A 213,143-nucleotide genomic window follows, 5' to 3' on the forward strand; every position below is an offset into this window, starting at 1 on the left:
AAGTGACCATTATAACGAGTGATTATGCGTTTTAAATGAGTGGGGGAGAAGCTTCTTTGAGTAGCTGATACGAGTTAATGAAGAAAAGAGTATGCCCCTCCCCGATGCTAACGGTCTCAAATCATGGCGATACTTATTACAGGCCTTCCCGTCGCGAATCCGTATTTTTAACTGGGGGCGGACAATGTTACGGAAAATATAAAAAAATGGCTGAAAAAATAAGCGAGCTACATTATTTTCAGTTAATTTATTAAATTTAAAAGGAACTGTTCCAATGCACAAAGTGTCTAATGCAGTTTTATTAAATATCATAAAATTTTAATAAATAAAAAAAAAATAATCAAAAACAATATTTTTCAGAATCATGAATGAATTTTATTTAAAAACGAAATCACAAAAGAAAAATAAACAACCTTTTAAATAATGCGAAAAAAAAGCCATTAAAATAATCATCAAATATTAGAAATTGTTATAAAAAATGTACATAACAATATTTTTTAATGCTTTACAGATAATTTTAAAACCTTTAATGCAGGTTCCTTAGAGGACTTAGGTGAAATAAACAAATAATAATTTTTAAGAAATATGTTTGACAATATAACACCATGTTTCTTTAGCATTTTCAAGTTATAAATATCTGATATCATCATAAATATATTGCACAACGACTTTCTGCATGTCTTTTTTTTCTCAACTTCAAAAATAATGTAACAAAAAAAAAACCACTGAACATAGCAATCCAGAGGTACCCTCAATCCACCTCTGTCCATGGTTTTTGTGTAGTCTCCATACAACTGAAAATAAAATGCAGTGTCAGTCAACAATTCATTTTCACTGACATCATCTTTTCTTGTAACATAGCCTGCAATATAAAACAGAGCCATTTTTGTACTCAGTGGCAAAAATGCTTCTAGTTCAGGTAATTGATTAATTATATCATAAGATTCTTCACTTCTAAAATAGCCACATTTTTGACAAATGCTCAATATCAGTAGTGTAATCTGAAACATCAACTTTTAATTCCAATAACAGTTTAGCTTTTTCAATGTTTAATTTTTCAACAACAATTTAAACTGTTATAAAATATGTTCCGTCTGAACCTTGTCTAAACTTACTGAATGCTTTTTCATTATAATCTGTTGAGAACTCTCCTAACATAACATAAATGAAATTGTTTTTTAACAAATGTTTACACATCTCTACTAACCCATAACAAGTATGCCAAATTGAAGAACTTGTATCTCTAGTTAGGGATTTTATTCTACGCCCTTGTTTACCACTCATATCTCCAAAATCAAGTAAATATTGCAAATTTATGTCTACTTCTTCCGAAATAACTCTTGAATAAGTTTTGAAAGCAGCTATAGTTTCATCACAAAACACTTTTAAACAGTGTGATACATTTTGTCTTTTAATGGGTTTTGAATGTATAGCTACAAAATTTAGTCTAGATAATTTAATTAGCTGATCTTTTTCAAAATCAAATAAACATTTAAGGTCACTCCATTTAGCAGTCATATTTTGATTTTTTTCAAAATACAATTCCTTTTTTTTTTCTGCTATCCAGTTATTTCTGATGGATTGATTTCTGAACATAGCTTACTTGCTAAAACAAAAAAGCATCCAAAAAAGATCATCCACCTTTTGAACATTTAACCATGATACCCAAAACAGTATTTGCTAACAACTTAGGATTATTTTCAGCTTTTCCAAATAGAGAACCACCATGGTAGAGAAGAAGAGACTTTACATAAACCTCATCTACCAATATTATACAATTCCTCTGATTCTCTTCTATATTTGAAAATACAGTGCTGATAAAATTAATATCTGAAACATTCTTCGTCCTAGATGTAATTTTTGTCAGTGTTTTTACACTTGGAAGTTTAAAATCTTTTCTTAACTGATTGTGTAGACTTGGAGATATTGAAAAATAAGAATACAATCTGATGATTGTTTCTATATTATAAATTTTTTTACCTACTTCTGATGCATTCATAGATGCAATATGATCTTGTAACATCAATCTTTGATGATCAACTTCAATGTTGTTCAGATAGAGAATTGTTTCTTCCACTTTTGACCAACAATTAAGAGTGGTAATATGGTCTTTAGATAATGAAGAAATAAAGCAATCAACACCAGCATGAAAACTTTCAAATTTAAAATTGCTAGAGATATGAACAGCAAACATAGGTATACAGTTAACATAAAAGGAATTTGATTGGATGTGCAAAACTTCATTTATAACAAAGATTGTTACAGGACAAACAAATTTATGATTTTTAATATCTTCACATAAAGAAATGAACGTAAAAGAATCACTTTTTAAATATTGTGACAACTCATCACCCTTTTCATTTCTGATAGAAGACATCACTTTAGTAGTGGACCTTGGTTTTAAAGGTTGAGTTAGTATAACACTTGATGGAATAATAGGAAAAATTGAAGGAGTTTCGATTGTTCTATCTTTCCCATTGACACGAGCTTTTAAGAAAATTTTCTGGAAAATATCTTTAACAGACAACAGTATCTGGCTTATTTGGAAAATTACTTCTTGGAATTGAATTTATCCAACGATTTCGTTCTTCTTCGTTCGAGGGAAGCCTATAAACTCGTACTTTATTTTTAGTGTCATAGTTTCCTCTACATCTAGGAATACAGCACTCTTTAACCATTTTGTGACTATTAACTGCTCTCAAATCGAAATTTTAAAACTAAACTTTCCGTAACATTGTCCGCCCCCAGTCAAAAATACGGATTCGCGACGGGAAGGCCTGTAATAAGTATCGCCTTGTCTCAAATGCATTCCTGAAGATTTATTTAATAGAAACTGCGGCAATACTCCTTTGTTTTTAACTTAGTTTTTGTTGCTACGTAGTAACGAGCAATATTTTTTTTGTCAGCCCAAAAGCGGAAATTTCAACATGATAGAACCTTTTTCATAAACAAATGTCAAATGTCTTTTTCATAAACAATGTCTTTTTTTTTTTTTTTTTCAATTTGAATTTATGAAAATTTTTGAATGATTTTCCATCCTCTTTATATATAAAAGAAAATTACAATATGTATGTAAAGTAATGTAAGTTTGTAAAAAATAAAAAATTACAGAAAGCTAATTGCCTAAACAATTATCTTCGTATTCCTATACAAAACATGTTAAAAAATATTAGTTATTTGATTTACGGCATAAGCATTATCATTGATGTCCTTAAATCATTAAACAAAGTTGATCAAGTTAATAACTATCTTCAACAAAAGAAGTAATAATAATAACAACAACAAAATCAATAAACTTCATGCCTATAGTTTTAAAACTGTGGTTTTATGTTTGCTCATCCTTATAAGCTTAAGACTATTTAAATAGGGTTTTGCAAACTGCATTCTTGCAAAAATTTCTGGAGTATCAATACAAAAAAAAAGTTGAAGCTAGCATCTATTAGTGGTTATATTAGAATATATATATATATATATATATATATATATATATATATATATATATATATATATATATATATATATATATATGTATGTATATGTATATATGTATACAATTTAATACAAGATAATATAGTAAAGAAATGAAATATTAATTTTTAAATTTAAATACACCACAGACATAAACATGATTTGTTTCATGTTATAAGATACATATACACATTAAACATACATGCAATATATAGTAAGCAAAAAATAATAATAATCTTGGAATGTTTTTCTTGGAATGAAGTTTAATGAACCACATTTGCAATATTTGGCGGTTCAATCAAAATTATTTTCATCAAAATCCGGGTTCTTATTTAAAAAAAGTGGCAGAAGAAAAGCAGCAGCTGATAATGTATCTGTTCGATGGCAAAAGAGGTGGTGTGCTCTTTACTGTAATATGTTATTTTATTTTGAAAGTGATGCATCTTCTAAACCACAGGGTGTTGTATTCTTAGAAGATGTTCATATAAATTCAGTTAATGTTTCAGAGAAATGTTATGTAAGTTTTATGTCTTAATTTACTATACTACTTATATAAACATTTAATGCATATGTACTTTCAAAAAATTTTGTTAAAATTAATTTGTCTTTCTGGTTAATGTTATATATATATATATATATATATATATATATATATATATATATATATATATATATATATATATATATATATATATATATATATATATATCTGTGTATTTTTATGAGTGTGTTTTTAAAAGAGAATTATAAAGAATTCTTTGTTTACAGTTTAATCAATGTATCATTAATAAGAGACAATTCAAACTAGAAAACCTGTTTTCAATGATTTTACTAGGTTGTTGAAAAATTGAGGTGAAGGCTTATCTAAAATGGCTTACAGTTCTATTTTCAAATTTTGTAATGATTTATAAAGGCTTTGACTGGTTTTGATATGGTAATTAAGCTGCCCATGTCATTATTTTGAGTTCATATTCTTTTATCTGTGCTCTGACTGTGCAAGTTTAGTAAGCATCATGAAAAACTCCATTCATAATTTAAGTGAGCTAAATGATAGGAGTTTCAAAGTTCCATTAGTTGATATTTATTATTTATATTGATATAAATTATATTATTATATATTATATATTATTATATATTGTATTATTTATATTGATATTTATTTTTTGATATTGTATTGTGTGTGTTTATCCATATATGTTTGTGATATGTTTACTTTCCAAAAATTACCTTATCAAAAGATAAGAGAGATATAAAGTTTAAACTCAAAATGGATCTGTGGCAAGACTTTTTTAGCTTGATCTTGGTCTGCCTACCACTAATATTTTGTTATAATTTAAAAATTGTAACAAAACAATAGTGTATTTCTGATAAAATACTTAGAAGCTGATAATTTCTTGCTATTCTTCTATTACTAAAACCTTGCACATAGTTAGACATTAAGGGTGTGAAGCAAATTTTAAGGTAGTAAAAAAAAGATAAACAAGTTTTCCTTTATTATACAGGGATACAAAATATAATTACTGTTTTAAATATTTCATGCACAGTATGCATTGCACATGCTTGCTTAAGCTAAAGTAGCATAGTATTTTTCTTTGTAATTTTGATTAAAGATTTCACAAAGTCTAGGCAGATAAATGTAAATCATTGTAAATATATAGACTTAACATAGTTGTGTTTCTGGAGAATTTCTGGAGTCTAACTTGAATCTTAGTAATAAATTTACTTTTTCTTTCTTTCTGAAAATAGGATTCATTTGTTCTTCAACTTAGCTTTTGTGTGCGTGTGTGTGTGTGTGTGTGTGTGTGTGTGTGTGTGTCTGCCACAGTTGTACCTCCTCTTCATTTTCTCTCATAAACACTTTTATAGTTTATGGGAGTGTAAATTGCTGAAATGTTTTTAGCTTTGTCCCTAAGTTTTCTGGTGTCAGAGCTTGGCTCAAATTCAGAAAATCCTAAAATGTAAATAAACTCATAAAGAATAACATTGTTATACAACTTTTTGTTAAAAATAAGTAGATAAATAATCAACATTGTTTGATAAAATTTATTTTAAAAATAGTAGGTATTTTAAAAATAATAAGTTTAGTGCGACTTTTAAAAAATTTTTTTTTGATTGTGCTCCTTTGTAAGCATTTTTTAGAAGCTAAAACTCAAGCTATACAAAATAGTAAGCTAGTTAATTTTAAATTCATATATCAGTTGAAGAGAAATTGTTATTTAAAGTATGATAAGGTTGCCGCACAACTCAATAAGTTGTGCATGGTTTCCACATTTGTTTTACATTTTGTAATCATTGGTGTTCTTTTTTCATATATCTTGCATATGTTATCTAAAACAAAATGTAATCTATGTTTATGCTTCATGGGCAATTAAAAACAACATCCATCTAACATCTCACAACAATGTTAGATTAAAAAAATATTTTTACTCTATTGTTTTCTACCAACACATTTTAAAAAAAGACACAAGCATTTATAAAAAAAAATTATATTAAATATATCGCTGCACTGCTTTATGTTTTAGTATTGTTTTTAACCTGGTTTATGTTTTAGTATTGTTTTGCCCTTGGAGTTACTGGCTCAGACCAACGACAATTTTTATTTGGATGTGAAGAACAAGTAGAGTCAGAAGAATGGATTGAAGCTATAAAAAGATCAAGGTTGTTCATAAAGTTCTTGAAGATATGGGGCTGTTCCATGCTAAATCATCCAGACCATGATATCCTTATATCTCAAAATTAGTTGATTTTTACATTTCTAGTCCATGATAAAAAAATTAATTTAAAAAACTTGAGCCAAAAGTTGCCAATAGTTCTTGAGAAAACAGAAATTAAAATTTGCAGATTCAGTATTTTTACAATAACCTGAAGAGCCAAAGGATCAATTACCTAATGCTTGATCAAAGTATACTTGCAAAAACCATCTGTTTTTGTTTGTATTTAATGACATTTTTTAAGCTCTGGTGTTTGGTTTTTCAGTTTTTAACAAATAATAGTTAATAAAGTACCAACTTCTATATCAGTTTTTATAAGTAAATCAAATTTTCTGAGAATTTTTAAAATTGAAGTTTTTGTACATATATATGTATATATAAACCTGTAATTTTTTTTTCTTTCTAGAATCTCATAATGTTTTATGTTTAAATATATAAATTATTTTAAATTCAATTTTATTTCAAATGACCGATATAGAAGTTTGTACTTTATTTTATATTATTTCTTGAAAACCAAAGACTGATGCTGAAGATTTTTAATATAACAAATATGATGCTGAAGATTTTTAATATAACAAATATATCAGAAATTTTTCGTCCAACTATGGGGATGCATGAATCAGACACAAACTCAGTAAATTCTTTAGCAAGAGTTGCTATGAAATAATTGAACATGATCTAAAAGTCCATTTCATCAAAATGTTGTCACACCAAAATCTATCATAACTGCATGCTATGAAAAGTTTTTTAAATATTGGGATTATTTTTCCTAAAGACTTTGGAAAATTGAGGGAAGTGTTAAAATTGCCTGAAAAAAAAGTGACTGAGATAGAAAAAAACAAAATTTAGTATTAAATAAAATGAAAAATTGTGTTTTTTCATTTTGTTCAACTCTAACTTCTGTTATCAGTAACTATTACCAAGCCCAAATTATCTTTTTTGTTTTCATCATGTGTGCTGAAAAGGTTGCAACAATTTGTTACTTTTCTCTCTAGAATTGCACATGAAAACAGCATATGTCTTTGGAACTATATGCTTCTTTAAAATCTGCTTTTCATAATTATTTTCCTTATTTTCTCATTAGGAAGATCTTTTAATGTAACTATTCCTTGAAAATACAGGTTTGTGCCATTCAGTAACAAGAGTTTTTCCAAGATCATATTTCACAGTATTCAAGATATTTACTAATTAACTAAATTAAAATTGCAAGAATAAAAAAAGTTGACTAAAATTTTTAATATGTATCTGAAAAGAAAACTAGGAAAAAGTTTTTTCTTTTTTTAATTAAAAAATGCTTTTTCTTGCTTAAATAAGCCATTAACACAAGTTAAAAAGTCAAGAAATCTAGGTTTAAAGTTCTTACACAAAACCAAAAATATATCTTCATTTTAAATTTGGAGATCTTTGATCTTAAAATTTTCAAATTAAAAATACATATCACTTTTAAAGGTATAATTTGATCAAGCATCAGAGAGACAAAGCATAAATTCTGTTAACATATAATAATAATGTATAATAATGATATAAACTTTATTGTAGTGAACATTGACAACATTTTGCCAGATTTTTGGGTGACAGTTTTTTTTTAATTACAAATATAATCTTTCAATATTTCAAAATAAAATTTTAAAATCAAGGCATTTCCCTGATTTTAGGGTCTTTAAAACATCAATAAAAAAAATCAAATGATTTTGAGACATTGATGTCAAATTGTATTTTTTGGGATAATTTGTCATTGAATGAATTGCCCTATGAGTTCCTATGTAATTCTATGTATAAAGATATTTATGTTAAGCATAGAACAAAGTAACATTTTTTGATGGTTGCTTTATTGCATTTAAAAAATTTTTACTTCAATGTTAATAAATAAAACACCAATTTTTTAAAACTAATTTAAAGATTTAAGTGGAAATCAATGGTTTACATTTTAAGGGATGTTAATTGCATTATTTGGTTGCAGGAAGATTTTTTATTTAAATGCATTATCTATCCATCTGAATATAGGTATAAATATGTTCTCCAGCTCAGCAATGACTTGTTAATAAAGCTTCATTATGCTGAAGATGAAAAGGAAAAGTATAAAAAAGAAATTTCTGATCACTGGGCTGAAATAACTAGGCTAAAGATGGAGGTATTCTATACATTATTCCTTTTAATTTAGAAATGTGCATACTCTTTTTTCACTTGTTCTACAACTTCATTATGTTCATTATGTTTTTTTGTTTGCTTTTTAAATAGTTATGTACATTAAGAAAGAATTCCAAAAGTTCAATGGGAGAAAAAGTACTTCAAGAGCCTCCTTGTCATGAAAGTACTTTAAAATCATTAGAAAACCAATTCTCTCCTAATGATATCAAAAAAATTGAAAAGGTTTTGCTTAAATTTTGAATTGTAAAGAAAAAGTTTTATTACTTTTTATCTTTTATTCTAGTTCCAATCTATATTTATGTTAACTCTTGCAAAATGTTTGTGATTTTTCTTCTGAAGGCTTTTTCACTTCACTATAGTTACAAAGTTTTGTCAGATCATGGCTAGTTCATAAACGTTGGAGAGTTCTTGTAAAGTCCTTTGTTAACACATTTACCATGGGGAATTTTCAAGAGCGAAATAAGGTTGTTCTACTTTTATAAATTGTAGGGTATAAATTTGTTTGCTTAAAACTTTTCTTGAGAGTTAAAGTTATTTTTTAAATTGTTAATTTTTTAACTGATTGTTTATATATATATATATATATATATATATATATATATATATATATATATATATATATATATATATATATATATATATATATATATATATATATATAAAACAAATAACAACTAAAAGTTATATAAATTGTTTTACTTTCTAGTTGTTATGGCAACTGATAACATCTGAAGAAGGTTATGTACAACAAATGAATACTTTAGTTAATGTTTTTCTTAAACCAATGAAAAATTTGTCATACTCATCTGACCAAACTCTTTCAAAAGAAGAACATGCAAAAATTTTTTCTAAAAGGTGAAATTTTCTGTATTTTGTTATTTTATACCTAATGATACTTGAGTGCGGCTATATTGCTTAAGTGCTATGAATGAGTGTTCTCTTGCATATTTATGATACAGTTATGCAGGTCAACCAAAATATAGCTTTTTTCTTATCATAGATAAAACTGCTTTAAGTTTAATTTTTTTGCTCATAAATCTTTTAATTAGTTTGTCTGCTGTATGTCAGGTTTCTGAAATGTAGTCTAAAATTCAGCACAACTTATTTGTAGACAAACTACTGCACTTTTAGCAATATATATAAAATAAACAAATACAATTAAATCTATATTCCTATAAATATTTCATATATGTAATAGTTCAATTTGTTGTAAATATAAATATTATCCATTAAGTTTGCCATGATGAGGGCTTGGAACTGTACATTTGGTCTGAAATATCATGATCTAACAGTAGTCTGCCAATATACAATCACTTGAATCAGCCTAATATCTTGGTGATCCTGAGGGAAGTGGATTTATTTGTCAACTGATTAATGAAATCGAAAGAAAAAAACTTAGGCAGAAAGCTAAGAGTTTTAGACTGACTCAGTTACGTCAAGGACAACCTTCGACTTCTTCCTTGTAGCTGATAACGATCTTTTTTTTTACCAATGACATGGTGGTTACTCAAAGCTTGTTATACTATTGCTAATACTAGTACATTGAATGTAACCAGAATTAAATATTTTGCAACTACAAAAACCAAATTTTAGTATCAAGGATTGCTAAGCATCCAGTTTCCTGCCTTATTATTGTAACTGCTCTTATTGTTATAACTGCTTTAAGAGATTTGAAAAAAGTAAGTTTTAGTGGTTGAAGTTTATAACTACAGTGTGTAGGTAATTTGATAATAGTTATGCCATTTTCATGAGCAAAGTTAACTACCTCAAGCATCTTCTTGCTTCAGGTATACGAATACCTAAACTTGTTTCATAGATATAAGAATAATAAGGTCTGGATGTTTATTCAAAATGCAACAGAGCTGTTCATGATCTGCCATTATTGTTTCTTTAAAGAAGTTTGTTTTTTTATGTGTTCCCTTACTGCTTTCTATTTTATCTTTGATAGAATTGATTCCATCTTGCATAGATTCCATCTTGTGCAGCAACAGGGACTGGAAATTTATTGGTCTAAGACTTGGTTGCAGATTAGGATGGATAATCTTGCAATTTTTCTTTTTATTAAATTTTCAATTATTGACTAAGCAAAATTAGATCTCTTTGTTAGTGATTCACTGGTTCTTTTCTTAGGTGCCTAGACTTATCCTGATCACCAACTCAACATCCAAAACACAGCAGATGTATTTTACATAGATCATTTTTATATTCCTTTGTTGTGATGAAATTGTAAATGAACCACAAATCTAGCAGAAAATATCAGGATTATTTTTACACATATGCATTGTGACACAAATCAGTATATAAAAGAATCTCTGTAATTTGGAACAATATATTACAGGACTTGTAAGGAACTTGCAAAACCTGGAATAAAATGACTTTTTTGAAAAAATTGAAAGAAAATTAAATAGTATTTTTACTAAAATTGACCAAATTCAGTGAATAGTCAAAATTGCTTTTCCAAATAAAAAGCTGGATTACAATTAGAATACTTGAAGTTGTTGTCTTTATAATTAAATTATGCTGTGGAGAATTATATGTACCAGGGTTGTATCTGTTACATTATAACTTAGCAAGTAGCTTAAGTGCCAGACCTATTGAAAAAATATTTTTTATGTATTCATACACAAAATTGTCCTCTAGAATGCAGGTCAAATAAACCACATTCAGAGATCAGTCAGTGTTAAGAATACTAGATTAAAAGATAAAAAAACAAAATAGAATGTATAATTGTTAGATGTTTCAGTTGTTCATTGATTTTTTATTTTTGTTTGAATTTAAAAGCAATGTGTGTATATAAGTAACAAATTAACAAACAAATGCAATTCCCACTATATCAATTCTCGAATCAAGTTTTTTAATAAATTTGCCTATAAAATTTCTGGTTTTTTTTAAAAAATAAAAACAAAATCAAACATGACATCTTAGCCAAACTCAGGGAAGTGTTTTCTCTTAAAACTGAAGGGGAAAAATGTATATATTGATTAAATTCAGAGGGAAAAACTTTTCAGAGTATCTGTTAATAGCTGAAGCAAAATGCATTAGTATAATTACATTAGGATTTGTTATTATATATAAAACAACCAAAAAGCCACAAAAGTAGTCTCATCCCAGAAACTAGATATGCCTGACAAAATATATATTGAGTAAGTTAATTTTTTTTTATAACTTTTCAGCCAATCTATTTTGGTGATGCACCAAATTATGATGACTCGCATTGATGAAATTACAAAACATTGGCCTGCTATACAAATAGGTAATTATTTTATTATTTTTAATTGAAATAGATCTACTTAGTAATAGTTTTACATAAGTATAAAGGAATGTTAAATAGATTGTTATTGGTACTAGTGCTTATTTTTTTAAACTTTCAAAAAGCATTTAAAGTAGGAAAAGTTTATTCATTTAGATGAGATGCTAGCAGATATTATGATATCTTTGCCTATATATGTGGACTACATTAAAAACCACCCTCGCTCATTAAGGGTAATTTACATTTTATCATAATGTAACTGTAATTGTTGTTGTAATGTTTTTTTAATGAACTTTTGCACAATTTCGTTTTTTAAAGTTAGGTATTAAAAAGTTGTCTATTTATTTAATAATTTTGATTGTTTTAAAGAAACAGAACATGCAGTATTTTGTTGAGTTTCTTTTTAATAAAAGTTGGAGACCAATTTTCAATTGAAAAATAATAACAGTTTTGGAACATAAAATGTTAAGAAATTAATAGGGGAGACTTGTACTGAATGGACCACGAAATATAAATAAATGCGATTAATATTTATTTTGTGAATAACTATGGCGGGTTTTTTACTTCAGAAAACAAGATTCATATCTTAACTATCCTTAAAAGGTGTAAACCATTGAGCAAGTACAACATCGTTAAAAAATGCGATCAACATGATCTGCACTAAGTTGTTTAATAGTCCATTCAGTACAACTGATTGTACTAAATGGACCAATCTTGTACTGAAAGAACCAGCAGTAAATTCGTAATAAATAAAATGTTGAATTATGCACAGCAATCAGGGTATATTGATGTTCCAATATTGAATGATAATATTGTTATCCTAGTGAAAATTAACCTAAAATGAATCATTAAACCATGATTTTATAGTTTCTTATGCCCGAGATCTTTTTTTTTTTTTTTTACACTCTTATATGTTAGAAAGTGTTTTGTTATTTAAATCTAATCATCACAAGGGTGATAAATGGGAGCTTAAAAAAAAGAAAAGAGTATGTTGAGACAATCTAGACTTTTCAACTACGAAAATAATGTAAGTTGAAATAATTATTACAACTTCAGGCGAAAGTCTCAATCAGGAAGTGAAATTACAATAATCACAAACATATAGGTTTGCATTATCAGCTCTTGTGCATGCTTTATGTGCCCAGCTGGCAAACTGTCCACAGCGGTACCATAGTTAATTGTCTTGACCAATTTCTCCACATATTGCACACAAGTCATTAATTGATTTAATTTCTCCACAAATATTTAAATACTTTTCAACACCATTATCACTTCTTTTGACATTGGTATCATTAGTGTTAGCCTCATTATCAAATGTAAGTATTGGAAACTTTTTTTTTGGTTTTCTTATAGCAAGTTCTGAATGACGTTTTAAAAAAGCTCTAAACAAATAAACACCACCATGTTTATTTATTTCCCAAGGTTTTGTGCAACCTGGATGTGAATGCGGAAATTTCTTTTCAGGTTTTTGAGCATATTCAAATGTTAGTGCACTCAGTTTAAGGCCTTAACCCATATCCCATTTTTGAAGAAACTAAGCAATATTGAACCAGTTTTTTTTCTTCTGATACTGAAAACACTTTCATAGAACTGTTACTATATGGAACACATCGTAATTTATTTAATCCATCTGGTGATTGCTGAACTTTTTTAATTCTCCTTTTAAGTGTTGAACGTTTGACTTTAAATATCTCAGCAGCTTTTCTTTCAGATAAAGTTTTTGTCAAAACGTTCTCAACTGCTTAGATCATATTATTTGGATCTCAACCACCCTTTACCGCTGTTGCTTTCTTATGTCTCATAATGTTTCTGAACCAAAAAAAATGAATAAAAATTGTATATAATTTTATCATAAAAATTAGTTTTCCATGTTATTTTTTCTATATAACATAAATTAAATTGAATGATACTTTATTTGTAACTTTTTATATTACGAATAAAGTATTAACTTATTAAAGTTATAAAATAACTTCTAGCTACAAAATACACTGGAAAATAATTTAACTACAAAAAATTTAATAACTCAAAGTAATATTTCACTTTGTATGAAATATAACATTTTTAATAGGAATATGTTAAAACAAAATTTATTACCTTACTAAGTAATTTGTATTCTAAATTTAGTTGCCTTCCAATACTGAAGTTTATGATTTGTTTTTTTTTTTTTTTTTTTTTTAGCATAATTTATTAGTCACACTTTCACAACTTGCTTATATTAAAAAAGCGTATTTTGTTTTAGTAAGTAACAAGCTGAAATGCAATAAATGTTCATATCGGAAGATGGTCCAGTCCATTCAGTACAATCAATGGTGGTTCATTCAGTACACTTATCAATATCCACATGTTACCCATGTAATTACAATAATCTGTACCTCAGATAACTTTCCTTCTACTATTATCCGAAGTCCAAAATATATATCTATAATAATATTAATATTAAGAGTTAACTTCTCCTTGAAAAAACTTTGTAAAATGAAAACTCAGAAAAATAAAAAAATTACATTTGATTTGAAAAATCAGAAAACTTCCATAACTGCTGCTTTTCTTCGAATAAATTTAACCCAGACATACTGGAGAGACATACATCTAACTGGTCTCTAAGTTCTTATTTTTGAAAAAGTCCATTCAGTACAAGGTCCATTCAGTACAAGTCTCCCCTATGTTAAAAGAATTTTTTTTTTCATAATGCAGTAAATTTTCTACTCAAATGTGAATATGAAAGGTTCATGAACTTTGTATCTTTCATTTGACACTATTAACACCATGATTGTTCCTAAAAATATATGTAGCTATTTGAGAAATATCTTACTTGCTAAAATTTTAACATTTCTAAAACTTTGCAAAAAAAAAAAAAAATTAATATCTTCAAGGTTTATTTTCTTTCTTTTAATACTGCTCATAAAGTCTTAAAATTTTTCAGAATGAAACAAATTTTTTAAGCTAAAAATTATCATGGCTGTTCTTTTTCATGCTTATTATTTTAAAAATAGCATTTAATGCAAACAAATAGCATTTCATGTTTATCTAGCAATTATGCTCTTCATTACCTCTTCACAAGGGTCTTCATAATTGCGTTCTCTGATTTCTTGCTTTCTTGTATACAACAGCTTGTGCAGGAAACCTTTCAAAATATTAGCCACATAAACCCCCCTATCTAAACTGCAAGATTTCAATAATTGTAAACTTTAAAAGCTGATTATTTGTATTCTGAGTATTTAGAAGATAAAAAATCAGCTAAAAATATATCACTAAAAAAACAATTTTTGAATTTATGGATATATGAAAATCTAGTGGTATTAATTTTCAACAGAGTTCAAATATTCAACAAAAAAAAAAAGAATTTTAAAAACTTGTTGATATAAACACAGCTTCTCCTACTCTATAAAAATGTGAAAAAATCTGATCAAGTTAATGATATTTTGTAACCTCTTAAGGTTTTAAGTAAGTTTTTAACTTTTTTAAACTTTGAATTAGTTTCATTTTCAAAGCCTTATTAGTTTAAATGTTATTGTTAAAAAATTTCTAAGAAAATTAAGTTAGCAATTACTTAAAAACTGGAAACACCACACCTATAGCTATTTACATTTTGTCAAATTTTTAAGTGGAATTCAGAAAGAAAATATAAGTTGTACTTATGTCTTCTTATTCAAATTCCTAGATGTTATGATAAAGGTATTTTAATTTTCATATATTTAAGTTTTCAGTTTAAAATGAATATTTCTAAGTACTCACTCTAATTGAAAGTACAGTTTTAATGTCAGAAGTTTTAAAAACTTATTTTTTTGTTAAAAGAAATAAAGTAAACTTCAAATTTCAAACTGAATTTGAAAATTATATTTAAGTTTAATTTTTTCAACAATATTATAGTTAAAAAAAAACTGTTTCCATTAATTTTTTCAACAATATTAGTTAAAAAAACTGTTTCTATTAATTATTTCAACAATATTATAGTTAAAAAAACTGTTTCTATTAATTATTTCAACAATATTATAGTTAAAAAAACTGTTTCTATTAATTTTTTCAACAATATTATAGTTAAAAAAACTGTTTCTATTAATTTTTTCAACAATATTATAGTTAAAAAAAACTGTTTCTATTAATTTTTTCAACAATATTATAGTTAAAAAAACTGTTTTGCTTAATATTTATCCACTTTAATTGTATTAATTAGTGAAGAAAAGATTTTGTCTTTTTTTAATCGCCTTTTTAAATATATCATATTGAAGTTTATTACAATTATTTTTTTATCTTTTTATTGAATTGAAAAAAGTTTCTAAATAGTATGTTTTTGGTTTTTTGATACTATTTCCTGGTGACTATTTCCTGGTGACTATTGCATTTTAGTTAAAGTAAAAGTAATATGTTTTGTAAAAAGGAATTTTAAAGTGGAAGAAAAAATTTAAGAAGGAATTTTAAAAAAGTAAGAAAAAGAAAAAGAAATTGATAACAAATAACAAAACTAGTATTTTATAAAGTGTTAAGTTTTGAAGAAACAAAAGAAAAATAGACAAAGTTTTTGTTGTGTTAAGCCTTAATGATATACTAACTTTATTATCTATTGTTTCATCAATTATATTACTTATAATTGAATTTTTTTTTAAGACTCTGGCAGAATGTAAGAAACGAACCAATTTCTTAAAAATGTTACATTGGTTTGAGTCAAAGCCTGAATGTAATAACCAAACTCTTGAGCAGTTACTTAATTATCCTGTGGCAGTGGTAAGTTATTTTCTTTATCTTTGAAAATCATATACGAAGGAACCAAAATATTTCCGCCAAAAGAGTTAAAGTAATCAAAAAGATAATTACTGTAAGTTAATTTAAAAAGAAAAATTTGTTTCTTTATTTTTAAAGATATGTTTATAAGTTCCAGACCAAACATACTACATGCAGTGCACTAGTGTACCTTATTGAAAAACTGAGTTTAAATAAACATTGAGTATGGGCAAACGTTCATTTAATAAGAATTATAGTACCAGGTATACTGTGTAAGATTTAGAAATTGTTCCTCTTTGAGTCTTTATTTTCATCACAGCACCCTTGAGAATTGTTCTTACTAGAACACTTTATTTTCAATCACAGTTATTAGGTGTGGCCTAAATTTTTTGCAAGTGTGGTTGATATAGTCAGTAAGATGTTGACCTAAGACTTTTTTGAGTGCCAGAGCTAATTCAAGTCTGGATATTGTTGGGAACAACGAAAATCTTCTTTAGGTACATTTAAACAAATGTCCTAAAGCCTGATGCTAGAAATGCTTAGGGAATTTTGAGGCTATTTGTCTGACTGATTGTTTTAATGTCATCAGAGATACCTTTTAAGCTCAAATAATGCACCTGTTTGTTCTGGTGTAGCAGACTTGGTTAACAGTGAAATACTTCTTTTTTTTTAAGAATATAAAAACTTTCTAACACTTTTGAAGCTTCTGTTCCTTCATACAAGAAGTAAGAAGAAACTTTTTTTTCTAACTTGAGGTTTGGTTCCAAAACAATCTTTGACAATTTTTTTTACAGTCCAAATCTATTTAATACAAATTATTATTATTCTATTAAATTATTATATTACTAAATAAAATTATTATTTTAAAAACGTTTTAAATAGAATAAACTGAAAATTACTATCTATTATAAAATCTATGTTATATAATAAAGATCAGTTTTTTGAACTCACTTAACTTTATTATGAATCTGGGTATTATAAAATAGCTCTCCTTAATTAATTTAATTGTCTGGTGTCAATTACATTTAGTTTTATAGTTGTCTACCTAAATTTTTCTTCTCCTGTTTTGAGTAATTGCTTCTTTTCCTGTAATAGATTAATTGATTTTTCTGTCTTAAAATGGAGTATCCAGAGTTGATTTTTATCTTTAACTATAAGAAAACATGGAATAGTTATCTCAAAACAATCCTTCAGCTTAAAGAAAAAAATGGTTCTCAAAAATTGATCAATTTGATATTGAAAAAGGTGTTGGATTAACTAATAAATTTAAAATGATTTAGTCATTTTACTACATAAATTATACATGCAACAAAAGGTCATTTCAGAGTCTATTTTTTTATTGATTATTTTCTCAGTTAATAACAATTAAAATTTTATGTTTTATTCATGCTAAATTACTTTTTGTAACAATTTTATCTAGAAGACAGAATCAATTAGCAAGGCATAATTGATTAATGATTTATGTATTGATGGGAGTTGCTAGTAAAAGTCTCTGTTATTGTAAAAGATTTTCTGTTTTTATTTTAAACTTATTTTTAAAGTAAAAACTCTTCAAGTTTTTTTAATGGTTTTCTTCTTTTAGATACCAAATTACATTCGCAACGTTCATTCAATATTAAAAGTAACTCCAAAAAATCATTCAGAGCGCAGCTGTTTAGAACAACTTCTTGTTAAGTTGCAAGAAGCACAAGTATTACTTATATTTACTACAATGCCAGTGGTAGTGCTAAAATATTTGGCATAGCATTACTTGCCAAGCGCTAAAAGAATTAAGTTAAAAATAAATTCTTTTAGTGGTTGGCAGGCTAAATCTTAGTTTTATGAAAAGTGAATCTTCAAGTAAATTGAGATTAAATCTGGCAAAATGTTTTTAAGTTTAAAATAAGTACTATTGGCATTTGGCAAGTAATGCTGCCCCAAAGTTTTGAAAACAAGGCTATCATTAAAACTTAACATTATCAATTTTAGTATACAGAGTTTAAGGCACTATAGTGTTTGTATAAAATTTTAGAAATTTCTAAGAAACCTGTTTAGTTTTACTTTTTATTTTTTAATTCTTGAAAATTTTATCTTGAAACTTTTACTATGATAAGCTGTGTTTAGTTTGATAAAATTGTATTTACTTCAGGTTTATAATCATTTCCTTGATGAAGGTGAGAACATTAGGCAGACATTAGAAATAGAGCGTCTTATTGTCGGAGGATGTCATGTTCTTCTTAATGACAATCAGAAATTCATCAGGCATGGTAAGAGTCATCGTCATTATGTAAATTTCTTGAAACCATTTTTATTTTTCTTAAACTCTTACTCTCTCATATACTCATTCTTATGGTTTCAAAAAATATTCATTATACATACGCAAGTTATGCAAAAAGTATTGCATTAACATTGTTTAAGAATTATTTTTTTTCAAAACATAAAAAGTAACCATATTTGATAAAAAAAACCCTTTTTTTTTTTTTAGTATTACAGGAAAAATATTTTTAATAAAGGTAATATATTACCAACAAGTTCTGTTTTTCATTACTTTTTTATTTATTCACATTTATCAAGTGCATCTAAAATAATATACTAAAAAATGCTGTAAAAAAAAAAATTTTAAGTATTAAAAAAAGAAGCACAAAGTTTTAAATGGATTTCTGTTATGTTTTTACTATAAATGTCTGATTTTTTACTGTTAGTTTGATCATTTTCTATAAAAGTTTGTATAAAATTGCTAACAAGACCAGTTTATTTCAAGTTGTTTTTTTGAAACTTTTATAAAATCTAAAAGTTAAGATACATAGAAATGGTTCAAAGTACAGTAACCAAAATATTAAAATAGCAGATTATAATTATGAAAGATAGGTCAGCAGAGAATTAGCAAGTAGATTATTATTTTTCAAGAATTCTGTTAGAAATACTCTGTAAACATTTAAAATAATAGGTAACATCCAATTTTATTCAAAATTTGGAATTTCAAAAAAAACTTTGGAGCACAAAGCAATACAACATATGGGGCATTCCATGTCAAGTGGAACCACCCATCCGACAGTGTTGTCTCTTCTTTAACTCTTTTATTTGCGCTTAAAATACCATTTTTAATCTAAATTTAATTTGAAAGTTGCTAAAAACCTCTTCCTAAGTTGTCTTTTGACGACTAATTCAATGGAAATGAATTAATTACTTTAATATGAATATATATAGCTTTAAGCCTCATACAATTTAATACTGACTTAGTACTGACAATAGGCTATTTACAAAAAATGACCTCAAAATATTGCATTTGTGAGGCCAATAAATATTAAATTTTTAGAACCTACTTATACTTTAATATTAATCCCAAAGCTGTTTATGGGAATCCAAAAAAGATTTTTTTATGGGACATCCAAAATAGAAAAAGCAATTTGTAAAAAAAAATTATGACTTTTGACCTTTGCCATCGACCAGGGTCTAAGGTCAAATGACCAATAACTTCATCTGTGCAAGAGCTTCTAATTGCCACCAAAATCAACTTCCTAAGTATAATAGCAAAAAAGTTATGACATTTTAAATAACCAAGGTTAAGTGAAAAGGTCAAAACTTTGAAAGGTCATATCTCATGAAATAATTGACCTAAGTCAAAAAAATTTACATGTTTTTCTCCTGTCCATATGCCCAACATGTGAGCCAATTTTCATCAAAATCCGAATCAGTGATGTCAGATGGGTGGTTCCACTTGATGTGGAATGCCCCATATGACTTTGAAATTCACTAATTCACTAAATTTTTGAATTTTTTTGAAAGTGTATACAAAAAGCAGGATGACTTTTAAAATTGATTTAAACTTTTAAACTGCTTTCAGTTCATACACTTCTCAATCAACTGCTAATGATAACTTTGTCAATTAATTTTAACTTGTTTTGTTTTTTTGTTTTTTTTTTCCCTATAAAAAGTTCCTTAAAAAACAGTTAATACTTACAAGTTTAGTCATGTTTGAGCATTTTTTTTTTTTAATTTGGAAAGTTAAAATACAAGGAAATGGTTTTGAAAGCAGTAAATGAAGCAACTATGTATTGTGAAAAAAGTGTAAGCACTTTATTTTTAGTGAAGAACTGCAACATAATAATAAGGAAAAGATTCTTGTGAAAAAATTTAAATCTGAGACTATGGCAGTTGTAAGTTGCTGTTACATGGGTCAACTTTAGATTTAACAAAGTAGGTTTTTGTAATATCTTTACAGGGGGAATCAACCTATGCATCTGCATAGAGATGTAAAAAAAAGTACATGAGGTCTATTTTACTGATTTAACTGTTTCATGACATTGCACCTATTTTCTTACTACTGTAAAATTCTTTATCAATTGTTACTGAAAGTAACAATTGATAAAGAACTTTATAGTAGTAAATTATAAAGAAATTTATTTAAATAAAAGATTACAAAGAAATTAGTAAATTATAAAGAAGTTTATTTTGATAAAACTATCTTTTATAAAATTTTGATGCAGTTTTTTATTTAAGAACAATTTTTAATTAGAAAATAAGTCAATATTTTCATGTCCTTACTTAATATTTGATCTTTTTAATGCATATAAGTTCAATAGGGATAATAAAAAAGTTATTAATATGTTTTTAAATAAAATAACTTTAAATAGTGCTTTAGAAATGACAATTTTTCTTAACCTTAAATTAAAAATGTAAATTAATATTAGTATTCAGGTTTTTTAAATATGTTTTACTTTACATCTTAATTAATTTACAGTTTTTATTTATAGGTGTTTTAAAACAAATTGGAATTGAAGGAAATGGCTTAAAGAAAGAAAAACTACGTCATTGCTTTTTATTCAGCCATCATCTTATAATTGCTTCAAGAACTTATGATGGTCATCTACGTTTGTCAAAAGTATGCATAGCATATTTTTGTAACACAAGTTTCCTTACTCAAAACAGTTTCCTTTGTTTTAACTTTGATATTTTGAACCATAATGTTTAAAAACTATAAAACAGGTATTAGGAAAATATGATAATGGTAAGTTTATTTTGTCAGATTTATATTTTAGGTTATGGGTACCATTCCTCTTGCCTCTACATCTTTGGTTGAAGATATAGATCATTCTGCATATTCAGATACTGTTAAGCATTCATCATTCACACTTCAAGTGAATTCTGATTCATCAGATTTTATTTCAGTTACTTTGATGGCTAATAAGGCAAATGATAAAGCATTATGGACTTCAGATATAACACAGGTAGTTTGAAGGTTTTACTTTAGTGTGAGTTAACATTATTTATATTTATGTGTATAGCTGAAAAGTGTAACACAGTTTTTAGCTTGCAGTTTGGTAATAATAACGACTCTTCTTAGGATAGGCTTTTTTATGTAATTCTTTTTAATATTTTATTTCCAGTGCATTTATAATTTGGCCCTTGAAGATTCAATAAATTCTGCTACATTGGAAACAAATAAAGAAATTTCCAATCAATTTGAGATGCATGAAGAAAACCCACAGAAATGTCCTTTGAATCTTTTATCTTTAAAGTATGATTGTTTTACATGAATACTAGTAGATACATTTTATTCCTTTATAATACTAACTCTGGTATTTTATTTCCTTTGATTTTTTTTATTTTTGAGTTTTTTGGAAATTTTATGTTGTTTTTTTTAATAGTAAAATTTTCATTTATTTGGTACTGATTGGTTTATTTTAATATGAAAAATTTCGGTAATGGTTCTAATTCGATGTTGTTTTTACAGAGAAGATATGCGACTGAGAGTTGATAGTGAAGATATTAAGTATGGTGATGAACTGACTGGTCCCTATCTTTTGCCTCAGGTATTCTTTTTTTTTCACACTTTATGTGATATCTTTGAAATAAGTTTTTGTCTACTTTTTTCTCCAGCACATATTTATTTGAGATAAAAAATTGTTAAGATAATAAGTTTAGAAAAAAGCAATTGTGCTTGAATCAAGTGTGATTTTGTGTACAAGTTTAAAATTTCACCAGGATAAAAATATCCTATATTTCAAATGTATTTTGCAAATTTTATATGAATTTTAATGAGTTCTATAGAATCTTCTAAAGAATTCCAAAAGTTTATAGAAACTCTATAAGATTTCTAAATTTTGTTCTTTTGTTCTTGGTTAGAATCAGAAAAGTTTCAAAATCTTTACTTTCTTTATTTTGAAAAGTTTTGTCTTAAAGAAGCTAGACTTTTTTTGAATTCCAACTTAAAACTTTTATAAAAAGTTGAACGTTTTTATAGTTTTCTTTTTCAAAAAGTAATTTTTTAAAAGACGTAAATCTACTGAAATCTCAGGTTGAGAAAATGTTGCTCCATTAATAATTTGAGAAATCTAATAAAGTTTTTTCCAATTTTCATCATGTTGTTTCAAATGCTTGAATGTTGAAATTGTTGTTATTAAAAATATTTCTTGGCTCAATATAAATAAATTTATGTATCTTTTAATTGATATCAGCAGCAGTTTCAGTAATATTGTTATTGCTAGGAATATCTCCTTCTGCTCTTCCTACAAATTGGTTCAATAATTTATTTTTTGTTTGACTTTTAACTAGAATTTGTGGAACTTCTGCTGTTTCTGATGTTTGTTGAAATTACTAAAATTTATGTCAATATACTTTACTACTTCAGACATTTATTCTTGATGAGTCAATTCAAATGTTATTTGTTGAAAGATATTAAATGTATCCAGGAATGTTCTCCACAAATCTTATGTGTTCTTTTAGAACACATAAGATTTGTGGAGAACATTCCTGGATACATTTAATATCAAGGATAACAAGGAAGATTTGACATCCATATAATGCAAGGACCTAATAACAAAGCTGCTCAGAGTTCATCACATTTCAGAAATACTCGAGAATGATCTTTGATTGCAGTGATAAGTTTGCTTTGTAACTGATTATTTTGATTGTTTGTTGCATTTGTATTTGCATTTATTACTATCACTAAGTCACTTATTTTAAAATCAACATGTTAGAAATCTTACATTTCTAAATGAAATGGTTCAAAATGCACTGGTATATTTGTCAACAAATTCTCATGATTCTCTGTTTAAAACTTGTTTGCAATCTCATTACTGTTGATTAATTTGTATCTGTGAATGTTCTTCTAAATAGATGCACTATCCCTTCTAGGAGTCATATCAATTTTCAAAAAATATTTTTGTCCTTTTTGAGAAGCAGAATAAATATTAAAGATGGAAAAAAATATTCTGTATCTTCAATTGTAAAGGCATGTATTTGTTCAGCTCCCTTCAAAATACATTCTCTTGTAATGGAAAATTCAACCTTACATTGAAAGAAGCAAGGAGATCATAAATGAATTTGATTTATCTAATTGTAGCAAAGAGAGAAATATTTCTTTGCAAAAAATGTAAAAAATAATCTCTTAAAATACCATTGATTTTTATATTCAGTTTTACTTTCTTGTGCAATTGAATTTAAGATTCTTTCTCATCATCATTTTGAGGATTAACAACAGCTTAGCCACTTCTTCTCTGAAGACCTAAACTGTCAGCAATTAGTGAGTGTTTTGTAGTTTAGTAGTTGTTAAGATGCATTACATTTCCCTTGTAATTTTTGTTGTATTCTTGAAATTTCCAAAGTAGTTTATCTGCCTTAAAGGTCATAAAATGTTCCTTTACTATTAAGCTTATATTTTTTATAGATCGATTAAGCTTATATTTTTTATAGATGTTGATTTAAAAACCTATTTTCACTCAATGAAGTTTATCAAAATTCAACTTTTTGAAAGACAGAATGTTAAAAGAGCTTGACTTTTTTTTAAATGAATGATATTTAGACTATTGAAAGTTTATAAACAAATCTTTTTAATAGTCAGAATTATTATGATATTTGTTTAGATACTGTATGCAAGTGTTGATCGATTGATTGAACGTCTTTATGATCCTCGTTTACCTGGTGCCGAGTTTATGGAAACTTTCTTACTAACATACAGGGCTTTTACTAAAGCTGATTATATTATTAACAAACTAATAGAGGCATACTGGATGGTAGTGGGGGGAAAACCATCTCCCAAAGATTCTTCCAGAAGAATAAGTGAAGGTTAATGTTTTCTTAGAAAAAATTTATTAGGGAAGATATTTTTACAATTATGTAAAAAAGAAGAAGCTCAGTCATAAAACAAATTTGCATTTGCTTTATGGCTGAACTGAAGAAGTTTCATTGCTTTTAAACACTCAAACAAAAGCATCTCATAAATTGAGTTTAAAAAAAAGTTTTGAATTATTTTTTTTTATTATTAAAGTAATCAAAATTACACTCAAACTTAATTATAATGATAATAGCAAAATCTATTTTATGTTATTGTAATAGCATTGAGAATAAGATTTCTTATACATACTTTAGCTTTATTTATAACTCAGTATAGTTTACAGTGTCTATATAATACTGACCTAGGTTTTTTTGTGTACAGGAAGTAGTGCAGCAACAAGTCGAACTCGTGGACTGAGTGTTTTGAGTTCATCTAGTTATTCATCCTTTGATGATGATGCAACTTTTAATGCTAGTGCTTCAGCATCTACTACTGTCTTCAATTATACCACTGTTAAGGAACAACTGAACTTGCCATTTCAAAAATCTGCTGACACATCACAATGGTGTCAAGATCTATTGCCACATGATCGGCGTAGCTCTTCATTGTGTGTTAACTCTGTTGAACAAGTTGTTAGAGACACAGAAAAACTTTCTCGGAGACGTAGTATGGATACTAATGCTGTAAGTAGTGGCAAGAATGAAGATGAATTTATTTATGAAAACTTTGATTCTCAAGAGAGTTCAATCAATCAGGAGGACTTGTCTTTTGTTTTAAAAGAAGGAAAAGTTGCTAAAGATGACAAGGAAAGTGATGCTTGTTTTAGTTTATGTAGATCATCAAGTGATTTTCAGTTATCAGGTGCAAGTGAACAATTTGATGGTACCAGCATGACAATAACTAATGGCATAAAATCAGAACCATTATTGAAAAGTACTAGAAGTTCCAATATAAACTTAAATGAAGAAATAAGTTTGCTTTCTCAAATACCTTTAGCATCAATGAGTCTAAACAATACACTGAAGAATGAAAATAATGAAAAACTAAATGGCAGTGGGAGAGCTTGCAATCAATCAGTCAGTGATCTACAGAATGAAAGTGGAATTACAGAGTTTAACAAATGTGTAAATCAGTTTGTTTTAGAAAATACAAATGAGATTAGTTTGAGTGTTAAAAGAGTTTGTTCTAATTCATCTACAAATGACAATTCTGATGTAATTAAAGTTACTCATAGCAAGAGTGATGAAGCAATCAGTATGAACCGTACTGTGAATGATCTTCCTAAGTCTAGTCATTCATTAGATCAACAAAAGGTTTCTACTTCACCAAGTTTTTGGTTAAAAAAGAAAAAGAGTCTTAACACAAAAAATACATCTGTTTCCTCTGAATCAAACAAGGAATTACCACTTCTTTTGAGTGTTAAACGACGAGACGCTTGTATTCAAATCCATCGCTCTTTGTCTGATGATAATTCTGATATTCATTCAGAAGGAAAATCAGATTTCGAAGGAACTATATCTAATGCGGAAAAAGATTATCATGATGGTTTGTATTCTTCTTCAAAACAGAGAGAAACAATTGATTCTGGTTCCAAACCAAAACGTTCTATTTTCAATATGTCATTTACATTTCGCAAGCCAGGGTTAAAGCGGTCAACTTCAGAGCAAGTTTTAAATGTAAGTAAATCTGTAAAAGCAAAATCATTACTTGATAATAACTCTTTTTTATCTGGAAGTATGGCTAAAATCTCAGAGGATGTTAGGATTACGGATGATTTGCATTATGTATCTCCTTCAAAAAATGAAACAGCATTTGATGGGATTAAAAAGCGTATGAAAGCATCAATTCGTTTGGCTTCAAAGAAAGATCAACAGTCAGAATCAACTAGAAACCGCAAAGTTTCATTGTTTGACCAAAGTGTTATTAATGTTAATAGAAATCCATTGAAGATAATGAGTATATTTAAGCATTGGTTGGCTAAGCATCCAAAGGTATTTCTGTCTTTTAAATTTTTATGGTTTTAACAACTTTCTGTGTTTTCCGTGGATGTTCTTTAGGATTTTGCTTTTGTTTTGTTTTTAATATTAGTTTCTCTTTTTTTTCTTATTACTCAGTAAGTCTATTATTCATTTTACAATTTACAGGACTTCATTGAAGATTTTGATCTTTGTGGACAGCTAATGTCTTTCTTTGAAGAGATCAAAAGTGATGCCAGAACACTTCCTGTTGTTCAAGAAATAGTTTCCAATCTTGAAAAGTAAGTTTTAATGAGATTTTTTTAATCCTTGAAATGATAATAATAAAAAAATGTGTTGTTTTAGTCTAACTGATTTATTGTTTAAAACTCAAATTAGTTTTGTAGTTGCACAGGAATTAACCCATTATTAAGTTAATTGGAATTATATATTTTATACAATTGTGTATTTATACTCTGCTTAATTGAAAAGTAAAGTTATCATTATATATCAGAAGAGTTATTTTTGCAAGAGAATTACTTAAATGAACATTTTTTGTTTTTCTATTTTTATTTCTACTTCATTTTTTTTTTAAATAAAATAATTGGCTGAGCAAGTCTAAGTCAAATATGGCAACAATCAATAATGGCAAATAATTGGCTGAGCAAGTCTAAGTCAAACAAATTTGGCGCTAATTAAAAGCAATTGGCATAGAAACATTAGAAATCAAAGAAAATCTTGGATTTACCCAGTTAGCATTGTCAACTCAAAATGTTTTAAAGGCCAATGCAGGTGACAGATAAGTTACCAGAGTAAAATTTGATAGACCAAATTTCTGCTTGTATTTTTACACTGTGTTCATGATGGATAATGGCTTATAAATTGTTTATATTAATTTGCATTAATTCCCTTTAAAGCAGCCAGTTTGTATTTAAAGAAGATTTTACTACAGGTTTCATGGGATTGGAAAGAAATTGTTTATTATAAGCTATTATCTGAAAACCAGACCATCAGTTCATAGAAATACTCTTCATAACAAAGAAATTAATGCAAGCATTCTATCAGAGACTACCAAAATTATTTAAGAGAAGAGAATTGTGTTCCATCAAAAGTTTTGATTTGTGGTCTAGAATTATCTTTATTCAAAACAATATTTGACCATATCTATCTTTTGCCATCTTACTCAAACTTTATTGAAATGCTTTAGTTCATCCCTTTAACTACCATTTAAGCAGCTTAGGCAGTAAAAACTTTACTTCCTTGGAAGGCTTAAAAAATGTGAGTTCTGGATGATTTATACTGAATTGATTAAAAGCAATTTTAGATTAAACTGTTGTATATGGAAATCTATTTAACAATCAGCATGTTGTTTGAGGAATGTTTGTATTACTCTTTATAAATGTTACATCTTCTTATGCATTTCTTACACTAAGCTCTCATTACTGGGTTTTGAATTGCAAGTTATCACTGAGTTAATCTGCAATAAGCCTCTTCCAACAATAAAACAAGTTTAAGCAAAAAGTAGTTTATTAGTTTTTATTAAGAGTTCATGCAGTAGTGTTTTGACTGAATGGTTATATTATTATTTTCTATTAAGTATTAATGATAATTGGTTTTGTTTATGTGATATGATGTTTTTTAGTTAAGAAAGACGTGTAGCTTTTTAAGATTTACAAAAAAAAAAAAAAAACATCTTATATGGAATTTCTTTTGTATCAGTTTTAGAATATTGTTTTTAAATCAACACTTGCAGTTATGTTCATAAGTTTGACTTTTTATTAGTTTATAATTTATAACTTTGAAAAATTTTATGTCATTTTTACAAATTCACAAATTTTATGTCACAATTTGTTTGTCACAATGAGTTGAAATTTTTTCCTGATAAAATTTTTTTTTTTTTTTTTACAAAAATAGTTTGAACACAAAAAAGTAGAAAATGCTTATTCAAAACATAAATCCAAAAAACATTTTGCATAAAAGTATTTTACAAAGCCACTGTATGTTCCTTTGAGATTGTTTGGTAACAAGTTTGGTAACATTTTTTCTAAAGTTTGTAAACAAGTTCTGGAATATATTTACCTAAGTTGGGGATGTACTAAAATAAAAACATTTGTATGGATGATATAGCATTAACTTCAAATTAAAAATTTACTGACTGACTTATTTTTTGTTTTGGCAAATAAAGCTTTTTTTAATCAAAAAAAAAAAAAAAAGTTTTAATAAAGCAAAAAAATGATAAGTAAAAAGAAAAGTTATCATTAATTAAGTAAAAGCTATTAATCAAATTTTATTAGTTTTATAAACTGTATTGGTAAATGCTTTTATCATAAAGATTTTGTTTGAAGAAACAGAAAGAAATTTTTTTTTTTTTCTGTGAAACTGAGAAATTTGTTAACATATCAATAAAAACTTCATTTTTTCAATTTTCCTGGTAATAATTTCTGGTCCAGAAATTTCTTTGCTTTCATCAAAGAATTCATCTATTTTCAGTTTTTGAACCCATTAAGAGATAATTTAACTGCTAAAGAAATCCCTTAGCTGTTCCATTTCACTGTTTGCATTACTGCTTTTTGTTAAGATGTATAACTGCTCAAAGAAGGTCTTTATCATCAGTTCATCACCTAGACATTCTGCTTCTTCAAAGTGTAAGCTCAATAAAAGATGACTCATTGTCATCGTTAAAATCTATGGACGTTTTTAACTGCAATGTAGTTGCTGAAAACATTACTCTGCTTGAACATTACTTGTATTCAAAAATATCTTTCAGGTATTGAATACACTTTTTTTATTAATGCACATTTTAAAATAACTCAAAAAAATATTTTTTTGACCTGTTCTGTTTTTAAATTAAATTGTGTTACTTTTAAGTTGTGTTATTTTTAAGCGAATTCATTAGCTGTCAGTGGACAAAAAAAGATAAGGAACAAAAAGCACCTGGAATAATGAAGTTTATTGCAAGGTTTAATCAGGTATAAGTAGTTCCCAAATATGTTTTTTAACAAATGAGTTGTTTTTTTCCATTTGTTTATTTCATTTGCTCAGTACTTTACCCTGCATTATGGTGCTGTTACAATTTTTCAGATAACTAATATGATTAGCTATACAGTGGTGCATGGTGAATCACCGCAAGTTAGAGCAAACAAAATGGAGTTTTGGATTCGTGTTGCATCTCATTGTAGAGATTTGAACAATTTTAATGGAATTATGGAGATAGTTAGTGCTTTAAATGCAAGTTCAGTTCACAGGCTAAAAAAGTCATGGGAGCTTGTGGCCAGGCCTGTAAGTAATGATCTGTATTTAACACATTTCAAATTTACCTGTATTTTTCAATTGCATTTTTTATTCCTAGGTGACAGAGGTTTTCAATGAGCTAGAAAAGTTAGTGAGTGCTGATCGATCATTTAAATGTCTTAGAGAAGCTGTTCATTTGTAAGTTAAATGATTTCTAATTGTAAAACTTATTTCATTAAAATATTCTCTTTAAGTGTAAAAATACCTACATTTATAGATAACTTTTAATCATTATAAATTTTAATAACATACTATGTTTACAAGGCCTGACATGTTTTGCAATGCCAAATTAGGGCTATTAGGAAGATTTGTTTCAGTAATGATTTTAATTACTTTTAGTATAACGCACTTTTAGCGTATACTAATTACTTTCAACATTTATTAATTTCTTTGAAGGGGAAAAACGGGCTTCTGAACTTTTAAATGAATTAAAAACGAAAGTAGATAAAAAAGAGCCCTTATAACAATTTATAAAAAATTATCTGAAAGTAACACAGCATTTTTATTCATCCTTCCTGGTTTTTCTATTTTTAAAAATAGTTTCTGATTCACTTATTTTTTGCTTACTAATGTAAAATACATTGACAGAAGCTTGTGAAGAATACTCTCTTAATGAGAGGTAGCAAAAGCTGGCAATCAAAAGGCTGAAAAAACAGGCCTTTTGATTGCCAGCTTGTCGGCCGGACATGTTTGATTAGAAGAGCGTTTGCTCTTCTAATCAAACATGTCCGGCCGTGTAACTGAAGTAGGCATGAAACTTTTTTGATTTTTATTTAACTTTTATTGTTCACTATTACTTTGGTGATAGATGCAATCCGCCTTGTGTTCCTTATCTGGGTTGCTACTTGTCAGATCTTTTATTTGTCCAAGAAGGAGGGCCTACTTTTGATGATAATGGACTTGTCAATTTTGCTAAAATGAGTCGAGTAAACTTTTGTTTCTTTTTTCTTTGATGAAAAAAATGTTGAAAATTTTTGATTATTTTATTGGTTTCAATTGTTCATAAAATTCTATTTGCTCCAGGTGTCTCGTTTGGTTCGCGAAGTGAAGTGTTATCAACAACTTCCGTATACGCATCAAATAAATGACGAGGTAATAGGCTATAAGTTAATTTACTAGACATGAAAATATCCGTACTTTTGTAAATTTTACTTGTGCATTCTTCTTGATGTTTAATACATTTTTCTTTATGAATGCAGGTAATGCATTCCTTAATTAATTTTGGTGTCTCAGTTGACCAAGATGAGCTGTATGACCACTCTCTTCTCGTTGAACCTCGCGGAGTTGCGTAATGCATATCGTATCGTTTCTCGATACTCCTTACATTTTTTAAAAATGTTGACGTGACATTCTTTAAAATTAATCATGTTTAAATGATTTCGCGTCGAGGTTCTTTTTTTTTTTGTTATTTTGAAAATAATTATTTCTTGAATTTTTACCAAGTTCTCTAGTTTCTCAGCTCTCCGAAAAGTTTCTCAGGTCTCAGAAAAGTTTCTCAGCTCTCCGAAAAGTTTCTCAGGTCTCAGAAGGCATTTACTTTAATTGATTGTATTAACTTAAAGAAAATTTCGAGCCTATCGAAATTGCTTGTAAAATATTTTGATATATTTTCCGTTTTCTAGGTTCTTTGTAAAATATTTTGATACATTTTTGATAGTGAGTTTATATTTTTAATTTATAAAAATGTTTTTTCAATCGCATTTATCAGATTTTTTTTACAATTTTTTTCTAAAAATTTAAATATAATATATATTTCGTTAGCTTTTGTTTTCGATTTTTCGCCGAATTTTTGTTTGAAAACTTGACTGCCCAGCATTACGGTGTAAACCGTAATAAAATAAATAAAAAAAAAATAAAAATGAGCAATTGCTTTTACTCAGTAATTGGTCAGCTTTACGTGAACAAAAACTTCAGCAGTTTGTCTCATATTTTTATTCACGTAAAGGTAAGCAATTTACTCAGTAATTGCTCAATTTTACGTGAATAAAAACTTAAGAAAAGTTGTTGAAGTTTTTATTCACGTAAAGCTGACCAATTACTGAGTAAAAGCAATTGCTCATTTTTATTCACCCGGCCTTATGTCTCGATTTTGTTCACTTTGTTTGCGTTAACTTTGCAACAAAGTTGGCGAAACCAAATGTTGTTAGCTTTGATCGAGGTATACAAAATGTAATACTACCCTTAAGGTTTAAAGAATATGGGGATGGACAAATTTAATTATTTCTAATGCCAAAGTTTCAATTTAACTTTGATGCCAATTTAGAAATTTTTGTGTTGAAATTTTTGAAAAATTATAATGCTCTTTTTCGTTTTAGCAATTTAGATTTATTACTGGCGCTTTTCTGCTTACTACGTAACATAGCTCTGTTATGGAAACATTAATGGATTAAAGTTTTTTTTGCAAATAATTGAAAAAACAAAGTTCTTAATTTTGACAATCGTGATTTAAATTTTATATTAAACCAAATGTTAGGTCACATAGAATCCCAATTTTGATTTTGATCTTGTATGTAAATAACTTTATATTTCGTACAGATTAGTCTACATTTTTGCTAAAGTTTCTGCTTAAATAGCGAAGACTGGATTTATATACTTATAAAAATTACAGCCTGCTAAAAGTTCAAACCAAAGTAATGGATAACATGAAGTTGAGTAGAGAAGATGTGTCAAGTTCTATAAACTCAATCCAATCGACGACAAAAGCAGCAATCTTTAAAGTAGTTAAAAGTTGAATTGGTTTTCATAAAAAACTTGGGAGTAATGCTATGTAAAAGTAGGACAGTCTTTCCACTAACATCCTTAGATTTTCATTAAATTTTAACCTGTAGTACCTATCGTTGAATAATGAAAAAATGTAAAATTTGAGCTCCCAACTCCAAATGGTTCAAAAGTTATGATGTTTTGACATTTAGCCTAAAATGCAATATTTTTTGTTCACGTCCGCCATGATGAATTTCATAGCGTCACCTTTTTTTGAATAATTCAAATTTTAGTCGAAGTAAACAGCTGAAAATTAGTACCTAACCATTTTTGAGGGTGCTGAATCCAAGTATGAAAAGAAAATAACACAAATAGCATTGTTGACAGTCATTTTTTTGATTTTAAAATGGTGAAGAAAAATTTTCTGTTTCTTTACCGTGGGTTACACTTTCACTAATTCCTGGAGTCGCCCAACTCTCCTGGGCTTGAATATTTTTTAGATAAAAGAAGAGATGTTAAACCAGCTTAATATAAAAGGACGGTTTTGGTATTTTGAATCATCATATTTTGAATTTTAGACTGAAAATGCCATTTTTTGGGCCCGTGTTCTCCATTATGGATATTTTAGTGGTACTTTTTCCTGAATTATTTAATTCATAGTGGAAGATATTGACTGAAAACTGGTATTTGACTATTCTTGAGGGTAAAAAATCAAAAGATAAAGAGAAAATAACTCAGTTTATAACTATATATAGACAACTAAATATCTTTGGAAAAACTTTGTTTTTATCAAGATATTTAGTTGACTTACAACTGTAAAGTACTATGTTAATATTAAAACGCATATTTGGAACTGTATGTAACTTTTCTTGATTTGATTGCTGCAAATTCATCAATGACATTTTAAAAAATTAATCTCATCATTTTCTCTTGATAAAATAGTCAAGTTTTAGACCCTCTCCGGGCCCATAGTTGATCTCAAATAATTCTTTATGAGTTTTCTAAATTTACGTTTACACGATTATCTATATTTAGGTTCAATTTTTTTAAATTTTAAATTTGAATCAGCTGAATTATTTAATTAACTAAAAAAAATTAATTCAATAACTGTTTTAAATTTAACACAGTCGTCCACCATCAACAATAATAAGCTCTGTGCGAGCTGTTAAAGATATTCCGCCCGATACCATCATTAAGTCGCCTCCATACGAATTGGTTTCTCGAATGTTACAAGCGATATATCTTTGATTTGGATTTTTGTACACTCTTGGGTGGCGATCGAAACATACAAAGCAAAACCTTGACTCATCTGTAAATAAGACCTGCCCCAATCATGTGTTTCCCAATTCATATGCCTCCTTGCAAAAGCCAGTTTGTATCTTCGGTAGTCTTTAGACAAACTGAGACCAGTAGCTGCTGCCCGAGGTTGTAAATTTAAAGCACGAAGTCTTCTTCTTATGGCATCTTAACTAACAGCAGTTCTATGAAGTTCAGCAAGTTGTATTTGGAGACTTCGTACCGTAGTAATTATTATTATTATTATTATCATTATTATTATTATTATTATTATTATTATTATTATTATTATTATTATTATTATTATTATTATTATTATTATTATTATTATTATTATCATTATTATTATTATTATTATTATTATTATTATTATCATTATTATTATTATTATTATTATTATTATTATTATTATTATTATTATTATTATTATTATTATTATTATTATTATTATTATTATTATTATTATTATCATTATTATTATTATTATTATTATTATTATTATTATTATTATTATTATTATTATTATTATTATTATTATTACTATTATTATTATTATTATTATTATTATTATTATTATTATTATTATTATTATTATTATTATTATTATTATTATTACTATTATTATTATTATTATTATTATTATTATTATTATTATTATTATTATTATTATTATTATTATTATTATTATCATTATTATTATTATTATTATTATTATTATTATTATTATTATTATTATTATTATTATTATTATTATTATTATTATTATTATTATTATTATTATTATTATTATTATTATTATTATTATTATTATTATTATTATTATTACTATTATTATTATTATTATTATTATTATTATTATTATTATTATTATTATTATTATTATTATTATTATTATTATTATTATTATCATTATTATTATTATTATTATTATTATTATTATTATTATTATTATTATTATTATTATTATTATTATTATTATTATTATTATTATTATTATTATTATTATTATTATTATTATTATTATTATTATTATTATTATTATTTTTATTATTATTATTATTTTTATTATTACTATATGCTGCTGTTAAATTTTGGTATACAAATTTCAAGAAAATACTTACTAAACAAAATCTGAAAGTGTGGCAGTGCTCGAAATTTAATTTTGCTTCGTTGGCCAGTCAAGTTACACTGTCGCGCTAGCTTTGGTGTCATTAAATAGGTCATGTTTCGCTTGATAAATTGTGTCAAGCTACCTCCACCATTAATGACAAGAACTAGAAAAGACATTGTTACCTTCAAGTTCTACAATCGAACCAAGAATTGGCCAGAGAGAAATGTTTGAGATATTAAATAAAGGAATGCCATCAATATTTATGTGAATTGTAAGCTGTGTAATATCAGATGAAATTGATGATTTATTTAGAAGCAAAGAATACCAGTTTTTTAATCCTACATAAAAACACCAGCTACAGAAGCAGTAAAAACGTTTCGATTAGTTCTAAGAAGTGTTCTAGCGTCTTTAGGCAAATCCAAATTTGAGCAAGTTATTTATAGTACTATGTGATATGTTAAATGCAATCGCCGATTGCTTTAATTCATCTGATACACTTTCATACATTTTTGTTATGCAGTTGTTGCCATCAATATCATCACTGTGTAAATCATCATCCAAACAAGCTTTCCATTCGATGTTATCACCAGATTCTTCTAAACAAAAGATTGAGTTAGTAAAAGGTAAATTTAGATTGTTACCAGCATCCAACCTGCATGAATTTTCGGGAATTTTAGGAGAAGACTCGGATAACAAAGTATTGTTGACAAGTGGACATGATTGATAACTACTTTCAGAACTAAAAGAGTTAAATACTAAAATGTTATTCAGCGACTCGGATTCATTGCATGATAATTCTTTTACAATTCTTGCTATTTCAGCAGCAATTTTTCAACGTTTTGTTCTGTCAGAACTCATAGTAAGGTTACTTATATTTCAGCAGCAATTTTTCAACGTTTTGTTCTGTCAGAACTCATAGTAAGGTTACTTATATCTTCCTAATTTTACAAAATGTTTTTCTGTTACTTAACAAATTGATTAATTAATAAACAATAAATAGATAATAATATGATAGCAAATAATATAAAAAAAAGTATATGTGTAATAAAATCTTATTAGGTTATAAATATTCCCCAATTACCAAAATAATTTTATTCGAAATTAAATGAAGATAGATTTTATAAATTATCTGCGGTAAAAATTATTAACTAGCTATCTGTTGCTTTCTCGCAGCGAACACAACGTTTCAACTCTAGATTTTCTCTTCTAATAAAAATCTCCCCTCCACAAAAAATTATCCTTCAATTTATACTTTACAAATCAACTCAAAAATGTCCAAAAAAATACCACTCAAACTTTGTTATTAGATTTTAAGAAAACTGCGCAATGTCCACTCTTTGTAATTGCTTCCGCGCGTTGTATAATTACAGTATCTCATTCAGAAAACTCAAAACCAGTGTTTTCAACTTAATGTTTCAATCAATTTGCAAAAATCAATATAGAATAATCTATAAATAGTTATTGCAAACATAACCAAAGCATTATAATGAAACTACAATGCCTAAAATATTGTTAGTAAAAAAGTTATCATCAAAAAGATTTTACTATAATCAAACAGCAAAAAAAATTGTTCTTATCCGACAATCGTAATTCAAAAACGGATAAGAGCAATTTTTGATACAACAAATTTCGATAGGTGTCGTTGGCTCCTGGGAAAACCGTATGGTTCCCGTCTGACTCCCGGTGCCATAAACCAGATGATAACCATACCAGATCCCCGGTTCAATACCGTACTGGACCCGTCTGTATAGGCTAGCTGAGTCGTGGTCTGCCTTGGCCATGTTATCTAGCATGATAATTGGTCTCTACAAACCTTTGTAGAACCCTACCGACTGTTGAATGAGACACTCCAAATCTTCTAATAAGTTCGCGATTTGTTAATCCTTCATCGGACAAAGTGACAAATGCAACACATTCATCACGACTTAAATTTCGTCTAGAATGCTGCATTGCGAACAGATGTGTTGCTCAAATGATAGTTATCTTTTCTACTGTTAAAACAATTTAAAACCAATACATACTTTTCTTTTAGAAGTGAGATTTAGTTACAGCAAAACATGCTACTAGCTGCTGTAATTTCGAAACTAAATAAACGGAAATAAAACCTATAAAAGGCGTGATAATTAAACATTAATTGATAAAACAGGGAAATACATTATATTTTTCTAAATAAGTCGGAATTAAAAAGTGGTGCAGTAATTTTGCGGTTAAGTGTGAGTGTATGTATGTGTATATATATATATATATATATATATATATATATATATATATATATATATATATATATATATATATATATATATATATATATATATATATATATATATATATGTATATATATATATATATATATATATTAGCAAAGTGCAATAATTTTTTTTTGGAAGTGTATCTGATCGATCTAAGGCTTTTTAGACAGATACAACTAAATTTCAATTTTTTGGCTCACATAGACAAATATATGTAAAGCGTACATTTGAAGAGTACATGACATCAATCTTTATTGCTCCAACAGTAAAACGCGATGTTGGCTCAGTTATGATCTGGGGATGTGTCTCATCAAGTGAGACCTTACAAGAATCCATGGCATATTGAAGAAGGAGGTTTACAGAGGTATTCTAAAAAATAACGCAAATCCATCAGCGCTACGTTTAATTTGGATAGTTTAAGTTGTTCTGCAACAGATTAATCACTCAAAATAAACTGCAAAAGAATGTAGAGAATATATAAATAAAGAAAAAAAGTAACGACTTGCTACAAGTAATGATGTCGCAGCCTATTGGGGCCTATTGAATTGCTATGGAAAGAATTATAAGCCGCAATATCCGAAATAATTGCTCAACATCAAAAAATAATATTTGGACCTTCTACAAGATGCCATTAAGAATCTAACAACAATTGTACAAGAAAAATGAGTGAATCAAGAATGCCAAAATTGTATGAGGCAGCTATTGGTAGAAAAAGGGAGGTTTTTTTGAATGTGTAAATGGTCTAAATGTGCTTAATTTGATGTTTATCTTTCAATTTGTTCTAGCATAAAGGATTCATTAAGTTCTAACGTAATGGATTCAATACTGTTGTTTTAAATTCAATATAAATTTATTAATCTCTGTAGGAAACGAGGCTGTCAATGTTAAAATAATTAAAGAGCTTGTTTAAAGGTTATGAAATTCTTAGAAAACTTTCTAAAAGATGAAAACTTTCTGATGATTTTAGTAAAAAGATAGTAAACTTTCTGATAATAAAAAATTAGAAAAAAGATAATAAAATTACAAATAAACTTCTCCAAACGATACTATATTTACTAAAGATTTTTAAAGCAAATGTTAGAAGTAAAAACTTTTAGTCAAAGCGAATAAAGTTTATAGCTTGGTTGACATTTCAAAATTCTTTTCTAAATATATTTATCATTAAGAATCCAAAGATCATCAAAAGATGATGAGATCATCAAAAAGTGTTGAGATTAAAAAAATGTTGACACATTTTTTTTTTTATTTGTTTAGAATTCTCATAATAATATTTTGTAGAGGGGAAGGTTTAAAAGCACCAAAAACTACAAAAACTACAAGGCATATACTTGGCTTGTATAGTATGACTTGAATTACAATAGTAACCATTCATACAACAAGAACAACTTTGCTACTCATTTGAGATGAAGATTTAGTAAAATACTTCAATATAGTAATATTTATGAAGTGTTTTCTGAAAGACTTATTAATAAAACAGTTGGCTACAACGTTAGCAATAGCAGACATTTTTATGAACATGGCTGACACCGTTATTAAAATTTTTGGTGGAAGAACTTTACACAAAGCTAGTAGACCGGTCACTGCATATGGTGTCAATATTACAAAAAACATCACCGCAGAGATAAGAACTGTCTTTAAGTATTCTTTCTCTAAACAATCCATAGAAATGCTATGAGTGTGTTGCCTAAACTCTCGTTTTTGTCTTAAAGTCACTGCTTTTGTGCTGGTAACCATTGCAACTAATATTATTGCTCCAGGTATTACATAGCAGAATATAAGAACTGATTTAATAAATGATAGAGAATCTGATCTTGAAAGTCTCCATTCCAATGAACAACGCTTTTCGTCAAGGTCTACATCATAATTCGACCAGCCTATCAACGGGAAAGATGCCCAAACAAAACCATAGAGGTAGCATAGAGATAACGATACAACTCTGCACCAGATTTTTTTGCAGTTTGTATAATAGAAAATTGGATATTTCATCGCAATTGCTCTGATCACTGCTAACCCTGTTATATGCGCTATATTACTTACCACAAAGCCAAAAACCACAAAGCCACTCGCAATACAAACTGTTGTTTTCCCTAAAAAGTTCTTGTGAAACACCATGACTATTTGAGGAATGAACCCAAGTAAGGCTTCCAGCAAGTTTCCCACAGACATGCTGAAGATAAATAAGTGCGTTATTCGCTTTGTTTTCACTTTGAGAGCAATAATGTAGCATGCAATTGTGTTTAGTAAAATCGATAAAACAAGTATTGTAGAAAAAAATACAGTGGCTACGATCATGTACGTTAAAACCATCATCAAATCAATGTGTCCTAAAAAAAAAGAAACAAATGTAACAAATGTAACAAATCGTAAAAACAAAATGTAACAAATCGTAAAAACACAGGTAAAATGATGACATGATGTATTTCTCTTTAAAAGCTTTTATTTCTGTTGTAAGATTTATAACAATCATGTTAGTGCTTGCGTTTAGGGTTTAAAAAAGCCATTGTTACTGTAAAATATCTGACCTTCCTGCAGAGTTGTAAAATAATTGTTCACAATGTTTTGGCAAATTAAAAAACAATCTCTCGTTTAAAAATCTTCATATTAGTTTTGAAGAATTTTTAGTCGGATCTTCAGAAAATTTTAAAATTGGAGATGGATTTTACTTGCAGTGAGTATCTGTAGTAGTTGTAGTACAATCCAGTACAATTCAGTGAGCTCTCTCTCCTGTTTAAAAACTTTTAAAACTCGTATTTTTAATTTTGTACATCAAACGCTAAATCTCATTCACTTTTTTTGCATTTACCTTTGATTTTAGTTCATTTTGATAAAATTAATTTTATAACTTAATTGACAATTGTAGATAACAAGCAAAAGTCAAATGTACAGCTGTATTTTTTAGACCATCCTTCCGATAAAAAAAAATCTGAAAGCGTTATCAACTAAAAAGAAAGTTGTCTGAAAACGCCTTTGAAAAGATTTCGTAGCGACATTTGAAAGATAATACTAAAAGTGACTTTTTTGCAGTTAGTAAGTAAAAAAAGATGTGTTACAAAGCATTTTGTGTTGTAAATTTGTGATTTTTTAAGAATCAAGTCTCAGAGTTGACTTTTATTACAGGCTGGTTTTTCGTTAGTTTGTTAATTTTCATTTTATACTTTTTTAGTTTAATGTTAGCTCTACTGTTTTTTTTGTTTGTTTTTTTTGGAAACATAAAAAAGCTACTTTATATCAGCATCTGAAATTGTAATTGATGGCAATTAATTTTTTAAGAAACTTGCAGATATTTTTCTATTTTTGTTTATTTTTTATTACATTGCCATTATTATGAGTTTTGAAAAATATTACGTCAGAAACATTTTTTAATATTTTTCTTTAATACACCAGGTTAGTCTCGCACAAAAAAAACATCAATTTTGATGCACCAAAGTGATAAAATTTGGTATTTAGTTATCTTATAATTTACGATTCAGGTTATCAGTACTGAAAAACTCTCGATGGATTTAAGGCGGACTCTAAGATTACGTTAAAGTTTGAATGAAATTAAATTAAATTTTTAATAGATTTCATTTGTAAATCATAAAAACAAAGTTCAGAAAGATTACATTATTAAACTTTAAAAATTTCGTTCGTTTAGTAAACTGCGTACGGAAAACCAATCAGTTAAAGAATAACTTTTGTGACTTAGATAAAGAAAATCTACCTGCTTTTTGCTCATGAAAACTGGCAGGTATGTTGTGGATGTTAATAAAAATCATTTCAGAAAAATATTAGTAAAAGATTAACATATATATATATATATATATATATATATATATATATATATATATATATATATATATATATATATATATATATATATATATATATATATATATATATATATATATATATATATTTGTAAATAAAAATCTATTCAGAAAAAACACGAGTGAGCGTACGAATAATGTAACAATAACGAACAGCAGAAAAGGTGAGGCAGGCTTAGTGAGAAGGACATGTTGAAATCTAAAAAATTACATTTGCCTTTCGCAATATTCATTTCTTAAATAAATGATGCTGTTTTAAGGAAAATAATTATGAAAACGTCACCTCAAGAGCAAGTTTGAAAATGCAAAAAAAAAAAGATAAATTTCGAAAAAATCACAAAATCTAAAATACAAGAAAAACTGCACTTTTAGTATATAGTTTAAAAACTTGAAAATAAATATCTCTTTTGCTTCTTTTTTTAAACCAGAGCTTTTTTTGTTGCATTTTCTTCATCTTTGCAGCTTTTCTGTTGCGATTTTCTGTTGCCAAGAAAAACAACGTTTACGTCATACGGTATACTAGCTATATAAAAATTCCAGTCAATGAGTAAAAATTATTTGTTTAAAAGTAAGTCCCTTAAAATAATTTCTTTGAATTGAAAGTTTTATTAATCTATTTTTAGCTGTAATTCAAAACTTGTATTTTTCACATTTTTTTAGGGATTTTTATGTGAAATATGGAGTGTATCTCTAAGAAAAGAAGATATAAACTTCTACTAATTTTATTTATAGCTTATACATTAACACTGTAGGTGTACTTTATCAGGAGATATTTAAATGTGTAGGTAGATATATAAAACATCATAAATGCAAATGTTTTAATTTTTTTTTAAAGCAGACCAAACCCTTTTGCTCGGAACACAAAGACGTTTTTTGTAAGAGAAGAAAACGCGAACAAAGAGTAAAGAAATGAAGATGATAATAGAAAAGTTTTTGAAATTGATAAAATAATAAATGTTTAGAAATGAAAGAATGAAAATTGGAATTTCCACCCACAAGTATCAAATTTCCAAGAGAAACTTATTTATGGGAATGAGATCGCTTAAATGTAGAAACTGCTTGATCTCAATCAAACATCAAGTTTTTTATCGCTTCTCGGCCTAATGGCTAAGATCAAGTGTAGTCACTTGGATTGATTGCGAGCTGGCTAGGCCGGTGTACTTGTATTAAACTGATACTTTTCTTTTTTTTTCCGCCCGTTCCTCAAAGGGGAGGCAAACTCAGGGTCGACGTGCTTCTGGGTCTTCCCTGGAGAGGTTCGGGCAAGTCTGCAAGGCATCGGCCGGAGGACTATAAACACTCAATACCTCAAGTTTTTTAGAGTTTTTGAGTTAAAATTAGTAGTAGGCGATATGAAGGGAAGTGTTTGAGTTTCAGATCTTAACAATACTGGGCAGATACCACCTTAATATGGAAGAGGGATGTGTTTTAAATGATTATTTGGGTTGTTGAAACAATTTATAAAAATAATTTTGATTGCAAAAGTAATGATAAGATATTACGGCATAGATTATACATTTAAAAAAAAAAAAAAAATTATCAGTTATATTTGCGTTTTTTATCGAAATTTATTTTTTAAACCAAATAGATACTGTATAAATTAGATATGTGTATGTTTTGAAATATTTTATAGAGGTTTATACAAACTTGTAACTAAATTTTCATTAAAATTTACAAAATTTTTTGAACGGTTATTTGATTCTACCAAAAGTTTTGCAGAAGTTAGAGGAATTCTGGGGCGATAATCCCCCCACTCCGTTTAAAAGCTGTGTCCCTCGTCCTCCAATTTCATGATAATTTTACTTTAAAAAAGTAATATGTATAAAAATTGTAAAAACACCTCTTTAAAAATGTCATGTTTACTGTTACTAGCTTTAGCTTAAGCTAGTATCTATCCTCGTAAATTAGGCCAATAGGTCCTTATTTTTATGTTACTTGACCGTAATTTTATTAACGGAAGGCTTGGGGCTCTATTCAAAGATTAGTTGAAACCTTCCAGCAGATTAACATTAATCTGATCAGCAAATCAAAGTTACCCTTGCCAATTAACGCGCCCTCCCCCCCCCCCCCCCCCCTTATTTTGTAACAATATTGTTAGAAGCGAACAATTTTATGTAGTCAAAAGAAAATTTTTAAAAGATGTGTTTGGATGTTGAAGTTGCAAATAGGGAGCAAAAATCCGACCCGAAAACCCGCGGGTACCCGTACACGGGTAATTTTAATAACTTTAGTTACTCGATATCCAAGCCTTCGGGTCGGGTATTACCCGATTTAAGCTACCCGAATATTACCCGTAGAAGTACCCGATTATCGGGTAATTTAATTATCCGATTTCTTTACCCGAAAATCGGGTAATAAAATTACCCGTAGAAACACCCGAAAATCGGGTAATAAAATTACCCAATAATCCGGTATATCGGGTAATAAAATTACCCGATAATTCGGGTAATTTAAAAAATTACCCGATCCTCGAACCGAAATTTTCGCGCGATCTAGTATTTTCAATCTTTTTTTTTTTTTTTATTTGTAATTCAATGTAATAAATGAATTGAGTTGAATTGTTTTGGCTATTTTTACTTCTTCGGGTATTTCAACGGGTATTTCTACGGATATTTTTACGGGTATTTCTACGGATATTTCTATGGGTATTCAACGGGTATTTTCCATGGGTATTCTACGGGTATCAAGTATCGGGTATTAAAATAAATCGGGTATTACCCGATTTAAAAAGAAACGGGTATTTTATAACTTTCAGGTAATTACCCGAATATTTAAATGCGGGTAATACCCGAAACAACTACCCGGATCCGAGTTCGGGTCTCGGGTCCCTAGTTGCACACAAGGGAAAAGGAAGGTAGTGGGCATACTTAAGATTATATTCCACTTAAAATAATCATAAGCAATTTTATGCGTTTACAGTTTTTATACACTCAATTTGAGGTTACTAGATATATTTAAAGTTGATTATAACCTCCACGGCTGTTAAGTGCGCTATTTTAGTATATGCATGCGCAATTTATAATGGAAAAAAAGCAATGTTTTCAAATTTGCTGGGAACCTAGCAATTAATATAGTTTTACACTAGCAATTAAATATTTGCATGTGCTATATCATAATAGTATATTTTTGGTTTTTTGGCATAAGAGGATACTTTATAGCCGCTTTTAATGATGGTATAAGAGAAATCTTTTTTGACGAATTTTAACGATGGCATAAGAGAATACATTTTAGTTGCTTTTTTGAGCAAGAGATTGATATGCATACACGCGTTAAATTTTTGAACTCAAGATAAATTCATTTTATAACTGGTTCATAGAATTCTATTATGTGTAGGGGAGACCGAGGCTAATTGGCTAAGTTTTTAAGCTCTGTGTATTTCTGGGTGATATTTTTTTGAAGATATCAAACTGCAATTCAAAAGAATACACTGGATTTAGCAAGCATATTTAACTGTTAAACATTATTAAAAAAAAATTATTGGCGGCCCAAAAAGGGCCTCCAAAAGAATATGTGCCAACTTACTGAACTGGGCCGGGCCCAGGATAAGTTGCCTATACTCTCAGGGTAAGTTGGCACATCATATAAAAAGCGATAAATTTAGCAACGTTAAGCATCTATTTCAAGTGCATCTTGAAATATGTAATCTTGAAACAATGTTTTTTGATCTTATCCTTTATTGCCTTTAATTCGATTGAATAGACTTTCCTTCTATGAAAATAGCATCAAAATCCTTTTTTGTAACATTTTTAAAATTTACAGGTCTGTCTTTTTTTTTTTTGTCAACTTTTCTTTTATGATTTCGCATGTCTGTAGATCTGCAGTGTTATATAACTTTAGTGAATTTAGGGCTAATAAAAAAAGTTGCAAGTTTGCACATGTTACAAACTAGTTACAAAAAGTTACAAGATTAGTAAAAAACACAAAAATCGCTATAACTTCTATGCGCATGCGCTTGTAGCCCTGATACTACACTGAAAAATGAATTAGTTAAATATAAAGGTTCCATGTGAACTATGGAATGTTCTGGTGGAAAATTCCAAAGTTAAGTGCAGTATGTCAACTTACCCCTAAAGCCAATTAGCCCCGATCTCCCCTAACTTTGGTGTCACTAAAGCTTCTGGGTAATTTTTACAACAAAACTGCATCAATTTATCAATATTATGTATCACACATGTCTTATATGTTAAATCATGTTCAAAATTATCATACGAGGTATAGTTGTAGTTTCCGTATAATTAACTACCTTAAAAACTGCAAACGCAAAAAAATCAAAAAATATTTTGAGAAAAATTAAAAGTAGATAGAAAAAGAATAAAATAAGTTGATTTTTCATTTCTTATATTTTGACTGAATATTTTCCACATAGCCAGGATTTTTTTAATGTAAGCTATTGTCTCTCACCAGCAGCTCATCAAATATAAAATTTGCGCTTATATCTGATAATTAAGCCGCGGTATTCTGTTTTTTTTTTAAAAGTAACCTTGGAAAGTAGAAAGCAAGTTCATTAATTATAATTTATGGTTTGAATTTTTTTTTTTTTTATTCAGTTTGCCTCCTAATTTTTATATCTTTTGTTTAACGATATGAAGTGTGGCTTCTTCTGCTCCTAGTAGTCGCCATCTTTAGATTATATATTTTAGAAATAATGATACTTGATGTATATGATGAGAAGGTCGGTAGCGATGATAATAAGAACGATGATCTGCGTTTAAGGGATTTATAACTTTTAATATACTTTACATCTGAATTTTATTGTATTAATGGTTGCTTAAGTGATAAAAAAGAAAGCTCAAATAATGATTTAATTTGTTTTATTTTTTCGCTCCGAGAAGGCTTTTAAGTGCTAAAATTTTGACTACAAACATAAGAAATTTTATTTGCATAATAATAAGGATCTTCTTAAAAGATATAAAACATTGTAGTAAAATTTTGTGCGAACCTTACACAAGATATTACTTTAACTTTAATAATTGTTAGATCTAGTAATCTGCACGAGATTGGCTAACATGTTTAAGTAAAAAAACGTTTCGTTTCTGCTAATTGTTTCTTTGTAAAATCTTATCTCTTTAATGCTTTATCGTGCAGCTATAAGTTCATCAGCTATCTGAGATGATCGACTGAAATACTTAAAAATAGCGATATCCAAAAAATGTTTTCTGAAAGATTTGTTAATAAAACAATTTGCTATTACGTTAGAAACTGAGTTTATTTTTACGAACATGGCTGACACCGTTACCAAAAATGTTGGTGGAGTAACTTTACACAAAGCTAGTATACCAGTAACAGCATAGGGCGTCAATATTATAAAAAACATCGTCGCAGAGACAACAACTGCCTTCAAGTACTCTTTCTCCAAGCTATCCATAGAACTATTTTGATTAGACCGTTTGAGGTCACGTCCCTGACGTAGAGACATTGCTCTTGTGCTGGCGACCATTGCAACTAATATTATTGTTCCAGGTATAACATAACAGAATACTAAAACTGATTTGATAAACGAAAAGGAATCTGATTTAGAAAGTCCCCAATCCAAAGAACAACGCTTACTGTCAAGATCTAAATCATACTTTGACCAACCAAGCAAAGGAAAAGATCCCCAGATAATACCGTAAAGGTAGCAAAGAGACAATGATGCAACTCTGCACCAGATTTTTTTGCAGTTTGTATAATAGAAAATCGGATAATTCATTGCAATTGCTCTAATCACTGCTAACCCTGTTATGTGCGCTATATTACTTACCACAAAGCTAAAAACCACAAAGCCACTCGCAATACAAACTGTTGTTTTCCCTAAAAAGTTCTTGTGAAGCACCATGATCATCTGAGGTATAAAGCCAAATATGGCTTCCAGCAAGTTTCCCACAGACATGCTGAAGATAAATAAGTGCGTTATTCGCTTCGTTTTCACTTTGAGAGCAATAATGTAGCATGCAATTGTGTTTAGAACAATCGATGAAACAAGTATTGTAGAAAAAAATGCAGTGGCTAACACCGTGTATGTTAAAACCATCTTTAGATTGAAGAACAAGATCTTCAGATTGAAGAATAACAAGATTTATTTTAACTAAAAAAATTAATACAAGAAAATAGGAAGAAGATTTAAAATAAAATGAATACCCAAAATTTTCATATTTTTATTAATTTAAACTTAAAAACATCTTAAATATAAAAAGAAAATTAGAAACTATAAAAAGTTTTGGATTTTTATTTATTAATTGACTTGTTTTAAAAATACTGTTGTTTGTTAGACTTAACTAGTGTTTAAAATACTGTTGTTTGTTAGAAGAACTACTTTACAGACTTTTAGTTTATGACAATGAACGCTGAGCTGCAAAACTAAACTAAAAATGCAAGTTTTTATCGTATTGATTTCTGGGTCGTTGACTTTAATCTCTTATGACGTTTTTATAGTTACTTTTATAATGTACAACTTGTAAAATCTGATTTAAAAGTAGTAATATTAATATTCTGATGACCATTCATATTTGTGGGTTTTTTGGATGTGTTTTCTAACTATAAAATCATTACTTGATCACCATCTTTTTTCTGATTTGATGATTTTACTGTAAAGGATCTTAACAAACGTTTAGGTAAAATTAGTCTTATGTTATGCACAATCAGCCTTCAAGCAAAGAGCTAAATCTTTTCTCTGTTATCTAACAGGAAGATGGCAGACGACAACTATTTTATCTATTGTACCCAAACTTATAATTTGTTTTTTTTCTTTTAAAATATTCGTTTTCTTTTGTTAGTCGTTATTTTCTGGAGATTTCATAAGGATTATCTTTTAAAAAAGTTATCAAAGTAACAGATGTTACGTTACCAACTTTGTTTTCAAACGCGGTTGCAAAATATAAAACGCCAACAAAAGAAATGAAAAGTTTGTGCTGGCAGACGTAATTGCTTCCCAAACATTGACGCATCTTTACACATCTGAAAAATATCGTCCTAATATGGCTTTCAGCAAATTTTACACATAAAATATGTAACAGGCCGAAGCTTTTATATTGACAAAGCTAGTTATGAAACAGTATATACGAAATTAAACCAAAAAACAATAAGAAAAACCCTTGAGTTATTTGTTTCACATTAAATATACTTAAATATGAACTATGTGTTGATTTGTGAAAATTGTAGTTTAACGATGCCCACCTGATTTTTGTAATTAATTTCTATGAGCTGTGATCAAATTAGCTAATCTCCTTTAAATACTTGTGATATGGTTGAAACTATAAAAGCGCTTTTAAATACTTGCGACTTGCCTGAAACTATAAATACGCTTTTAAAAAAGAACTAGCCAGATGTATTATTCTTCAACTTCCAATACATCAACAAAAATTAAATCAAAAGTTAATTGTATAGCTAAGAAAAATGAAAAAGATCCAGTGGTTAGCATCTTTTTCCCATTAATCAAAGTACTATAGTTCAAGTATATTGCATATTAAAATGAATCTTTATTATCTATGTTAACACAAGTTTTAAAAATTTAAAGATTCCAGCTATTATCTTTGCATCCAACTTTTATTTACGCATCCAGTTATCGTCTTTGCATGCAGTTTTTGCAACCATTGCATCAACTAAAACGTAGTTTCAATTTCACCACAACAATCTTTTGTGAATTTTTTTCTAAAAAATATTTGCTATATATAATTTCTTGTGTTGGAAATTCTAGATAATAGTTAATTAGAAAGAGGATGGTAGAATAAAGAAAGGAGAATAAATTCATTATTTTAACTTAAAAAAACATTCAGCATTCATTTTTTTAAAATACACTCCAATGTTAGGTTACAAAAACATTTTTTGAATAAAAACGCATGGACTCGTAAAACGAGCGTTTTCGTTGTCATAAGCACAAAGCGTTAAGCGAATAAAAGATTACGCACGATTTATTATAAAACTGTCGTGAACAGCAAAACTAAATCAAAATTTTACACATTATTTAACAAATAAAAATTTCATCTTCGTCAACTTTCAGTGCGTCACTGTGATTTGGATTGTCGTAAGAAGTTTTTACTAATTAATTGTTTGCTTTTTTTTTTTGTTTTTTATTTTCTATTTTATTTTATTTTTTTCAAAATTGTTATGCAGCCAAAGATTTGTTAATAAAGAGTTTTAAAAATAAGGAAATAAAGAAAAAACAGAATACGATTTATATATAATTGAAATTTTCTTCAACACCCTATTGATTTTTATTATATGTATATTATATTTGTTTCACAGTGTTCTTCATTTTAATATTCATTTTACTGTTTATGTGCCATGAATCAAAGATATTTTTAGATTGCTAAGTAATACTAGTTATAACCAAAATGCTTTGTACAGAAATTGGTTAAGCAAGCGTCTAGAGACAAAGAATTCTTTGTTGTGCTCGTTTTCAATAAAAGTGCTTGGATGTTTAACTTCAGAGAGTCATTCTTGAGAATTGCACAACAACCCATTTAAATACTAGGTAGCATTTTAAGGTGGTACTAAACGTTTAATATTAAACGTAGGTAATCAGTAAATAAAACGCAAATTTAATTATACATTAAAAACTAAAATATAAAACTTTTTGAAAAATTTGATTAAAAAAAAACAACAAGCAAACAAACAAAAAAACTGCTTTATTTATCCAAGTTTTAAAGCATAAAAAAGAAAAATACGCAGAATGCAGAATCTCAAGATGAAGTATCTCAAGATGGGCAATTGAATACTTTTGAAACTTAATAATCACAAAGATTCCATGTAGGAGTAATACTAGCCTTCTATACTTAACATCTTATATTTATAGTTCAATCAAATTTACCAGGCTCCACAAGCTGGAGGTGTGGAGTACAAGTTTTTATCAACTAGATTACATAAGATCTTAAATATAATACAACTCCCGCATTTAAGTGTAATGAGTATATCCTAAAAATGTCATTACAACTGCACAACTTAATTTTGAGATTCTGCATTCTGAATGTGTGTTTTTTTATGTTTCAGAGTTTGGATAAACAGGGCAATCTTTTTTTCAGATTTTAAAAAGTTGTCTACTTGAGCTTTTGTCTTTCACCGCGAAAAGTTTTTTTTTCTAATTATTAATTTTACTACTATAAAAACTACAACAAAAATTAAACGGTGATAAAATTATTTATGATAAATAAAAAGAAAATATTAAATATGTGATAAGTAATGGTTGTGTTTTTGAACACCATCATTATTTATCATTTATCATTATTTCAATATTGCAAATATATTTGAATTATTATTTTCGTTCCTATTTTTGCTCTTATTGTTGCTTATTATCAAAAAAATGATTATTATAAAAACAAAAATATTAATATCAGTTAAAATAATAAGTTTTCGCTTTCATTACTAATAAAGATTACAGAAGTTAGAAATGTTATAAAAAGGAGGAACAGTATGCTGATAGGTCATCTGCTAAAACATTGCAATAATTTTTTAATGATTGTTGATTTCTTTTACACGTTATAGATCTTTTCATAATTCGTTTCATCAAAAATTTGTTTCATCAAAACGCATTTAAAAAAATATTTAAACTTTTTTGAATTTCAAATTCGAAACTTTTTAACATTTTTGTCTTTAAACTAAAGTTTCATTTTATATTTTTTCCTTAAAGCATAGGCTGAAGTTTTTCCGCCTCAAATAATCTTTTAATTTGTAAGGATCATTTTTATGCTTATCAAAGCAAAAAACGAAAAAAAAAAAATTTAAAACAAAAATTATTCAATATTGAGATTAAAATCTTTATTGAAAGACGGCTCCAAACTTTAGCGGTTGTACTTGTAATAATAACCGTTTCGACACCTCCTTTTTTGAGATCAAAATGGTTGCACTCGTCCTTTTTTTAAAACCCCACTGCGAAAGTTGTATACGATTAATATTCATCATGATATAAATAATTAATTAGTTTGGTCTCCACATTTTCGTAAGAACTTTGAAAGCCTTTGATGTTTTTTAGCACGCAACAATCCTCATTCGCAATTATTAAGCTTTAAAATGATTGTTAAAATTACCCCCTCTAAAAGATGAACAAGAATTTTCGTATTTGCAACTTCCCATTAAAACAAGTGACCACTCTAAACTTTCGATTAAAACCAGTGACAACGGGAAATTTTATTTACTTCGTTTTTGTTAACATTTGTACTTTAATAAATTTATCTAATTTAGTTTCTTAATTTTATTGAAATTAAATTTAATCACTCTATTAAAAGTAGTTTTTAATTAAACACCGTTATGCTGCTATAGTTAAAATGTTTCATTTTCCAAACGGGAAATACTTCGTATAAGTATTTTATTAGGAAATACCTAAAAAGATTTCATTTGAGTTCTCTCTAAAACTTAATCATTTTTTTACCATTTTGTTGTGGTTGTTTTAAATGCAATAATTGAAAGTATATTTTAAGATTGTAAGGTTCTGTTTTATATATTTGATTTCTCGCAGTTATCAGATATCCTTTGGTTTTCTAGTAATACAATCATTTTCTGCAAGTTTCATTTTCTACAAGTTTTTTTTTAGATTTTTTTTAGTTTGAGAGAATCATTTTTCTTATGTGCGATGACTTCCTTAAGCTTTTCTAGCTTTTCTTATATATTTCGATATTTTCTTACACATTTCGATGACTTCTATTTCTTAGTAAGTTTTCTTCCTTTTCTTTATAATTAAAAATAAAATAATATAGGACCCGAGTTCTTTAATCTTTAATTTTTTTATATTGGAAAGGGTCATCCTAAAACACCCGGTTGTACGCTTTTGTTTCGTTTCTTTTAAATCTTATAAAGTATTCTGTTGTTAATTATTCTAGAGAAAATATTGATTTTTTTCTTTTCTAATTTAAAGTAAGTGAAGGCTAATAAACGAAGTGGAAGCTGATGAAATACAGAAGAGTTATTTGTTTTAGAGAAAACAGCGCTTGTATTACACTACGCAATTCTGTATGTCTATTATGATGCACATAGAAATATGTTTTTTTGTTTTGGCTTTTCAATCATTTAAGTGAGGGTGACACCCAATCTCTCTCTTTCACAGAATCTCTTAGTTTTATACATTACTATTAAACTAATTTAACCGTATATGTATTTTATTCATTTTTGCTTATTTTCTATATTCTGTAAACCCTTTAACGTATTATCTAAAAAAAAAAGATGTATATATATATATATATATATATATATATATATATATATATATATATATATATATATTACATAGATATTCAAAAATTTATTTAAACCCCCATTTTTTTTAGATTAATGAAATCTTATACATATAAATATAAATTAATATATTTATATATTTCAGATTTCATTCTAATTACCCAAACCCTCTCTGTTGCTCATTTTTCTATTTTTGGTTATCTATAAAACCAAAAGAAAATCTTCTTTCTCTTAAGTAAGATGCTGTTAACAGCATCTTTAAAACAAGTTTCTGATGGGACTATTTACTTTAATTTAATATTTCACAGAAAATTGCTTTTTAATATAAAATTGAAATAGTTCAGATTCTGTCTGTTTGTAGGAAAAGTACGAAACTTTATTGTTGGAAAACAACAAAATTTTCTTAGCAACTGATTTATTGGCTTTTACGTTGCATGAATATATATCTTTTTGTGCAATCTACACAACTACTTTTTGTTAAAGCTTTAACGCTTCATCTTGAAAACTCTTTGTAACAAACGCTTTAAAAGCGATTATAAGTGAAAAGGCAATAATTATCAAATCTTGTTTCTTAACCAAAAATTATGCATTAATCTTATTGTTCTACTACAACTGTTATCATTAGATTGAGTAAACCAATTTTTAATAGTGAGAAACTTAAATGGCTTTTATTTTATTTCTATTTTTATCTATTTTATATATATATATATATATATATATATATATATATATATATATATATATATGAGAGAGAGAGTTCATTATATATAAAGTTCATTCATGTACTTTACTTATATATATGTGCGTGTGAACTTTCTATTGCACTTGTTAATCTTTAGAACTGGAATGATCAGCCTATCATCCATTGTGTCGACCCTCTGCTTCTCTATCTTACTTATTCCATCTGTAATTTTAAATGTCATAGCATGTTTCATCATCATTTTTAAGGTGAAAAATAAAGAATTTATCCATTTGTTTATTGCAAGCATCTCAGTGACAAATTTAATGGAGACGCTGTTTGGTTTTATACCTGAAATGATGATGCTGCATGATAAGAGCTTACTGGGAAGAACAAAAGTATGCATCGCAAGCTCATTCTTAGTGTTTGGTTCTGTAGTAACAAATATTGCTCATCTAGCAGTAATCTCTTTGATTAGACAAATAGCATTATATTTTCCTATTTTTTACTTTAAAACTTTCAAGAAATTTTGGTTCAAAATAATTTTGATCTTCTTTTGCTATTTTTACGGCTTTATCTGGGCGTCATTTCCAATATTCGGCTGGTCTAAATATGAAATAGACATTGATGAGAGGCGCTGTTCTTTAGATTGGAGGTTGAAAAAAACAAATTCGTTGTCGTATATAGTTATGGTCCTCATTTTTTGCTACATTTTACCAGGAGTGATTATAACATTTACTACGTTCGCCAGCATGAAAACAGTTTTGGAGCAAAGAAAACAACGTCGAATAAAAAAAGGCGATTCAATAGATTTGTTAGAAAAAAATTTCTTAATAGTTTGCGCAGTATCCACAGCTTTGTTTTATATTCTTTGGACACCGTATGCCGTTGTGGATATTTTAGTGGTGTTCAACTACTACCCGTCCAAGATTTTAGTAACAGTAGCTGCTATGTTTGCAAAGCTTTCCGCTATGACAAATGTTCTTATCAACTGTTTTATTAACAAAAATTTTAAAGGATATTTAAACGAATTGTACATTGTTCAATGTGTTACCCGTCGCAGATTTCAACCTTTAAACATTGGAACTGACTTAATGTTAACAGAAGCAAACACAACAAAACTGTAAACTTTTATCGATTTCTTAAACAACTAGAAAGAAACATTCTAAAAAGTAAAATTATATCTTTAAAAGTTTTTAAGAAAAGTAAATGTAAATTTAAACGTTATTAAAAGATATACCTAATAATTAAAATTATAATTAATGAAATGATCTTTACAATTAGAAATAAATATCAGATTAGCATTTAAATATTTTTCTTAAAATCAATAAAAATTAAAATTTATCTATAGTTTTAAGAAACCAGTACATAAATTGCACCAAATAGAATTAGTTCAGCAAATACTCCACACAAAATGCATTTGAAAAAGAATCTTGAAAATTAAATTGGTTTCGTTTGAATAAAATGAAAGTAAAGTAAGTCTCATTTTTACTTTGAGTTGAGGTTTGAAAAAATAGAACCAACTTCAAAGTTTTGTGGAAAACTTATTGATGTTAAATATGAACATAAATATACGGTCATAAATAAATATGTGGACGTAAATAATTTAGACAAAAAATTTTTTTGAAAAGTTTTTAGCGTATTATTAAGATAGTAAATATAATAATTTTGCACGTACTTGATGAAATTTGTTTTAAACGGACAAATTGAGTAAAGGTATTTATTCAATATGCCCATTTATAAAGTATATAAATATTCATTAAATATCTCCATTTATATATATCCGGGAACAACTGGATATCTTTTCCCAATAAGTAATTTTTTTGACATGTTGAAAATATTTTAAATAAGACATAAAAATGCTATTTGAATTTTTCGTTTGGTATTTTTAGGAATTGAAAAAGAACTGTAAATAAACATTGAATGAAATTTATAAAAAATTGATTCGCCATATGTTTTCTGTCTGGTTTTCAGAGGTAAGACGTAGAATAACTTATTTTAAAAATCTTTACATCTCTCATTAAAATTTCCGTGTCCACAGTTTATAATGTGATGCTCCGCAATAATACCAACTAAGCATTACCAAACACTCTAAAACAGATTTGCGCTCATCAAACGGAAACGTAAAAACCAAATATTTTTATAAAAGCATAAAAACATTGTAAAATTTGCATTACTCTAAGAACACGTTGAATAACTTTTTTTTATGTGAAAAAAACAGGTTTTTACAAGTGAAGATACCAGGTTTATTTGTTAACATTTCTTTGAGAAAAAAGGTTTAAATCGATCCCTTAACTTGCAGAATCGAAAAAACAGGAATACAGAGCAACCTTTTCTGCAGACAGTTACTTTAACCGTTTTTTAACCGTTTTCGTTTCTTTCAAAAGTTTTATTCACGACAACATTGGTATTACTGGAGTTGGTTGTTAATTTTTTTATATTTGACACGATTCGGATTGATGGTTTCATTTGGGACGACAAGGACGACGATGGTTTCATATACATTTAAGACAACTGGGGTGTATGGTTCGTTTTATATCTGAACAACTGATGCCGCTTCGTAATTTTGACTGATAAGTTTTTGTAAACTTATTCGCTCAGAAATTTTCAGGAATATACTCATGACTTTGGCAACCATTTAAATTCATGCAACAACTTTTCCTACTATTTCTACGTTTCGGTTAGAATTTATAGGGCGTATAACACCAAATAAAAAATCAGTTATTGATGAATAATTTTGCTTGAACAGATAACCCAAACATTACTTCTAAACTTCAGAAGTAACTATAAAAAAAAAGTGAGCGATGTTCTCAAGTAAAAAAGATTATTGAGATTCATCATTCAACTTCTTTAAAAAAAGGAAAGAAAAGTCAAAAAAAAAACAGAGCAAAATAAAGAATGCAATATATTATGGCTTCAAAATCGGATGACGATGAGTTATGGAATATGTTAAGGAAGCATGTAAAGGTTTGTGGTGCGAAATTTTCTCAACTATTACCCATTTGAAAAAAAAATTATCAAGAGATCAGCCAATTAATATGGTGATAATTTTTAGCGTTATTCTAGCGCTAACAAGTGCATATTATAGTAACTATACTAACTTACAAGTAATATAGTAACTATAGTAACTTTGTTTTTTCCCAAACATGTTTTCGCCACACTTGTTAAAATTCAAATCATAAAAACTGCACGAAATATTTTTATATTGAGAAAGACGCAACAAAAATGTTAAGCGAATCAATGCGGTTCAACAAAGTTAAATGGAGTAAAGACCTGGTTACCTTAATAACAAAAAGTAGTTATTTGACATTTTATATTTTATTCTAAGCTCTGTTCATTCTTAGTTACACTTTGCTGAAAAAACTAGCATTTGAACGGATTTTACCTGCTTTTTTGTGTTTTACTTTATGGCTTTAATATTGAAATATAAAAAAAAAAATTATTTTAACACTTAGAAGATTATCTAAAGTGTAGTTAGTCTGTTACCATGGAGATACTGGTTCATACACGCGATGGCAAGACAAAAAATGTATATATGCACTCAGCTAATATGGTGAAATGTCAGCGGCGTTTATTAGTTAGTTCACATTTTTAAAAAATTTAATAACTTTTTATTTCAATTTTAAAAATTAATTAGAATGCAAAAACTTTGCTCTGTTGTGTTGTTAGAAATAAAAAACTTAATATGGATCCTGGGTTAAATATTTGTCAGCAGAAATGCTCTTAAGCAACAGAGTTCTTGTTTGTCAGTGATTCAAAAAGAGAATTATTTTATTTTATACTTTATTATAAATTTTTATAAATTTATTATAAATTCAAAAAAAAAAGAGATAAAAGGTTTCTTGCTTGTTGGTTTCTTGCTTCTTTGTTTCTTGCTTGTTGTTGTTATTTTTTAAGTAGCAATAAAAATGATTTTTCACTTAATATAAAGTTGTCAGTTTAAACGCCACAGGTTCGAGGAAGGAGCTTTGTAACAATTGGTGGTTTTTATTTTAAAATTCTGCTATCGATTCTGGCTTCTCCATACAAAACTACATTATTAGAGAATAGTGTAAGTAAGGCTATTTTTGACTCGCTTTTTATTTCTTTTTTTAACTGGAGTTGTGGAGTAACAATTTTATAATCCAAAGTATTTTATACAATAAAACAATTTCTTATTATTCATACGTTTTTACATTTATTTCATACATTTTCATACCATATTTAATTGTAGTCAGTAAATTATTTTAGGTAACTAAGGTAACTTTCAGGATCATTTTTATTACTATCATACTAACTTACGATTTAAAAAGAATTTTTTTTTTTTACAGAATAACCATATATTACATTCATTTATGCATTGATGTGAATGTTGGTATAAAGTGAATAGTTTCCATGTTTATTAATGTTAGAAAATTTTAATTTCAATTTATGTCTCTTTTTTTTTTTTTAAGCACGATGACCAACATTTATGGAATAGTATCAACAACTTGCTTTTCCGCCATACTGATTCTTTCGGTTTTGTTAAACGCAGTTGCCTGCTACGTTATTTTCTTTAAACTAAAAAAAAAGGAATTTTGTCATCTGTTTATTGCAAGCATCTCAGTCACAAACCTAATGGAGGCGTTGTTTGGTTTTATACCTGAAATTTTGATGTCACATCATAGGAACCTATTGGGAAGAACAAGTGTTTGCATAGCAAGCTCGTTTTTAGTCTTCGGATCTGTGATCACAAACATCGCACATCTAACAGTAATATCTTCGATCAGAATCATTGCTTTAAAGTATCCCATATTTTATTTCAAAAATCTAAAAAAGCCATGGTTCAAAGTAACTTTGATAGCCTTTTGTTATCTGTACGGATTTACCTGGGCTGCATTTCCATTGATCGGTTGGTCCAAATATGAGCTAGATACAGATGAGAAGCGTTGTTCATTGGATTGGAAATTAACAAAACCAGATTCTTTATTCTACATTGCAACGATCCTAGTGTTTTGTTATTTGCTGCCTGGATTTTTTATATCTTTAATGTTGCATTTCAGTATTAATTCAGTTGCGAATCGAAAAGAACGTCATTCACAACGATCTAACAAGGGCCAGGCTACAGATTTTTTGGAAAAAGATTTTTTAAAAGTCTGTGCCGTTTCTACCGTTGTTTTTTTTGTCATTTGGACACCTTATGCTTTAGTAGATGTATTAGTTTTATTCAATTATTTCCCTCCTAAAATCTTAGTAACTATTGCAGCGTTGTTTGCAAAACTTTCAGCAATGTCTAATGTCGTAGTTAACTGCTTTATAAACAAATCTTTTAAAAAACATTTGTTTAATGTAAGATTAGTTAAATCTATCAGAAATTCAAATCAAAAAGTGGAGCTGCGTGTTTCCAAACAAAAACCAAACGAACAAGAAAATGCTAAATCAAGTTCTTTTGCATGGAAGTCAAAAAAAGTAGGCACTCTTTCTGAATTTTCGGAGCAAAAAGTTCATGGGTCTTCTATTGCAACAACTTCTAAAATGCCCGCTCCAGATACTTCCAATATGAAAATAAACAATGTGGTAAGATCAACTTTAACTGTACTATCCACGGCTTTATCCACTGAAATCGTTTAACGGTTGTTTTAAAAAACATTTTCTTGATCCGCCATCAGTGGATGATAGCATTCACCCTTTCATAATGGTAACAAAAGTTTAAAGCGCAATTTTATCCTTATCCAAACATTTAAAAATCGTTTTCAGATGTAAATTTGTGAATTATGGTTTTTGAATTTACAGTAAAGTCCCATTTAATGTAAATTCAAAAGTTATCTTTAAACTTAATGTAAATTTTTTTAGTTTAAAAATGATCTGAAATTGATTGAAATACTTATTTGATGAAGTTTTTTTGAAATTACTTGGAGAATCCCGGTTATTTTTTATCTTGGTCATGGATGTTCGTATTCTTCATGATTTTTGTGAGTTTCAAAAGATTTTAATGAAAAAACATAATTTAAAAAACCTCGTGACCTCGCTCTAGTGTGCACTTGAGCTCGCGACAGCTCACAAGCTATTGCATAATTAATGGTTGTATGTAGTTCAATTCCTAATCTAGTTGTTTTAAATTTATTTCGACAAGAGTTTGTTATTCATTATTATGTGCATCTCTTTTACAACTCTTATTTATTTTCAAATCATTACCTGTTATTATCTAATATAAGAATATTAACCAATTTATACCCCATTCACACCAACAAAACCGAGTTTTAATAACACTCGCTTTTAAAATGGTGTTTTATTTAGCTACCGTTTTTTTAAACTCATTTATTTGAAACAAGGTTTTAAAAAGCAGTATAAACGGAAAAATGCGTAACTAGTTTAAATAAACCACGATTAAAACAAGTTTTATTTTTGGTGTGAATGGGATATTAGTTTAAAATAAACGCTTCCATCTTCACGATAAAGTTCAACTTGGTAAAATCAACATATTGTTACAATTAAATCTATGTTTGTTTGCAGAGGAATAACTAGGGTATGGCAGACATGGCTCGGGCCATAGGTGCCAACTGATAAGGGGGCGCAAAAAAAGCAATTAGGCTTATCTTTAACGTATAAATAACGTATAAAAATAAAAAAATATTTTTATAGATCCGGTAGCGGCGGAAAGTTTAAGGAAAGTTTTTTTATCTTTACATTTTCTTCATAACTTTTTCATAAAACATCCGATTAATTAATTTCTTATTCATTTTAGAATACTGCAATCTTTTTTGAATGCGGTTAAAATTTATAGAAAGAAAGAGAGCTAGGGCCTAGAGAAAGAGAGCTAGGGCCTAGAGAAACGGAGAAACAAACGAAAAATGAAAACGTGCATTGATCCTTAGGCGCTTTGATTTTTCTTTTTCCTAAACAGTCTTTTAACATACATACAGTAGCAACGAAAAGTTTAAGCACAGCCATTTATTTTTTACATTTCCCCATAGCTTTTTAATAAAACTTCAGATATCATCAAGTTTTCAGAAATTATAGCTTAATAAAATATTTCTAATGTGACACATCATAGTTCACTTTCTTTCTACAAATGAAATTTTTTACTTGAAAAAAGAGATGCAGAATGTTCAGAAGAAAAAAAAAGTTGCAGAATATTTGGAATACGGGGAACCTCCGTCAGAGTTCGTATTAACCGCGTTCAAAGAGATCCTAAAACGAACTTTCGTGATGTAGCTTTACAATTTAGTTTTCCAAAATTATTTTCATGATGAATGAGAAGTATTAGTTATAGACTCTTTGAAAGAAGGAAATTCGAATTTGCAATGAATGAGACATTGAATTTGAAAGAACTCAAAGAAGAAGGAAAAGATGATAAAACATCGACGGATGTTTATCAGCTGAGGAAATTTGAAAAAGAAAAAAAATTTGAAAACACAGTTTTTTGTGATAAAACACTAAACATTTGGTCACAAAAGTTTTTTGACTCGTTACGGTTTGTATAAATAAAAAAATTCGCTTTAATTTTATTTATTTTTGTCCTTTATGTTAAAAGTTATGAAATCTTATTACGTAGCAACCCTTAAAGACCAAAAATAAAACAATGTAAATTTGACCAGATACTTATTTTACTCGATAAATTTAGCCCTGAATAAATACAAAAATTTTTTCGCGTTATATTGTCAAATTTGTAACCTAAAATATCTTTACCTAAATCCTTTTAGAAAAATGAAGGAGTCCACACACAGTGTGGAACTTTAGTATACTGTTGTGGCCAAAAATCAAAAACCTCCTAAAGTAAAAAGTTTATGGGATTTTTTTGTTATAGGGTAAAGTAGGGTAATTTCGGCGTATCAAGCTATTTTGTTGTTTATAGACAATGGTTGCTTTAATAACGTTAAAAAATCATGCATATCGATGTCCTGCAGATATATCTATTAAATAATAGTTAAAAAGTTGTTTCAAACTTACAAAGTTTTATGTAAAATTTGTTTTACAAAATACTCAAAAATGACGAAATTAGCGACCTAGTATGGTAATTTCGGCACAATGATACGGTAAATTCGGCATACTTAAGAAAATTAAGATGTTCGTTGAAAACGCATTAATATAATTAAAATATTACAAACAGCTATAAATCTGCATTATATAAAGTAATTGTCTCTTAAATGGAATTTGTTACACCTAATTGGCATTTAATTAAGGGCGTTGCAATTGCAAAGATTCATATTTTTTGAACCACCTATTTTAGTAAAGTATGAATACATCACCCAAAACAGAAGCCTTATTAGAAAAATGTGCTTCCAAAGTAAAATTGTAAATAAAATGATTACTAATTTCTATGATTTCGATGATTATTTCTAAATTCTGTTAAAATGAGAACTCATGTTTAAGCTTATAAGTAGTTCATAAAATAATATTTTACATAACTTCAATAGTTAAACATAAAAAGATAAAATACAAAATTCAAAGAAAACTTTATAAAAAGAGATTTATTGAAGAAAGTTAAAAAACAGTTTATCAATGTAACTTTTTTTTAAAGAATCAGTGTTTCATACAGTCATCACAAGTAAATATTTTTTTAGCATAAACACCACATATAGCAGCACATGTTTCATGCAACCATCTACAGCATTTATGGCATTTATTCCAATTATCCTTTAAATATGGATTGACAGGATCCCCATAACTGTACTGACACATTGCACAAAGTTGTTTATTAATCACACCTATAGCATCAAGGTTATTCAAACACGTCTTTTGATGTGTAGATATATTTTATTTAATGCACTTTTTGCGTGGCTGCCTGTTCTTATATTTCAAAGTTAAAGATTCCTCTAGCTGAGATTTACATGGTGATCCAGTAATTCTTCCAGCATGATTTACCCTCCATTTTATTCCTGTTCGTTTTGTATTTTTAATGTCAAGTCCAGCTAGTGGACTTGACATTAAAAATAAAAAACTAACACCATGAGGTTGTGAGGTTTCATCAGAGGTGGCTAGTTCTAATGACTTCTGAATGATTTGTTTGGTGAAGCAGATTCTAAATATAAATATTTAATCAAAAAAGGTGAATAAAATTAGGCAACATGTAAGTTATAAAAAATTTGAACTATTTTTTTAAGAAACTTTTTTTTAGGTTAATAAGACAACAGATAAGTTATTATTTTGCTTGATTTAAAAAAAATTAATTTTTATTTTAAGTAAATGGTGGAAGATGGTAAAAATAACACATCTTTTAAAATAATTTACGTTTCTGAGAAGCAATTACACATTCTGTAACAAAATCAATATGATCTAAATCTTTAACAGAGTCTAAAGCATTGTCGAGAGTAGGGTGCATTTCAGAGGTAATATTTGATTTTGAAATTTTTGATACAACATACAAGTGATTAGTAGCCTTAGCTGCAGCAAAGTCTTCTTCAGTAAACACATTTCTATCAAATGGATATATTCCACATTTTTCAATATTTTACATGTTTTGAACCCATTATATGATGCTAACACACACACACACACACACACACACACACACACACACACACACACACACACACACACACATACACACACACACACATATTATTGTATATAATAAAATATTAACATATTATTGTATATAATAAATTATTAACATATATTTAGTTTATATTGTGGGGAACTATTATTTTACTTAGTTTCACAGAGACACTAACGAACTCGTTATTATCTTATTGCTATCCGAATTTCTGAATTACTAAAATCAATTCTTCTATACATAATATTTCAGACGCTTATTTCCCATTTTGGTTTCAGAGAAAACACAGGTCGGCAAATTCGGCACTGCCGAAATTAAAAACCATTTATATGCCGAAGTTATCTCCTTAGAGCAGTCCTAGGGGAAACTTTTATATCTTGTAACATACTTTGAGTTTCATCTTATTGTTGCTCACATTTTATTCAGTTTATATTTTTGAATAAAATAAATAACAACTTTTGGTAAAAATTTCCTAGAAAAAATCATTTATCCTACATTTTCAAATTGGTAAAAATGTTAAGAAAAAGCTAATAATCATAAATTAACGTACCTGTAATGTAAAAATAAAAGTTTAAAGCAGTATTTTTAGGATAATTGTTTATCTTGCTACAATACCCAATTATGATTTTAACATTCCAATAAATAAATATTTTTAGGTGTCTTTTGAAGGGGTGCCGAAATTATCTCCCTGCCGAAATTACCCTACTTTACCCTACTATGATAGCTTAGCCTCAGTGAAATTTTCGTCCTTCCTGCGTAAATAGTTTGTGAGAAATTTAGGAAAATTTTGAGAAAATCGAAAAAAAACTCCAAATTTAATTAAAAAAAAAAGAATTTTGATATAAAACTTTAACATCACATTTTATATAATTAAAATAACATAATTGTCATCTTCAAATTTTTTTTCAATTTCATCGTGTTTTTTAAAGATTTCCTGTTCAATGTTTTCGAGGGTGATTTCACTCTTGCTGTGTCTGGATCGTTGAATATTAAAAAGTCTTTTACAGCATGAGGAAGTTAATAACAGTCTTAAGTTTTTGCTTAAACCGTGAGAGCGCCAGATAATACTATATCCATACAAAAATGTCTTTAAATTCACTTCCCTACTTATTTTACGAATGTGAAGTTCACAATACTTCCTGTATAATTTATTTCTTGACTCAACAGCTTCTTCAGCCATTACTTCTAGTGGAACAGGCGAACGCAACAGGAATCCAGCAGCGTGTGCTAATACTTTATGCATTTAAAATGGAATAATAAACCAAGAACCATACAAATCAAGAGATGTTTTTTAAGTCTCTATGCAATATGAGTCCAAATTGATTTCCTGCTAACAATTAATCGTAATCAACACATTTTTGAATCGAACAATCAGGTCTTCTGCTTCATCTAAAACCACTTCTTTGAATCGGAGAAAACTCATGGATAAATATTTTTGTACGCGATAAACAATTTAAAAAAAAGGAAAGCTTTTCTACGAGCGGCTTGAGATTTGTATATTGCACGCCATGTTTGTACTTGGTACTAAAAAAAACCGAATTAAAACCGTGAGGTTTTTTTTCAAAAACAAACATCAAATGATATTTATGAACCTTATATTAGAAATATACAAATTATCAATGAAAATATTGCTGCGCAACTTTTCATATTTGACAATTTTTATCTTAAATAATAAAAAATATCTCAAAAAAAGTGAAAAAACTTGAGACTGAATTTTTGGCAGGAGTTAGTAAACATGTAATCATAGATTCGATTGTGACGTATACCTCTAACTATTCTAAACAAATTTTTAAATGTCCAACAAAAAGATGAAATTTGAGATTTCTTAAATTTCGATTTAACGAGGGAAAGATTTGTCAAAGAGATATTTTTGAAAGTGATTATTAAAAACTAAATTTAACTTTGGTTCTAACGATATATAGATGTCTGGGGAAAGTCTAATTCTTTACCATACAAATGCTTTTCTAAAAAAAGTCATAAAGAGTATGCTTTATGATTTCTTTTTTCAAAATTTTTGACTTCATTACAAAATATCTCCAAAACGGCATAACTTAGAACATTAATATTTTAAATTTTTTTATCCAATGTGCTCCTAATTAAACTCTATAGTCAAATATAGAGTTTGTAAATTTTTTTATTTTTGACCACCTGATGACATACTGTGTGCCACGGAAAAAAACGGCAGGTTCACAAGTTTTCATCCTTTCATGGTAAGGAAAACCCCGCTATTATTTCTTAGGTCTTATTGAAAAAATCCTAGCCTACTGATTTTTTTTTTTTCTTAGGTTTTATTGGGTTTTTTAGGGCTTATTTGTGTTTTTTTTTTAATTACAATATTTTTATCCTTAATTTTGGTCCACAGATGAGCCTAAAAATAATATTTTTAGATTTTAAATTTAAATATAAATTGAACCTTTGAAGACTGACTGTGTCTTTTCATCAATTAAATATTCTAAAATTTTAAGCATAATTAAAGAAAAGAATGATTTTAAGAAGTGGGAAGAAAAGAGTTGTGAATGGGAGGAAGTTTCCAAGCTTGATACAACCACAATAATGTAATCATTGTGAACTAAATATCAGTAATAAAACTCAATGAACAGTAGTACTGCTGTTTATAGTGCTTCAAATTTGTTAAATGTGTCTGTTTCTTTAAGTCCAATTCCCATCCCAACTCAAGCAAGTCAGCTGAAACCTTTTAATCTTAATAATTTTGTTGTCAGAACTTTTACCTATCAGAAAGATTCTTTAAATAGGCAGATTACTTGCTTTTTCTTCAGCTCAAACCTATAATTTAACTCAGTTGAGGGGCCAAAGTTTCAAAACCTTTGCCTACTTCTGCAGCTTGGAGTACAATGATCTCTCAATTAAGATTTTTTAAACTCTAAATTACTATTGTTACAGTAATTCATGGTAATTTGAGGATTGTTATAAATATCTACTATTAGGAAACAAATCTTTTCAATTGATTTGAAATCACTCTAAAGATAAGTGGTTTTATGCAGCATATATTAGTTATTTTTAGTTGTTATTTTTTGAGTAATAAAAGTGTTAAACATAAAAGCATTGAATGATAAAAGTATTGATCATTGGGCAATAAGCCCTATCCAGACATTTTGTTTCTGAGGGTATTGTAATGTCATTTGTTAGTAATTTATTGTCTTAATCATAACAATTTATCCACTTTTCTGGATTTTAATTTACAGATAATAATTGATAAACAATAGGTAATAAAAGTATTTAACTATATAAGTAAGAATAACAGAAAAAATTTTTTTTTGCATGTTTCTTTCTTGAAAAAGAAATTACATTTTTTGCTTAGAATTAAAATGAGTTTTTTCAAAAAGTCAATATACTGGTTGATGTATAATGAGGGAATGGACCCATTACCACACAAAATTATTTTTGTACTCACTGCACAATATGTAAGTAGCATATTAGACTTTTCTGTTTAATACATTATGTGTATATTGTTTTAAAAAAATGCCATAGTTTTATTCAACAAAAAATTTTTTAGCTATTTTGACAAAGCTACAAGTCACAAAACAAAACCATTTGGAATGTAACTTATGGCCTTATTAGCATCACTACTATTATTTATTTACATAGTCACTTAAAAGCCAATACCATACTTGCACTTGATATTTCACAGTATATTTCTTCATAAGAAGATTAACAAAGAATTTAGATTTGCCAACTTTATTTAGAAATTTCTGGATACACCAATACACAGTAGACCTAAGAACCAAAACAAGGTCAAAGGGAAGGACCCATTTTTTTATGTCAAAAGGTTTTAAAGTTAATCTTGAATTTTTGATGTTTCAGGATTAATTAAAAATATCCACTAACACATGATTGATGAGTGTCATAAAAGAATACCAATCAACCAATAAAATGTTTGATAGTTCTATTAACTTTATGGTAAAATCATGTTATTAGTTTTATAGCTGTCTTGTTTCTATAGACACATTTTTGATAAGGTTTTGATAAAGTTTTCATTGCTTTATGTCATTTTTGTAATTTATAGCGATAATTGTAAAGGAGGTCTGTTATTGATCTGGCTTGAGTTCTGTGCAACTGGAAAGCTGAATTTAGTTTCTGGAAATGCAAAGCGAATAGTGGAGACTACACACAGTTGTTAGGGTCAACATTGATTCCATTTAAAGAACATGCAAAGCCATAAAAGGTTTGTTTTCCAATACGAAAATGTTACAACTCATGTTAATACAGAGGGGATGACATGGTTTGAAGCTAAGAAAATTGATTTGATGTGGTTGCTGGCTTGTAGTCCTAATTTGAATCCTATGGAAAATGTGTGTAGGATTGTGAGAAAAATTTATCCAAATAATAACCAATATGATATGAGTGTATTGGTTAACTGGTCAGTGTGCTTGTGTTGGTAGATTAAAATTTATTGCTTGTGTTGGTAGTTAACTGACCAGTGTGCTTGTGTTGGTAGATTAAAATTTATTGCTTGTGTTGGTAGTTAACTGACCAGTGTGCTTGTGTTGGTAGATTAAGTTGGTAGAAAAGCAATAAATTTTACTTTAGCTTTTCCAAATTTGATAATTCATTATTTCATCTTCTTAATTTAATTTAAAGAAAAATTTTTCAAAATTCTTTATGTGAAAAAAAAAGTTTACTTATAAACTTTTACTTATAAAACCTTATAAATTGATGACAATTCATCAAATGAAGCTTTGATGGAACTAGCATTTCCAAAATAGTATGGCTTATTTTGAATAATAGGCAGATATTACTGTAGTTATTTGTTTTAATGTATAACCAGATATTTCAGAAATTCTCAATACAGATTTGTAATTTTATTTGTATCCAGCTGCTAAATGTGTGGCTTGAATTATAAGACATGAGAGCCTAGAAATAGTTCTAAAGCTTGAAATCAAATTCATAATTTTTTTGCTTAAAAGCAATTGTCTGAATTAATCTTTGTTAAGTCTGTAGTTTTTAGAAACATCTTTGCATCTTTTTTTCTTTTTGCTGGAACTCTTTCACTGTTTAAGTCTTAACCGTACTTGAGGATAGAAAGGTTCAACTTGAATTCTTTTTCTTCAAACTAATGTATATTTTTTAAGGTCAGCTGGAATGATTTAGTATGTTCCCTACATGTCTTTTGATTAGTATATAATCATGTAAGCAATGTTAAGCTAAATTAAAAGATTCTATTTCCATAATGAAAGTGAGTTTTTCCTCTTGTTCATTGGTTTAATTTAAAGCACTTAAGTTAAATCAAGCTTAACTGTGTTGCTTAAATATTAGACAAATTTTAGCCTGGTTTTAGAATGAATTAAGCATTTTTGTCATACATAAATATTATTATTCTTTAGTTTTATTTCAGTGATATGCCATTTTTCAAACCTAGTTTCTAGAGGCAATGACAAGCACAACAGTCTTCAGTTATCTTCCACAACTGGTAAAGGTAAAAAAAAATATAAATAAAGTTGGAATGTGAAAATTAATTTCTACAGAATAAAATTCTTAATTTTTTCTTCCTTTATATACAATTTTTTATAACAGTGTAAAACAATTTTTAATTATTAGTATAAGTTGTATATGATTTTTTAACTAATGATAAAAGGGGTAATTAATCACATATGTATGCTTTTGTAATAAATTAGGATAAACAATAAAAGTAACCAACATTTAATGATATATTTAATATTGTGATCAAGTTGAAAGATATAATGCTTAAGTGTGATAACATTTTGTAATGTTACATATATCAGATACAGAGTAAATGTAACATTAAGGTTAATGAAGATGATAAACCAAAACTTCTTTAATTGGGCTATTGTTATTTTAAAGCTTGTAAAAAACCTTTTTACTAATTTATTCCAGTACACAAAGTGAACTATATCTTCTCTACATCTGATTAAAGTAAATGCTTTTTTTAACAATTAATACTTGACACTTGAAGTTATGTATTCATTACTTATTCATAAGTTTATCACTTTTCAAGTTTTAATTATTATCACTGAAATAAAAATCTTTTAAGTAGTGAGATCTAAGTGAATGGAGCAGAAGCATCAATCATTTATCAAGCATCATATAGTAAGATGTTACAAAATATTTAATTGATGGTATGTACATCTAAGTAAATGATTCAGCCAGGGCCTTATATTTCTAGAAGTATAAAATTATTTATTTGTAGTCATTTTCAAGAATACTTTTGTAATGAAATGCTGAGTAGAAACATGACAATTATATTCATAATATCATCTGATAATCCACTTGGGTAAATGGCATCTGGTCATCACGGTCACAGTCATCTGAATAATTTGCAAAAAAGTTTTATTTTTGCAACTACTTTTTCTACATAAATTCAAATATTTGCCTCAGCTGGTACCAACTTGATATAAATTTGATTATTGTGTTTATAATTTTTCAAGTTTAAGACTGAGAAGATTCTTAGGGTTTTGGTTAAAAATTTTACTACAATCAATGATACAAACACAATTTGTTTTTTTAAGCATAAAAGCAACCACAATTTGTTTTTTTAAGCATAATAGTAAGTTACTTTGTATTTTAAGTTACTCTGTATTTTAATATTATCAAAAGTGTAAGGTGGTCATATGTAATGACACTTTTTACTTATATCAATACAAGTGTATGTGATAAAAAAGTTTGCATTAAATACTTGTTGTTAATTCATTTTTTCACTTTTTCAACTAAAGTTTTTGATTAAAATTTTTAGCCCAATCTTCATTTCTTCTCTTTCTTAAGGTGAATTTGCAGAAGAATTTAAACCAGATAAAGTCTTATAAAATTTTGTAAGAAATTTAATCCAGATAAAGTCTTGTAAAATTTTATGAATTCTTCTGCACTTAAATACAAAAAACCTATACACTTAAAAAATAATTTCATCTTACCTTGTTGTTTTTAGATGGAAAAAATTGGAATAAATATGTTTTAAGTTAAAATAATCTTTCATTTTATACTGAAGTGCTCTAAACATTAATTTGTTTTGTCATGCTACTTTACTTTACTTTAACTCACTTTACCCCACATTACTCCATATAATGTTTGTTCATAACATTTACAAGTATTTTTTATTTTTTTTTACCTATTTCAGTCATTTGGTGCATCAGAGGAGCAAGCAGGTAAAATTACCTTTAAGAAATTAGAATAACATAATATTTTACATTATGTGAAAGAAAAAATGTATGGGCTTATGTATTACAAAATTTTGAAATTATTTTTAACAGTTACAAAAAAAATAATATTTGATTTTATACTTGATATTTTATAAAATGAAATATCATAACATTCTTTATGTTTGTTTTATTGTTATGGAACAAGTTTATGCTTTTTTTAACTATGAATTCTAATAAAAATATTCTACTTCTTATAAAATTGAAACTGGTTTCAAATTATATATATATATATATATATATATATATATATATATATATATATATATATATATATATATATATATACACACACACAAATTTTTTTTATTGATCTTTTGTGTTAAGTTGTTTTTTTCAGTTTTTTCAATTTTCAAAATTGAAAAAACAAAAAATTGAATGAAAAAAAAAAAAAGTTATATAACAAAAAAGAACAAAAAAAAAAGCGAAAAAAAATTACAACTTGACAGCCTGTATATGCAACTTGTTCTTCATTACTTACAACCTGACTTTTATGGTGTAGGTAGAAATGCTGGATGGATAGCTTCTTCCTTATTCATTGCCAGAATATGTAGTGGGTAACATGAAATTATTTTTTGTTTTATAGTTTTGCATTACTGATCACAGTTTTCTTTAACCATTTTTTAAACTTGTTGATTTGAATTTTGGATCATGATATTAGCTTTATGAGAGCATCTGCACTGTTTCTGTGTGTTGTGAAAACAAAAAATTTACTAAATATTTGCAGTGTTGCAAATTGCAAGGGAATTTATCCTTTTTTTTATTTTAATTTATAGTTGCTAAATATCAAATTTATTGATAATGAAATAATACATTCTTAAATCATGAAATATTTTACAAAACCTTTTATGATTAAATGAAAGTTTTCATTACACAATTGTGTAATCTTGTTTAATGTTGTGTTTAGAAATTAAAATTTTAAAATTTTCTTGTTTAATGTTGTGTAATCTATTCTAAATGAAAAATTTGATACTTATTTACTATTTATATCTTAATACCTAATTTATGTTTAATATGTTAGTTTTAAACTAATTAGTAAAGTATTTCTATATATTGCAATTACCAAGAATTTTTTGACAATCTTGTGATGGACTAAACTCACTATTTGTGATAATGTTCTCTAATAGTAATATTGCAAACAAATTTTAGCTGGATTGAATTAAGTGTACATATATTACTAAATTTGGTATCACCAAACTTTCATGAGTGTTTGTAGAAACAAATATCATTATCACCAGTCTTAGTGATAACATTTGATGAGTCATTAAACCAAACCTTGCAAAAGGGTTCAAATCCTATGATTCTGTAACAGTGAATCAAATCAGATATTAACTATGCAAATTAGAACAAATATTTAAATCTTTTAATCAAAATATATCTAGGTGTAACATGATATAGATATCTTCAGATGATCCTGATGTCAATTTGAAGTTTTAATAACTTGTAAACAAAGGTTGTGAACTTCATGTGCATCAATCAATAAATTTGAATGGAAGAATTTATCAATCAATAAATTGGAATGGAGAAAAGTTAAGGGCAATGTGAAAATTTTTGAATGAGGAGTATATAAGAATATTTCTATGGTTATAAATATGGCAATTGTTTACCTATACTTCATTTGGCCATTGTTAATGTGAAAACTGTTGTGAATGAGTAGCAAGTATATAAAGTTTATTTAACATTTAAATGGTTTGCCAAAATGCCAAAACCATCCTTAAGGAAAAAAAAACTTAGGGAAAATGGTTTATATTTAAGTAATATTTAACAAGGTTCAATAAAATATCCTTTGTTTATTTCTAAATAAAGTTTGCTAAATTTATATCGAAAGAATTAATTTTGAAAATCCTCCAATAAAATATCTTTTTGTCAGGTGTTCATCTGATTTAGATACAGTTAAATTAGATGATAGCAGTGAACTAGAGGGCAACAGTTAAAGTTTTCTAAATCAGTTCAAAAATTTGTTGATTCTAATATTTAAATTCAAAAATTGGAAACAAAGCCAATGAATAGTATTTTCAATTTATAAAAAACATTCTTTGTAAAGTTTCTTCATTTAAAAGATATAAAGAGAGCTTGGATATTTTCTTTGCTTTACATACATTTGTAAACAGATATACATTGCATTAGGATGTTTTCATTCTTTTGCTTTGCTTGTCTCAAGACAAGGTTGCTATTGAATATGTAATTAAGATAAGTAAAGATTATTTAGTGGAAAATTTAAATGAGTCTTTAATTTCCTAATGAATTGTAAATGATCACATGTCAACAAACCAACAATTTGCTGTTTTTTTGTTTGTTCCATTTACTAGAGAAATGTTTAAATCTGTTAGATCTACTAGGTTGCAATATGAAGTTGTGTTAGAAAGTGCCAAATAGTTAAAGAATTGTGCTTGAAATGTGCTTAATATTTGTTTTAAATGATTTAATAAAACCTCCAAGCATCTTGTTGCATAGCAATAAATGTGCTTAATATGTGTTAATTTAATATTTTAAAATTTAAAAAAACTTCCAAGTATATAATTAAATATTGAATCAAAATACTTTGAAGAATTTGAATGGAAAGTGACATATTTTGTTTATAAATTGTTAATGTTTGATACTATAACATGATGTATAATTAATTTCTAAAAGAATTTATTTGCATGCAAATCAACTGTTTACAATGCTTATGTGACTAATATTTGTCCTACATAATTACTAAACCTCAAAGTATTCAAAAGTTTTAATAAAAATGAACCAAATACTAAACATTTTTACTGGTACAAGTTGTGCTTTAAATGCATATTTTTATTGTTTGATATTACTGCTTAGTGAATAACAATTTACTTTTAAAAGATCCTGATTAGTTGTAAATAATTACAGTAATTAATTATTTTCAACACTTTTGCAAAGGATGCCATCAATTCATACTTGAAGTATAGCAACCATATTGCTCATTGAGGCATGATGTCAGGATATTATAGAATATGGCTGACTGAAAGAAATGCAAAAGAAAAACTTGGAGTAAACTGAAGAAGAGTTTAAAGAGGGGTTTTGATAATCAAGTAGCAAGTGAAAATGCATTTCAGGTATCAAAAAGCTATTTGATATTGCACATGCAAATGTTGTATCATCCATTGGACCATAAGATTGATTATTTTTGGAACTTCACCAGGGAGAGTTACATGGAAGGAATTGACAAGGAGTTAGATTGTAAAGCAAATAGATAAAAAAAAAGAACAGCTGGCAGAAAATAGTGCAAAAAGGAGGATAAGTGCAAGAACACTTGCCCTTGTTTGGTAACATTTTTGCTGCATTTAACATTCTTCAACTTCTATTGATGAATATGTCAATGAAAGTTAAAATAGAGTACTTGTCAACACAATATTCGAGCAGGATGCAAAAGAGAAGTCCAGTTAGCATGTCACCTTTTGTGAAAAATTGACCTTGTACAATAAGAATAGAACGATGAATGCCAGAAAACCAATTAGTATGTTCAAAGTCTCTGGGTTGTAAATAACATTACCAAGTGTGAGGTCAAACTGATTCAAGGTTTTAACTTTCTATTACTGATAATAAGGAATAGAAACAATACTTGCTGCAAGTTGCATCTGAACATATGCATAAATTCCCAGAGTCAAAGAACTGTGTGCTTCTGCAGGGGAGAGCTTTCATTTCAGCCTAATATTCAGTTTTAGAAAATAATAGAAATTTGACAATATTTGCAATAAAGAATGCAAATAATGATTTTTGGCAATAGTTTGTCTGTGTATTTTGCACAAAGTAAGTTATTACGATTGGTTGATTAGTTGTATTCATTCTGTTTTAACTGCAGGTGATGAAATAATATTTCTGTTCAATGCTTTAATGGATTCTGATAATCTTTTTTGCGTTATTTAACTGCAATTTTGATGCATATAGTCTTTTATGGCCATAACTGTAAAAGTCATTGAATAACCTGTAGGTATCAATAAATCAAGCTCAAGTTTTATAATTATACATAACTAATTATTTCATCCAAAAAGAGAGTACCATAAAATAAATTAAAAAAGTTTTTTTTTTAAAGGATCACTCTTCTGCAAGAATCTGTTTATGATTTAATAAATAAGGCAGACAGGTAAAAGCAGAGAAAAAAAAGATATGACCTTGATAATTACTTCAAGTAGTTTAAGAAAGTTATAAAAGATAAATTTATGTAAGTATGTATGTATGTATGTATGTATGTATGTATGTATGTATGTATGTATGTATGTATGTATGTATGTATGTATGTATGTATGTATGTATGTATGTATGTATGTATGCATGTATGCATGTATGCATGTATGCATGTATGCATGTATGCATGTATGCATGTATGCATGTATGCATGTATGCATGTATGCATGTATGCATGTATGCAGTATGCATACACACATACATGCATGCATGCATGTATGTGTGTATGGGTTGTCACAAGAATATTAAGACCATTTTCATAACATGGTCTTAATGTTCTTGTGATTTAGAATTGGCCAAACATCAGAGCAAAGTACTAACTTCATGGCTAATGAATAGAGCATCCCGCCATCTGAAATTGGGTAAATGCGTAAATTCCAATGTGAGAAATAGTTTATAAAGGTGACTCTGATGTGATGCAATGGTGAGGAATGGTATCACATCGGAGGTGGGATGTAGTTTGAGGTCGATAGGGAGAATTTCACGCACTCTCTGATATATTTTGAGATTTATGCATTATTGTACAATATTTTTGCGTAATTTCACAATAAATTGTATTTAAAGTGTAAACTCATAATATTGGTATTTCCGATGTATTTATCTATTTCTTAATATATCTAAATCTTATCTATATCTAAATCACAAGTTGGTTCTCTATAATTACGAAGTTTTCACAAAATTACAGCAAAATTTTGCAAGCCACCAAAAACCATTGGAAAATATCAGAAAATAAAAAGATTAAATCATATCGGAGTCACCTTTATAAACTATTTCTCACATCGGAATTTACGCATTTATGCAATTTCCGATGGCGGGATACTCTACTAATGAATAAGAATTTAGTGAGTAAAGAATAATTTTTTTTAAATTTTCCTCTACAAAAAATTTATGTTATTGTAATGTCCTTAACTTTTTGGATAAACTAATATACAGAATGAGTCTCTTTAATGAAAAATTAGTTAATGCTTCTCTTTATAGCACCATATTTGTACTCTTGCTTATTGAAAAAAATTGCCATCATTTTTTATTGCTTATTCAGTTCAGTTTAATTTTGAAAGCAACTTATGATAACTAAGAATAACTTTTAAACAAAGTTAAATACAATAATCATAAGTTGTTGATCTGTGCAGATCTGAAAGTAGTTGTCTGAGGGGCTAGAAAAGTAGGCTATAAAGTTTGTGTTTTTTGTGTAATTAGGACAAGCTAAAGGTGAAAATTACAGACATGCTGAATTAAGTAAATTAAGAAATAAATCACAAGTTGGTTCTCTGTTTATATGAAATTGTGGAAATATGATGTTTTTGTTTCATCCTTTTTTTTATATGAGATTGTGCCACAATTTCATATAAAAAAGATGAAACAATTTGGGAAAATTTTGAAACACTACAGTTTTCTTTTTGTATTTAAAAAATAAATGTTTGAAGAGTTCTTGATCAGATCTCAAATAAGAAGCACATAAAAAGCAATTAATACAAATCCACATTAAACAAGTTGGAATAAGATGTTGAAAAGTGTCACTGCAAACAGAATGAAAGCTTGATTTTGACAGTACACTGAACCAGAATCTACGCATAAGGAAGTTATCAATGAATGTACTTTAAATCAATAAACTTAAAAATGGCTTAGGGAAATTAATATGGTATCTAACTGTTGTATCTTTTTTTTAGATTATTTTGGGGATACTTGATGGACAAGATAGATCCTAAAAAAGTTATTGTAATCTCATCAATTTGTCTTATAATATCAACATTTTTGTTTGGATTTAGTTGCTCATTCTATTGGGCTTTAGTAACAAGATTCATGCAAGGTGCTTTCTCAGGTATATCGTGTTTGTTTAATTACACATAAAAACACATACATACACAAACACACACACGTATGTATATATTGAAAATACAGCTAAGGATGATGAGTTTGTTGATACTTAAAGTTTCATATTGGCATACCAGCAATCATCAGCAAAATACATAATGAAAAAATGTTACAAAAGAAAACATTAAAGAAAAAAGAAAAAACTGTTAAAAGTGTTGTTAAAAAAGAATCGTTCTTATTAATGGCTTCAAATTAGTCTTTACTTTCAAATGACACAAGCATGTATTTATTCATATGCCTAAACTTACTCAACAGCTCTTGTTTTTTGCCCCTATATATGGAAATTTCAGTTTTTTCATTTAAGCATAGGGTCCATCTTCTTGTGGCTGGTTGGTAAGGTTGGCATTTTCTAATTATACTCCATTTAGTTATTGGTTTACCGTTGTTTTCTTTTATGCGCCACGTTTCCTTAGATAGTTTGGTGTTGTTTCTGTACTTTGCAGTATTAAACAACTTAATGTGGTTTGCATATCGTAACTTAAAAGGTGGTTCACTTATGCCAATATATACTTTATCTAAATAGTTTGGGAGGTTGGAAGAAGTAACAGTTTTGTATAGTGTTTTTTCATTCAGACAAAGTTGATTTAGGGAACAATATAACCTGCTGATACAATTGCGGATTTCTTATTTTGATCTGCAATTTTGTCGATGATTTTATGATTATGTCCATTTATTACAGATTTTAAATTTGGCATGCAGCTGTAACTAACTTTTAAAGTGTTTCTGTTGAATATCTTGCTTAAAATATACTTTGTTAGAAAATGCTTGTCTACCAAATCAAGAAATGATTTGCTAACTTTAGTGATGACATTTTTGCTAAATGGTGGGTTGTACCATATAATATTACACTTTTGATTATACTTCTTTCTGGTATTATTAGGAGTATTATTATATTTTAATTTATAACTGTAACCTGTTTTATTTAATGCCTTTCCATAACACTTAATAGCTTTGTCAAATATTTTTTCACTGGATGAAAGTCTTGATAATCTGCATTCCAATGAAATGGGTATTTGCTTAATAATATTCGGAGGATTGTTTGATTCCTTATGTATATAGTTTATTTGATTCCCTGGCTTGCTGTAGGCTTGATAAGTGGAATTGTTTTGGTTAAAAGTGATATCCAGGTAGTTAACAATTTTCAAGTTGCATTTGATGATAATCCTTAATCCAAATTACTAATAACTTAATCCAAATTCTTTAAACATTTTGTAATTGTCTTCTTAACTCTTTCTGATTTTAAGCCACTAAAATTTTTAAAGACCGCCAAACCATCGTCTCTGTAAATGCCTATAAAAGTTTTATTATAAACGGATGATAGCTTATTTAATGTAAATAGACCTACTAATTTGCAAACTTCAGCTCCATCAAATGCTCCATCAACATTTATATATATATATATATATATATATATATATATATATATATATATATATATATATATATATATATATATATATATTGTATAGTTTTAATAGATAATTTTTTGTTTTTTTTAAATTGTTTTCTTTTTTAACGTTTTTTCATTTTGTATTTTGGTTGATGATTGAAAATATAGTCAAGGATGGCAACAAAGTTGCCATCCTTCACTATATTTTCAATGTAATTGCTCTTTCCAGCATGCTATTGAGCACTCTTGAGTGAAGAAGACTTTTAATTACACACACACACACATATATATGTGTGTGAGTATGTGTGTTGTTTTTGTATTTATTAGATATTTCTAATAGCTTAATGGGTGGTTTTATAAATCCGGGCTGACTTTGACTGACTTTAAAATGCCATAAGCTAATTTTTTTTTTTTTCATGCTCATTTAATTCTATATAAGTTAATTTAGTTGTTTTTAGATAATTATTATAAATTGAGAAAAAAATGGTGTCCTAGCAAGAAGATGTAAGAAAACAGATTTATGAGTTCTAATTGAATAATAAATCACAAGGTAAAAAGTTCACTGTAGATCACTTCAATGCTGAATAAATTCTAAGAAGCACTATTTGTGATATAATCAAATGTTCTAAGAACAATTCTGGACATAAAAGAGTGCAAGGAAGTGGTTGTGTAGCCAAAATCATGACCCCCATTGTCTTTATTGCGTTTTTCAGGGAAAATCGGTCATCCTTGATGACAAGTCTTACTTTACATTGTTCCACTAGATGATTAAAGGAAACAGCACCTAATACTCTAGTGACAAGACTCTACCAAGCGTTAAATATTGTAAGAAGCACAAGTTCGAACCCAAGCTGCTCATCTGGCTGGCCGCTTCTGACAAAGGTATTTCCAAGCATCTTTTGTCCCCAGCAGCCTCACAGTTAACAAAGCCATCTACAAAGAGAATTGTATCAAGAGTAGATTAGTGCTGTTCATCAATGCTCATTATCCCAATGGCAATATGTATTTTGGTCAGACCTGGTGTCATCGCATTACGCCAAAACCGTGACCAACTGCTACAAGGCCCATGACATCAATTTTGTCAAAAAAGTTGACAATCTGTCTGCCATGCCAAGTGTTGCCCAATCGCAGGGTTGGGGTGTAACGAAGTACATTTCCTTCATTAAAATACTTCGTTACTTTTTTCAGTACTTTTACAGGTAACAAGTTACATTTTCATTGCAGTACATTTACTTTTATTTTCGTTACTTTTATGACTTTTAATTTGTAACGAAATACTTTCAGAAAAATGTACTTCAATGGTTCGAATGAAGTATCATACAGACAATAATATTGTCACGCCAAATGTCATCCAGCTGTAAGTGTTCTACAGTTTTCCACAATTGAATTACGGTTTGTTGACATTTGGCATGATTATAATGGCAGCCTCCAGTAGTGCTATTGAAGATGATAAATCTAAATCTCCTTGGCCACACTTAAATGCGATGTTTAAATGAGTTAACGTTACTAACAAAATTTTAAAATTTATTTGCTTGATGAGTGCACCACAGCCTAAATAAGTTTCAGCATATACTAACTCTCCATCTAACCTCCGGAAACATGTTAAGGTATGTATTTTCTGTATTTAGTGGATTTTTTGTATTTAATGTTTTTAGTGGATTTTTTGTAGTCGTAGTTAATCATTTAATGCTTATTATATCATACTAATAATGGAATGAATTTTCTATAGAATATATGATAATTTTTAGATAGAAAGTCTTTAAAATTTACTTGTTTGAATTTTTTTTTTTTATTAAATAATTTTTTGGAGAGAATTTTTTTTCTTTACTTTGCTTTTTGTAATGTTATTACGTTGTGCTACATTTGTTTGTTCTATAAAGTAAGTTTCAAAAACTTTTCTTTTTTTTTAACACAATGCTTTAAGTTTTTTTTAAATATATTTATATTCTGGAATTTAGTAATTTTTAAATATATTTATATTCTGGAATTTTTATTTAGTTAGTTGTGTAAAATGATTAATTAATTAAAAAGTACAATGAATTTTATTATTTAACAAAATAAGATAGTTGTTGGTTTAAGTTTTTTGTTGCAAGTTTTGATCAGTTTTATTTTTATTACAACTTTAATTTTGTACAGTAGTTGTATACTTGCTTTAACTGTTTAAAAATAAATTAAAGTTTTATTTTATAAACCAGAGTTGATATTGGTTGCTATTGTGAGCTTATTTTGTTGGTTGTTAATATAGAGATGTTGTTAAGTTTTTTATCTTGCCTTTGAACACATGTGTGTTAAATATAAAGATATTTTTAGATTTTTCTGTTATTGTTGTTATATATTTTTTATCTTGTTGGGATACAGCAACCTTCAAAAACATGACAAGTTATTTTTTTGGTTTTTGGGTTTTTAATGTTTGGCGCAATCTTCTCTGTGTTTTTTTCACTTTTGGGTTTTTTTAATCAGATATATTTGATGTTTAATTTTGTTATTTAAAAAATTTATGCGTTATTAGTAATATAGCATTGTTAATATAGTTATAATTTGAGTTTCTTTAGAGAATTCATTCCACTAAAATAAAGGAGTATGACAAACTGATTGCATACAGAAAGCAAAAGATTGAAGATCAGAGAAATCAACCTCAATGAGTTAAGTTTCAGCAAACAGTCAACTTTGTAAGAAACTCTAAAGTTGCATCTCAGGAGACTTTAGATAAATCTGTAGTTGATTATATAATAACTGACCTGCAGCTATTTAGTAAAACTGAGAAGATTGGTTTCAGAAAATTGATAACTACTCTGGCACCAAACCGAACTCTTATCTGTCCTAAAACATGTCATGATACAATTTGGCAAACGCTATCAAGTCATGCGTCAGAAAGTTACTCGCCTGTTACAGAAACAGCGTTTTTTTGCAACTGACTGTTGGTCAGCTCATCATCCGTCATACATTGGTGTCACAGTACACTGGATTGAAGAGTCAACTTTAAAGAGAGGATCAGCAGTATTGGCATGTCGATGCTTGAAAGGATGTCATCCTATAACGTATTAGCAGCTGTCCTAGAACAAATCCATTCAGAATTTGACATTCAAGATAAAACCAAAAAAACTACAACTGATAATGGTTCAAACTTTTGTAAAGCATTTAACCTGTATTAACAAGAGTTAGTTAGTAGCCCTCATGCTGTACCTTCAGAAGAACCAAAACATATATTAGTAGTACCAGCTTTGCCTGCAAGTGCAGTCTGCCAATATTTATTTAGTGTAGCAGGACAAGTGTTCATGTCAAACCGCACTAGAATGACAGATGAACATTTTGAACAGCAACTGCTATTATGCGTCAATGGAAAATTGTAGTAGACCTGCCAATCTATTAAAATAAACCTATTAATGTTGATGAATATATTTGTTTTATTCCAAGAAAAAAAGATTTATAGATAAACTTATTTCTTGTATGTTAGTGTTTGATGTGTTTATTTTTACAACGTGCAAAAGTACTTGTTACTTTGTAACCAAAAAGTACTTTCAGCATACTGACTTACTTTACTTTTTTACTTTTACTTAAGTATTTTTGTTCAGCAAGACTTTTTACTTTTACTTTGTTACTTTTGCAGTCAGTACTTTTACTTTTTACTTAAGTATTTTTAAATGTAACAACCCCAACCCTGCCCAATTGAAGACTTTTGGGCTATTTTGAAAGGGCAAAGTGTATGAGGGTAACTGGCAAACCAAAATAAAGCTTTGTCTGAAAAAAATTGACCTTGATCTTGTATTTTCACTTTTTGGATTAACTTGTCTTAGAGTTGTCTGAATCTGAAGAAACAGACTGGTTGAAGACAAATTAAATTGAAATAAATAAAGAACTAAAAACTTTTAATATAAAAAAATTTTAATAATATTTTTATTTAATCTCTAGCTTAAAAACTAAGGGAGTAATTGCCCTTGAAAGTCAGTCCGGATTTTTAGTAACTAAAATTTTGAAATTTATTTGAACTTTCATCTTAATTTTTTGAGTAGCAAAAGCAGTTTTGTACCTTTTTGTACATTTTTTATCATTAAAATGTTTTTAAAGACAGCAGTTCTTAAATTTTGTTATGATCAACTTTCAGTTTTTTTCGTAAAAGTTTAAAATTAAGTAATAGTTTAGTATTAAATATAGCTTTGCTTTATGCAAATACCATTATCTTTTATATCACCTTCAAATCAATGGTCACCTTTCTAATTTGCTGGTTTAAGATGCATTAGGAGGCTCTCTAAGATTAAAAAAAGAATGCAATTAACTAGCCACTTAATATCTTTAAGATATTTGTTGAATTTGTTGGAATCAATATTACTATTTAGAACCATTGATTCCATTGCTCGGCGATGAATTCTTTTATACCAAAGAGTGTAGACTAATATTTTTTACTTTACCCCCTCATCTTTATTAATTGTATGAATCTATTTAATTGCTTTATTACTATTGATTGTATAACTTTAATCGTACAACTCATTAACACGTTTAGCGTAAAAAGACAGTCATTGTAAAATTTAAAATTTTTTATGTTTTACTTTAAATTCAATTTATTTGAAAACTGTTTGTACCTTTTAAAAGCATGCACTAAAAGCATGCAGACTTTTTTCAAATAGTTTTCATTTATCTACACATCATTTGCTTTTTAAAAACTTATGTATATTTTTAGTATACACATAACAAAATTAGATAACTTGTAAATAAAATTCTGTCTCTAGAAAATAGAAAAAATAATTTGTTCATTTAAATGATGAGCTTATTGGATATGTTTGATGTCTGTGTATTTTAAATTTCTAAAGATCATGATAAAAATAAACACACCTGATCCTGCAGAAAAATCCTTAAAGTTCATAACACACTTATTCCATGTTTTTTTGTTGATTTGGTCTGCTGTGTGGTAGAAAAGAAGTTGCTTAAACTTTAGATTTTATTGCAATCTTGATATATCTCTGATTTGTTAAAACACAGCAAACTTGAACATGGCATTCCTATAGTCCTAATAACTCTCAAAAAATACAATTTCTGGGAATCTTGAAGTTATAAATTACAATGCTAAACATCTAGTGAGATTTGTTTAGATTTTATCTACTTAAAAATTTGGGTTATTGTGATCAAATAAACTAATTGCAAATTTGATATAAATGACATAAAATCAGTAAAGTTTTCTACAAATTCATAAAATCAGTAAAAGGAAGGGTTAAAGGTATAAAAATTCTTTTTGATTTTAATATCAAAGCAGCTTTTTTATGTCTTGCTTCATATTTTTTCATCTTTTAGCTTAAATATTTTAAACAGTTTTTTTATATTTTTGTTGTAAAATTTTTATATAGCCTATTAGAAAGAAACATCTATTGAAAAAAATTGCAATTTCCTGGACTTTTCATATATATTATTGATGGTTTTTTAAAAGTTTAAACTTTAAAAAACTGCTATATAAATTCAATTTTTTTTTTTTATTTTCATGTTCAATGAAAATAAAATTAAAAAATTGAATTTATATAGCAGTTTTTTATTTCTATAAAAATTGATTTTTTTTCTATAAAAATTGAATTTACATAGGGTTTTTAATTCTTCATGTTCAATGAAGTAAAGTTATGATATTCCTTTATCAGAAGTGTTTTTGTATATTTACACTAAGTCACCTATTTTATAAGTATAGATCTTCAAAAAAGTTTTCTACCTTTTTTTTTTATGTTTAGCCTCTGGTTTAGCTTCAAAAGCCATTGTAACACATCAATCTAATGATACAAATATTGCTCTTGCGTTTTCAATACTATTTACATCATACAGTCTTGGGGTTATTATTGGTCCAAGTTTTGCAGGTATTTATTATTTGTTTTAAGTGGATAATCAGTTGTATAAAACTAGTTTATGTACTTTTCGAGTACTAATTATACTATAGGTGCTAGATTATATAAATTATAACTAAGTTGTGACTAATTTATGAATTCTTTCACCTAGATTAGTAAAAGTTTAATAGATTTTCGAATCATTGTGTAGACAATTTTAAAATGCATGAGTCCTAGTAAAATGTTGGCTTTAAACTTGTATATTCTTTCAATGGAAGATGTTTCTCCATGTTTGCAGCTATAGATGTTAGGAAAACAGAAAGTTAACACTGATGCATCATTTATGACTACTGCATTAAAAATGGAAAAAGTTTTTTAAATTTAAAAGTAAATATATAAATCAAGTAATGTTTCTATTAAAATCATTTTTATTACTCTTATGGTTTAGGATTTTTAGTTTTTCTTGCGGAGCAGTATCCAAAAAGATTTAAAAAAGGTGAATTTTTTTTCTTTTGTAGCTTTTTATATCTTTTATTTTGTACTCCCAGGAAGCAAGTCCATAAGGTTGATAAAAAGCTCTTTTAATAAGCCCATGTTTTTACTTTTAGTGTGCTTTTTTATTTTTAAAATAAAACATCTTATACTAAATGTAAAAAGGCAATTGTTTACAATGTCATAATCATTATCACTTTTTCACTGTTTTCATTTTTTAATTGCTGTCATTATCAGCTATTTCTGAGTTGAGTTTTTCTTCAATTGTGTATCATTTTCTCTTCCATATTCTAGAGTCTCGAATTCACTATCATCATCTATTGTCTCTTCTGCTTCCAATTTTCATAAAATGTAATCTAAATTTTTATTTTCTGCTTCTGATTGTTTCTCAGTATTATTTTTCACTTTTACACATAATACACACTTTTACACATAATAATACATAATAAACACTAAACGATGTTAATTGTTTAATACTTATTATGTGTTCATTTATTTAAGCAGTAAAAGTAAGGCTTTAGATGCTCCTGAATAAATTTTTTAAACATTGTCAATGCTTTGTGAGTTCTTGAACTTTATCTTTTTCATGTCTAATGTTTTTACAATCAGTTCCAAAAAGAAAATTTCTAAATAAAATGAATCTTTTTAAATGTTTCACATAAGTTAACTTAAATTAATTTTACATCCAAATAAGTTCAGAGATTTAACTCTATCTGTCACTATAGAATGGAATTGGAAGTCTGATGATTATATAGGCTTAAAATTTTGTTTTTAATGTTTTTTGTAAAACTTCACAAATTCATTAGCCTATTAGCTTGATTTCAGTAGAGCATTTAAAAAGACTTGCTTCTTGGAAATTGTAAATAAAATCTTCCAGTAAATTGTAAATAAATTGCAATTAATGACTGTTTTTTTTTTTTTTAAAAACAATTTGTTTGCAAACAAGTTGGATGGAGGTTTTTAAGTAACTACTTGTAAAGAATAAGGTCTAATTTTTAAAGAAATCATAAAATAAAGTTTTCCTTGAATAAAACATACACAATGCTTATATATGTAACAATAAAAACCAAAGCAGTCAACAATTGAGAATTATACATTTAATTGTTAAAGTGTTCACTCTTGATTACTTATTTTTCATTCTTGGAATAAATATAAAGTATCAGATTAAGCACATCAACCAAAACTTGAAATAAGACACTGAATCTCAGGACAACTATTTTATAAAACATTTTGTATTGTGAAAAGTTAGAATTATTTCTACACAAGTATTTGGATTGTTGTTGTTGTTTTTTTATCAAACTTTTTTTTTCAGATGGTTTCTTCGGTAGGTATGAAATATTTTTGCCTAATATGATTATTGCAAGTTGTATGGTGATATCAACTTCCATAATTGTTTGGCTTCTTCCTTCATGTAACAGGTAACTTATAATATCAAAAAGAAATAATAAGAAAAAAAGTTATCTTTCTAAAATGATTGTGATGCTTTTATTATGACAATTGACCATAAGGGTTGTTTTCATTTTTTTTTTTTTTTTTTTTTTTTTTTTTTTTTTTTTTTTTTTTTCAAGAGAAAATAGTTTCTAGGGCAAAAGTTAAAAAAAGAATTGAGACAATTGGTACCTTTCAGGTACTAATTAATATAAAAAAAGTTCTTCACTTTTTTTTTTTTTTATCAATTAGTGTCTGAAAGGTACCAGTTGTCTCAATATTTTAATTTAAGAATGTACAAAAAAGTTACTAAATTTTAAATTTATTACATTTTTTACATTTTCTAAATTTATTACATTTTGCAGATAAAAAAAAAAAAGTGTTTGTTGACTTCATTTGAAGAAATGTTTAAAAAATTATTCTTTAAATTAGTAGCTCATCCATTTAAAATATTATTCAATTAAATTAGTAGCTCATCAATTTTCTCTTTAGTATTTGTTGTTTTCAAGCAAATACATAGTTTCTATAGCATAAAGTGAAAGTTTCTTTTTTTAAATTTTATGGAAATATTTTTCAGAATATTGTAAAATATAGTAATGTGAAGCAAGTTAACAAAATAGTTAAAGGTTGCAGTTTTTATGAACTTAATTTAGAAACTTTAATTTCAGTATAGTAAAACAGGGTAGAATGAAATAGAGGGTAGAATGAAATAGAGGGTAGAATGAAATAGTTATGACTATGCTTATTCTTTTGTTCTTAATTAATTATTGAATAAACTTTTTGCAAATACTTTTTGATCATGTTGTAGAGGGTTTTTTTCTGAATAAGATGACATCAAATTTTTATTATAAAAAAAAAGTTTTTTTAATAATTTGTTAAGTTTTTGAACGTGTGATGATATTTTTTTTCTTTTTTTGAAAAAAGGACATAAAACTCTCGAAATTAAATTTGATATTAATGAACTTAATAAGTATACTGGTAGAACTTTTTACGCTGGTCAAGAATCTTTTTTCAAGATTAAATTTGCTATTCAGGGAAAAAAGTTATGAGATAAAAACGAAAACAGAGACATGTGGGGTTGAATGAAATACACTAATTGCTCACTTGTTAAATGCGGCTTATATTAATTAAATCTCAAGTGACCAATCAATCTCTATGATTTTTTTGTATAAATTTTAAATCAATTCGTGTTAAACCTATTCTAATATAAAATATGCCTCGAAACAAGTTGCTCTCAAAGAAAAAAGAAAAACCATACACCGAAGAACAAGTTGCGCTTGCAGTGGTCAAAATACAAAGCGGTGAGTTTTCACTTAACAAAACTGCTCAATCATTTAGCATACCAGTAGCAACTCTTCACAGGTGTGTCCATGGTATAGGTGAAACAATTGGGAATGGTTCAAACACAAGATTGTCGCAACAACTTTAATCAACTATGGTAGATATCCTAATCAAATTATCCGATTGGGGCTTTGGTAGAACTTACAATGACATCATCACCAAGGTCAATCTCATTTGTTTCCTAATGGTACACCAGGGAGAGATTGGTTTAAGCTTTTCATAAATCGGTGGAGTCATAAATTAAGCATCAGGCCCATAGACAATATTTCATCACTCAGAGCCGCTTCTTGCTCACAAGAAATAGTTGCAAAGTATTTCAACACACTGCAAAAAGAGTTCAATGAAGCAAGAATCGATGAAAGTACTTCATGTCATTTGTGGAATTTTGATGAAATTGGATTTTCTGGTGATCAAGACAAGCAACACATAGTTTGCTGGCATAGTGCAAAATGACTATTGAAGTTGGCAACAATGAATAAATCCATTATACAGTTGGAAATTGCATCAATGCTGCTGGTAATTGTCTTGCTCCATATATTATTTTTGAATCAAAAAAATGCCTGTACAGAAATTGGTGCTTAAGTGGTCCAGATGATGCCGTTTACGTCATATCTCCATCCGGATGGATGGAAGATAAGCAATTTGTGAATTAGCTTACTGGTGTGTATGTTCCTGCCATTAAAAAAATTCCAGGTAATTAGTTTAATCTTTACTTTAATCAATTAATTACTTAATTAAATAAATCTAGTTATAGTTATCCAATTATAGGCATTCATATTTTAGTCTTAGATGGACATGTGACACATGTCACTTATCGGGTCGTACTTATTTTTATCAAAAACAATATTGTTAATTTGATTACCAGCTCATTCGTCACACATTCTGCAGCCACTAGATGTCGGTGTTTATTGTCATGTCAAAAGAGTTTGGTGCAAATTACTTTAACAGTTTTATACAGAGACAAAGTTCAGCAGCTTATAAAAAGAATGTTTTAGTCAACTGCAAGCAAAACATTTTAGCTCTGGTGAAGTTTTTACACTCACCCAAATAGTTAGTGGATTTCAGAATACTGGCTTGTTTCCACTCAACATCAGTAAAATCGATCAGTTAAAGTTGCAAACTGCTAATGCATTTGAAACACCGTCATCTTAACCTGAGCCTTCATCATCTCAACCACCAGAATCTATGAAAGTACCACAACCACTGCTAGCACCAGGAACTACACCATCTCAGCCACTACTATCTGAATCTATATCAACAACATCTAGCATCAGCATGTGTTGCAAAGCATCAGCATGTGTTGCAAAGCATCAGCATGTGTTGCAAAGCATCAGCTTCAAAGTTACCTCCAAAACCAACTCGCCTGCAAACAACCTTTAATAGTCTAGTAACTCCGGCTATTCAAAAGGAAATTCAAAAAGAGGTTGAAAAACAATTGCAATAGGCCCAATTGCTTGCAGCAGCTTTGCAACAAATATTTCGCATCCAACACACTGACACAAAAAAACGCAAAAATGTAGATGTACCAAGGTTCGATGGGGAGTGTCTCAGTAAACCTGACATACTCGAAAGATTGAAAGATGCTGAGAACAAAAAAGCAGCAAAGCAAGCTAAAAAACAATGTAAGCTAAGCTTTAATGACGAGTAGCAAATAAATCAAGCAACAACAGCAACTCCAACAAAAATAACAGCTGTAAACCAAGTCAAGTGTAAAAAGTGCTGTCAAGTTTTAGGCAAAGCTTCAACAAGTCAATATATGGAATGGTATCAGTGTGAAAATTCAAAATGCAAGGTTTGGCTTTGTCAAACATGCATACCAAAGCGATATGTAAAAGGCACTGAGTTTTATTGCACCAAAAAGTGCCGCACAAGTGACAATTCAGCTCAACCTCTAGTACCTCTCTACAACTTGACATCATCACAAAAATAAAGTTTTTTTTATTTGGTTGTTTTTAATTGTTAATATTGGTTTCTTTTTGTTTGTTTTTTTAGTTAAGTGTTGTTTTAATTACACATAGATTTGCGTATTTCATTCTCCCCGATTGTGAGAGTAGAATGAAATAACTTTTTTTTCAATTAAATAAAGTTTCTTAAAAAAATAAAAAACTCTTTTACTTGATTTGTATATATATAAATACAGCTCAAATTTCTCTACAACTTTAAAAAAAAATAATAATAATTAAAAACCTTTTTCCCTTAAAAAAAAATTAATTAAAATTCTTTATTTCATTTGGCCCCATTTTACTCTATATATAGTGAGCAGTAAAAACCCATACAGTTTTATGCTAACAATATTTGTTCCTAAAAATACTATTTTCTTGCGAATTTTGACTTCAAGTAAATTTAACACTAATGGTGATATATTAACACTAATGTTAATACGTTAAAATTAATGAAAGCATCTAGTAACAAATTTTTAAGAAAGTTCTGTTAAAATTTGAAATTTTGATATTTCCAGGTAAATGTTTGTATCTTTATTTTGAAATCACTTCCATTTTTGTCTAGCTATAAAGGTTTTCAAGATAAGCTATACACTGTGTATTCCAGCTGATCCCATTGGTAGAAAAGGAAAGTACTATATACTTACATGGAAATGTAAAAGTTTAAAAAATATATAAATAAAAATGTTTAGACAGAAGAAATAAAGAGAAGAGTGCTTTTTGGGTGACATTTTGTTAAGCAATTCATCAATATGTTTCTAGGACATAATCGAAATGAACATACTTAAATGCAACCTAGACTTTTTTTTCTTTCTTTATTATTTTGTTTTCTAACCTTCTGATGCAAACATAGACTTTATCTTTAGCCCAGTGAACACATCATCTATAACTTTGTTATCTGATAGGTTAGAAACCTGGTCTCCTTAAAATGTTTCACCACTGCTACCTAATGCTTTAACAAATTGTCTATTAATCCCAACTTTCTATTGAGTGGCAGTGGAACAATTTTGGTCACAGTTATTAAAGCAACACTCTTCACATTAGACACAATTATATTCTTTCAGACAATTTTCTTTGAAGATAGTGATTTAAAGTGTCTCTACTGTCCTACAAACATAAAAAACAAGATTACTTGGTGAATCTCTAATCCAAAACGAACATCTTGAAATCTCCCTTAAATCCCATGTAAAGCGCTTGTAGTTGAACTTTTGTAATGAAGACTTAATATTGTTGTAGACTTTTGAGTGTGCACTGTGACTTGTATGAAAGAATGTTGGTTCCTATTTTAAGTTGTTCTTATAGAGCTGTAAATAAATAGCTGCTGTAGGTCAGGCTGATGTGATACCAATTGCTTAAAACAATCCCATCATATTTGAACAGAACTAAAGTGACTATTCCATTTGGCATTGGTGCAATAGAAGATGGCAAATCAGTATAGATTATCCTCTTTTTGTCCTTTGACTTCTTATAACCACAAACATCCACCACATAAAAGTAACAGTGATTCAGTGTTCTCTCTCTGCAAATGCTGCAAACTTACATAAATAGTATACTTTTTCTGGTGTTTCTTAACCATTCTTTTAATGTTGATTTTCAACAGCCACAGAAAAGCTCAGGATTTATCTTAATACTTAGTTAGTTTTCCAAACACTTTTCATAAGTTTGGTTATATTTGTCATCCCTTGATATTGCACATTTCAATTGAGTAGGTTCGATATAACATCCATAAACAGTTCCATAAATGTAGCAGAAACAGTTTTCTGGTAATAGACAATGTTTAGAAGCTGTTATAACAGGTGATTGTATAATTTATTAACACAAATGGTAATTTATTAACACTAATGATAATATATTAGCACCAGTCATAATTTATTAACACTAATTCTGTAATTAAATTTTTATTTTTATTTATTAGATAAATTAATTTTTATGTTCATAAATATATATGATTAACAAAGAAGATTTATTCAATTGTTTTCTCAGATATATTTGTTTGCAATTTCTACATCTTTTCAGGAAATTAGATGTAGACTCAGTATTTGTTGTGTATGAAGAGAACATGGATTGCTTGAAAGAAAGCGAGTATTGCAATATTTCATTTGAAAAAGATGATTGTCATCAAAGTAGTTTGAACCTATCTGAAGGTTCAAAACTGATTAACTCTACAAAGAATGGTTGTTTTGATAGAGCAAAAAAGAATATGATAACTTCAAAATTTATTCAAGTTCTTATGTATGATAATAGTTTTATCTCTTTCCTTAAAGTTGTAAGTAATCTCCTTGTGATTTGATTTTTAAAGAATTTTTAATTTAAGTTTTGTAATAACTAGTATCAGGTGGTTACACTTTGATATGAACTTTATCAAATTGCTTCTATTAATTTGATTTTCTCATTTAAATTTTCAATACTTTTTTCTACATCTATTAATACATGGAACAATTAAAAACATGCAATTTCATTTAAATTCAAAAGAAAACTTTAAAATGTCTTCTTTGATTTTTAAATATAAATGGTAATTTCAATTACATCACCTTAAGTCAAAAACATTTCAGTTTAAAAACAAAAATGGAAGTTTGATGGTCAGTTTTTCTGTGAAGCAAATTTTATTTTAAAGTTTATTATGTATTATTAATAATTTTTCCTAAAGTCAAAATTATCAAGAAAAGAGTGTTGTTATAGGAACAAAGATTGTTTGTTCAGCATGATTTTATATGGAATGTTTTGTATTGTTGGGATTGGTCGAGTTGAACTGTTTACTATATACGCTGCCACCTCCAAAGAGTTTGGTAACTATTAAGATAAAAGTATATTTCTGACCAAAGATTTTTTGTAAGAAAATATGCATGCTTTCATTGACTTTTAGAGGGTTTGGCTATGAGCACTTCACAGATTGGACTGATACTGATGTCTTGTAGCATTATTGATATTATTGGAACAATTACTCTTTCACCCAAGGTATGTATTGTCAATTTTATTATGGATATATGTTGGCTTAAAAACAGATTAAGCAATTGGATGTTGATGTTGCTGTAAATTTAATTGTTTAGCATTTTGTAATATGTAAAAAGATTTCTTTTTTAAGTTTAAATCTTATTTTTACAACTAGATACTTCAAAAGTTTGGTGCAAAGACAGTAAAAATTATTTCCTTGATATTTCTTTATTTTCTATTATTGCATTTGAAGCATATGTTAAGTCATCTGTAAATCCAAGTATGACTAGTTGCAATCTTTTTCAAATTCTTAATTCTTTCTTGGTAAAAATTGAAGTTTTTGTTTACAGAAAAAAAACTATTTTAATAACATTTTAAAAAGTAAATAAATTTTTTTCTAGTCATTTATATGTTGGATTATTATATTTGGTTGCACTTCGCCCTTTCTGCCCATTTTTACAAAGATAGCAAATAGGTAATGTCTATTTGTGTTAAAGTACATCTATATATTTAAATGTTATATATACATATATATATATATATATATATATATATATATATATATATATATATATATATATATATATATATATATATATATATATATATATATATATGTATGTATGTATGTATGTATGTATGTATGTATGTATGTATGTATGTATGTATGTATGTATGTATGTATGTATGTATGTATGTATTTAAATATTTTTAGAAATAAAAGAAATAGAAAATTTTTTAGAGCACTTCAATGGTTTGTACTTGTCACTTGGAATGGAGTTATTGAGATAGTTTCTAGTGGTTGCTTTCTTTCAGTGAACTTGTTTATTTCTAACTCTGTGATGCCTGATCTTCAAGGAACTGTCACTGGGTTGGGAATGAGTATGTCTTCAATTGGAAGGTAAAAACACAAATTTAAGATTTTTACAACAGGGATTTATATTTAGTTTATCATAAAAAACTTTGAAAACTTGTCTTTATTTTAAAATGAATTTTCAGCTCCCTTGTAGTTATTTAAAAATAGAGTTTTAGCTCTCTTGTAGTTACTTGAAAATCAAAAATATCAGAGTTTTACACATAAGAAATAACTTTTTATTTTCCAAGTTAATATAATGGAAAACCATTGCACATAAGTTAAGTTTAGGTACACTACCACCTAAAAGTTTGGAATCATCCCAAAACTTGGTATAAATTTGCATATACTCTGTGTTTAAACTAATCAAAGACAATCATTAGTTTATTGTAGTTTAAACGCTTGTTACATAATTTTTAAAAAATTTTTAAAGTTCATATATATTGTAGCTAAATAAGTTTTATGTAATAACTTTATATAAGACAAATAATCATTATTGTGTTATATACCAAATCATATTTTATGAATGCTAATTTTTGACATAATTCATCTTCTTTGGTCATCAAATGTTTTTACAACTAAAACTAATTTTGATTTTAAAGGTTTGAGTTTTCTTTGTTGAACATAACTTTTACTTTGAAGGAAGTTTTATGTTTGTCATGTTCAACGTAATTTTGAGTTTACCTTGTGGAAAATAGCTTTAGTTAAAAAAACGGCCTTAGCTAAAGTATACCTAAGACTGTTTAACGTACGTGGTTTACTAAAGGTGTAAGCAAGCCCATAACTTGTATTACACCTTCTGTTTACGCATTTTAAACAAAACATTTCCTGATATTACTGCGCTAAGGGCGTTTAACATGCCTAAATACTAAAGCTCTTTGACGAGTTCAAAATTTTGTTGTTTAAATTCCACTTAAATTTATTAACATTTTATATATTGACTTGTAGAGCAATTGGACCTGTCTGTTTTGGCAACGCTTTTTCCTGGTCACTATCGAATATGAAGTCTAAAAGTCTTGGTTTTCCGTTCAACCAATATTTCGCATTCTTTCTCGTATCTGTTGTTTGCTTCACATGTGCCGTTTTCACCCACTTAATAATTTCTAATTCCCTAAATAAAAAGCGAGTCCCTATGATAAAAAAGAATGTTATTGTTCGTGTTAGTCATTACTTATACACATGCTAGAAATTACCACACAAGTTTTTGTTGTTTTTTATAAATTAAATTATATTTTATCAAATAAATTTTATGAATATTTTAAAGATAAAAAAATAATCAAATGTCTAACAATTGTTTTTTCTTTTTTTGTTGTTGTTGTTTTTTTCTATTTTTTTTTTTTTTTCTTTCGTTCTTTATCAAGTCAGTTTTTAAGTTGCTTATCGCGTTTTTCTCATTTCTGGCACAGCCTGTTGCTTATGCTGTGTACATTTGTTCGTTCTATCTCCCTGTATAAAATATCAAAGATTAACAAACAGTTAAAAATGTTCAAGAAGTTTTAAAAAAAGAAGAATAGAAATTATATTTGCTAAGTGAATTCTTAAACTCGAAAATGTTTTGCAATGACAGTCTAAATGAGTTGCGAAAGCAATTCAAAAAACCCATTTCTAGAGACAAGACAGATCTACGACTGGTTCCAAGAGTTTACGGGTATTTTTATATTTGTTAACATCTTTTAATATTTAGAAATTGTGGAAGTTAGAGTCTTAGCATTCATTCCAATAATTTCTTAAGAATTTTTAAACTTTAATACCAAGTTTTAATAAAAAGCATAAGTTCATAAGAATGTTTCTAAAGTTTTAGGTGATTCAAGAAAAAAGGTACATTTAGAGAACTCAATGAAAAACCTTGTCTTTATACTTGTCTGCAAATGTAAAAACTTCCCAGTTGAAAAATAATGTGCCTTAACGTTACAGAGATTTTTGACTCGACTAAAAAGCAGTATGTAAGATAAGGATTAGCAATATTGGTTAAAAAAAAAACTCTAAAATCTGAATTCCTTAAAAGATATCACAAAAAAGTGTAATATTTTTTCAGAATGACCTGGAAAAACTTTGTTACTATTTGATTCTAAACTATAATTGATACAGTGATGATTATAGAAATAGTACGTCCATAATATTTTCTTTTAATTGAATTTTATAGTCCATTTCTAAGTATCTAATTTTAATGGTATTTCTGATGATAACTTACAAGCAGTGGCGGATTTACCATATGCAAGGCCACAGGCAAGTTTTCTATTATATTTCTATTAATATCTATTATATTTCTATTATATAGATTTATCATGTTGTTTTAGGCAAGAACCTATATTTTTCCAATCTGAATAACCTTCAGTCGACGATAAACATATTTTTCGGGTAGGAAAAATTTTGCAACAAAAGCAAAATATTGAATTATTTTGTATAGAATACACTAGCCAGCTTCTAGAAACTTCTTCACCGTTAGCAAGAACTCTCGTGTAGAAAGTAGTATTAAATCTGCGACCCGATTTATCGGCTTTAAAATTTATTTGTTTAACCTGAGTTGGTCCTTTTTTAACAATATCGACTCTTTCTCGTTCATTAAACGAAATAGGCCATAACTCCGGGTCGTAGGAAACAATAACCACATCAGTTATGTCTTGTTGTGCTTCATGCAATTGAGGATTCGAAGGTAAAACAAAATCATTAGAAGCTAACGAAGACTCTTGAGACAAATTCATTTCAAAATCTTTTTCATGGGTGTCCGGTAATAGGACAGCAGAAACTTCAGAATTTGAAACATCAAAAGATAAAGACGCTAAAGATGTTTCAGACTGGTCTGATAAAATATCTACCAATTTTTCTGAAACATCTTGCGAAGTACTAGCACCTGCATCAAAAGTTGTGTTAGTACCTGATGGTATATTAAAAAAACTTGTCACTGGTTTAATTTTCTTTAACATATCTGTATGTTTTTTCTTATTTCTTTTTTTTTCGGCACCCGAAGCCCATTTTCTTCCAGTGTCTCGATCACGATGACGATTCATAGTTAAATAACGATGAATATAAATTTAAACTTTTTCTAAAGTTTGATATTTATTTATAAATATATAATATAATTTATATAATATTAATATAAAAGCGAATAATCAGAAGAATAGCCAAGGAAAGAGCAGAAGTCGTCAATATAAAATGTATATAATCAGAAGAATAACCAGGAGAAAAGCAAAAATCGTCAATATTAAAATCGCATAAATTACTAAGAACACCAAAAAAGAACGTCTGAACTATAAGAATTATAATTTAGAAGTGAAATGGAAAACAAATAATCTCTATTTTTACATCATTCATTACTTACATTATACCAAAAAATTGTAACTCGCACACAATCATAACACAACATTTTTTATACCAACAACAATCATACTATAGCTATAGCAATATAACAAACTATAACAAACGAGAAACTAAAAACAAAATTGTTGTCAGGAAAAATAAAAAGATCGTTAATGAAGACATTAAAGTGCTCACAAAAACAAAAATGGCATAGCGACGTCAAACAAATATAATACTACAGAAACCACAAATCTTTTCAATATAAAACCAAAAACGTACTAGGATTTTGTATATTAAAATGTACATAAAGAACTCAACTCATAAAATGCTAAAAGACTCAAAGTCAGAAGGAAGGAACAAGCGTCCTCATGAAAACATTAATGTAAAATAATAAAAATAGTATGTAAATGTGATAAATTAGTAAAAGAAAAATCAGTCTTTGTTGTAAGTTCTGTAACGTCGAGTCTAATCAAAAGCCAGCGTAAGCAGTGAATATAAAAGCCACAACAATAATAAGGGAAGTGCCAGTCGTAAATCAAAGAACCCAAGATGGCTTTAACAGCAATGCAAGGAGAGTCTCCAACTTTAGACTTCACCAACTCACCAAGGATATTCACCAAGGATGTAAGGCTGATAAAATTTTTTTATATTATTTGTACTAAGAAAAAAAAAAAGCGAGGCCACCTGAGCGCGAGGCCACCGGCAAATGCCTGCTTTGCCTGTGCTTAAAACCGCCGCTGCTTACAAGTTGGAACTTGCATTATTGTTTGGACGTAAATACGACATTATGACAAAACCTTTTACTGTCAAATTTTGTTTTGTTCTGTCGAACGATGTAGGCTTGCTAACAGCATGTCATCAAGATGTGCTGTAGTTATAAAGACTATTAAACAAAATAATAATTTTAGTTTTAATTTTTTTTTATGTTTGATGTGCTTTTTCTATGATTACAACTTTTCTTTGTATTTTCTAAACTTTTCACTAATAATAGTTATACTTCAGTTAAAAATGATTTTTTTTTCATATGATTTATAGCTAATAAATAGAAATTAATATTAATTTTTTTATTTCCTTGATAAAGAATGAAATCATTTAATTATAACTAAGGAAACGTTAGGTTTGCTATTTCTGTGATCATCACTGTATACACACAGACACGCTTTCGTCCATAATTATTCGAATGACAGAGCTTCGTTTTAAATAATTGCTGAAATTTTATAATTCTTTTCTTTTTTTTTTTTAATATTTGTAAATCATGTTGATATTGTGAGGAGGGATAACAAAATAAAAACGACGATCGATAAAAATATACACAAGATGATTCACCAACTCTTCACATAAATAAGTGATAAAGCGTTAGAAGAAAAGTTAAATACAACTGTGGAAAAACGTAAACACGAAGACGCGTAAATGATATAGCGATAATAAGAAAAGCTAAAAACAACGATCGGAAAAGACACACAAGATGACTCGTCCGCTCTTCACATAAATAAATGATAAAGCAAAAAGAATTAAGTTAAAAACAACAACTGAGAAAAGACGTAAACGTGGAGACTCGTAAACGATAAAGCGACAATTAGAAAAGTCAAAAACAACAACGATCAAAACAACGATCAGTAAAGACTTATACACGATGATTCACCGATCTATCACGTAAGTAGACGATAAAACGGAAAAAAGAAAAATTAAAAACAACTGAGAAAAGACGTAAACACGAAGACTCATCAACCTGCCATATAAATAAATGAGCAAAAACTATAAAAGCTCAAAAAAGAAGGACTCTAACAGTTAAGTAGAGCTAAGTGAAAGTTGGAGTTAAGTAAAGTTAAGAGAGTTTTTGTTAGAAGAAGAGATTTGGAGAGAGATAGAGATAAGAGCGACTGGTAAGTACGGTCGTCTCTTTAGAAGAAGAGATTTAAAAGAGAAATTTAAGAGAAAAGAGTTTTTAAGAGATTTAAAGAGGATTTTTAAGAAGAGAAAGAATTTTGTGATAAGAAGAGTATTTTGATGAATAAGCAGTTTAATAAGCAGTTGAATAAAAGAAGAAAAGAAGAAGATTTTAACATTGATAACTGGAGAATAACCAAAAGATTTACTTAAAGAAGAGATATTTGTAATAAGAGAAGATATAAAAGAAAGAGGAGTATTTGAAATAAACAGTATTGAACACTGTAAGAAACGTAAGATAATATTATTTGTATTATATAAAAGTTATAAGAGTAAGAGTGCTTCCATTACACATTAATAGAACATTTGTTGAGTTTTATTATATTATAGAATATACTGAGGACGGCGATTATAAGTTTAGCTCTTTTAGATTAAACATAGCCCATTCCTAACCAAACTATTCCCAAACCTCGCCCTTACCTAACCAAGTACTCCCCAGACCACTAACCTCGTTCCCAACCTCCATATACCTAATCCACATAGCACTAAACCAAAACCTTCCCCTTCCCCTTACCTTCATTAGCTAAACTAAATAATAAACTAAACGTTAAAAAAACATTAAAATTTAACTAAATAGATAAAAGAAGAAACATAATAACAATTAAAAACGCCACCCTCACAATATGAATGTTGATAGATGAATTTAAAAATAATATTTCAAAAAATATTTTAAGAAAATCATAAATTTAACAATACATCCTTTCATATTATTTAAAGTGGGAGTTTAATATTTATTTATATACTCTTTAATTAAACTATGATAGCTTCCGTGGTTTTTAAGAACAATGTTCATTATTAAGGTTACAAACGCTAAAAAACATAAGTATTTAAGTATTCTTTCGTATTACATTTTAAAAGATTAAGTTATGGTAGTGTTTTGCCAGAGTAACGTTCGGTAATAATTGTAAGTTTTTAATTTTAAAGTTGATACTTTTAAATAAAAAAATGGCAAGAAAACGTAAATTATCAGTAGAAACACAATCGGCAAAAAAATCCATAGGACTAATTGAAAAAAGATTTAAAATTTCTACTTCAACGGTATGGAATATCATAAAAAAGAAGGAAGAAACTGGAAGTGCGGTCAATTTTAAATGATAAGGACGTCAGCGAATTACCTTTGTTCTTGAAGACAGAAGAATTGCTACCATAAGTAAAAGAAATAGACTATTAACTGCTCCAGAAATTAAAAACTCTATGAATAGTTCCTGAGAAGATCCAATATCTGTGACAACAGTGAAGAGACGATTGATGGAAGCAGCGCCTGGTGGTAGAATAGCCGCAAGGAAACCACCTTATCGACCCCTATCTAAGAAAAGAAAATTACAGTGGGAAAAACAACATGAACAATTGACTGTTGAAGACTGAAATGCTATTTTTAAATTCTCAATATGTGCCTCAAAAGATACCTTTCTTGGTATTAAGCTAGGATCCTAAATAAACTATGGAACTCTAAATCCTATGAAAATTCTAGGGTGAAGCCTCTGCCACCAGTTTTTTTTTGTTAAAGAAAAATTTAAAACTCGTCAAATAAATAAATAAATAATTTGAGCGAAAAAAAGTTTTAAAACTTTTTATGAAGTAATAACTCTAAATAATTTGTTCAAACTAATAATAAACGTTTAAGTGCTTTAAATTTAGCTAGAGATAATAAAATTTAGTAAAAATATATTCATTTAGGAATATTATAATAAATATTTGAACAAGTTAAATCTAATACCCAAAAAGGTTTTAATTATTTTTCTTTAAGAAATGTCATCGATGATCGTCCCGAAAAGAATCATCAAACAGTTCAGTATAAACAAAAACGAGAAGTTCAGTATAAACAGAAACGAGTTCAGTATAAACACGAATTAGAAAAGGTTTATGACGTTTTAAAACAAACAAAGTAGTTATAGAAAAAAAGTAATGTAATAATAGAAGGAAAAGTGATTTAGTGATAGAAGAAAAAGTAATGTAATGACAGAAGAAAAAGTATGGAAAATAAGATTAAACTTATTGTGAAAACTAAACCAAATGTAAAAACTTTGAAATATTCATTTAAAAGCTGAAATATATTTCAAAAATATCTCTTTTTCACTTAAGTTCTTCTTTCATGCAAAAGGTTTTTCATATTTATTTATAAGTACAACAAAATTGATATCATTATTAATTCACGTGATAAGTCTTTTTTTCTCTTACCATCTTGTCATCTTGCATCATCGTGCATTTGTAAAATCTCTCATATATTTAACATTAACTATTAAACTTATTTTCCGTGTTTTCCGTAAATTTTTTATTTATCCCTTTTAAAAAATAGTTAAAGAAACTACATATGCATACAAAAACTTTTTTGAGTATGCCATTGTTCAAGAGAGTTTATTGTAATTTTTGTTATTATATGACTCTTGGCTATGACTAATTAATTTACCAGACCTTAAAGTTCTGTTTAAAACAAGTTCCACTCTAAGATGACAAAACTTCTTGTGAGCTTTTAGTTTAATAAAATTACAGATTCAAATAAATTTTATACTTCCGTTGTTTTATTAATGAAAATTGTCTGCTAAAAGAAAGTTGTTCGTTTTTTTAAGATGAATGGTTTCAAATACGAGATTCGACCTTGAGTAACTAAAATTAGCAGCAAAATAAAGTTACTCAGGGTCGAACCTTTTGTTGAAAAGGTTTGTTGCTTATTTTTAATGTATAGAATTTTCTTTCTTAATCCTGAAAATATCGTCATTGAAAGGCCAATATCAATAACCACTCTAAATATATATATTTTATTTCGGCATTTAAGCTTGCGTTATCCTTTCGTAAAACATGGTTTAAAAATGTAACCACGTGATCACGATAAGTTTCCGGAGATATTAGATACAGGTTTTGATTTCTTTATTTTAAGTTTTGATTTACCTCATTCATTGATACATAAAAATAAAAATCTGTCTTTGTAATTAAAAAAATTGATTTCATTTTGAATAATTTTTTTTTGGTGTTTGGTTGATAATGCACATTCTGGTGAGGTTTCTTCTTTTGATGTACGCTGAGCTTGTAGCGACGTTTAACTGTCCCCAAAAGTGCCAGTCTACTTTATGTGTTGATAGATATACGATCCATTCATTTTGTAAATCAGGAGTTACGTCAGATTCATGTGGTTGTTGTTTAGTTTGCGCAAAAAGAGCGGACGAGACATGTGGTGGGCATCTAGATGTTTTTGGCAGATGCCAAGCAGGACTAGTATGTTATTCAAACAACAACCGAAATGCTGGGAAGTGCATTCGTGAGTGAAACTTTTTTAGAAAGTAAAACTTGTTAACTAATGAATATTTTAATGATTTATTGAAATTTATTACTTTTTTTGCTACCATTTTGAAACAATTTTTTTTTTTTTGTTTATTTTTAAAATATTCCTTAACGAAGATGGAGGAATCCGAGAGATTTTTAAATCATAATGATATTTTATTGCTGTTTCAACTTCTAATAAAAAAAATTTTTTTTCTTTTTTTTTGATGTCTAAACAATTAGCGAAACCCGAGAATGCCATTAAGTAAAAATTACAAAAATGCTGAAACAAAACTTCAATCAGATCATTAATGTTTTAAACATTTAAAAACATCATAATCTCAACATTTTTAGAACCTGCCAAACTAGAAAATATCACAAAACATCTCTCTATTGTCGAGATAGCAAAAGAACCGACGAGAAAAAAATCAGCACATGAAATATCTAAATGCAAGCCAAAGTGTACCTCGAGTTATTGCCACTTGAATCCCAACGCGATTTGTTCAGCCAGGTACTAATTATGGTTTATAAAGAGGGAAAAATCACCTAACTGACCAACAATTTTTTAAACAGGTTTTTCAATTTTTTTAAAACCGTTTTTAGTGAGAACGCAGTTGTAAGAAGAACTTGCAGTGGAGTCTGTCAACATACGTCATGCGCTGTTTGTTTCTTAAAAAAGGCTAAAGTGAAATGTCCAAAATGCCGGTTGAACGATTTTAAATGCATTGAAAATTTTGCTAATTGTGTTCGAAGAAACTCTCACAAAAAATGGTCTAAATTATTTAAGGTATTTCATTTACTTGATTTATTGTTAAAACATTTATTGATTGTCATGTTTATCATCTAAATCATTGTCAACACTAAATATATGTAAGGTTTTATGTTTTAGATTGAAGACGATCAAAGTATTACGTGTCGAGTACCTGATTGCCCTAAACAATAGATGTTTCAAGATGTTTCGGAATTCCTAACGGATTTTTATAAACAAGCAATAAAATCAAAAATAAGGCGGCAATATTAAGAAGCCAATTTTGATTTGGAATTCTAACGGAGTATCGTTAAAAAGTCCATGCTAACTGTTATTGGTGTGTGGTTAAGAAGTTACTAAACAATTTTCTGGAAATGAAACTGAAAAGCTTATAGTTTTTAAAAACTGTTGCCGAAAAACTTTGCTTGAAAAATCACGATTTAAAACATTCTTCGCTACAAATGCTTTTTTTAAACAATCGCGCTTTAAAAGCCTAATCTAGTGAAAGTAAATTAAGAAACAAAAACATAAAACGAGAAATGCTAGTATAAATAAAATGGAACGAAGAAGACTAGAATTACACGACAGAAAATGTAGTGTAATTTTGTAGTTAAACAATGAACACTAATAAACCACTCAAAAAAATACATTTAAAAAATCTTTTATTTTTAGTTGAATAACGAATTTTCTTTTCGCCGCGATTTGTTTTTTTGCTCGAGAGACAAAAAAAAAAAAGTATTTTCAATGATCTGTTTCATTATTTTATCAAGTTACGTATGAGAGGTAATTAAGATGTAGAGCAATCTTCTATCAATCATTCTATCCCAGCTCTTTTTATATTCGATTCCAGCTCGATTTTCATTTACCCTAGCTGATTTTTTATTACAATGTAGCACATTTTTCCACCTCTACTCGTTTGACATGTCGTGATTAACAACTTTTCTCATTTCAGCGAAAAAAGATTTTTAACAAATAATCGAAACAATGAATGAAAAAATCAAAACTGTTTTCAAAGTTTAAAATGCACTCAAGATGGTAGCTAAACGAACTTAAAACTTCGAGTTTAAAAAAAAACGTCCAAACTCGAAATCAATTCAGTGGCTGCAAAACAGTCAGACAACTTTTTTCAGTTACAACGATTTTCAATTTATCAAGTGACAGTGTACTTTGAATATATTTGTAAAAGCAAGTTTCTCCAGAAAGTTGCTTTTACAAATATATTCAAAGTACACTGTCAAAGTAATCATTACAAGTCTTCAAAGTAATCATTACAAGTCTTCGTACAAAACCTAAAAAAAATTTAAAATTTAAAAACCCTTACTTTTGCTACCGTTGCATTTCCAGTTAGAGCCATGAAAAAAATTATCCGAAAAAGAGAAAAATTCTCAAAAGTTCTTTAAGCTGTGAGAAACAAGGAGAACCAATCGACTTCGCTTGGCTAGGAATTAAACATCCCGTGTGCTTTATTGAATTAAAAATCTTGTATTAGGATCTACTGAAATCTCGTAAAACGTAAATTACGAAACTGTGGCTAGGATCTATAACTCCAACCACCGCACTAGACGTTACTTCTTATGACTATCACTTGCTTCGATCAATGACGCATGGTCTTCGATCAATGACGCATGGTCTAATTTTATAAAAAGATATTGAAAACAGTTTAACGAATGGATATCATAAAAGATGATCGGATAGTTTTTTTTACAAGAAAAATGAAGAAAAGTAATAAAGAGTCTTTCATTAAGAGTGATAGTAATTTAACTTTAAAGAAAACAACTGTTTTACACTTTGCGTTTTTTATTATCTTGCTGGTGTCCCGTTATGTTAACTCACGCTCAAATTTTTCACAGCGTATTAGCTGGCGAATAGTAACGGCTTCGACAACCCAACAGTGAACAAGCGTTTAGCACCCACAACTGAGTTCGTACTTTGGTCATATTTTTTGATAGCTTTGAAATGGTCGGAAAGAGTCAGACACTACATAATAAAACTGCAAATTATATTGAATATTTTGACACCTGAATGTAAATATATTTTAAAAACCGAAAAAAACACAGTTTTTTTAAAAGACCTTCTATCTTGCTATGAATTTTTAATGAAAAGCAGATCTATTGGAAATAACGCGCAAACTGAGAATTTGACGCAAACAAACTCAGAGATCTTTTTATTTAAAAGTTAGCAACACTAATCTTATTGTTGACACATACAATACATAACAATTAATGGAGCAATTGAGAATGGCTTCAAACTTGAGAATCTAAAAATAACCTCATATTCTTGTTTATTTTCAATATCAAAAAGGACCTTTTCAAAATGAGAGCCGGATCAGTGTTTTTTTTTAAGACAGTGGGAAATTCCGAATTACTATACCATTTGTCTCTCTTTTCCTGTTCAATCCTGACCACGCTCCGGTTTAAGAATCTGACAATAACTATTTGCATAGAAACTTTTATTTTAATAAATGTTTACTACGAATGGAGATGAAACCTTAAAAAGATGTTTTTTTAAAAGAATTAAAGATAAAGAAATTCAAGTTGTGTGTTAACAAAACAATACCCAAAAATTTGTGGACGAACTTCACAAAGCAAAAGTTTTTTACCTCTGTCATCAGCTATCATCAGCCTCTGTCATCCCATCTTGCATGACAAATCAATAAATTTAGTTAGGTGTTGATAAATACAATAATACTCAATTTCCATTTTAGATTGTTTCTGAAAATCTTTTCTTCAACTTCTGTCTTTTTGGTAGACGTCAGTTTCACCATTCCAAATTAAAAAAATCTTCAGTTTTAAGGAAATTTATTCGCATTAATATATGAAATGTTCAATGAACTTATATCTGCCTTTAAGTTTACTGCAGTAAAAAAATTGTTTAAATTGCGTAGATCTTTAAAAGCTTCCAACTTCAGCTTTCTCAAATGGATTAAATTACGTTTGTTTTTAAAGATGTTTCCTGAAAAACACTTACAGAATGTTGATAAATTATGTATGTAGTAACTTAATAAAGTTTAGCAAAAAATCATATTGCAATTATTTTTTTACATATGTATTTTTCAACATTTTAATTACGTAAAAAATACTTGGAAAAAACTCAAAGAATACAAACATTAAACCTCTCAATAATTCTTGTTACTTTAAATTATTGAAAAACAATACAGTTGTAGACTTGTAATCAACTTCTTATTTTATAAACTCAACTCAAAATTATACAGTCAGTGTTGTATAGCTTTTTTAGCTAATACAATTTTTATTCTCATTCCGTGTCCCACAATGCTTTGGTATTTGTTAATAAAGCACTAAAATCGTTGTGTGTAGTAGTAAAGAATTTACTAGTATATTACTAATTGAACTTTTTGAAAATTTTCAAATTTAACTTCACCCTCATTTTATATTGATCTAAGTAGGCTATAGCCCAGGGACGCCAGTAAAGGGCGCTTAAGAATTTCGAGAATGAGAAGGTATTTTTAAAAATGTATTTTTGCAATATCGCGAAAATTATACAGACATATTTTTTCATAGTGGAGAAAGATCATTTTCAACATTGAAACAAATAAAAACTTCGACCATCGTTAGAAAAACTTTTTATGTATATTGGTTTTATTAAGATGCTGTATAAAATTGATATTTTTGTAAAAATTTTTTATTGTGTAATGTGTATATTACTTTAAACAGTGTGATTAGGATGCCGAAATGTTTCAGTCAATAGCACTTGAACTTATTAAGACAGCCCTGTTTCTAATTAACTTAAGCTTAGATTTAACTTTGTAATTTACTAATTTATTAAGTCTTAACAACATCAGAACTGATCTTTATAAAACCGGCAAAATAACTTTCGCAAGGTTTTAACCGGGTCCGATTTATAATAGTGGTTGATATAAACGGGATATTTGTATTACAATAAATATATTTAATGATTAAAAGAAAGAAAAAAAAAAAAAATCAAATGAAATTTCTATTCTCTGAATATTTCTTTAACGGTCATTTTGGAAATTTTTGTATTTTATCTATTTCAGCTATGATATAAGAATTTTAAATTATCATTACTTATTTCTCTCATTTTAATAAAGGAAATAAAAACCAAGATTTTAAGCTTCTAATAAAAGAGCAATGTCTCAGCAATGGTTCACATTAACAAAAAGGTATATAAACAATTGCAATTCGTAGCGCTAGTTAAGCCTATATATATATATATATATATATATATATATATATATATATATATATATATATATATATATATATATATATATATATATATATATATATATATATATGTATGTATGTATATATATATGTATGTATGTATGTATGTATGTATGTATGTATGTATGTATGTATGTATGTATGTATGTATGTATGTATGTATGTATGTATGTATGTATGCACACACATATACAAATATACTTTTTTTTTTGTTTTTTAAAAGTTTAGCCTTAGCTGTTGACCTAATTAACAATATTGAAATTGGCAAGTTAATAAAGCTATGTAAAAGAGTAATTGAAACTATACACTTAAAGGTACTATTCTATTTACGGTAAATTACTCTTATTGGATAATTAGAGAGTACGAGCACAGTGTAATATAGCAATAGATATATTAACTTATATGTATCAAGATGTTAATGGTGAGGATAATATTGGTCATAAATTCTTTTTTTAATAGAGTGAGAATGCATTTACACCAGAGGAAGAAGAAAAGTTGCAGTTAGCATTTGATTTGTCATTTAAGGAAGTGGAATTATTGTTAGAGATAATATCCTTTATCTGGGAACAAGCTGCATATCACATAGCAAAACCAGCAACATTTGCACAACAGTTGAGCACCATAGGCATTCATGAGGATAAGGTTTATTGTTTAATTTATTATTATTATTGTTATTATTATTATTATTATTATTATTATTATTATTATTATTTTTATTATTATTATTATTATTATTATTATTATTATTATTATTATTATTATTATTATTATTATTATTGTTATTATTATTATTATTATTATTATTATTATTATTATTATTATTATTATTACTATTTTTATTATTATTATTATTATTATTATTATTATTATTATTATTATTATTATTTTTATTATTATTATTACTATTTTTATTATTATTATTATTATTATTATTATTATTATTATTATTATTATTATTATTATTATTATTATTATTATTATTATTATTATTATTATCATTTTCATTATCTTATTATCATTTATGTTATTATTTTTCAAAAAACTTTGTATTTAGGTAAAAGGTTTCACTAATTTATGGAAGGACATGGGCCCTATTGTCATTGAGCATTTTCGAAAAATAAGTCTGGCACCAAAGCAAGTAATATAAGTTGATCTTTTACTTCAATTGCAGGAAATTTTTCTTTTTTATTATTACTGTGGTTTGGGGTGGCTTTACACAATTTTTCCTGTTTTTATTGAATATTTAAACAGTGAGTGATGGAAATATATTCAAATTTATCTTATAATGTCATGGCAATAACCAACTTTTAAAAAATTAGTAATTTTTAATAACTTTTTTTTCTTTCTTTTTTAAGATTGTTATGTCACCCTATGGTATAAGGTGACTTTACACAATTGTTTTATATTTAAAATAAATAAGATATAAACTTATTTTTGTGTAGTAAGAGAGCATTTAGGGCAATTTTTTACTTTACCACAAATGTTTAGAATATTAGTGAGTAACATCACCATAATTTGAAACTAAAAAGATCTCTGCTTGTTACAAACTTTCAATCCATTTCATCTGTTTGTTTCCTGGTTGAACATTAGTTCTTTTTCTCTAAGGAGCCCCAACTTGATTGAACAACCAGAATGTGAAGAACAGCTTTGTATACTATCTGTTTTGATTTTCTGTTTTGATATCTTTGTTTACTATACTGTTTTGATATCTTTGTTTACTATACTGTTTTGATATCTTTGTTTACTATACTGTTTTGTAGCTTTGTTTACTATCTGTTTTGTAGTTCTTATTTTTTAACTGTCACTTAAAAAATAAGAATGTCTTTTCAGATTTCAATCTAAATGGTTGATTCCAGTTGCTTTAAAACCTGAAGGCTATAATTTTCATAAGAACTATTTCTTTGCACAACAATTTGAAAAGTTTTGATAATGCATTCTTTGGTAATATTTTATTTCTTCTTATTCTTATCAACTAGTAAGAATCATTGTCTGGTTTATTTTCAGGAAAAAAAAAAAAAAACATTTAATGGTTGAGTAAAGTGTGTGCTGTTTAGTAGCAAAAATGCAAAATGAGTATCATACTCTTCGCAATGATATCCACATTTAAATGCAAAAAAGGTTGTTGATTTTGTCTTTTAAAAAAGCTTTTAACCCAGTCTATACCAGGAAGATTCTCTTTAAAACATGCAATAATTTGCCCTTCTTTATCTAAAATTTGTTTTGCTATCATTTTAATGTCAACTTTCAAAAATGGTCAGTAGCTCAATTATATATTCTTGACATATTTAGCTTAACATTAAAATGTAAAATCCTAAATTGTCCTAAAAGTATGCACAAGCTATATATAGCATATTTGATTAATTTTTATTATCTTTATTTTTTGCTTAATACACATGCACAACTAACTTATACCTAAAAAAACATAAATTCGTCATAATTGTTAAATACTTTTTACATATGTATTTCAAAGTACAATAAAAGTTATAATTTTCTCTTCATGTTGTTGTGTAAAGTCACCCCTGACTTCAAGGTATTTTAAAAAGGATTTTTTAAAGTACCTTGAAGTCAGGGGTGCACACCAAAGCACAACAAACCTTCTATATAAACTAATTTAAAAAGCCAAGATGATGCTCAATAACATTTTGTTATTTTATAGTTTTTCAATATCAGACTTATTGAGCATCCCCCACCACGACCACCACCGTCAGTTAGAAATGAGCATAACAACAAAGAAATGCTCTGTGCAGGGTGTTAGCATAGTCCCACAGGATCATTCTCATAATAAAATTCAAATGAAACTTGGGTTCCATCAGATGCCTGTACAGAGAGTTCAAGACTTCTGGTGGCAACATCAGGAAAGCCAAGGTCTTAAAAAATGTTGTTCGTGAATTTCTGTTTCCTGCACCTGACAGCAACCTCATCCTGGAAGTGATTCCTCCAATGGAGCTCCATTTCCTTCTTAAAGTCGTCAACTATCTGTTGAAGACCCATTTGGAAGTATGGTCAAAAATCATGGATAGGACCAAAACCATTTAGATCCAGCTTTTTCATGGAGGTCACTTTTCAGGTAATGGTTGCCTAAAACTTCTGAAAAACATAGACCATTTTTAAAGGCTGTCTGAGTCAGATTGTGGATTTCAGATCTTTTGCCTGACTGACACATTCTAAAAGTTTGGTGCTGTGGTCACCACCACCACCACCACCACGTCATCACTCTGGTTGATGATTATGAGGAGAAAATTTCTCAGTTTCACCACTCCTTCCTTTTCCTGCAAGGCATCATCACCACTTTGAATGTTCATATAGTGTTCTATGAAAAGAATTCCCCTTGGCATCTTCAGTAAACAAGCTCTAAATACCACAGATCACCACTTCCAGAGTCACTGGGAAAGATACAAAAGGAACAAAACTCATTCAGACTATGAAAAGAGGGTTAAATTGTGTGTGGTTGATTTCAACAACAAACACTTATAGAATTAATTGTTCTTGTAAAGCAGTCAACTTAGTACCTTCTACACTTCTTTTTTTCATTTGTGTAACTTTCCCTGCTCATCTAGATAATTTTCAATGTGTAAAACTGTAAAATTTTGTAAAATCTATCATTTGGCTATTTTTTGATAGAATAAAAACTTTGACTATTCAAATGTAATTTATTTTCTTGGGTGAAATAGTTTCATTTCAATTTTTGTATGAAAGTGGTCCTGTGGGACTATACCAACACCTTGTGCAGAGGGTTTCTTTGGGAACAACCAAAAAGGTTATACTCAATTCTAACCAACTGTGCAACATGTGTAAAATTATGCCAAAACACAGTACTTTTATTTTTTTTAAGAAATTTTTTTTTTTTTTTTTGTAGCTTGATACTATAAAATGGGATTTAAATGTGCAAGTAGCTCAAGCTAATAAAATCAAGCTGAAATCACCAAAAGCAGTTGTTGAATTTGGTTTGGATTGTCCTGATAAAAAAGTAAATTTTTGACGTTTTTACAAATTCTGAAAGTTTTTTAATAAAATTTCATACCAAAACTCAAATTGAGTTAACTTAATTTAGCAAAATTAATTACGCTTAGGGTTATTCTGGATTTTTTTGCAGTGTTTTGGTAATTCCAAAATTCTCTATTAAGTTCATAAAATGTTTTTGAAAGTATTTATATTAGTATTATTTAGGTTATATAGAGCTATATAAGTTACGCATAATATTTTGCTTTTTTTCTGATAGAATACAGAGAAGATTCAACTGGAATTTAACCATAAAGAGTTGTATACATTTTTTAATCAAGTATGTGGTTTACACTGTCTGCAACTGGTCAGAGCAAAATCAACTTATAAGCATTAAAATAGTTTTTATATTTATATAAAAGACATTTTTAGATATCAAAAGTGAAAAAATTAAAAATATTTGTTGGGATTAATTCCCTAACAAATGCTTTATTATTAAAAAATCCCCTAATGGTGCCAAAACATCCTTGGGTTTTTTTGATTAAAATATGATGTCATAAAATTTACATTTTAAAGTAGCACAGACAGAAAAGGTAATTAGTTTCAAATAAAAACTATTGCTGAATACAGGTTGAAAGATTACTAAAGACACAATTGTTTTATCTGAAAATCATATATTGCTCTAATATATTCAAATATATATTTCTCTTGATCTATTTTAATGCTTACTAAGATGGTTTCTATAAAAGTTTGCTTTTTCATTCAAGCCTTTTTTTAATAATTTATATTTAAGAAGAAAATCAGTAAGATAGTCTCACTTGAATCTAAATATATATTTAGGGGTCCATTCCAGAAATAATTGTTTTCATGCTACAAAATTATGAATTGGTAGCATTTTAAATGCTTTTTTGTAAAACAAAGAAAATAAAGAAAATTAGTAAAATTGTTTGTAACTGAATGAAGGAGAGTAGGAAAATACTCAGGTTTTTTTTTTCATTATTATTTATTAAGATTATTAAATTTGCTGGAAAACATCTGCATGAGTTCCAACCTCTTAATGGCCATAACAATTTTTGAAGTTGACAATCTTTTTCTTGAGTGTCACACTTCCAAGTGATATTTTGTTTAAAGTATCAACCAGACTTCAAGTAAGGTGGGTAGGAAAGTCTATTTCCTCACTCAAGATTTGAATGCTCAGAAAACAGCTCAAGCTTAAAAAAAACTTATTAGTTATTCTTATTAGTTCACATAAAAGTGATTGATTTTCCCTTTATCATAAGTCGTTTCTATTATTTTTGCTGGTGTGTTGCAAATAAAGTCTGAGCAATTTGTAAAAAAATCAATGTTTAAAGAATGTGAAAATTTTAAAGCAGATTTAGGAGCCATTTTCATTATATTGAAAAATTATTCAAACTAAAAGTATTCACATAGTTGTCATAAACTTGAAGGTTAATTTTTTTTGGAATGACCCTATTATGATATTTATACAATTATCAAATCTTAATGAAGTTGAAATTTTAATTAAAATTTTAACGAGTTATGACTTTGTTTTAAAGGAAAGAAAGAGGTTCTTTTGCCTTTCTTTTCCAAATTGATTAATTTCAAATGTTCATCCACGCTGTTTTGATGGAAGTTCAAAATTTCATGGATTTTAATTTTCACACTAACAGAGCTGAAATAATCTAATATCTCTAAGTTCTTCAAATAGCACATTGGTTGACACCTTTTTTTGTGAGCTCTCATATCAGTTATTGTATCATGCATATGAACTTAAGTATTTTAAAATCAAAAGTATAGTAAAATAGATGTATACAGCAGCACGCAAAAACTGTTGTTTTTTGTTATTGTTGTTTTTTGTTATAAGTTTTTTACTATTTTTTCAATTTTTTTTTTTTTTAACTATATTAAAGAAGTCTTAAAGTTTTCTTGATTTTGTTTTGAGTTGTCATGTATAATTAACTTTTGATTTGATTTTTCACATATTTTGATTACTTTAAAATTATTTTATCTACTTTTACTAATTTAATACTACAGAAGGTAAAAGCTTTGATCTCTTATTTTGTAGCTTGAAGCGATTCAATTACAGCTGGATTCTCTTAATTGAGTTGTTTGCTCTTTTGGTTGCTTTTATTGGTAATATAAAAAGCCTAGTGATGTACAGATGCTTTACTGATGCTTTACAGATGCTATAATTCTAAATAGACACTGATGATGTATAAATATGGTTGATTGTAAAAATGTTTTATTCGATTATCATTTCCTAAATTTTTACTCTTTGTTTAGTATTAGTTTATTCTTAAGTGTTTGCTCAGGACAATTTTTGCATATCTAGTTGATTTTAACCTTTAAGTTTATATCTTATATACATTATATTGCATTATAAGTTTATATCTTATATACATTATATTGCATTATAAGTTTATATCTTATATACATTATATTGCATTATAAGTTTATATCTTATATACATTATATTGCATTATAAGTTTATATCTTATATACATTATATTGCATTATAAGTTTATATCTTATATACATTATATTGCATTATAAGTTTATATCTTATATACATTATATTGCATTATAAGTTTATATCTTATATACATTATATTGCATTATAAGTTTATATCTTATATACATTATATTGCTATCTGTTGTACTTTTGCATACACAAGTTTACTTATGTTATTCAAATAAATTTTTGAAAACAGAAAGACTTGCTATAAATACAAATCTTAAAAAAGTAATATTTGACTTTTTTTGCTGTATATATTTTTGATTGTTATTAATTTCTTAGAATAATACAAAATCAGTTTTCTTTTTTTTTTTTTTGTATTTCAAAAGCTGTTATGAAAAGTTATGATTAAAAGCTATTATAAAAAGAAAATCAATAACAAAAACTGATTGTTGGTGTAAATCACTTATGATTAGTTACATAAAATTTCTCTTGATATTTTTTTAAATTTTTTATAGAAAAATAAGAATGGCTTTAATGGATCTCATAAGTTTAGGAGCTGACAAACAAGCTGTAGTTTTTGATATTGGATCTGCATTCACAAAGATAGGATTTGCTGGAGAATTTAGTCCCAGACATATAGTTCGATCAGAAATAAAGACGTTAGTTAATGGTGATTTAGTGACCATCAAATTATTTAAAGACAAAGGAAATATCGACCATAATGAATTTCGTGAATTTTTTCACATGATATACTTCAAACATCTTCTTGTCAATCCTAAAGAACGAAGAGTAGTTATTTGTGATTCCATTTTGAAATCTGTTTATGTTAGAAATCTAATAGCTCAGATTTTGTTTAGAGATTTTGAAGTTGTATCAATATGTTTTGTTCCTAGCCATTTATTAGCACTATTTTCCCTTGGTCTTAAAACTGGTTTGGTAATTGACTGTGGTTATGAAGAAACTACTGTTGTTCCCATTTTTGAGGAATTTCCTATTTTATCTGCAATGGATTATATTAATCTTGCTGGAAAAACTGTTCATCAGCATATCAACCAGCAGATTTTTGAAAATGGAATTGTTGAGTCAGATGGAACTGAAAAGTCAGCAAAGTTGATATTACACTCAATAGATGAGATTGTTTTAGAAGACATAAAAGTTCAGTGTTGTTTTGTTGGCCGTTTTTCTTCAAATTTAGTTGCTGCCCCTGCTAAATATCAATTAGATGGAGGTCAGGTTTTAAATGTCAATGGAAAGTTGCGAGCTCATTCTTTGGATATATTGTTTCAAGGCAATGATGATAATCAATCTATTACAACTACAGTTTTAGATGCAATTCTTAAATGCCCTATTGACTGCCGCAAACTTTTAGCTGAAAATATTGTAGTTGTGGGTGGTACTAGCATGTCACCAGGTTTCCTGTCTCGATTTTATGCAGAGCTAAATCATATCCTTTCAACTGAACCTTATGTAAATAAACTATTTTTTAAAAGATTTGCTTTTCATAAAACAGCTGTTCCAGAAAATTGTTGTATCTGGCAAGGTGGTGCCATGTTTAGTGCTCTTGAAATACTTGCTGAGCAGTCAATTAGCCGAGAAGCTTACCAAATTAATGCAAATATTCCTGACTGGTCTACAGTGCTGTCTTTAAGTAAAGAAGATACTTTAAAATTACTTAATGAAAAATATAAATGGGAAGGTTTTAGAAAAACACTGCCTTCTTCCAATCAGAAATTCTCACCAATCTCTTACAGTACAGAATTGATGAAAAAAGATTTTGGTATAACTAAATAGTTTTTCATAGAAGCTTTTTACCTTGAACTAAAGAGATTTGATACATCAGAAAGATGATCGATAAATTCTATAAACTCTCTCCTGTATTACAAGTTTTGTGGAAAAATATTCAAATACTTAGTAATTTAAAATGCATATTATAATTGTATTGTGTTGTATTTATAATAAACTTCTTTTCTCAATAGAGACATGCTTAACAGAAAAAAGATTTTAACAAATAAAGAAAACAGGAATACTTTTGGAGATTTAAAAAAAATCTTATGTTTTAAGGCTTCAACTTGTTATTATACTTTATCTAATAAAAAATAAATACAAATAATCGAAGTAGTAATAATATTATTATATTATGTTATAATTATAGATACATCTTTAAAAAAAAAAATCAAATGATCTTTACCATTCTGTAATGTTAATGATGATTATTGCAAGGAGGTGATAATGATTGTAATGATGCATGTAGTTTGTTTTTTAATTTTTTAAATAGTTTTTTATTAAAGACTTTAACAGGTTTAAAAAAAGAAAAACAAATGGAGATAACATGACAAGCAGATATCGAATTGTTTTGCATTATGGAAATCCCTTCATGTTTAGCTGATGTTGATATTAGTTGTTTGCTGAAGAGAGAAAATCTAGAAGTACTTTATGATAGTCAAGTACCTACTAATTACAAAAGTGGCATTAATGAACAAGAGCATAGTCAATTGTACACTAAAGATGGAGCTTCTTTAATTCCTGATTTCGAAGAAGAAAATCCCACAAAAGAAACATGTGATAAGTATTTACGCTTGCTAATGCTCAAAGAAAATGTAAGTATTAAAAACTTGAACAAGAATTTCCCAAGTTCAATCGCAGCTCAAAAACGAGTTAGTATTATAAATGCTATTTTGCAAACAGTTTGCCAAAAGTATCATAAAGCTAGAAAATATAGAGGTTGTTCAAAGATGTCTAACAATCTGACTTTTGATAAAAGGAAAGATACAAACAAAATTGACCAAAACAATATACTGTTAGAGATGTCTGTAAAAACACTTATGACATTCATGTTTTCCCTTTTGAGAATATCAAAGAAATCCTCAGATGTGCATATGAATTTACTATGTGAGGAAGTACTCTGTTCTTGCTCTGATATAATAATGACAATTCCTCCACTTTCTTTTTGGGAAGAGTCTAATTTCCCTAATGTTGCAAAGAATTGTTTGGATGAAGTAATGCTATTTATGATGCAGATTATGAAATCCAAAGATTCATGTGAAAGTGACTTTGTTCTAGAAACCTGTGCCAGTAATATTTTTCTAGGTTTATCTATGCTCCGGGGCAAACTTAAGTATTTATTGAGTTGGGTAAATGAGTGCATTATAAGTGCTTTGGATGGTGGTTGTTGTAAAATTTCTGCAGAGAAATTTGTTTATTGGATAAATCAAATTAGTGAAGAAAAGTTAGATGTAATATTTAGTTCTTATTTTCTTTTTTTAGTTTAAAATAAATATATTATACATAAGTTTATTAATAGAAGTAAAAATAATATATATATATTTTTTTTTGAAAAGATTTTATGTTTAAGTCTGTATCTTTCAGCATCAAAGTTTTGTGTTTGAGTTCTTACCACTGATGCAAGCATCCCTTTTACTTCTGGAGAAAGTATGTTAATTTTTTTTATCTAGATTTAAATTTTGTAAACTTCATTACATCAAGGATTGATTTACAAGCTGTTTTAAAAAGTGATTATTAATAAATTTTTAGCTGAAATGTTTGTTTTTTTGTAATGTTGCTCAAATGAAAATTTTAATAAACATCACTCTTGAAAAATAAAAGTACATTGTCAAATCATTTTTTATTTCAGTTTTCCCAAATTTTAATTTTTTTTTATAAAGATTTCTCAAAGAGCTGTTATGCTAACAAATCAGCTATTCGTATTACCTGATGCTTCATCGAATCCCAAACATGAGGCTTATGCTTGGGGAAGCAATAGTAGTCATCAGCTTGTTGAAGGAAATAAAGATAAAGTTTTGACTCCCAAAAAGAATGATGCCTTTAAAGATGCTGTCCAGGTTTTCATTTTAAGTTTTTTATTTGTTATTTACCATTTATATTTGTTTACAAAAGATTATTTATAAAAAAAAGATAGTAAATATATATATATATATATATATATATATATATATATATATATATATATATATATATATATATATATAAATATATATTTATTTAATATATGAACTTCAATAAATACGAATTCTCTCAATACTAATTTTTTATTTTATCTAAGAAATTTTCGCTAGATTATTGATACTAGCATCTTCAGCTTTAATTACAAATTATTTATTAAATTAAATTACAAACAAACTTTAACGGTAATGTCACTTTTTAATGGCTTCTTTAAATTTTGCTTTAATTGGGCTTCTTTAATATTATGTAGGTATAAAAAGTATGACGTCCAGAATTGCGTTTTTACATATTGACCGTCATCTAAATTCATACCTCCATTTTTAGGTCCGCATTTGTTGAACTGAATTTCGATTGCCTCTCAAACTTTTCTTTCAAATTTTTTGGGTTCGTTTTTAAAGAAGCCCAATTAAAGCAAAGTTTAAAGAAGCCATTAAAAAGTGACATCACCGTTAGAGTTTGTTTGTAATTTAATTTGATAAATAATTTGTAATTAAAGCTAAAGATGCTAGTATCAATAATCTAGCGAAAATTTCTTAGATAAAATAAAAAATTAGTATTGAGAGAATTCGTATTTATTGAAGTTCATATATTAAATTTATTCAACTCTCATACAAGATGTCGTCATTTAATATATATATATATATATATATATATAATAACATATTTGTTTCATAATTATTTTAATTCATCATCAAAAAGTTTTAAAACATTTTTTTGTTCTTTGATTTCTACTGCTGTTTTATTTGAATAATTTTATGATTTCTTTAGTTAGAGGCTGGTCAGTATTGCTCATTTGCATTGTTTAATGATGGATCATTACATGCATGTGGAAAGGTTTTATTTTCAGATTTCTGAATTTCTAACAATTACACAATAATTAAATATTTCACCAGGGTTTTTTTTTTATTTTTTTAATTAGCTTTTTTTTAAAACAGGGATCACATGGTAGACTTGGGATTGGTGATTCTAGCAGTAAACAGAGTTTACAGAAGTTAAACTTTGGTAACCAAAATATAATTCAGGTAGAAAAATTTTAGACGTTATTTAAAATAAAATTTTAAATTTTTTGGTGTTTTAATTATTTACTTAAATATTGAATGTAATTAACATTTAAAAAATGAGTTTGCTGAGTTAATATATTGTAATTTTTCAAAAATTTTACTAAAGTTTTTTTTAGATTAAGATTTTGCATTTAGATTTCATCCTCCAAAGGGTCAGATGGTCACACATTGGCTCTTACAAAGAATGGAATTGTGTACAGCTGGGGAGACGGTTTGTTTAAAATATTAATAATTTATTACACAGTTACATGGTAGTAAATAAGATTATATGGATAATGCATAAAATTGTTTTAAAAGTCTGTTTTATGTTTAAGTTTCAGAGTAAAACCCCCATTGGATTCAAAATAAATAATCAAATTGGGCAAAATGAATGATTTAAAAAAAAATAAAAATTCACTTCATTCTATGTAGCAGCCCTGTTAATTTCAGTCATCATCTGGCAATTCTACCTAATATTATTTATGTATAGTAATAAAATCATTTTATTATTATACATTAGGGTAATAACTATTATCATTATTTTTCGTTACGAAACTGAAACCCTTTACATTAGAGGAACAATTGTAGGTAGATGACAGTAGCAACATCAGTTTTTAAAAAAATTGAAAAAAGTTCCCCCACCTTTTTATTTTTTTTTGTGCGCACATCGCACTGTTTGACTATCGGTTTCAATTTCACACTGACTTTTTATATGACATTCTATACTGCTTTTAAGCACATTCCAGTCAGCTGTTTCCATTTGTTTATAAACTAGACATTTACAGATGGTTGTTAGTTTAGTAGTCTGTTAATAGATGTTGTTTATTATCTTTGTTTTGAATGTATTCACTTACACACTTCAAACGGTATTTTGCTATACCGTGTGAAGTGTAAACTCGTTTGAATATTTTTGTTTCCAGCGCAAGATTGTCAATAAAATGTCTTATAGAAATTCCAGCAACAATGTAAAGTCAAACAGGTATATTTGGATGAAGAATCTACCCTCTTTTTCTAAACAGAAAAGAGATCCAAGTATTCCATCTGTTTAAAAGCTAACCAATCTCACACGGATGCCGACAAACCGTCAAATATTTGGAAACTTCACTTTTCTGTTCAACAGCAAAAAACGGCGACTGAATCGAATCAAAATTATGATTACGGATATAGAATTGCTCTGGAGGGAAATTCTAGACTTTCCACTTTTATCCAGCGCACTCATCAGAAAGAAGCTCAATAGTCTGATTGATCAATATGACAAAAACAAAAAGAAACCGTCTGATAAATTCACTGCAACACTTTCTCAGTTATTTGATGTCACTAACGTTAATGGAAAATGGAAAAGTACGGAGGATAAAGAGCTCTACCAGAGGCAAGTTGAGAGTGGAGGAAAGATTGGTTATTCAATGATCAAACAAACCCCTTTGGAATCAATCCACCCAAGAAAACGAATCCAACTATCAACAACTCAACCTCAAGCCAGCTCTTCTCAATCCCAACCCACACAAACACATGAAAGTGACTCAGAATCTTCGGATTCTGAAACCTCTGATTCTTCACCCGAGTCGGCAACCTCTTCTTCCACGTCATCTTCTCCTGAATGCAATTCAAAATACCAAAGATCAAGCACTACAACAGCGGGTTTACTAGTACTGAAAAACAACATTTCTACACATAAAGCACATGACGTTCTTGCAACCATTGCTGAACATGGTCATGATGTGCCGGTTCCAAGTCAGGTGGGTGTCTGCAAACCAGTAATCTCTGAAGGACAGAAAATGAAAACCAAAATTGTTCAAAAATTTCAAAGCAATGATCCCTATTGTCTCCAGTTTGATGGTAAAAGAATGCAAGGGGAAGAGTATCAAGTTGTTCTGCTGAAAAATTTGACAACTGAAATCAAACTCGGTATTCTTAAATGTGAGAGTGGTTCTGCCGCAGCCATTCACAAGGAACTTCATCAGCTAATTGATGAATACGATGCTTGGGAAAATATTTGCATGATAATCTGCGACACGACCGCAGTAAATACTGGTCATTTGCACGGGATTGTAAAGCTCATACAGGATGATGTCTTGAGCAAGGGGTTTCAGAAGCCACAATATATTGGCTGCCAGCACCATGTGCTCGACCTCCTTCTGAAGCATGTCATGGATTTTCTTATTCAAGAGCCAACAACCAAACCAGAACTCAACTATTTCTTCATTAACAAATTAACAGAAAACTATGTCTCTCTTCAGGCTGATTACCACCTCGTTACTACAGATGATGTTAACACAGGCGAGAACCCTGGATGGCGAGATGATTTTAAGTTCTTATTTGAACTATGTCAGGCATATCGTCATTACAAAACAACTTCACGTTGGCCTATAATCAGCTGGAAGAAACTCCCAAATTTACACCAGGCAAGGTGGAACTCAGGTGCGATATATGCTGTTATAGCATTATTTCTGATACCAGAGTGGCGCAAATGCTTGGTTCCATTCGCAACACTACAATGAAGCGTCCTTCAATGAACTGTTTACCTCACTCATGAAGATAAAATGCAAGAAAGCAGTTAAGTGTTTGGAGACGCATTGGTCAGTCGAAGAGTCATTAATTGACATTCCAAGATCTAACCAAATTGCTGAACGTGCTGTAAAACTGATGGAGGAACTTCATGCGAAATCAAGAAAAATTGAATTTTTGAACCTGAAGTTCATAGCAAAAACTATTTTTTAAACATTTTTTGTACATTTTGGACAAATTGCTAGCTGTTCTGTATCTTATTTGTTAATAAAATTTGCTTAGTTATTACTAATAGTCTTTTGAATAAAGCAAAAAACACATGTCGTTTTTTTAAAAAAAAATTATTTAGTCACTTTTTTCTTCCGAAGAGGGGGGGGGGGGAACTTTTTTAAAAAAAATCAAAAATGCAATTTATATTCTTTAATTACTCATAAACTTTCCTCGATTGCAAGTGGTTTCATAAAAAAAGTTTTTTTGTTATCACACTATTATACATATTTCAGTATTTGAATTATTTACAAAAAAATTTACTTAAATCTAATACTTAATTTCAGCCTTCTAAAGAATCTTTACCTACTAAAGAATGAGCATAGGAAAAACTTTTCCGAATACAACAAACTTTAAGCAGTTTTACTTTTCTGCTCTTTTAAACTTAAATGAATAATTATTTAATGAATTATTATTTAATAACTTAATTTTTAAGAAGCTATGATTTTCAAAATTATTTGACAAAATTTTCTTAAATGCTAAGTGTAAAAGTTTAAAATCTTCACTTGGATTTATATTTTTCCCTCTTGTTTTTTTTTTTGTTTTTTTTTTTTTTGCAGTAACAAAAAAATATTAGCTCAAAATAAATGAGTTTTAGAACCCTTAGGAACCTCTAGAACTTGTTCCAATGAACTGAATAGCTGGTAATATACAACTGATATATAGACAAGAGTAAAAAGAACATATTTTGGAGCTATGTTTTTTGGGGGCAGTATTTCATAGTTTTAAGTGAATTTTGGATCAATAGCACTGTTAAATGATTTATGATTCTTTAATTAAAGTTTAGTCCAATTTTTTTAGGTGAATTTGGAAAGTTAGGGCATGGAAATGTTGTAACTCAGAAGCTTCCAAAAATTATTCATGGAGTTTTTAAACATCAGGTAAAGCCTAATTTTTTTAGATTAAAACACTTTCAAGATTTATGACAAAAAAAAAAATTTTTATCAGTAGTTATAATTTTTAATACCAAAACCTCACTTCACTGTATATGGAATTAACAGCTTTTATCTTTTTTTTTAGTGATGCATCAATTTTTAGTTTTTATTCTACGAATTTTTAGTTTTCAAGATTTGAAAGAAAACTTTTTATTTTACTATTGAAAGTTTTCTCTCTAAATTTATGGTTTAGATGATAGTTTACATCTCAGCAGGTAGTCGACACAGTGCAGCCATTACTAAAGATGGGGATCTTTTCACATGGGGAGAGGGTGACCATGGAAGGTTAGGTATGTAAAGTTAAAAAAAAAAAGAATGGTTAAAATTTAGTATATACTTTTTAAATACATGATTTAGATATTATCTTATGAGAATTTTTGCAAACTCTTCTCCTTTTTGTATCAATTAAAATTCAGGTCATGGAGATAGCAGTAGTCAACGTGTTCCAACACTTGTACGGTCAATTGATGCTGCAAGTCAGGTTGCAGCTGGGAGTTCTCACACTATTGTTTTGTCTAAAGATGAAATGACTGTGTGGACATTTGGTGCAGGAGATAATGGTAACTTAACTGACATATCAGTTAACTTATTCTTTTGATTGACTTCATATAAAATGATTTATTTCAATAATTTCTTTTTGTAACTTCATTCTGTCAATCAGGTAAACTTGGTCATGGGAATACAAAAATGGAGTATTACCCCAAGGTATTTTTAAATTATTAACTACCCCTAGTTATTTTTAAATTATAAAAAGTGTAATGCTTAACCAATCATTTTTTTAATGTTTTTAAGTAATATTTTAATGAACAGATTTTATTTTATGTTTTTAAGGTGATTGATGCATTAAAAGGGATTCATATCAAGAAGATTGCTGCTGGAACACAGTGCAGTATGGCATTAACATGGAGTGGCTTGGTAAAAATTACTTTTTCTTTATATTAGTTAAAAGTTACTCTCCTAAGTAAGTCTCTCCCAATTCCTCTTAAAATTTATTTACACTTTGAAGAATATTTGCAATCTTTATGGCATGTACGTAATAAACTTTCACTTTTGTGACTTTTTTTTTTGTGCTATATTTGCAGATCTATGTTTGGGGTTGTGGACCTTGCTTGGGTGTGGGGGCTGCTGATGCTGTTCATCTGCTTCCAAAAATAGTTGAATCTTTACGTGATAAACATTTTATTGATATTTCACTAGGAGATAGTCATTGTTTAGCACTTAGTGCAGGTAGGAAAAAATTCTAATTTATCGTCTGGTGTACATTGAACTACCATACTGCCTTAAAATCTTAATTTTATGATGATTGTATCTTGAATTAAATTGACATAAAATCTAGGGAAATATTCTTTAAAAGAAGTTTTTTTAGCACTTCACAATTTATGTAATTCCAAAGTGTTTAATACATGTATTAGAACTTAACATTTTAAGTTTTAGTACATCTATTGATACAGTCTTTATGAATCCCATCACACTGTTGTTGTTGTTATTTTTTTTTTAATAAAGGAAAGTTTTTTATTAATTTTTTATACCGTTGTTTTGTTTTTTTCTACACAGATCATGAAGTGTATAGTTGGGGAAACAATAATATGGGACAATGTGGTTTAGGGCACTGCTTTACACCTGTTTCTTTCCCTACAAAAGTGCTTGCTTTTGATGGCATAAAAATTGAACAAATTTCTACAGGAACTTCTCACAGTTTTGCTTGGACAAGCCCACCCTTACAAAGGTGATACCTTCACCAGGTTTATGTAGACTATTTCACTTAAGTTTGGGTAATCCAAACAATGATTGTGTATTATTATATCACTTTTTAACTGAAAGTTATTTTTTAGTTTGAATACTAAAAAAAGATTCTTTTTGAAAAGCTAACTGATTGCTCAAAAATGAAGGGAAAACAATAATAATGAATGATAAGTGTATTTACACTTATAAAGATAAGATGGTAAGCGTGAATGATAAGTGTGAATGATAAGACAATGAAATTAATTGTTTATCAACTAATTTACTCAAAATTATCTATCCTTGTTCATTTACTTTTGTGCAATTTTTTCTTACGCATTTAAAAGTTTGTTTTAATAATTTTTATTTATTTTTGTCTAGGAGGTATTTAGTGTCTAATAAACCTTATTGCATTTCATTGGATGAAGAAACATTTATTAATTTGTACCTTCTGCTAGATTTGTATATGAAAAAAAAAACACAATTTGAAAGTTTTCAGAAGAAGTAAGTTTAGGATTAGAAGCTCCTTAATTTAGGATATTGTAATTGATTGTTATTAACTTTAAAATAAGAGTAGTGTAATATGTATATTTTCTTTTTTAACTAAATACTGCATGTATTTATTTAATGTATAATTATTTATACAAAGTATATAGATTTATTTAAAGTGGATATATTTATATATATTGGATATATTTTTATGGAGTATATATATTTTTATTAAATACATATATTTTTATTAAGTATATTTTTATAAAGTATATTTTTATTAATGTATATATTAAGTTTAATTTAGTACAGTTTAATAGTATTAATTGTCTTTATCAATTAAGTGTTTTTTTCTAGTAAAGAAATTTTTTTTAGTGCTGGATTAAATTTTTTGGAATCAATATTAGATTTGTTGGTAAGCCATTTTCAACTTTCTGCAAAGTATGCATCACTGCGAAATGACATTTTAAGGAATGTAAGGAAACCTTTTCTGGAACTTTTACTGCAACTTGTAGATGAAATGGATTTACCCTACAATATTTTTGAAAAAGTTTCACAAATTGTAAATGTTGGTGCTCAGTTTTTGCTACCAAATTTGGAAGATTGTGTTGAGTTAGCATTGAATTATTTGTCTGAAACTCTTCTGAACCCTAATCAGACACCTTCATGTGGGAAAGTGAGTTCTAATTATATTTTGTTTCTATATTTTAGATATATAAATGATTTTATAACTATTTTAATACATTTAACAAATTATTTTTATTATACATGTTGATGTACAGTTTTAGGCAAAAAAAAATAGTAGTGACAAAATAATAGTAGTGACTAGTACAATAATTATTTATAATAATTATTAAATATAAATTAACAAATTTGTATTTAATTATTATCATAAATGATTAATCACTAAATTTTTACTCTAATTTCAATATTAAATGTATGTATAACAGTAATACATACATTGAATATTGAAATTAGAGTAAAAAAAATTGGTAACTTTGTTCTAACTACTTTGGGGAAGTCCTGAATTTTATACATAATCATATGCATTTATTCATAAGACGTTAGGTAGTTCTCCTATGATGATCAGAATATAGATGAAACAAAAAGCCAAGAAAGAAAATTGAGTGAGCATGAAGATAGATTAATAAAACATGCTGTTGTTTTTGATCCTTTTATAACTTCCCTCTATGTTAAAGAAGATTTGAATTTAAGTGTTTCTTTGAGAACAGTACGTAGGCAGTTAAAAAGTAAATTAAGTGCTAGAAGCCTAAAAAAAGTTCCCCTAGCAAGATTGTATTTTGTAAAAAGGCATGTAGATTGGCCTGCTTTAAAATAATTTTATATTTTGTGGTCTGATGAGAACAAAATTTTTTCTTTGGGTCAAGTGGACATATGTTAGGAGGCCACCTAACTCTTTATATATGTGCAAAACACCCTAATAACTGTTAAACATAGTGGAGCAAAAACAAATATTTGGTCTTGCTTTTCTTATTATGGCATAGAACCGATCTATAAGGTTGATGGAATTATGGATCAAAGTGTTTATCTCAAAATATTACAAAACACCATGTTGCCCTATACAGAGGAAGTTATGCCACTCAAATGGGTTTATATGCAGGACAATTAGCCAAAGCATAACAGCCACAGAGTGAAAAATTGGTTCGTGGAGAATAGGATTGTAGTTAATGATTGGTCTGTGCAGTCACCTGATCTCAGTTTGATTAAAAACCTTTGCACAGGTGTAAAAGAGGCTGTTTATAATGAAAAACCAAAAAATCAACTAGAGTTATGGAATATTGTCCAGAATGCTTGGAAAAACATTCCTTTAGAACCTTGTCAAAATCTGATTAACTTCATACCAGGTGCAAAGCTGTAACGAAAAACCAGGAGCATCCAATTAAATATTAGTTTTTTACTACTGTTTAATTACTTGTTATATAATGTTGTTGCTAAATTTTTTGCAATGTAACATTAAATAATCAATGCTAGTATTATTATGCCCAACCTATTGTTTATACTTATATAATTATTGTAAGTAAAAAGCAAAAATTTTAAATTTTCTTCTAATTAGTTTATCATTTCACATTACATTTTTTTCATAATTCAGTATTAAAATTTCATTTACAGTAATTGTTTAAAAAAAATAAGATTAATTCGTTAGTTTTGATCCCACTACCATTATTTTGTCAACAAGCTTTTATTTTTAATATGAAATTCAAACATATACAAAATACAATATACAGAAAACATATACAAAATATTTTTTAATCTATGTTTGTATTGCTTTTTGTATCAAGATAAGCATTTTATCTTAACTATGATATTTGCAAAATGTGTGATTTGTTTTAAGTTGTCTAAAAACAAATCACACAGTTGTAGATTTCAAATGTTTCTTGATTCTAGTTGTTGTTGCTGAACGTTATTTTGAGCAATTTTTGTGATCATAAAATAATCACAAAGTTGTTTGGTTTTTATGAAATTCCTTTACATAAAGACTCACTTTCTTACCAAGAGTCTGTGAAAGACAAGGAAAGAAAACTTGATGTGCTGGGAAAAATGTTACAGCTTCTTGTCCAAAGTGCATCAATTTTATCAGTATGTAAATTATCTGATGTTGAGCATTTTTAACATTAAGGATATAGTTTTGACTTTAAAACTGCTATTAAATTTTAAAGGATAAACAGTTGGCATATGACAACAAAGGTGTTTGCTTACAGCAAATCAGTGAGATACAGAAATCTATTCTGAAACTTTTACAAACTTTGCAGTTGCATATTGTTGCTTCTTTGATCAATAAAAGTATGCTCATTGATCAAGTTAGTAAAATTATTCTCCTGTTTATGTCATTTTTTATATATTATTTATCAAGTAATTTCTATTTGAACTTACTTTTTTTTAATTTTTATTTCTTTGTAATTATAAATTTATCATTTGTTTGTATTTTTGTCTTAGGTAACACTTTATGAGAGAATTTTAGGCAAATATATAGTGGTGTTAAGTCAGCATGCTTGTAATGCTTTAGAGAATGCCACTAAATTTCAAAAATATCTTAAAGAAAGTAAAAATCTATTATTTCATTTTGCTTTTGTTTTTTGCTAAACACAAATTTCTCATCATGAAAAATATGTTTTATCTGAAAATTACATTTTGCTTCTTATGTTATTTATTTCTTTTGATTTTAAGATTTCAGATTTACAAAGAAGAATTATGCATTTATTTTGTTATTGTGAGTGTGTAATGTTTTCAATTGTAGGTTACTTGAAAAACTCAGTTGCTGGGCCAATCCTATTATGCTTTATTCACTCCTTATTTACTGTTCCCCTATATAATATTTGTCACTTTTTAAAACTTGATGTGATGATGAATATTTTCCTTGCTTTAAATGACATCAACAAATCTTCAACAGAATGTCAAGTTTTTGAATTGGAAGAAATAATGTTTCAAGCTAGTTTTAAGGTTAAAAGTGATGACGAAAATAATCTACAAGAATCATTTTGGTTACTCGACATGCAAGTTTCTCTTGGTGTTTTAATTGGTTGTGTTATCCATGTCGGTTTAGCTGGAAATAAAGAGACAAAAGAAGAGATATGTTGCAAAACATTGTTAGAGAGTTCTCTTTTGTCTAATGGGCTTGAGGAAAGAGAGAAGTTAAGGGGTAAATGAATCTTTTGTGTTTAATACTTTTTTGTGTATTTATTTTTGTATAAATGTGACTAATGTGCATGTAAAAATTTTGGTAAAAAGCAAGTTTTTAAAAGATTTACTAAGAATGATAAATTTGCTTTCTTGATTTTGCATGCAAATTTAAATGATGGTAATTAAACAAATATATTATTATAGTATGGCGAGAATAGTGAATTTTCTTTTTATTGTTTCTACAGATCATGCACTGACAGAATGTCTTTGTAAGATAACTTGTAAATGGAACCCTTTTAACTTATCAATAACTACTGAAGTGCCAAAGCAAATGGCTTACTTGTTAGAATTAGCAAATGGCCCTGATACTCCTGCTTTGTCAAAACTTTGTGAAGGAATGTTTGATCATGCTATGCACACAGGTTCATTTTTGTTTTTTAAAAATGATATTTTTTATGCGCTATGCAAAATTAATAAAGAAATGACTGTAGATTATCTTGGTGGTCTTGATGGTCTTGATAGTCATGATAGTCTTGATAGTCTTGATAAGTCTTGATAAGTCTTGATAAGTCTTGATAAGTCTTGATAGTCTTGATGGTCCAGATGATAAGGATGTGTTGAAAACCTTTTATTTTTGTTCTAATTTTTTAATATAAGATTAATGATTTAGTATTTCACTGTCTTTTTTTTACATATTGGATGAACCTTGGGTTAACTTCAGACTAAGTTATGCACACATTTATTCACTCACCCAAAGAAAACACTTAGAATTTGACTTTGATCAATTTTAGTGAAGTAAATAGGTCTGTAGTTGTATATAAACTGATGTAAATTTATTTCTTTTTTTCATACTAGGTGTTGATAAATTTGAAAATAAAAATGACCTGATCAAAACTTGCATGCGTTACACATTGGCTACCATTATCCATCATTGTGGATTGATAGAATATGTGGTTGCTGAAAAATGGTAAACAAATAATTAAATTATTCTTAAGAAAAGATGTTATACTGCAGTATAAATCTTTTTCTTAATTAAGTTATTTATCATCTTATTTTATCAGTACAGTTTTTTGTGGTTTTTTTTTAAGTTTGAAAATGTATATTTTGTATGAATTTCATTTTTATTCAAGAATAAGTTTCTTGTCCACAAATGTTTCTATAAAGTAAAAGAATGAGTTTCTTCTCCACAAAGTGTTTCTAGAAGAATATTTTCATATGCATTAAAAGACAAAAAAAAAAATCCAAATGTTTAATAGAACAGAAAAATACAGCACAATTTTCATAACTTGAAGCTAAAAAAGAAATCTGCAGTCTTTAAATTTAAACTATAGATTACCTTTAAAGAATCTACTATTGTTCCTTGAATTGGTTACTTTTCTTTCATCTCACATTTTGTTGCTATTCTTAAATTGTTTGATTAAGTTAATATCTGAAGAGTTAATTCCTTGAGAGCTTTGTAAATTTAATTGTCTTTTCTTCGCTCTCTTTGCAAATAATTTTTGTTTACTTTTTTTCACTTTGACATTCTCAGTATAAACAACCTTTTAATTATTTTTCAGTCACTTTTTTATATTTGTTCTTCTCTTAGGTATAGGTGTATTTTAATCTTATTTCCTTGAAAGACTTTATCTTTTGTGATAGGAATGTTGAAAACTGTAACTTGTTTTTCTTGCAGTCATGTTAGATTAAGAACCTTCAGCTTGTTTCTAATATTTTATTTATTTTGAGAATATGTACAATTACAGACTGACTATTGTTAAGATAAAAAATAAAAAGAGTATGCTCCATAGATATTTGTAAAACAACAAAAAAAAAACACCGCATATAAACTGAAAATCGATTTACCTATTTATAGTAACCTATTTTGAAACGGCAGTTAATATAAATATTTATTGAAAATGTAACTATAAAATCTATTTCAAAGTACAAAAGGATTAACAATACTATAAAAAAAAAATTTAAAAAAAAAAAAAAAAAAAATCAAATTAAGATATAAATTGCATTTTTAGCATAATGTTGTCTTGGGTTTTAGTAAATAAAAAAAAAGCAGTAAGTTCCAATAATGAAACTACCTATTATTCATTTTATAACAATAGTCACCAATGTGAAGGTGTTTATTGTTAAAAATGAATATCAACACAAAACACTACAACAATAACACATAACAATAGAATATTTACACCCTTGATCCTAAAATCTAGCAAAAATAACAAACCAAATTAAAATATGAAAGGCAAAATTAGAAAACCAATTTAAAGTTTACTATATTTATCTTTTTACTAAATATATATAAATACATAAAAGTATATTTGTTTTTATGTTCAATATTAGTTATTCAATTACTTCAAATTAAGGACATTAAAACACCCTAGATTTAAAGATCAAGGTTGCATACTCTCTCATACACATTATGCTAAACATTAACAGACATTATTATGTGTTTCCAGAATAATTAAAAAAAGGCTAGACAACACAACCTAAAAGCAGTAACTCCGCCTGGCACTAAATGCTGCCAAGTCACACCTCTGCTATAAGTAATACGCTTGGCTGGGAAGATTATCAATCCTGCTCAACATAATGCCAAGTCACACCACTTTGAAAACATGGAAACAACATAATTTAAACATATATACAACTATAAACAAATATGGTGGTATATAACACATATAAACACATTTTATAACAATATTAAATGACAGATATATTTATCAAAAACTTTAAAAAAAATATTAAAATAATAAATAAAGTTATACATACAAAATGTACTCAAAACCTACAGACAGTAAATTTTTGAAATGAAAATCTAAAGACTATAAATTAAGAACATTAGAAAAGATAACATTATTTGTGTAACACTTTTCACCTACCATACCTTGAATGAGATGTTTGTAAATTTTGAAAAACAAACTATTAAATGCTTTAGTTCTTGAACATGCAAAATAAAGTTGACCATGAGAGAAACACAGTTTTTTGAGATATACCCCAACTCTATCAAATGTTTGACCTTGACTTTTATTAATTGTCATTGAATAAGCCAATCTGACAGGAAACTGACGATGTTTCAGAACAAAAAGTAAATTAGAATCTGATGGAGCCAACTGAATTCGAGGAACAAAACCCCGTTTACCACCAGAAACACATGTCAAAACCTCTGCATCAATATAATTATTTTGAAGAGAACAAACTTTCATTTGAGTACCATTTCATAACCCAGCTTTGAGATCTATATTTCTAAGTAGCATAATTACATAGCCAATTTTCAATTTCAAACAATGAGGTGGCATACCTGAAGGAGTTAAGCTGTTCAAAAACTCAACATGAAAGTTATTTCTTTTACTAAGGTCATCAGTATCAATTTGAGCAGCACTTAAACAAATTTTGACCTCAACCGGCAGACATTCAAGCACTTATTCATTGATTGATAATTAATCAACATTAGTTGGTGTTAAAATCACATGTTTAGAATAATCATTTTGATCAGCATCTCCAAAAATCTTTTCAACAATCGATTCATTTTCTCTAATAATGCACTGATTTGGTATTTCAATGCATCCTTTAAAAGGATCTTCCTCTTTGACAGCTATTGTTCCATTCCCAAGTTTTAGTAGCCATTGGGAAAAATTCACCTTCCCCATCTTGTTCTCTCATATTTTCAGTTAATGCAAACTTCTGCAAACATTGCCAATGCAAAGAACATTTTATACAGAATTCTATTATTTCAGCCGGTTGTCCTCTTTTCACAACAGGCAGAACTTGCCTAAAGTCACCACCAAAAAGAATAATTTTTCCTTCGAACGGAAAGTTGTTGTTGCAAATATCTTTTAACAACCTATCAATTGCATTTAAGGCATGTTTAGGTATCATGGATGTTTCATCAAGCAAAAACAAACTAACTTAACTTAAAAAATGCCCATGAAAAGAGTTAGGAGTTAGATTCCATGTGCTATTATCCAATATTGGAACAGGAAGTTTGAATAAGCTATGCAATGTAGATCTATTTGTAAGAAGAGTTGCTGCAATGCCACTCCATGCAGCTGTAGCAGATTTAAAGCCCCTACTTATGGTTTCAGCAATCAAATAATTATCCATGAAAAACAATCTAGAATGTTGATTTTCTACACTTGATTGCTCATTTAGTGCAGAAAGGATAGCATTACATACATTTAATTGGTTGACATTAAGCAACAGTCTCATTCAATTAGCTTTGTCAATAGATTGTTGAACATTTTCATCAAAATTTTCTAGATATAAGCCTATAAACTTATCAATAACAGGCAGTTTGTAATCAGCCAGCGTTTTACCACTTTGATTAATAATTTTCTCAATTTGATGAAAAGTAGCTTGTTCAGCTATTAGAAGTGGGACTGAGCGGTGAATGAAATTTTCCATCATAAAAAATTTGTATGTATTCCAGAGATGTAAAGGATTGTCAGGTTCACAAAAGATCAAAATAATTGAAAATAACTGTCTAATTTGCTTTGGCATGTGTTAAAACCGCTTCAGAAAGAGTATTCTGCCATTCAGTGTCATCTTGCCGCACACTTTTCAAAACACATGCTTCACGAAACGTTTCAAGGACAATAACATTAACAGCACCCACATCCTCCCAAGATGTTGCTCCTTTTGCTTGCAAAAGTAACAGTCTAAGAAAAAAACAATTCTCCAGTTGGATTAACTTTATACATTCTTACTATCACCTTATTACCACCCCTTTGTCTAACCTTCCATTTACAATGTTTATCATCAAATATAAAGTGATAAGGAATGTCTACATACGAATAGCAATGTGCTCTTTCAATTTCAGTATTTAACTTAAACCATGCCGTTAGGTGCGTATCACGCTGAGCTGCGCGATCTAAAGCCATTTGTTCTGCTCCTTCTCTAAAATACACTAATTGATTTTCAGGTAGATGTTTACCAAGTCTTTGAAAACACGGAAACAACATAATATAAACATATGTACCAACTGTAAACGCAATAAATGTGTTTAAATATGTATATAAGGTTAAATATATACTTAAATAAATAAATACCTTATATTTTTAAAACAATTATATAACACATATTAACACATACACAAACAATAAAAAAACACTTTACGTTATTATAAAAACATGTTGATAAAACAACTATAAAGTACTTATTACCACATACACATACATATCAAAAAAGCATATATGCAAACAATAAACGTGTGCAAACAAAAATTTTAAAAATTTAGCAAGAAAATTTAAAAAGATACAAAATATATATTTACAAACAATACTCTTTACCTTCTTTTTTTCTCATAAGAACTGTAATCTTCATAACAAAATTTAACCTTTATATACAATAACATGTGACATGCATTGTCAGTGTTGGCACAAAAGTTTAATTTATTTTTCTAAATTTTCTAAAAAAGAACAAAAATAGTTAATAGCATCACAAATATTTCAAAGTAGTAATAACCATTTTATGGAAATAGCATTAGTATAACTTTAAAAAACATCCATACACCTATTTTCCTTCTAAAAAATAAAATAATAAAAATAAAACTGCTAAAAGAAAAACAAAGTATAAACGATTGAAAAAATTTAAGTCCTTTCCACTTTAAATCCTTTCTACTTTTTCTAATAAAAATTTAAATCCTTTCTACTTTATCTAATAAAAATGTATATATAACTATTGTATATACTTACTTCATTATAATATGATCTTAACGATGATTATTTATCTTAACATGATTCTTTATGTAATATATCTAAACTAATAATTAAATTCCAAAAGGAAAAAAACTTTCACTCAATTAAAAGATCTTTCTCCAATGACCGTGTGCATTTAAAGAACGCGCTCTTTCAAAGCGTAGTAACTAATTCAAAGCCTAGTAACTAATGACAAGACGACGTTAAACATTAATCATTAAACATTAAACATTTCTGTAGGAATTATATTATAGATTGTGTAATGTAATATATGTTATTATATATTGCTAAGAGTATAAATTGATATCTTGTTATATTTGATATAAAAAGATATCGATTTATACTCTTAGCTTTAAATTTTGATAAAAAACTCATTTGTAAAAATCAAATAAAAAAATACGAAATCTTATTTTCGACATTTAAAAACAATACTATTTCTATTTAAGTTTTTACATGAAGTTGTGCCTCCTGTGCGTCTATGCGGTTCTGTTCCAGAGGACAGTTTTTAGAAAGAATGCAGTTTCATAGGTTTTTATTTGATGAAATAATGTTGATAACAAATATGTTTAACACTAAAATCAAATATTGCTTTATCCTCAAAAAAAGGTCTGGAAAAATATGATGTAAATATAATATTTTTATCAAAATAGACATTATTATGTACAACTTCCCAGAAACGCAGCAGGCGCACAGTGAAGCGAAATGGTCAAAAAGCGGCCAAAACTCAAAATATTGTAAAGTATTACACATTTTTTTTAAATTATTGTTCCAATTCTCTGACTAGGATAATAGATATGAGAGAACCAAAATATATATTTTTCTTATCATTTGATATTTTTTCTAATAAGTTATAAAAAAAATTTATGAAAATGGTGTATTAAAAAAATTCCACTTATAGCCACTTTTTGAGTTTTTTTGCTTCATAATGAGGCATTCTTTATGACATAATCGAAATGAAGGAAACTGATTTACCAATGCATAGTATGCTTTTTGCCATATTAGGTAACATTTTTCAAAAGGAAATGTTGAAAAACGGTTATGCCTCCATATGCAGTTATGCCCCCACTTCCCCTACATCCATATTGCAATAGATTCTGTTTTCTAAATACCCTTAAAACCTTCAGATCTATGTAAGATCTTAGCAATAAATTGAGTAAGTACATCATTGTACGAGCAAGTACATCATTGTGTAAGTAGATCATTGTACGAGCAAGTACATCATTGAGTAAGTACATCATTGTACGAGCGAGTACATCATTGAGTAAGTACATCATTAGAGCAGCTAATTTGTAGATGAACTTGAAGGTAATGTTTATCATTGTAGATTGAATTGTTAACCAGTTGCATGAACAAGAGAATAGTTGTAAACAAAACAAAATTTTTCTTCATAAAAGTGAAAGGAAAATTTCTATTTTCCTCAATAATAGTTATCTTTAAGCAAAAAGTGGTATCACAGTCTTTTTGAAAACGTTTTAGAAACAGATCTAACTTAGAATCAACATATTTCCAAAGTTTTAGTTTGAATATAATAATGGTAATGGTAATTAATGATGATTAATAATATTAATGATAATAATAGTAATAATGATAATAAAAGTAATATTAGTAATAATAATGATAGTAATAATAATAATAATAATAATAATAATAATAATAATAATAATAATAATAATAATAATAATAATAATAATAATAATAATAATAATAATAATAATAATAATAATAATAATAATAATAATAATAATAATAATAATAATAATAATAATAATAATAATAATGATAATGATAAAGATAAAGATAACAATAACAATAACAATAACAATAACAATAACAATAACAATAACAATAACAATAACAATAACAATAACAATAACAATAACAATAATAATAATAATAATAATAATAATAATAATAATAATAATAATAATAATAATAATAATAATAATAATAATAATAATAATAATGATAATAGTAATAGTAATAGTTATAGTAATAATAATAAAAGTTCCTAATTATATGTTCTAGTAAAAATAAGTTTCTCTTTATCAAGATATATAGCTAGCTAATCTTCCTAAATGTTCAGATTATCTAGAAATCACATTGTAACTACAAAAAATATTTTATTTTTAATAACTACATTTTAATATTTGCTGTTTCAATATTTATTTATAGGATTCATTTTTATCAAAATGTTTTTATAGAGATATTGGTGTATTATGCTTATATTTTCATAGTTACAAAAGTTTTTTTAATTCCAATCAAAGATGTTTATAAGACCTCAAGTTATCTGTTCTTTTTACACAATTAACAACAGGATATCTATTTTTATAGAATTAACCCCAGGATATCTGTTTTTATAGAAATAACCCCAGAATATCTTTTTTTTATATACTCCAAATTTTAGGATTTTACAAGACATTTGTCAGATGTAAAATAAAACACTTCCAGAATATTCAAAGATTTTCAAAGATATATTTGAAATTCCAGGACTTTTAAAGATTTTACAGGCTAGTGGTCAGCAAGATTTCAATGGTTTCGATTTTTCTCTACTTGCTAGAAAATTGTAGCAGCAGTTGCTACTGAAATTTTTTTAAAACTTATTGTTGTTCATTAGTTTTATTGTAAGAACCTTTATTCTTTTATGTTTGATAAGATGTTAACTGTAGTTCTTATAATAAGAATCTTTATTCTTTTAGCTCTGATAAAGTATTAGCTGTGCTTTTTGACAGCTGCATCAATCTTCTAGAAGATGTTACTAATGATTATATTGGCATCAAAGAAAAAATACAAGACAACGGTGCGTAAAAAAACTGATCATTAAAAACAATGCTTCTCAATTTTGAAAGCTGGTGAAAAATATTTTTCAGAAAAAGAGTTGTATTTTTTCATTACAGAAAATAATTAAAGAAAAAGCTAAGAGTTGCGTTTTATACACATAATGATAGCAATAGCTAAAACTTGTGTTTTATACACAAATGTTATCCTGCATTACAGAATACTTTTTTATATCAACTTATATTATCTAGATATTTTTGTGGAAAAATGCCTTTATTTGTTGCGTGTATGTGCTGTACACATGTTCTTAATTAAAGCTGGTGACAAGGTTAGTTCAGCAGCAACCTTGAAAGATAAGTGTAGAGATATTATTGGAGTCCTTAAATCAAGCATCAATGTAAATAATCTTGATAGTTTACTTGTTGTTGTGCAACAACAGCAAATGCTCAGAGCACAGGTTCACTTTTTTTTCAAAATTAAAATTTTTTTTTATTAATCTTTTTTTAACTTCATCATCCAATATTTTTGCTTTATTTATTTAATTGCTTTTATGCTGTAAAAATTTCATTTATAAGTAAAAAAATGAATAATTTTAGTTTAGACTGGATTGTTTAAAGTTTCTAACTGACTTCATCTTGAATGGTTTTTTTAACAAGAAAGTTGCATATGATAAATCATTTGAAGGTTTCATTCCAATATGTCAACTTCATTTTCTTAGTGCAGCATTTGGTAAAAGAACAGAATGCATTGAAAGTGGTCAATTTGGTTGTTTGGTCAGCATTTTTGCAATAAATTGAGTTTAAACAAGTTGTTATAATTTTACAATATTGTCATAGCTTCTTTAAATTAAAGTTATATTATAATTTAAATTTCTTACATAAAATTGTTTAGAACGGGATTGTGTCTGTTCCTCCAACCTTAAAAGCACAAATCATAAAATATTATCAAGAAATACTGACTGTCTTTGCCAATGAAGAAACAACATACCATAGTATTGGTAGACAAAATGCTAGTGTTGGTATCAAAGAAGGATTAGTTGAAAAGAATTTACCAAAATTAAATAAATTTTATTCACCAGAAATAGATTTAGAGTTAAGAAAGTATATGAGGGTTTTGAAATGTGCTATATTGATATCTTGTTATTCTCCCTCTGTCTCAAATATAATTTTATCCACATGTCTGTGCAGCCACTATAGATTGTTCCCAGCAAGGTTCAGAAAAGCAATTCTAATTTATGCTGCGTAAGATTTAACAGTTTTTCAAAACATTTTTGATGATAGAAAAATAAATGTTTATTTTTAGCACTATAATTTAAATTTTATTTTTTTCAATTTAATTAAATTTATGGAAAAGAAATTACTTTGTTTTAAATAAATATTATTTTATAAATAAATATTTTGCCAAATTTTTTTTTAAGGTTACACTCAGAATTTTTACCCAATAAAACAGTAAAAGTTTTAATGAGTGAAGTACACAATGATGTCAAAAGCTGGTTGCATGTACAACAGTCAGGTTTTCAAAAGGGAATAAGCCAACTTTCAGTAATTAAAAGATGTTGCTTAATGAATAAGATGATATGCAAAGTATTGTGTCAGCATATATGGGTTGACATGTTGCTAGTATTTTTAGGTAATTAAAAATAAAATTATGTTGGGTGTGGTTTTAGATTTGTGGTTTTGTTTTTATATTTTAGTCAAAAAAATCATTTTAAAAACTAACTGTTAACATATGTTCAGAATTCTGTGCACATCTTTAAAATTAAATTAAATTCTTGTGGCAGATTTAATTCTCTACAAAAAGTGGCTAGTTATCTTTTAATATTTTTTTAAAACTTAATTAATGTCCTCAAAACAGCAGGTATGAAAAAAAAAAAAGAATTTTCAAAAAATCTATTTTCACTATTGTAATTTTCTTTTTGAAGAACAAAAACGATGCTCTGACACTTACTTCCTACTTCAAATTGTTGTGATTAAGTTATTGAAAATAATATTGAGATCAAATGAGCATTCAACTTTATGTTGCGAAGAGGTTAGATTTACTTTTGTGTTATGTTTTTGACCCTGCAAATCTATGACTATCATTGTTGCAAGGTATTAATTTGCTGTTTCTTTTAGGTTGTCTCTAGACTTTTTTGTTTAATATATAAATTTGCTTGGATTGAGCCATATGAACCAAAGGTTCTTGTCACTAATTCAATCAAGTGCATCTCATTTTTTATCAAGCATGATAAAAAAAATGTTTTGGTTGAAAATGGGTCAACACTTATACACTTTTGTGGAAACCCAGCTTATGCTATTGTAGATTTTCCATTGAATGAAAGATCATTTGAATGGAAGGTAAAATTATTCTGTAAACTTGTAGTAAAAATTATATCAGGCTTAAAAATAACTTTTGTTTCATCTTAGTTACTATAGCATTTTTTTGATTTTATTTATATAGTTCTACTTATATAATTCTAGTTCTATATATAGGTCTATTTATGTTGTTCTATTTGAATTTACATTGGAACTTTCTTTGAAAACTGCAGGTCCATATCTGTCATGATGCAAATAATGACCCAGGTATATTTATTGGTATCTGTAAGCATCCTTTCTTTGACTGTAACTATGAAAATACAACAGAGATGTGGTTGTACCATGGTTCAAATGGATATCTTTACCATGAAGGGGAGAGAAATGCACAGCTCCCTAGTTTTACTCAACACGACTACATTAATTTTTACTTCAATAGCAATAAGAGAATGTTATCATGCAGTAAAAATGGTGGCATTATCAACACAGCTTTTGACAATCTCCCACATGGCATTTATTACCCAATTGTGTTGTTCTACAATTCTATTGCTGGAACAAAAGTTTGTTTTTAATTTGGATTTCTTTTCTTTCCTTTTAATAACTATTTCAGTATTTTTAAACGATCTATAGTTACAATATTTTCACTATTTTGACCCCTAGGTCACAATTAAAGATTTAAAGCCACTTCAAACAAAACCAATATTCTTGCTGGAAGAACCTGTATGTGCACCATCTCCAATTACATTGTGTGAACAAATACGACACATTGTAATTGATCTTGTAACAAAAGAAAATTGGAAGAATATTATTACCACTGAAATCAAGAGAATGTGCTTAGCTTTAGAAGCAATGAAAGATTTTCAGGTTGTTACTTAGTGAAACCTAGAGTGATTGGAAGAGTGAGTTTATTATGCTTTTAAGAAAGGCCATTTCCTAGTAAGCTGACAAAAATTTTTTTTTTGCTTGTTTTAGGTTTGTCCAAAGCATGAATATGATTATGCTTCTAGATTTTGTAAAATCTCTTTCCCTTTGTTAAGTATTTTCAGTGGTCTAGATGGTGGATTAATTCGAGGGCAGAAGTGTGTATCGGAAGTTGGTCAAGAGGGAATTTTACTAGGTACCAGTGGAAAATCTAAAGTATCTGTGCAATGGGTTGATAAACCTATAATTCAGTATGTCAGTATAATTCCTTTTCAAATCTAGTATAAAAATTTATCTTAGATTTATTACTTTTACAGTTTTTTTTTTATTTTTATTTATTTATTTAGAAAAATGCACTTTAGCAAGTTAAAATCCACTTCTGTTCCATTAGCTCTTTCATGGTATGGTCTTTCAGTCAGTCAATTTCTACAATTGTTTTGCTCAATAAATGATTTGTTAAAGATTTTTGATCTGCAGTTTTTTAATCAGCAAAAAGACCTTCATGAGCCTAAACAACAGAATATTTTCAATATTGAAAGAGATCACTTTCTTTATATATCAAATGTCTACTACTCGCTAAGTTTTCTAAACTTAAAATCCATAACCCTGCTTACTAATTCACCAGAATTTTTTGAAGCATTATCTTATTATTATATTGCTAATTTATCTGACACAACAACAAAGATTGCAGAACTAGAGAAGTTTGACTATGACCAATCACAATCTTTGATTAATTCCTTGAAGTCAGTTTTAATTGCACCATCATTTCAAATGAAAGGTTCTTTTAAAAAGTTTGCAAATTTGGATGAGTGCCAAAGAGCAATAAATATTATACTTTGTGCAGTGAAGCGGCCATGTTTTAGCCTAAGTAAAAAAAGTAAAAAAATTTTTTTCTTTGTTTTTGTTCATTTCAGTTCACGCTATTGTGTCTTTTTTTAATATTATTAAATTGCTTACATATAAACCATTTGGTTTTTGTTTTGTTTTAATCTGAACAATTGATTCCAGGTTTAAATGAAACTGTAAGGGAGAACAATACTACTGAAGCAGTTAATTCCTCAATGAATGCTAGTGTTAAAAATACTAATAGACAAAATCATCGCAGTGGATTTCAGTTACAGCGTTTATTTACTCAAGTCAACCAACTTTTAACTGTGCAATTAATTGAAAATCAGAACTTTTATGCTGAGGCATCTCAATCTAGTGAGCTTGATGATAGTCACTTAAATGATTCAGAAAGATTACCTGGGGAGCAGTTGCTGCAAGCATCTTCTTTGACTCAAGCAAGCAGTGAAAATTCATTTGGATTAAGGAATCGGTTTGGCTTGAGGAGACGTAGAATTGCTCCTGCACTGCAGAGAAATTCAAGAACAATGAATACTGCTGTTGATAGTGATCAAACTGTGTAAGTTATTCCTTGAAGTTTATTAACTTTAAATAATACCATTTGTATCTCACTACTTTTTAACTTGCTTTAATTGTCATCTCACTATTTCTTTTTTTTTTTTTTGTTGATATCTCATTATTTTTACTTCATTTTTATTGTTATTTTACTATTTGTTGTATATTTTCTTTACTTTTCAGCTTTATTTTTTTTTAAACTCCAATTTATTTCAAACTATTCACTGTTTTTTTTTTTTTTTTTGTAATATTTTTTAACTTAGTCCTCACTCACATGATGTATCTCGATATCATGATAGTTCTCAATCTCAAAATGATTATATCCATAATCTGATTAGAATGGGGTTTGAGGAACCTCAAATTCAATTGGCTTTAGATAGCAATCTTGACATTAATGCTGAAAATCCGCAGCAAGCTGTCCAGAGACTTGTTGGATGGTTAATTGATCATCCTAATTCAGATATTGAAGATGATCTTGATGATATAGATGATGATAATGACTTTGAGATGAATGAGCTCAATAGAGAGGTGGAAATCTTGTAAAATAGTTTTAGTATTCTTATTTTAACACATTAAATTCATATTGTATTGAATGATTTATATTTAGAAAGTTTTTTTAAAACTGTTTGTTTTTAGAGTGAGATGAGCTGTGTACATTGTGAATTATGTGATAAGAAAGTATCAAATTTCAGTCACCATATGCACACACATCATCCAGGTTGTGGTAGAATCAAAAGTAGCAAAGACGGTGGTAGTTATGGATATAACAGTCATGGAAGATATGTTGGGGGCTGGTTTGAAGGAAGATGTGGTTCAGGCTCTGGATCACCATATTATCTACTGTGTCAAGAATGTCATAAAAATTATTTACAGGAGAAAAATGTTGTAACTGTTCCGTTTGGGTAAGTTGAGTTGGTGATTGGTTTAATGATGATCAGTTTACCCCTGCAGATTGAGTAACTATTAGAAATGAAGTATCACAGAAAAAATTTTATAGCTTAAATGCTTATTAAATATCAATTTACAGTTAGGTTTGAATAATCTCTTAACAAAGATTACACAAATTGTTCAAACTATGTTCAAAATATATGGAGTCATATAGTTTTTTTAAATATTATACGCTGATTTATTTTACCCTTGTTGCTCATTATTTTTCTTTTTTATCCTTTTTATTGTTTCTTTACAATCCATATCTGCTTTTTATTGTCTCTTAACAATCCATATCTCCTTTTTTGCTCATGATTTGCATGGTTAAGTAATGTAATTACTCATGGTTAAGCATAGTAATTTTATATCAGTTTCATGATTGTTAAAAAAAATTTCTTAACATTTATTTTTTCCCTGAATGAGTATAAAATACTATTTTGACATTTTGTAGATATTCAATTTGAGTTTAAGAACTGCAAATCCTAATCTTTTTTTTTTTTTTTTTTTTTTTTTTTCTTTGAATATAGCCTATTAAATGGTCTCCATCTCTATGATTTAAGAAATATCTCTCAAGAAATGTCTCATAGCATCATTTATTTCCTAATATCTCTTTTGTACTCAGGTTTCAGGATCAAGCTCTCCACTGTCCAGATTTTTACTTTTGTTAGTTACATTTCTTTTGCAATGATTTGTCTGGAAAATATACTTGTGCTTTAACCAAGTTTATAATATGTAAGTAGTTAAATTTAGGCATCCATTTTCAGAAAGTGATGTTGGTCTAGCATCAGATCTCCTCAGTGAACTGCAGCAAGGTATCTTTAAATTTTGTTATAAAATAACTTCAGGTTTATAAAAGATTTGTAATTTTTACCATTTTGCTTTTTTTTTTTTTATCTGAATGTTTACTAATTTATTTTTAGGTGTAAACCTCAGTTTCATTATGAGTCAGTTCACTGAAGCTAAAAAATATTTTCACACCAAAGATGTCAGACAAAGCTTGCCTAATGAGTATGTATTTAAGAATGCAAATCCTTTAGGTCTTCCAGACCAGAAGCAGAACAATTGTACACTTACCAAAGACTCATCGAAATCTATTGTTTGCCAAGCAATGACATTGGACAATATGGAAAAAGTTCTTTATGCATTCCGAAATATACATATTAAATCATTTGAATTGTTTTATATTGAAATACTACTGAATGTACTCAATTGCTTGGTTACCATGCTGTCTTTGGAACAACTTAAATGTGCTCTGAAAGACCTCAAAATAGAAAGTATATACACTCTGATAGGAATATTTTGTGAGCTAGCTAATCTTTATGATAAAGATGAAGTATGTCTATCACGAACCCTTAAGGAAGGAAAAAATATTTTAACTGTGGTGTTGCATCAAGTTCTCATGGAAAATAAAGAAGAATTAATTGTTTCATTTCAACAAATATCTGATTTTTTATTGGCTTATGCAAATGGTGAGATCCGTTAAAATGTTTATTTGAGTATTATTTCATTGTGATGTTTTTGATGAATATATTTTGTCTCATATTAGATGGTCTTGCAACACATTCTATGGCTATTGGTACAAAGTCTCGTTTACATAATCCTCCATACAATGAACAACAGTTACATTATTGCAAAATAGTTATAGACTTGCTTACTACTAAAGGTAGTGTACTGTTTTGTGGTTGTATATTATTTTGGGTTATTACCAATTTTTAACTTATGCACTTCACTCTTCTTTTTTTTTTTAGAAATTTTCCAGTTTCTTCATGTCTCTCATTCACAGCTATTTTTTTCATTTCTTAATGGATTATCAGCTTCTATATGCTCTAGTAATAATGACTTGCGAGTTTGGGCTTCTTCACAGTTGGAGCGTACAGTTTTATTCTTGCATCAAGAGAAATGTTTTATGAATGATGCTGGCTTTACTCAAATTTCTTCAAGTGAGGAAAATTTAACTTTGTTGATGTAAATGTTAAAAAAATATTTAAAATTTTATCATAATATATAAATCCAAAAATTTTATCAGCTACTTAATAAAATATTATAATTGGTATGAATAGGTAGATACTTTTAAAAAATGTTGTTGTTTTCATACTAAACTTAATTATGTTTTAACTCCTATATTACATTTTAAATTCCAAGATGATATCAAGTTTGTAATAACATGCCAATCACTTGTCAACAAAATTCAGGCTGTCGCTTGGCATCCTCAAAAAAGAAGATTATTAGCCAGGTAATGATTAAAAAAAAGCAAGGCTAACATTTTATGAATGTTTATAATATCTTTATTCATGCTAAGTTTTATCTTTTTGATAGTTAATATTCTTTAGATTTTAGTTTTCTATAATAAATAACCTCAGATAATGCTGGGTATATGTTGTTTGTTTGTTTTTTATTTTTTTGTTTTTTTTGTTTTAAAGTGATGGGAATGGCAACATGATTGTTAAAAATAAACTTAATTTAAGAGAAAACATCTTTTCAGAAAGTTTTTTGGCAGACTCTGCTCGTAGGATTAAACTCATGAGCTATAATGTAAGAATCTCTTCAACAGTTTTCTTTCTTTCTGTCTTGTGCAAATTAAATTTTAATTGAAATAGCACATTTATGTATCTAATTTATTTTGATAATATATTATGCATAAAACAAAAACTAGTAAATGTGTAAAAGCATTTTTAAAATAATTTCCAGCTAATAATTAAGATTATTAGCTTGAAATTATTTTAAAAATTCTCCTGCTTAAAATTTTCTTTCAGCAATCTGGTGATATTGTAGCCGGTATAATCAGCGGTAGTATGCTAAAAGTAGCCTTCCAAAAAAAGCCAGGTCTCTACTTTTTTTAAAGATCAGTTTGAGAATGAGATGCAATTATTGTTTATGTTTAATTATTTGCGTTATGTAACAAAGCAGTTGAAAAATTTTACATAGGGTTGTGATTGAAAAAATATTCATTGTTTTAGTAATTTAATAGTTATATAAGTAATTAATAGTAGTTTTTTTTAAAAGAATACATTTATGTTAAAAAATACCTAAAAAATTAGGTTGTTTATAAATACCATCAAAATAAAATTTCAAGAATTGAGCCTTTTGTTAATGTTTTTGAAGCACTGTTCAAATAGTCCACTTGCTTATTCTGAGTAAGTAGTCATTTAATGGAAAAATATCTAGTGAATACGGTGAATGGGGCAACACATTCCATCCAAGTGTTTCCAATGTGTCTTTGACTGAATTTAGCCTCATGAGGATGAGAATTGTTGTGTTAAAGAATATTTGTCTGTTGGCCCATTCTGGTTGTTTTGCATTAAATAGTGATAGTTTAACCAGATTTCAAAAGTTCCTAATATACCCTTCTGGTTTCATCAAATTTAAAAAAAAATGTTTCTGTGGATTTTACATTAAATGTTTCTGTGGATGTTACATTTTGGAATCAATTTTACTAGTTAACCTGGTTCAGTAAAAATGTTCACTTAAGATTTTCAAAATAAATACATTTTTCATAAAGACAATACTGCACAAAAATGACTTCCTTTGTTGCCTTTCAATCAAAATTTCCTGTTATTTTTTGCTTTTCTTTTTTATGTTTGATAAAATATGGGTTCTAATCAGGGTTGGTACCCAAAAACCCAAACCCAAAAGCCCAAATCTAAAAACTCAAGAGCAAAAATCCAACTTACTGGGCTTTTGGTCTAAAATTTTTTATTTATAGCTTTTTCAATCATAAATTAATTTCGATTAACTTTAAAGATTAGATGCTGCTCAACAATTGAACAATTTTTCTTATGATGACAAAATAAGGAGTTAAGTGTCAAATATTTCATAACTGAGACATTTTTTTTTACTTGGAGCAGTATTATTCAAACTTAAAAGTTTAGAACAAAGTCATCAAGCAAAGTCATCTTGATCTTAAATGTTTGTAAGTTTGTGCATTTCAGCTTTTTGTTCTTCTAAAGGATTTCTAATTTTGCTCCAAATAATACCAAAGGATGAGAAAAGTCTTTTAATGGGTTCAGAACTAGCTAGGCAAGTGTGCAATTGCCTTAAAAACCTTGCAAATTTTCAAGTAGATGAAGACTTTGATTCCTTCATTTCTATAATTCTCCATTAATTTGTTATTGATTTTGTGCTTTTTACACAATCATTGAACAAATATATAGGAAAACAGTTAGCGTCTTTTAGTTTAAATACATAGTAGTCAGGCATAAATTCAGGATAGACTTCATTCAATCATTCCTCAGTTTCTGCTTCTTGACTTCAATATTCTTCCAAAGTAAATATAAAAGTAAGTTAAAGTAGTAAATGTAAATGTAAATTTTACCTACAGGGAGCTCTGTTATTTAAATTTAATCACATACAATATTATAATTTTTTAATAATTTTATAGAATGTTATTTTCATATTTTAAATCTGTTAAATTGGCTAAAAAATGATATAAAATGAATTGCTTTCTTAAACTTCTTTAAAAGATCAATTTTGCACAGAGCTAATTTTTCATCATTTATGAGGTTTTGCTAAATCTCAACTGCTTCAGACAATATTCTATCATCTGCCTGCAACTAAAGGAAACATAATAATTTAGTTTATAATTATGTAAATAAAGTTAATGATGTTATGGTGCCAGAAATATGTAGTGTTAATATATTTTTATCATCGAATTTAATACATCAAGCAACTAACTAAGCAAACTAAGTTGTTAACCTTATTTAATGCAGTGCCAACAATTTTCAGTTGTGCTTGTAAATTTATTGTCAATCAGTCTTTCAATTGACAGATCAATCAACACTATATCCTCACCTCTAATGTTGACATACAGGGAGTGAATAGATATCTGTCTTTATATAAGCTAACTGGGAGTTCCAGTGAGTATATTAGGTTGCTGTGGCATTGAAATATTAAAAAATAGTTTCAGTGTACACTAGCTAGAATCTCTTTTGCAATATTTATTACTTAGGCCTGTATTATTAACACATCTGTTTTGTTTCATAGTATTTTATCATAGAATATGATCAGTAAGTTAATAAAAATCTATTTGGTGCATACATGTGGTTATGGTTATGAAAATATTTATGAATTTCTACAATGTTTTGTTATGGACTTTGAAAGACATCCTTTTTCATCCAAATTTAGAAAAAGAACAGAGCAACCATATATTATCAGCTTAGGGACTTCAGTCTGCAAGAGATTATTCTAGACATTTTATTTTAGTTGTCAGTGCATACTGCAAATATCTAAAATGAAAATATATTTATATTAGCTTTCTCCTTATCTTTATCTAGCACTTCAATTAGTTAATTTAACTTAATTCAAATTTTTAATAGGCCTATACAAGATTGTTAGAAAAATCTGCTACTTTAAATACATTTAAAAAATTTCATTTCAAATGAATGATTGAAATAACATCATTACACACACACGTGCGCGCGCGCACACACACACAGGCACAGGCACAAATCTTTGTTGATGGTTTCTTTTGAAATTTTTGAAAATGAAATGATTGCATCCTTAGCAGCCTGAGTATAATATTCTGCTGTTTTTGAATGACTTTAGCTTGAGCTGTAGAAATGAGATAAGGTTTACTTCCTTATGGATATTATGAGTAATTATAGGATCATTAATAACCATACTTCAACCACTTTAAATTAAGGTAACAACACAAGCATCAGCAAGATCATTTTTTATTGAATTGATTACTTATTATGATTGGTTAGGCATGATGGTGCAGATGTAGATGGCCTTGACTCTAAAACTGATATATTGCTAAATACTTATGGAATCATTAGCATTCCCTTTTTTCTTTCTTCTGCACTTATCTAACTGGGTCTTAACTCTCTCTCTCTCTATTTTTTAAATTATGCTTTCTTTGCAATAATTGCATATTACTCTATTTGGTTGATCACTTAATGTGGTCACTTCATTCTACTCACTAGCCTTTTTTCTTCCATCTGAATGATACTTTGGCATGTTAAAGTACATGTTATCTACTTATATTTTAAATATAACTAAAGTTTAAAATTTATATCTCTATTTTAAATTAGTTTTACATTTGAAAAAAAATGCAGCTTATTTACTGAGCTATTACATAAGACAATATACCTGTAAAAATGAAAAATAGCTTTTAAATAACTATAAGTTAATCCAATTTTGTTTCTAAAGATTTGTACCAAAATAGAGATTTTGTTTTAGAAAAAAACCAATAATCTAAAAACCCAGTTTGTTAGGTTTTTGCCAACCCTGGTTCTAATTCATATAGAACCCAAAGTCCTTCCTTTTTTTTTCTTTCATATTGACTGTCAAATATTTGAAATGGCTGGTTGACTTAATGCTTTAAATGAATCTGACAGTTGTTGTTGACAGTTGTTGATGACAGTTATTGCTGACAGTTGTTGTTGAGTTTGTGCAATGTTATCCAATATTGCTTCTGGATTATGTATCTTTGATTTTTTTTCAAAATAAGTAATAACAATATGCAACAACACTTTCATGTTGTTATTATTTTTATTTTAAAAAAACTGCTACTGAAAGTTGTTTACATTTTTAGCTTGTAAAAAATACTTAATGATAAAGATGTTTGACTGTACTTCACATAATAATAGCAGTATCAGCTGACAAATGTAGAACATTTGTCAGCTGATACTGCTATTATTATGTGTGGTTAGAGCGATTAGTTGGCTAATGGTTGTTATGTACTCACATACTTATTACATTATAGTTACATAAGTGGTTTGTAAAGCATAAAAAGTAGCAATTTTTTGTGTGGGTTGCATATTTTTCACAAGTCATATGATTTGAATAATATTTAGAGCTAATATTCTACACAGTTGATATTCGTCAAGTTTCATGTTTTGCATGGCCAACAATGGTCCACAGTTCTGATAACAAGTTAGTACTAGGTACAAAATGTGGCAAGGTCTACCTGGTTGTAGTGCAATTAGAAGATACTTTTGGAGTTTCAAAGTTGAATCATTGCTCTCACTCTTATGGTTTGTTTTTTATCAATATCTTTTGCTTAAAACCTCAATGCTTAGCCTAATTTTCTTGCTTATAAAATGTTTTGTATAAAAATTATGAAGTAATTTACTTTTACTTTTAAAATGTCCTAAAAATTTCATCTTTGTTTCTTTTTCTGTTTATCTTTTTACATTTATTTACTTACAAATATTTGTAAATCTGTTGACCTTTTTTTATGATTTTGATAATTAACTTTTATGCTCCTGATTTGCAATAATTTGGGGTGCAACCAGAGCAAGATGTATTTTTTGCATAGGTTGCTAAAGTAGAAATGATGTTGTAAAATCAATGCCTTTATACTTTTGATGTAGTAAAGACAAATGTTATTTTTAGAAGCTATTACTTCTGTCGCTTTAAATGACTCCTCAGGTGAACTGGTAGTAGGCTATGCAAATGGATCATTATTTATTGGTGGCGTATCAGATAAAATGTGGAGTCAAGTTATAAAAAACCCACTAAATGTAACCATTTTGAATTTTTTTAACTTTTTTTTTTTTTGCTTTGTTTGATATAACTTTTGATTTGTTTGATATAATTTATATACTAAAGTTACCTTTTATTTAAGGTGGCAGTTACAGATATTCAATTTGACTTATCTGGTTTGTGTTTTGCTACATTAGCAAATAAAATCAAGGTTTTTTTAGCTTGATAAATAGTATTTAATTAATGCATAATAATTATCTAGAGTTTTTGTTTGTAATTAAATTATACTTTTTTTAGTCCTAAAACTTAAACTCTAAAAGAAATTCAGGGAGCATTAAAAAAAAAAACTTTTTAAAAAATACTTCATTACATAATGTTGTCTCAAAACAAAAACTGCTTCAAGAAGTCACCCAAAATAATAAGGCTTTTTTTTTTTTTTTGCTGTAAAATTTTTTTTTTTCCTATTTTATTTTCAAGGTTTGGATAGTAGGTGAGCAGCGCGCAGTTTGCTTGCACTTGCTTGAACTAAATGAGATAGAACCAACAGTTTTTTCATGGAAACCAACTCAAAGAAATGATAGTGATTTAGCTATAGCTGTGTAAGTATTATTAGAGGGAGAAAAATCTGTTGGTTTATTTCTCAAGTTATTGAAATGATTTAATATAAGTTATTGTAATGTAAGGCTTACCATGTAAGTCGGATTTAAATGTGCACGTATATTATCACTCTTATTTTATGTATAAATTTTCTTATTAAAAAAGATAGTTATCCAACTGTAGTTTATTAAATTATTTCTTAATTTTGAAAAATATAGTATATGTGTTATAGTAAATGCATTAGAGTATGTATGCTTTATTGTTGCTCATGATTTAACTATACATCCTATATAGTTAACCCTATATTGTAAAAGCATCAAAAATAATTTAATGGTAGTTTACACTGTTTTTAAACTAGTTCCATACTTTAGAGGTTTTAAAGATGGTACAATAAATCTGTGGACATTTTCAAAACCTCAAAGACCAACCGCTCTTTCTCACTCTGATTTCCAGCCATACTGCAACCTAGATGAGCTCATGTTGATGGATATTGATTGTTCTTGTTCCAAAATGGAAACAATATCTTTACTGACTTTGTGTTACTTAAATAGTCCGATTAGTCATCTTTCATTCAGTAATGGTGCACATTTAGCATCAGCTTGTCAAAATGGAGCAGTATATTCTTTTGAGCTAAATGTAATTATGTATATAACTAATAATTATGCTATTTATTTTGTACTGTTTTTACTTTCAAAGATTAAATTATAGATTTATTATTAGTTATGAATATTGCATCTATTATATGATTTCTTTAGAATGAAACCCTTCTTGCCCCTAGAAAGATTGGGGATTCTATTGTTCCAATCAAATTCTTGTTCTGGTTAGATGATTGTGTGGGGTACATTGAACAATACTCCACTGTAAGTGTATTTCTTTTCAATATGCTGAAAATATCCTGCTCTTTACTAAATTGCTAAGCCTATTAACGAAATGATCTGCTCATTGGCTACAGCAGAAAGAGCTTGATTGACCTTTCAATTTATTCACTCGCGACTAAGAAATCATCTTAGGAATGAGAGAGTTGAAAAGCTGGTATTTTTGTATAACATTAGCGTGCTGATGGACACAAATGACAAGACTGATTATATTCTTGAAGATGGTGCAATTCTCAATGAAATTGAATGTAAAGAAATCACCTAATAGGCGCCAGCATTATATTTTTTTTATTACTGTAAGAATCTTTGAAAACTCCTATTGTTACAAATCACTGAATTTATAATACAGTTAAAATATTACTTAAATCATTTTTTAAGTTTAAAACCTTTTTTTGTTGATTTCAAAAAATCGTCTGCAAAGCAGTAAATTTTGTCGGCGCTGACGTCTGTACAAACAAATTACACTGTGCAGATATGCGCAGACAGTCCAAACCCTAAGGAAAACTTAATTGATATCAAAAATATGCCAATCAGGTTTTGATCAGATTATCAAAAATTACTAATGCCTGGAAACTAACTTAAAAGTTAAAATACTCCTCACAACATTTTACAGCTTTGACATCTGAAATTTGTGAACAAACAATAGTTGGTTGCATTTATTCAATGCTTATAGGTGAGCAGGAATTCAAATTAGAAATTACTAGCTTGATTACAGTTCCTGATTTTTTCACCTAAAATATTTGGAGAATTGCAGAAGGAATGATAAAGTTCTGTTAAAAAAGGCTGTTTATTTACTTTGACTTATTGACTACTAATTCTTTTAGTTCATTGAACTTGTAAAGAGTAATATATAGGTAACATTTTGATGTCTAGCAATTTCTAATTGTCTTCATTTTAATTGCTTTTTTCTGTCTATCTTTTAATGTTATATTCTTTCTACCATGCTTTCCAACCTGCTGTGATCCCCAGTATCAGTTGTGAAAACCTTAAAAAGTGTTAAGTAAGGAATAGAACTGTACCAGTTCTATCCTTTGCTTAACACTATCTTTTATTTATTTATTTATTATTTTAGAGTGTGTATAAAGCTTTAATTTTTCTCTATTGTCTATGTAGCTACAATCTCTTGTTGATTGTTTTAGATAACATTTTATGTGAATTTGAATCTCTATTCTAATCTTTTTTCCTTTTTTTTAGTTCTACCTTTTTAATTATCATAAGTTTTTTAAAATCTTGAATTCTTAAATAAGTTGCTTCAAGGGGAGTAAGGAGTGTCATAAGTTGTTCCAAAGGCAATAAGTAGTGGCATAAGTATCTCCAAAGGCAATAAGAATGTCAAAAGTAGAATTTCAAATTTTTTCAGTAAAACTTATCAAGCTGATAAAAAAAAAAGGCTAGTTAAACTCATTAATTTCTTTTTTTTTTAAACATGATTTTACTGAATACAACTCCCACTGAAAGACTTTCAGTGCGAGTTATAAATTTTTATAGAATAGTTGCTTTATTGCACTTTTTGTTGCTTCATTACATAAGAAATTTGTAGTTGTGTCTCAAAGCAGCTCATAAGTAATACAAATGTAATAGTCTGACTAAGTATGGTTCAGCAATCATTTAGATTTTCCTATAAAATCCTTCATTCTGTTAAAACTATATTTTATTACTTCTTTTTTTTTGAATAAAACAAAAAGATATTCTTTGCTGCTTCTCTTTTAACCAAAACAATTGTGTGCCTCAGTAATCAGCTTAAGAAACTTACAATTTTAGAGCAGGCAGTTCCAATGATACCACAAAAAATAAGCCAGGTTTTGTTTGTTTCAGAGACCTACACATTGGCTCATGAATTATAATTTTTAATTACTGAATCATCAATCAAATTAAATTTTTCTAAACTTTTCTTATAAAGCAGTTGTAATTTAGAGCAATAGTGTTAAAAGTCTGGCTCTACTTTACAACAGCCTCACTGAAACTTCAGTTCCCCGAAATTGCATTTAGCACTAACCTTATGGTTCAAGAAAATCCTTTAAGTTGTTGAAAGAGTACAACTTGTAGTTTACAAAAATGGTAACCCTAAAATCAGGCATTAAAGTATGCCAGAGAAAATTGCATTTAAAATTTCACCAAAAATAAGGTTTTTTTATGACCCAAATGACAACTCAGTTTTGCATTTTTACAGCATGCAATAATTTAAATTAACCATTTTGATTGGAAGAGATATGAAATTTATGCCAAAACCATTTTGTTGTAATTTGGCACATGGAGGGACATGCTGATCCAATATTATGCATGGTTGTGGGTCAGGGTGTCTTTTTATGTGCCAAATTACCATAAGTGTATCAAATACGGCACACTTATGGTGACTATTAAAAACAATGCTTCTTTTGTTTGATAAGAGTAAATAATTTATTAGTGATATCTTGACTTAAAAGTGACATTACAAATGTAAACGGTCTGATCTTTAAAATATAAATTATAATAAATAATTGGTATAACTCACACAAAAAAAAAGAATTGCCAAAGGTAGAGAAATGCTATTCAAGCTGTCTGACTAGTGTCAGCAAGGTAAAGCCTCGTTCCTGTAAAAAATCAACGCTTCAGCAAAATCTATTTGAATTAGCATCAAAAAACCAGGTGGCTTCTGAAACTATTGCCAAACATGTTCTCTGGACAGCTCCAGCTTCTCCAAAGAGAATAATTTATCTCTCTCAAGCTTCTGGTCCAAAACTATTCGAAAGCTTCCGGTGTCAACAGTTGCTGGTTGAAATTTGTAAAGATTTGCCTGAAACTTACAACAATTTCAAAATTTTAATGGATCTTGTGCATGTAGATGAGCTACAATTTGTTTTATCATACGACATGAAACTTGCAAGCATTATCTGTGGCATTCAGGCTCACTCCAGCATGTATCTGTGCTGCTGGTGCAATATCAGTTCCAGAGATCTGCATCTAACAGAGTCCCTAAGAACTTTTTGATCAATCAAAAAGCTTACAATGACTATGTCACTGCCGCAAAAGATATCAAAACAAATGTGTTCACAAATTTTGACAACTTGTGACATCATCCCTCCTATTGAGCTGCACCTGATAATTGACATTATCTCTCCTATGGCGCTGTACCTGATGATTGGTGTTGTCAACTACATTCTGAAATGTCTTAAGAGTGTATTGGATTCTCTAAATGAATGGCTGACAAATCTTCACATTAATCCTCAGCCTTTCCATGGTGGACATTTCAATGGTCCTGATTGCCAAAAAATATTGAAAAAATCTGATGATCTTCTTCAATGTGCTAAAAGTCTCTCAGCATACAAAGCCATTCGAATAATTGACATTTTGAAAAGGTTTAACAAAGTTGAGTCTTGTTTTGGAAACAAACTGTGTCCCAACTCTCAGGAAAAAATTCAAGAATTCAAAGCATCATTTTTTTCAGCCAACCTTAACACAACCTCAAAAGTTCATGTTGTCTTTTATCATGTTGAGCATTTAAAATTGATTTGATTCACTATAAATTCCAATCGAGCAGCATTTTCGGAGAAAATGCTGCTCGATTGGAATTTATAGTGAATCGGCTACTAAAGCCCTCTACCACGCTTTTCAAGCTTATTAGGATCTATTTAAATGTGACTTTACAAATCCAAATTACAGAACAAGACTAAAACACTGTTTAGCAGACTTCAATGCCAAACACATGTAAAGCATCCAATTAATTGGTTCATATGCTAATTATTTACAAGGATATTTGTCATCAAACAAAGAACTTTAACAGAAAAATTATTGCTACTAACCTCTCAAAATGTGATAATTCTAACCCTTTGAAATGAAAAAGAATTTTTGTCTTAAATTGATTTTTATTAAATACCTGTTATATAAAATGTTTAAACATCTATGTCAAAAAATTAACAATGTTTTTGACATACCTAAAGAAAATGATGTTGTAAAAATGCAAAACTGAGTTGTCATTAGGACCATAAAAAAAACCTTGTTTTTGGTGAAATTGTAAATGCAATTTTCTGTGGCATACTTTAATGCCTGATTTTAAGGTTTGGATTTTTGTAAACTATAAGTTGTACTTTTTCAACAACCTAAAGGATTTTCTTGAGTCATGATTAGGGCTAAATGCAATTTTGGGGAATCAAGAGAAACTGGCTTTAAAATAGCACAACAGATTAATTATGGTAGTGTAGAGAACTTATTAGTCTATAATAAACAACTTTTTTAAATTTTGAATGAGTTTTAGAATGTGAAAATGTCTTTTTTATTTATTTTACTTCTATTTTTTGTAATGCAGGAATAATTTTAATTTTTTTTTTTTTTTTAATTTATAGGATATAAACTTTGTTAATGTATTAAAGCTAAAGAAAACTACAGATTCTCCTCTTGTTCGACATGCTGATCATTTATTTTCTTTAATTGGATGCAACTCACAGTGTCTGTATCCGGATCTTAAGTTTTTCTTAACTCAGCTTTTCCCTTTGTTGAAATCACAGTACAAGTATGAACAGGTCAGTGAGATGTTAATCATGTTGTTTAATCTTTTTTTTTAAGTTAAATTCTGTTAATAAGTTTTCAAAAATTTTAAAATAATGAAAGCAACTGCATAAAACTCGGTTTTAACATCAAAAATAATAAAAATTAGAGTTTCTTTAAAAAAATAGTAATTAAGATATTGGTTATAAAGCCTAGAAACAATTTTGACAAAAAGTTTATGCAAAGTTCAACAACTATTAATAAAATTTTTTTCAGAGATTTTTCAATTCAGTAAAATCATTTTAGTGAAGATGCACATTAGTTTTTCATATCAATGAATTAGTAAAAAAACAATATAAATTGCCCTTAAAAAGGCTTCTAGACACAGTTATTTAGTTTTTGAAAATCACTGTCTGATGATCTGAACTTAAGCCAAATTAACTGCTAATATTATTTACATCATTTCACCTTTTTACAATTAATAATGTGCATATCAATCACATGTGCAATAGGAATGCATGAAAAATTGTTTTTTCATAATCAGTAACCATACCTTTTTTCATTAAAATTCACATCTCACTTTTAACACTTTTGCAACTGTTCATAGCTGTTGGCACGATTTTTTTGTGTAATTCTTTAGAACTTTTCAACATGCTCCAATGTGATTCTGTTTCTATTGGACGCTTTTTCCTTTGATTATCAAGGTCATTCTGAAGTTGGATTGACATCAAGTGATTAAGGCAGTCACTTTTTAGTTTGAATTTTGAGTTTTTAAGTTTATTCAATAAATTTTTCAAAGTTTAGGTTAATATCCAGTTGCATCACAAAGTTTGCACCAATTTTATTCCATTCATATGTTCCTTACCAAAATGTTATGACTTATTTGAAATCACATCTAAATATTGGAAAAGCATCATAGATTTAAAATGGGTCTCCAGTCCATAACTGAACCTCTGCCATGTTTAATAGTTTAAGTTATGCAGTTAGGTATCATTTTCTTGAAAGTAAAGCACCACACAATTGTTTTCAATTTGCTACCAAATATCTCAATGTTTGATTTTGTTTTGTTGCATTAACCTCACTAAAGTTGTTTCATTATGAATTTTCTTTAGAAGTGGCTTTGACAATTATAATATAATGAAAAATAAAATCTAATATTCAGTGGGTTGTCGGAAATTATTTTTTTCTTATTATGATAATTGTTATCAATTTACATCAACAAGAATATTATCAAAAGATTTTCATGCCTAATATTTAGTAATCCACATAATAACTAAAAATTATTTTGATTTTCAAAAAGATTCTGCTTAATTACACCAATTGGTTTACTTTATTTAACAGTTTATATTCTTATTATATAAAGATATGTTTCTAATTGTTTTTTATATCCCTAATGGCTTTATGTTTTTTTGTTGTTGTTTGTTTGTTTTTTTTTTGTTTGTTTGGTTTCAAATTTAAATGATTTTGTATATTCAAATAGAGTGATACTTTTCTACATGTCTGTCGTCTATCAATCTGTCTGTCTCTGTAGTTATATACATTATGATAATATGTTATGTGGGAAAGTGGGTGATGTGGGAAAATGATTTATGATAATTGTATTATATGTTTAAATTTAGAATCATGTTTCAACAGGTGCACAACTGATCTTTTCCTCATATTTGCAATCTCTTGTAAATATTGCGTTGCTATTGAGGTATGATGTTTTATTAAACAACTGTGAGTTTGGAGCATATGATGACATGCATTGGCTAAAGTTATACTGCAGCACTATTTGGTCAGGAATTGCTCTAAAGAACCGTATTGATTTTCCAAAATCATTTTTGGAACTTAACTGTAAATCAGATATCAGTGAAAAGACTTTGGTGAGTTAATATTGTAGAATAAAAGATTCAATAACAAAATTTCTTAAATAAATTTGAGATAAGCACAGTATTGAAATGAAATTAAGATTGGTTTGATATTGAAATGTTGTTGAGATGTGTACAGTATTTGATGTGTAATTGAGACTAATTTTCATTAAGTTTTATTTTTGATTTGTTAAAAAATAACTTTATGTATGAACTTCTTTTGTTTGCTTTTTCCCTCTTCTATTGTTTTAGAATAAATGTTCTTTGATTAGGAAAATTCCTATTGGAGTTTAACTCAAGATTATGAAATTATGCATTGGTTTACTAATGCACCTAAAGACTGGGAGTTAGTGATTCCACAATCTGTTTATGTTTGGGGATCTAATGCACATGGAGAGTTACCAGAGGTGGGAGAAACATGTTTGTTGCCTCATTTTGTGTCATCATTTAAACAAGTTCGTGAGATTGTGTGTGGTCAAAGTTGTACATTTCTTTTACAAACTAATGGAGCAGTCTTTGCGTGTGGGGAAGGCACTTATGGAAGGTTGGGTCAAGGAACTTCAGATGATGAACATACTTTGATACCAATAACTGAATTACTAGGTCAAAATTAATTTTTTCTTTTTCACAAAAAGGTTTTCTAACCTCAACTGGTGAAATAAAAAGGTTTGATATAATATGGTTTTTAGTGTGAAATCTAGTATGTCTTTATATAATCTATAACAAAAATAAAATTGATGAAATCTTTTTATTTAGGCTATATGATAATTCAGTTGGCTACTTCGTTGGGTGGTGATGGCCATACTTTGGCTGTAGCTGATAGTGGTGAAGTCTTTAGTTGGGGTGATGGTGATTATGGAAAGTTGGGGCATGGAAACAGTGAGAGACAAAGAAAACCAAAGCAAATTATGGCCCTTCATGCAGAGCATGTTGTGCAGGTACATTTTTTAAATGATTGTTGAACAAATATGCCTAGAGTAAAAATTGCTATGAGTTAAAACTAGGAATTAAAAAAAAGTTAAATTTTTGACATGTAGAAATTGGGTAAAAACAAAGATATGAAAATAGTTTATGTTAACCAAGACAGTTTACATAGTAGTATGCAAGAAAAGATGGATATATTTTTTATTTATTACATTTCAAGCTAGATACAAACTTTTAGTAATTTTAAATATTTATATTTTTATTTTTCCAATAAAGATTAATTTTATCTATTACATTGAATAATCTTGAATCTCCAATAATTTTTAGGCATCATGTGGTTTTAAGCATTCTGCTGTGTTAACTAAAGATGGTAAAGTGTTCACATTTGGCCAAGGTCAAAATGGGACCCAGGGAGATGATGGAAATTCACCTCAAAAAACCCCACAATTAGTATTATCACTAAAAAATGAACCTATATCACAGGTTTGGTGTAAAATTTATGTAGTTTCTTAACTTTTTTCACCATTTTAAACTCACCATTTGGAGGAAATTATGAACAACATGGGAGATTTTTTATTGATTAATTAGTTGTTAATTTTTGTTGAAAGTCAATCTTTTAAAAAATTTTAAAAAACAGCAGGAACTTAGTTTCCAATACTTTAATTGAATACCACACATTTGAAGTCAATCATGGTGATAAAAATCTTAAAATACTTTTTTTCATCATATTTTTCACAGTTTATACTTTTAAGAGCTCATCTTCTGCATGACTTATTGCTAGTGAAATAATATTTTATTGCAACTACATTACAGCTCAAGATAATAGTTCTTTAAATAAAATTAATTCAGATGATTTGAGATTAAGTAACTATAAATCATAATTGATCCACTGCCGTGTTTTTCTTTTAATAGTGTTTGGCAAAAGATGCTTGCCCTCCCTCTAACATACAAAAACTTGTTGGTTTAACCCAAAAATTTGAAATTTAAATTCATCATTCTAAAGGAATTTTTTAGTTATTTTTTGAGATTTTGTGTTTTCTGGCCAATCTTTATTTTGTGGCCAAACAGTAGTTTTTCAGCCATTTATGTCTTGTCCTAAAGTTATAATCCTTAAGCATTTTGGCTTCTATTGTAAGTGCTGCAATCTACTGTTAGTAATGATACATTCTTTTTTTTATTACTTTACTTGTTTAGTAGTCATCTGAAGTCTTGCAATGATTCTTCTGCTTTTTTTTAAATATTAGTTTCTTTATGTCTTCATAGAACATTCTGCACAGTTTAGAAGTTCTTTAAAACTATTTTTTTTCCATGGTTCATCTGAGTGATTAATTTTTTTTATCCCATATCTTACAAATTAGAAAGATTGAAATATAAATATTAATTATAAATATAAATATATTTATGTGAATGAATCTTTATTAAGTATTATTAGTAGAATGAAATACAGGAAAAATCTGTTTGTTTTTGTTGCTAATAAAAAAGCAGTAATATCTTTTGCAACTACCTTACAGTTGCACCTAGATAATTTGTCATTTTGATAAAATTAAAAACTGTTAATTAAAAATCTCTCATCTACCAGGTGCATCACGTAAGCACAGAATGTCAATACCAATTCTGTGACAAGCTTGATTTGGTCTTTAAAATGTTTCAAGATGTTTCAAGGTCGTTTTTTTTTTTTAGAGATTTTTTAGTTTGTCAATAATATTAAGATTTACAAGAGTTTTCAAGACTTTTTACCAATTAAAAGTTAGTGATAATTTTTAATTGGTTAACCTTTATAGCATCTGCTATAATTTTCATTCTTATTTTTATTTTTTGGTTTGTGTGCAGTTTATTAACATTTATAATAGAATAATTTAAAAATGAGAAATATATATATATATATATATATATATATACATGCATACATACATACATACATACATACATACATACATACATACATACATACATACATACATACATACATACATACATACATACATACATACATACATACATACATACATACATACATATATATATATATATATATATATATATATATATATATATATATATATATATATATATATACATATATATATATATATATATATATATATATATATATATATATATATATATAAAAGTCAATTTCAGAGATTCTAGAACTGCTAAATGTGTCAAAAAAATGTTCTTTTACTAAGTTAAGTCAAATTTAAAAGTTTATGGAGATGTACTAAAGTCTAAGAAAGTGAATTAAAACACTGTTAGAAAAAAAAGAACCATAAGAAGTGTGTTTGATCTAGGAGCCAAGTTACAAGAAGATATGTATCCAACAGTTCCCTAAGGTTGTACCAGAACAAACCAATTATCCAGATCTCCCTAAAGTTATTTTTGAATAACCAGACATAGTCAGCAACATTGTTTTTGGGCAATATTGAAGATTGCTTTTTTTAATCTACAGATGTTAATCCATTAGATTTTTCAGCATGGGCTAAAATTGATTTAGAAGACTTAAGTTATGCATTTAAAATTAATTCCTCTAAGATTAAATTAAATATTCCTAAACATGTACAAGTTAGATAAGTTTGTAAATGTTTAAAGTTACATCAAAGCTGATGAAGTTCTGGTCATTTTTTGAAAAATAATCTGAATTTCTGCACTTATGTAATGCACCTGTTATGTCGAATTTATTTTATACAAAAGTTAGAATTCCTTTATTTCCTGCTGTTAATTTAAGGCTTTTAAATACAAGAGGTATTTTTTTAATGCAGATTGCTTGTGGTAAGAATCATACTCTGGCTCTTAGTTGTGACAGCAAAAGGCTTTATGCTTGGGGTGATGGTGAATGTGGAAAGTTAGGTCTGGGATCAACAACTTTAAAAGTTATCCCAAGTCTTGTAGACAATTTAAGAAATGATTGCCTGAAAAAAATTGCATGTGGATCAAAATTTTCAGTTGTCCTCAGTGCTAATGGATATCTTTATACATTTGGACATGGTATATTGATCTTTAAAACTAATTTCTTGTATTTGCTTTATATTTACTTACAAAATTAACATAAATAAAGTGGAAGTTCAGCATGATTTTTGATTATACCAGTTATTATTCTATTTTATGTTATTTTAAATGAATTTTAGAGGATTTTATTGGAAATCCTGATGCTGAATCTTGTGATAACACTATTCCACAGCTGGTTCATCCATTGATAGGACATCCTATTATTGATTTGGCAGCTGGCTGTGATTATATACTCGCTCTTGATAACGCTGGTAACCTTTGGGCATGGGGTACAAATGCAAGTGCACAGTTGGGCATTGGAAATATGAATCCTCAGTATCTACCCTGTCTGGTTAACTCATTGATTGGTGCTAACATTACAAGATTGTCTGCAGGTGGTTAGCATTTTCAACAGTTTGAATTTTAAACTAATGTATTTTATAAAAATCTTATTTCTTTGTGTTTGAAATTGTTGGTATTGTTGTTGATGTTGTTGTTGATGTTGTTGTTGTTGTTGTTGTTATTGTTGTTACTGTTATTATGATATTGTGCAGGACAATAGTAATAGAATCTAATATGTATATAGAATAAGATTAAGGAAAGTTGAAAAAATGAGACAATATGACATAAAAAGGGATTTGGGGTAAACAAATAGTTAATACAACATAATACAACACAAAATTTGGAAAATCATCATAGAGATTAAATTTTTGCCTTAAATTTTAATATTACTGACAGTAGATAGATACCCTGACTCAATACTAAATATTCATTTTTCTCAATTTGCTTGCCATCAGAGGCAATTTTTCCAATTTAGCAGCCTCTTTGAATATTGATTTAAAAATTGTTGCTTAAATTGAAGTTAGGATTTGTTGAGACATTCTAAACAGATTAAGGGGGTCAACCAGTTAATGAAAAAGTTAAAATCTATAACTTTTATACCCAAAAAAGCTATATTTTGATTTGTGTAATTAAGAATTACAATCACATATTCCCAGTCAGCATGGTCCAGTCAGAGTGGTCAAATATAAAATTTTATGCTGGATTTACCCTTAAAAATTGTATTTTGATACTTTAAATAGGTCTCTTAATTTTTGCTAATTTTTAGTATTCTGGCCCTCTGAGCAATCTTTAGAAATTTCAAATATTTTATCGAGAAGAAAAATTGCAAAGTTTTTACAACAAAAAAGTTTATTTGATTTTTTACTTGACTTTTATTCTTCTCAAATGGCAGGAACAACCCATTGTGCAGCTTGGTCTGGTTTTCTATCATTACCTCGTTCCAGTACACAATTACAAATTGGCACACCAACTTCTATTCCATTACATTATAAATCATTGCGAGATGTTGAAGTGGAGCTGATTCGAGACCGATTTAATGTACTCTGGAATTTTTCTGACATGGTCTCTCAAACTTGGAAGTTAATGAGTCTTAGTCGATCAATAAAAGTAGGTCTTAAAGTTTTTTAGCTGTTGTATTGTCTAATATTTATAATTTATATTATTCATTAATTCTTTTATTACTATTTAGAGTACACCTGAATCATTTCTCTATTTGTTTGAAGATGGTATTTTACGGCCTCTTCTTTCAATGAGAACGCACGCTCTTCCTCTGGTTCGTGCGCTTAGATCTACCTTGTTGAGATCAAGGTTGCCCCAACCACAGATAATTGTTAAGCGTTTTGATACAAGGTAACCTATTGAATACAATATTAGTTTTTTATAAAGCACTTTTGCATTTTTAAACACTTATCTGTCTAGTTTACGCTAGTAAGTTTACTAATTGTCAATCAGTTTTTGTTTTTTTTTTTTTGTTTAAGTGGTAAACCGTGTGAGACAGTATTCAAACAAGTTGCCGATCAAGTTTTGGCATTTGCGTCTTCTGATTTACTTATACTAACTAAAGCATGGAAAATTAAACTCTTAAATGAAGCTGCAGACGACGCAGGCGGTGTTTTTGATGAAATAGCCACTCAAATGTGCATGGTATATGCATCATTATTCACCTGACGTTTAAACAGCTTCTAAACGTTTTTTTTTTTAGCGCTTACAATTTGTTATATTTTTTTAGGAACTTGAAGACAATAATTCTAGCAAGCTTCTTATTCCTACACCGAACGCCACTGTTGAAGTAGGATTTAACCGTGATCAATTTTTAGTGAATGCGTCAATGACTTCTCCTGAATCGCTGAGGAATTACAAATTTTTGGGAATATTAATGGGTGTTGCATTGCGCACGCGCAAACCTTTGAATTTGCACTTAGCATCGTGTATTTGGAAACAGCTTGTCGGTGTGAAAATTACACTTGATGACGTTGCTGAGGTATGGTTTTTTTATTATTTTTTAAATCTTCCTTCTCACCGTCTCAGCCTTAAAATTGTATCTTTGGATTTAGGTCGATTCGATGTTTTTACAATGTATTTCCATGCTAAAAGATATTGCTTTAAATGACAGTGATGATCTTGTAGTTCCCTTAATGACTTACGTTTGCCAGACATCAAATGGTTATCTTGAGCCACTCATTCCAGGCGGTGAAATGAAAATACTGCAGAAAAGTGATTGCTCTGCGTATGTCGAAAAAGCAATAAATTTCCGTTTAAATGAAATGTCACTTCAGATACAGAGCATTCGCGACGGCTTGATGTTAATGGTTCCAATGCCGATTTTATCGTTAATGACAGGTGATCGATTAGAGCAGTTAGTGTGCGGGTCTCGCGAAATAGATGTTGATATTTTAAAGAGTATATCCCGGTATCTTAAGGATTATTTTGATTATATTTAGTTGATTAAGTTTTTTTTTTTTTTGTTTTTTTTTTTTGTTTTCAAAATTATAGGAATTCTAACATCTGCACATTTAGTTTGATTTTACTAAAAGGTTAACTATTTAGGTGCCGTGAAATAAGTGCAGGTGATTCTCGTGTTCCGTGGTTATGGGAGATATTACGATCATTCTCAAAAATAGATTTGCTTTCATTTTTACGATTTGTCTCTGGAAGGTGTCGCTTGCCGACAAATTTGAATGATTTACCGCACAAGTTTCAAATAGTTGGTGCTGCAAAGGTATCCAGTCTCTCCAAAGTTGTCTCTATATGTAAATACATGCGTATATATATATATATATATATATATATATATATATATATATATATATATATATATATATATATATATATATATATATATATATATATATATATATATAAAAACATATATAAACATATAATATCTAAACATTCGCAAAAGTATATATTTCTACTTATACATTTTATACGTATATCAGGACTCTTATATTTTGACTTTTTAACTTTCATATAAAAACATAGAAAACGACTTATATTCCTATAAATTTTTAAAAAAGGTGAAAATAAAAAAGCAAAGGAGTAGAGATAAAAGAAAGAAAGTTGCGAATATACAATAATTGAATTTTCCATACTTGTCTAATCAAGTAATGAATTGAATTTTTAACATATGTTGTTCAAGTAGTATCAACAAAGCTTGACAAGGTGGTGAAGACTTAAAATGGGTGTTTCAGTATTGAGGAACATGATGTCCTGAATGAGCGTTTCAACCAACTTGGTAACATCCACCAGAGTATCAGCAAATAAAGCTGCTCACACTTGTCCGAAAATGAGAATAATTACTCCGAAAAGCACCGGAAAAACTCTTTGGTGGGAACAATATACACACCTTCCTGATATGAAAAATCTAAAAATTGAAATCTTTTATGACCGTCCGAGAAAAAAAATTCATTTTGAAGTTTTCGGCATTGTCCAAAAAGTTTGCAAAATGGTACAATATGTATCTTTGGAATAAAAATCATAAAAACAAGTCAGAAATTGTATTAAAAATATTTTGTTATTATTACGAAGCCCTAGTGAGTAATATTTAATTCTAAACAAGTTTTTGTAATTCCAGGAAAAAGCAGTTTTTGTCAAGTCGTCAGGTTAGAATTATTTTGTTCTATCTCCGATTTTAAACGTCGGGAGAAAATGAATTGTTAATTTTACTAAGTAATGATTACTTTTAAAATAAATTTTTTTTTCGAAATTTTTTTTCTAAATAGTTTCTTTAAATATAAATTATTTAAAGTATAAGTTATTATTTCTTAAAAAAGTAATAATAAAATTTTAAATAATTTTTACTTATAGAAAAAAATCAAAAACTTTTTTTCAACGTTTAAAATGGGAGATAGAACAAAATAATTCTAACCTGACGAAGTGTTAAATTCTGCATGACAACTTTTTTTAACTTCAAAGCAAAAATGCCAAATTCTGTTAAAAAACATGATGACTGTAGGAAAACAGTTTGGAATATGCAATACCTGCAGGATTCTTTTAGGAAAAAAGTGCAAAGGTGAAAATGTGGCTTCAATCCCATGCCAGCTCTCATCCATGTACTCGGTGTGATGCGGATCACCGTAACTTGTCACAATGTGGAAAACTCCGCACTTTTGGCTCAATAAGAAAGTGCTTTGCTTCATTTCAAGATTCAGGTCTGGACCACAAGAAGGCCAAGCAGTTTCAAAATGTTGTTCGTAATCCACTCTTAGATTTGTATGACTCTACTTTTGTTCTTGACAAGGTCCCACTCATGGAACTTCATCTTTTACTTGGTGTGGTGAACCATTTGTTTAAAACACTGAAAGAAACCTGGGATAAAGCTGATAAATGGCCAAAAGCACTTCACATCAAGCTTCAGCCATTTCAAGGAGGCCAGTTTGCTGGCAATGAGTGCCGAAAACTTTTGAAACATGTTGATCTTCTTCAAAGACTTGCTGAAGAAGACTCAGCATTCCAAGTTTTTCCATGGATTGATACACTCAGAAAGTTTGATGTAATTGTCTCCTCTTGTTTTGGAAATCAGTTGCAGAGTAACTATGCTGAAAAAATCACACAGTTCAAAAATTCCTTCCTTTCTTTGCCAAAGGCCAGTTTGATCCCTAAAGTCCACGCCGTCTTCTTTCATGTCAAGGAATTCATTGATCACAGGAAGGAATCTCTTGGCAAGTACAGTGAGCAGGCCACAGAGGCATTGCGTCACAACTTCAGGACACATTGGGAAAGATGCAAGATGCCAATAGACCATCCAGAATATTTGCGAAACCTACAAAATTGTCTTGTTGATTTCAACAGCAAGAACTTGTGAAAGCATTGGCTCCTCTTGAAAACCTGTTGAAATTTTTCAAGAAAATCATCATTTTGAATTTAAAATTCTGATTAAAATTAAAGGAATGCACTGTTTGTTTTTTGAATTTAATATGTGGAAATTGCTGTGAAGAAATTTTTGATTACATAAGAAAAAATAACTTTGTATTTATTGAGAATAAAAAGTTCAGAAAAGCAAAAATTGTTTTATTATGGTTCTCAAAGCAGTCAACATACAATTTCTGACTTATTTTTATGATTTTTTTTCCAAAGATACATATTGTACCATTTTGCAAACTTTTTGGACAATGCCGAAAACTTCAAATTGAATTTTTTTTCTCGGACGGTCATAAAAGATTTTCGGATTTTTCATATCAGGAAGGTGTGTATATTGTTCCCACCAAAGGGTTTTTCCGGTGCTTTTCGGAGTAATTATTCTCATTTCTGGACAAGTGTGTGTTATAATTTGTAAACAATTGCTTCATGATTGATATCCCAACTCCAATTCAAGCAGCAATATTTAAATCAATATTCAAAGAGGCTGCTAAGTTAAAGGAAGAAATGATTGAAAAGTTTCAGATGGAATAATAGTCTCATTTGATGGCAAGCATGTTAAGAAAATTCAAAATCAAGTAATATTAAAAAATTAAAAGACTTAAGCAAAATTGGATTCACTGCGTTTGAAAGATGACAAGGTTGGAACTATTGCTGCAGGAATTGCCGAAATTCTTGAATAAAACTTAGGAATATTAAAACTTTATAAAAAAAAGAATTGCTCTTGTTGGAAAGCCATTGGAAGCAGGAGCCATCCATATTTAGTATACTAGGAAGTAATCAATGCGCGTTTTCTGAACATCGTGGCTATATTTCATAGCATTTTCACCATTCTGAAGCAGTTTTCGTTTGACAATAACCCAATATTTTTCAGTAGGGCGAGGTTATGGGCAGTTTGATCTTTTTTCCTAACCACAGCAACTTAGTTTGTTTCATACCGTTCGAATGTTAGTTTAGCATAGCGTTAGCTTGCTAGCCCTGGCCAGAATGTAACATGATTATTATGCTTTTGAATGACAGGAAGAAGTCGTTTCTGCCTGCACATCTTTCACTAGTATTTACCGTTAAAGTTGATAAAGTTGCGACTATTTGAGTCTTCATGCCCAAAATACTCTGCCAGATGAGAAACATTTTGCCATATTTGTCTAGAAATACGTTTTTTTTTTCGAGGGTATATTGCCTCGGATTGTTAAAGCGAAAACATGATGTCCTGGAATCTGTTTGAAGTTAAACTTAATGTAAGTTTCATCGTCTTTTATTATTTAGCTGTCGTATTTGTTCATATCTTGTAGTACAGCAAACAAGCTTTTTGGTTACTCGGGATTGCTTATCGCTTCTAGTGGGATGTTTGATCATATGATACGACCTTTAGCCAGCTTTAATGCATGTTCTCTTTACTGTGTTCTTTATGTTCTAAATCTCGATCAGAAAGTCGATTGTTTGATTTGATAGACCATATATAATTTAAAGACCAGTTCTCTCTTAGTTGCAATGTGATTGTCATCGCTGTCAGATTTCCTTTTGACGATTAGAGGCTGCAATTTTTCTTCAGATAAATTTGTATTTTTAATGTATTTGTTCCAAACAAGCTTTCTTATCTCAACTTCATTATGCTACATCTCAATAACTGTTTAAATCTTGTTAAACTCTCAACACCTAATCTTTTTAATGTTTATTTTATTGCGGAAAAGTGTTTAAAATACATTGCAGATGTTTGTGTCACGAATACAAATAAAATGGCGAAATTTTGCTTGCGTCATTTTCTATAAATGATTTATTTGTTTTAGCCCGTCGATGGTCTTCCTACAGCTCAAACGTGTTTCTTCGTACTAAGATTGCCACCTTACACCGCGAAAAAAGTAATGGAAGAACGGATTCGTTACGCTATTAGCAACTGCCTTGCAATCGACACTGATAATTATATGCTCGAAAGAAACCCTCGTTAACAAAAATGAACATTGTCATAAATTCTATTTTTTAAGGCTTGTAATGCAATTATAAGATTAAGTTTTATTCTGTTTTAAATTTAATTTATTTGAATAAAAATTTTGTAACACGGAAAATTTTGCGTGATAAAATCTTTTACGGGTATTATATTTGTATTTAGATACAAAGTAGATAATGATACTATCTGTTCGCCTCGGTAGTCTGAAAGATTTTCTCGACTCGTGGTAATATTTTGCAAGTTAATGATAACTTTTAATTGAAACCTGAGATAAAAGATTATGATCGTTTGAATGCTTATATATTTAGAGCATAGTAATTATTGCGGCATTTTGTTAAATATTTATTTTTCTGTCACCTTTAAACTTCTCGCGCATGCTAAGTTTAAATTTAACAGCTGAAGGAGTAGAAGCTGTGACTTGTAAAGCACTTCTTTCAAACCTGTAAAATATTAATTTCTCAAATGAAACAAAACATCCGAAGAAGTCGATTAATTTTTTAATAATTTCCATAATTTATACAGTGTTCGGAATGCTATAGCTCTTATTACTAGATTTAAAAAAAAAACCTCATTTTATATGCTATTTTTGGCGTGATATTTCGCTGTTCTAACGTAAGTTAAGTCGATTGGTTGTCGCACTATTGCTACATTTTATTGGGTGCTTCATGAACGACAGCAAGTAAAGATAACTAGTTTTCACTAGAGCAAAGTCGTTATAGAAGAACAACGAAGTACCCTATGAACGATTTAAGCATAATTTCTTTAGCGAAATGCCTCTATTATCAGCGCTGCTACGAAAGCTAATGTATAATGACGATATGGATCTTTTGCCTCATCCAATCATATTTTCGCTTACACTTCTTTATGTAAGTAACTTTCATTTGACTCATTATGTTAAAAAATTATTCTAATAGAAGAAAAAAAGTATAAGGAGCAGTGATGGTAATTAAAGCGAGGAATTATTGGCGATATAGAAATTATAATTATAGGCATTTTGTATCGCTATGCATTTTAAAACCACTACGGGAAAAAAAATTAGGTTTAGAAGTTTTTTGAACTAAATTTATACTTTTTCCGCAAAGTCTTTTATAGTAAAATACGCTTGTAAAGTATTTTATTAGCTATTTTTTAAATTTTCCTGAGTTTTTTTTTTGTTTTTTTTTTTTGTTTTTTTTTTGTTGTTTTTTTTCACCACAAGTTTGGTTGGATAACAAAGAAACAGAGTATTCCTGGACTTTTTACTTCATTAAAGACTATTCTATTCTTCGTATCAGGAGTTTTTGAACCTGTTTTTTTTTAACTGGAATTGTATGAAAATGAATATTAATAGGATTTGTTAACATTAGGTTATTCCTCAGCTTAGATCAAATTCATGGTAGCCAAGTGAAAACTGATGACGAATATTTTAAAGAAGTTTGGGACTAATTTACTGTCACAAAAACCATTTTTAATAAAATCGCAAGCAGAATTATTTATCGGTGGATAAAACTAAATAAAAAGTTTATTAATCAAAAAGTACTTAGTAATCTTGATATTTTCTAGACAAAAAGTTTGGCTATTAAATTTTAAAAAACACATACCGAGTATATGGTAATTTTCTTGATGTAAATGAAGTAGGAATAAGACTATAAGCTTTGATGGATCATATAGATACTTTAAATGATTTATATTTTTATGGACTATATAATTAACATACAAATCTTTTCATGGGTTTACAATATGGTATTGATTGGGAAAGCTTTTGAAGAAAGTACCACATTTTGGTTAACTTTTATATTTCTTCTTTGCATTCCCTTACCAAACGAGTTAAAGTAAAGAGAGATCAGGGTACAAGAAAAGAACATTTTCCGACGGTTCTTAGTTTTTCTTCATGTTTATTCCCTGATTTTAATTTATATATTTTTTTTTATTTTGTTTTTTTATGTTTTATTTTTATTTTATGTATTTATAAATTTTTCAGTAACTTGGTATTTTAGTTTTTTGAAGCAATGACAAACACAACAGTGTTCAGTTATCTTCCTCAACTTGTTAAGGTATTTAAGTTTTTTTTTTAACTTACTTTTATTAAGGTTATAATATTACTAATACGTTAATTTACTTGAAAAAATGTTTCCTCAACATTTTCATTTCTATAGTCATTTGGAGCAACAGAAGTTGAAGCAGGTAAGCAAAGTAAAGTTGAGGTAAGAGAGGTTGAAGTATAAGAGAATTAAGTTAGTTTATTTGTTAACTTTCCATGTTGTTTTGTTTCCTTCTTATCAATAAACAATTTTTTTAAAAAAAAGGTCAGGATGCCGGTTGGATAGGAGCTTCAATATTTATTGCAAGAGTGATAAGTGGGTAAGTCAAACTTTAAGTTGTATGGTATAAAAATTTAATCTTCTAGCTTGGTATGGTATAAAAATAAAATCTTCTAGCTTGGTATGGGGCTACATTGGAGATAAAGCAAACCAAAAGAAAGCTTTATTAGTTTCATCTTTTGGGTTAGTACTGTCAACTATTTTGTTTGGCTTCAGTCGCTCATATCCATGGGCTTTAACAACAAGATTTATGCAAGGTTTATTTACTGGTATGTTTCTAAAACTTATTGGAACAAATTTGACTTAAAAGAGTTTGTTTTTTTTTCATTTGTTTTAAAAGTACCACATTTTAACTTGTTGAACTTTTTAGGTATTGGTCCAATTTCAAAAACAATTATATCTGAACATGCCAATGAAACTAATATGGCATTGGCATTTTCAATATTTTTTGCAGCATATAACATTGGTCTGATTGTTGGCCCAAGTTTATCAGGTAAAAGTAAATAGTTTTCTTATCTTACTTTAGTAATAGTTTGTTTTCTTATCTATAAAATAGGTTTTGATTTTTAAGTTTTCTCTTATGATTTTAGTAGATTAATATTTTAATATTACTCTAAAAGTTTGACACCATTATAGTCATGCCATCTAAAGTTGAACTTTCCCAATTAAAATTATATAGACTGGCTGTGTAAGACTTAACAACTAGCCATTTTAGGTTGTTTTTTTCATACACAGGCTTTGAAAATTCAAACACTTCAGGGAATTATTAGAACACTTATTCATTTTCCTATTTATCACAGCACATTTTTCTATTTATCACAGCCCTTAACAATTTGTCTACAAATTTTGATGAAATATTTAACTTTTGGGCAGTTTTAACTTTTGGAAATTTTTATTATGTAATATCAAGTTCATAAAGCTCATGCCATCTTGAAGTTTATTAAAAATACTCCCTCTGTCCCAGAATATTGTTTTAATTTCTATTCTAAATCTTTTATGAAATGAGAATAGTTTTTTAGAACAAAGGAAGTATATAAGTTTCTAATTTAATTTTATAGGATTCTTAGTCTTCCCTGCTGTTCAGCATCCGAACTTGTTTAATAAAAGTAAGTGGATATTTTGTTTTGAATTTGTTTAAAAGTAAATGAAATTAAAGTCTTAAAATTTTATCTTCTACATGAATTATAATTGCATCAAAGAATTGTTATCAATTTGTATAATAAAATTTGTTTTTTTGTCAGATAACTTCTTCAGCAAGTATGGAATCCTTTTACCAAACCTAATTATAGCTTTTGGCCTTCTATCTTCTAATGCATTAATTATGTGGGTTCTTCCTCATTGCAGTAGGTACATGTTAAGGTCATTAAATTTGTTTTGATGCATAAAACTAAAACATACCCTGCCATTTCAATCTGCGCATTAACAGTTTGTAAGTTCTTTTTGCAGCCATAAACATTTGGTATGTACATTGATGATTGTATAAAACTGCTAAACCTTTTCAAACACTACAAAAAAAAGTTTTAATGGATGTAATGTGTAATAATAATTCAGTTAGAATAGAAATTATCTCTTTAGAAATTATTACTTGGTCTTTATTATTATTTTTGTTGTTTTTACTTTGAGGAAATTTAACTCAGAAAGATTACGCATAGTTTCAACTGAAAAGTTTTTAAATCAGAATGAAGACCAATATTTAAATTTTTCTGTTAATATTGATGATCTTCAGCAAACAAAGTCTCTGCTATCTGAAAGAACAAGTCTAATTAATAATGGCAACATGGGTTGCATATCAAGAATCAAGAAAGAAATCTTCAGCTCATACTTTGCCCAAATTTTTACGTAAGTCTCTATTTTTTATCAGACATTTTTAATTTTTTTCTTTTTCTATTGCTTCTTAAAATTTTTTTTATTTGATAAAACAGAAAGGGAAATGTTTCACTCATATTTAAAGTATTAGAATTTTTTAGATCTAAGTCAAGTATTTCAAGTTTGTTATTGTATGGTATATTTTGCATCGTTGGAGTAGGTTATTTGGAGGTATTTCCTATATTTGCTGCAGCCTCCAAAAGCTTTGGTAAAACTATTTCTGTTTTTTCTTTCTTTTCTTTTTTTTTTTATTGCTTCAATCAAATTCTCTACTTATTTCATTTATATATGGACTATGGAATTTCCACTCTTGATATTCTGTGCTTGTTTTATTGATAGATGGACTAGGAATGATCATACTTGATATTTTATACTTATTTCATTGATAGATGGGCTAGGAATGACCTCAGTTGATATTGGGCTACTGATGCTCTTGTACAATATTCTAGCAATCTTGGGGATGTTTCTTTTAATACCCAAGGTTTGTTTATTAAATTTTATACCGTTTTAATATTTACTAATGGTCTTTTGAAAATATGTTTTTTTAGATTTTACATTTTTTGTTTTAAAAACATGTTTTTTTAGGTTTTACATTTTTTTTTATTTTGTTTTTATAGATCTTACACAAATTTGGTGCAAGAAAAGTTGAGTTTATTTTCTATGTTTTTAATAATCATGATATTGTTAAATAATGATCATATTATTGTTAATTACAAAGCTAAAGTGGAAAGATTAAAGTTTGAAAAGAAAATTTTATGATTTTTTAGTCATTTATCTGCTGGATTATTGTGTTTGGTTCAATTACCCCGTTTATACCTGCTATAGCAAAAATTCCATATAAGTAAAAAATGATTTAATTGCTCTCTATTCAGATTATTTATGTGTGATATTATTGTGTCATGCTATCATATTTACACCATTTCCGTCTGTGATATGTTTATATCATTTATATTTTTAATGTTTTTTTAAGGAAAGTTCAATGGTTTGTTCTTATACTATGCCAAGCTGTTATTGAAGCTATTAATAGCGGATGCTTTGTGTCTGTTAATCTTTTCTTGACCAACTCCATACGACCTCAATTTCAAGGAACTATTAATGGATTTGGAACTTCTATATCTTCTATTGGAAGGTAAGTAAATACTTTTATCAGCTGTTCTCTGTTTCTATGGTAGCAGGAAAAAATATTTCTTCCTTAAAAGAACAACTTCATGGACAACTTTCTTCAATAGATTCATGTATTCGAATACATGAATATAGTTGTTTTGATTTTAAATATTACTAACAGTCAAATTAACTTTGCAGCATGATTTGTTAACCTTTTATACTATTTTAGAGCAACTGGAACAGCGAGTTTCGGTAGTGCGTTTTCTTGGTCTTTATCAAATATGAAAAGCAATCGTCTTGGTTTCCCGTTTAACCAATATTTTGTTTTTTTCCTTGTAACCATTGTTTGCTTTCTCAATGCTGTCTATGTTTGTTGGTTAGTTCCTAAATCTTTAGATAAAAGTCTCAATCCATCATCTCAAAAAGAGCTCGTGGTGCATGTTAAGGATTATCTTTACATTTAAATCCAAATCGCTTTCACAGTTGCAGCGATATTTGCAAAATTGTCAAGCTAAAAAAAGAATACAAAAGATTTAGAAATTTTTTTTTTCCCAAACGAAAAGATTTGGGAGATAATAAACAGATCTTATTTACAATTTTCTCAAAAGTTGTAAATATCATAACATTCGCTTAAATTTCAACGCCGTACATTGCAGTAACGTTTGTTTCTCTATCGTCGTTGTAATTCGTTAAAAACCTATTTTGTTTTTCTTTGTAATATTTATAGGGAATTAATTTCTAATTTCTAATTTATGCTTGAAATATAAAAGTTTTTACTATTTCTTTTGTTTTTTGTTCACTCATCAAAGTTGATTTAACTTTTTTACAAACGTGTTGTAGTAAGTAGTATTAGTAAGTGTTGTACTAATGCCTTCTGTTGTTGTTATTGAACTACTTTTTATGAAAGACATCTCGGCAGGCCCAGGGAGAGAGACAAGATTGTCTCTTTTCTTGGACCTGTCAAGATGTATGGTCTTCAGTAAAAATTGATAACATACTTTAGTTTTTTTATAAGTACCTTGGATCCAGGTTTGAACAATGGATCAGAATCAAATCTTTTATGCATAATTAAATATAATTTTCATAATTACAAATTGAAAAATGTGAAAGTTTTAAAAGAAATATTTAGTTTCTTATACTCTAAAATTTAAAAAATTAGAAAATTCTGGAGTACAAAGTAAAATGACGGCAGAATCTATAAGTGATTCGTAAAAACTGACAGAGCACATTTGTATTTTTAAAACAAGATTGTATAACGAAACAAACAACATTTTCAAAAAATACGTCTACAAAAAAACGAGTCACATTGGAATGGTTCTAATCGAAATGTGTCTACAAAAAAACAAGTTACATTGGAATGGTTCTACTTAAAGTATTGGAATTTAAAAACATGAATGTACCAGCCTTTTGCATCTTTCAAGTTTTAAAATTATTGAATTACAAAATTAAATTACTATATTAAAGCTCACTTGATCAATTTGTGACACAATTCTATTTACCATGAACTTTCTAGATAATGTAGTTTTTCATTTCAAAAATCTTAAAAACTGAAAATTTTCAATATTATGTGACAATGTAACTTACAATATATCATCGTCAATATTCCTTGCATTCACTTGAAAATGCTAAAAAAAATGTTTTTAAAATTCTTTACTAAATTCATTTCGTACCATGAACCAATCAGTAAAATTTGGTTGCTTTCCAAAGCTAATCTAATCAATATATTAGGTTACTTTGGTTAATAAACAAATCATAAGTTCATATCTTTTTCAATATTAATTACATTCTTATACAATATTTTGCTGCACAGAAAAACGACCCTTAAATATACTTTTAGATCACATTTAAAATAGAAAAAAAAATAAAAAACACATCTGAACACATCTGAAATACAAAACACTAATCTGAGGCAAACTAAATGAGTGTAATCCTATCATTAAATTTGGGCGTAGAAGCCAATCCTCTTTGGAATTAGGGCTTTGATAAAAATAAATAAAGTAACTTTTAAGTTTTTTCTCTTTAAAAAATAATAAAATTATTGCTGTTGCTTAAAGAGATGATAGTTTATAGTTTTATCAATCAACAATCTTGATTGGTTACTTAAATTTCTAATGATAAGTAGCAAAAACACCACGTAAAATAAAGGTTAAATAACCTTCTGTTTTATCTAATTTAGTTTTATCTATTACTTGTAATGAGGATTTTGGCCAAATAGTAAATTTGAAGTTCTAAAATCATAACTTCAATTTTCTAAAGTTTCAATTATATGCTTATTAATTTACCTCATTTTAGGACATGCATTGAAATACTGCAAAACCATCTTCTTGATGCTTAGATAATGTCCTAATATGCTAATTTCTTTTCTCTCGCCTGAGCTTATGGTTTCATATAAAAATACTATCTATGATATTGAAAATTTTGGTAGTTTCTGTATTTCTTCTTTGAGTTAATTTAATGTATGTCTTTTTTTGGTATTTTACGCATGTAAATGAATGAGTACATTATTTTTTTTTACTTTATCTCTTTCAAAAGTTTGATTTATATTGTTACGTAAATAGTGTGAAGCTCTATTTTTACTATGGGATTATTTTTATTTTCTAATTAATTTATTTTTAACCTTTTCTTTTATAGACCCTTTATCATATTTAGGTCATGGGTCTTTTAATGAATCATTTCATTAAAAAACACATGACCTAAATATGATAAAGTATTTACAAGGGATATATATATATATATATATATATATATATATATATATATATATATATATATATATATATATATATATATATATTAGGGTGTGTCGATTTTTAGGGTAAAATGAACTTTTTCAAATTTCTAAAAAAGAGTAGTGAAAAAATATAACTTCGCCATTTTTTAGGAAAAGTGATATTTTTAAAAATGAAATCATTTTAGTGCTAGCTTGGTAAATTTTGATTCTTAATTCATTTATTTTGATTTGTTTGGTTGTGCAGACATCTTAAATTTCAAATACCGTGGTGTGACCTAACAAAGTCCTATGCTTTAAGAAAGTCCTAATTTAAGAAATGACAAATTTCGTATATATAAAATAAACATTTAGAAAAAAAAAATTAAGTTATTATAACTAACTAGATATCTAGTTAAAATAGCTAAGTTATTTTCCCCAAATGTTTATTTTATGTATTTTTTAAAGCATAGGACTTTGTTAGGTTACACCATGGTAGTTAGCATTTGTTATATAATTTATGTACCTTTTAGTTCTTAACTACCCAATGTTGTGTGCTAGAAGGTTAATAACACAACAGCATGGTAGGCAGCTGATTTTTTTTTTTAAGATAAAATATTTTTTAGGCATTAATTTATCAGATAGGCATTATAAAATTTTAAATGCTGCATAAACTATTAGCTGAGCGCTGTGATTACACACAACTCAGAGGTTCCTTCTAGAGTTATTTTACATACAGTACAATCTCTCTAATTCGAACTTCATGGGGAAAAATAAAAGTTCGAATTAGAGAGATTTTCGAATTATAGAAAGTTGATTTTTTTTCAAATATTCTGGTCAAACTACAAATAGAGATGAAAAAACAAACAAATAGTGATTCTTAAGCATAAATGTAATAGAGATTATGTGTTGTAAACTTTTTTATTTAAAAAAAAAACTCAGTAATTGTAGATCGCCTTTTTTGAATATAAGCTCATTTGTTTGAAACATTTAAGTACAGCTCAGCTGTACAACGTCAAAACACAGTATCTGTATTTTTCATAATTTAATATGAAAATGATTTTGTAAAGTACGTTGGGCCGCCAACTTAACTTCATACTTATCACTTGAATCTTCATATTATAAAGTTTCAAGTGATAAGTATGAAGTTAAGTTGGCGGCCCAACGTACTTTACAAAATCATTTTCATATCAAATTATGAAAAATACAGATACTGTATTTTGACGTTGTACAGCTGAGCTTTGTTGACATGATAATACGTATCAACCTTCACCCATTTAGCCAAATTTCCTTGACGAAAAGCGTCTAAGAATTTATCTTTATTCTTTTTCCAGGTTAAAAGAATGTTTGGTGGAATATCAAAGATTTTCGAAACCTCTATTTATTTTTCCTTTCTCCAATTCCAGTAGAACATCGTGTTTCCGCTTTAAATTGGTTTCTTCATGCGGTCTCTTTGATGCCATGACGTTTTTTAAACAAAAGATAATAATTCACGTTAATCGTTTTTCAAAAACTCAAAACATTCGAAATTTGAAAAAAGAACTAAACGGTTAACGAGCTTTTTACACGTCAGAAAATTAAAAAAATCGATTTACAGAGAGATTCTCACTAAAGGGTCAAAAAATCCAATCGAGTTACAGAGGTTTTCGAATTATAGAGATTCGAATTATAGAAAGTTAAACAAAAGAGTTTCTTAAGCGAATGTCACGGTGACTTTACATTTAGTCGAATTACGGAGGTTTTCGAATTAAGGAGATTCGAATTAGAGAGATTGTACTGTATATATATATATATATATATATATATATATATATATATATATATATATATATATACAGTTATATATATATATATATATATATAATATTTTTATAATATTTGATATGATATTATATATATATATATATATATATATATATATATATATATATATATATATATATATATATATATATATATATATATATATATATATATATATAATATCATATCAAATATTATAAAAATATTTTTGATTGGTTTTTGAATATGATAACTTTTGTTAATTGCTTCCTAAGCTTTTTTCCAGTCATTTTGGCAGTTTGTTCTTTACCCAGGTGATAAGAACGTATTTTTGCATAGTTTTCTGAAATAAGTTTAATCAGTGCAAATAAATGGTTATCAGTTATATTTGAGTCAAACATATGAGAAGTTTGTTTATTAAGCATTTTTGAGTAATCAACTGATCACAAAACAGCACTAGAAATGGCATTTTGAATTCCTATTTCATTTGGAAGGTGGCCATTTATTGAGGCAAGCAACCTTTAGAAACATCTTTCAGTTTCTTCGCATATGATAATAACACTTTTGGTTGGTTTAATTAACCTCCTCTGTCTTTGAATTTTAAAAAACTGGTTTGTTCGAAATGAAAAGAAAGTTCTAATGCATTCCAACATTTAATGCAGATGGTTTATTGTAAATTTATGTATCATACATTTCTTGATAAGATACATAATGTTGATAATGTTTGATAACATACAAAATATATGTTATCAAAAAATTCCTTTAATAAGTCGTTTTGAATAACAAGTCAAAAACAATCGACTCAATCATTTAGAGCTTGAATATTACAAAGAATAATATATAAGTAAAATAATATATATTAAAAAATAATATTTTGTATTTAATATTCTTATTAAATACTACATTTATAATTACATTTATGTATTAAATAATCCTAGAAGGAACCCTTGAGTTGTGTGTACTCACAACACTCAGATAATAGTTCATGCAGCATGTACATATCTTGCTAGAAAAATTGAAAATAGAAAATTTGTCAAAATTGTAAGTAGACACCATTGCCGCTTACCATACAGTTATGTTATCAACCTTTTAGCACACTGCATTGGGTAACTAAGAACTAAAAGGTACATAGATTATGCATAAATATTATTTTTATCGTAAATTGCAATTAAAAAGTATATCGAATATTTTGTACCTTTGTATCTAAATAATTACTTTAATTGTCTGATTTTAGAAATTATTTCATTTCTTTAAAATTTTTAAAACTTTATTTCATAGTCCAGTTTTTCTTTCAAAACTATTTATTTTCTTTCATTTTCTGTAAAAAGCCTAATAACATGTACATCGATCACCGCTAAGAGCTCCGATCGCCGCCATCTTTGGAAGCCAATTTTGGCTTCAAATATTTTTGAAAAGACAATTGAATACTCTATCCAGTTATATTTTGAGATCAGTGGGTAAAGTGACCAAATTCCAGCCGCATCTTTACAAAATTGTTTCTACAGACATATTAACTTAGCATAAAGGAAAAACAATAATTTTTCATAAACATAATTATTAAACAATAATTTACTGTTACTTAGTATTTAAACAATTTGATTTTCTGACCCTACAAATATTTTAACCCTACATATATACTGTATATATATATATATATATATATATATATATATATATATATATATATATATATATATATATATATATATATATATTTGTTTAAAATGAATAAAAACACCTTTTTATGGAACTCTGAGTTTCATGCCTTTCGGCAGTCATCAGCCATAGTGTATATCGTAACTTAAAAACAATGATATATTATATATACTAGATGTCTAACTTCGATCCGAAATGTGAAGCCGTGGGAGCCATTTCTAATTTGGGCAAAAACGTTCATTTTTAACTTTTATTTCGCACGTCGGATATAGTTTTTGCCCTTATTACAAATGGCGGATTCAATTTGTAAACAAAAAAAGCGGCTTCACTTTTTGTCCAATAAAATCCCGCAAGTTAGACATCCAGTATATATAATATATCATTGCTTAAAAACCGTTTAAAAATTACAAATTAAAATCACGGTAGAACGAGTTCTAACGTTACTAAACCGAAACTAAACAAAAAGACGCCAAAGGTTTTAGTCCCTGGTGTCGAATAAGGATAGCAAAAATTTCTTTGCATGACGGCACTTTGATATTATTTCATATCTTTTGTTGAGTAAGTTTTCTCCTTTGTATGATAATATATGAGATTTTTCGCGGAGACAAAGAGTACAAACTTTTGCTGCTTGATTGTAGGGCTTGCATTGCGCTACAATCTTCCATGTAATCATTGGTTTCAGATTTTTAGATTTTAGCATCCATATTTCTTTGGAAAGTTCGGTGTCATTTTTATATTTAAGTGCGTTGAAAGATTTAAGATGGTTGGCATATCTAAGTTTAAATGTAGTTTCACTTATACCGAAATAAAAAATAAATAAATATTGCTCTATTATTCAATAGTATCGAGCACTCTCAAACGAACAAGAGTATTTGTATTATTATACTTTAACAATACATTATATATTTTGTATATATATATATATATATATATATATATATATATATATATATATATATATATATATATATATATATACAAGAGAGAATGTGGAAAGCGTTGCGTTTCAATCGCGCAACGCTTTCCACATTCTCTCTTGATAGTTTCTTGTCCATCCATGACCAAATATTTTCGATTGAGTCCCGATCTAGAGATCGTACTTGCCATGGTAGAAGAGAAGTATGTTACCTTTGAAACCACTCTTTCACCGAGTTGGCAGTATGTGCCGTTGCGCCGTCCTGCTGGAAAATCCAATTTTTGCGCTTCCAAAAAATGATCTAGCTGTAGGTTAAAGCTTATTTTTCAAGGTCTCTTTGTTACTAGTTACTGGTTAATTTTCCTATATAAATATTTTTGAAATCCTATCCACTGATGAGAAATGCATCTCCGTATACCTAACGAACCACCACCGCCTTATACTCTTTGTACACAAAATCCTTCCTTATATTTTTCTAAAGCTAATCTTTTAATGCTAAATCTTGATTTACAATTAACCACCTAAAAATTTGATTCATCCTTAATAATGACCGTAGACCAATCTTTTTCTGACCAGTGAAGTCTTTCCTTATACTACTTATATTTTTTAAATCTATCTATCACCCTTAAAAGCGGTTTTCTGGCAGCAGCATAACACTCAATACCTTTTTTATTAAGACACCTAACTGTGCTATAACTAACACTAACGTAACCTGCCTTATTACTAAACTCAGCTGACAGTTCTCGGTAGCTAATTTTAGGATCTTCCCTTCGACACAATAAGTATAATAATATTTTTCTCTCTTTTTTACTCTACTACTTCCTAGAGCTCATTTTTACTGTTTCTCTGCTACTTACTAGAGTACTTAAAACTAATTCCTATATGAGAGTGCTTCCACCCATAAGTCTCGGTCGATCTTTTTGGTTTTGCAAAGTTAAAAACCGTTTATCTTTTTCAATGGCTTTCATAGCAAGTATATTTTCATGTGCAACATCTATTTTTAGAATGTTTTTTAGAAAGTTTCTCTATTTTTTCAAAGCCTCCAATTTATCAATGCAATCTTGAACTTTTTTTGCAATTCGTTCTTTTTCCCAGAAAACGAGAACTTTCTGTATTGATTACGTCACACTTTTTCGTAATCCAAGTTTTACTACATGTAGGTTGTAGAACAATGCAGGGAAAATGAGAATTTCCTGTATTATTAACGTCACACTTTCTCGAAAGCATCTTGAAACTTTTTTTCTTGTACAACTTAGCTGTTCAAAAACTGTAGACGAAAGAAAGACCAACTCTGATGTAGTTCGCATTTTAAGCATTTCAGCAGTTTTGAACCATTTGTAAGCTATAAAATATATTTTTAACATCTGATCACTTCTTGGAACTAAATAATCACGACAAAATGCAAAAAAATTGAACATTTTACGGTCTACATATAATGCCAACTGTAACTATTTTTATTTCTCAATTCTTTTAAATTACGAAAGTGATTAAAAATTTGGAAAGCAAGGTACCAAACAATGAAGAAACGCATACACATTCTCAGAGAAAGAAGGCTATTCTAGGTCATTCCAGAAATTTCAGTACAAAATCCAATTTTGTTCCATAAAAAGAGGTGCTTCCCATTCAGGGAGTGTGGGGCACGTGTTCACTTAATGCAAAATTTTCTTTTTCGGTAACAATTTAGTATTCTAAAATAATGATTACTTACATCTAGTTTTCGACATAGTAAAGAGAAATATTATTAATTTGTTCAAGAAAAGAAACCTGAGTGAACGAGTAAACTACTTCTTATTTATTGTTCTTAATTAAGAACAATAAGATTTAAAAGAAGTGTACGAGAGAATAAAAAGTTTATGCGAAAATCTAAGACCGATACAAATAAAATAGAGATGTTGTTAAATGTACGTAAAGGTGATCGAGATTTTCAGATTTTGAGCAACTGAGACTAGTTTTGTTGTCTTTTTGTCGTCTGGTATAACAGTAACTAACAAAATAGAAACCCTTCGTCAAAGGAAGAAAACTGCAGCTTCTGGGGAGAGGTTAAAATGAATTATAGAACTGATCAGTTAGGAATTTTTCTCACTGTAGTGATAGACAAATATTAGTGCAACGTTTTTTTTTTTTTTTTTGTTTTTTTTTTTAAAGAGAGGCTGTTAAATAAATACAGCATAGTTAACGTACAAGTCATCTGCGCGTAACATTTTCACTTCTTAATGTAAATAAAGTAAAATACTTCAGATAAAGATTCAATTGAAATGACTATGTTACTGAAATTGATTGACATAACGGTTCAAACAAAAACCCTTATTGATGTCTAACATATTGATGCCTTATTGATTTTACTTTGCAAAAAAAAAAACGGTTTTCTCTAATTCCAACCGATTTATTTACAGATAAATGATTAACCCAGATTTTAACATTTTTAAGTATATTTTTTAATTTAGTTAAACTATTGGGTGAAAAAAAAATCTCTTTTTAGCATATGAAATGTATTATGACCTCAAGTTTAAAGTCGGGGAATTTAAAGTTTAAAGTGCTGAAAAAAAAGTTTAAAGTGCTGAAAATGTGGTTGACCAAGCTTTTAATCTGTACATAAGAATAAAATTTGAATTTTGTGTAAGATGAAAACCGCGATCTACTTTTGCAATTCATTTTCTTAAGCTTTTCTTGCAAAAAGAAATTTTTGCAAAATAGGTCATACCAAAACAAAGAAAATTTCTTTTTGCAAGAAAAGCTTAAGAAAATGAATTGTCGCTCCCGTTTGATTATTTCCATATCAATTGTGAAAAGATCTTCCATTTCTTTTTTCTCGGCAGAAAACTTTCAAATATTTCGGAAACAAGGAATTTCTACTTGTTCAATGCTTTCGCCTGTGTTGTGTTTGTTTTGCAGATTATACGCCTTAAACCATTGAAATTGAAAGATTGGAGCTTTGTTTGTTGACACGTCTCTCTTCTCGTAGACAAAAGAACTTCATTCTTGTAAATTACTGTGAAACTATGCCAAACATTCGAAGAAAGTCTGGGGCTTACATTTATAAAAGTGACGATCAGAATTGAACAGTAATTAATTAAAGCGTTTTATAAAAAAGCTCACTAATGACAAATTAGATTTATTTCCGTAAACTTGTTTCGTCTAATTTAATTTTGTCGAGCTTCGCACGAAACACTTGTTTTAACGCTTCTCTATGAATCGAAAGAACCGAATTAAAACGAAAAGTTCTAATCTATATTAAACTGAAAATGTTTTGTTTATTTGTAAGAGAAGAAAATAGATATTTCTAAATCAATTAGTAAAAGACCATTCAAAATACTTCTATAGTTACTTGTGATATTTTTGTTATTAAACTCTTGAGTTACTAAACTCTTGAGTATTGCAGTTTATCAAATTTAATATGACGAATCGTAACTTTTAAATTTTAACAAATCAGGTAAAAAAAATCGAATAATATATAGAAACTAAAGCTCAAGAGTATGTAAAGCATAATAAGCTCTTTTTTTTCAATGCAAAAATCAAAATATTGATTCGATTTCAATTTACAAAGAGTTCTCTCATTTTTATTCGAAAACTTTTTGTTCGCTGAAGAACACCTCAGTTTGATAAAGTACATTTTCGATAAAGAGTATTTTAAGACTATGAGATCATTATAAATCTCTCTGATAATGTATGCTTTTTTTTAAAAAAAAAACCTCTACGTTGAGAGATTTTATTTTATGACACATTAAGAAAACAGAGCTTCAATTTATTATTGTTTGCCGATATTCTATTTTAAGATTTTTAAATGCTTATATATATATATATGGGGAGATTCGTTTCTCTTGCCATCATTTTAATGTAAAAAGTTCTACGAATAGCAAAGACATAGTAAAAAGTTAATATGGATAGGAAGATTATGGTATCTACCGCAAACGCGTTGAAAAGCATCGGAGATAGCTTGCAAAGTAAATCTGAGAGAAATAGAAACGAATCAAAAGCTTCTTCTTTGAGCAATGCTATGATAAAAACTTCCAAATGAAAAACCAAAATGAAAACTTTCCAATCAACATAGAAATTATTACATAGAAATATATACTGCTGCCATCATTTATTTGATTAGCATCTGTTTTGAGAGTTAGCGTCAGAGGAAACTTGCCAAAGGATGCTTTAACACAAATAACCAAACAAAACTTGAGAAACTGAACTCTAAAACTTTTTGTAAAAAATATGTAGTTAATATAATATTTATTATTAATTATTTGCTAATTTAGACTATTTCCATATATTGTGGTTACTTTTTTTGCTTTGTATGTGTGTGTGCGTGTGTGTGTGTGTGTGTGTGTGTGTGTGTGTGTGTGTGTGTGTGTGTGCGCGCGCGTGTAAAATATCTTTTAGAATTATACAAATCTTGCAGTAACAATTAATTTTACACTTTAACAAGAATTTTCTAGGTTAATTATAATGTGTATTTTGGTGGATTCAAAATTTTGATCAGCAATAATTTTTACAAATTAAATTACTTTTTTTTAAATTATTCTTTTTTTTCTTTTTTTATATTGTTGAGGTTTTCATAGAAGTTATTTCAAAAGAAAGGGTAAAAAAAAACCTACAAAAATTTTTTCATTAATTCAACATAAATCAGAAATACTTTGGCTACTCTTGAACTGCTACGAAACCGTTCTTGTTTGCAGTTAAAGTCTTTACCTTTTTTCTCGTATATAGGGAAAGACTTAAATATATAGAAAGTCTTCATTTGATACAGCCAATACTTAAAAAAAAAACAACTTTTAATTGTGGCTTATCGATGGATTAAGTTGAGGTTAAAATTGATTTAAGCTTGGTATGAATTACAAAAATGAAAATAAATTGTTTGATAGATATGTTATTGAAAACGACAAACGTTAGTAAAAACGTAATGAGCAGGCAACTGAAACATCTATTTTCCAATCAAGACAACCCTGTGAACCAAGGAACAAAATAAAATGAGAAGTTTATTGATACAAATTGCAAAATTGCATTAGTTTAATTAACTTTCATATAAATTCCAGAGTGAAACTTTAAGAAAAGATTCGTTCTAGAAGCTACATGAAACCTTTTCTTTTATTCAAAATTTATAGTAAGTTAAAAAAAAAAAGTCTTTTTTCTAAAATCTGAATCTCTTTTTACAAAAATTTACGGTCGATACTCGAGGTTCTTGCGCAATATCTTTTTAACCAGGGCTGTGGAGTCGGAGTCGGGGTCGGAAAAATTGTACCGACTCCGACTCCGGTTTAAAAAAAATCTTTCAAAGTTTCATAATTTTCATAAGGATTTTATAGATGTTACAAAACTACAAGTCCCAGGATGCTCTGAAAGCTGTAGGATATCCAGACACAATGGGAATTGTAGTTTGCAACTACTGGAGGACAAGGAGTTTGACATGTTATTTTTAGGCCTTTAAAACAGTGATAAGCAATAGGGTATTTTGCTGCTGATCACTGAGAATCATATATCACCTCCCTTGCGCTCTCCTCTACCTTCCCTTAAACTATGTAACTTCATGATCCCCTAACTCCCGACTTAAATTGTCTGGCACTGTGCTACATATTCTTAGTAGAAAGCTAGGTGTGCCACCACAAAGCACCAACGAGTTGCTCCACAAACAGAAAGACTGTAAGTATTCAATTAACTTTGTTTCTCTGGAGAGAGAGAATATTAGAAAATTAGTGATTGAAGAAGCTGTTAAACAAAAAGAAGAACTTAATGAATGTCTCAAGGGACGCTTTGTGTTTCTTAACAGAGTGAACTATTTTGCAATCAATGTTTAATTCTTTTTTGAAAAAAATGAAGCAGTTACCAAGACATTGGTAGTAAAAGACGCCAAAACTAATCACACCAGCGAATTTCTCCAGGTCTTTTCGTAGAAAAGATTCTTAAAGAATATGAACTTAAAGAAGAACAAGTTCTTTCATGTTTGAAATATTGTCCAACTGACAATATTTCAAACATGATTTTGACAAATTCATAGTTATTAGCGACTGCATAAGAGTTTAATGCATAACAAGAGTTCAAAAAAGTTGTTTGTTCAGAAATTGTTTTCTTATAAATATTGTTTAAAGCACTAAGTGGTTGGATTATTTGTATCATAGTGATGAAATAGCCAATGTTAACATTTTACTACAGTTATTTGTTGTTACAAACAAATAACTGTAGTCAAACAAACAACTATTTGTTGTTACAAATTGGTTACTTATGAAGGAGTCGGAGTCGGGAGTCGGTAGTCGGAGTCGGTCCATGATAAAATCAAGGAGTCGGAGTCGGAGTCGGAACAGCAGCTTACCGACTCCACAGCCCTGTTTTTAACTATACGCTTATGTTCTGAGTAATAAACTAAGCTGGCTTTTATTCAAACGGTAATCGTTAAAAATCGAACTTTATTCCAGCTACCAGAAATTACATATAGAAAGGAAAAAACAAATAAAAGTCTAGTTAAATAACATATTTATTAGTTCTAACTGCGCATGCATAACAAACCCTACCTATTGAAATGTAGGTAGTTATTTTCTTCAGTTAGTACAATCTTTGTAGTATTACATATGCATACATATCTAATTTAAAATAAAATTATAATTTTTTTAATGCGCTTTTTCCTTTGCATGTACTATCTATCTTTCATTTACTTTAGTTTTATGTACAGATTGCTTGATACAATTTATTTGTTTTACTTTGGTGCAAAAGTATAACACAAATAGTATAACACAGATTTCCTCTAAATATAAAAATGTTTTTTTAGTTTTGCAATGTTAAATTCTTCCACTGAAGATAATGAAGAGGAAGCAAGGCCTAACTGTGTTGTTGTACAAAACTTTTCACTTGATGTATTTTCAAAAAAAGAAGCTCGTGCTCATTTTGAATGTCTCTTTGAAAAATATAAACCAATTAATTTTACATATCTTCCTTCATTCAATCGTGTAATTGTTGCATTTCAGACTTTAGACCATGCCAAACTTGCTCAGTCACAACTTCATGGTAAAAAAATTCATGAAAAATCAATAAAAGTTTACATGAAAGAAGAACCAAAAAAATTGGGTAACACACATCTAGCTTTACCAAAAGCTGAAAAATTATTTTTAATATCTCCACCCTCTTCACCACCTGTTGGATGGGAGCCTGCAGTTGAACCTATACCAGTTGTAAATTATGACTTAATAAGTGCTGTTGCTCACTTAGAGATACCGGGAAAACCAGTAGAATTAATTTCTCAGACAAGTTCTACTCCTGGGATAGTAGTTGTTGGCTGTGAAGATCCAATTTCAAGAACTGGAAAAAAAATGATCAGTATGAATGCTGTTCCACCTGAGGAACTCCAGACAAGGAGGCCTCCTCTAAAAAATTAACTAATTTTTTCTTTACTTTATGTTTCACTTTTAAAATTATTCTAATAATATCCACTATATCAAGTGTTCAAGTTATTTTTGTTTATTTAACTTCAAGTTTATTTTATTTCTATTGCATGTTTGAATGTTTTTGTTTATTTCATGCCTCTTGGTCAGCATTGCTAAATGTTATAATTTAGAGTTTCTGCTTCTTAATTGTTAAATATAAATTATTTAGCTATATAGCCTGTTTTTTTTATTTTATTTAAATTTGTTGTTACTCAAAGTAAACTTGTAAATATTATGAATTTTAGCTAGTTTATATAATCATGTAATTCATTCCATTTATTATGTTTTAATATATGAACCACATATCTGCATCAGTATTCTGTTTGTTTCTACAGTCATATATTGTGGCAAACAGTTCTTAAATAATCTTCATGCTTTGATTTACACCTCAATAAAAGTATACTTTTTTAAAATGCATTAAAAGTATATGTTGATATCAGTCTAGTTAATATAAAGTAAATTTTAATACCAGTCTAGTTAGTGTAAAAATAAATCTTTTCACCAGTCTAGTTGATATGCTAATACCAGTTGAGTTTATACAAAGTAAATGTTAATGAAAAACCTAGTTAATATAAAATAAAATAACTGTTGATAGCATTTTATTAACATAAAGTATATGAAGAGAATTTTCAGTAAGTGTCTATTAGCTTAGTAATTATTACAAATAGAAAATTTAGTGTTGTCTGAATTATTTAATTTCTTATTAAAATTTTTGTATTACTTCTTGATATCTTCAAAAATAATCTGTACAATTGAAAAAAATTATAAACAGATTTTATCTGATAGTTTTTAAAAAATGAATAAATTGGATGGCAAGATATTTAAGGGTATCAAGTACTTTCTCACAGTGGACAAAGATGAAGTAATTGAATTTTCTTTTTTAATTTTTATTTTATCATAAACTTTATGTTCAATGTTTTATCAGAGTTTTAAAATTTCTTATTTACCTTTAAGCTCAAACAGTGTCTAAAGGAGGGTGGAGCATTGCGGGAGTTTTATATCAGTGATTTAGTAACATATGTTATCTCAGATAGCTGTGATTTCCCTCAATTTCAGCAAGTAGTTGAAAGCAAGATACCTATTGTCACTGTGAGTGTGTATATATATATATATATATATATATATATATATATATATATATATATATATATATCATTTTTATCTACTTATCTATACTGTTTCCTGAAATAAATTTTAGTGCATGTAAGTATAGACTATTCAGGCTTGCAAGTCTGTCTAATTTTAAAAAAATCTTGAAAGATCTTTGATATAAAACCTTTCAAGATAAAGTTATTTAAAAATAGAAGTTTTAAATGGTAAAGACTAGAGTTAATATTACTAATACAATACAACATGAAAGTGAAAAATTTTAGTATTTAAAGTTTTTACTTTTTTTTACTTTTATCCTCTCTAATTCACATCAGTGCAGGTTCTTTGTGATTGTCATAAAATATATATTTAACATAGCAAATATATAAAATAGAGATTTAATACAGGAAGTATCTGTTTTTCAAATATAGGTTCCTCATCAGTGTCATAAAAGATATTTAGTATGGTAAAAGATGAGTCCATTTGAGTTACTTGACTTCCTTTTAGTATTCAATTGGCTTGCTGAAGCCTTAATAATTTATAGACAACTAAAGTTTTTTAACATATATGCATTTGTGAAGCATATTGATCCTTCACTTCAATAGATGCATCTTAACAAAAGTTTAAATGGGATGTATAAAAGGGTTGAATCTCAATTCATACTGTTTTTAATGGGTATGGATTTTCAAAGAAAAACTTTTTAATTCTTTACATAAATTTGTTTTGTTTCCAGTTAATAGTTTAAAAGTAATCACCAATAACTGGCAATTATTAAATGTTTTAGTTATTTTTATTTTAAATTGTCAAACTTTTATTTAATTGCTGATTTTACATTTTTCGACAAAATATTGTACAAAAAAACACTTATCTTAAAAGGTTGGTGACAGCAGAGAAAAAGTAATGGTGCAATAAAAGAAAGTTTTTTACAATCTGGTTAAGAAATTATTTTAATTATTTACAGCCCACATTAAACTTGCGTACACCTAATGTAAGATATAAGTAAATAAAATTAGTAATAAACTTTGTTATATGTGTAGCTTTGTTTGTATTTGTACATTTTGTTATATGTAAAGCTTTGTACTTTTATTTGAAAGAAAAGAAAGAACTCTTTGAAAATTTAAGCTTGTTTTGAAGCTTTAAGTGCAAATTTTTTTTACTTGAATTGTACAGTATATCAGAGCAGATTTATTTTTTGTTCATTTCTTACATTGGCGAAAAAGTACTCCTTAAGTAAATGAAATTGCTTCATAATCTTCAATTTTGATAATTTAAGGTGTTAAAGTTTCTATTTTTAGTTTTACATTTTTTGTTTGATTTATTGTAATCTTTTAAACTTTGGTCAAAGTCTATGGTCAAGTTAGAGAGCTAGGTTTGGATCAAAAGAAACTGTCACCTTACAATTAAAAAAAGTTGGATTGTGATTTGCAAGTCTGCTATCGTTTCAATATTATTAAAAAAACTTTCATCTTTTTTTAAAAACATTTTCTTACAAAGATATACAATTGAAATTATGACTATTGTTTTAGACCAATTGGGTTCATATGTCAGTCAAATGTGGAACAATGTTACCGTATCCTTTCATTGATTATTTAGTTCAAGATTAATTTCTAGGACAGTAAAAATAATGTGTTTTTACTTTAAATGATGAGTGCTGCTACAGTTCAGTTAGCTACAAGCAATAAGGTTCAAGAAAATATATTCAATTATTTGATGTTTCTTGACTGGTTTTTAGCACTAAGCCTTTTTCTCCAATGGCTGATGGATTATTTCATGGCATGGTTTTCTGTCCCTCACAGGTGATTCTTTTTTTTATAGCATCTTAAGTTTCCATCTTACAGAGTTTTTTAAAGTCCTAATGGTATTAAAATTTTTATCAGGGAATATATTTCTCTTTTAGATTCCAGTAAAGGATAGAGATTTATTACTTGCCTTAATACTTTTTCATGGAGGAGTTTTCAAGATTAATTTGACCAAAGATTGCACTCACCTTGTAATTGGCCAACCATATGGTGTCAGTGTTTATATCTTTGTTTACTTAATTATAAATTCTTTAATATATATGTTAGTTTCTTCTATTAATACTTATTTATCTTAAATAATTGAAAATTTTAAACATATGATGACTGTTCTAATCTGAAATAATTTAATACTGCTGTTCTATTGTTTTTCATAGAGAAAATATGATTTTGCATTGAAACATCCACAACTCAAAATAGTTACTCCTGATTGGATTGTTGACTGTTCGAATGAAAACAAACTGTTGGTTGAGGAGGAGTATGCTCCAACAATATCTGTCCAGTCTCCAAGGTTGGGCCTTGATGAAAACAGGGAAAGTTTGGAAAAATTTGAAAGCTCTTCAAAAGGTAATTTTTAAAAGATATAATAAAATATAAAGATTTTAGGAAACAAGTTCAAATGCTTTTAAAATGCTTTTAAACCTCTCAAATAGTTAGTATCTTGAAACCCATGTTCTTTTGTTAGTTAATTTTTTTACTTAGTTATTGTATTTCATAACTAAAGGCCTTTTTTCATTATTGCTTGCAGTTTTCCTTAAATTTTTGTAAATGTATAAAATAAATAGAGTTTTTTTGGTGTGAAATAAACACCTGGCTTAACTTATATTCTCACATTCATACCTTTTGATTTTAGGTAAAGGGTGTAGAAAGTTTTGTTTTGCATGTTTCAATTAGCATTTTCGTTATACTGGCATCAGAAGATGATTTTATTTTTAATGGCCAACCTAAGGTGGCTATTAAAAATAAAACCATCTTCTGATGCCAGTATAACGAAACCATCATCTGGCACCAAGAATGTTTGGTGCAGTTATTTGTTTCATGGTGGAAACACCAAAACTATGATGTGCACCAAACATTCTTGCAATTGGGCAATATTTAGCGGTGCCCCTCAAGTTTTGATATTTGGGAAAAGTTGTAAAAGTTGTCTTATAAAATACACATTTAGTAAGATATTGGACTACTAGTGATCAATTTAAGAATTTAAACCTTAAACAAGATGTGCACTGTACAATAAAAAATGTAGAAAGTTAATTTCATTTTTCCTTATCTTCTGTTTCTTTATTCACTTTTCAGCATTTAAAAAAGTTGCTGTCATATTAAGGTATGTCATACTAAAAGATTTTTGAAAATGACATTGGGAAGTGATTTTATTATGGGTTGGAGTAAGTTAAGTACAACAAAAAATTAACAAAACTTTAGTAATGTCTTTTAAACTTTTAATTATCTAACTTAGAAAAATGGACTTAGACTCTAAGTCCATTTGTAATTGTAATCTATGAATTACAGAACACAGTTACTTAATTCTTAGTATTTGCTTTGCGTTAGAAATGGATTTATGTGCCTGTGATATCAAAAAGTTGCAATTTTTGTTGTGGTTTTTTATCGTAATTGTTTTTGTTTTACAGTGAATGATAAATTAAATAAAATATTGTGTTATGGAAGTTCAAAATTGAAACAAACTAGACATTCTTCTACAACTAATTTGACTAAATATCTTGAAGTAGGAAAAGGTTGGCAGAAAACTGAAGTTCCTACACTGAGAGATGTACTAAGGAAAGGTCTAAATATTTAAGAAAATTTGCTTCTTTCTAATGATCTTGATAGGTGAGTTTTTTGACACGATATTGATAAGTGCATTTTCAATATATACCTAGTGGGCACAGGATGTCTGATGACATCCATTAGATGTCTGAACATCTGCTGGGTGTCTTTGGACGTTCCACTGGGTAGGAAATATTACAATATTAAGTATTTCTAAAAAACAATTTTATAACATTTATATTTAATTTACATTTATATTAAATTTTGTATTTTTTGTAGGAGATTTCATCTATCTGCAAAAAAAAAAAAAAAAGGAAAAAATTGTCAAACTGTGAGAAGGTAAGCTGGACAAATTGCTGGATATAACAAAATGTAGGTGCAACATATTACTTTGTACAGATGAAAATTCTCCATGTAAAGTTTAAAATTGTTCTGCAGGATTTCACATTTCATGCATTTGCTCTAAAGATATTAAGGTGCAACAACTTGATTTATTATGGCTCAGATCTCAAAGAGATAAGGTTAGTGAAAAGTCAGGCTACCAAATTTATCATATATACAAGGTAGAAACAGAAGGACAGGTTATGGCAGGAAAAAGAAAAATAACAGATATTGCATCTTTAGAAAAAAGAAAAAATTCGATTAAAAAAGCTAATTTTATTACACAGGTTCAAATAAAAAAAGTTGAAGATGAAGTCTATGAATCAGTGGAACATGACTTTAATCAAGAAACTTCACTTAAAAATATTAAGGATGCAAATGAAATATCTTCTGAAGACAGCTCCAATAATATCAAGTAAAAATCTTCCCCATTTGTTACCATTAAAAAGAATTACATGAAGATCCCCAATACAGCACTAGTATTTCTTCAATCTGACATATCACCTGCTGCTACATCTGCAATTGTATCTGCTTTCCTTCAAGATTTGATCAAATCTATTTACTTGATTCCAAAAATGGCTAATTTAGCATGTGATCCTAAAGAAATTTAGAGAGTTAGACAAAAGGTTATGGATAAAACTAGAGTTTCATCAGAAAAACTAATTATTGAAATGCCTATCAAGGGCATATTTGTAGAAGGAAGAAAAGATCCTACTCTAATTTTGTTTGAAGATTCAATTACTAGAACCTTTTATCAAAGAAAAAAAAAGCAAGAAAACATAAATTTTTTTTGAACCAGATGGAAGCTATTCAACCCATTACACACCTTCAAAGGGTCCATATATGGAAGTGCCATACTATCCTCTTCACATCCAGTCATGTGAAAGAATTGTAAAGCAAGTGACTAAAGCAGCTGCAGCAGCTGTTTATGGTTTTCAGAGATACAATGGTTTTATCAGAGCAAGAATAGAGTACAGAGATGTTGTTCCAAATCTGAAATCCAAGAAAGATTTAAAGTTAATGTTCAAGCTTGATTTTTGTGAAAATTTTATTTTCCATTAAAATGTTTTTTTTTAAACATTTTATGTAATTATAGTGTATTCTGAGAAATCTGTGTGCGTCCACAAAAAGTTTTGATTTTTCACATATAACAATTTCAGGCAGTTCATCTGCAGGTTTTAAATTTTATATAATACTTTTTTAGTGTTCAAAAAATATGATCATGAAAAATTTGCAACCATTTTAGTTCACATGGTCATAACTTTCAAATGCCAATAGATTATTAGATTAAACCTGTTGATAAATATATATTGAGTATAAGATAGTAAAACTATATATTGAGGGCAAATGAGCTAACATGCATGAGCAAACATTTTAGGTGTTTTTGTTTCCAGACTTAAATTGGTGCTATTTTTTGCAAAACATTCTCATTTGATATAAGCATTAACATTAAATTTGTTAAATTTGGAGTTGCAAATAGCTGAAGATGTCATATAAAATATAACAAAATTGTGGTTCCCCATGGACAAATCTAATTCAAGACATTAATTTTTACCTAATTTACTTGGTTTTTTATTTCTGCAAAAAGTATTTAATTCAATGTTTTAACAACCATGTATTTTTATAATGTAACGTAGTTTTATCCATTGTTTCATTTTAACGGTATTTACTTAAACATTGCAATTTTCATGTTCATTTTTACTAAAAAAAAAAAAGAGTTTTCTTTCAATGTTGCTAAGAAATACCTACCACATAATAAAATCACTCCCCAAATTGTTATTTTTGAAAATTTGAAATTGTTTAAAAGTATGACATACCCTATGTAACAATGCTTTTGGTTACTTGTTGTATCCAAAAATTAACAAAATGACAGGTTATGATCTAGTCTACAGATCATTGAAGCAGATAAAAATATTTTGGAATATGGCTAGAACATCAATTCAAGTAATGAAGCATTGCATCAATAACTTAGAACTAATATTTAAAGTATAGAAAATTGTGCAGAAGCCCGAAAATTAGACAGCTACAGTTCTATTAGTTCTTTGGCCAAAAATGAATAACAAAAGAGACAATTCATTCTGGAACAGAAGGATTCAGAATTGAACTGCCTTTAATGATCAAGAAGAATTTAAAGTGACCTTAAGTCAGTTTTTTTAAAATTAATTCCTCTGCTGCAAGTGCTAGAGAAGAATCTGATGTTGGTGATGACAAGGAAAATATAAATTGCAATAAGAATTGGTTGGAGGAAGGCATGGATATTATATGATCTGCAGCCAAAAGAGTAAGAGCTAACCTGTCACCTGATATTATATCACCAGTTTCAATTTATGGATCTTGATAATTTTTTAGGCAGTCTCATCAGACCCATGAGATCAATCAGTAAAATGATTGGTGGCACCTTGTTCTGATGATACATTATTTTCTAGAGATGTTAACAGATCAGAGATGTTAACAGAGAATTTGTTGAGGTTTCTTTGTAATTATCCGCCTTAGAGCCTGGATAACTTCCCTACATGCATAGTCTGATACATGTTTTAATTGCTGTGACTACCACATTTGCTACTTACTGTTGTGCAAGTAACCAGAATTTATTCAAGTGAAGGTTGGTTTATCTGAAATAACTGTAATTTAACATGTTATTCAGTCATCATTCTTTGTGTTGTTTATGAAATAAATGTAAATATTACTTTATTCCGTGAGTCAAATATACATTTAAAAAAAACTTGTAAATCTTAAAAGCACTCCAAAATGTTATGCAATATAAATTTTTGCACATAATATAATAGGAATATAATGGGAACTGATTGGGAAGGTGCCAGTATATGACTTATTTTTTACATCTATGGTATTGTAGCTTGTAAGAACTTTACCAAACAAAAAAAGCAAGTGAACACCAGCTAAATACCTACTAAATACCTACTAAAAAACCTAAAGTTTTCTTTTACCATAAGTAAATATCTTAAAATAATCACCTAATGGTTGACATAAAACCTTAATATGAACTTGATTGTATTTGTAAAAACTGTAACTGTATGTAATATTGCTGCATTATGATTTTCAGCATTAATCAGTGATTAAAATAATCTGCTACCCATTTCCCACTACCATATGATAAATCCCCATGTTAAATATATTTGTCTGTGTTAATATTATTTTTCCATGTCAACTTTTACTGTAAATAGCAGTTCCAAAAGTATCTTAATGAAAAATGAATGAAAAAAGCTATGGCTATCTTTACTAACCTAATGCATTTAAATCTTTTAGAATACTCAGTTGTTGATTATACTTACTGTTATACATTGATATAGAGTTTGTTGTTTAACTATGGTCTTTTAGTAATTGATGTAAATAGATTTCATATGATTTAAAGTTTCTGGAAATTTGTGTTTACAATTATCTTTTTGTTTAAAGCAATACCAGAAAAGTTGCTTGTGGGGTGTGTCATCTACTTTAGTGGCTATGAAGACAGGCTACAGCCTCTAGTCTATCAAGTGTGGAAAGATGTTAGTATACTATTTTAATAAAATCCTAACCTTCATACTTTTTCAATTTATAGTTGTTTTTTTTTGCTCCATTGTGTTGAAAATATTTAGTTTTGAAAAAGCTAGTGAATTTCAATATAGGTTATATGGAAAGCCTCTGGAGAACTTGCAGAAACATACTCTGATAAAGTTACACATTTTATTTGTTTGCATCAACAAGTTCCCTTTTTTAAGAAGGTTTGAAACTACAAAGTTGCATATTTTTGGAATTTTTTAAAAGTATTTGATAAACTTTTCTATTAGATATATGTGGAAAATTGAATAAACTAAATTTATTTGGTTTTACTGAAAAAATGTGCAGGCACTAGCAGACAAGAAGAAGATAGCAACTGCATACTGGCTGAATGATGTTTTAGTTGCTAAGAGACTATTCCCTCCAAAAACCCCATTACACCTTCCATCACCTTTCACTGAAGTTATTACTGATATGCAAAATAGTGTAAGAACCTTTTTTTAAATTTATTTTTAAGCACTTTCTGTAATTTTGGAAGTTCTTTAAAATGAGTCATAAAACTTTAATTTTATCGCAAATAATGATTTATATTTGACATGTTCAAATAGTCTTAGGAATTAGTGTATCATGGCATTTGAAATAAAATATAGTAAACAGCATGAATATTAAAACCGATCAGTATTTAAACACACAAACAGCCAATAAGAAGAAAGCAAGGCATTGTTTTTTCTATATATGCATATAGCTTTATTATAATTAGTCAATTTCCTTTGGCCAGTGTTTGAAAATGCAGCTAAATTCTGGCCTAGTTTTAATATTCAACAGCTGAAAGAGACATCATTAGTTAACATCCCTTCAAAACCAATAGTGTATTCGTAGAGAAAGTTGTTTGAAGATGGTACAAGAACAAGTCTCTTGGGTAGTGCACAATCTGGTAGGCCTTCCTCCTCAACCTCACAATCAAATATTGATTTGGTGATGAAGCTGATCACATCTGAGCAAAAGCTAACTGTACAAATGCTTACTCATAATATTTTGAACCAATAATTTGAGTTAAGAAAAATTTGCTCAGTTTGGATTCCTCACCACCTGTCACAACAAAAGATTGCTTACACTTGCTTAATTTTTGATCAAATGGACAAGTGTTTAATGGCAGAATGCCTACAGAAATGGGTGACAGTGCAAGAGTCTTGTGCGCTATTCAACAGCTTGTCATTGAAGGCTGAGAACAAAGTTTTGATTAATCCTACTGAACAAAGGCCATGCATAACCAGGCCAAAGCTCACAATTCGACTAACACTAACGTTGTTTGCATTCACTGATAGGAAGTGTGCCAGCACAATAACAATAGCTCTCAAATGGCTGCACTAACTACAGATTTTTTCAACTGACAATATGTCAAATTAATCAGTCAATCAGCCTATAGCCCTGATCTAAACCAATGGGCCAGGTGGGTGTTTAAAGATTTGAAGAAGTCTCTCTAACAACATAATTTTATGTGTGCAGAAGAATTTAAGAAAGCCATGCTGCGGTGGTGCAGGTCACTACCAGCTGATTAATTTGAAATGTTACTAAAGCATTTGCATAACTATTGTAAAGATGTCATAAGAAGTGATGGAGACTACATGGAATAACATGCAATAAAAATGAATTGGTAAACTCTGAAGATTTTTGAACATGCAAAATATGTTGTGTATTTATTTTAACAACAATTTCATATTTAATGTATGATTTTCATGAAAGAAAAAGTAGCCAAAAGACCATCTGATATTTTTAGCTTATCACTATCAGTGGGTATAATGGTCATGAGCGCTTACTTGTCAAGCATATGGTTAATTTCTTGGGTGCACAGTATACTGGTCATATGACTCGTTCTCACACGCATCTTATATGTAAAGTGTAAGAATCGTCTGATTTATTTTGTGTTTAAGTTTTTGCTTGTTATGTTTTCTTCATATGTATATATATGTGTATATATATGTATATATATGTGTATATATGTGTATATATATGTATATATATACATATTTATGTATAAATATATCATGTATATATATCATGTATATATATATATATGTATGTATGTATATATATATATATATATATATATATATATATATATATATATATATATATATATATATATATATATATATATATATATATTAGGCAATTAAACTATTTAATATTTTGAGCCAACTTACTGTCAAATGATTTTGGAACAATCAGCATCAACAACAAGAAGGTTTACTTGGTTATCTTCTTTTTTTCTGAGAGTTTGCATATCTGTATATTAGGGCCAACTGTAGTTCTTTCTTTAGCTCCATAAGTGCTGAGTTGAAACAACAACAACAACAACAACAAAAAAAATGTTTAAAAATCAAAGTTATTACAGTTGTTGACAAAATAATAGCAGTGGTTAACAAAATAACTGTTTTCTTTTATTTAAATTTAAATATGAATTAACAACTTTAGGTATAAAAGTGGTACAAACATTGATTTGTGAGTAAAACATTGGTAGCACTGTTTAATTTACTGTGGGGAAATCCAAAATTTTATATATGAACATATTTAGGTTTGTTGGTTGAAAGAATATATCTACAGTTACCAATTTATTTATATTAGCTTTTTGTTGGTTTGGCTTTATTGATATTTTTTAATGGTAAAATTAATTTTAATGTTAGTCTAATGAAATATACAAATTAATTGAATAAATTTATTTCATAGATAAAAATTATGCGTCGTATAAAGTATTGTAGTGCAAAAAAAAAAGACAACTAATTGTAAAATTAAAACATGAAGGAAAAATGTATGTACTTATCAAGAGACATCAAGTGGTTGTTCTTCGTAAATGATCAAATTTTTTCATAGAAATATCACGTTTTATGAACTGCAAATAATTGTATCATGTCATCATTTCAAATACTAAACAAGATGTTAAATGTTTATTTTAGAGCCTCTGGTGAAAAGCACAAAAAGGCTGTAGAATGGCAGTTACCTATACTCAGTGCTAAATGGCTGGGAGATATGCTGCAAAGTATGTTTTTTATGATCTCTTACTATAGGTAAGCTTTTTTTAAGAAAAATTGAAATGATAGCAGCCTATTGAATACACATCACATTTCTAATGTTTTTTAATCAGAACTTTATGTTATTCTTTTATTTATGATTATTTTAGCTGGTCAGTCATTTCCAACCAATGCTAAATCAAAATACACTGCACTTGGTCTTAATGATGAGTTTTCCATAAACCAAACGTTTTCTTCATATATAACTGGTATGATTTTTAATTTTTACTATAATGTAGTAAATTGTGGTCATTTTTCATTATTTGTTTACATATTTTTTTGCCTTAATAAACAAAAAAGATCTAATTATTAATTTTTATTTAGATATATGGAATAACAAAGGTTCTCAAGAGGTAAAAATAATTTTAATTAAAACTCATTTTTAATTAAAAGAAAATAAGCATTCCTGATATATTATCTTAACATAAATATCATTAGGTTGTTGATTTTTTTTATTTAGAAAAGGTTTTAATCTATATTCTATATTCCTATATTGTATTTGTCTAAGGAAAATGCAAAAAGTTTGTACCAGCCTGAAGAAAAGTTAAGGTAAAAGTGTAGTTTATTTGGCATTCCGTTTTTCTTCGATAATTTATGTAACTTATTAAGTATATTCAGAAAGTTGGACACAACATCTGGAGTCAAGCGTGTTCTGTTTACAGGTCTCACAGGAAATACAGTTTATCGACTTCGGCAGGTCAGTTATGTCATTGATAAATAAATTTATTTTATATAACTATATTCATTATAGTAATAATGCTTATATAATAATGCTAATAAAGCTTTGCTTCAGTATTGTGAATAAGGTTTGATTTTAATAACCTTTACTTTTATGTGTATTGTTATTTACAAATATTTAATTTCATAAAAGTTATTGTTTGTAACTTCATAATTTTTATTCTTGCAACATAACTGAGGTCAGTTTGCAATAATTAGTTATGTTTTTATTTTTTTTTTAAATATATTTGTGTCTTTAGAATGTTCAGAAAATGAATGGTGAATTGGCTCGTGGTGTTAATGATTGTACACACCTTGTTGCACCAAAGGTAATAGTAATAGAAAAAATCCTAATAACTTCATGCTGTACTGATAATATTAAACAGCACCTAATTTATAAAGTAATGTGTAAAATGCATTTTTTAGTTTAATTTTAAGCAATTTATTTTGTTTTTTTAGTTCTTGTTAAGTAAAAGGATTTCATATTAAATTTGAATTGAAATTGTTATCAAGGTAACGGATGGTATAAAAGTATAATTGCCATAAAATGTCATAAGGATTTAATTTGCCTTTACATTGCGGAGTGCTATTAGAAATTGATATTTTCTTCAAAGCTCTGAACATGTTTAATAGTTAACCACAACGTTCTGAAGTGCGATAAAATTATTTCACTGAAATTAATTTGTTTCATAACAAGGATTTGTTCTTATAACTCAACATTTTGCAAAATACATAAAAAGATTTATGCAGGAGGCCCTGATATTTTTACGAGGTGCTACATAGTTCTAAAAGCTAGAAATTTTGTCGCTCGCTACACAGCCTTGACCAAATAAGCAAAGATGAAAGATTTGAAATGTATGAACAATCAAAAACCTGATAGGTATTGAACAGGAAATAAGTTGAGCAGCGTAATATTAGGAAAACATGAGGACAAACAAGTAATTACAAGTTTGAAAACGTGTAAACGAACAGAAAGTATACTTTTGAATTAATGCTAGTATGTAGGAAAACGTCACACTATTATTTCATTACTTTTCTTTGCCTACCTGACATCAGTTTACTTTTACATTTCACAACGGTTGTGCAAGGAAAACTTGACCATTTTGTAAAGAAAATCTTGAGCATTCTTTGAGATACTCTAACCGTCGTGGAAAGATGGGAAAAGAAGATGGGAAATTTTGGTTTAAAGAAGCTAAGTAATATTCCAAAGAATATTCTTCGTTGGCAGTTTAAAGATGAGTAAGATCGTCGAGTAGTTAATGGAGGATGCTCTCAAACAGGAAACCACATTCCGAGTTGCATAGTTTGTTGTGTGCAAGTCTCAAAATGGCAAACTATTAACATTCTTTGAAATAATACCAAAAATTAGATACCCATTTTTGTTTTTTTAAAATGTATTTTGTTAATTCAAGAACATCAATCCAGGAGCAAGTCACACATTTGCTTATGTCAAAACTTTTGCAGGTTTATGTCGAGTCACAAGCAGAGAAATGCGGAGATGGATCTGCTGAAGATGAAATTAGCCTTCTAAAAATTTAATCAACAATAAGGTGGTGATGACCAACAAGATAAAAATGACTTTGAAAACCTAATTGTTCTAGCAACAGTTATTTCACACTTTATCACAGCATTATCCCAGCAACTCCTCTTGCTGTAAAAATTTTTGATTTAGTCAAGTCAAAGTTCGCAAATTGTAGTAGAATGAATGATGGCTTGTCTTTTCTAGACTTGCACTGAACAAGTTATGCAGCTCAGAATGTGGTTTCCTATTTGAAAGCATCCTCCATTAACCATTCGACGATTTTACTTACTTTTACACTGCCAACTAGTAAAGAAAAAGAACATTTTTAGAAATTCAATCAATGATTGTGGCGCTCCCTCGTCAAAATAAAATAAATGAATGAATTAGTCCTAACACTTTTGTTCATAAGTTTCTATTCTTAACTTATTATTTTCCTTGAATGTTTGTATATTTAAACTCCCTTATATGTTTTTATTCCTGTTACTTATATTGCATATAATTAGTCTTCTGGGCCAATTTAGATCACACGAACTGTTAAGTTCCTATCTGCTGTCTCTATTTGTAAATTCCTCGTTGCTCCCGCATGGGTAGATGATTCCTTTGAAGCACAAACATTTTTAGGTATAAACTAATTTTATCATGGCAATTATTACTACTATCAAACACAAATATATATAAACAATATTTATAAATATTTCAAACAAAATTTTGAATTTTTGTTTGAAGTATTTTAAAATGTTGAAAATTGTATGAAGAAAGAATTTCTAGTAGGAATTTTACCAATTAGTTTCGTAATGATGTTTAGTACTGTTTTAGACGAAGCCTCTTATACATTAGTGGATCCTGAGTCCGAAGAGCTATTTGGGTTCAAGCTGAAGCGGTCGTTGCAAAGAGCTCAAACGAGACAAGTCTGCACAGTACGTTATTTTCTAACTTTGTGTCATATTTCTGTACGCGCTGCAGACAAAAAATGGTTTTATTCAATTAAATAGCTTAATTCTTTTGTGTGATCTATCTCACAAATTAAGTTCTTTTTTATATTTTCATAAATAATAAGATTTTTTTGTTTTACTGCGTTTGAAAATGTTCTTAGTATATACATCTTTAGGGCCTTCATTTCCATGTAACTCCGTCCATTTTGCCGGCTCCAAACGCAATGAGGGAAATTATAGAATGTGCAGGAGGAAAAGTAAAATTTTGAATTTAATATTTTTAGTTATTTTTTTAAGACAAGCCAATTTTTTATGTAAACAATTTTGTATACTTTCCGTAGATGTCGGAGATAAACACCCTTGAAGATATTCAAAATATTTTTATACCAAACGCTCTTCAGGTTTGACTTTTTTGTTGTTTTCTTTCTTGACTGTCTGTTCTCAAAGTTACATCTAGTTATAGTTGTATAGGTTATAGCTGAAATACTTTATTATATCAAAAAAATATTTTTTTGTATACATTATAATATTTAGTATATTATTTTTTCTAACCGTTGGATTTCTTAGGATCGCGCTTATAACAGCTACTTAGTGTCATGCATGGACGACAAGGAGTTATGGAGTGAGCTTTCCAATAATGGTTATGGTACACTATTTTTAAATTGAGCCGATTCTTTTTCTTTACGACGTTGATTTTTCAGATTTCATGTTAACAAGATCATCTTCAACAAAAAAAGAATATGAAGTTTTTAAACTAAAATATAATAATAATAAAGAGAACTGAATAATGATTTTCTTTTTTTTTTTTAGTGCTTTTTTACATTTTTTTACTTTTTACTTACTATAGATATTTACAATGTTGAGTTAATACTCTCGGGTGTGATGAAACAAGAATTGGAATGGAATCTATATCCTTTTCGAGTATAGTTTTTTTTAGTCTTCATTTGGTATGTATATTACATAAATACGCTTTGAAACTAAAAACGTATACACTATAAGCGCGCCTAAATAGTTTTTGAAATTTGTTTGCGATACTTTGTTTGCGATATGTTGGCAAAAAAAATCTCTAATTATAGTTCAAATAAAAAAAGTTACTTGGTTCTTTTTTTCTTTTTTTTTTTTTTTTTTCTTCTCCAACTTTAAACATACTTTTGGTCTCTATTATCTATTTTGATTTCTAAAAATTTTTCTCTCAAAAAAATTTTTTTTTAACTTTTTTTTGTTTTGCGTTGAAAATTCTTTAACAGATTTTTTACCCATCACTTATAAGTCACGTGGATACTTACTGTCCTTACAATAAAATCGCGTGTTCTTCTTTGGTCTAAGCATCAAGAAAAGATGGATATTTTTATTAGAAAATTTTGATTTAAAGTTGAAATCAATCAGCGAACAAAAAGAAAAGTTGCAGTAAGTATAAAAAAAAAATAATAATAAAATTGACGTAAAGAGGATGTTCGCATTAATCCTTTAGTGGATATTAAACACATAAAAAGATAACCGTTAGAAAAACTGTATGAATAAAATTTTTTCGTTTTTCTTTTTTTTCTTTTTTTTTTTTTCTTTTTGACAAACGTTAGAAGCCAAAGAAGCAATTTGAACCAAGATTATGCAATGAGTTTACCGTATTCTTTAATCAATATAGCTTTCTTCAGCAGCCGTATTAGTCTCAAGTCTCTAAGTCGTCTACTAAATCTGATGGAGATAGTCTCGATGTAGTCGGTGGCGTCAAGTTTCACTCTTTGCAGACGGTCTTAACAGGCAGCATTTGCGAAGTTGTTGGGTCGAGGAATTTTTAAATTTGGAATTCTATTATTAAAGAAACATCTCAAAAACATCTTTTAAGGGATGGTACATAATTGGAGTTTATAGCAGTTGATTTTGAAATGCTGGATTAACATTCGTGAAACTCTTTTAAATTTTTCAATACTAGTTTTTCTCTATAAGACGCCAAACTCAACATTTGCTATTTCAATTCTCCTAAATCTATTACTTCCTAAAGTATAAATCTAAAACTTCTTAAGGTATATCGTATGTTTTTCACAAACAATCTACTTTCGTCAACTCTGTGTGCTGTCTCTTGTTTTTTTTTTTGTTTTTTTTTCAAAAAGAATTGAGTTGTCGGCTTATTGCCTTCCATCTTTTTTTCTAAATTATATTTTGCAAAATCGGTTAAATTTGTTAATGTTATAAAGATATTTAGACTCGCCGCTGTGATAAAAAATTAGGTCTTGGCCATACGTTTAGTTCTATCGTGTGAATTGAATTCGATTCAGAACTAATTGAAGTTTTCTCGTGCTTCTTGTAGAAAGTTTGGTGTGCTTCTAAATTTAGATTATTTTGAATTCTTTTTAAGCGGGTCTGTGGTAAATTTCCCTAACGTAATATCTGTGTTTCTCTCAATAATGTTTTCGACTTAATGTATGATTTATGGAGTGTTCTTTATCACGTGTTAGCTTTTTAATGCATTTCCCCATTTTGTTTGTCACGTGATTTTTCCAAAATCCAAAATAAACTTATTGTTCATCATTCTGATCTCTGATGACAGCTTATCGATCATAATTGTTCCTGCAATCCACACGCACACCTTTTACAATGGAAATTTTTTACCATGTGACACCAAGTTTAATAAAATCACCGATCTCGTTTTTTTTTTTTTTTTTTTGTTTTGTTTTTTTGAGATGTTGGAGAAATTAGGGGGAATAAATAAAGCGTTGTAAGTCAAAAAGTACCTTTACGCAGGTAGAAACAAATTGTTTTTCGATATGAGTTAGTTGAACGGAAACTTTATTCAAATCAGAAAATTTTCTTAGTCAATTTGATTCTCAGCTCCATAAAGTTCTGTTAAATGCTTCCGGTAAACTTTTTCTAAAGAACATTTCTATGAAAATTAAGCTCTCCTGTTTTTTTATGATCCAGATTAAGATCCAGATGTTTTTGACCAAGTGGACAAAGTCAACCAATGAAAAAAGTTCCATTGGTGGTTAACTAAGGTCATATATCCTGAACATTAAAAAACGCTTAACTCCATTTCTATCACAGATGTTTTCGTTTTCTTTTCCTCACCATTTGGCTCATACCGTTTCTACAAAAAAATGAATTTAAAAAATGAGAAACTGTTTACAGGTGACATTTTCACAAGAAATTTTGTTCTACCGAACAAATCTTGACACCTAAAATAATTTTTGTCAGAGAATTTGGTTCATCTAACGCTTTACCAAAAAAACAGCTCCTCCATGATATAGTAAAAAAATTTTAACATACACCTCGTCGTCGAGAAGATTAATTCCATGGCCATCATTAAAATTATCAAAGACTTCTTTTAAAAAAACAATTATCAGACTTAGATACTTTTAAAGTGATGCATGATAATATTCGAATGGAGGGAAATTTAAAATCACCACGGTAGTAAATTACGCAAATGCTTAGATGATAACACTAAGGCTATACTTATTTGTGTTCATCGAGTTAATTTGTTCATTCATCACTGTTTCTGTATTATTTCTTTATTATCTAGTGTTAATAGGTTTAAATATTGAAGTTATTGTTCAACCTTTCTTAGGAAAAATTTTTTTTTTTTTTGAAAGTAATAAAATATGGTTAACAAATGCTGTATTTTTGAATACCATTTAAACTTTTCAGAACATATTGTTGTGCATATACTTTCATTTGCTTGTTAATGAAGACTTAAAACTAAATTGAAAAATTCTGGGACTTTTCCACCCCCCACCCCTTCCTTACTCTGAAAAAAAAATAATTCCGTTTAATTTTTGACAAATAAAAAGTACTCTAATTTACATTTGAATCTTCCGTTTTTCCTTTAAAAACTACCCTGCTTTTAACTCTATTTTGAAACCTTACAGTAAATAGCGATGTGACTCATCGTGCTAGTGAATAAATTTAGTCGCTTTTCAGGTTATATTATTATTTAAGTCATGTAATAAAAAGATAATATTTCAGGAATGTTATCTTCCACTCGTAAACGTACTAGCAAGGATTTTTCGTTCATTTTCGTCTATTTTTAATAATACGACGAGAACAACGACGATTGTAAGATTTTTGATTATAACATTGCTTTCGATAATGTTATATGACATTATTCGATATAATACGGCGTGTTGTATAATATTATATAATACTATTCGAAACGCGATATGCATAAAATACGATTGGTGCGGTTTCACAAACAACTTTGTGTTAATTCATTTGTTTTTATGGCGTAAAGTAATTAATACTTAAAGATGTTATTTGCATCATCCGATTCAGAGGGAAGTCTTACTGAACCAAGGAAAAAGCGTGGTAAGTTTAGTAAAGGCTAGCACATAAAAGAACTTAAAAACTCAGGCAAAATCGAAGAATTTGTTATAAGTAAAGGCAATCTAATAATCAAACAGATCCTAATTGCGACTGTTGTAAAAGATGTTTTTTTTGTACCGCAGTAGAAAAAAATTCTATTTTTCGCACAGTTTATGGTGGTCGTCCTAAAAATGAACGTGATACGTATCTTTTGGGCATTATAGATAGATTTGACTTGCATAGATATTGAACTTTATCGTTCGAATCAAATCAAATCACGTCTACTTTTAAATACAGGTTACACGTTATATATTTACCACTATTGTTTATTAAGAAACATATCTGACTAAAAAAAAACCATGCCCTTTTCATTGTCAATAACCAAAACCTAGCAAAAGTATAAGATATAAATATTATTTAAAATACTTTAATGACAATTTCGGCTATAGATTTGGTTGACCACAAGTAGATGTGTATCGACTTATGAAGAGGTTAATACTAAAACAAAATCTCCAATAAAAATGAATGCTACAAAAAGAGTAGCAGTTGCAGAGTTAAAAATTCAAAAAAATTGATCAATGAAGTTTTATAAAAAGTTTAAAGAAGTTTTTGAAATTTAGTAAAATAAGATGTGACGGTATAACATTCAATCATATATAAAGTTTCCTTCTTCGATTGATTTCAGGAAGTGTTCTACTAACGTAAGATATGGTTTTACGTATTCATGATATTAGAAAACAAAGATCCGTACTGTTTACATTTACCAAAGAGACCAAAGGGACCGAAAGAGGTCTAAATGAAATTTGTAGATTTCTTTTTGATATTTTTAAGACGTTACCTGATGAAATAAAGGAACTTCATGCATTTATTGACGCTTGTGGTTACCAAGATATAAATCACACGATGACTTTAATGGTTTTGGCTATGACAATGGAGAATAGATTTTCCACCATCCACCAATACTTTCCAGTACAAGATTTTCTCCGGTAAAAGTTTCGGTCACAGTTCCTTGTCCTATGATTGAAATTTTTCAGTGATAAAGCGAGCAGTACGGAAGTTTGATCGAGTCTATGTACCCAGTCAGTATGAAAATTTATTAAGACAGTCAAAAAGTTCTCAACATTTTAAAAATTATTGTTTGTAAAAATGATATAAAATAAAAAGTAAAAAGTTTAACATAAGTCAGTACAGACACTTGGTGTACAAAAGTCTAACTTTATTGACGGTCTTCTAAGCGTAACTTTTTAAATCAATAAAACAAAAAAAGTGCTGTTCCCAAAAGACAAAATCTATCAAAATAAAGTTGCGGTCAACTTCTGCAAGATTCTGGATGTATCAAAAGTTAGACAATCATCCCACAAGAGTACCAAGGGTTTTATAACGAAATCTTCAACTTGCTAACTTTGAATGGAGCAACAAGTGATAATAATGATGGATATTTAGATTTTAAAAACCTAATAAATTTTTAATTGAACAACTTTTTGATTATCTTTAAATTTATATTATCTAAAGTAAAATAAGGCAGTACTTTACAACAGCTTTGTATTAAATAACGTCTTATTCTTAATAAAGTTAAATATTAAAGTCATTTTAAGATTCTATTATTAGGTTGAGTGGAAAAAGAATTATATTTCAGTATTTTATAAGTTTTATACATAAAAAAATAAAATTTATGATCTCTTTTAGTAGGTTGAAGATTATGTACTAACTTGTATATGTTGTATAGATAAAATTAATATTCAAATAAAAATTAACAAAATAAAAAGTTTTTTTTAACTTTCAGAAAGTTGGGTGCTGAGGAATATTATCATTTTTCTGTAGGCTTGCAATGGTGATGTAATAGTGATATAGTAATATTGTTTACAACAGTAATTTGCATTTCATCGTTTACTTGTGTTAAGTAGCTCTGAATAGAGTTGGGTGTCTAAGTTATTATATGTTTTACTAAAATTAAAAACTTACACTTTTACAGAATTGACCATCATAGCTAGTGTCTCCCATTTCGCTATTATGATCAAACTCAAACTGAAAAAATGTTAATGTTATAATGATGTAAATTTAAAAAGGCAAAACTTCTCTCATTCGAGATTTTAACAGAAACGTTATTCTACGAATAAATACGTGAAGTATTCACTAATCAATCAATGTTCCAGTAAAATAGTTCTTTACATTTATGTCGTTTTCCCTCAACATTATACAATCTTTTATTTAACAGCTAATCTACATTGTAAGTTGTCTGTTTTTTCATAAATATATTAGCAATTAACGTCAACAATGGGCCTAAGAGGAATACTCGAATGAGGAATTACGTTAATTCATATACAAGATTATATTGATTTATAAACAAGATTATAGCCTAAAAATTAGGAATGGAAATAGCTTAGAGAATTTTACTGGAGCCATGAAGAATCAAATCATAATACAATTAACCCCCTCTTCTTTCACTGTTTTTCAAAAGCACTAAACCGTTTAAACTAGCTGGAGAAAACAACTCAGTTATGCTAGTCTAAGAAAGATAAACAGGTTTACTTTTGCTTGAATTAAATTAACCAGATTTCATTGACTAAGTAAATCCAACTAAGAATTTTTGTTCATTGGTTGTAATTTCTGATAGTAGATAAACAAGTCTTTCCACTTAAACTTTTTTTTTTTTTTTTGTTTATCAATAGAAGTAAAATATCTTTTGAGAAATTATTCTAAAGGAGCAAATTTGTTCTGAATCTTGGATTATCTTTCGTGAATATGATGCAATATTTTTATTATGCTTATTATTTGAACTTAAAAGAGCTTTTATGATCTTTTGAAATATATGTTACGCAGGTGATCTAAATAAACCGACAAAAGCACGAACAATTGACGGATTACAAAATATAGTAAACTAAGACAATCTTGAAATTATAATGGATTTCAGCTATCACTGAGGAATTTTAGTTGGTTTGGTACTTCGTGGTTTGCGCAGACAGGTTATGCAAAACCTTAGAAAAATATTATTTGATGCAATTTGATCCCAAGTGTATTTTTATACAGGAGTCTCCTTTTCTTGTGAAACGAAATATAACATGAAGCATTCTCTACCTAACATGAATGATTATAATGTGAGCCCCTGATTACGTTAAATAGCTATAATTTTTCATTTAGATTTTATATTTTTATAAAAGTTTATTTAAAATTCTTCTAAAAAAAAAAGGAATACTTTTTAAAATTACATTTTTTCAACAGTTGGAAATGTTTGTCCTAGCGGATTTTGTTTTGATGCATCGAAAGGTTTAAATCCACTATATTCAATCTGGATCTTATCTTTAACATTTTAAAAGTCTCATTTTTTTAATCAGTTTGTTCAGTTCTTTTTTGAAGCTGATATTTTAAAAAATATATCTTTTGGTTATTTGTAAGCTAGACTTTGGAAAACGTATTTTTTTGTGTTTTTTTTTTGCATCTTTGATTGGAAATGTTTAACCTGTCTTCATCTGGGAGGGAAAAAACATTCTTGTTATATGTTCCTGCTCATTTTATAATCAAATAGTTAACAAAGAAAGTTATTTCTTAACTCAATTTCTAATGGTTTTAGATATCTTCAGCTTCTTTTTTCAAATGCTTTACAATATTCGACCTAATGTGTAGCGATCTTCAAGGCATTTTGTCCAAACAAAGCAAAATTAGAACTGGCTAAAGGGACGATCAACAGCGTTGAACTTAAACTTTGGTTTATTGAAAAAAACCTGGGAATGGAGCAACAGAGAAAGTGACAATCCCAAGGCTACCTGTCTTTATCATCTTTGATGCCAAAATCAATGCATTATTTACATCAACATCCAAGAGGAATATGCTAGGCCAAAACTGTTCTGGATCAGCTTTACTTACCATCCTGATGTCAAATTTATATTTCTACAGGGAGGAACTCCTCAAAACGCCAAAAAGACACTGAAATGAAGACTATCTGGGGAAAAAATTCTTAAGACCATCAGTTTAACACATTTATGTCCATTTTATTACTTATTCTTGGCATAGGGGAACCTGTTGTACCTCTGACCACTTTTTGTTTCCGGGCGTTTTTTTGCTCGACGGTTGAATCAATTTATACCATTCAAAGTTAATGTTATTCTCTTATATTTTGCGCAAAAATTATACTTTTGACTTTTTTCTCATTCAACCAATAAGTATCATTTTTGAGCGTTTTTAAAAAAGTACTCAAATAGTCAATGGTACAACATGTACGTTGTACCTTTGACCGAGGTGTGTTGTTCCTTTGACCGTAATGTTATTAATAAGTTCTTATGAATTATTTGGACTTTTAATAAGTAATCATGACATATTACAGCTTTGCTATATGTTATAAAGAAATTTCTAGCCAACCACATGTCAATAAATGCTTATATAAAACCATTTTGTAAGAAATTAAAGACACAGCCGCAGCAAGTTATAACCAAAAAACATTTTTTGATGGTCTAAAGTAAAATTTTGTTTCTTGTCACTTTTATATTACAATTTCAAGTAAAACGTTTTGTTGTAATTCAATTTATTAATTTTGCTTTGAAAAATAACTACTAACTGCAGCATTACATAAGTCTCCCTTAGTTTGGATTTTTTGATACATTTTGTTTTGTATCTAGTCTTGTACAAAGGGTCATTCATTGTCCTTGTACTTAGGGCCGTGTTTTAAAGTAACACCTACGGTCATAATCCTTATGATTTTGCTTTTTTGTTTTTTTGTAGTAAATAAAAGAAAATGACATCAATTATCAGTACTATTTCGATTTAGTCACATTTTTTTCAGTTGGATGCTATTTACATGGGACGGTTCGGGTTAAGATTGGAAACTTCAAATGTGATTGAATTGTACAAAATGTTTTTAATTAAGTTGTTACTCTCTTTTAGATAATTTAAGAGCAAAAATATATTTCTATAACTTGCTATACTTGCAATTAGAAATGAACTCATTGTACCTAAGTTTACCGATTTTAAAACCCTTTTACTTGGCGGAGTTTTATATTTTAAGTAATTATGTCGATATCAATAGGAAGTAATTTGTATGATATGATCATACAAAAAATCTGGCCCTAAGTAGATTAATATCCCCTAAATAGGTTTTTAACTTAGAAACCTCTTAAAACCCAACCAAAACTATTTTTAGTTGTCAGATTCATTTAGATTTGACCATAATGCTTTTTAGAGGAAATCTTTTAATGCAGACAATGAAAAATATGAAAATAAAATATATTATATTAAAAAACATTACTGTACAGTAAAAGATGTCAGATCAACATCAAACATAAGATACTGGCGTCTAGATGATCCATGACCAACACTTGGTGATGGAACTTTCATTATAATATCTTCAAGTTCTACATCATAAACATTGTCATCTTCTCGTATAAATTTATTGTCTCCTGATTTCTTAAGATACTTAACTTTGTAAACTAAACCAACAACTTCAATAACTTCTGCCACATAATGTCTAGAGTATTTCTTTTCACTTAACTTGACAAGTAAGAAACTTCCTGAAACAATTTCACTATTTTCTGATTCATTGTCAAGTATATTTATTCCAAAATCAATTTCATCAAAACTTTCATTAGTTAAACTTGTGTCAGAATGTTGATTAAAAATAATCTGTTTTGCCATGGATTTTATTTGTCTTGAAAAAGGTTTTTGACATTGTTCATTATTAGATTTTGAATGTAAAATAACTTTCATTTCAGGTGTATCAGTTAAAATGCGTGATTTTCCCTTACGTCTTTTTGAAATAGCTGCCTTTCTTAATTTGGCTTTTGGGTGAGGTCGTATTATTTCAGGTGAAACAATTTCCAATGTTGATGGTAAATTGCCAGGAGTGGTTTCAACCTCATTGCTATCATTAGAAATGCAAGTTTCAGTATCCACTATTGGCCTATCAGTAACAGTTGCAGCTAAGAAGTCAATATCAGTAAAAATATTTTCATTAAAGGGAAAAAACCCAGTACATTTAAAACTGTTAACAATATTAATCGGTACAAAAGCATGAGGATAAGCTTGACCAACAAGGTAAGATATATCATAAATTGTAACTGGTTTACCAGCATTTCCTGGTGATATCATCCAATTATTCATGGCATTATTATAAAATATTTTAAATGGACCAAAAACACCACGATCAAGGGGTTGCATTTTGTGGGTTGTGTGAGGATGAAATGTCATTAAAATTATGCCCGATCTTTTAGCTAATTCAATAATAGAAATGTTAACATGACTTTCATGGTTATCCATTAACAAAAGAACTGGTTTTTCTACCGAAGGTCGTACATTACTAATAAAATGCTCAAGAAACTGCAGAAAAATGACTTCATTTGACCATCCAGACTTATTAGCTGCTCCTACACTTCCAGGAGGAGCACCATTCAACATGTAGTCCTTAAATTTTGCACGCGGAAATACAAGTAATGGTGGAATGCTACTTCCAGTAGCATTAATGGCTGCAATCATTGTTACATTATTGCCTCGTTCTGCACTAGTCATACTTCCTATTTGCTTTTTGCCCTTTGGGGCTAGGATTTTTGGTGGTACATGAACTGTGGTAATTCCTGTTTCATCGCAATTCCAAATGTTTGATGGCTCAAAATGATAACGTTCTAAAACATTTCTATAATTTTTAAACACAATTCTTACAGTTTCTTTATTGAATGCAGAAGATCTACCAAGACTTGTTGGCTGCGGTTTACGTAGGGATAACTTATCATTATATCTTTTCCGAAAATCTCGTAGCCATTGTTCACCAGCACATTTATTCTTTATCCATGAAGTTTCAATTTTTTTATGGTTTGCTAAAGCATACTCATATGCAAAGAATCTGATTTGCTTTAATGTAAGCCCATAATGCATATTTGCAGCATCTGCCAAGTATTTTACCAAAATTAATTCTTCTTTTGTTGAGAATACTTTTTTTGGTTTCTTATGTGAATATGAATACTGGGTTCTTCCAGATTTTTTAAACTGCTTTAACTGATATATCAAAGTTGATTTTTTAATGTTGCAATGTCTTGCTGCTTTACTTAGACTCATTTTTTGTTGAAGAACAAAATTCACTGCATCAAACATATCCTTCTCGCAAATCTTCTTACGAAAAACACCAACCTTACTCCTTGGCATTTTAAGATTAAAACATATTAACAGAAATGATTATATATTTATTTGTTCTTACTTCCTTATTGCTGTACAGAAATCAAGTACAACTATATAATCAACTTAATTATCAAGCTGCTACAGCTGCCAACTAACTTAATTATTAAAACTGATTATCAAGCATTATAAGTACATAAAAATATACATTCCAATAATGGATTGTGTGTCAAGTGTAAAATTTACTCTTATTTATCAATAAATTAAATAAAACAATGCATAAGATATAGAAATATATAAAAATATAATTTGTTAATATTATTTTATCACTTATATTATATTTAAAACTTTCAAAATACCAGCAAGAAAGTAATAGTACGCTTTTCGCTGATTTTTACATGCAAGAGTACAGCTGTCTGATAAATTTGATGAAAAATTTCATAAAAGTGTCCTCTTTAAGTTCGCAAAAAATTAAAGCGCAGTACAAACCAGTCAAAGGTACAACGTCCTACGCTGGTCAAAGGTACATGAGATGGGTTTCTTCAACAATTATCATCTCAAACCCCATTTAGGGTTAGAAATAATTATTTAAACTTTTCCATAATAAAAAAAAGATGTTGGTTAATGTAAGTAATATCATAAATTAGCCAAACAACTATTTATGACAGTTTTGTTATTAAAATAAGATAAACATAAATATTTACTTTTTAAGAGCTAAAACTAATAATTTCTTGTGGATCAACACAATCTTCCCCAACCATGATATTTTAAGGTAAAAAGAGTCGTCATGGACTAATATTTCAAATGGCACTTCAATTTTTTGCAAAATGATAATAGTCGGCCAATATGACAGAGTGACTAAAGGTACAACGTGGTCAAAGGAACAACAGGTTCCCCTATATCCAATTCAAAGTCTGTGCATCTCCACACAACAGAATCATTGCCCTATAGGTCTCATTAAGTATGTCAAGGAGCCTTGTGAGAGGTTTAAAGCCATAATCAATGCCGATGAGTCTCATATTAATTAATATATATGAATACCATGTAAGAAATCAATGAAAGTTATTTTTGCTTAAAGTATAGGGTTGTTTTAAAATTTCCTTTTTTTCTTCTCACTGAGGTTAGTTGCTTGTTGTAAATCATGTGTTGAAAGTACAGCTCCTTACCTCACTTCAGTAATAGTATAGCGGGTTAAT

At 28.2% G+C, this 213,143-nt stretch overlaps 12 protein-coding genes and 5 long non-coding RNA genes across 67 annotated transcripts; 11 read left to right on the forward strand and 6 right to left on the reverse strand.

Moving 5' to 3' along the window:
• The first annotated feature begins 3,595 nt into the window (after nucleotides 1–3,595).
• Nucleotides 3,596–31,334, forward strand: LOC145187518 (ras-specific guanine nucleotide-releasing factor 1-like). Of its 2 annotated transcripts, none has more exons than XM_090094151.1 (25): nucleotides 3,596–3,985; nucleotides 6,020–6,126; nucleotides 8,184–8,310; nucleotides 8,418–8,549; nucleotides 8,687–8,791; nucleotides 9,034–9,182; nucleotides 11,501–11,580; nucleotides 11,734–11,810; nucleotides 16,180–16,296; nucleotides 17,876–17,983; nucleotides 18,422–18,539; nucleotides 21,027–21,154; nucleotides 21,312–21,500; nucleotides 21,660–21,790; nucleotides 22,007–22,085; nucleotides 24,138–24,339; nucleotides 24,710–26,319; nucleotides 26,473–26,585; nucleotides 28,862–29,050; nucleotides 29,168–29,252; nucleotides 29,365–29,562; nucleotides 29,633–29,712; nucleotides 30,383–30,500; nucleotides 30,598–30,666; nucleotides 30,774–31,334. In XM_090094151.1, exons 1-25 carry the CDS (start codon nucleotides 3,725–3,727, stop codon nucleotides 30,864–30,866), a joined length of 4,665 nt encoding a protein of 1,554 aa, XP_089950277.1. In that variant the 5' UTR covers nucleotides 3,596–3,724; the 3' UTR covers nucleotides 30,867–31,334. The 2 variants fall into 2 exon arrangements, with proteins under 2 accessions (XP_089950277.1, XP_089950282.1); XM_090094156.1 differs by having other exon boundaries at nucleotides 3,695–3,861.
• Nucleotides 31,335–38,244: 6,910 nt separating this feature from the next.
• On the reverse strand, nucleotides 38,245–41,260 carry LOC145188019 (opsin-3-like). 3 transcript variants are annotated; one of them, XM_090076889.1, is made up of 2 exons: nucleotides 41,103–41,260; nucleotides 38,245–39,254 (listed from the first exon to the last, which is right to left on the reverse strand). In XM_090076889.1, exons 1-2 carry the CDS (start codon nucleotides 41,188–41,190, stop codon nucleotides 38,299–38,301), a joined length of 1,044 nt encoding a protein of 347 aa, XP_089933015.1. In that variant the 5' UTR covers nucleotides 41,191–41,260; the 3' UTR covers nucleotides 38,245–38,298. The 3 variants fall into 3 exon arrangements, with proteins under 3 accessions (XP_089933015.1, XP_089933017.1, XP_089933016.1); XM_090076891.1 differs by lacking the exon at nucleotides 41,103–41,260 and adding an exon at nucleotides 39,594–39,714; XM_090076890.1 differs by lacking the exon at nucleotides 41,103–41,260 and adding an exon at nucleotides 39,453–39,586.
• Nucleotides 40,563–41,663, forward strand: LOC149893199 (uncharacterized). Its single transcript, XR_016449328.1, has 3 exons — nucleotides 40,563–40,657; nucleotides 41,199–41,304; nucleotides 41,572–41,663. It is a non-coding gene; the product is annotated as an uncharacterized LOC149893199 (long non-coding RNA).
• A 3,931-nt stretch (nucleotides 41,664–45,594) lies between these two features.
• Nucleotides 45,595–48,392, reverse strand: LOC145187810 (opsin-3-like). 3 transcript variants are annotated; one of them, XM_090077013.1, is made up of 2 exons: nucleotides 47,889–48,388; nucleotides 45,595–46,606 (listed from the first exon to the last, which is right to left on the reverse strand). In XM_090077013.1, exon 2 carries the CDS (start codon nucleotides 46,603–46,605, stop codon nucleotides 45,811–45,813), a length of 795 nt encoding a protein of 264 aa, XP_089933139.1. In that variant the 5' UTR covers nucleotide 46,606; nucleotides 47,889–48,388; the 3' UTR covers nucleotides 45,595–45,810. The 3 variants fall into 3 exon arrangements, 2 of the variants coding, with proteins under 2 accessions (XP_089933139.1, XP_089933138.1); XM_090077012.1 differs by having other exon boundaries at nucleotides 45,595–46,800; XR_016449396.1 differs by lacking the exon at nucleotides 45,595–46,606 and adding an exon at nucleotides 47,563–47,669 and having other exon boundaries at nucleotides 47,889–48,392.
• An 18-nt stretch (nucleotides 48,393–48,410) lies between these two features.
• On the forward strand, nucleotides 48,411–58,399 carry LOC149893200 (opsin-3-like). 9 transcript variants are annotated; one of them, XM_090077011.1, is made up of 4 exons: nucleotides 48,411–48,735; nucleotides 54,447–54,530; nucleotides 56,507–56,605; nucleotides 56,988–58,399. In XM_090077011.1, exon 4 carries the CDS (start codon nucleotides 56,992–56,994, stop codon nucleotides 58,141–58,143), a length of 1,152 nt encoding a protein of 383 aa, XP_089933137.1. In that variant the 5' UTR covers nucleotides 48,411–48,735; nucleotides 54,447–54,530; nucleotides 56,507–56,605; nucleotides 56,988–56,991; the 3' UTR covers nucleotides 58,144–58,399. The 9 variants fall into 9 exon arrangements, with proteins under 9 accessions (XP_089933137.1, XP_089933134.1, XP_089933131.1 ...); XM_090077005.1 differs by lacking the exon at nucleotides 48,411–48,735 and adding an exon at nucleotides 51,463–51,653 and having other exon boundaries at nucleotides 52,715–54,530; XM_090077010.1 differs by lacking the exon at nucleotides 48,411–48,735 and adding an exon at nucleotides 51,463–51,653.
• A 1,275-nt stretch (nucleotides 58,400–59,674) lies between these two features.
• LOC145188279 (uncharacterized) lies at nucleotides 59,675–92,612 on the forward strand. 21 transcript variants are annotated; one of them, XM_090077021.1, is made up of 18 exons: nucleotides 64,193–64,218; nucleotides 65,328–65,430; nucleotides 65,831–65,926; nucleotides 66,033–66,191; nucleotides 67,386–67,442; nucleotides 69,096–69,123; nucleotides 69,677–69,731; nucleotides 75,039–75,190; nucleotides 82,339–82,461; nucleotides 82,877–82,924; nucleotides 84,233–84,338; nucleotides 89,646–89,861; nucleotides 90,309–90,415; nucleotides 90,493–90,584; nucleotides 90,736–90,762; nucleotides 90,962–91,035; nucleotides 91,276–91,461; nucleotides 92,362–92,612. In XM_090077021.1, the coding sequence occupies exons 5-18, from the start codon at nucleotides 67,398–67,400 to the stop codon at nucleotides 92,597–92,599; spliced, it is 1,497 nt and encodes a 498-aa protein (XP_089933147.1). In that variant the 5' UTR covers nucleotides 64,193–64,218; nucleotides 65,328–65,430; nucleotides 65,831–65,926; nucleotides 66,033–66,191; nucleotides 67,386–67,397; the 3' UTR covers nucleotides 92,600–92,612. The 21 variants fall into 21 exon arrangements, 20 of the variants coding, with proteins under 20 accessions (XP_089933156.1, XP_089933144.1, XP_089933157.1 ...); XM_090077018.1 differs by lacking the exons at nucleotides 64,193–64,218; nucleotides 65,831–65,926; nucleotides 66,033–66,191 and adding exons at nucleotides 61,522–61,582; nucleotides 61,696–61,841; XM_090077017.1 differs by lacking the exons at nucleotides 65,831–65,926; nucleotides 66,033–66,191 and having other exon boundaries at nucleotides 64,015–64,218.
• Nucleotides 92,613–92,761: 149 nt separating this feature from the next.
• On the reverse strand, nucleotides 92,762–98,650 carry LOC149893201 (uncharacterized). The gene is made up of 2 exons (XR_016449398.1): nucleotides 94,733–98,650; nucleotides 92,762–92,859 (listed from the first exon to the last, which is right to left on the reverse strand). It is a non-coding gene; the product is annotated as an uncharacterized LOC149893201 (long non-coding RNA).
• Nucleotides 98,651–99,342: 692 nt separating this feature from the next.
• On the reverse strand, nucleotides 99,343–103,557 carry LOC149893202 (uncharacterized). Its single transcript, XR_016449399.1, has 2 exons — nucleotides 103,260–103,557; nucleotides 99,343–102,637 (listed from the first exon to the last, which is right to left on the reverse strand). It is a non-coding gene; the product is annotated as an uncharacterized LOC149893202 (long non-coding RNA).
• LOC145188053 (uncharacterized) lies at nucleotides 99,529–101,405 on the forward strand. Its single transcript, XM_090077034.1, has 4 exons — nucleotides 99,529–99,910; nucleotides 100,267–100,423; nucleotides 100,516–100,699; nucleotides 100,802–101,405. The coding sequence occupies exons 1-4, from the start codon at nucleotides 99,637–99,639 to the stop codon at nucleotides 100,853–100,855; spliced, it is 669 nt and encodes a 222-aa protein (XP_089933160.1). The 5' UTR covers nucleotides 99,529–99,636; the 3' UTR covers nucleotides 100,856–101,405.
• Nucleotides 103,558–104,679: 1,122 nt separating the features above from the next.
• LOC145188280 (COMM domain-containing protein 10-like) lies at nucleotides 104,680–111,072 on the forward strand. The gene is made up of 7 exons (XM_090067907.1): nucleotides 104,680–104,798; nucleotides 105,086–105,176; nucleotides 105,322–105,504; nucleotides 105,917–106,000; nucleotides 108,719–108,829; nucleotides 109,082–109,141; nucleotides 110,867–111,072. Exons 1-7 carry the CDS (start codon nucleotides 104,767–104,769, stop codon nucleotides 110,903–110,905), a joined length of 600 nt encoding a protein of 199 aa, XP_089924033.1. The 5' UTR covers nucleotides 104,680–104,766; the 3' UTR covers nucleotides 110,906–111,072.
• Nucleotides 111,073–111,741: 669 nt separating this feature from the next.
• Nucleotides 111,742–113,198, forward strand: LOC145188041 (actin-related protein 10-like). Its single transcript, XM_080064594.2, has one exon. The coding sequence runs from the start codon at nucleotides 111,785–111,787 to the stop codon at nucleotides 113,048–113,050; it is 1,266 nt and encodes a 421-aa protein (XP_079920720.2). The 5' UTR covers nucleotides 111,742–111,784; the 3' UTR covers nucleotides 113,051–113,198.
• A 325-nt stretch (nucleotides 113,199–113,523) lies between these two features.
• On the forward strand, nucleotides 113,524–166,269 carry LOC145187933 (putative E3 ubiquitin-protein ligase HERC1). 6 transcript variants are annotated; one of them, XR_016449329.1, is made up of 62 exons: nucleotides 113,524–114,492; nucleotides 114,626–114,688; nucleotides 114,922–115,098; nucleotides 115,988–116,053; nucleotides 116,155–116,241; nucleotides 116,416–116,491; nucleotides 119,833–119,912; nucleotides 120,160–120,256; nucleotides 120,383–120,526; nucleotides 120,628–120,671; nucleotides 120,798–120,881; nucleotides 121,049–121,193; nucleotides 121,521–121,692; nucleotides 122,067–122,189; nucleotides 122,550–122,850; nucleotides 124,581–124,772; nucleotides 124,853–124,993; nucleotides 125,130–125,235; nucleotides 125,431–125,832; nucleotides 126,059–126,235; nucleotides 126,669–126,780; nucleotides 134,191–134,291; nucleotides 134,521–134,726; nucleotides 134,866–135,042; nucleotides 135,161–135,510; nucleotides 135,687–135,898; nucleotides 136,191–136,297; nucleotides 136,384–136,605; nucleotides 136,797–137,120; nucleotides 137,221–137,424; nucleotides 137,533–137,732; nucleotides 137,829–138,358; nucleotides 138,490–138,886; nucleotides 139,146–139,410; nucleotides 139,519–139,784; nucleotides 140,560–140,621; nucleotides 140,730–141,278; nucleotides 141,356–141,472; nucleotides 141,558–141,749; nucleotides 141,952–142,042; nucleotides 142,230–142,341; nucleotides 142,563–142,632; nucleotides 146,604–146,783; nucleotides 147,145–147,272; nucleotides 147,377–147,445; nucleotides 147,712–147,833; nucleotides 148,203–148,467; nucleotides 148,587–148,691; nucleotides 153,026–153,202; nucleotides 154,787–155,032; nucleotides 155,290–155,620; nucleotides 155,774–155,955; nucleotides 156,269–156,424; nucleotides 158,701–158,926; nucleotides 159,067–159,321; nucleotides 160,161–160,375; nucleotides 160,458–160,618; nucleotides 160,747–160,912; nucleotides 160,998–161,249; nucleotides 161,323–161,608; nucleotides 161,816–161,987; nucleotides 165,913–166,269. XR_016449329.1 is itself a non-coding variant. In XM_090076894.1 (62 exons), exons 1-62 carry the CDS (start codon nucleotides 113,620–113,622, stop codon nucleotides 166,069–166,071), a joined length of 12,339 nt encoding a protein of 4,112 aa, XP_089933020.1. In that variant the 5' UTR covers nucleotides 113,524–113,619; the 3' UTR covers nucleotides 166,072–166,269. The 6 variants fall into 6 exon arrangements, 3 of the variants coding, with proteins under 3 accessions (XP_089933020.1, XP_089933022.1, XP_089933021.1); XM_090076894.1 differs by having other exon boundaries at nucleotides 161,323–161,678; XR_016449330.1 differs by lacking the exons at nucleotides 159,067–159,321; nucleotides 160,161–160,375; nucleotides 160,458–160,618; ... (3 more) ...; nucleotides 161,816–161,987; nucleotides 165,913–166,269 and adding exons at nucleotides 157,521–157,603; nucleotides 158,233–158,441 and having other exon boundaries at nucleotides 158,701–158,836.
• Nucleotides 166,270–166,631: 362 nt separating this feature from the next.
• Nucleotides 166,632–172,119, forward strand: LOC145187934 (uncharacterized). 6 transcript variants are annotated; one of them, XM_090096161.1, is made up of 15 exons: nucleotides 166,632–166,936; nucleotides 168,047–168,103; nucleotides 168,206–168,253; nucleotides 168,356–168,410; nucleotides 168,488–168,639; nucleotides 168,741–168,863; nucleotides 169,429–169,476; nucleotides 169,612–169,717; nucleotides 169,994–170,209; nucleotides 170,338–170,444; nucleotides 170,626–170,717; nucleotides 170,854–170,880; nucleotides 171,004–171,077; nucleotides 171,207–171,365; nucleotides 171,570–172,119. In XM_090096161.1, exons 5-15 carry the CDS (start codon nucleotides 168,621–168,623, stop codon nucleotides 171,802–171,804), a joined length of 1,206 nt encoding a protein of 401 aa, XP_089952287.1. In that variant the 5' UTR covers nucleotides 166,632–166,936; nucleotides 168,047–168,103; nucleotides 168,206–168,253; nucleotides 168,356–168,410; nucleotides 168,488–168,620; the 3' UTR covers nucleotides 171,805–172,119. The 6 variants fall into 6 exon arrangements, with proteins under 6 accessions (XP_089952287.1, XP_089952262.1, XP_089952272.1 ...); XM_090096136.1 differs by having other exon boundaries at nucleotides 166,634–166,936; nucleotides 168,206–168,233; XM_090096146.1 differs by lacking the exon at nucleotides 166,632–166,936 and adding an exon at nucleotides 166,991–167,109 and having other exon boundaries at nucleotides 168,206–168,233.
• LOC149893203 (uncharacterized) lies at nucleotides 171,740–177,636 on the reverse strand. Its single transcript, XR_016455050.1, has 3 exons — nucleotides 177,568–177,636; nucleotides 172,925–172,965; nucleotides 171,740–171,851 (listed from the first exon to the last, which is right to left on the reverse strand). It is a non-coding gene; the product is annotated as an uncharacterized LOC149893203 (long non-coding RNA).
• Nucleotides 177,637–184,749: 7,113 nt separating this feature from the next.
• On the forward strand, nucleotides 184,750–187,992 carry LOC149893204 (calcipressin-1-like). Its single transcript, XM_090069794.1, has 3 exons — nucleotides 184,750–184,905; nucleotides 185,150–186,333; nucleotides 187,302–187,992. The coding sequence occupies exon 2, from the start codon at nucleotides 185,157–185,159 to the stop codon at nucleotides 185,751–185,753; it is 597 nt and encodes a 198-aa protein (XP_089925920.1). The 5' UTR covers nucleotides 184,750–184,905; nucleotides 185,150–185,156; the 3' UTR covers nucleotides 185,754–186,333; nucleotides 187,302–187,992.
• Nucleotides 186,553–204,221, forward strand: LOC145187761 (PAX-interacting protein 1-like). 8 transcript variants are annotated; one of them, XR_016445967.1, is made up of 24 exons: nucleotides 186,553–186,663; nucleotides 186,756–186,890; nucleotides 188,417–188,460; nucleotides 188,623–188,686; nucleotides 188,788–188,901; nucleotides 189,064–189,253; nucleotides 194,240–194,331; nucleotides 194,452–194,547; nucleotides 194,672–194,809; nucleotides 196,101–196,222; nucleotides 197,278–197,360; nucleotides 197,502–197,600; nucleotides 197,716–197,744; nucleotides 197,900–197,940; nucleotides 198,010–198,088; nucleotides 198,369–198,437; nucleotides 200,152–200,251; nucleotides 200,447–200,547; nucleotides 200,739–200,819; nucleotides 200,904–200,963; nucleotides 201,130–201,208; nucleotides 201,410–201,470; nucleotides 201,819–201,969; nucleotides 202,140–204,221. XR_016445967.1 is itself a non-coding variant. In XM_090069741.1 (23 exons), the coding sequence occupies exons 1-23, from the start codon at nucleotides 186,598–186,600 to the stop codon at nucleotides 201,829–201,831; spliced, it is 1,956 nt and encodes a 651-aa protein (XP_089925867.1). In that variant the 5' UTR covers nucleotides 186,553–186,597; the 3' UTR covers nucleotides 201,832–202,085. The 8 variants fall into 8 exon arrangements, 3 of the variants coding, with proteins under 3 accessions (XP_089925867.1, XP_089925885.1, XP_089925894.1); XR_016445969.1 differs by having other exon boundaries at nucleotides 202,205–202,486; XR_016445971.1 differs by having other exon boundaries at nucleotides 198,014–198,088; nucleotides 202,140–202,486.
• Nucleotides 203,480–206,942, reverse strand: LOC149893205 (uncharacterized). Its single transcript, XR_016446000.1, has 2 exons — nucleotides 206,818–206,942; nucleotides 203,480–203,644 (listed from the first exon to the last, which is right to left on the reverse strand). It is a non-coding gene; the product is annotated as an uncharacterized LOC149893205 (long non-coding RNA).
• Nucleotides 206,943–213,143: the final 6,201 nt, after the last annotated feature.

This window comes from Hydra viridissima, unplaced genomic scaffold, assembly GCF_058129835.1.
Source record: "Hydra viridissima isolate aposymbiotic clone 2 unplaced genomic scaffold, HvirCarnegie_v1 scaffold_1, whole genome shotgun sequence".
Classification (NCBI taxonomy): Eukaryota; Metazoa; Cnidaria; class Hydrozoa; order Anthoathecata; family Hydridae; genus Hydra; species Hydra viridissima.

Coding starts and splice junctions, on each gene's coding strand:
- LOC149893200 (XM_090077011.1), top strand. CDS start 56,992: ATGACCAACATTTATGGAATAGTATCAACAACTTGCTTTTCCGCCATA.
- LOC149893204 (XM_090069794.1), top strand. CDS start 185,157: ATGTTAAATTCTTCCACTGAAGATAATGAAGAGGAAGCAAGGCCTAAC.
- LOC145188019 (XM_090076889.1), bottom strand. CDS start 41,190: ATGAAGAAAATGCAACAAAAAAAGCTCTGGTTTAAAAAAAGAAGCAAA. Junction 39,255..41,102: donor TTTTAAACTATATACTAAAA/GTGCAGTTTTTC, acceptor CTTTTTTTTTAG/GACACATTGATTTGATGATG.
- LOC145187810 (XM_090077012.1), bottom strand. CDS start 46,746: ATGGTTTTAACATACACGGTGTTAGCCACTGCATTTTTTTCTACAATA.
- LOC145188041 (XM_080064594.2), top strand. CDS start 111,785: ATGGCTTTAATGGATCTCATAAGTTTAGGAGCTGACAAACAAGCTGTA.
- LOC145187518 (XM_090094151.1), top strand. CDS start 3,725: ATGAAGTTTAATGAACCACATTTGCAATATTTGGCGGTTCAATCAAAA. Junction 26,586..28,861: donor ATAGTTTCCAATCTTGAAAA/GTAAGTTTTAAT, acceptor CTTTTTGTTAAG/ATGTATAACTGCTCAAAGAA. Junction 29,253..29,364: donor TTATTGCAAGGTTTAATCAG/GTATAAGTAGTT, acceptor ACAATTTTTCAG/ATAACTAATATGATTAGCTA.
- LOC145187761 (XM_090069741.1), top strand. CDS start 186,598: ATGAATAAATTGGATGGCAAGATATTTAAGGGTATCAAGTACTTTCTC. Junction 188,461..188,622: donor AAATGTGGAACAATGTTACC/GTATCCTTTCAT, acceptor ACTGGTTTTTAG/CACTAAGCCTTTTTCTCCAA. Junction 200,820..200,903: donor TAGAATGTGCAGGAGGAAAA/GTAAAATTTTGA, acceptor TACTTTCCGTAG/ATGTCGGAGATAAACACCCT.
- LOC145187934 (XM_090096136.1), top strand. CDS start 166,841: ATGCCTCTATTATCAGCGCTGCTACGAAAGCTAATGTATAATGACGAT. Junction 168,234..168,355: donor AGCAACAGAAGTTGAAGCAG/GTAAGCAAAGTA, acceptor TTTAAAAAAAAG/GTCAGGATGCCGGTTGGATA. Junction 171,366..171,569: donor TCTATATCTTCTATTGGAAG/GTAAGTAAATAC, acceptor ATACTATTTTAG/AGCAACTGGAACAGCGAGTT.
- LOC145188053 (XM_090077034.1), top strand. CDS start 99,637: ATGCACATTCTGGTGAGGTTTCTTCTTTTGATGTACGCTGAGCTTGTA. Junction 100,424..100,515: donor AACGCGATTTGTTCAGCCAG/GTACTAATTATG, acceptor AACCGTTTTTAG/TGAGAACGCAGTTGTAAGAA. Junction 100,700..100,801: donor AATGGTCTAAATTATTTAAG/GTATTTCATTTA, acceptor TTTATGTTTTAG/ATTGAAGACGATCAAAGTAT.
- LOC145187933 (XM_090076894.1), top strand. CDS start 113,620: ATGGAAATCCCTTCATGTTTAGCTGATGTTGATATTAGTTGTTTGCTG. Junction 120,672..120,797: donor AAATGGAGTATTACCCCAAG/GTATTTTTAAAT, acceptor TATGTTTTTAAG/GTGATTGATGCATTAAAAGG. Junction 126,781..134,190: donor TATGTGGTTGCTGAAAAATG/GTAAACAAATAA, acceptor TTATTCTTTTAG/CTCTGATAAAGTATTAGCTG.
- LOC145188279 (XM_090077018.1), top strand. CDS start 65,335: ATGAGTTTTTTCAAAAAGTCAATATACTGGTTGATGTATAATGAGGGA. Junction 90,416..90,492: donor TGCCACCTCCAAAGAGTTTG/GTAACTATTAAG, acceptor ATTGACTTTTAG/AGGGTTTGGCTATGAGCACT. Junction 91,036..91,275: donor TTTACAAAGATAGCAAATAG/GTAATGTCTATT, acceptor AAATATTTTTAG/AAATAAAAGAAATAGAAAAT.
- LOC145188280 (XM_090067907.1), top strand. CDS start 104,767: ATGTCTCAGCAATGGTTCACATTAACAAAAAG. Junction 106,001..108,718: donor TAAGTCTGGCACCAAAGCAA/GTAATATAAGTT, acceptor TTTTTTTTGTAG/CTTGATACTATAAAATGGGA. Junction 108,830..109,081: donor TGGATTGTCCTGATAAAAAA/GTAAATTTTTGA, acceptor TTTTTCTGATAG/AATACAGAGAAGATTCAACT.